The sequence below is a fragment of the Tachyglossus aculeatus genome, chromosome 11 (genome assembly GCF_015852505.1).
Source record: "Tachyglossus aculeatus isolate mTacAcu1 chromosome 11, mTacAcu1.pri, whole genome shotgun sequence".
Taxonomy (NCBI): Eukaryota; Metazoa; Chordata; class Mammalia; order Monotremata; family Tachyglossidae; genus Tachyglossus; species Tachyglossus aculeatus.
In genome coordinates, this window is record NC_052076.1 from 5,133,673 (window position 1) to 5,405,350 (window position 271,678).

Below are 271,678 nucleotides of genomic sequence, written 5' to 3' on the forward strand. Positions count from 1 at the left end.
CTGATCCATTCCACCACCCAAGGTATACACACACACACACACACACACAAAAACCCCACACATAGTCACACAACACTACTACAGGCAGCCCACAGCCTGTCCCTGATCCATTCCACCACCCAAGGTGCACACACACAAAAAACACATATACAGTCACACAACACTACTACAGGCAGCCCACAGCCTGTCCCTGCTCCATTCCACCACCCAAGGTACACATATACACACACCACACATACAGTCACAAAACACTAATAAAGGCAGCCCACAGCCTGTCCCTGATCCATTCCACCACCCAAGGTACACACATACACACACCACACATACAGTCACAAAACACTAATAAAGGCAGCCCACAGCCTGTCCCTGATCCATTCCACCACCCAAGGTGCACACACAAACACACATAGTCACACAACACTACTACAGGCAGCCCACAGCCTGTCCCTGATCCATTCCACCACCCAAGGTACAGACACATAAAACACACGCAGTCACACAACACTAATAAAGGCAGCCCACAGCCTGTCCCTGCTCCATTCCACTACCCAAGGTACACACACACACACAAAACACCCATACAGCCGCACGCCACCACTACAGGCAGCCCACAGCCTGTCCCTGATCCATTCCACCACCCAAGGTGCACACACACACAAAAAAAAGAACAAACCGCACACATAGTCACACAACACTACTAAAGGCAGCCCACGGCCTGTCCCTGATCCATTCCACTACCCAAGCTACACACACACACACACACACACAAAACACCCATACAGCCGCACACCACCACTACAGGCAGCCCACAGCCTGTCCCTGATCCATTCCACCACCCAAGGTGCACACACACACACACACACACAAAAAAAAGAATAAACCGCACACATAGTCACACAACACTACTAAAGGCAGCCCACGGCCTGTCCCTGATCTATTCCACTACCCAAGCTATACACACACACACACACACACACACAAAACACCCATACGGTCACACAACACTACTACAGGCTTCCCACAGCCTAACGGTCCCCAACCCCCACCCTACACACACACCTCCTGAGTCACACAACAGTCCTGCAGGGAGCAGGCAGCCCAGCTCTGTCCCGGCCCCACTCCACCATCCCCAACACACACACACACACACACACACACAGTCCCACAGCACTCCAGCAGACAGCAGACAGCCCAACTCCAGCCCCGGCCCACTTCCCTGCCCCCACCCCGTGATAGACACCCAAACAGACACCCAAATAGCCAGCTGGCCCGCCCCCCAAGGCCCCGCCCAGCCTGGTTGCATCACCCCCAGGAAAAACGAAGAAGAAAAACAAGGTAAAAAGGGCGGAAGGGCTCAGCGAGCAGGGAGGGGCCTGGCCCGAGAGCAGGAAGGAAGGGAGGAGGGCTCCCCGGAGGGGGCAAGGCAGAATCATCACCATCATCATAATGATGGCATTTATTAAGCGCTCACTGTGTGCAAAGCACTGTTCTAAGCGCTGGGGAGGTTACAAGGTGATCAGGTTGTCCCATGGGGGGCTCACAGTCTTCATCCCTGTTTTACAGATGAGGGAACTGTGGCCCAGAGAATAATAATAATAATGGCATTTATGAAGCGCTTACTGTGTGCAAAGCACTGTTCTAAGCGCTGGGGAGGTTACAGGGTGATCAGGTTGTCCCACGGGGGGCTCACAGTCTTCGTCCCTATTTTACAGAAGAGGGAACGGAGGCCCAGAGAAGAAGAAGAAGAATGATGGCATTTATGAAGTGCTTACTGTGTGCAAAGCACTGTTCTAAGCGCTGGGGAGGTTACAGGGTGATCAGGTTGTCCCACGGGGGGCTCACAGTCTTCATCCCCTATTTTACAGATGAGGGAACTGTGGCCCAGAGAAGAATAATAATAATGGCATTTATGAAGCGCTTATTGTGTGCAAAGCACTGTTCTAAGCGCAGGGGAGGTTACAGGGTGATCAGGTTGTCCCACGGGGGGCTCACAGTCTTCATCCCCTATTTTACAGATGAGGGAACTGTGGCCCAGAGAATAATAATAATAATGGCATTTATGAAGCGCTTATTGTGTGCAAAGCACTGTTCTAAGCGCAGGGGAGGTTACAAGGTGATCAGGTTGTCCCACGGGTGCTCACAGTCTTCATCCCTATTTTACAGATGAGGGAACTGCGGCCCAGAGAATAATAATAATAATAATAGAATTTATGAAACACTTATTGTGTGCAAAGCACTGTTCTAAGCGCTGGGGAGGTTACAGGGTGATCAGGTTGTCCCATGGGGGGCTCACAGTCTTCGTCCCTATTTTACAGATGAGGGAACTGAGGCCCAGAGAATAATCATCATCATCATAATAGCATTTATTAAGCGCTTACTGTGTGCAAAGCACTGTTCTAAGTGCTGGGGAGGTTACAAGGTGATCAGGTTGTCCCGCGGGGGGCTCACAGTCTTCATTTCCATTTTACAGATGAGCGAACTGAGGCACAGAGAAGTGAAGTGACGTGCCCAAAGTCACACAGCAGAACGCACAGCGCAGGGCCCTGGTCCTCTCCATCACGCCTTGCTGCGGTGGTCCTGGTGCCAGGGCCTCTCCTAGCCCGGCCCTGGACGACCCCCGAAGACCCCTGACCTCGCCTCGCCCTGGTGGAGATCTTATCAAGAGCAGAAGCCCCCTCCCCATCTCCTCCCCCTGCCCCAACGGGGATCCCCCCGGCCTGCCCCAAGCCCACCCTCTTAGCCCAACCCCAGGACAGACCCCCCCAAAAAAACAATCCCTCTCCCCCCCCAAAGCCCTCCTGAAGGCTCACCTCCTCCAGGAGGCCTTCCCCGTCTAAGCCCCCCTTCTCCTCTGCTCCCCCGACTCCCTCCCCCCCCAGCATATTTGGACATATTTATAATTCCATTTATTTATATTAATGATGGGTATATCTATAATTATATTTATATTAATGGTGTGCATATAGCTCCAAATCTGTTTATTTCTGTTGATGCCTGTTTACTTGTTTTGATGCCTGGCTCCCCCCCCTTCTAGATTGTGAGCTCTTTGTGGACAGGGATTGTCTCTATATGTTGCTGAATTGTACATTCCAAGCGCTTAATACAGTGTTCTGCACACAGTAAGCACTCAATAAATACTATTGAATGAATGAATGACGATGTCATCGCCCCCCTCTCTAGGGCTGCCCCCCACCCAGCCTGCTTTCAGCACCCCAAGAGCCCCCTACTGCGCTCACAGACTTTCCTACAGCATTTCTTAATAATAATAATAATAATTATTATTATTATTATTAGGGCATTTGTTAAGCACTTACTATGTGCAAAGCACTGTTCTAAGCACTGGTGAGGATACAAGGTGATCAGGTTGTCCCACGTGGGGCTCACAGTCTTAATCCCCATTTTACAGATGAGGTAACTGAGTCTCAGAGAAGTTGTGACTTGCCCAAGGTCACACAGCAGACATGTGGCAGAGTGGGAATTAGAACCCATGACTTCTGACTCCCAAGCCCAGGCTCTTTCCACTGAGCCTCGCTGCAGCAGCCCTGCAGCATCCCCACCTTTTTGAAAAATAATATTTATTCAGCGCTTACTGTGTGCCTGGACTATACTAAGCGCTGGGAAGCAGCGTGGCTCAGTGGAAAGAGCCCGGGCTTTGGAGTCAGAGTTCATGGGTTCAAATCCCGGCTCCGCCACTTGTCGGCTGTGTGACTTTGGACAAGTCACTTAACTTCTCTGTGCCTCAGTTACCTCATCTATAAAATGGGGGTTAAGACTGTGAGCCCCCCGTGGGACAACCTTCTAGACTGTGAGCCCACTGTTGGGTAGGAACTGTCTCTATTTGTTGCCAACTTGTACTTCCCAAGCGCTTAGTACAGAGCTCTGCACACAGTAAGCGCTCAATAAATACGATTGAATTGAATGAACAACTTGATCACCTTGTAACCTCCCCAGCACTTAGAACAGTGCTTTGCACATAGTAAGCACTTAATAAATGTCATTATTATTATTATTATTATAAGATATTGGGGTGGGACATAGTCTTTGTTCCACTTGGTGCTCTCAGTTTTAACCCCTGTTCTACAGATGAGGTAACAGTGGCACAGAGAAGTAAAATGACTTGACTAAGGTCACACAGCAGATTAAGTGGCAGAGCTGGGGCTACACTACCACCTTAGTATAACACCCCCTACACTGTCCTCAGGTTTCTCTGCAGCTTTCCCAACACACCCTTACAGCACTATAGTCGACCCCCCTCCATATCACCCCTGTAGCCCCCCTACAAAACCTTAATCAACCCCTCTACAATGTCCCACATTCCCTCTTACAGCCCTCCAGCAAGGCTTCACCTCTAGACAGTAAGCTCGTTTTGGGCAGGGAAAGGATCTGTTATATTGTTATATTGTAGTCTCCCAAGCAATCAATCAATCAATCGTATTTATTGAGCGCTTACTGTGTGCAGAGCACTGTACTAAGCGCTTGGGAAGTACAAGTTGGCAACATCTAGAGACAGTCCCTACCCAACAGTGGGCTCACAGTGTAAAAGGGGGAGACAGAGAACAAAACCAAACATACGAACAAAATAAAATAAATAGAATAGATATGTACAGGTAAAATAAATAAATAGAGTAATAAATATGTACAAACATATATACATATATATAGGTGCTGCGGGGAAGCACTTAGTACAGTGCTTTGCGTACAGTAATAATAATAATAATAATAATGGCATTTTATTAAGCACTTACTATGTGCAAAGCACAGTTCTAAGTGCTGGGGAGGTTACAAAGTGATCAGGTTGCCCCACGGGGGGCTCACAGTCAATCGCCATTTTACAGATGAGGGAACTGAAGCCCAGATAATAATAATAATAATAATAATAATAATAATAATAATAATAATAATAATGGCATTTATTAAGCACTTACATGTGCAAAGCACTGTTCTAAGTGCTGGGGAGGTTACAAAGTGATCAGGTTGTCCCACGGGGGGCTCACAGTCAATCCCCATTTTACAGATGAGGGAACTGAGGCTCAGAGAATAATAATAATGGCATTTATTAAGCACTTACTATGTGCAAAGCACAGTTCTAAGTGTTGGGGAGGTTACAAAGTGATCAGGTTGTCCCACGGGGGGCTCACAGTCTTAATCCCCATTTTACAGATGAGGGAACTGAAGCCCAGAGAATGACTTGCCCAAAAGTGACACAGCTGACAAGTAGCAGAGCTGGGATTAGAACCCACGACCTCTGACTCCCAAACCCGGGCTCTTTCCACAGTAAGCTCGTTTTGGGCAGGGAAAGGATCTGTTATATTGTAGTCTCCCAAGCACTTAGTACAGTGCTTTGTATACAGTAAACACTCAATCCATACAACTTCCTGATTGACTGACCAAGAGCACAGGGGAGTGGGATGGAGGGGGAAATGAAGGAGCCCAAACCGCTTCTCCACGAGATCCGGCCGAAATACTGAGCTTGGGCCCTGGCCCTGATATTTTTTGTTTTTTACATATATATATATATATATATACATATATATATATACACACACACACATACATATTATCTCTCTCCACCCCACCGTGGACAGTAAGCAAGAAACCCAACTCAGTGTTTTGCCTAGCTGCACTTAGCTTCTTAGGGTGTGTGTGTGTATTAGTGTGTGTATTAGTGTGTGTATTAATGTTTGTGTATATGTGCATGTATGTGAGAGATAGTTAGGGTGTGTTTGTGTGTACAATGATGGGTATATTATAGTGGGTTCACATATGTATAAGTTGTGTGTGTGTGGAGGGGATGCACATATGGGTATACCTTATCCTGGAGGTGGTGTGTGAGTAAATATATATATAATAATAATAATAATAATAATAATGATGGCATTTGTTAAGCGCTTACTATGTGCAGAGCACTGTTCTAAGCGCTGGGGGGGTTACAGGGTGATCAGGTTGTCCCACGTGGGGCTCACAGTCTTCATCCCCATTTTCCAGATGAGGGAACTGAGGCTCAGAGAAGTGAAGTGACTTGCCCAAGGTCACACAGCAGACAGGTGGCGGAGCCGGGATTCGAACCCATGACCTCTGACTCCAAAGCCCGGGCTCTTTCCAATGAGCCACGCTGCTTCTCAATATATATATATATAATATATATATAGTCTGCAGGGTGGCCTTGGGCAGGCTTTGGAATCAGGGGTTGTATGTTCAAATCCCTGCTCCGCCACTTGTCAGCTGTGTGACTCTGGGCAAGTCACTTCACTTCTCTGGACCTCAGTTCCCACATCTGTAAAATGGGGATGAAGACTGTGAGCCCCACGTGGGACAACCTGATTACCTTGGATCTACCCCAGCGCTTAGAACAGAACTTGGCACCTAGTAAGCGCTTAACACATACCAACATTATTATTATTCACTTCTCTGTGCCTCAGTTCCCTCATCTGTCAAATGGGGATTGAGCCTGGGACCCCTAAGTGGGACAGGGACTGCATCCAACCCCATTTCCTTGTATCCACCCCAGCGCTTGGTACAGTGCCTGGAAACTAACAAGCGCTTAACAAATACCGCAAGCACGGACGGCGTGCGTGTGTGCTGTGTGTACAAGTCACGGTTATTCCACGGTTAATGCCCATACCGCCTGTGGGTGCCAACGTGTGCGGGCACAGGCGTGTCTCGGCATGTGCCTGTCAATAAACACGGGGTTTAATAGTATGTCCGTACCCACGCGTGGGTTTGTCGATAGGCGCTCGGGCAGGTTGTTTATGCAAAAGTGAGGTACCCGACAGTCCGTGTGAAACTTTCCATTCGCACCCACGAAGAAACGCAAATAAAAGGCAAGAAGTCCGGATGTCAGGCTTCTGGCTACATATTGTGTGTGAGTGTAAGGGGAGGTGGGAATGGGGGGAATCCCTCCCTGGCACCCCCAAATGCCTTTTTGCATGGGGGTGATTCCCCATCTCCTCCTGCCCGCCTGTCCAGGCCGTTCTGGGGTCTCTCGAGCAGGGGGGTCTCAGATGGGGCCTGGCCTGGGTGGAGTTCTGTTCTCCAGGCCTCTGTTGCTGCTGCTGCTACATCCGATTGGCGCAGTTGGCGCAGTTCGCCAGGCCGCCCACCCTCCCCGCTGCCATCGCACACTTAAGGTGGACCCGGACAATCGCCCCCTTCTCAGGGTCCTACCGTTTGGCCAGGGCGGACGGCTTCTTCCACGCCGGGGTGCTCTCCAGCCGTCACCCCGTCTTCAACGGGCCTTCCACAGAGTGGAAATTTTTGTAGAAGGGATCGGTTTTTTTCCAATCACATATACCACCCGGGGTGTTAAACCCTTGACAACCCCCACTTCTGCTTTTCAGACCCAGCGAGGCTTAGTGGATAGAGGCGGGCCGGGGAATCAGAAGGACCCGGGTTCTAAAACCGCTCTCCCACTGATCTGCCGTGTGACCTTGGGGAGGTCGCTTCACTTTTCTGGGCCTCGGTGGCCTCATCTGTCAAATGGGGTTGGAGACAGTGAGCCCTATGTGGGGCAGGGACTGTGTCCAGCGAGATTTGCTTATATCTATCCCAGAGCTTACTCAGTACCTGGCACATCAATCAATCGTATTTATTGAGCGCTTACTGTGTACAGAGCACTGTACTAAGCGCTTGGGAAGTACAAGTTGACAACATATAGAGACAGTCCCTACCCAACAATGGGCTCACAGTCTAAAAGGGGGAATAGTAAGTACTTAACAGTAATAGTAAGTACATAGTAAGTACTTAACAAATAACACAATTTTCATGGATAGGACAGAGGCCGGGCCGTTGGCATGGACTAGACTGTGAGCCCGCTGACCGTCTCTATATGTTGCCAATTTGTACTTCCCAAGCGCTTAGTACAGTGCTCTGCACACAGTGAGCACTCAATAAATATGATTGAATGAATGAATCCAAGTGACCTCTCCGGCCTCCCCAATTTCCCCCCCTAGCCAGAGCTTGCCCAAGGCACAGCTTCAGTTCTGGGCTGACTTTCCACACAGGCCCTCCCTCCATCCATCCACTTGCAGGGCTAGGCTAGTACCAAATCCAACCCCCTTTCCCCCTGCCCCTTACCTAACCAGATAGCTCCTCCCCCCAGCAACCAGCTGTTACTGGTTGATTAATCTATTGCCTTCATCCTGGACTAATCAATGCTCTCTTACTGAGAAGCAGCTGAGAAGCTTTGTGGTCTAGTGGGAAAAACATGGGCCTAGGAATCAGAGGATGTGGGGTTTAATCCCGGTTCCGCCCCTTTTCAGTTATGTGACTGCAAATCACTTAATTTCCCTCTGCCTCAGTTTCCTTTCCTGTAAAATGTCCCTATCATCATCTACTGTGCACAGAGCTCAGTACTGAGCGCTTGGGAGAGTACAGTATAATAGAGTTGGTAGACACGTTCCCTACCCACAATGAGCTTTCAGCCTAGAGGGGGAGAAAGACATACTATTAATTAATTTATTAATAATTAATATAAATAAATAAATTCTGGATATGTACATAAGTGCTGTGGGGTGAATAAAGAGTGCAAATCCATGGACTTTGGATCTAGCCTACATGCCAGGCAAAGAGTGTGTTTGCTTAGTTCAGTGCTCTGCACATAGTAATGATAATTAAAAATAATAACTATGGTACTTGTTATGTGCTTATGAAATGCCAAGCCCTGATCTAAGCACTAGGGATGATACAAGTTAATGAGGTTGGACACATTCCCTGTTCCACATGGGGTTCACACTTATCCCCATTTTACAGATGAGGTAACCGAGGCACAGGGAAGTGAAATGACTTGCCCAAGATCACACAGCAGACATGAGGGAGAGCCGGGATTGGAACCCAGGTCCTTCTGATTTCCAGGCCCATGCTCTATTCCCTGAGCCACAGTGCTTCCTCTGGTAAATAATAATAATAATAATAATGATAATAGTAATAATGGCATATATTACTATTACTATGTGCAAAGCACTGTTCTAAGCACTGGGGAGGATACAAGGTGATCAGGTTGTCCCACAGGGGGCTCACAGTCTTAATCCCCATTTTACAGATGAGGTAACTGAGGCCCACAGAAGTTAAGTGACTTGCCCAAAGTCACCTAGCTGACAATTGGCGGAGCAGGGATTTGAACCCGTGACCACTGACTCCAAAGCCCGGGATCTTTCCACTGAGCCACACTGCTTCTCTGTAAATACCATTCAGTAAATACCACCGATTGATGGATTGACGATTGATTGTAATCAGCAGGGGGGGTACTGAGGGCTGGAAGGGCAACCAGGTAGCATGGGGATGGAAGTGGCTGGACTAGTCAAAGCAGGAAACAGGGACTGGGGTTGGAGTTCCCCCCAATTTTGGAAGACCCCCCCAAGCAAAAAAGTCATATTTTTCCCACCCTCTGATCCACCCCCGATCCATATGGAGGCTTCAGCATGGACTTGGATTATCAGCACCCTAGGGATGGGGCGGTAGGCCTGGGGCATAGGGAGGTGGGCATACGGCTCTCTTAGCCTGTATTGTAGGAATCAGCCAATCAATCGCACTTATTGAACGCCTACTGTGTGCAGAACATGGAACTAAGTGCTTGGGAGAGTACAATATAAAAGAGCTGGTAGACACCTTCCCACCCATGAGTTTTCAGTCCAGAGGGGGAGAGAGACATTAATGTAAATACTAATATAAAGAAATAAATTCTGGATCTGGACATAAGTGCTGCGGGGCTGAAGGAGAGGTGAATAAAGGATGCAAATCCATCTGCAAGGGTAACACAAAAAGGTGTGGGAGAAGAAGAAATGAGGGCTTAGTTGGAGAAGTCCTCTTCGAAGAGACATGCCTTCATTCATTCATTCATTCATTCATTCAATCGTATTTATTGAGCGTTTACTGTGTGCAGAGCACTGTACTAAGTGCTTGGGAAGTACAAGTTGGCAACATATAGAGACGGTCCCTACCCAACAGTGGGCTCACAGTCTAGAAGCCGTCAGTAAGGAATTGCATCCCATCCACAGCTCAGCCTCTTTGGATGGAAGAATGGGCCGAACTCTTGGGGGAAGATATTCACTGCTTTTTGCGATTGGGTTGGAAGGAGATTTCAAAAGAGGGAAGTTGAAGAAAGGAAAACAGCACAGAACGTTTTGTTTTTTTCTGCAGCGTGGGTTAGTAAAAGAGTGGCTCCAGCAGGCCAACTGGCAGATCTCCCTCGTCACACCCTCGCAGACCTAAATCTTGGCCAGGTCTCCTGTGACTCTTTGGGGGAAATCTCCATCCCCTCGCCCCCTCCTACCTCACCTCCCTTCTCTCCTTCTCCAGCCCAGCCGGCACCCTCCGCTCCTCTGCCGCTAACCTCCTCACTGTGCCTCGTTCTCGCCTGTCCCGCCGTCGACCCCCAGCCCACGTCCTCCCCCTGGCCCGGAATGCCCTCCCTCTGCACATTCGCCAAACTAGCTCTCTTCCTCCCTTCAAAGCCCTACTGAGAGCTCACCTCCTCCAGGAGGCCTTCCCACACTGATCTACCTTTTCCCTCTCCTACTCCCCATCCCCCCGCCCTACCTCCTTCCCCTTCCCACAGCACCTGTATATATGTTTGTACAGATTTTTTAGTCTATTTATTTTACTTGTACATATTTACTATTCTATTTATTTTGTTAATGATGTGCATCTAGCTTTACTTCTATTTATTCTGATGACTTGACACCTGCCCACATATTTGTTTTGTTGTCTGTCTCCCCGTTCTAGACTGTGAGCCCATTGTTGGGTAGGGACCATCCCATATGTTCCCAACTTGTACTTCCCAAGCGCTTAGTACAGTGCTCTGAACACAGAAAGCGCTCAATAAATATGACTGAATGAATGAATGAATACCAAATAAAGGGGATTAGAATAATCTGTCAACCAGCAGTCCATGCTGGGTCACTTGGGGAAAGTCAGGGATGAGAGAGTTACGGGTGTTGGATAGTCCTTACTGGGGCTCACACTCTAAATAGGAGGGAGAACATGTATTCAATTCCTATTTTACAGGTGAGAAAACTAAGGCACAGAGAAGTGAAGTGACTTGCCCAATATCACACAGCAGGTCCGTGCTGGAGCTGGGATTAGAACCCAGCTCCTCTGACTCCCGGAACTGTGCTCTTCACATTAGGCCATGCTGTTCCTTGTTCTCTCAGTCTTTCATCCTGTTTCCTCAGCACAGCGCTCCCTTCAAGGGGGGCGGAGGGCTTTTCACCCAGAAATAGTCTCAACCTCCACTCCCTTGAGTAGTGGCCCAGCTTTCCAAAGTGGGCTCCTAGTAGCCAATTCTAATGAGCCAGTGGTGCCCTTTTCTCTCCCTCCTGTTCCTGCAACCCTCTTAGTCCCCTTTCCCAGGGGAAATCCTCTGGGAGAGGCAGCTCACCCTAGCCTCGCTTGCTTACCCTGAGAATATGAGGTGGGCTTGTTACCCAGAGGCCCTAGTAGTGGGGTGAGATGCAAAACTAGGGGCTTTTGCGGCAACTGGAAATTGCTCCATTTGGTCCCTGGAAGGCAGCAAATGCCCCCCACTTTCCCACAGCCCTTTCTTGACAAGGGGCAAGAACCCCTTGTCTCCCAGGGCAATATTTTCAGGGTGCAACTTCCCGCTGCCCTGGGCCAAGGGGAGCATGCTGAGGGTGGAGGAGACGAAGGGATGGAGCTGTCTGGGAAGAATGGCCTGGTCCCTGTTGTAGCTGCACCCTGGGAACGAGGCTGCAGAGCCTCCCTCTCCCCCCACCCCACCACCCTCCCTCCCACCCCCCATCACAGGCTTGGGGACTGCGTGACCTTACGCTAAAGAAGCTTGGGAAGGAGGGAGCGTGGGAGCCACTGCAGGGCTCCCCAGGTGGGGGAGATAACAAGAAGGCGTCAGTTCGAAGCCGCAAGGAGCCCACTGTTTGGTGTTTCTGGGTGCGTGGAGGGGGGAGCCCCCGGTCAAAGCCGGGTCCTCAGCGCCGCCGTCTCCCGAGGCCGAGGGAGCCCCCGCTGCCGCTGGGCTCTGTATGGCCGCCCTTGTTAGGCTGGGCACTCACTGCCTTCCCGGTTGTCTTTGGGGGATTCGCTGAATACAAGGCCATTGATTTGGCAAAGGAAAACGAAGCTAAGAGCCAGAGCAGCTTCGCCCAATCCGTGCCCTGCGGGGAATAATGGCTCACTGTGTGGCAGGCCTGTGCCCCTGTGGCTCCCGGGATGGGCAGGCGGGTGGACGGGAGGGGGGGAAGTGGCGGGGTGCCGGGGGAGGGGACACTGCCCACTGGGCTGCTTTTAGGGCCCGGCCATGACAGCGAAGCAGTGAGGCCCAGCGGAAAGAGCACAGGACTGGGCGTCCTGTGAGCCCTAGGTAGGACAAAGACAGTGTCCAACCCGATTAGGATCGGTCTAGAGAAGCAGCGTGGTCTAGTGGATAGAGCACGTACCTGGGTGTCAGAAGGATCTGGATTCCAAACCTGGCTCCGCCACTTGTCCACTGTGTGACCTTGGGCAAGTCACTTAACTTCTCTGGGCCTCACTTACCTCATCTGTAAAACAGGATTAAGACGGTGAGCCCTGTGTGGGACAGGGACTGTGTCCAACCCGGTTACCTTGTATCTACCCCAGCGCTAAGAACAGTGCCTGGCACATAGTAAGTCTTAACAAATACCACAATTATTATTACCCCAGAGCTTAGTACAGTGCCTGGCACAAAGTAAAGGCTTAGCAAATACCACAATCATCTTATCACCTGCTGTGTGACCTCAGGCAAGTCACTTCTCTGTGCCTCATTTTCCTCATCTGTAAACTGCGGACCAAATTCCTGCCCTCCCTCCCTCTTAGATTGTGAACCCCTGGTGGGACAGGGACAGTGTCTGACCTGATTCTCCTATAACCAGTCAGTTGATTTATTAAGAGCTTACTGTGTGCAGAGCACTGTACTTAGCTTGGGAGAGTACAATAAACAATAAACTTTCCCTTTCCACAATGAGCTTATAGTCTAGAGGGGGAAGCAGACATAAATAAAAATAAATAAAATTGCAGATATGTCCATAAATGCTGTGGGGCTGAGAGGGGGGACGATTAAAGGGAGCAAGTCCGGGCGACACAGAAGGGACTGGGAGAAGAGGAAAGGAGGGTTTAGTCAGGGAAGGCCTCTTGGAGGAGATGTGGCCTTCAATAAGGCTTTGGAGGGAGGGAGAGTAATCATCTGTTGGATATAACGCTTAGCACAGTACGAGATCAACAATACGTAATTATTATCAGTATTATGACACTGAACTCACACTCTGGGTCCCCATGGGCAGAACAGACAGCTGGGTGGGGGGCCTGCTTGGTGCTGCCCCCCCTCCCACGGAAATGTGTGTGTGTGTGTCTTGGGGGGGGGCGTCATCAGGCCGCGGCCTCAGACCACCGTGAGTCAGCCTACAGCCCTTCCGGCCTGGTAGTACATATCTATTCTATTTATTTTATTTTGTTAGTATGTTTGGTTTTGTTCTCTGTCCCCCCTCTTTTAGTCTGTGAGCCCACTGTTGGGTAGGGACTGTCTCTATATGTTGCCAACTTGTACTTCCCAAGCGCTTAGTACAGTGCTCTGCACCCAGTAAGTGCTCAATAAATACGATTGATTGACTGATTGATTGATAGTCTGGCTTTGCCAGGGATGTCAGGGCGAGCCAAATGACCGTCACCCTGCCCAGTTGTCCCCACTGGGGTCGTGCTGGCTGCCATTAAAGCTGCCCTCCGTCCCCACCCCCATCCTCCGCCCAAATCGGGGACACCTAGGCCACCAGTGGCCACAGATCCGCCTTTAGGCTGCTCCTCCCCACAGCCGCTCCCAAAATACTCCTCTTCCCCACCCCGGTCATTTGGAATTCAAAACTGAATTTCTATTTTGGGGAAGAGCAAACTTCTATTGGGGTTTTTAGAAATTTCAAGCCAGAGGAAGAGAGAGAGAGAGCGAGAGAGAGACTGAGAAACCTCAGGCTATTTCTGCCAGTCACACGCTTCCCCAGTGGAATGCTGATCCCAGCTGTACCTGTCATTAGAACCACGAAACCTCCCCGTCCAGGCAACTTGTCATTGGGAAATTACACGGTGGGGGAGAGGGTTTCCCTCTAGCTTCCCCAGCCCTCTCCATGAGACTCATTAAGAATCCAGAAAATGAATCCTTCTCATTCAGAGACCCCGAACGTTTTGGAGACCAGCCGGCCTTTGAAGTGACTCTGTGTCATGTTTACTCCAACATTTACAAGTGTTCAGAAAAAGAAAGAGCCATAAATAGCCCAGGAGGCTGGGACAGTTGGGCAACAAGCCAGTGGCTTCTTCTCCTTTCTTGACTCCTCCTCCCCCCAAAGGGGTGGGCCTCCCTCCCCGATGATCTTGGACAGGATGGGTTCCTCATATGCTTAGGTAATAATAATAATGGCACTTGTTAAGCGCTTACTATGTGCAATGCACTGTTCTAAACGCTGGGGAGGTTACAAGGTGATCAGGTTGTACCACGGGGAGCTCACAGTCTTAATCCCCATTTTATAGATAAGGTAATTGAGGCACAGAGAAGTGAAGTGACTTGCCCAAAGTCACACAGCTGGCATTTGGCAGAGCGGGGATTTGAACCCATGACCTCTGACTCCAAAGCCCAGGCTCTTTCCACTGAGCCACGCTGCTTCTCTCTGCAATGTGGGGGTCCTCAGAGGGCCGGGGGGGGGGGGCCTCCAAGAGGAACCCCCATCCCTGTGGTCTTGTAGATCTGCACTTACATGGCACTTGTACATTTCAATCGATCACAGCACGTATATATCAATCAAGGGTATTTATTGAGTGCTTACTGTGTGCAGAGCAGTGTACTAAGCACTTGGGAGGAGTACAATACAACAGAGTCGGTAGGCATATTCCTTGCCCACAACAAGTTTACAGTCTCGAGGGGAAGCTTATATCTCTTTAAACTCTTTTGCTTCCTCCTACTAGTAATTTATTTGTGTCTCTCGCTCTCCCACTAGACTGTAAGCTCCTTGTGGGTGGATATCTTCACTCAATTCAATCATATTTGAGCGCTTACTGTGTGCAGAGCACTGTACTAAGCGCTTGGGAAGTACAAGTCGGCAACATATAAAGACGGTCCCTACCCAACAACGGGCTCACAGTCTAGAAGGGGGAGACACACAACAAAACAAAACATGTAGACAGGTACCAAAACCATCAGAAGAAATAGAATTATACCTTGTCTACTAACTCTATTGTCTCCCCCAGTGCTCTGCAAAGGGTACTCAATAAATACTACTGACCGATTGCTTTTCCAAGTCTTGTAACTCATTAAATGTAGCTGGACCAGTGCCTGGGGTAGTAAACTCTCCTGAAGTAAGGACATCTCCAGCTCTCTCCCCGTTCCTTCCACTGCCCAGCCCTCACCCCTGACCTGCTCTTGATTTCTCCCAGTTTCCGGATAATCTGTCTGTCGTCTCACGCACACCTTTCATTTAACGAACTGGATTGAACCCATCAGCTCCAGGGGTAGCCAATCTAGCCCCAAATCAATCAGTCGTATTTGTTGAGCATTTACTATGTGTGGAACACTGTACTAAGTGCTTAGGAGAGTACAACAGAATTAGCAGATAGATTCCCTCCCTGTAGCGAGTTTACAGTCTGAAGGGGGAGGCAGACCTTAATATAAATAAATTATTGTGTAATATATCATTTCAAGGTATGTCCATAAATGCTGTGGGGTTGGGGTGGGGCGAATAGCAAATGCCCAAAGGTCACAGATCCAAGTGCATAGACGATGCAGAAGGGAGAGCGAGCTGGGGAAAAGAGGGCTTAATCAGGGAAGGCCTCTTGGAGGAGATGTAATCTAAGTCCGGTCCTGGAGAAAAACCTATGCTTGAGCTACTAAAAATAGATTTTTTAAAATGGTGTTTTTTAATCACTTACTATGTGCCAGCCACCATTCTAAGCACAGTAGATACAAGGTAATACAAGGTAGAGGAGCAGCGTGGCTTAGTGGAAAGAGCCCAGGCTTGGAAGTCAGAGGTTGTGGGTTCTAATCCCGGCTCCGCCACTTATCAGCTGTGTGATTTTGGGCAAGTCACTTAACTTCTCTGTGCCTCGGTTACCTCATCTGTAAAATGGGGATTAAGACTGCGAGCCCCACACGGGACAACCTGATTTCCTTGTATCTACCCCAGTGCTTAGAACAGTGCTTGGCACATAGTAAGCGCTTAACGAATACCATCCTCATCATCATGGTAATCAGGTTGGATACAGTCCATGTCCCACATGGGGCTCACGGTCTTAATCCTCATTTTACATTTGAGGTAACTGAGGCATAGAGAAGTTACGTCACTTGCCCGAGGTCACACAGCAGACAAGGAGTGGAGTCGGGATTAGAACATAGCTGTTTCTGATTCCCATGCACATGTTCTAATTACTTGGCCACGCTGCTCTTCTTCTCTTCCTCCCTTCAAAGCCCTACTGAGAGCTCACCTCCTCCAGGAGGCCTTCCCAGACTGAGCCCCCTTTTTCCTCTCCTCCTCCCCATCCCTCTCACCCTACCTCTTTCCCCTCCCCACAGCACTTGTATATGTATTTGTACAGATTTATTACTCTATTTATTTTACTTGTACATATTTACTATTCTATTTATTTTGTTAATGAGAAGCAGCGTGGCTCAGTGGAAAGAGCCCGGGCTTTGGGGTCAGAGGTCATGGGTTCAAATCTCGGCTCCGCCAATTGTCAGTTGTGTGACTTTGGGCAAGTCACTTAACTTCTCTGTGCCTCAGTTACTTCATCTGTAAAATGGGGCTGAAGATCGTGAGCCCGCCATGGGACAACCTGGTCACTTTGTAACCTCCTCAGAGCTTAAAACAGTGCTTTGCACATAGTAAGCGCTTAATAATGTCATTATTATTATTATTATTATATAGCTTTAATTCTATTTGTTCTGACTATTTTGACACCTGTCTGCATGTTTTGTTTTGTTGTCTGTCTCCCCCTTTTAGACTGTGAGCCTGTTACTGGGTAGGGACCGTCTCTGTATGTTGCCGACTTGTACTTCCCAAGTGCTTAGTACAATGTTCTGCACAAAGTAAGCGCTCAATAAATACAATTGAATGAATGAATGAATTTGAAACCAAGAAGCTGGATGAACCAAAATATTGCTGCTGGGAAACCAGGACAGAACGGGAGAGAAAGCCTGTCCTCAGTGGCACCCACACAACCATCCAACTACCGAATCTGGCAAGGAACCAAACAGTCAATCCCGTGCTGGATCAGGCACGTCCTAGTGGGCCGGGTCAAACACTTGACCCGGCCGGGCCATCCTCTCCCCTCTCCTACCTATTGGCCAACGCGAACCCATTCGAAATGGCGATGCTCCATAGGTTGACTCGTAAGGAAGAAGGCTGGGACAGAACGTTAGTGTTTGGCGGTGTGCTCCCAGCATTCATTCATTCAATCCTATTTATTGAGCGCTTACTGTGTGCAGAGCACTGGACTAAGCGCTTGGGAAGTACAAGTTGGCAACATCTAGAGATGGTCCCTACCCAACAGTGGGCTCAGAGTCTAGAAGGGGGAGACAGAGAACAAAACAAAACATATTAACAAAATAAAATAAGTAGAATAAATATGTACAAGTAAAATAAATAAATAAATAGGGTAATAAATACGTACAAACATATACATGTATGCAGGTGCTGTGGGGAAGGGAAGGAGGTAAGGCGGGGGGGATGGAGAGGGGGAGGAGGGGGAGAGGAAGGAGGGGGCTCAGTCTGGGAAGGCCTCCTGGAGGAGGTGAGCTCGTATTGAGCACTTACTATGTGCAGAGCACTGTAGTCAGTGCTTGGGAGAGTACATTATAACCATAAACAGACACATTCCCTGCCCACAACAAGCTTACTGCTCATGATCTCCTTCCCAAATCTTCATCTTCTGCCTGGTTTTCCCATCCCATCTAATACCATCTTTTGGTGCCCTCTACTCCCCACTGGAAATCCAGGGGTTCTCGTTCACTATGCCTCTCCATCACCCCACCCCCTAGCCCTGCTGTTTCCCAACTTATATCTCGTGGATCTGCTCCTCCCCTTCAAGGTGGCCATGGCCTAACTCGGGCTCTCAGTGTGGGGCCGGCCGAGGTTTCCGCCCCCTGACCAGAGAGACGTCCTGACCCCCTCTCCCAGAGAGTCTTTGGGTGGGGCAAGAGCCTGGTGGGGCAGTTCTGATCAATGGACCAGTTCATTTTGAGGGCCAAAGCATCAGGAGACCGGAGTCCTAGTTCCGGCTCTCCCCCTGACCTGCTGTGTGACTTCAGACACATCACTTAACCTTTCTGGGCCTCAGTGTTCTCATCCGTAAGTCGGGGAGAAAGGTGCCTATCTCACGGCGATTTTAAGAGGGAAAAATGAGGTGAACATTGAGTGTGTGGTTTGGAAACTTAAAAACATGATCTACAAATTCCAGGTTTTATTGCTATTGTTCTGTGTCCGTGGGCCTTCAGTGGCAGGAGGCTCCATTTAGACCAGTCTCACCTGGGTCCTGTGAGGGGCTGTTAGGGCCCCAGACTCGGTGCCACTGGTGGCTCTGCCTCTGGAATACCCTCCAAATCTTCCTACTAATCTGCTTTGGCATGAGCGAGGGACTGGGCGGGGGCAGGGGAAGTGGGCCACAAACAGGCCTAGGCCTCGCTGCTGTGTCCTTCTTAGGTTGGGGAAGGTCGAAGGGGAGAGTCCAGCATCGGCCCCAGTGGGTCCCAGCTGCTCTGCCAGGCTGCCGGAATCCAGGGCTGCTAAGGGTGAGGGGGTCTGGCATTCAAACCCTCTGGTGCTCTCTGGGCAGACCCGTTTCTGTCCCTTTCCCTTGGGCAGTGGGAAGTTGGGGGGAGGGAGGGAGGCGTTGAGTACTCCAGGAAGCAAAGTTGTTCTTGCTCATTCCACTTCATCCTCATGGGCTACTCCCAGCACCTTCTCCTGGAAAGGAGACAGAGACAGAGAGAGATGAGAGAGAGAGAGGACCATTGCAGCCCTGGTAAGACTAGGCTGGGGTGAAAGTAGGGGCGGGGGATGCATCCTTCCCGGTTAGCCCCCTCCTCCTTTTCCCCCCTCAGGGCCAATGGCAGGGACCGCGCTGGTTGTGTCCGCATCCCATCTTAACCATTTTGGTCTCAGGGCTGGGGATAGGAGCCCACTCCTCACCCTTCAGGAGCCGTGTGGGGAGTTAAGGGGCTTTGAGAGTAGGAAAGTCTTGGTCAGCCTCGCCAGACCGGCTTGGTGTGGCTTGGACCCTAGCTGACCTGGCCCGGGGATGTGCAGAAAGTTTGGTTTTGAGACCCGGGGGGAGAAGCCCCATTTTAATCAAGCTCCTGTGGAGGCAGCCCTAGCCATGGTTTTAAATGAAGCCTGCCTGCAGTGAGCCAGTAGACTCCTTCAGCAGCCCCACCCCACCAAGATGAACAGAGGGCTCACACGGGTCCTCTGACCCTGGCTTGGGTCTGGGGGTACCAGCCCTGAGGGAGGTGGTGGGGGTCCCTGCTGCTCCCCACTGTGGCAAAACCACTGTTCCTCCAACAGCTGGGGGGCCGGATTCCCGGCAACGCTCACCCTGGGCCTCTGATGAGTCCCGAGAACTTCCGTGAGGTGCTCTGCACCCTCCCACCTTTTGGGTGTCTTCTAACCTGTCACCTCCCGAGTGGCCGGCCCCACGCAGCCCCATTCGGCTTGTTGGCTCCCCAAGAAGTTGCACCCCAACCTCATGCTTGACAGACCAATTGCCATCCGGGTGCAACTCCCAGAAGGGCAAATCCCTGGCCGTTCCAAGCCCCCCGGCTGCCCCTGGGAGCAGAGGTTCCTAGCACACACCCATCCTCCGTGCTGCTGGACCCAGGGCGTGAAATTCTCCCGCAGGTACTTGCTGCCAAAGCCCAGCACCCGGTTCATGGGGTGGTTGTCCACAGACGTGAGGCGGGCGGTGACATCAACGGCGAAGGCCACTCTGGTCCTCAGGGTGCCCACTTCAGGCTTTCCCCGGGTGTTCACCCCTCCCAGGAATCTGTCGACAATGCTCTTGAAGGTGGAGTAGTTCAGCTTCTGGACCACATCCTTCAGGGTGTTGTCTTTCTTCAACTGGGAGAGAGGGCAGGAAGCTGAGCCAGGAGAGCCAACCGCAGTTCACCCATCAACTCCCTGGGCCTGAGCCTGAGCCAGAGCTGGACTACAGCCCTGGGACCCAGGGGGCATGTCCCCTCTCCCGGCTTGGGCAGTCCACCCAGATCTCCAAGCACAATCCCAGCCCGTCGGCTCCTTGGGAGTAGGGGAAGCAGACATAGCTTGGGTAGGGACCGTCTCTATACAGTGCCAACTTGTACTTCCCAAGCGCTTAGTACAGTGCTCTGCACACAGTAAGCGCTCAATAAATAAGATTGATCGAATGAATGAATGAATGAATAGCTTCCCCCTTCCTTCTCCATTCATGGGGAACCTTTGTCCACTCCTCTTCCCCAGGGAGGAGGAGTGTATCTATAATTTATTTATCTGTAATTTATTTATTATATCTGTAATTTATTTGTTTATTTATGTCCATCTCCCCCTATAATAATAATGGTATTTGTTAAGCACTTACTATGTGCCAAGAACTGTTCATTCATTCGTTCAATCGTATTTCTAAGCGCTGGATTAGATCCAAGGTAATCAGGGTGTCCCACGTGGGGCTCGCAGTCTTAATCCCTATTTTACAGATGAGGGAACTGAGGCACAGAGAAGTTAAGTGACTTGCCCAAAGTCACACAGCAGAGAGGTAGTGGCGCTGGGATCAGAACCCACGTCTTCTGATTCCCAAGCCCGTGCTCTTGCCCCTGGGCCATGCTGCTTCACGAATGTGTCTGTTATATTGTGCTCTCCCAAGCACTTAGTAATAATAATAATGGCATTTATTAAGCACTTACAATGTACAAAGCACTATTCTACGCACTGGAAGGGGATACAAGGTGATCAGGTTGTCCCACCGGGGGCTCACAGCCTTAACCCCCATTTTACAGATGAGGGAACTGAGGCACAGAAGTTAAGTGACTTGCCCAAAGTCACACAGCTGACAATTGGCAGAGCCGGCATTTGAACCCACAACCTCTGACTCCATGTGCTCTTTCCACTGAGCCATGCTGCTTCTCTGTGCTTTGCACACAGTAAGCCCTCAATAAATATGATTGAATGAATGAATAACTGGAGCTGAGGACAAAAGGTCCATCCTTTTTAGCTAGGGTTACAGAACAAGTGAACTTCAGTATGTCTCAAAATCTCAGCCTCCCCTCAGTACTTTTTTCAACCTCCCCTCGGCCTCTCCTCAACCTTCCTTCATCCTCTCCTCAGCCTCCCCTCAGTACTTTCTTCAGCCTTTTCCAGCCTCCCCTCAGGCTCCCTTCAACACTCCCCTCAGTCTCCCTTCAACCTTTCCTCAGTCTCCCCTCAGCCTCCCTTCAACACTCCCCTCAGTCTCCCTTCAACCTTTCCTCAGTCTCCCCTCAGCCTCCCCCTCCTTACTCCCTTCAGCATTGGCCCAGTCACCCCCATGGAGCCACAAACCACCCACCCCAAGCCTTGGTTACCTCTTGTTGCAGCTGATCTCCGGCGTATTTCAGCAACTCAACAATTTTCATAATGATCTGGTCTTCGCTCTCTATCAAGGAAAACCCAGTGATTATCTGCTCTAAGGGGAAGATGAAGGAATATCACATCTACAAACCAGACAGGCGTGAGGTCCTAAATGGAGTTCCATTTTCGCCTCCCAGGCAAGCCACATGGGCAGGGCCCAACCAGCGCTCCCAATGAATGAGTTGCTTAGACACCACAGTCCAGGCTAAGGCCTGTATCGCAAGTTCCCACCTCAGGAACCCTGCTGCCCCTGGGTCACCCTGATCGACAGCACCTTGGCCCCGGCCTCCTTTCCTCTACCCCAGCTGGTGTGGGAGCCCCAGATCAACCCCCAGAGTCCAGACTGCAGGGTGGACTGGGCAGCTGAAGTGGGCAGGATATGAGCATCGACTGTCAACCCGGTTGATTCCCGGGCCAACCGGGAAGAGTTTGTTCAGGGAAACGGCTCCCAAAGACCTCATTCCCCCGGGCCCAGATGAGCCCTGGGACTCAGGATCGATCTCTCCATGGTCCACTCTCTAGGATCCAAAGTTTGGAATGGGATGTATCTCAGATTTCCGGATAATTTGGGTTCATGGGAGGGAAGGTGGGGGTGGGCTTGGGGAAGGTCGGGGGAAATACCCTGCACGCAGTAGAGGAGCCCATAGCCCCTGGGTCGGGGCAGCTGGCTGGCTCTGCTGGCAGAGCAGGTGCCCAGGACATCGCCCCGCTGTGTGGAAGCGCGCTGGAATGGAGCAGGGGTGACCTCAGGGACCATTGAAAAAGCAGCCACTTGGGTCGCTTGGGCCCTTAAGCGGTGTGGGATACGTACAGTGACTAGCTGTTCACCCACAGTGTAGACTTGAGACCCGATTCACTTCTCCTTCCTCACCCCAGGGACCCCACTGGCTCCGACTGGGATTTTCAGGGGCCCTGCGACCCCGTAGCTTTGTCCCAGTGCCCGCCCGCCGGTGCCCATTTCAGACCGGCTCTGGTGCCCATTTCGCTTCTTGTCTCCCGGCCCTCAACCGGATACCGAAGGGCAAGAAAGCTCACCTTTTCTGATGGTGTTCTGGGAATCTCCTGCACACCGAAAAACCACCTTCTTAAAAGAGTCCTGCTGCGGCTGGGCATGCACGATCTCGGCAAGTCTGTTGGCGATGGCTACTGCCGGCTCAACCTGTGGGCTAGCCGCCCCTGGAACAGAGAAGCCTCTGGTCAGCCCCGGCAGGAAGAGGCCCCTGTGGCTGTCAGCTCCCCGGGGAAGGGACCGGAGGAGCAACGACTCGGGTGCTGTTCGATGGGCAGGAATTGTGTCTGTTTATTGTTATATTATCCTCTCCCAAACGCTTAGTAAAATGCTCTGCACATGGTAAGTGCTCAATAAATACAACTGAATAAGACCACAGTTTGCAGGGGCCTGGAGGGAGAGGCTTCGGATAGGGGATGGGGACCTCAGGACACCCCTCTCTTCCCAGTGGGTTCAGAGTAGGGAAGGAATCCTCCCTCCACCTGCACCACTGCAACTGGGGTCAAGACAATCGTACTTATGGAGCACTTACTGTGTGCGGAGCATTGTACTAAACGCTTGGGAGAGGACAATATAACAACAAACTGACACACTCCCTGTCCACAACGATCTTAGGGTCTAGAGGGGGAGACAGACATTAATGTAAAGGAATGAGATATAGATATAGACAGAAGAGATGTGGGGCTGGGACCGGGGATGAGTAAAGGGAGCAAGTTAGGGCGACGCAGAAGGGAGTAGCCACAGACCGATGACACACCCTCACGCGATCCACAGTGGAAAGGCCTGCTGACTTCCCACTGGTCTCCTGAAACTGCACGTGCGCATACTCACCTGGATACCTATAGACACCCAGACATGCACATATGGCTACAGACGGGGCAACAGACACGTACACACACGGAACAACAGGCCGACCCGTTCCCGGGCTCAGCGAATCCTGCCGAAGAGGGAATAATTGCCATCGGCAATTAAAGAGAACCAATCAATCAATCAATCGTATTTATTGAGTGCTTACTGTGTGCAGAGCACTGTACTAAGCGCTTGGGAAGTAGTACAAGTTGGCAACATATAGAGACAGTCCCTACCCAACAGCGGGCTCACAGTCTAGAAGGGGGAAGCAGCATGGCTTAGTGGAAATCAATCAATCAATCGTATTTATTGAGCACTTACTGTGTGCAGAGCACTGTACTAAGCACTTGGGAAGTACAAGTTGGCAACATATAGAGACAGTCCCTACACAACAGTGGGCTCACAGTCTAGAAGGACTGAGCCCGGACTTGGGAGTCAGAGGTCGTGGGTTCTAATCCCAGCTCCGTTACTTGTCAGCTGCGTGACTTTGGGCAAGTCACTTCACCTCTCTGGGCCTCCTTTAACTCATCTGTAAAATGGGGATTAAGACAGTGAGCCCCACGTGGGACAACTTGACAACCTTGTATCTACCCCAGTGCTTAGAAAAGTGCTTGGCACCTAGTAAGCGCTTAAAAGGTACCATCATTATTATCAGCAGATCACCCCTCACCCTGCCCTGGCGTCACTCTGGGTGGGAAAATGGCCAGTGGGAAAACTTCTGGGCTGCTACAACGATGGGGTCAGAACCATCCTAGGTTCAGGGGTGAGGCTGGGGGTAGTGGCTGTCCCCCCAACTCAGCAGCCCCTCATTTCTTTGACACACAAAGACCCCTGGGCCCAGGCCCCCTGAGCTTGAACCTCAACTGTAGGTGCTGCTGCAGGGTGGTGTGGAGAGGGGTGGGTTTGGGGGCACAGAGACCCCCACTAAGCAGAGAAGGCTACCAGCAAACCACTAGTCAAATGGCCACTGCCTCCCTGGGGCAGCTGCAGAGGGATGGGGCTCACGCTCATCTTCTGTCTCAGCTCCGCACCAGAGCTACTACCCCATGAGGCTCAAGACCACCGGGACCCCCAGCTCCCCAACTGTACAACGAGAATAATAATAATGATGGCATTTATTAAGCGCTTACTATGTGCAAAGCACTGTTATAAGCGCTGGGGAGTTTACAAGGAGAAGCAGCGTAGCCTAGTGTAAAGAGGCCGGGCTTAGGAGCCAGAGGACCTGGGTTCTAATCCCAGCTCTGCCACTTCCCTGCTGTGCGACCTTGGGCAAATCACTTAGAGAAGCAGCGTAGCTCAGTGGAAAGAGCCCGGGCCTGGGAGTCCGAGATCGTGGGTTCTAATCCCGGCTCCGCCACTTGTCAGCTGTGTGACTTTGGGCAAGTTACTTCACTTCTCTGGGCCTCAATTCCCTCATCTGTCAAATGGGGATTAAGACTGTGAGCCCCATGTGGGACAACCTGATCACCTTGTATCCCCCCCAGGGCTTAGAACAGTGCTTTGCACATAGTAAGCGCTTAATAAATGCCATCATTATTATTATTATTATTATTATATCTCGGCTCCGCCACTTGTCAGCTGTGTGACTTTGGGCAAGTCACTTACTTATCTGGGCCTCAGTTACCTCATCTGTCAAATGGGGATGAAGACTGTGAGCCCCCCGTGGGACAACCTGATCACCTTGTATCCCCCCAGGGCTTAGAATAGTGCTTTGCACATAGAAAGCGCTTAACAAATACCATTATTATTATTACTTAACTTCTTGGTGCCTCAGTTTCCTCAACTGCAAACGGGAATTCAACACCTAGTATCCCTCCCAGTTAGACTGTGAGCCTCACGTGGGATCTGTTTATCTTGTACCTACCCCTTAGTACACTTAGTACAATGCACGGCATAGAGTAAGCGCTTAACAAACACCACAGTGATTATAGGGCAATCAACCAACTTCCTGAATGCGGAGCCCTACAGAGAAAGTTGTGGGTGCTCACGTGGCTAAAAGGGGTTTTCCGAGTGCAGGGTCAGCAAAGGGGGAGGAGATAATGTTTTGTTTTGTTGTCTGTCTCCCCCTTCCATTCATTCATTCAGTCAATCGTATTTATTGAGCGCTTACTGTGTGCAAAGCACTGTACTAAGCGCTTGGGAAGTATAAGTTGGCAATATATAGAGACGGTCCCTACCCCACAACGGGCTCACAGTCTAGAGGGGGGAGACAGACAACAAAACAAAACATGGGGACGGGTGTCAAGTCATCAGAATAAATAGAAGTAAATCTAGATGCGCATCATTAACAAAATAAATAGAATAGTAAATATGTACAAGTAAAATCAATAGAGTAATCAATTGTGCAAACATATATACAGGTGCTGTGGGGAGGGGAAAGAGGGAGGGCGGGGGGGATGGGGAGAGGGAGAGGAAAGAGGGGGCTCAGTCTGGGAAGGCCTCCTGGAGGAGGTGAGCTCTTAGTAGGGCTTTGAAGGGCTCGGGGGGGGTCGCGTAACTAGACTTCTGGACTGTGAGCCCGTTGTTGGGTAGGGACCGTCTCTAGATGTTGCCAACTTGTACTTCCCAAGGGCTTAGTACAGTGCTCTGCACACAGTAAGCGCTCAATAAATACGATTGAATGAGTGAATGAGCCCGTTGTTGGGTAGGGACCGTCTCTATATGTTGCCAACTTATACTTCCCAAGGGCTTAGTACAGTGCTCTGCACACAGTAAGAGCTCAATAAATACGATTGAATGAATGAATGAGCCCGTTGTTGGGTAGGGACCGTCTCCTTATGTTGCCAACTTGTACTTCCCAAGGGCTTAGTCCAGTGCTCTGCACACAGTAAGTGCTCAATAAATACGATTGAATGAATGAATGAGTAACAATAATAGTGGCATTTGCTAAGCGCTTACTAGAGAAGCAGCGTGGTTCAGTGGAAAGAGCCCGGGCTTTGGAGTCAGCGGTCATGGGTTCAAATCCCGGCTCTGCCAGTGGTCAGCTGTGTGACTTTGGGCCAGTCGCTTAACTTCTCTGTGCCTCAGTTACCTCATCTGGAAAATGAGGTAACTTTTAGACTGTGAGCCCACTGTTGGGTAGGGACTGTCTCTATATGTTGCCAATTTGTACTTCCCAAGCGCTTAGTACAGTGCTCTGCACATAGTAAGCGCTCAATAAATACAATTGATGATGATGATGATGGGGATTGACTGTGAGCCCCCCGTGGGACAACCTGATCACCTTCCCAGCGCTTAGAGCAGTGCTTTGCACATAGTAAGGGCTTAACAAATGCCATCATTATTATTATTATTGTGTGTCCAACACTGTACTGAGGTGATAGAAGGTAAACTGATGGGGTGGAGGCTTCTGGGGTGGTCTACTAGGAAGCACTGCCCCCTAGTGCCCACCCTCGCCTCGAGGGGCATGGATTAATAATAATAATAATAATAATAATAATAATAATAATATTGGTATTTGTTAAGCACTTACTATGTACCAAGCAGTGTTCTAAGCGCTGGAGTAGATACAAGGTCATCAGGTTGTCCCACGTGGGGCTCCTGACCCCTCTCTCCACATTAGTTCTCCTTGTTCTCTCAGGGTGTTTCAAAGAGAATCGTGGTTCCCCCCCACCACGCCCACCCCTACTTTTCCCCTAGGAACTCAAGATTGACAATAATAATAATAATAATGATGGCATTTATTAAGCGCTTACTATGTGCAAAGCACTGTTCTAAGCGCTGGAGAGGTTACAAGGTGATCAGATTGTCCCATGGGGGGCTCAGTCTCAATCCTCATTTTACAGATGAGGTAACTGAGGCCCAGAGAGGTTGTGACTTGCCCAAAGTCACACAGCTGACAATTGGCGGAGCCGGGGTTTGAACCCATGACCTCTGACTCCAAAGCCCGGGCTCTTCTCCACTGAGCCACGCTGCTTCTCATAATTGATCCCCCCATGGCTCTCAATCAATCGATCAATCAATCGTATTTATTGAGCGCTTACTGTGTGAAGAGCACTGGGGCTCACAGTCTTCATCCCCATTTTACAGATGGGGTAACTGAGGCCCAGAGAAGTTAAGTGACTTGCCCAAAGTTACCCAGCTGACAATTGGCGGAGCCGGAGTTTGAACCCATGACCTCTGACTCCAAAGCCCGGGCTCTTCTCCACTGAGCCATGCTGCTTCTCATAATTGATCCCCCCATGGCTCTCAATCAATCAATCAATCGTATTTATTGAGCGCTTACTGTGTGCAGAGCACTGTACTAAGCGCTTCTCTGGGATCCATAGTTTGGATTGGGATGTATAAGCAGCGTGGCCTTGTGGGTAGAGGACGGCCCGGGACTCCAAAGGACCTGGGATCTTATTCGGCTCCGCCACTTGTCTGCTGTGTGACCTTGGGCAACTCACTTCAGTTCTCTGGGCCTCAGTTCCCTCATCTGTAAAACGGGGATTAAGACTGTGAGCCCCATGTAGGACAGGGACTGTGTCCAACCTGATTTGCTTGTATCTACCCCGGCGCTTAGTACAGTGCCTGGCACATAGTAAGTGCTTAACAAATACCATCCTCATCATTATTATTATAGTAAGCACTTAAGTAAGTGCTTACTTTCTTAACTTCTCTGTGCCTCAGTTCCCTCATCTGTAAAATGGGGATGAAGACTGTGAGGCCCACGTGGGACAACCTCATCACCTTGTATCCCCCCAGCGCTCAGAACAGTGCTTTGCACATAGTAAGCGCTTAATAAATGCCATTAAAAAAAAAAAAAAAAGAAAGACCACAATTTAGAGTCTGAGACAGAGTCCCAGGCTCTTGGAGATCCTAGGAGTTTCCATTCCTCGCCATCTACCCCCTCCCCGCAGCTGCCCCAGGTCTGGGGCTTGAACGCTAGACAGCAGCCAGAGTGACACAGGTGCCCAGGATAAATTCAACAAGAGAACCCATTTCCACACCTACCCATCTGCTTCACAGTGGGGCCCTGGAAAGAGAAGCCCTGGAAATCCTCTTCCTCGTCATCCCCCAAATTTCTGGCCTCCAACTTCAGCGACTCCCCAGACGGCAGCAATTTGGGGAATCGGAGGGGTGGGCTCCAACCCCCCTGGTACTGGGGAACCCCCTGCTTCCAGGCTGGTTTCTCCAACCTCCTTCCTTGTTTTTCCACTTTCTCCTCGAGTCCTTCCGAGCGGAACATCGGCATGAGGATCCCAGGCCTGCTCCGAACTTCCCGCTGCTGGGCGTAGGCGGCCAGGATCTGGTATTCGAGGCTGTCCATCTCTGCCATGGCGCTGCTGGAGCCCCTGAAACACAAGTCCCCTCCTTTACTTAGCCACGCCTGTCTCCCCCTCTAGACTGTAAGCTCGTTGTGGGCAGGGAATCATCATCATCATCAATCATATTTATTGAGCGCTTCCTGTGTGCAGAGCACTGTACTAAGCGCTGGGGAAGTCCAAGTTGGCAACATATAGAGACAGTCCCTACCCAACAGTGGGCTCACAGTCTAAAAGGGGGAGACAGAGAACAAAACCAAATATACTAACAAAATAAAATAAATAAAGTAATAAATATGTACAAACATATATACAGGTGCTGTGGGGAAGGGAAGGAGGTAAGATGCGGGGGATGGTTCTGTGGTACTCTCCCAAGCACTTAGTACAGCATGGCCTAGTGGAAAGAACATGATCCTGGGAGTCAAAGGACCTGGGTTCTAATCCCAACTCTGCCACTTGCCTGCTGTGTGATCCCGGGCAAGTCACTTCACTTCTCTTAGAAAAGCAGCATGGCTCAGTGGAAAGAGCCCAGGCTTTGGAGTCAGAGATCATGGGTTCACATCCCGCCTCCGCCGCTTGTCAACTGTGTGACTTTGGGCAAGTCACTTAACCTCTCTGGGCCTTTTACCTCATCTGTAAAATGCGGATTAAGACTGTGAGCCCCCCGTGGGACAACCTGATCAGCTTGTAACCTCTCCAGCGCTTAGAACAGTGCTTTGCAAATAGTAACTGCTTAATAAATGCCATTATTATTATTATTATTCTCTGGGCCTCAGTTTCCTCATCCATAAAATGGGGATTAAGACTGTGAGACCCCTGAGGGACAGGGACTGTGTCCAATCCGATTATCTTGTATCTATCCCAGTGCTTAGTACAGTGCCTGGCACATAGTTAAAGCTTAACAAATACCACAATTACTATTATTGTATTGTATTATTACAATTCTTCTTATTTTTTTATTTCAGTGCTGTGCACACAGTAAGTGCTCAGTAAATATGACTGAATGACTGACTCTCTTCCTCTTGCAGTGGCTCCAAGGAGTCTGAGCGGGGGCCCACCCCCTACTCAAAGGCACTCCTATTCCCCACCCCTGTTGGATCACCGCAGGTGCCAACTTCCTATTGGGAGAATTTGGGATCAAAAAGCGGGTGGAACCCTTAAGGCCAGGAAGGAGCTGCCCACCCTTTCCCCCACCACACCTTTGATCCCATTGCTTTTTTTTTATGGTATTTGTTAAATGCTTACTATGTGCCAAGCACTGTTCTAAGCGCTGAGGTTGATACAAGGTAATCAGGTTGTCCCACTTGGGGCTCACAGTCTTCACTCCCATTTTCCAGATGGGGTAACTGAGGCCCAGAGAAGTTAAGTGACTTGCGCAAAGTCACAGAGCTGATAACTGGCAGAGTTAGAACCCATGACCTCTGTCTCCCAAGCCCGGGCTCTTTCCACTAAGCCACACTGCTTCTGTAGCTTAGTGGTTAGAGCACAGGCCTGGGAACCAGAAGGACCTGGGTTCTAATCCCAGCTCTGCCACTTGTCTGTGTTAATTCATTCAATCATTTACTGAGCACTTACTTTGTGCACTTTGTACTTCAAGGGCTTGGGGGAATACAATATAACAACAAATAGACACATTCTTACCCACAGTGAGCTCACAGCCTAGAGGGGGAGGCAGACATTAATATAAATAAATAAACAGATGAATGAATTGCAGATATATACAGATGTATACACATGTGCTGTGGGGATGGGAGGGAGAAAGAGCGGCTCAGAAGGGGGTGAGAGAAGAGGAGAGGAGGGCACAGTGAGGGATGGCTTCTTGGAGCCTTCAATAAGGTTTTGAAGTGGCTTGCTGTGAGACTTTGGGGAAGTCACTTCACTTCTCTATGCCTCAGTTACCTCATCTGTAAAATGGGGATTAAGACTGTGAGCCCCATGTGGGTCAGAGACCGTGTCCGATCTGATTAGACTGTATCTACCCCAGCGCTTAGGACAGCACTTGACACATAGTAACAAATACCATCACAGTTCCCCCTACCTGTAATTTATCTTAGGGTCCGTCTCCCTCGCTAGACTGTCCGCTCCTTGGGGGCAGGAATCTTGTTGACAAACTACTGTACACTCCCAAGCCCTCAGTAAGGATCCCTGACTGAAAGGGTGGGAAAGTCATCATCTGGGGGCTCCCCAGGACCTCCCCCCAACAAGGGGGGTGCTCAGGTCTGGTCCAAGGCCTTGGGTGAGCTGCTGGAAACTGTGAGCCCACTATTGGGTAGGGACTGTCTCTCTATGTTGCCAACTTGGACTTCCCAAGCGCTTAGTACAGTGCTCTGCACACAGTAAGCGCTCAATAAATACGATTGATGATGATTGATGATGGGAGGTGGATGGTCGCCCAGCTGTTGCTGGCCCCCAGGGCCCGGAGAGACAGAAGGCAGTGCTGGTGGGGCTGTTGGGGCACCCCTGGGTCAGTCGCTCATCCCGGTGTCCAGCTGCTGCCATGCGATCCTGGAAGAAGGCCCGGAGCAGCCCAGAGGGAAGCTGCTTGTCAAGACAGGGCTTTCCCCACCCGCTGGGGCAGAGGGGAGCCAAGCATCCTAAATTCCCAGGCCTCCCATTTATGGGGTGATATTTTAAAACATTCTCCTCCCACTCTGTTGTCTCCCACCAGTCCACCTGTCTCCTCCAGCTCCCAGACCCAGCTGCTCCTTCCCCAGCCCTGCCCGCCCTCCTCTTCCCACCCTCGGGTTCCTGAATTCAGCTCAGGAAATCATTAACCGGAGCAATTTTCCTGGTCTGATCACAGGACACGATTATCTGCCCTTGAGGGGCCCCTCCTCTTCCTCTCCCTCCAGGAAGGCACTGAGTTTTCCTCTGTCATTCAATCGTATTTCTTGAGCGCTTACTGTGTGCAGAGCACTGGACTAAGCGCTTGGGAAGTACAAGTTGGCAACATATAGAGATGGTCCCTACCCAACAGTGGGCTCACAGTCTAGGACGGGGAGACGGAGAACAAAACAAAACATATTAAAAGTATAAAATGAATAGAATAAATATGTACAAGTAAAATAAATAGAGTAATAAATACGTACAAACATATATACATATATACAGGCACATTATATATACATTATATATATTATATTATATATAATGTATATTATAGTATATATAGTATAGTATATATAGTATATATTATATTATATTATATTATATATGTTATATATTATATTTAATTATATATATACAGGTATACAATACAGATATATATTATCTCTGCCCCAGGGAAGGATCACACCCTGGGAATAGACTTGGGACCCAGCGTTGGGGGTCCTGGCCAAGAGACTCTGTGGGGGTGGGGGGCTGTGGTGCTGCAGGTGGATGGGGGAACCCTTCTGCGGGGAGAGGGAACCCAATAAGATTTTCAGCCTCTGGCAGGAGCCTGAAACTGCCGGAATGAAGAAGAGGGCAAGGGCGCCCGGGGCAAAACAGAGGCACACAAGGCGAAGGACCCAATGGCAGGCAGAGAGGGCGGGGAATGGGTCTAATGTGCCAGGCTGGTACAGGGTGGCCTCATTACTGATATGGCGATATGATATGATAAAATAATAATAATGGTATTTGTTAAGCACTTACTATCTGCCAAGCACTGTTCTAAGCGCTGGAGTAGTTGCAAGGTAATCAGATTGTACCTGCCCTACAACCACCTCAGCACTTTTCACGCATAATCGCCTGCCGTATTTTTGTACATATCTATTTACAAACTCTACTATTTAGATGTTTCTTCCTCCTTCCTGTAAATTAGGGTATCAGATATCGATTTCCCCCATATGCTTGTGCCAGGATCATATTTCCTACATCTCCCGTATTCTCCTAAGCATTCTGCACCTAAGTGCTCAGAAAGTATTACCGGTTGACTGAATGCTCTTACGGGGGGCCTGGGCCCAGTGCCCCTCCTCTCTGGGGCTATTTGGTGGTGGTGGGGTTCCCATGGTTCCCCCAGTAGAACTCACCCTCAGTCCTTCCCTCCACTCCAGTGGATGCTGGTTAAAATAGTTTTGGAAGGAGGAGATGGATTTCAGGGTGGGGTGCCCCCAAACAGCTCTCCATCCCCTTGCCCCCTAATACCTCACCTCCCTTCTCTCCTTCTCCATCCCAGCCCTCACCCTCCACTCCTCTGCCACTAACCCCCTCAACTGGTCCTCGTTCTCACCTGTCCCGCCGTCAACCCCCAGTCCACGTCCCACCTCTGGCCTGGAAGGCCCTCCATCCTCAAATCTGCCAAACTAGCTCTCTTCCCCTTTTCAAGGCCCTACTGAGCGCTCACCTCCTCCAGGAGGCCTCCCCAGACTGAGCCCCTGCCTTTCCTCTGCTCCTTCTCCCCTCCCCATCACCCCTACTCCCTCCCCTCCCCACAGCACTTTTCTATATACTTTATCCTCTATACTTTATTAGTACAGTGCTCTGCACACAGTAAGCGCTCAATAAATATGATTGATTGATTGATCTATTTTATTAATGATGTGTATACATCTATAATTCTATTTATCTATTTCGCTGCTGTCTGTCTGCCCCCCCTCCTAGACTGTGAGCCCGTTGTTGGGTAGGGATTGTCTCTGTTACCGAATTGTACTGTCCAAGTGCTTAGTACGGTGGTCTGCACACAATAAGTGCCCAATAAATACGATTGAATAAGTGAATGGATGAAACAACTCCCGTGAATGCAGCCTGGTACCCAGAGTCCTCCCCTGGTACCGGCATGCCCGGGGGCACTATGGTTGTAGAGTAGCCCAGCAGCAGTTTGGAATTGCATCTCTGACTACCCTCCATCTGGTACCCAACTGTGTCCTCTTGTCTTGGTCACTTACAGGCCCACATCCACCTCTCTCAGTCTTCCCATCACTCCTGGATGCTGCTCTCCTCTCGCCTGACTTTTCTCTGTTTGCCCCTAACTTCTGTCCCTTTTCCTCAGGGCTGGTCTTTCTTTCCCACGCCCTCCATCTTCCTCTTTTCTGTCTGCTTCTCCATTCCACCCCCTCATGAGATGTCACCTTTCATTTTTGGTTTCCCTTTTCTCCGTTTCCTTTTCCCCCCACCCTCCCTTGTTTCCTTTCGTCTCGAGAAGGAGAGACAGAGATCTCTCGGGACCCTCATCCCCTGTGCCAGTCTGGCACTATGCAAGTGTGGCATGCTGCATTCGCAGGATGGCACACTGGCTCCAGGTGTGCCCTGCTGTGGCTGGAGTTGGTGCCATGCTCTGGTTAGGTGCCACGCTTTGGCTGGGAATAATAACTAATAATAATGATGGTATTTGTTAAGCTCTTACTATATGCCAGGCACTGTTCTAAGTGCCAGAGTGGCTACCCCGCTCCCCACTTGTCAGCTGTGTGACTTTGGGCAAGTCACTTCACTTCTCTGGGCCTCAGTTCCCTCATCTGTAAAATGGGGATGAAGACTGTGAGCCCCCTGTGGGACAACCTGATCACTTTGTAACCGCCACAGCGCTTAGAACAGTGCTTGGCATATAGTAAGCGCTCAATAAATTCCATTATTATTATTAGTACAAGCAGATCGCGTCGGACACAGTCCCTGTCCCACGTCAGTCTTAATCCCCATTTTATATATGAGGTCATGGAGGCCCAGAGAATAATAATAATAATAATGGCATTTGTTAAGCGCTTACTACATGCACAGCACTGTTCTAAGTGCTGGGGGGGATACAAGGTGATCAGGTTGTCCCAAGTGGGGCTCACAGTCTTAATCCCCATTTTACAGATGAGGTCACTGAGGCTCAGAGAAGTGAAGTGACTTGTCCAAGGTCACACAACAGACATGTGGCAGAGTCGGAATTTGAACCCATGACTCTCACTCCAAAGCCCGTGCTCTTTCCACTGAGCCACACTACTTCTCTAAAAAATAATAATGGCATTTATTAAGCGCTTACTCTGTGCAAAGCACTGTTCCAAGCAAAGTGATGAGGTTGTCCCACGGGGGGGCGGGGGGGCTCACAGTCTTAATCCCTGTTTTCCAGATAATAATAATAATAATGGTATTTGTTAAGCGCTTACTATGTGCAAAGCACTGTTCTAAGCGCTGGGGAGGATACAAGGTAATCAGGTTGTCCCACAGGGGGCTTACCATCTTAATCCCCATTTAACTGAGGCCCAGAGAAGGGACTTGCCCAAAGTCACCCAGCTGACAAGTGGCAGAGCTGGGATTGGAACCCATGACCTCGGACTCCAAAGCCCGGGCTCTTTCCACCGAGCCACGCTGCTTCTCGACAAGTGAAACGACTTGCCCAAGGCCACTCAGCAGACCAGTGGCACAGCCGGGATTAGAACCCACGACTTTCTGACTCCCAAGACCAGGTCCCTGAAGGGGAGGAGAGGGGATCCTGTCTCCTAAGGACTCAAAGCTTCCTCCCCCCTCCCTCCTTTCGACCTGTCAGGAAAGAAAACCGAAACGTGTCGGGCAGCTTTTCCCGCTGCTGCGAAGACCGTTTTTTCGGTTCCAGTGTCGAGGCCCACCCGGTGCCCCCCGGGATCCGGGGGAAGGGGGCATATATCTGGGCAAAACCTGCCCCCAAATCTGTGCCAAGGCCCGCTCGGTGCCCGCCCACCAATCCCGGGACCCCCAAACAGAAATAAGGCACCGAGGGAGCGTTCCCACCGCCTTTTCCCCTTTACCTGTTCCGAAAGCAGGCGCCGGGGCCCTGCACCTTCGGCTCCCACGGGGGCAACGACCCGGAAAACTGAGCTCTCCGCGGGGACGCCTCCTCCAGGTTGGCCTCCGGGGGCGGGGCCACCTCCGGGAGGGGCGGGGCCTCCTTCTCCTAATAATAATCACCGTATTTCATCATCATAGTATTTGCTAATAACAATAATAATGGCATTTGTTAAGCGCTTTAAGCGCTTACACTGTTGTGCTTGTGTAACACTGTAAATTGTGCTTACACTGTTCTAAGCGCTGGGGGAGATACAAGATCATCAGGTTGTCAATCAATCGTATTTATTGAGCGCTTACTGTGTGCAGAGCACTGTACTAAGCGCTTGGGGCTCACAGTCTTCATCCCCATTTTACAGATAAGGGAACTGAGGCCCAGAGAAGTGAATCAATCAATCAATCGTATTTATTGAGCGCTTACTATGTGCAGAGCACTGTACAGAGCACTTGGGCAAGTGAAGTGACTTGCCCAAAGTTACCCAGCTGATGACCTCTGACTCCCAAGCCCAGGCTCTTTCCATTGAGCCACGCTGCTTCTCATAGCACTTACTATGTGCCAAGCAATGTTCTAAGCACTGGGGGAGATACAAGGTCATCAGGTTGTCCCACATGGGGCTCACAGCCTTCAGCCCCATTTTACAGATAAGGGAACTGAGGCCCAGAGAAGTGAAGTGACTTGCCCAAAGTTACCCAGCTGACAAGTGGCGGAGCCGGGATTAGAACCCATGACCTCGGACTCCCAAGCCCGGGCTCTTTCCACTGAGCCACACTGCTTCTCATAGCGCTTACTATGTGCCAAGCACTGTTCTAAGCACTGGGGGAGATACAAAGTCATCAGGTTGTCCCACATGGGGCTCACAGTCTTCAGCCCCATTTTACAGATAAGGGAACTGAGGCCCAGAGAAGTGAAGTGACTGGCCCAAAGTTACCCAGCTGACAAGTGGCGAAGCTGGGATTAGAACCCATGACCTCAGACTCCCAAGCCCGGGCTCTTTCCACTGAGCCACGCTGCTTCTCATATCGCTTACTATGTGTACTATGTGCCAAGCACTGTTCTAAGCACTGGGGGGGATACAAGGTGATCAGGTTGTCCCACATGGGGCTCACAGTCTTCATCCCCATTTTACAGATAAGGGAACTGAGGCCCAGAGAAGTAAAGTGACTTGCTCAAAGTCACCCAGCTGACAAGTGGCGGAGCCAGGATTAGAACCCATGACCTCTGACTCCCAAGCCCGGGCTCTTTCCATTGAGCCACGCTGCTTCTCATAGCGCTTACTATGTGCCAAGCACTGTTCTAAGCACTGGGGGAGATACAAGGTCATCAGGTTGTCCCACATGGGGCTCACAGTCTTCATCCTCATTTTACAGATAAGGGAACTGAGGCCCAGAGAAGTAAAGTGACTTGCCCAAAGTCACTCAGCTGACAAGTGGCAGAGGCAGGATTAGAACCCATGACCTCTGACTCCCAAGCCCGGGCTCTTTCCACTGAGCCACGCTGCTTCTCATATCACTTACTATGTGTACTATGTGCCAAGCACTGTTCTAAGCACTGGGGGGATACAAGGTCATCAAGTTGTCCCACATTGGGCTCACAGTCTTCATCCCCATTTTACAGATGAAGTAACTGAGGCCCAGAGAAGTTAAGTGAGTTGCCCAAAGTCACTCAGCTGACAAGTGGTGGAACCGGGATTAGAACCCATGACCTCTGATTCCCAAGCTCGGGCTCTTTCCATTGAGCCACGCTGCTTCTCATAGCACTTACTATGTGCCAAGCACTGTTCTAAGCGCTGGGGGAGATACAAAGTCATCAGGTTGTCCCACGTGGGGTTCACAGTCTTCATCCTCATTTTACAGATGAGGTCACTGAGGCTCAGAGAAGTGTTGGGTAGGGACTGTCTCTATCTGTTGCCAAATTGTACTTTCCTGGCGCTTAGTACAGTGCTCTGCACACAGTAAGCACTCAATAAATATGATTGAATGAATGAATGAATGAAGTGACTTCCCCAAGGTCACACAGCAGACAAGTGGTGGAGCCAAATAAGAACCCAGGTCCTTCTGACTCTTAGGCCTGTGCTCTATCTGCTACACCGTGCTGCTTCTCTATTAAGTGCTTTCTATTTGCCCAGCACTGTACTAAGCGCTAGGGTGGATGCAAGCAAATCGGGTTGGACGTAGTCCGTTGTTCCACTTGGGCCTCCCAGACTCAAACCCATTTTACAGATGAGGGAACTGAGGCCCAGAGAAGTGAAGTGACTTGTCTAAGGTCACACAGCAGACGCGGCGGAGCCGGGATTAGAGCCCAGATCCTACTGACTGCCGAGGCCTGTGCTCTCTCCGCCAAGCAACGCTTGACAGACACACACCCCTTCTTCCTCAGGTACAGAAAACGGCCTCCTGTTCAAGTTTGTCGCCTCCGAGACTTCTTACATTCATCCATTCAATTGTGCAGAGCACTGTACTAAGCGCTTGGAAAGTCCAATTCAGCAACAGAGACAATCCCTGCCCACAACGGGCTCCCAGTCTAGAAGGGGGGAGACGGGCATCAAAACAGGTAAACAGGCATCGGTAGCATCAGTATACATAGAATTATAGCTATATATACATAATTAATATAAATAAATAGAATTATAAATATGTACATATATACACAAGTGTATATATACATAATAATAATAATGGCATTTGTTAAGCGCTTACTATGTGCAAACCACTGTTCTAAGTGCTGGGGAGGATACAAGGTGATCAGGTTGTCCCACGGGGGGGCTCCCAATCTTGAGGCCACTGTTGGGTAGGGACTGTCTCTATATGTTGCCAACTTGTACTTCCCAAGCGCTTAGTACAGTGCTCTGCACACAGTAAGCACTCAATAAATATGATTGATTAATCCCCATTTTACAGATGAGGGTACTGAGACACAGAGAAGTGAAGTGACTTGCCCAGAGTCACACAGCTGACATTTGGCGGAGCTAGGATTTGAACCCATGACCTCTGACTCCAAAGCCCAGGCTCTTTCCACTGAACCACGCTGCTTCTCTATCAATCAATCAATCAATCAATCGTATTTATTGAGCGCTTACTGTGTGCAGAGCACTGTACTAAGCACTTGGGAAGTACAAGTTGGCAACATATAGAGACAGTCCCTACCCAACAGTGGGCTAACAGTCTAAAAGGGGGAGACAGAGAACAAAACCAAACATACTAACAAAATAAAATAAATAGAATAGATATGTACAAGTACAATAAATAAATAGAGTAATAAATATGTACAAATATATATACATATATACAGGTGCTGTGGGGAAGGGAAGGAGGTAATATGGGGGGGGATGGAGAGGGGGACGAGGGGGAGAGGAAGGAAGGGGCTCAGTGTGGGAAGGCCTCCTGGAGGAGGTGAGCTCTCAGAAGGGCCTTGAAGGGAGGAAGAGAGCGAGCTTGGCAGATGGGCAGAGGGAGGGCATTCCAGGCCCGGGGGATGACGTGGGCTGGGGAACATGTATGTTGTCTGTACATGTATACATGTATACACATGTATATTCTTTCCTAAGTGCCCTCCAAGAACTTACCCTGAGCTGAGGCGAAGGACACGGGCGTCGTCCCCACTGGGGCAAGTGCTTGGATTGTCTCTCTTTGTTGCTATATTGTACTTTCCAAGTGCTTCCAAGCTGTGCACACAGTAGGCGCTCAATAAATAGGATTGACTGAACTCCTCACCCTCGGCTTCAAGGCTGTCCATCACCTCGCCCCCTCCTACCTCACCTCCCTTCTGTCCTTCTCCAGCCCAGCCCGCACCCTCCGCTCCTCCACCGCTGATCTCCTCACCGTACCTCGCTCTCGCCTGTCCCGCCATCGACCCCCGGCCCACGTCATCCCCCGGGCCTGGAATGCCCTCCCTCTGCCCATCCGCCAAGCTCGCTCTCTTCCTCCCTTCAAGGCCCTACTGAGAGCTCACCTCCTCCAGGAGGCCTTCCCACACTGAGCCCCTTCCTTCCTCTCCCCCTCGTCCCCCTCTCCATCCCATCTTACCTCCCTCCCTTCCCCACAGCACCTGTATATATGTATATATGTTTGTACATATTTTTTTACTCTATTTACTTAATTTATTTGTACATATCTATTCTATTTATTTTATTTTGTTAGTGTGTTTGGTTTTGTTCTCTGTCTCCCCCTTTTAGACTGTGAGCCCACTGTTGGGTAGGGACTGTCTCTAGATGTTGCCAATTTGTACTTCCCAAGCGCTTAGTACAGTGCTCTGCACATAGTAAGCGCTCAATAAATACGATTGATGATGATGATGAACGAATGAGTCGGGACCGGACTGCAGCTGCCCTCCAGTGGCCACAAAGAACCGTCACCAGGTTGTGACATAAATCCCTCTAACATAGTCTCCCTGTGACAATAATAATAATTAATAATAATAATAATAATAATTGTGGTATTTGATAAGCGCTTACTTTGTGCTAGACACTGTTCTAAGCTCTGGGTAGATACAAGGTAATCAGGCTGGACCCAATCCCTGTCGCACATGGGACTCACAGTCTTAATCCCCGTTTTACAGATGAGGTAACTGAAGCTCAGAGAAGTGAAGTGACTTGCCCACGGCCACACATCAGAGAAGGTGTGGAGCCAGAATTAGAACCCATGACCTTCTGACTCCCAGGGCCATGCTCTAGTTATTACTCCGTGCTGCTCCTCATCTCTGGGCCTCAGTTCCCTCATCTGTAAAATGGGGATTAAAACTGTGAGCCCCCACCATGGGACAACCTGATCACCTTGTAACCTCCCCAGCGCTTAGAACAGTGCTTTGCACATAGTAAGCACTTAACAAATACTATTATTATTATTATTATCAATCAGTCAGTCATATTTTCTGAACGCTTACAGTACAACAATATAACAGGCACTTTCCCTGAGGAACTGAGGCCCAGTGATTTGCCCAAGGTCACACAGCAGACAAATGGGAGATGTGGGATTAGAACCCAGGTCCTTCTCTCTCTCTCTCCCTCTCCCTCTTTTTCTCCCTCTCCCTTTATTCTCCCTTTCCCTCCCCCTCTTCCTTTCCCTTTTCCTCTCTCTTTCTTGCTCCCCCAGTGAGGCTGTGCGAGGATCTTCCCCTCTGCTTAATAATAATAATAATAATGGCATTTGTTAAGTGCTTACTATGTGCAAAGCACTGTTCTAAGCGCTGGGGAGGATACAAGGTGGTCAGGTTGTCCCAGTGGGGCTCACAGTCTTCATCCCCATCTTACAGATGAGGTAACCGAGGCACAGAGAAGTTAAGTGACTTGCCCAAAGTCACACAGCTGACAATTGGCAGAGCTGGGATTTGAACCTGTGACCTCTGACTCCAAAGCCCGGGCTCTTTCCACTGAGCCACGCTGCTTCTTTTTCTAGACTGGATCAGCCCAATGATGCACTGCTGCTCAGCAGCTGCGGCTAATTAAATTCCTGGATTCTAATCCCAGGTTCGTCACACGTCTGCTTGACCTGGGGGAAGTCACTTCTCTTTGCCTCAGTTATCTCATCTGTAAAATGGGGATAAGAGTGTATGCTCCATGTGGGACTGTTTCTCACCCGATTAACTTGTATCTACCCAAGTGTTTAGAACAGTGCTTGGCACATGATAAGCGCTTAACTAGTAGCGTAATTATGACCATAATTATTAAGTGCCCATGCTGACTTCTGTGGGTCGGGGGCCAGGGTTGGGGGATGGGGCAAGCCCACCCAGCAAACTGTCTCATGGTTGGGGGGTGGGCAGACTCTTATGCAATTCTTGCAAGAAGTTGGGGCCATTTGCAGAACCGTCACATGAACGGGCGAGACTCAGTGTCAGGAAGCTACGAAAAAAAAATGAGGTCATCAAATCAATCAATCAATCAATCAATCGTATTTATTGAGCACTTACTGTGTGCAGAGCACTGTACTAAGTGCTTGGGAAGTACAAGGTGGCAACATATAAAGACAGTCCCTACCCAACAGTGGGCTCAAATGTCCTAGAAATCATCAATCGTATTTATTGAGCGCTTACTGTGTGCAGAGCACTGTACTAAGCGCTTGGGAAGTACAAATTGGCAACATATAGAGACAGTCCCTACCCAACAGTGGGCTCACAGTCTAAAAGGGGAAATGTCCTGGGAATGTGTGAAAAGCAGTGTGGCTTAGTGGATAGAGCATAGGCCTGGGACTCGGAAGAACCAGGTTCTAAACCTGACTCTGCCACTTGTCTGCTGTGTGACCTTGGCCAAGTCACTTCACTTCCCTGGGCCTCTGTTATCTCATCTGTAAAATGGGGATTAAGACTGGGAGCCCCATGTGGGACACAGACTGTGTCCAGTTGAATTATCTTGTATAATAATGATGGCATTTGTTAAGCGCTTACTATGTGCAAAGCACTGTTCTTAGCGCTGGGGAGGATACAAGTAAGCGCTCAATAAATACAATTGAATGAATGAATGAATACAAGGTGATCAGGTTGTCCCACGGGGGGCTGACAATCTTAATCCCCATTTTACAGATGAGGGTACTGAGGCACAGAGAAGTGAAATGACTTGCCCAGAGTCACACAGCTGACATTTGGCGGAGCCAGGATTTGAACCCATGACCTCTGACTCCAAATTCCAGGCTCAGGTTGTCCCACAGGGGGCTCACAGTCTTAATCCCCATTTTCCAAATGAGGTAGTCTTCTAGACTGTGAGCCCACTGTTGGGTGGGGACTGTCTCTATATGTTGCCAACTTGTACTTCCCAAGCGCTTAGTACAGTGCTCTGCACACAGTAAGTGCTCAATAAATACAATTGAATGAATGAATGAATGAATGAAAAGGTAACTGAGGCCCAGAGAAGTGAAGTGACTTTCCCAAAGTCACACAGCTGACAAGTAGCGGAGCCGGGCTTAGAACCCACGACCTCTGACTCCCAAGCCCGGGCTCTTTCCACTGAGCCACGCTGCTACCCCAGTGCTCAGTACAGTGCCTGGCACATGCTAAGTGCTTAATAAATACCATAAAAAAAAACCATGTTGGGAATGCCCACGGGTCCTGAGATGGTTGACTCTGGAAGATTCTGGTCTGGGCAAGATCAGGGAAGGGTTGGCTGTAGCTACATGTTTGGGCTGCTTCCTGGAGAGAGGCTTGGATTTCACGTGTAATAAATTATAGTATTTATTAAGCGTTTGCTATGTGTTCAACTATTCGCTCTCCAATGGCTTCTTCCCCACTGCTTTCAAGCACGCCCTTGTCTCCTCATCCCAAAAAAAAAAAAACAAAACCCTCCCCTGACCCCACGGTTCCCTCCAGTTATCGCCTCATCTCCCTCCTACCATTCCTCTCCAAACTCCTTGAGCGAGTTGCCTACACCCACTGTCTCAAGTTCCCTCCTCCGATTTTCTCCTTGACCCCTTCCAATCTGGTTTCCGTCCCCTTCACTCCACAGAAACCACCCTCTCCAAAGTCACCAATGATCTCCTTCTTGCCAACTCCAACAGCCTCCATTCCATCCTAATCCCCCTCGACCACTCAGCTGCTTTCGACACTGTCGACCACCCCCTTCAACTGAAAACATTATCCAACCTTTGCTTCACTGACACTGTCCTCCCCTGGTTCTCCTCCTATTTCTCTGGCTGCTCATTCTCAGTCTCTTTCGTGGACTCCTCCTCAGCCTCCCACCCCCTAACTATGGGGGTCCCTCAGGGTTTAATCTGGTTCCCCTTCTAGTCTGTATGTACACCCACTCCCTTGGAGGAGTCACTTACTCATTCACCGAGCTTCAACTTCCATCTCTAATGGCAAATGGTTCCCAAATCTACATCTCCCTCTCTTCAGTCTCAAGTTTCCTTCTGCCTTCAAGACATTTCTACTTGGATGTCTTCCCATCAAACTTAACATGTCTAAGACAGAGCTCCTTATCTTCGCACCCAAACCCCATCCTCCCCCTGACTTTTCCATCATTGTTTAGGTGGCACCACCATCCTTCCTGTCTCACAAGAACCTCTCCTGGTTGCCCATCCACCTCTATGTCAAACAGAAACTCCTTACCATCAGTTTTAAAGCACTCAATCCCTTTTTCATTTCGCTACTCTCCTACTACAACCCAGCCAGAACACTTCACTCCTCTAAATGCCAACCTTCTCACTGTATCTCAATCTCGCCACCAACCTCTTGCCCACATCCCACCTCTGGCCTGGAAAGCCCACCCTCTTCTTATCGGACAATCACTCTCCTCCACTTCAAAGCCTTAGTCACATCTCCTCCAAGAGGCCTTCCCTGACTGAGCCCTCTTTTCCCTTTCTTCGACTCCCTTCTGCATCACACTGACTTGCTCCCTTTATTCATCCCCTCCTCCCAGCCCCACAGCACTTATGTACACATCTGTAATTTATTTATTTATATTAATGTCTGTCTCCCCGTCTAGACTGTAAACTTGTTGTGAGCAGGGAATGTGCCGGTTATATTGTTATATTGTACTCTCCCAAGCGCTTAGTACAGTCCTCTGCACACAGGAATTGCTCAATAAATACGACTAAGTTCTGGGGTAGATGCAACATATTCAGCATGGCCTAGTGACAAGATCATGGGCTTGGGAGTCAAAGGATGTGGGTTCTAATCCCGGCTCCACCTCTCGACCTTGGGCAAGTCACAACTTTTCTATGCCTCAGTTACCTCATCTGTAAAATGGGGATTAAGACTGTGAGTCCCATGTGGGACAGGGACTGTGTCCAGCCTGATTACCTCGTGTCTACCCACAGCTTTGAACAATGCTTGCCACATAGTAAGTACTTAACAAATACCATCATCGTTGTTATTATTATCGTTGTTGTTATTTTCCCACATGGGGCTCACAGTCTACAAGGTAGGCCGAACAGGTATTTTTATCTCCATTTTACAGATCAGGAAGTTGAGGCCCAGTGAGGTGATGTGACTTGACCGAAGTCACGTCAGACCTGAACGAGGGGCAAAAATGGTCAGCGTGAGGCCTTTAATCCCAGGCTCCTTGTGCACAGACAAAAACCATCCCTTGTCATATTTGTTCCTCACAGTGCCTGGCACACTGTAGTGGCTTCTGCCTTGTCTTGGGATCCTTAACAAAGTCTCTTCTCAGAGGGCCACTCCTGTCTTGATTTCACACTTCATTTCACGCTTTGCACACAGTAAGAGCTCAGTAAATACGACTGAATGAATGAAATATGATGGAATGATTTCAGTGTGCCATGCTGGTCTCTCTGCAGGAACGGTGTCCCAGTTTTCCAGGGGGCTGCGGCATGTCTGCGTCCTGCACCTCGATTTCCTGAGACTAAAGCTTGGTTCTCCTGATGCCTAGTCCCCTGCTCTTTCCACAGATTCCACGGATAAACTCTCCTGACCATAAGCGGACACAGGATTGAACCCACCAGGGACTCATTCATTCATTCAATTGTATTTATTGAATGCTTACTGTGTGCAGAGCACTGTACCAAGTGCTTGGAAAGTACAATTCGGCAATAAAGAGCGACAATCCCTGCCCACACTGGAGTGCCACACCCTCTCCGGCAGGGAAGGCCACCTTCAATCCGGTTTATTCATAAGTGTAGATGTCTACTCACTGTACCTCAATCTCGTCTATTTTGACACTGACACCTTGACCACATCCTCCCCCTGGCCTGGAACTCTTTCCCCCTTCATATCCAGCAGACCACCTTCCAAACCCTCCTAAAATTCCATCTCCTCCAAGAGGCCTTCCCAGACTAAGATCTCATTTTCCCTAACCATTCTCCCAGCTGTGATGCCTGTGCATTTGGGTCTGTAACCCTTAAGCATTTCGACGCTCACCCTACCACAACTCCACAACACTTATGTGCATGTCCTTACGCTTTGCTGCTTCCCTTGGTCTTTTCATGTCCCTATCATTCATTCATTCATTCATTCAATCGTATTTATTGAGCACTTACTGTGTGCAGAGCACTGTACTAAGCGCTTGGGAAGTACAAGTTGGCAACATATAGAGACGGTCCCTACCCAACAACGGGCTCACAGTCTAGAAGGGGGAGATGGACAACAAAACAAAGCGTGTAGACAGGTGTCAAAATCATCAGAACAAATAGAATTAAAGCTATATGCACATCATTAACAAAATAAATAGAATAGGAAATATGTACAAGTAAAATAAATAGAGTAATAAATCAAACATATATACAGGTGCTGTGGGGAGGGGAAGGAGGTAGGGCGGGGGGAATGGGGATGGGGAGGGGGAGAGGAAGGAGGGGGCTCAGTCTGGGAAGCCTGTTGGAGGAGGTGAGCTCTCAGTAGGGCTTTAAAGGGAGGCAGAGAGCTAGCTTGGCAGATGTGCGGAGGGAGGGCATTCCAGGCCAGGGGAAGGATGTGGGCCGGGGGTCGACGGGGGGACAGGCGAGAACGAGGCACGGTGAGGAGGTTAGCGGTGGCAGAGGAGTGGAGGGTGAGGGCTGGGCTGGAGAAGGAAAGAAGGGAGGTGAGGTAGGAGGGGGCGAGGTGATGGACAGCCTTGAAGCCAAGGGTGAGGAGTTTTTGCCTGATGTGCAGATTGATTGGTAGCCATTGGAGGTTTTTGAGGAGGGGCGTAACATGCCCAGAGCGTTTCTGGACAAAGACAATCCCGGCAGCGGCGTGAAGTATGGATTGAAGTGGAGAGAGACAGGAGGATGGGAGATCGGAGAGGAGGCCGCTACAGTAATCCAGACGGGATAGGATGAGAGCTTGAATGAGCAGGGTAGCGGTTTGGATGGAGAGGAAAGGGCAGATCTTGGCGATGTTGCGGAGGTGAGACCGGCAGGTTTTGGTGACGGATTGGATGCGAGGGGTCAACGAGAGAGCGGAGTCGAGGATGACACCACTGTTGCAGGCTTGTGAGATGGGAAGGATGGTAGTGCCTCTGTAGAGTGTAAGCTTTTTGATGGCAGGGATTTTATCTACCAACAGTATTAATAATAATAATAATAACAATAATAATAATAATAACTGTATTTATTAAGCACTTATTTTGTGCCAAGCACTTTGCTAAGCCCCAGGGTGGATCCAAGCAAATCGGGTTGGACAGTCGCTGTTCTCACATGAGTTTGACAGTCTTAATCCCCATTTTACAGATAATTGAGGCACTGAAAATTTAAATGACTTGCCCAAGGTCACACAGCAGGCTAGTGGCAGAGCCAAGATTAGAACCCAGGTCCTCCTGAGTCCCAGGCCTGTGGTCTATCCACTAGGCCACACTATACTCTCCCAAGAGCTTAGTCCAGTGCTCTTCAGATGGACCCTAGACCGGCCCTGACCCACACTCCACCTCTACCCTGCTAGGGACGCTTTTCCCCGTGCTGGCAAAGGTCAGCAAGTTCCCACTGGGGCGGGGAAGATTGGCCGGTCCTCTTTCTGACTTCTCGTAAACCTTTGGTCCTATAGTCCGTGGTTAACCGCCGATTGGGGAAGTGACATTTGATGCTTTCGTCGCTTGGCCAGACCCGGAAGAACACAAGGCCGAGCTGTGCTTGCCTGGGAGGGCCGGTGGCTGAGAGGACCCGTGGTCGCGAGGGCGGGTGGTCGGAAGGGCTGGTGGCCGGAGGCTGCCTTCCCTGTGAAAGGGCCGGGACCTTTCCTGTTTTGGTCCTCGTCCTCCCTCCAGTGCAGGGGTGGGTCTGCTTCTAGCTCTGCCTCTGGGAAGTGGAAACTCACAGAAAATTTAGCACTCAAACCCCTTGCCCCCTCTTACCTCACCTTGCTACTCTCTTACTCCAACCCAGCCCACACACTTCACTCCTCCGATGCCAAACTTCTCACTGTGCCTCCATCTCATCTAGCTCGCCATCAATCCCTCGCCTGGAACACTCTTCCTCCTTGTATCCAATCAATCAATCAATCAATCAATCAATCAATCATATTTATTGAGCGCTTACTGTGTGCAGAGCACTGTACTAAGCGCGTGGGAAGTACAAGTTGGCAACATATAGAGACAGTCCCTACCCAACAGTGGGCTCACAGTCTAGAAGGGGGAGACAGAGAACAAAACCAAACATATTAACAAAATAAAATAAATAGAATAGATATGTACAAGTAAAATAAATAAATAGAGTAATAAATATGTACAAACATATATACATATATACAGGTGCTGCGGGAAAGGGAAGGAGGTAAGACAGGAGGGGTGGAGAGGGGGACGAGGGGGAGAGGAAGGAAGGGGCTCAGTCTGGGAAGGCCTCCAACAATTACTCTCTCCCCCTTCAAAGCTTTTGTTGAAGTCCCATCTCCTCCAAGAGGCCTTCCCTGCCTAAGCCCTCCTTACCTCTTCTCCCACTCCCTTCTGCATCACCCAGACTTGCTCCCTTTATTCATTCTAGACTGTGAGCCCACTGTTGGGCAGGGACTGTCTCTACATGTTGCCAACTTGTACTTCCCAAGCGCTTAGTACAGTGCTCTGCACACAGTAAGCACTCAATAAATACGATTGATTGATCCCCCCTCTCAGCCCCACAGCACATGTCCGTGTCTGTAATTTATTGATCTATAATAATGTCAATCTCCCCCTCCAGACTGTAAACTCATTGAGGGCAAGGAATGTGTCTGTTTATTGTTCTTTTGTACTCACCCAAGCGCTTAGCACAGTGCTCTGCACACAGTAAGCACTCAATAAATATGACTGAGTGAATGAATTTATGAAGTTTAGGCCCTTACTAGGGCCTTCTTCTTGCCACCCCCTCCGCTTCAAAAAACCTCCAGGCGGTTGTCCCCACATGGGGAGGAGAGACACCAGCTCCCCACGATTCCAGAAGCGTGGCTCAGTGGAAAGAGCCCGGGCTTTGGAGCCAGAGGTCATGGGTTCAAATCCCAGATCCGTCAATTGTCAGCTGTGTGACTTTGGGCAAGTCACTTCACTTCTCTGGGCCTCAGTTCCCTCATCTGTAAAATGGGGATTAAGACTATGAGCCCCCCGTGGGACAACCTGATCACCTTGTTACCTCCCCAGCGCTTAGAACAGTGCTTTGCACATAGTAAGCACTTAATAAATGCCATTATTATTATTATTATTATTATTATTATTATTCCAGACGAGCACGGCGCTGGCCACTGCAGGGAAGGGATTTGGCCTTGGCTTCCCTGGCCGGCTCTGGTTGACTCTGGATTTTCCCTGCGACCGCAAATCCCAAAGGTAAAGAAACCCCAAAGGCCGAGAAACTACCCAGTGTGGCTCAGTGGAAAGAGCCTGGGCTTTGGAGTCAGAGGTCATGGGTTCAAATCCCGGCTCCACCACTTGTCAGCTGTGTGATTTGGGCAAGTCACTTCACTTCTCCGTGCCTCAGTTCCCTCACCTGTAAAATGGGGATGAAGACTGTGAGCCCCCCGTGGGACAACCTGATCACCTTGTATCTCCCCCAGCGCTTAGAACAGTGCTTTGCACTTAGTAAGCGCTTAATAAATGCTATTTTATTATTATTATTATTATTATTATTATTATTACCCATCCTGACCACCAGTTAGAGCCAAATGGCCGTGTTCAGTCGGAAGAAACCACCCAATTCGGCCACCAGGTGGCGCCAAAAAAGCGTGTGAAAAGACTATTTTGTATTCTAATAATTTAGGTATTTGTTAAGCGCTTACTATGTGCCAAGCACTGTTCTAAGCGCTGGGGGAGATACAAGGTCATCAGGTTGTCCCACGTGGGGCTCACAGTCTTCATCCCCATTTTACAGATGAGGGAACTGAGGCACAGAGTGACTTGCCCAAAGTCACACAGCTGAGAAGTGGCGGAGTCGGGATTAGAACCCATGACCTCTGACTCCCAAACCCGCGATCTTTCCACAGAGCCACGCTGCTTCTCTGTATATTTTATAGAATTCTATATATTATGTATTAATTATAAATATTAAAACCCCCTTGAACACCCAAACTGTCCCATCTCCTGGGGTTGTCCCAGCCTGAGCTCCCTGACAACCCTCCTCCCATCCCCCGAAATGCCTCCTAGGGGGGTCTCTATAATAATGATGGCATTTACTCTGTGCTAAGCACTGTTCTAAGCGCTGGAGAGGATACAAGGTGATCAGGTTGTCCCATGTGGGGCTCACAGTCTTAATCCCCATTCTACAGATGAGGTAACTGAGACACAGAGAAGCTGAGTGATTTGCCCCAGGTCACACAATTGGTGGAGCCGGGATTTGAACCCATGATCTCTGAGTCCCAAGCCCATGCTCTTTCCCCTGAGCCACGCTGCTTCTCTATGTCCTGTCCCTCTTCTGCTCCCTTTATCCCACCAAATCAGGGGACATTTATTTGTGCTGTTTGGTGTGAGTTTGAATCCTTCGTAGGGGAAGACCACCTGGCCTCAAGTCAGAAGCTGAGAGGGAGAGGGAAGAAGGACAGGGAAATGAAGGGCTCAGCCTGGAGGCTGAGGGAAGGACAAAATGACCCTGGAGTTCCACCTTCCACGCCGGAGCCCGGATAGGGCCCAGCTGCGGGGTAACCGGGCTAGGCCGGGTTGGACATTGGCTCTGCCCGTTGATTCCGGCCCTCGGTGTCTGTGGAAGTAACACCAAGCTTTGAGGCCTTCCAGCCCCAAACTGTCCCGGGGCCCCGCTAATTGGGCGAGAATCCAGGCCACTGGCTGTGGCCAGCCAGGCCCCGGGGAGAGTGAAAGAATTTAAATCCCCGTCCACAAAGCAGTTCCCCTGAAACCGCTCCATCCGTGTCTAATCCAATAAGCAGTGGTCCATTCAGGAGACAAAGCGCTTCATCCAACAAAGGGCCCCAGATTCCATTCTCCCGGGCCCGCCCCTGGGCTCTGGGGAGGACTCCTCACCCCCATCTCAGGGTGGAAAGGCTGCCCACCCCCTTGGGCCTGGATGAAGTCGGGCGGTCTTCATCGGGGAATGGGACGGGGTCGGGAGCTGTGGAGGTTGGCTTTGGTTACCTGGAAGGGACAGACGGCGGGACGGGGGAGGCCGATGGTCCTCTCCGGCAGCTTGTGCCTCAGCGGTTTTCCATGGGGCTTTGTGGGAAAAGCGAGGAGGGCGAGCGCATGGCTTTGCATTTGGGAAGAGCCAGCCCCAACCCTAGTTGGCTCAGCAAATATGAAGATAGATTGTAAGCTCCTGGAGGGCAGGGATTGTCTATTTCATGGCCTTGTGCTGTCCCCACACTTGATACAGTGCTCTACTTACAGGAAGCACTCAGTGTTATTGGCTGGGACGCAGAATCTTCCTTAGATTTACAGATTATTGAGCGCTGCCTGTGCAGAGCACTGTACTAAGTGCTTGGAAGAGGACAATGGAGTTAGTAGATTCAATCCCTGCCCTCAAGGAGCTTTGAGGACAGGGATCGTAGCACGAGAAGTGACATAGCCTAGTGGATTGACCATGGGCCTGGGGGTCAGAAGGACCTGTGTTCTAATCCTGTCTCTGCCACTGTCTGCTGTGTGACCTTGGGCAAGTCACTTCACTTCTCTGGGCCTCAGTGATTCCATCTAATAATATGGGAATTAAGAGTGTGAGCCCATGTGGGGCATAGATTGTGTCCAACTTATCATCTTGTGTCTACCCTAGTGCTTAGTCCAGTGTCTGGCACATAGGTAGTGTTTAACAAATACCATTATTTAAAAAAAAAAAACCCAAAACACCCCAAAACAAAACAAAAAAAACCCCGCTTCTCTTTGTCTCAGGGACCTCATCTGTAATATGGAATTAAGACTGTGAGCACCCCCCAGCCCCCGGCACCCCCATCTTGGGACATGGACTGTGTCCAACCTGATTAGCTTGTATCTCTCCCAGTGCTTAGCATAATGCCCAGAACATAGTAAACACTTAAATGCCATTAAAAACAAAACAAAAAAACCCAAAAAAACCTTCTCTGTCCCTCAGTGACCTCACCTGTAAAATGAAGAATAAGACTGTGAGTCCCACGTGGGCCATGGACTGTGTCCAACCTGATTAGCTTGTTTCTCCCCCAGCGCTTAGTACAGTGCCTGACACATAGTAAGAACTTAAGTACCATTAAAAAAAAACCAAGAAACCTTCAGTGCCTCAGTGATCTCATCTGTAAAATGAGGATTAGTACAGTACCTGGCACAGAGTAAGCACTTAACAAATACCTTGCAAAAAAGCTATCCCATCTCCACGGGCCATGCTGGGCAGCTTTCCTTTCTCCATCCCCCGTCTCTGCCCGCCCCTTGATGTTGCGGGTGTCTGAGAGGTCATCTACCAGGCGTTAGTGATCTGGACCTCAAAGTTCATGGGAACTTCATAGCCTCCACCCCGATCTGTGCCTCCCAAGTTCCTTCACTCAGCCTCCGAACGATTGCGGGAAGCCCAGCTGCGCGGTGGCGTCCCATCAGTTCTCCCCGGCCACCCCAAGGCTCTCTCCCCCTGAGAGCTTCTCCCTCCCGGGCCTCTCCCGCTTCCCGCAGACATTCCAGAAACCCCAACCCTCCGTCCGAGGGTCCATTCCAGTGGGAAAGAAGGATTCTGGCCGGTGAGTCAGGGTGGCTGGGAGACTGGTCCGGTCTAGGGTGGAGAGGCACTGAGGACGGTGACTCAGATGGTGTGTTCATGAGAAGCAGCATGGCTCAGTGGAAGGAGTGCAGGCTTTGGACTCAGAGGTTATGGGTTCAAATGCCGCCTCTGCCACTTAGCTGTGTGACTTGGGGCAAGTCACTTCACTTCTCTGGGCCTCAGTTGCCTCATCTGTAAAATGGGGATTAAGACTGTGAGCCTCACATAGGACAACCTGATCACCTTGTAATAATAATAATAATGGTATTTGTTAAGCGCTTACTATGTGCAAAGCACTGTTCTAAGCGTGGGGGAGGTTACAAGGTGATCAGGTTGTCATGCTGCTTTTAACAACCCCAGCGCTTAGAACAGTGCTTTGCACATAGTAAGTGCTTAATAAATGATATTATTATTATTATTATTATTATTCACTTTCCACCAGGCAACTTCTGTGGTGGGGTCGGGGGCTTTGGCTCCATCTTCAACCCCCTCCACCAAAACCTCCTGGGGTTGCCCCCTCTGCTTCTCACATCCAACGGAAACTCCCGACCGTTGGCTTCTGGCCCTTCCACCCGCCGCTTCTTCTTATCTTTCCGCTTCCTCTTTTCCTCTTTTGAGGTTCACGCTCCTCACTCCTCTGGTGCAAACCTCCTAACCATCACCTGTTCGAAACCCTCCTCCAATCCACCCCTGGCTCACACCTTTCCCAATGCCCGAAGCAGCATGGCTCAGTGGAAAAGAGCCCGGGGTTTGGAGTCAGAGGTCATGGGTTCAAATCCCGGCTCCACCACTTGTCAGCTGTGTGACTTTGGACAAGTCATTTCACTTCTCTGGGCCTCTGTTCCCTCATCTGTAAAATGGGAATGAAGACTGTGAGCCCGCCGTGGGACAACCTGATCACCTTGTAACCTCCCCAGTGCTTAGAACAGGGCTTTGCACATAGTAAGCGCTTAATAAATGCCATTAAAAAAAAAAAAACCCTACCTACTTAAATCTGCCAAATCTTATTCCTCCCATCCCCGGCAGGATTCTTCCAAGCCACCTCCTCCAGGAAGCCCTCCCTGATACTTTTCCTCCTTCCTGGTCAGGCCACCTCATCAGCCACCTCTGCATTCATGTACTATCTCTTTATCCCAAGGCCAATTTTTTTTTTTGTTTTTTTACATAATCGCTCTTCTTCCTATTGCAAGTTTGGCACTTTATGTGATTTTGTCTTCCCTACTATAATAATAATAATGATGGCATTTATTAAGCACTTACTATATGCAAAGCACTGTTCTAAGCACTGGGGAGGTTACAAGGTGATCAGGTTGTCCCACGGGGGGCTCACAGTCTTCATCCCCATTTTACAGATGAGGTTACTGAGGCCCAGAGAAGTGAAGTGACTTACCCAAAGTCACACAGCTGACAATTGGCAGAGGCAGGATTTGAACCCATGATCTCTGACTCCAAAGCCCGGGCTCTTTCCACTGAACCACGCTGCTTCTCTAATAGACTATCAACTCCCGGAGGGCAGGGACCACAGCTTCTCCTCTTCTGTATGGTCCAAGTTCCCAGTCCAACATCCTGCTCACTGGAGAGCCCGGTCACCATTGGGCATCTGTCAGTCCGTCAATCATATTCATTGAGCACTTACTGTTTGCAGAGCACTGTACTAAGCGTTTGGGAAAGTACAATGTAACCATAAACAGACACATTCCCTGCCCACAACGAGCTGACAGTCCAGAGGAGGAGACCGACATTAAATAAATAAATGACAGATATTGACGTAAGTGCCGTGGGGCTGGGAATAAAGGGAGCAAGTCAGGGCAAGGCAGAAGGGAGTGGGAGAAGAGGAAAGGAGGGCTTAGTCAGGGAAGGCCTCTTGGAGGAGAGGGGTCTTCAATAAAGCTTTGAAGGGGGGCGGGAGAGCAATTGTCTGTGTGGCTGTGGATGGCAGGAAATACCAAGAAGAAAGGGCTCGGGGAGGATGCCACAGTTCTGCTTCCCACCTGTCCTTTGCTCTCTCCCAACCCCCCACCTCCCCACCTGGGGGGGGGGGGGGGGGACATCTTGGCTGCTCCCCAGCCTCACTACCCCCCACCAGCCCCTCCAGCCTGGCTCGGCGGCCAAAACCAGCCCACATCACCTCCTTGCAGGGGTGGCAGAGGCAGGATTTTGCCCGGCAGAGCCAGGACTTCTGGGGCCAGATAATAATAATAATAATAATAATAATAATAATGGCATTTATTAAGCACTTACTATGTGCAGAGCACTGTTCTAAGCGCTGGGGAGGTTACAAGGCGATCAGGGTGTCCCACGGGGGGCCCACTGTCTTCATCCCCATTTTACAGATGAGGTAACTGAGGCCCAGGGAAGTGAAGTGACTGGCCCAAAGTCACACAGCTGACAAGTGGCAGAGCTGGGATTTGAACTCAAGACCTCTGACTCCCAAGCCCGGGCTCTTTCCACTGAGCCACGCTGCTTCTCTATGGAGCCCAGAGACCCAGCCCGGCCCGTTGCTTTGATTGGCCTGGGTGCGGGGGGGGTGGGAGGGTTTGAGGGTGGTTTGGGCAACCCACATCGCCCAGGGGGCTTCGCTGGCAGGTGCCAGGGACCCGGGGGTCATTCATTCATTTATTCAATCATATTTATTGAGCGCTTACTGTGTGCAGAGCACTGTACTAAGCACTTGGGAAGTACAAGTTGGCAACACATAGAGAAGGTCCTTACCCAACCTAGGCTGGTCCCAGCTTCCCAGGGTCTGGGACTAGCCAAGGCCAGTGTGGGCATTTACCCAGCTCCCCTAGACTGTCCGCTCAATCCCTAATAATAATAATGATGGTGTTTGTTAAGTGCTTATTATGTGCAAAACACTGTTCTAAGCCCCTAGACTGTAAGCTCGTTGTGGGAAGGGAATGTGTCTGTTTATTATTGTAGTGCACTCTGCCAAGCGCTTAGTCCGGTGCTCTGCACAGAGTAGCGCTCAATAAATACAATTGAATGAATAAATGAATGAAAGAAGCTATCTGAGAAGCACTCTGGGCTGGCCATGAATTGGACCAAAGGAAATATCTAGTGGTGATGATAGTAATAAGAATAAGAACAATAAAGATGACATTTAGCAAGCTCTGACTATGTGCTAAGCCCTGAGATAGACGCAAAGTTGTCATATTGGACCCAGTCCCTGCAACATAGTCACAATACCTGACCCCCCATTTTACTGATAAAGATCCTTAGGCCCAGAGAGGTTAAGAGACTTGCCCTAGGTCACACAGCAGGACAAAGGCAGAGCTGCAACTAGAGCTCAGATCTCTTGATTTCCGTCTGTTCTTTCAATGGTCTCTCCGTCCCTATGGAGCTATTGCTTGACTCCCAAGCGCTTAGTACAGTGCTCTGCATACAGTAAGAGCTCAATAAATATGATTGAATGAGTGAATGAATGAAAAAGAGACGCTGTTTGGGGGCAATGGTATGCCACGCTATTCTATCACTGACAGTTTTCAGCCAGGATGTAGCATCGTCTTAAGCACGGTTTTACTTACCCTTAATATGTTTCTTCTACCCTTCTTGCTTTCATTCTTCCAGTTTCAGCTCACCGTTCAGTAGTTGTTTGGGTTTCGTGCCGCCTCTCATTCTCCTCACCTGTTCCACCAGCATAGCTGTGTTTAGATGGGCATAGCTTCAACTCTCAGTAACTGCCATTCCTCCTCCTCCTCCTCATGGTCTTCCTCCTCTCCCTCCTCCCCTTCTTCCTCCTTTTCCCACTAAGCTACATGCCTCAGAATGGTGGTGGAATTTTTCCCAGATAAGTTTCCAACTTTCTAGTACCTTTGATGTAGCAAACAGGATTCTTTGCCTTTTTTTTCTTTTCCTTCTTTTGTTTCCTTTTTTTTTTTTTTTTTGGCTCAAACCCTTTGCCAAGCCTTTTGGTGAACTGTGGTTCCAAAATGCCCCAGGTCCTTGTCCCTTCCCCCAACGTCCCCCCACCCCGAAAATCCCCCTCTCTCCCTCCCCACCCCGGGGCAAGGAGACTTTTCCCTCCCTTGGAGGCCAATCCTCCAACTCCCCGGCCTTCTCGAATTCAGTCGGGGTGATCTCTCCAAGATACGTGTGAGCTTTTGAATAGCCCTTTCTTCTGCCACAGGGCGATGGCCCCTCACGGACCCTGGCATCTGTTTGCCTTGGCAGCAGAATCCCGCGATTTCAAACACACAGCGCCTCAGAACACCTTGATCCAGGCTGCCCCAGAGATGGGCAACCTTGGCAGGAGCCAGGGTGAGGAGTGAGAAAGCCACACACACACACATACACACTCTCCTCCCTTCCCTCCCCTTCCCCCTGCCCCAGAGCCTCCACCCCTACACTATTTACTGGATTCGAAATTCCAGGCAAAGAAAGGCAGGCCTTGTCTTTCCAACCCCTTTCCCCCCTCCTGCCCCAGGGCCTAGGGTAATACTGTGCGCTCTAAACTGCTGCTGAACACAATCCCGCCGTGTCCCTTGAAGTACACAAAGGCCTCATTGATTCACAGGGCCAAACATGGCCCAGTGGTCTGTGGGGAAGGTGAGGCTTCCTGGCATCGCCCTCTTTGTCTCCCAGAACCCCCCCAAAGCGGCTCTGGGGCAGACCATCGTCCACGAGGAGCCAGTTCTCCGGCTTCAGTTATTCCAGCTGTCCCAAGTGCAGCCAACTGTCCCTCTTCCCCTCTCTCCCTGAGCCCCCTTGCCGGCTGCGGGACTCCAGTTCCTCCCAGGAGCCTGGCAGTTGTGGGAAAGGATTTCCTCACCCAGGCTGGCCCCAAGGGGCAGGGTAATTGGGGCAGCTGTCCTAAGAGGGGCTCCCCCCGACACCACTGACCCCCGAGGAGCCCCGTGGGAACAAATCACCCCTGGAAATGGCTCCGGTGACACGGTCTAAGGGTGGGACACCTGCAGGGGCGAGCAGGTCCCGTCCGGAGAAGCAGCGTGGCTCAGTGGAAGGAGCCCGGGCTTGGGAGTCAGAGGTCGTGGGTTCTAATCCCGGCTCCGCCACTTGTCAGCTGGGTGACTTTGGGCGAGTCACTTCACTTCTCTGGGCCTCAGTTCCCTCATCTGTAAAATGAGGATGAAGACTGTGAGCCCCCCATGGGACTACCTGATCACCTTGTATCCTCCCAGCACTTAGAACAGTGCTCTGCACATTGTAAGCACTTAACAAATACCACCATCATTATTATTATTATTATTCTTTGGGCCTCAGTTCCCTCATCTGTAAAATGGGGATGAAGACTGTGAGCCCCACATGGGACAACCTGATCACCTTGTATCCCCCCTGCACTTAGAACAGTGCTTTGCACATAGTAAGTGCTTAACAAATGCCATTATTATTAGTATTATTTGTTCCAAGCCCCCCAAATGACTGTCCTGCTCTGGATGTCACACCTGAGACCCCCACCCCTGGCCCCAACTCTGGGGAAACCGGGAATCTGAGGTGGATTTGGCACCACGCTGCAGAGGGAACATGGCTATGAGGCAGCTCTGCCCCCGGCCTGCTGTGTGACTGTAGGCAGATCACTTATCCTCTCTGGACCTCAGCTTCCTCTTCTGTAAAATGCAGGGAGATCCCTGCCCTCCTTACTTCTTGGACTGTGAGCCCCGGGAGGGATTGGGACTGTGCCCGATCTGAGCGTTAGCTTGCCTGTCCCCCAACTCTCTACCCACGTGGGAATCGCTAATCTCGGCGCCGAGGCCGTGTCCTCGAATGAACTTGGACCGTGTCCAACCTGATTAACTTGTATTTACCCCAGCGCTTAGTACAGTGCCTAGCCCATAGTAAATGCTTAACAAGTACCCTAAAAAAGGGGGTCTCCTGGAAGGGTAGACGTGGAAACGACCTCAAACGAAGCCCCATTTATGGGCGATGCAGTCAGCTTCCCTGGGACTCGGTTTCTGGGAGGAAGAATGGGGCTGGCATCTCTGGCCTCTGGATTGTATTCCCACATTCTGAGACCCAGCTGGTTTCTTCCAAAGCCCTCTGAACCCCGGGCTCTGGTGCACTTTGGGAAGCGCTCAATCACATCACCAGATGGAGAGTCCCACAGCTCTTTTCCCAGCATCCCCATGGGGCTTGAGTTTGCCCCAGCTCTGGGCCGAGACGACAAAAAAGCAGTGCTTGGAATAAAAACCTTTTTCCCTCTTCCCTAGCACATTCCTCCCCTGGGTCTGCTCTCCTGGAGTTCTGCCATTCCAACCCTTTGGAAAGAGTCTGGGTTGCCCTGTCCCCAAAGATACCGGCCAACTGCCTGGTGGCTCGGGACGGGCAAGTGTTTCAGGTTAAAGGAAAGGGAGGGAATGGAACCACCATCCTATGGCCTATACTACCCCTGCCTCTGAGTGATGCCCCCCGACCCCCACCCTGGAAGCACCTCTCGGTGGTTCGGCATGCTGGGAATTTGACCCGCTACTGCATGGAGGTAGACCGGCCCTCAAAAAGTAAAAATTGAACCTGCTGAACAGTGTTAAGGTTTGTGGACAGGAATGGGTATCTTGGGAAGCAAAGAACTTCCCAGTTAAGGTGCGAATCCAGGGTGGTGAGACCCTGAACCAGGTCAAAGGTGCAAGCCAACCCCCCCTACCCCGCAAACACCCATGTACCACCATCTTGTTGCCACTCCCCTCCCCGCCACCCCAGCCCCTGGAGAGGTGGGCTGAGCTACCTCGGGAGGGACAGCCCCCTTGGGAACTGGGAGTGCTCCCGGGAGCACTGATATCAGCCTAGGCCTGCTGGGAAGTGGAGTGGCTCATTGGGTGGCTCCCACCCCCTCTTCCCCTCCCCGGCACCGGGGAGGAGGAAATGAGAGACCCACACCTCAACTCGTCCAACAGCATTAACTCAGCTCTCCTCAGGGCAGGGCCCTGTATTAGCTGCCTGGAAGAGTACGATAGTGTCAAGACACAAGCTCCCTGCCCTCAAGGAGCTTGCAGTCTAATGCTCACACCGGCATGATGGGAGGGAAAGAGGCTGCAAGGTCGGGGGAAGGAAGGAGAGAGAGAATTGCTAGGGAGACGGGGGTAGAAAGGGAGTAACAAGAGGAGGTGGAGAAAATGAGGGCATGGGAGCCATTTTCTCGCTGGGATCTAAATGGAAGCCTGGCGACCCGTTATTTCTGTTCTGTTTCTGGTCTACATCAGACAAAGGGCCACACAATGCAGACTGCCTGGAACATGTGTTAGGAGGGATTTTCTGGGGTTTTTTTTTCCTTCTCTAATAATAATAACAACAATAATGATAGTACTTGTTAAGTGCTTACTATGCACCAAGCACTGTTGTAAGTACTGGAGTAAGTACAGGGTAATCAGGTTGGACACAGTTCCTGTCCCACATGGGGATCACGCTCTTATTCTGCATTTTACAGATAAGGTCACTGAGGCACAGAGAAGTGAAGTGACTTGCCCAAGGTCACACAGCAGACTTGTGGCAGAGGGTTACCCAGGGTACGAGATCCAATTGCTTTCACTCACCATTGTCCCCTTAGATCCGGACTTAATAGTGATGGCATTTATTAAGCGCTTACTATGTGCAAAGCACTGTCCTAAGTGCTGGGGAGGTTACAAGATGATCAGGTTGTCCCACGGGGGGCTCACAGGCTTCATCCCCATTTTACAGATGAGGTAACTGAGGCCCAGAAAGTAGTAGTGACTTGCCCAAAGTCACACAGCTGACAAGTGGCGGAGTCGGGATTTGAACCCATGACCTCTGACTCCAAAGCCCGGGATCTTTCCACTGAGTCACTCTGCTTCTCACTTACCTTACCACTGAGACCACCACCGGTTCAAAAATACGACCACCACTGGCTCACGGCTGGAGTGGCCTGGGAGGCCCCTGGTGGCGGGGGGGAGGGGTCCTGCCCCGCTCTGCCCGGGGACAAACGGAGTCCCCCACCATGCCGTTCTATAAAAACAATTTATTGAGATGATGTAATTACAGGCTTTTCTTTAAAAATTATTTGCAACTCACTGGCCCTGAGAATAGGCTTTTTTTTTTTTTGTTACATTCATTCGATTCAGTCCCTTATAAACCCCACACCTCAAAAACAACAACAGATTAGAACTTAAAAAAGGAAAGAGAATTCTAAACTCATTCTGGCCTGGTGGCCACGGTCACAGGAAGAAACCCTCCAGGAAGGTCCCCGGGGACCCCGCTGTGGGTTAGTGTTGACGCAGGCGGCGGCGGGCGGGAGGGGGGTGGGGAGGGGACCCACGTCCTTATGGATCGGTCTTCCCAGAATTCCTTCGGGAGGAGGGGGCGGCTGAGCCCCTACCCCCCACGGGGTGGGACGTTTCTTTTCGGGAGAGTCAGCGGGCCGGGTGGCTCACGGGAAGCGTCTCTGGCTTGGAATCGCTCGTCGCTTGGCCTCCTCCTTGGGCTGGAGGAAGGAACCTGCAGAGGGGAGCCTGGGCGTGGAGAGCGGGTTGGAGGGCCTCAGCCTTCCCCCCTGGGAAATGGGCACAAGCCTTCCTAATCACCGCTGCAAGGTCGGGATTCCTAGGGCGTGGGGGGGGCTTCTCTGTGGTGAGCGGGGCGGGGGACGGGAAGACGTCTGAGGGTCCCGACGGCAAGTCGGGCCAACGGTGGTCTGTCCGGGGCAGATCCTGGTGTTTTCCCCAAGGCCCCTTTTCTGGATATGGATTTGGGGGAGGGAGGCTGCAGGGGGAGGAAGTACCAGGACAGGGGCAGGCACATTGGACGTTCCACCTGTAAGCTCTCTGTGGGCAGGGAGCGTGTCTACCACCTCTATTGTACTGTATTTTCCCAAGCGCTTAGTACAGTGCTCTGCACATGATTGGAGCTCAATAAATACCACTGATTGATCAACTGATTGGACAAACGGTGCCGCTCTGGATCCCTTCTCCGGCTCGTCCGGGGACATGGCCACGATTTAAGCTGGGTGGGGGTGGGTCAGGATGGCCTCATCGGGCTGGCTGGAGGGTCAGCTGGGGCAACCAGAGACCGCCATGTGGCTACCCCAAGGTCAAAGGCATTTCTCTCCCCGCTGGCCTAGGTGACAGAGAGGGAGAACGGGGGAGGCGAGTCCAAAGGGTGAAACAGGGTGAGACGAGGGGACACAGTGATACACGGGCTCCCTCTTCACACTTGCTGCTTTCCTCTGTCAGTGGGGTCTCCTCGGGGCCCTCGAGCGAACACAGAGACCAGGGGGCTGCCCCTCTTCTTGCCCCGCCAGGAAACCATCATTCAAACACTGCCCCGGGGAGGCAGCCTCTCCCTCTCTGAGGCAGGAAAAGGCAAGCTGGGTGTTGATAAAAAACAAAACAAAACAAAAAACCAACCCAAAGCCAACCCCACAAAGGACGTGATATCTGGGGTCGGGGGTTCAGGGGTCGAAGGGCCAGGGAGGGGCGAGAGAGGGGCTGACCCGCCTGGGCCAGGTGGTCCTGTTTAAGGTGCTCTGGGGCCCCGCCTGATCGGCGCGAAAACCCTCCTCCGTGGTCCCGTGGCTTCCTGCCCCCCGCCCCCAATCCGGCCGGCGCCCACGGCCACCCAGTCGGGTGTTGTGTTTCCCCACTGGCCCCCGCGGCGGGGGCGTGTTGCTCCGTTCAGCACTCATCTTCCTGGTAGATCTGTTCGTCCAGCTCCTGGGACTCCAGGTGCTCCAGGCGGTCCGTCCGGCCACTCATAATCTCGTCCGGCGTTTTCATGAACCTGGAGCCGGGAGGAGAGAGGCCGGGGGAGAGGAGAAACTGTCAGTGTCCCCCGAACCTCATCCTCTCCCGCCGCCCACTTCGGCTCCGGGGTGCCTCATCCTCTGCAGAACACTCGCCCGAGAGGACGTTTTCTAAAACTAGCCATGATCATGACAATTGTGGCATTATGTGCTCACTATGTGCCAAGTGCTGGGCTAAGAACAGTGTGGCCTAGTGGACAGAGCACTGACCTGGGTTCTAATGCTCTACCACTTGTCAGCTATAATAATAATAATAATTATGGCATTTATTAAGTGCTTACTATGTGCAAAGCACTGTTCTAAGCACCGGGGAGGCTTTCCCAGACCGAGCCCCTTCCTTCCTCTCCCCCTCGTCCCCCTCTCCATCCCCCCCTTCTTACCTCCTTCCCTTCCCCACAGCACCTGTATATATGCATATATGTTTGTACATATTTATTACTCTATTTATTTATTTATTTTACTTGTACATATCTATTCTATTTATTTTATTTTGTTAGTATGTTTGGTTTTGTTCTCTGTCTCCCCCTTTTAGACTGTGAGCCCACTGGTGGGTAGGGACTGTCTCTATATGTTGCCAATTTGTACTTCCCAAGCGCTTAGTACAGTGCTCTGCACATAGTAAGCGCTCAATAAATACGATTGATGATGATGATGATGATGATGGGGAGGTTACAAGGTGATCAGGTTGTCCCACGGGGGGCTCACAGTCTTAATCTCCATTCTACAGATGAGATAACTGAAGCACAGAGAAGTTAAGTGACTTGCCCAAAGTCACACAGCTGACAATTTGCGGAGCTGGGATTTGAACCCATGACCTCTGATTCCCAAGCCCGTGCTCTTTCCACTGAGCCACGCTGGCACGCTGCTGCTATGTGACCTTGGGCAAGTCACTTCACTTCTCTGGGCCTCAGTTCCCCCATCTGTAAAACGGGAATGAAAACTGTGAGCCCCATGTAGGACATGGTCGGCGTCCATCCCTATTAGCTTGTATCTAACCTACAGCTTAGTACAGTGCCTGGCACATAGTAAGCGCTTAACAAATACCACAGCCCCCCCCCCCCCCCCCCCCCACTCTAAACACTGGGGTTGGTACAAGATAATTAGATCAGACAATATCCCTTGTCTTGTCCCTACATGGGACTCACAGTCTATAGGAGAGGGAGAACGGATACTTATCATAATTTTAGAGATGAGGAAACTGAGGCACAGAGAAGCAGTGTGGCCTACCGGAAAGAGCCCAGACCTGGGAATCAGAGGACCTGGGTTCTAATCCTGACTCCACCACTTTCCTGCTGTGTGACCTTGGAAAAATCACTTAACGTTTCCAGGCCTCACCTTCCTCATCTGCAGAATGGAAATTCAGTACCCGTTCTCCCTCTGACAGACTCTGAGCCCCATGTGAGACCTGATTGTCTTGCATCTACCTGTTAGTGCTTAACACAGTGCTTCGCATATAGTTAGTACTTAACCAATACCACAGTTATTATTGTTAATCAATCAATCAATCAATCGTATTTATTGAGCGCTTACTATGTGCAGAGCACTGTACTAAGCGCTTGGGAAGTACAAATTGGCATCACATAGAGACAGTCCCTACCCGATAGTGGGCTCACAGTCTAAAAGGGGGAGACAGAGAACAGAACCAAACATACCAACAAAATAAAATAAGTAGGATAGAAATGTACAAGTAAAATAAATAAATAAATAAATAAACAGAGTAATAAATATGTACAACCATATATACATATATACAGGTGCTGTGGGGAGGGGAAGGCGGTAAGGCGGGGGGATGGAGAGGGGGACGAGGGGGAGAGGAAAGAAGGGGCTCAATCTGGGAAGGCCTCCTGGAGGAGGTGAGCTCTCAGCAGGGCCTTGAAGGGAGGAAGAGAGCTAGCTTGGCGGATGGGCAGAGGGAGGGCATTCCAGGCCCGGGGGATGACGTGGGCCGGGGGTCGATGGCGGGACAGGCGAGAGCGAGGTACAGTGAGGAGATTAGTGGTGGAGGAGCGGAGGGTGCGGGCTGGGCAGTAGAAGGAGAGAAGGGAGGTGAGGTAGGAGGGGGCGAGGGGATGGACAGCCTTGAAGCCCAGGGGGAGGAGTTTCTGCCTGATGCGCAGATTGATCGGTAGCCATTGGAGGTTTTTGAGGAGGGGAGTGATATGTCCAGAGCGTTTCTGGACAAAGATAATCCGGGCAGCAGCATGAAGTATGGATTGAAGTGGAGAGAGACACGAGGATGGGAGATCAGAGAGAAGGCTAGTGCAGTAGTCCAGACGGGATAGGATGAGAGCTTGAATGAGCAGGGTAGCGGTTTGGATGGAGAGGAAAGGGCGGATCTTGGCAATGTTGCGGAGCTGAGACCGGCAGGTTTTGGTGACGGCTTGGATGTGAGGGGTGAATGAGAGAGCAGAGTCGAGGATGACACCAAGGTTGCGGGCTTGTGAGACGGGAAGGATGGTAGTGCCGTCAACAGAGATGGGAAAGTCAGGGAGAGGACAAGGTTTGGGAGGGAAGACAAGGAGCTCAGTCTTCGACATGTTGAGCTTTAGGTGGCGGGCGGACATCCAGATGGAGATGTCCTGAAGGCAGGAGGAGATGCGAGCCTGGAGGGAGGGGGAGAGAGCAGGGGCAGAGATGTAGATCTGGGTGTCATCAGCGTAGAGATGATAGTTGAAGCCGTGGGAGCGAATGAGGTCACCAAGGGAGTGAGTGTATATTGAGAACAGAAGGGGACCAAGCACTGAACCTTGGGGAACCCCCACAGTAAGAGGATGGGAGGGGGAGGAGGAGCCTGCAAAAGAGACTGAGAAAGAACGACCGGAGAGATAAGAGGAGAACCAGGAGAGGACGGAGTCTGTGAAGCCAAGGTCAGATAACGTGTTGAGGAGAAGGGGGGTGGTCCACAGTGTCAAAGGCAGCTGAGAGGTCGAGGAGGATTAGGACAGAGTATGAGCCGTTGGATTTGGCAAGCAGGAGGTCATTGGTGACCTTTGAGAGGTCACCTTTGACCTCCTAGACTGTGAGCCCACTGTTGGGTAGGGACCGGCTCTAGATGTTGCCAACTTGGACTTCCCAAGCGCTTAGTCCGGTGCTCTGCACACAGCAAGCGCTCAATAAATACGATTGATTGATTGATTCCACCCGACCCCTCCATCCCCTCCTTGTCGCCATCCCACCCACCCACCCTCATTCCCCCCCACATCCCCCTTCCACCCGACCCCTCCAGCCCCTCCTTGTCGCCAACCTCATCACTCTGGTGGCCCCTCACCATCCCACCCACCCACCCACCTGCCCTCAGGAGCTCCTTGGAGAAGACCCTCACACCCGGAGCTGGGCCTCAACTGGGGCTTCCTGGAGGGAGATGCCAAGATGCCCACCTGCCCCTAATTTACCACTAACATTGGCCTGTCCCCCCCTTCCAGCCTGTGAGCCCCCTTGTTGGGCAGAGATGGTCTCTATCTGCTGCCGAACTGTACTTTCCAAGCACTCACAGTCTAGAATAATAATAATAATAATAATGTTGGCATTTGTTAAGCGCTTACTATGTGCAAAGCACTGGGGGGGATACAAAGCGATCAGGTTGTCCCATGTGGGGTTCACAGTCTTAATCCCCATTTTACAGATGAGGTAACTGAGGCTCAGAGAAGTTAAGTGACTTGCCCAAGGTCCACACAAGAGCCAGAGCCAGGATTAAAAACTGAGTCTGCTGATTTTCAGTCCTGTGCTCTTTCCCTTGGTCCACACCGCTTCTCTGAAGGTGAGGAGATGGGAAAGCCTGTTAAGGCTTTGGGAAGGAGGAGGAGGGAGGAAAAGAGGAAAAAGAGGATTAAGAGATGGAGAAAAAGGGTGATTGAAGTCTAGAAGAGGAGAAAGAGAAGGAAGATGTCTAAAAGAGAAGGAAGAGGACGAAGAAGTCTAAAAGAGGAAGAGAAGAAACGGGAAGTCTAGAAGAAGAGGAAGAGAGTAATGAAGTCTAGAAGAGGAGGAAATGGATGAAGAAGTCTAGAGGAGGAAGAAGAGAATGATGATGAAGCCTAGAGGAGGAAGAAGAGAAGGATGATGATGTCTAGAACAGGAGGAAGAGAAGGATGAATGTCTCAAAGAGGAGGAAGAGAAAGATGGTGAAATCTCAAAGAGGAAGAAGGATGGCGAAATCTAGTAGAGGAGGAAGGATGAAGAAATCCAGAAGAGGAGAAAGAGAAATGGGGGAGGAGAATCAGCTGATGAATTAATACTGTTTACTGGGCATCTACTTAATGCAGAGAACTGTACTAAGCCTTGGTACATGTTATAAAAGTCACACATACCATGCCTTCCCTCAAGGAGTTGACAATCTAATGGGTGGGAACGTCCCCCTGTTAACTTTTAGCGATGCACTGCCCACTGGATGTGAGGGGGACAGGTGCGGGGACATGAGCGGGAAGAGACTCCTGCATCTTCAGCAGACTTTCAATGTCCAGATTCCTGCCGTAATGACAAATCGCCGAGGCTGAGTGCTTAGGGGTGAGACTGAACGCTGACTAAGCCTGGGTGTCCCCGATAACAGCTGCCTCGGACCAGGGGTGGGGCAGGTCAACGTGGATTCACCTTCAGGAGGAGGGAGGGCAAACTATTGTGTGGAGCTGGGGATGGGGTGGAGGGAGATAGGGGCCAGCCTCTGGTGGGGGCCAAATTACTGGCCCGGATCATCTCTGTGCAGAAACGTTCTGGGCTTGTTACTCCCCTCCTCAAAAATCTCCACTGGCTGCCAGTCAACCTACGCATCAAGCAAAAACTCCTAACTCTGGGCTTCAAGGCTGTCCATCCCCTCTCCCCCTCCTACCTCACCTCCCTTCTCTCCTTCTCCAGCCCAGCCCGCACCCTCCACTCCTCTGCCACTAACCTCCTCACTGTACCTTGTTCTTGCCTGTCCCACCGTCGACCCCCGGCCCACGTCCTCCCCCTGGCCCGGAATGCCCTCCCTCCACACATCCACCAAGCTAGCTCTCTTCCTCCCTTCAAAGCCCTACTGAGAGCTCACCTCTTCCAGGAGGTCTTCCCAGACTGAGCCCCCTTTTTCCTCTCCTCCTCCCCATCCCCCCCACCCTACCTCCTTCCCCTTCCCATAGCACCTGTATATATGTTTGTACAGATTGATTACTCTATTTATTTTACTTGTACATTTTTACTATTCTATTTATTTTGGTAATGATGTGCATCTAGCTTTATTTCTATTTATTCTGATGACTTGACTCACGTCCACATGTTTTGTTTTGTTGTTTGTCTCCCCCTTCTAGCCTGTGAGCCCGTTGTTGGGTAGGGACCGTCTCTATATGTTGCCAACCTGTACTTCCCAAGCGTTTAGTACAATGTTCTGCACACAGTAAGTGCTCAATAAATACGACTGACTGAATGAATGAATGAATAGTGGAAAAAATGTTCCACAACCTGTCTGCCCCTTAAATGACCCTCATACATCTCCCACCTGTCCCAGCAAGTGATGGCGAGAGTTGATCTAGTAAGCGTTAGGCTGGAGCCATCCAGGATGGGTCACCTCTCCATGAGATCAAGCCCTGATTGGTCAGGAGTCAGCCTGATTGACAGCTTCTACCCAGAGGACAGGCCCAAAATGCTAGGCCCATCAGGTGGACTTGAGGATGTCAGGAAAATAATAATAATGATGGCATTTGTTAAGCGCTTACTATGTGCAAAGCACTGTTCTAAGCGCTGGGGGAGATACAAGGTGATCAAGTTGTCCCATGTGGGGATCACAGTCTTAATCCCCATTTTCCAGATGAGGGAACTGAGGCCCAGAGAACTGAAGTGACTCGCCCAAAGTCACACAGCTGACAAGTGGCGGAGCCGGGATTAGAACCCATGACCTTTGACTCCCAAGCCCGGGCTCTTTCCACTGAGCCACGCTGCTTCTCAATGCCCGGGGAGGGACTGAGGGGTGGGACTAGTGGTCCGTTGTGCCCCAGTAGCTGGGCTGGCCTCATGCTCGGTGTGGGCAGGGAATGTGTCCGTTTGTTGTTGTACTGTACTCTCCCAAGTGCTTTGCACACAATAAATACGACTGAAATAATGGATAAATGCACATTTGAGGCCAGAGGGAAATTTTCCCCAGAATGTACCTATACAATACTCCCTGTCCTCCCCATCCCCACAGGCCTGGCCCTTGGGGGCTAGGGGCTGACCTCGGTCATGTGACACTTCTCACCTGACCACTCTCCCTTTATAATCAATCATTCATATTCATTGAGCGATTACTGTGTGCAGAGCACTGTACTAAGCGCTTGGGAAGTACAAGTTGGCAACATATAGAGAAGGGGGGCCGATGGTGGAAGCTGCCACATGGGCCAGGGATGATGCAGGGAGAGGGGTCAAACCAGGCCTGCAAGGGGTGGGGGGGGACGACGGAGACTTCTGGAGGCCAGATGTGCCCCCTCTCTACCCCTGCAGACTTCGGGGCAGTAGAGAAGCGGTACCAGAGCTATGCCCTCCCTCGCTCCTTACCCCCTTCCGAACGACCGAGCCCACCCCGCCGGCAAGAGGAGAGAAGAAACACTACCTGAACAGGAGTCTCTGTCCCGGCTCCTTCCTGATGATGTTGAGTTTGTAGTAGTGGCGCAAAGCTCTGGACATTTTCTCATAGGTCATGTTGGTTCTGTTCTGTTGGAGCAAAGGTGAAGAGAAGAACGAGCTCCCTGTTAGACCATGGGCAGGGAAAATGATTCTGGCTTCTTAGCCACTTTCCCAGGCCTTTTCTTCCTTTCTGTAAATCATTTTGGGTCTGCGTCTTTCCTCTAGATGGGAAGCTCCTCGAGGGCAGGGAATGGGTGTCTTTTACTTGGATCGTACTCTCCCACCTGCAGTGGGGAGCCTGGGCGTGGAGAGCGGGTTGGAGGGCCTCAGCCTTCCCCCAAAGTCACACAGCTGACAAGTGGCGGAGTTTCCTCCACCCCCTGAGGACCAGGCATGTCCCAGGAGTTGCAAGGAAAGAGTGGCTCAGTGGAAAGACTTGATTTGCTTGTATCCACCCCAGGGCTTAGTACAGTGCCTGGCACATATTCATTAAATCATATTTATTGAGCGCTTACTGTACTTAGCGCTTGGCAAGTACAAGTTGGCAACATATAGAGACGGTCCCTACCCAACAGCCGGCTCACAGTGCTAAATAAATGCTACAGAGGGGTTGACTGGGTGCAGTGCATCATTGTTAACAGGCGCTCAGTAAGTGCTCGCTCTGAGCCAAGCACTGGGGCAGGTAGAAGAGCATCAGATCAGACCCCATGAAACCTGGCAAGTTCCCCAGGGGCCCCTGGGTGGGAGTGGGGGGCAAAGGGGGTCTCGGTACTGAAACTGAAGCGCCTAATACTCGCAGAGTCCCAGCCAAATCGGGAAGCCACCGAGGTCACTCACTGGCCCAGCCGGCTCCCCTGCCCAGCTTTAATCCTCTGGGCTGGGGGTTCTTGAGGGAGGGAAGGGGCTTCTATGTCCCCAAGTGGGACATGGAGTCAATCAATCATATTTATTGAGCGCTTACTGTGTGCAGAGCACTGTACTAAGCGCTTGGGAAGTACAAGTTGGCAACATATAGAGCCAGTCCCTACCCAACAGTGGGCTCACAGCCTAGAAGGGGGAATCCTGCCAATATCTCATGGGAAGTGTCTAGTGTTACGGGGACTACATGTCTCAGCAATGATCTGGTGGGAAAATGGGATCCCACCCCAGCAGGAAGGGTCACTCACGTGTCACCTTGCCAGGCAGAAACTCCAAAGGAAGTGTTTTCTGGAGCTCAGAAGGGAGTGAGCCGGGGGAAGAAAAGGTATAATAACGATGGCATTTGTTAAGCGCTATGTGCAAAGCACGGTTCTAAGCGCTGGGGAGGATACAAGGTGATCAAGTTGTACCACTTGGGGCTCACGGTCTCCATCCCCATTTTACAGATGAGGTAACTGAGGCCCAGAGAAGTGAAGTGACTTGCCCAAAGTCACAAAGCTAACAATTGGCCGAGGCGGGATCTGAACCCATGACCTCCGGCTCCCAAGCCCGGGCTCGTTCCACTGAGCCACAGATGGGGCACATCAGGCCAGGTGGTCCCCTTGGCCGCGATCTCAGCGTTGGCGGGGGGGGGAAGAGGAGAGAGAGAAGCCAGCGTCCCACCCTGGGGAGAGGCCATGGAGCCCAACGCCCACTCCGCACCCTTTACCTTGTGGTTTCCCCAGAGCCGTGCCAGCCCGTTGGGGTCCACTATCCGGAATATCTTGGATTCCTTGTCTTCCCACCGGATGAAGTTCTCGTACCGGCTGTCGGAGAGCAGCTGATAGACGTAATCCCACAGCAGCCTGCAGTCTGCGGGAGAAACGAGGCAAGGGAGAGACCAGTCAGAGGGGGCCCCGGGTTGAGTTCTGGTGGTGGTAAGTGGCTTGCTTCCATCCCTGTCAGGTGCCGGCTGTCTCCATGTTTTGTTTCCTTGTCTGTCTCCCCCTTCTAGACTGCGAGCCCGCTGCTGGGTAGGGACCGTCTCTAGATGTTGCCCACTTGTACTTCCGAAGCGCTTAGTACAGTGCTCTGCACACAGTAAGCGCTCAATAAATACGATTGAATGAATGAATGACAGAGGCCCCAGAGCCATGCAGAGGTCACTGGGCCTCAGTTCCCTCAACTGAGGAATTGAGACTGTGTGCCCCACATGGGACAGGGACTGTGTCCAACTTGATTTGCTTGTATCCGCCCCAGGGCTTAGTACAGTGCCCGGCACATATTCATTCATTCATTCATTCAATCGTATTTATTGAGCGCTTACTGTGTGAAGAGCACTGTCCTAAGCGCTTGGGAAGTACAAGTTGGCAACATATAGAGACGGTCCCTACCCAACAGCGGGCTCACAGTCTAGAAGGGGGAGACAGACAACAAAACAAAACATATTAACAAAATAAAATAAATAGAATAGTAACTATGTACAAACAAAATAAATCAATAAATAGAGTAATAAATCCGTACAAACATATATACAGGTGCTGTGGGGAGGGGAAGGAGGTAAGGCGGGGGGGATGGGGAGGGGGAGGAGGGAGAGAGGAAAGAGGAGGCTCAGTCTGGGAAGGCCTGGTAGCCTAGTAAGTGCATAACAAATACCATTATTATTATTATTATTAGAAGATGGGATTCTTGCCCTCAGGGAGCTGCTGGTCTCTCTGTTCTTCCATCTCCTGCCACACTGCCATCCTGCATCGGCCTCATGAGACCATGGTGCCCATGAAGTAGGCTGGAAATCGAAGGGTAGCTTACCCTCCTGGCAGCCCTGAGAAAAGTCTCCTCCACCCCCTGAGGCCCAGGCATGTCCCAGGAGTTGCAAGGAAAGAGTGGCTCAGTGGAAAGAGCCCGGGCTTTGAAGTCAGAGGTCATGGGTTCGAATCCCAGCTCCGCCACACGTCTGCTGTGTGACCTTGGGCAAGTCACTTAACTTCTCTGAGCCTCAGTTACCTCATCTGTAAAATGGGGATTGACTGGGAGCCCCACGTGGGACAACCTGATCACGTTATATCCCCCCAGCGCGTGGCTCAGTGGAAAGAGCCCGGGCTTTGGAGTCAGAGGTCATGGGTTCGAATCCTGGCTCCGCCACTTGTCTGCTGTTTGACCTTGGGCAAGTCACTTAACTTCTCGGAGTCTCAGTTCCCTCATCTGTAAAATGGGGATGACGACTGTGAGCCCCATGGGGGACGACCTGATCACCTTGTACCCGGCCCCCACCCGGCGCTTAGAACAGTGCTTTGCACATAGTAAGCGCTTAATAAATGCCATCATCATTATTATTATTATTATTATTTGAACAGTGCTGTGCACATAGGAAGCGCTTAACAAATGCCATCATTAATTAATGAATTAAGGGCAACTGAGGTGGGCACAGGGTTCCCGCTCCAGGCTGGGGTTGCCCAGTAGGCTGGCTAGGCCTTGGTCCTGGCATCTGTGGCAAGAACTCTAAGACTGGGGGGGTCAGTGCCAGAACAGGACATCGCCCGGGTCATTCCGGGCATCGACGCTCCCTGTCCCGGCCTTGGCACCTAAAGTGGCAGCAGCAGGAGCGGAGCTGGCATTTAGCATCCCGGAACTGTCCCAGGATGAACTTAACCTGTCGCAGTGGAGAGACTCTGCCTGGAGGCCTCTGACCCGGCTCTGACCTTGCGGCTGCTTCTGGGAGGGTTTTTTTGAAAAAAGGTATTTGTTAAACACTTACTCTGAGCCAGGTACTGTACTAATCAATCAATCAATCAATCGTATTTATTGAGCGCTTACTGTGTGCAGAGCACGGTACTAAGCGCTTGGAAAGTACAAGTTGGCAACATATAGAGACAGTCCCAGCACTGAGCACTAAGCACTGGGGTAAGTAGAAGATCATCATTCATTCATTCAATCGTATTGATTGAGTGCTTACTGTGTGCAGGGCACTGTACTAAGTGCTTGGGAAGTCCAAGTTGGCAACACATAGAGACGGTCCCTACCCAACAGTGGGCTCGCAGTCTAGAAGGGAAAAGGAAGTTTCAGAAGTGGGATTCGAACCCACGCCTCCACTCGGAGACCAGAAGTCCCAACTAAGGGAAGTATTAACTTGAGTCTGGTGCCTTAGACCACTCGGCCATCCTGACACTAACAATAAAGACACCGTCCCTGGGTCGGCTTGAGCCACCAAGCTTTCGGTTGTCCGCCTTGGGACAACCTGATCACCTTGTAACCTCCCCAGTGCTTAGAACAGTGCTTTGCACATAGTAGGCACTTAATAAATGCTATCATTATTATTATTATTATTATTAACAGCCGAACGAGCTAACCGATCGCGCCACAGAGACCAGTCCCTGTCCCGTATCCCATATGAGTCTCACAATTTTAATCCCCATTTTACAAATGATGTGACTGAGGCACAGAAGGTTTTTTTTAATGGTCTTTGTTAAGCACTTACTCTGAGCCAGGTACTGTACTAAGCACTGGGGTAGACACAAGCTAACCACGATGGATACAGTCCAAGTCCCACATGGGCTAACAGTTTTAATCCCCATTTTACAGATGAGGTAATTGAGGCACAGAAAAGTTAGGTGACTTGTCCAAGGTCACACAGCGGACAAGTGGCAGAGCTGGGATTAGAACCCAGGTCCTCTGACTCTCAGGCCCGTGTTCTATCCAATAGGCCATGCTGATTCTCTAGGTTTTATGGGAATAATAATAATAATGATGGTATTTGTTAAGCGCTTACTATGTGCAAAGCACTGTTCTAAGCGCTGGGGAGGTCACAAGGTGATCAGGTTGTCCCACAGGGGGCTCACAGTTGTAATCCCCATTTTACAGACGAGGTAACTGAGGCCCAGAGAAGTTAAGTGACTTGCCCAAAGTCACACAGCTGACAGTTGGCGGAGCCGCGGTTTGAACCCATGACCTCTGACTCTAAAGCCCGGGCTCTTTCCACTGAGCCACGCTGGGAATGAATGGGAACTCCAGACCAAGGTGCTTCTTCTGCTGCAGAAAGAGCATGAATAATATCAACAATTATGACATTTGTTAAGTGCTTACTACGTGCCACGCAGTGTACTGAGCACCGGAGGAGATACAAGATAATCAGGTCAAATACAGTCCCTGTCCAACACGGGGCTCACGGTCTTAAATGGGGGGGAGGATGGGCATCTTGTTCTCATTTTACAGATGAGGAAACAAAAGTGAAGTAATTTGCCCAAGGACACAGAGCTGGAAAGTGCCCAAGCCCGGATTAGAACCCAGGTCTCCTGACTCCCAGAGCCCTTCGGTCCTTCCACTAGCCACGCTGCCTTTGGGAGCTCCTAACAAGGGGAATCATCATCATCGTCATCAATCGTATTTATTGAGCGTTTACTGTGTGCAGAGCACTGTACTAAGCGCTTGGGAAGTCCAAGTTGGCAACATATAGAGACAGTCCCTACCCAACAGTGGGCTCACAGTCTAAAAGGGGAATTGATCCAAGAGGAAGTCAGCCGCAACCCAGGAGAGTGTGTAAGAAAGGTAACCTGAGTTCCTGAAACGGGCTCTGAGGGGCAGGGAAGGAAGTTGGAGTTTTCTGGTTCAGAATAATAAATAAATATTATTATATTTATCAAGCACTTACTGTGTGCCAAGCACTGGGATGAGATATCACATAATGAGATCAAATGCCATCTCTGTCACACCAGGGCTCACAGTCCATAGGAGAGGAGAGCACGTGGCAGTCCCATTTTACAGAGGAGGAAACAGGCCGAGAGAGAGATTAAGTAATAATGATGGTATGTGATAATAATAATAACAATAAAAACAATGGCATTTATTAAGTGCTTACTATGTGCAAAGCACTGTTCTAAGTGCTGGGGAGGTTACAAGGTGATCAGGTTGTCCCACGGGGGGCTCACAGTCTTTATCCCCATTTTACAGATGAGGGAACTGAGGCACAGTGGATAATAATAATAATAATGTTGGCATTTATTAAGCGCTTACTATGTGCAAAGCACTGTTCTAAGCGCTGGGGAGGTTACAAGGTGATCAGGTTGTCCCACAGGGGGCTCACAGTCTTAATCCCCATTTTACAGATGAGGGAACTGAGGCATAGAGAAGTGAAGTGACTTGCCCAAAGTCACACAGCTGACAAGTGGCGGAGTCAAGATTTGAACCCATGACCTCTGACTCCCAAGCCCGGGCTCTTTCCATTGAGCCACGCTGCTTCTCTAAGCACTTACTCTGTGTCAAGCACTGTTCTAAGGACTGGAATCAGATTATGTTGCCAACTTGTACTTCCCAAGCGCTTAGTACAGTGCTCTGCACACAGTAAGCGCTCAATAAATATGATTGATTGATTGATTGATTGGTCACAGTGCCTATCCCACATGGAACTCACGCTCTCAATCCCCATTTTACAGATGAGGTAACTGAGGCTCAGGGAAATCAAAAGCCTTGCCCAAACTCACAGAGCAGACAAGTGCCGTTGCTGGGATTAGAACCCAGTTCCTTCTGATTCTCACGCCTGTGCTCTATCTATCTCAATCTAGAGAAGCGGCGCGGCTCAGTGGGAAGAGCCCGGGCTTTGGAGTCAGAGGTCATGGGTTCGAATCCCGGCTCTGCCAATTGTCAGCCGCGTGACTTCGGGCGAGTCACTTCACTTCTCTGGGCCTCAGTTACCTCCTCTGCAAAATGGGGATTAAGACTGGGAGCCCCACATGGGACAACCTGATCCCCTTGTATCCCCCCCAGCGCTAAGAACGGTGCTTTGCACATAGTAAGCGCTCAATCATCATCATCAATCGTATTTATTGAGCGCTTACTGTGTGCAGAGCACTGTACTAAGTGCTTGGGAAGTCCAAATTGGCAACATATAGAGACACGATTGAATGAATGAATGCGAAGCCACGCTTGCCCACGGCCACACAGCAGGTCAGCGGGTCTGGAACCTGGGTCTCCTGTCTTCGGGCCCCGGGCTCTCGCCACTAGGCCACACTGCCTCCCAGCACGGTGGCGGGTTGGACGGGGACCGTCGGGAGAAGCCGGCTGCCCCGGGGCTCTGTTGTGAGCGACCTAAATCAGTCCGACTGGCCAAACCGGTGAGGGCCGCCCAAAGCAGGAATGAGGTGAGTCCCCCCGGTCCGGGGTGGGGAGCACCGAAGCGTCTGATATTAAACAACTAAACGAGAGCGGCAGGAAATGGAATCAGCTGGGAACACCGGGAAAAATCTCTAGGGGCATCAACCAAGGCCTGGAACAGAAGCAGCACGGCCAGCACGGCATGGGAGACCACACATTGGGTTGGGACCGTCTCTATATGTTGCCAACTTGTACTTCCCAAGCGCTTAGTACAGTGCTCTGCACACAGTAAGCGCTCAAGAAATACGACTGACTGAATGAATGAATGAATTGGGTTCTTCGGAGCTCGGCAGACTATTTACTGTGCATCGGGGCAATATTCATTCATTCATTCATTCATTCATTCATTCTTTCTTTCAATAGTATTTAATCATTCATTCATTCAATCGTATAGAGCCCACGACTGGGAGTCAGAAGGACCTGGGTTCTGATCCCAGCTCCGCCACTTCATCATCATCACCAATCGTATTTATTGAGCGCTTACTATGTGCAGAGCACTGTACTAAGCGCTTGAGAAGTACAAATTGGCAACATATAGAGACGGTCCCTACCCAACAGTGGGCTCACAGCCTAAAAGGGGGAGACAGAGAACAAAACCAAACATACTAACAAAATAAAATAAATAGAATAGATATGTACAAGTAAAATAAATAGAGTAATAAATATGTACAAACATATATACATATATACAGGTGCTGTGGGGAAGGGAAGGAGGTAAGATGGGGGGGATGGAGAGGGGGACGGGGGCGGGGAGAGGAAGGAAGGGGCTGGGTGACTCTGGGCAAGTCGCCTCACTTCTCTGGGCCTCAGGTACCCCATCTGTAAAATGGGGATTGAGACTGTCACACAAAGTCACACAGCTGACAATTGGCGGAGCCGGGATTTGAACCCGTGACCTCTGACTCCAAAGCCCGGGCTCTTTCCACTGAGCCACGCTGCTTCTGGGGATTAAGAGTGTGAGTGTGGGACAGGGGCTGGGTCCAACCTAACTTGTACCTACCCAAGCGCTTACAACAGTGCTTGGCACAAAGTAAGCGCTTAACAAGCACCGTGATTATTATTAAGATGCTCTTCCCTTCTCAATCAATCAATCAATCAATCAATTGTATTTATTGAGCGCTTACTATGTGCAGAGCACTGTACTAAGCGCTTGGGAAGTACAAATTGGCAACCCCGGCCGCGGGGGCAGAGGAAGTCCCCTGTGCCCATCAGGTGGGAAACGATGCCAGCTTTGGGAATGGCAGTCTCAGATTGGGCCGGGCTCAAACGGGGATTAAACAAACGAAGAGCTGTAGCCTCACGCGGCTCCTCGGCCCCCGGCCCCCGGCCTCCCGGCCCCCGGCTGTTTGCTCAGGTCCGGGAGCGGCCAAGGAAGTCAGCGGATGCCAGCCCTCTTCACCCGGGGGCCGGGGACACCTGTTTCCCATGCCCGGCCGGAGTCCCCGGCCTCTGTCTCTTGGCTCTTCTCTCATCCTGCAGGTTGGCCCCGGGGCCGGGTTCTCGTGCAGAGAATGCAGTGGGTGGGTAAAGGAGGATAATAAATAATAATGTTGGTATTTGTTAAGCGCTTACTATGTGCAAGGCACTGTTCTAAGCGCTGGGGGGAACACAAGGAGATGAGGTTGTCCCATGTGGGGCTCACAGTCTTAATCCCCATTTTACAGGTGAGGGAACTGAGGCACAGAGAAGTGAAGTGACTTGCCCAAGGTCACACAGCAGACATATGGGGGAGGCGGAATTCGAACCCATGACCTCTGACTCCCAAGCCCACACTCTTTCCACTGAGCCAAGGTGCCCAGGGGCTCCCTCCGTTCCAGTCTTCGCCCAGGGCATCGCAACCCGTATCATCTACTCTGTTGTCCAGCTGTGGGGCCCCCACGCCTTGCCCAGGGGCAGAGGGCCCGGGGGGCCAGGGCGACCACACATTGGGTTGGGACTGTCTCTATATGTTGCCAACTTGTACTTCCCAAGCGCTTAGTACAGTGCTCTGCACACAGTAAGCGCTCAATAAATATGATTGAATGAATGAATGAATGAATTGGGTTCTTCGGAGCTCGGCGGAATATTTATTGTGCATCATGGCAATATTCACTCATTCATTCATTCATTCAATCGTATTTATTGAGCGCTTACTGTGTGCAGAGCACTGGACTGCGTGCTTGGGAAGTACAAGTTGGCAACATATAGAGACGGTCCCTACCCAACAGTCTAGAAGGGGGAGACAGACAACAAGACAAAACATATTAACAAAATAAAATAAATAGAATAAATATGTACAAATAGAGTAATAAATCCATACAAACATATATACATATACACAAGGGGCTGTGGGGAGGGGAAGGAGGTAAGGCTGGGGGGATGGGGAGGAGGAGGAGGAAGGGGAGAGGAAGGAGGGGGCTCAGTCTGGGAAGGCCTCCTGGAGGAGGTGAGCTTTGAAGGGAGGAAGAGAGCTAGCTTGGCAGATGTGAGGAGGGAGGGCATTGGGAGTCAGAAGGACCTGGGTTCTAATCCCGGCTCTGCCATTTGTCTGCTGTGAGACCTTGGACAAGTCACATCACTTCTCTGTACCTCAGTGACCTCATCTGGAAAATGGGGATTAAGACTGTGAGCCCCATGTGGGACAGGGACTGTGTCCATCCCCATTTGCTTATATCCACCCCAGAGCTTAGTAACAACAATAATAACAATGTTGGCATTTGTTAAGCGCTTACTATGTGCAAAGCACTGTTCTAAGCGCTGGGGGGGCGGGATACAAAGTGATCAGGTTGTCCCATGTGGGGTTCACAGTCTTAATCCCCATTTTACAGATGAGGTAACTGAGGCTCAGAGAAATTAAGTGACTTGCCCAAGTACAGTGACCAACGTATAGTAAGAGCTTAACAAACGCCGCAATTATTATTATTATTGTTAGCATGCTGGGCTATGGGGGTGCTGCTGAACGGCCGCTGTCTTCTTCTGCTGGGGGTCTGTCCCCTCCCCACCAGGAAATAGAGTTCCCGGGGGGCCGGGGGTGGGTCCCGATTGGATTTCCCTCATATCTCCGCCCAAACTGAGCTCAAGGCCAGCCCGAATTCAGGACCGGGGAAAAGTCATTTCTGCCACCCACCACTACTTCCTGGAGCCTCCTGGTCCCAGACCGGCTCCAGGATTCCGGCCGGGCCCGTCCGCCCCGCGGAATGCCCCGCCTGCTTCTTCTTTGGGCAGAAGTCTTCCCTACTGACGGCCCAGTTGTTTGGCCTGACTGTAGCGTATCTACCCCAGCGTGGGGCATTGGATTGGGCACCTACTTGATTATTGCTATCAATTAGAGAAGCAGCGTGGCTCAGTGGAAAGAGCCCGGGCTTTGGAGTCAGAGGTCATGGGTTCAAATCCCGGCTCCGCCAATTGCCAGTTGTGTGACTTTGGCTAAGTCACTTAACTTTTAGACTGTGAGCCCACTGTTGGGTAGGGACTGTCTCTATATGTTGCCAACTTGTACTTCCCAAGTGCTTAGTACGGTGCTCTGCACACAGTAAGCACTCAATAAATACGATTGATTCTCTGTGCCTCAGTTCCCTCATCTGTAAAATGGGGATTAAAACTGTGAGCCCCACATGGGACAACCTGATCACCTTGTAACCTCCCCAGCGCTTAAAACAGCGCTTTGCACTTAGTAAGTGCTTAACAAATACCATTATAAAATTAGGCATTCCCTTCCTGGCCTAGCTGGGCCTAGAACCCAGGTGTCCTGATTCCCAGAGTCATACTCTTTCCACTGGACCGGTGCCCACAGCAGGACGCGGATAAAGGGCAAGAACGCTCGGGAGCGACTTCCCAAGGAGTGGAAAAACCCCAGACCGACTCAGAAAGCAGGGGCCCCTCGATCTGCGAAACATTTGGACTTCCTCCTTCCCCTAGCCTTTCCTTCTCTTCCTGTTCCTCCTCCTTTTCATCCTCCCTCTCCTCCTCTCCTCTTCTCCCTTCTTCCTCCTCCTCTCCTCCTGCTCCTCCCCCTCTGACACGCTTGATCATCCTGCGCAATGGAAACCGGAATAACTCGCCCGCTCTTTTCGGGAACCAGGTAAACAGGACACGGAGAGAAGGGCAAATCCTATATCCCAGGCCCATCCTCAGGCTGGGACTGCCACCTCCGTTTCTTGTCCCTTCTCACTCTGTTGCTCCAGGTTGCCCGGATTACTGGGCCATTCCTTAAAGATGCCCTGACCAGGCCGGAGGACTCCTTCAGGCCTGCTTGGCGGTTTTCGAATAGGTGGCAGCGAGATTGGAAGCACTCCCTCCCCACACAAAACGCTCTACTTATCGCATGCAAAGCAGCAGTGAGGAGGCTTCACTGAAAACACGGAGGAGGCAGTGTTGTCTAGTGGAAAGTGCACGGGGCTGGGAGTAAGGAAACCTGGGTTCTAATCCCAGCTCTGCCATTGGCCTTCCCTCTTGGGGCCTCAGTTTCCTCATCTATAAAATGGGGAGAAGATCCCTACTCGTCCTTCCTCCCAAGAGTGTGAGCCCTTTAATAATAATAATTACGGTATTTGTTAAGTGCTTACTATGTTCCAGGAACTATACTAAGCTCTGGGTGTTGAGGGGAGGGACTGTGTCTGATTTGAGTATCTAAGCCAGAGAAGAAGTGTGGTCTAGTTGAAAGAGCATGGGCCTTGGAGTTGGAGGGCCTGAGTTCTAATCCTGGCTCTGCCACTTGCCTGTTGTGTGACCTCTGACAAGTCACTCAACTTCTCAGGGCCTCACTTTCCTCATCTGTAAAACAGAAATTCGATACCTGTTCTCCCTCCATCTTAGACTGGGAGTCCCATTTGGGACAGGGACTGTGCCCAACCTGATTATCATGTAACTACCCCAGCGCTTAGTACAATGCTTGGCACATAACAGGCACTTAACACGATTATTATCATTGTTATTACTATTATTATACACCAGCACTTAGCAAAGTTCCTGGCACCTAGTAGGGATTTAACAAGCACCCTAGTAAATACCACTATGAAACTGTTACGAACAGAGAGAACTTAGTAGTCGATTGGCCACTGAGTTATCCCCAGAAAAAGTACTTGTCGGCTCCAGAGACTTATCCACCCTCCTCAACCCCCGAGCCCCCTGGGCCACCCTGGGCTCCACCCCAGGAGAGCGGGCCCAGGGTGGAGCAGTGAGCGGGATGGGGACTGGAGTCTCTAGGCATCCACATGGCCGGCATCCCAGCGACCTCTCACCTCCCCAGTCCGGCCACGACGTCCTGCCCGACAGCAGCTCTCTGGGAGCCCGGATGCCCCTCACTTCCCGGCTCTGTTCCCAACATCCCACCCAGCAGCAGCTCTCCGGGGGCCCGGTCGCCCTTCGCCTCTTAGTTCCGGCCCCGACGACCTGTCCGGCAGCCCCTCACCAGCCCCGAAATCCCACCCGGCAGCCATTCTCCGGGGGCCCGGCCACCCCTCACCTCCTCCCTCCGGCCCCGACATCCCACCTGCTCCTGTCCCGATATCCTGCCTGCAGCTCTCTGGGGGTCCTGCCACCCTCACCTCCCCGCTCCGGCCCTGATGTCCCATCCGGCAGCCACTCTCCGGGGATCCACCCGACAGCACCCAGAGTCAGCCCTGGTTGAGGATGAGGGACCAACAGCCCTCTAAGGATCCCATCCCGGCTCTCCCTGAGACGACTGTGGCCCCATGCTTCTCCCTTCCCAGGCATCCTCAGCCCTGCCGGGCCTGAGGAAACAGACTGTTCGGTTCAGCCTTCCCCAGCTATTGGGGGAACGATTCGAAGCTCTCCTGGGACCTTCCGCTCGACTCCGCACTGGCAACCTGCCCCTCTGGGCACTTCCCCTCCGGGGATGGCACCCACCTGCTATCCGCCCGATGGGCACGGCGTGGTCCTCCGGTGGGGAGACGGACACCATGATGTGGTTGACGTAGGCCAGGTCCTCCCGGTGGGACAGGTTGATGGGCTTCCCCTCACGGTGCAGCCCGTCCTCGGCCAGGCGCGACTGTTTGAAATCCACCGAGTGTCGGGGGTTCAGTATCAGCGGGTGCATGATGGGACTGGGCATGAGCTGAATGACGCGGGCGCTCTCCGGGCGCGGGCTGGACGGCTTGGCGGGCCCCTCCGAAGTGGGCGGGCAGTGATTGTTCTCCATGGGAGACACGCACAGGGGGTAGGGCTCCTGGTGGGCGCCCTCCTGGTGGAGCCGCGGGCCAGAGACCCGCTCGGCCGGGGAGAGGCGGCGGATCATGTTGTCCAGGGGGGACCGGAGGGGCCGCTGGTCGGGGTCCGGAGACGGCCGGTGGTTGGTCGTGACGGGGGACCGGGAGCGGTGCAACAGTTCGATGGTGGGAGGGTTGTGCTGGACGCTTTCCACTGGAGGTCTCGAGGCCCGCTGGAGGCAGTTATCTGGGGGAAGAGGGGAGAGGGACCCGCTGGTTATCGGCGACTCGGGATGCGGGGGCTCAGGGGAGGGGAAGAGGGCACAGGTTTGGGGGGGTAGGCCTTAGGCAAGCCACTGGACCTCTGCGGGCCTCCGTTTCTCCACTTGGGAAATGGAGGGGGGGATAATGACAGTAAAAAACATAACGGCAATAATCAATCAATCAATCGTATTGATTGAGCGCTTACTGTGTGCACAGCACTGTACTAAGCGCTTGGGAAGTACAAGTTGGCAACATGTAGAGACAGTCCCTACCCAACAGTGGGCTCACAGTCTAAAATAATAGTAATAGGTAATAAGGTAATAAGTAAATAGTAATAAGTAATAATAATAAGTAATAAGGTAATAATAGTAATGATGTAAGGATAATGTGATTTCAAAAAAATCAAAGCGCCCTACAAGTTCAAGGGGCTGTTGCTTTCATCAATCGACTTTTATTTATATAAATGTCTGCCCTCCCCTCTAGACTGTAAGCTTGTTGTAGGCAGGGATTGTTTCTTCCGACTCTGTCACATTGTACTCCCTAAAATGCGTAGTATAATGCTCTGCACACTATAAGTGCTCAATAAATATGATTGATCAATTCAATAGCGTTTACTGTGCCTCTCTTGTAGTAGCAGTTGTAATAATATTTATTAAGTGCGTACTGTGTGCAGAGCACTGCACTAAGCACTGGTCTTAGAGCGTGCAGAACGCTTGACTGAGTACAACAGAGTCGGGAGACGCCATCCCTGCCCTCATGGAGCTTACAACCTAGCTGGGGAAGACAGATACTTGAATATATTCATTCATTCATTCAATCATATTTATTAAGCACTTACTGTGTGCAGAGCACTGTACTAAGCGCTTGGGAAGTACAAGTTGGCAACATATAGAGACGGTCCCTACCAAACAGCGGGCTCACAGTCTAGAAGAGGTGTAGGGAGAGAAATAGATTAATGGTTTCGTTTTGGACCTGGTGAGTTTGTGGGGCTCGCGAGACGTCCCCACAGAGATGTTCCAGAGGCAGGAGGAATTTCCAAGAAGGAGCAGGATCGGGGCTAGTGAGGTCGATTTGGGATCATCCGCACAGAAGCGGGAGCTGAAGGAGTGGGAGCGGATGAGATCCGCAAATGGGGGAGTGCGGATTGCGAAGAGAAGGGGACCCGCAGCTGATGGGCGTTAGGATAGGGTAGACTCCCGACTGATCTGGCAGAAAAAAGATCACTGATGATATTGGAGAGAGAAGTTTCAGAAGAGAGAAGCAGCGTGGCCCACTGGAAAAAGCACAGGCCTGGAAGTCTAGAGGACCTGGGTTCTAATCCCAGCTCCGCCACATGTCTGCTGTGTGACCTTGGGCACGTCACAACTTCTCTGTGCCTCCATTCCCCCATCTGTATAATGGGAGTTCAGACAGTGAACCCCACTTGGGGCGGGGACTCTGTCCAACTTGATTAGGCTGTATCTATCCCAGCACTTAGTACAGTGCCTGGAACACAATAAGCACTTAATACCATTTAAAAAGAAATAAATTGAAGGGGGTGGAAAGTGAACTGCAGGGGGTCACGAAGGGAGTTGGAGGGGCACAAGTGGAAGCAAAGACAGTATAGAGAAAATGTCTGGAGAATCTGGGCAGGAAAGGGAGGAGGGAAAGGGGCTTGGGTAGGGTGTTGTAGGGTCCAGAGATGGGTTTTTTTAGGGTGAGGGACACATGGGTGTGTTTTAAGTCAGAGGGAAAGAAGCCATTAATGAGAAGCAGTTGAAGATGCTAGGTAGTTAATTCCAGGAAAGCCTGGCTTGGGCTCATTTTTTTACAGTGATCTGCACACAGTAAGTGCTCAATAAATACAACTGAATGAACGAATGAAAGCCTGGCTTGGGCTCATTTTTTTTTTAAGTGGCTTTTGTTAAGGGCACGGGAATGTGTCTATTGTTATACTGTACTCTCCCAAGCTCTTAGTACACAGCTTTGCACACAGTAAATGCTCAATAAATATGATTGAACGAATGAATGAATTAAGCACTTACTGTGTCAGGCACTTTACTGAGTACTGGGGGTAGATATAAGACTCAATCCTTATTCCACAAGGGGTTCACAGTCTTAATCCCCATTTTAATAATAATTATGGTATCTGTTAAGTGCAATTGCAATGATGGCATTTGTAAAGCACTTACTATGTGCAAAGCACTGTTCTAAGCGCTGGGGAGGATACAAGGTGATCAGGTTGTCCCACGTGGGCTCACAGTCTTCATCCCCATTTGACAGATGAGGGAACTCAGGCACAGAGAAGTGAAGTAACTTGCCAAGGTCGCACAGCAGACAAGTGGCGGAGCCGGGATTAGAACCCAGGTCCTTCTGATTCCCAGGCTCATATTCTATAAACTAGGCCACACTGCTTCTCTATAAATATCACTGATTAATTGACTGTAGACTCTCGACTGTAAGCTTATTGTGGGCAGGGAAGGTGTCTATCAACTGTTATACTTCCTCTTCCAAGCACTTAGTACAGTGCTCTGCAATCAATCAATCAATCAATCGTATTTATTGAGCGCTTACTATGTGCAGAGCACTGTGCTAAGCGCTTGGGAAGTACAAATTGGCAACATACAGAGACAGTCCCTACCCAACAGTGGGCTCACAGTCTAAAAGTAAGAGCACTTACTCTGCACAGAGTAAGTGCTCAATAAATACAACTGACTCACTGATTCTGCTCCCTCTAATTCCGACAATTCAAGCTGCAGGTTGGCGACCTCTGCCCTGGGCGCTAGCAGGGTTAAAGCCCCCTTCCCGCCCCCGTCCTCCGAGCATCAAAGCCGGGAGCCGTTTCCGGACTTTCCAGGGTCCGAGAGGAAGCGGCTGGGCCTGGACTGGTCTGATGTCTCTCTGTGGGCCCTCTGTGATGTGCCTGGTTTTGAGGAGGGGGCGGGGCCCGCTCCGGGCCACTGGAGGGAAATGTGGGAAGTCCCTAGAGGAAGGGGAACTTTCCTGCTTGGAGGGGCGGGGGGACGGCACCAACATCAAGTCCCGGAAAATCTTCCCCCCACCCGGGTCTTCGCCACCCCTGATCTCTGGCAAACCACGCTGGGTGAGGCCATGCACCTCAAGTGACTGATTTTCTGCAGAGCCCACTCAGGGAGCTGACGGCCCCAGCGTGGCCCTACTGGATCTTAACTGGGACAACAGTGTGGCGGGGGGGGCCTTGGGAAGTCCCCTTCCCTGCTCCCAGCCTGGGATCGAGGTGGCTGCATCCGCCTTGTGCCACCCGGAAAATTGGGGCCCATCCACGAACAGGGAGGGGCAGGTCAGGCCTTGGGCTCCGATAGGGCAGCGGGGGCTGGCCAAGAGAGGAGGGGGCCGCTGAAGGTGGGCAATGGCTTCAGGCACCCCCTCTTCCCACCAGGATCCGCAGGATAACACCCTGGGCGTTAGGCAGTTTGCCCAGTGGAATGATAATAATAATAATAATGATGGTATTTGTTAAGCACTTACTATGTGCCATGCACTGTACTAAGCACTGGGGTGGATACAAGCAAATTAGGTTGGACACAGTCCCTGCCTCATGTTGGGCTCACAGTCTCAAACCCCACTTTACAGATGAGGTTAACTGAGGTCCAGAGAAGTGAAGTGACTTGTCCAAGGTAACACAGCAGACAAGTGACAGAGCCGGGACTACAAACCAGAGCCTTCTGATTTTCAGGCCTGTGTTCTATCTACTAGGCCATTTCATTTAATTTCATTTAATTGTATTTATTGAGCGCTTACTGTGTACAGAGCACTGTCTCCCATGATTCCCATCCTGGCTTACATCCAGCACTGGGGAGACTCCACAGGGAAGCTGGTACCTTCCCGGGGAGCATGGGGCAGGGATGGAGACAGTGTAGGGTCAGGGGAGAAGACCCTCATTCCGGTGGTTCCAATCAGCCCTCCCTCCTCCACCAGAAAGGCCCAGGATGGGTGATCCTCTCCGGCTCCCTCCTCCCTGGATCCTCTCTGAACAGGATCCAGGCTGGGACTAGGATGGAGGGAGAGTAACTCCACCCACGTCTGAAGCCCAGAAGTAAATAAAGGCGCTGGATATATTCTGAATAAACACAGCCTCCTGGACAAAGAGCTGCCTAGCCCCCCGCACCCAGCTCCCTTCACCCGGCCCCCGCTGAGCTCCGTCAACACCCGCTGGCTGACCCAAGGCCGACGGATTTCTGAAAGGAAATTTCCAACGGAGAGCAAAGGGTTTCCTTCCAGCCAAACGGGCATCAAATGTCAGCCGCCTCTCTCTGGCTCAATGCCCCAGGTGAGGAGAACAGGAAGCCTTTAGGGGAGGAGACTGCTGCCCCTCTTCAAAACCCTGGTGGATGGGAAGGGGCCTCTGCGAAGCTGAGGAGCCACACTCAGAGCTCACAACTGCCCATGGAAAAACTCCAGGCTCTCCTCAAACCCCTACAAGCACACACGTGCTCACATACACACACACTCTCTCTCTCTCAATGAAGAGAAGAGGAAGGGGTGGGGATCCCAGGCACCAATTTCACTGGTCCCAGTGCCCTCACTGTCACTCCCTCCTCTTGGCCTCTGGCCGGCTTAAAGGTTGCCCCCCGGAATGGCTGTTTCCCAGGAAGGCCCGGAGCAGGAGCGGGCTGTTCTGGAGCTTGTGACCCCCAACCCACTCCCAAACAAGAAGCAAAGTTCCTCTGTCTCTGGGAAGTGAAGGCTAGTGAGATGGGCTGAAGGAAGCCGGTTCCCGCTTCCCGAAAGCTCGTGGCCCACGGACGGATGACGTGACCTCAGCCCCGGGTGGCCGGGTGCTGGCTTTCCAGTCCTGGCTATGTGCCAAGCACTCTTCTAAGCACTGGGGTACATACAAGTTAATCAGGTTGGACACAGTCCCTGTCCCATATGGAGCTCACAGTCTTAATCCCCATTTTACAGATGAGGGAACTGCGGCAAAGAGAAGTGAAATAATAATAATAATGGCATTTGTTAAGCGCTTACTATGTGCAAATCACTGTTCTAAGCGCTGGGGGGATACAAGGTGATCAGTTTGTCCCACATGAAGCTCACAGTCTTAATCCCCATTTTACAGATGAGGGGACTGAAGCAAAGAGAAGTGAAATGACTTACCCAAGGTCACACAACAGACAAGTGGAGGATGTGGGATTAGAACCCAGGTCCTTTCAGCTCCCAGGCCTGTGCTCTATCCACTCAGCCAAGCTGCCAGGCCGGCCAGGCCACCTGAAGGCAGTTTTTCCTGATACGAGCAGCTGAGATGATCTGGTACAGGGTGGGGTGCTTTTTTTGCCAACCATTAATTAACAGACATTTTAAAATTGTCTGCCACAAAGCAACCCTTTATTGGCGGTGATTAATAAATAATAAATAATAAATAAATAATGAAGGAAAACGATTGACTAACTGAGGTTGAGGAGTCACAAAAACTCAGTTTCTAGAGCCCGCTGGCCTTTAGGGAGGGAACTGAAAGAAAATGCCAGGAAAACTCTTCTTCCATAATACACAACTGCCACCCCTCCAACACCAACACACGGGCACAAGCCTCCATGTGCATATATGACATGCTCCCACAAACACACAAGTACTGCCCAGGTGCTTAGTACAGTGCTCTGCACACAGTAAGCGCTCAATAAATACGACTGATTGATTGATTGATACCCTGACCATTCGCTCACATCAGCAAACACACTCTCGTAAACACGAATTTACAGGCTCTCACATGTACACCCGCAGGAACACCAATTCACATGTGCTTGTGAGTGCGCTCATATACACACACTCCCTTCCTCCCTCTCTTCCTCTCCCTCTCACTGGTCCTTCCTTCTGGTCTAACCACAAGCTCTCTTCTCCAGGCCGAGTGGCCATGCCTGTTTGGCCGTGCCCGAGGCTGCGATGGGCCCCAGACTTCAAGGCTCCCACCCGGGGTCTTCCTAACGGCCATGCCCAGCTGGTGCTCCCCTGGCCACCCTCGGCCCCTGGCCCCCAGCCGGAAACCGAGCCCTGGGCCGCAGCAAGAGTCCGGGGCTAAACACCAGCCTGGGACTCAGGGTCAGGAAGCTCGGGGCCCCCATGGGACAGAGGCAGCACCCCAAGATAGGGGTCCCTCAGTAGGAGAGGGTCAGTGCCCCTATTTAATAATAATAATAATGGCATTTGTTAAGCGCTTACTACGTGCAAAGCACTGTACTAAGCGCTGGGGAGGATATTAGGTGATCAGGTTGTCCCACGTGGGGCTCACAATCTTAATCCCCATTTTACAGATGAGGTAACCGAGGCTCGGAGAAGTTAAGTGACTTGCCCAAGGTGACACAGCAGACATGTGGCACAGCCGGGATTCTGACTCCAAAGCCTGGGCTCTTTCCACTGAGCCACGCTACTTCTTCTTTACTGACTGACCATTCATTCAATCAATCGTATTTATTGAGCGCTTACTGTGTGCAGAGCACTGTACTAAGCACTTGGGAAGTCCAAGTTGGCAACATATAGAGACAGTCCCTACCCAACAGTGGGCTCGTCCCAGGGGCACCACCTCACCCCCCAACTGCCCCGGTTCAACCCACTGCAAGAGGGAACGGCGAGCCCCATGGGAGGACTGGCAACACGGCGCCGGATCTCCCACCCTCCCCCCCGCCCCGGCCCCGTGCTGTACCGAGCTCGTGGTTCTGGGGTACCATGACCTCGGGCTGCGTGTGGATAGAGTTGCCGGGGTGGAAGAACGGGGAGAACAGCATCCTGGTTTTCCTCTGTTTCAGGATGTGCTGCAGCAGCTCGTACAGCACGTCACCTGGGGAGGGGGAGACACGAAACCGAAAAGTCAAGTGAGAGGTGAGTGGGGGTTGTTATGGTTGTACATATTTATTACTCTGTTTATTTATTTATTTATTTATTTTACTTGTACATTTCTATCCTACTTATTTTATTTTGTTGGTATGTTTGGTTCTGTTCTCTGTCTCCCCCTTTTAGACTGTGAGCCCACTATCGGGTAGGGACTGTCTCTATGTGATGCCAATTTGTACTTTCCAAGCGCTTAGTACAGTGCTCTGCACATAGTAAGCGCTCAATAAATACGATTGATTGATTGATTGATTGGGGGGAGCCTGCCGTTACCGGACTTGCCCCCTCTCCTGACCCCTTGTCCCCAGGCCACCCGTAATTTCGGAGTCGCTCATTAAAATTCTCCCCGAGTCTAGGCGGTCCGGGAGTCGGCGGCGAGAAGCAGCAACATGGCTTAGCGGAAGGACCACGGGGACCTGGGTTCTGATTCCAGCTCTGCCACTGGTCTTCTGGGTGACCCAGGGCAAGTCCCTAAACATCTCAGGACCTCTGTTTCCTCATCTTTAAAATGAGGATAATATCCCTACTCTCCTGACCTTCTAAGCGGCAATCAATCAATGATATTTATTGAGCATTTACTGTGTGCAGAGCACTGTATTAAGTGCTTGGGAGAGGACAATATAACAGAGTTGGTAGGTACGTTCTCTTCCCACACTGAGCTTACCGTCTAGAGGGGGAGATGCAAGCCCCATGAGGGACAGTGACTGTGCCCGATTTGATTACCGGGTATCTCCCCCAGCGCTCAGCACAATGCTTGGCCCATAGTAAGCACTGAGTCAACACCATAACTGGCTAACTAATCTGGAAAAGCAAGGGACATCTGGAGAAGCTGCGTGGCCTAGTGGAAAGAGTCAGAGAATATGGGTTCTAATCCCGGCTCTGCCAGATGTCTGCTGTGTGACCTTGGGCAAGTCACTTCACTTCTCTGTGCCTCAGTTACCTCACCTGTAAAATGGGGATTAAGACTGTGAGCCCCATGTGGGACAGGGACTGGGTCCCACCTGATTACCTTGTATCTACGCCAGTGCTTAGAACAGTGCTTCACATATAGTATATATGTGTATATATATATATATACACCTGTATATATGTATATATGTGTATATATATATACACCTGTATATATGTATATATGTGTGTGTATATATATATATATATACACCTGTATATATGTATATATGTTTGTACATATTTATTACTTTATTTATTTATTTATTTTACTTGTACATATCTATTCTATTTATTTTATTTTGTTAATATGTTTGGTTTTGTTCTCTGTCTCTCCCTTCTAGACTGTGAGCCCACTGTTGGGTAGGGACCGTCTCTATATGTTGCCAACTTGTACTTTCCAAGCGCTTAGTACAGTGCTCTGCACACAGTAAGCACTCCATAAATACGATTGATTGATTGATTGATTGATATAGTAAGTGTTTAACAAATGATATTATTATTATTATTATTAAGCCTGGTAGGCGCCCCTCCCACGGTTCAATGTGCCAGCTGAAAGCCCCTGGGAACTGGCTGTAGGAGAGAGAATTGTTTCCCTTTGTGAGGTGACGGGGGAAGGGGGGGCGTTCCGGCTTCCTTTCCCTCGCAAACACGACTCATCCATTGATGGCATTTCAAAAACTGGGTTGCGTCCAAATGCCGTCTGTCCCTTCGCTCTTCAAATGTCACCGATGCATCATAGCTTCACAGCCCAAGGGAGGGAACAGTCTCACTTATTCCAGCGGGACGTCTAACTGCTCACCTCCTCCTCTGAAATCCCTTCCCCCTCCCTGGGCAGAGAAATTCTGGTTTGTTCACATCTGTGACTGAACATTTGTGGCCCCCTTCTTGTCTGCTGGAAGACAGAACACAACCTGTTCGCTTGGGTCACGGCCGTGGAGTTAATTATGATCGACCAACCAATCAATTGTACTTGTTGAGTGCTTACTGTGTGGAAAGCACTATACTAAGTGCTTGGGAGAGTACAATAATACTACTATTACTACTAATAATAATTAAGTGCTGATTATGTGTCAACAGTGTACTAAGTGCTGGGGTATATACAAGATAATCAGGTCCCAAATGGGGCTCACGGTCTAAGTAGGAGGAAGCCAAGGTTTTGAATCCCCATTTTGCAGATACTACTGCTAATAATAATAATGATGGTATTTCTAAGCGCTTACTATGTGCCAGACACTGTACTAAGTGTTGGGGTAGATACAAGGTAATCAGGTGGGACAGAGTTCCTGTCCCACATGGGGCGTACAGTCTTAATCTCCATTTTACAGGTGACTTAACTGAGGCCCGGGGAAGTGAAGTGACTCGCCCAAGGTCACACAGCAGACAAGTGGCAGAGCGGGATTAGAACCCAGATCGGGGAGCCGCTACCATAAGTGCCACAACAATACTACTACTAGAAATAGTACTAGGACTACTAGTAATAAAATCATAATCCACCAGACCACTTTCAAACCTATCAATTAGCCAACAGTTTTTAATTGAGCACTTGAGAGAGTCTCATATTCATTCATTCAATCGTATTTACTGAGCACTTACTGTGTGCAGAGCACTGTACTAAGCACTTGGGAAGTATAAATCCTATATAACGATAATAATAATTATAGTATTTTTTAAGTGTTTACTCTAAGTGCTGAGGTAGATACAATATCATCAGGTCCCACATGGGGCTCACAGTCTAAGTAGAGAACAGGTATCGAATCCCCTTTCGGCAGATGAGGTACGGAGAAATAAAGTGACTTGTCCAAGGTCACACAGCAGACAAGTGGCAGAGCCACAATTAGAACCCAGGGCCTTTGACTCCCGGGCCCGTGCTCTTTCCACTAGGTCATGCTCCTTCTCCACAGAGGTAACAGACACCAGCCCTGCCCTTGAGGAGTTTACAGTCTAGTGGAATTTATAATCTGGAAAGTCATTTCCTCCAAGAGGCCTTCTCTGACTAACTTCCAAAGATTGCATCAGCCTAACAGCCATCCTTACCACAAATGTGCCTACCAGAGGTTAGAATTATACAATAATGATGATATTTCTTAAGTACTTCCTCTGGGCCTAGTCTGCGCACAAGATAATCAGGTCAGACACAGTCCTTGTCCCCACTGGGGCTCACAGTCTAAAAGGGAGGATAGGTGTTTCATCCCATTTAACAAATGAAGAAACTGAGGCTCAAAGAAGTTAAGAACTTACCCAAGGTCACATCACATCCAGTCCGGGGGCCTTCCACTAGACTATGCTGCCTCTCCAATAATTACCATTTACTAACTGACTGACAAGGAATGATGTACAATTCTGCCACAATGCATTCTTTCCCTGCACGTTTGGATAGGACACTACTAAGGTATTAGGGAAAGTTCTTCTGGAGGCTAGCATCTATCTGCGTGCGGTGTCATGAGTAGTGGTTTTTTAAATCAATCAATCAATCAATCAATCGTATTTATTGAGCGCTTACTGTGTGCAGAGCACTGTATTAAGCGCTTGGGAAGCACAAGTTGGAAACATATAGAGACAGTCCCTACCCAACAGTGGGCTCACAGTCTAGAAGGGGGATGCATGCAACTTCGGACATGAGCATTGGCCTAGTGGATAGAGTAAGGGCTTGGGACTCAGAGGTAATGGGTTCGAATCCCGGGTCCACCACTGGTCTGCTGTGTGACCTTGGGCAAGTCACTTCACTTCTCTGTGCCGTAGTTACTTCATCTGTAAAATGGGGATGAAGACTGTGAGCCCCCCTGTGGGACAACCTGATCACCTTTTAACCTCCCCAGTGCTTAGAACAGTGCTTTGCACATAGTAAGCACTTGTTATTAATTATAATTATTATTAATAATAATAATAAATGCCATCATCACCATCACAGGGCCGCCTCCGGATGCCTTTCCATCTGGCCTTCTGGTTCCAGCTCCCCGCCTCCCCTTGGGTCTCCCGGGGGGTCTCACCTGAGTGGGGACACCTGTACCGGAAATCCTCTTTGGTCAGCAGCAGGAGGGCTTTGCCGTTCATCTCGAACGTGTTGTTGTCGATAGGCCGCAGGGAGAACTCCTTCTCAGCCCACTTCAGCCACTGGCCCACGTCGTCCCTGCTCCAAGACACGGGCTGCAAGCCTGCAGGGGACAGAGTGGAGTGGTTGGTTAACGCCAACAGATCCCTCTTTATCTAAAAGCCGATTCTTTGGAAGAGGAAAAGGATCCAGGAGCCTCCAACCTTCTCTCCCTGTTCCGCCCCGCCGCGCCCTGGGCCTACTGTTCCATCGAACCGAAGTCTTAATGACATAGCCCAGAGAGATTAGGAACTTGCCTATGGTCACACAGCATGCGTCAGAGGCAAAGCTATGACCCCCAGCCCGTTGCCTTTCCCTCTTGCCCTGATGTGGGAAGGGGGAGGTCTCTCTCTGGTAAGGCCTAAGCATCCTCTCCCTCCGTGAGGGGGTGGCGGGGTCTCATCCCATCCACGGACCATGGGGGATCCTTTGGGATTGGGAAACTCGGGCTGCCAGAGACCCCAAACAAGACTGTGAGCCCACTGTTGGGTAGGGACTGTCTCTATATGTTGCCAATTTGTACTTCCCAAGCGCTTAGTACAGTGCTCTGCACATGGTAAGCGCTCAATAAATACGATCGATGATGATGATGGAGGCTGGAAAACCAGTGGGATTGGGGCGCTTCTTCCGGCGAAGGAGAAGAGTCAAAGCAAACCCAGAACTGAATCTGGGGCCAGGAGGAAATGAGAGTGAAATGCTGAAGTCCCAAGGGTGGTTGGGGGCGGGGAGGGGATCCTGAAATGCAGGGGTGGGGGAAACCGGGCCGGGAACTGGAGCATCACCTCCTGCCCAACACTCTTTGCTCCAGCGCCCGGCTCGTCTTCCCTTTTCACTTCCCATCGGTGGCCTCTTCCTCAGCCAGACCACCGAGGGCCCCCAGACCTGCACCTGGAAAACCCCTCCCCGCTGCCAGGAGACCAGGGGCTGCTGAGGAAGTCATCCACTGCTGCTGAAGGCTGACCCTCCGGCCTAAGAATCCCTCCTCCTCTTCCTCCTCCTCCTTCCCCTCCCCCAGCCCCAGGGGATTTACCAGGGAGGAAATGAGGCCCATACACCAGGCCTCCCTCATCCTGTGTCTTCCTCATCCCAGGTCTGGCTTGCCCTGGGAACCCTTCCCCGCAGAATCCCCTGGCCCTAGGCCTCCCTTTCCCCAGGCCCCCTTTGTCCCAGGACACCCTCAACCCAGGCTCTCCCCCACCCCAGGTCCCCCTTGCCTCAAGACCCCCTTCCCCAAGAACGCCCTCCTATCCGTCAGCCAGCCTGTGGCAAGGGTCCAGGCTGCCTGGGTATCTATTCTATTTATTTTATTTTGTTAGTATGTTTGGTTTTGTTCTTTGTCTCCCCCTTTTAGACTGTTGGGTAGGGACTATCGCTATATGTTGCCAACCTGTACTTCCCAAGCGCTTAGTGCAGTGCTCTGCACACAGTAAGCGCTCAATAAATACGATTGATTGATTGATTGATTGAGCAGGGACATACAGACAATTTTTCTGACAGGAATGACCATTCCGGACCTCAATCCACTAGGGACGAATCTCAGCCACAGGCCCACTTCACACCCCACAGATCCCCACGACTCCACAGCCAAAGTCCATAGTCAAAGTCTTCCTAGAACCCCTCCTCCTCGAGGAAGCGTTCCCCCAGTCAATCCCTAAAACCCCAAGTTCAACAACCCAGAAGCTTCCCCTGCCTGAGCTCAGCACATATGTACATAATATATGGTGTAATGGAACTTTCAAATATATATATGTATGTATATAATAATAATGATGGTATTTGTTAAGTGCTTGCTATGTGCAAAGCACTGTTCTAAGTGCTGGGGGGATACAAGGTGATCAGGTTGTCCCATGTGGGGCTCACAATCAATTTTACAGAGGAGGTAACTGAGGCACAGAGAAATAAAGTGACTTGCCCAAAGTCACACAGCATCAAAATAGATAAACAGAATTATAGCTATATACACATCATTAATTCAATCAATAGAATAATAAATATGTACACATATACACAAGGGCTGGGGGACAGAGAAGGGGGTAGAGCGGAGGGAGGGAGTTGGAGTGATTGGGAGGGGAGGAGGAGCAGAGGAAAGGGGCTCAGTCAGGGAATATACATATATATACACACGCTTAGAACAGTGCTCCACACATAGTAAGCGCGTAACAAATGCCATTATTATTATTATTATTATATAGATGAAATAGCTGAATAACAAACAAAATTTTCAAATACAGACACATATATTTGAATCCCAGTCATTATTCAGCTATTTCATCCGGACATATTCATGCCACTTCCTATCAAATTAGACTTCCAATTAATTCCTGTTAACTTCCTGTTAACAATTTTTACTCAGCATAGTGAGAGGTAGTGTGGCTAAGTGGTAAGAGCCCGGGCTTTGGAATCAGAAGTCATGGCTTTGAATCCCGGCTCTGCCAATTGTCAGCTGGGTGACTTTGGGCAAGTCACTTCACTTCTCTGTGCCTCAGTTACCTCACCTGTAAAATGGGGATTAAGACTGTGAGCCCCCTGTGGGACAACCTGTTCACCTTGTAACCTCCCCAGCACTGAGAACAGTGCTTTGCACATAGTAAGTGCTTAATAAATGTCTTTATTATTATTATTATTGGCACAGACTAAATACTCTGCACACAGTAAGCACTTAATAAATACTACTACTACTGCTACACCCTTGTTTGTCCCGCTTTTCCTTGTATTTGTATATCGTTTTTGTCTGTCTGCCTCCTTCATTAGATTGGAAGCCTCTTGAGGTCAGGGACTGCAAGTCTTGCTTTCACTGTAGTCTTCCAAGCTCCGAGCATGGCACCGAGCACTCGGTGCTCAATAAGAGAGCTTAGAACAGTGCTTTGCACATAGCGCTTAATAAATGCCATAAAAAAAACCCACTGGCGTGATTGACTGATCAAATGGAGCCAAAATCTGAACTCAGCATCACCCAGAAAGAGTGGATTTATATGATCGTAGCCGTAATTTATTTATATTAATGTCTGTATCCCCTTCTAGACTGTAAGCTCTCTGTGGGAAGGAAACACGTCAACTCAGCTACAGTGCTTGGCATAGAGTAAGCGCTTAACAAATACCATCATCATTATTATTATTATTATTATTATTACTCTCCCAAGAGCTTAGTATAGTGCTCTGCACATAGTAAGCACTCTGTAAACACAACTGATTGACTGAATGAGTTTCCGTCACAGCCCTCAGAGGGTCCTTTGTGGTGGTGGGGTGGGGGTGTGGAAAGAAGTAAAGGACAAGTGGAGAAGAGTGAGGGAAGAGGGAGGGATTATTTTGGTTATCAAGTGAAATCTGTGTCTCTCTGAGAAGGTCAAATCAGAACTGCAACAGTTTAAACTTGAAAACGAGATTGATTGAGTGAATGATCAACTGCTCTTTAAGGGATTTCTCACCCCTCCTCCTCCAGAGAGACTCAAGGTCTTTGATGCTCATCAATCAATCCATCAATCATATTTTCTGAGTGCTTACTGTATGCAGAGCACTGTACTAAGTACCTAGGAGAGTACAAGATTTGCTCCTCCATACCAATACTAGCTCAGGACTCATGTCTATGTTTACATTGGATCGAACATACAATTTTATTCATTCTGATTCCATTCAATGAGAATAACTCTTGAGTCCCTTGTTACAGTGGAGGTTCCCCGTGGGCAGGGAACGTGCCCTCGCCTTCTACTGTACTTTGCAAGCACTTGGCCCTCGGTAGGGATTACTACAGTGTTCAAATGCTTAGTACATTTCCCTCTAGACTGTAAAGTGCTTGTGGGAAGGATTGTGGCTACCAACTCTACGGTACTGTACTTTCCCAAGGGCTTAGTAAAGTCCTCTCGGTGAACATTCAATAAATACCGCTGACTGATTTTTTAATGGTATTTCATTCAGTCGTATTTACTGAGTGCTTACTGTGTGCAGAGCACTGTACTAAGCGCTTGGGAAGTATTTGTTGACAGTGCCTAGCACTGTCTTAAGCACTGGGATAGACAGAAGCTAATCAGATTGGACACAGTCCCTGTCCCACATGGGGATCACAGTCTTAATCCCCGTCTTATAGATGAGGGAACTGAGGCCCAGAGAAGTGAAGTGATTTGCTCAGCGTCACACAGCAGACAAGTGGAAGAGCCAGGATTAGAATCCAGGGCCTTCTGATTTTCAGGACATACTGCTTCCCTTACAGTGGGAGCCCCATGGGTGGCTGGGACCTTCTCCGATCTGATTCTCCTGTACCCAGTGAATACTAATAAAAACTGCAGTGTTTGTTAAAACACTTCCTACATGTCAAGCGCCGTGGTCGAGATGAGATAATCAGGTCGGACACAGTCCCTGCCCCGCACGGGGCTCCCAGTCTAAGGAGGAGAGGGAAGAGGTACCAAATCCCCATTTTACAGATGAGGAAACTGGGGCACAGAAGAAGTTACATGACTTGCCCAAGGGCCCACAGTAGGCCAAAAAAATAGTCTCCAATATCTTTACTGAAGGGAGATCACATTCTAGGTAATGCCCTCAGTATGTGTACAACCCATAAAACGGTCTCTTAATGATGCAAAGGATGATACTGAGCTTATTAGTGCCAACTCTAAATGCATTCTTCGGTACAAATTTACAGCTCGCCGACTGTCATAACAATTTTTACTCAGGATAGTGATTGGCACACACTAAATGCTTAGCAAATGTCATAACAATCCTCATTATTATTACTATTCGGAGAGGGACGGGTTAGGAAGAATTCTCCCATCTTGGAGCCCCTGAAGCCGGCACCCTGGTCCAAGGACAATTTCCCGTTCATCTTTCTCCGGCAGGCCGGGCGACGGGGGGATGGATTAGGAACCTCAGGAGGGGCTGCAGAGCCCTGGCAGAGGGAGATGGATTCTCCCGGGTCCTTCTCCCGCTGCCAGGAGCCGTTTCCAGAAAGCCCGATCTAACTGCAGTACAACTCACCCCTCATGTCACTGCTCTCCCCCTGCCCCCGCCTTCCCTCTCAACCACGGACATTAAACCCGCTTGGCAAGCGGCAGAGTTTAGTGGATAAAGACTAGGCCTGGAAGTTAGAAGAACCTGGGTTCTAATCCCGCCTCTGCCATTTGTCTGCTATATGACCTTGAGCAAGTCACTTCACTTCTGTGTGCCTCAGTTACCTCATCTGTAAAATGGGGGTTAAGACTGTGAGCCCTTTGTGGGACTATGCCCAACCTGATAAACCTCTATCTGCCCCAGCGATTAGCACAGTGCCTGGCACATAATAATAATTATGGTACTTGTTAAGCACTTACTAGGTGCCAAGCACTCTTCTAAGCACTGGAGCAAAAACGCTTAACAAATATCATTACTATTATTATTATTACTGGACAGAAAGTGCCCCATAAGTCCAAGTTACTCTGCTTCTCTTTAATTTGACGTTTAGGGTTTTTTATTTGCCCAGGCATCCCCGCTCAGGATGCCAACCTCTGGCCCCCAGCGCCATCTCTTCCAGTGCAGCAAGAGTTTTGGGCGGCCTTTTCCTGAGCCCCAGGAACCGACGCTCGAAAACGCCAGAACTGGCTTTGAACTGGTGTCGAAGACGAAGAACGGAAGCAGATCGAGGGGTCGGCCCGCGGCCCAGCTTCTGGGATTTGGGTGGCACTGCTAGGGTGCCCAGCTTCACGATGGGCAGGCCAGTTGCTGATTTTCAGTTGGTACCAACTCGGTACCAGGTGGCCCACCTTCTTGAAGCACCTATCTACTTCTCAAAATCCTCCAGTGGTTGCCCATCTCCCTCCTCATGAAATCAGTGCTACTTCCTGTTTTACCCTTGGCTTCCATTGATTCCAGCTCTTTACCGACTACTCTCCCTTCACGTTCTTCACCCTTTCCAGATGACCGTTCTTGACTCTCCCTCCTCGGCTCCCTCACCCATGTGGCGCCGCCCCCCACAAATCCACCAGACCACATCTCTCTCCATCTGCAAAGCCCCCCTGAAAAAATCTCACCTCCCCAGGCAGTCTTCCCCAATTAATTCACACCCCAGATCACAATCTCTTCTATCCTGCCACCAACCCTTGCCCACATCCTCCCTCTGACTGGGAACTCCCTCCCCCTTCATATCTGAAAATCCATTGCCCTACCACCTTTGAAGCCCTCCTAAAATTCTTCTTCTCCAGGAAGTCTTCCCTGACAAAGCCCTAATTTCCCCTGTTCTCCATCCCTTCCGTGCCACCTATGCACTTAGCTGTGTAACTCTTAAGCACTTAAATACACCGTCTTACACGCTACTGTTTCCCCATGTATAATTTACAGTCAGCCTCCTCCTGTAGGCTTTAAGCTCCTTGTGGGCAGGGACTGTGTCTACCAATTCAATGGTACAGTACTCCTCCAAGCATTTTGTACAGAGCTCAGCACCCAAGAGTTCAATAAACACCACTAATCACCCTTAGCATTTACACCTCTCCCCCTTACCCTTATATATAACTTAATTTTTCATTTCTTTATAAAATATAAATTTATATATATTTTATAATTACAAATGTATGTGTATAATATATAGTTAACTTTTTATATATACTCTAGTCAGTGTAATTGTATGTTTAATGATTTATTCGACTATTCCATCCAGATGGAGCTGTGCTACTTCCTGTTTCACCCTTGGTTGTTTCCTCCTCTCACCACTATTTGTAAATAATTTCTGTCTGTCCATCTATCTATCTGTCTCTTCCACTAGACTGTCAGGTTCCTGAGGGCAAGGAACTTGTGTCTTGTTTCTGTTTAACTCTCCCAAGCACTCAGTAGGGTGCTGTGCACTGAATAGATGCTTGATCAGTAATAAAGATAGTAATATTAGTACTTATTGAACAGCTGCTGGGTGGTTCTCCTCCTACACCCTCTCCTTTCCTTTCTTTTTTTTTTTATTCATTCAATTGTATTTATTGAGCGCTTACTGTGTGCAGAGCACTGTACTAAGCGCTTGGGAAGTACAAGTTGGTAACATATTGAGACAGTCCCTACTCAATAGCGGGCTCACGGTCTAAATGCCATTATTATTATTATTAGAAGACTGTGGTGTGTTAAGCGCCTACTAAACGCTGGGCATTATACTAAGCGCTGGGATAGATGCAAGCTAATTCAATTGGACACAGTCCCCATCCCACATAATAATAATAATAATAATGATGGCATTTATTAAGTGCTTACTATGTGCAAAGCACTGTTCTAAGCGCTGGGGAGGTTACAGATGATCAGGTTGTCCCCCGAGGGGCTCACAGTCTTAATCCCCATTTTACAGATGAGGGAACTGAGGCCCAGAGAACAGAAGTGACTTGCCCAAAGTCACATAGCTGACAATTGGCGGAGCCAGGATTTGAACCCATGACCTCTGACTCCAAAGCCCGGGCTCTTTCCACTGAGCCGCGCTGCTTCTCATATGATGCTCGCAGTCTTTATCCCCATTTTCCAGATGAGGTAACTGAGCCCCAGAGAAGTGAAGTGACTCACCCATGGTCACACAGCAGGCAAGTGGCAGAGCCAGGATTAGAACCCACGTCCTCTTGACTCCCAAGCCTGGGCTCTATCCACCAGGCCACGCCGCTTCTTCTTTCTCCTCCTATTCTTCCTCCTTCCTTGTTGTGGTTTGCAAGGCGGAGGTGGGGAGGGGAGCTTGAGGGGCTCTTGTTATCTGTTCCCAGCAGGGCCGAAAGCTAACAGGAAGTTTCCCCAGAGTCTCCGTGGCAGGAAATTTCCAGTGGGGAAGTGCTTATCGTGCCCCCGGCCAGGGCCCAAACCGAAGCCGGGGGAGGGAACTGGAAGCAGATGGGGCCGGAGTGGGATGCTTAGGGCCTTGGAGGGAAGCATTACCTCCAGCCAGGGGGGCCACGGTCCTGTGGGCCGAGGACGCTGGGCAATGCCCGCTCGCCAGCCGGGATCCAGCTTGGCCCGGGCTGGCCGTGCCTTTAAATCCCTGGCAGCCCGGCCCTGGCTCTTGGGAGCCGAGTAGGCCGTCAGCCCCAGACTGGAAGCTGGCTCCGACAGGACGGAGCGTCATGCTTGGCTGCCGCTTCCCAGGTGCGGAACCGGGGAGAGGCAGGGATGGGGGCCCTCAAGGTCACACATGGGTTGGCAGACCAGAAGGGCAGACACCGAAAAGGCCTGGGACCTGGCAGTGGTGCTACAGGCCCTCTGGACTGTAAGCTCGTTGTGGGCAGGGAATGTGTCTGTTTATTGCTATACCGTACTCTTCCAAGAGCTCAGTACAGTGTCCCGCACACAGTAATAGCTCCTTCAATACGACTGAATGAATGAAAGAGGAAGAGGAACAGCGATGCCTTGGGGGGAGGACTCCCTGGAGAAGTCGTCTTGGGGAGGGTAAGAGCTTCTGCCGAGGGCTGGGGGTGGCTCAGGGGGGTTAACGTTCCTGGAATCCGATCGGGGTCATTCCTGAAAACTCACAGCCCCCCGGTGCCAAACCAGTAGGAGATCCAGAAGGCTTCGTCTGGAGACTGCCAGGCCTCCCTTTCCCACCTCCTCCGTCTTCCTCCTCATCCTCCCCCAGAGACTAGCCTCCTCAACCTCCTCCTCCTCCTCCTCCTCCTTCCCCCTCTCCCCCAGGGCCTAACCCACATTCTCACTCCCCATGCCAGCAGGGTGGAGCTTGGGAAGACAGGCAGGGTGGAGGGTCCTTGATGTGACATCAGGACCGGGCAGTGCCCGGGCATCATGGGCTGCTGGAAAAGCTCCGATACCGCAGGAGGAATCCAAGTGCAGAATCCAGGCACAACCTCCCTCTGCCTGTCCCATTCCTCGTCCCCTGACGGACAGTGGGGGATGGCTGCAGGAAGGAAGGACAGGAGGCAGGGAGGGCGAGAGACCCCAGGAGAACCCATCTACAGTCCCTACCCTGGCACCTGGAAGAGAAGGAGGCCAGCAGCCTGCTTCTTGAGTCCCCCATCCCAGGGCCCAGTGTGCTGGGTAACCTCAGGCAAGTCACTTAACCTCCCTGGGCTTCAGTTTCCTCAACTGTACAATGGGCATAAGGTACCTGCTCTCCCTCCCTCATTCATCCACTCAGTTGTATTTATTGAGCACTGACTGTGTGAAGAGCACTGAACCCAGCGCTTGGGAGAGTACAATATAGCAATACACAGACACATTTCCTGCCCACAACAAACTTACAGTCTAGAGGGCGGGAAACAGACATGAATACAAATCTTATATCTACTCCAGCATTTAGCACAATGCTTGGCACCTAATAAGCACTACCAGTAGGATAAATAATACCAATAAGATAAAAAATACTAATAATAACCTTGGAGGGAAGTCTTGTTATGGGTTGGGGTATGGCAGATCAGCTGTATAACAGGACAGTGACCTTTGGATAGTTGATATTCTCCCCACCCCCAATCCCACATCACTTATGTACATACCTTTAAATTATATAATAGAACTTATTTATTCATATCAATGTTCATCCAATCCTATTTTTTGAGCACTTAATGTGAGCAGAGCACTGTACTAAGTGCTTGGGAGAGTACAATATAACCATACACAATGTCTGCCTAAACTGTACGCTCATTATGGGCAGGGAACATGTCTGCTAATTCTGTTGTATTGTACCCTCCCAAGCACTTGGTACAGCTCTCTGCACGTAGTAAGTGCTCAATAAATATGACTGATTGATTGATTGACTGACTTGGACATCTAGTTTGGCAGCACAGACTTGGGCTTCCCTAGAAAATTTAGGGCCTAGAAGGGCCCTCCTGCTTTCCGAAGTTGTCAGCTGGCCGCCTTTACATCTCCATCTCCTCCTTCTCCTCCTCTTAGTCCTCTTCCTCCCGCCCCCCTCCGCGTTAATTGCAGCTGCGGTTAAGGGAGCATAGCCAAATGTCCCACAATGCCTCCCCCGCAGGAAGTTCCCGAGATCTCTTCCTGCACAGGAAATTTCCTGTGGTCCAACAGACATTCCTCTCGGCGTTTATCACTCCGGCACATTTGTTTTGGCAGAAACCAGTTCTTGAGTAAGAACAACAAGAAACGGACGGAGAGAAGGCCAGGGCCCGGCTGCTCAGACTTGGGTGGGGGGGAGAAAGGGAGAGCGAGAGAGAGATGGGGGGCGGGAAGGGGCGGAGGGTGGGAGCAGTGGGAGTTCGGGACAGAAAGCCGGGCTGAATCCGGGCCGTTTCCCGAGGCTAGGCCCACCGCCCACATATGGGTGACCTTCCCCTCCAGGCAGGGTGACTCAGTATGTAGGGGCCTTCCTGGCGTGCCTGCCACGGGGCCAGTGGGCACGGTGGGAGTCAGCAGTGCGGCCCGCCCCGGCAGGGCTCTCTCCTCCGTGCATATCGTCCCAAGTGAAAAGAGATTCTCAAGTCCTCCTGCTCCTTTCCCCACTTAACCCCAGTAAGGGGATGTCCCTCTCCCAAATGTCCACCCCACCCGCCCGGCCCTGTCTACACATGCCCATCTGCACATCCCCGTCTGCACGGCTCCATCAACATATCCCTGTCTTCAAGGCCCCATCTGCACGGCCCCACTTACACGTCCCTTCATGCACTACTCTGTCTGTACATCCCCATCTAGACGTCCCCCACCCCAACGACCGTAGGAGAGGGGTTGGTAGGGGGAAAAAGACAGGCAAAACCCAACAACCCATACCACGCAGACACCACTGGACATGCAGAGCCCACTGTTGGGTAGGGACCATCTCTATATGTTGCCAACTTGTACTTCCCAAGCGCTTAGTACAGTGCTCTGCACACAGTAAGCGCTCAATAAATACGATTGAATGAATGAATGAATGAATTTTTCCAGATGGACGCCAGCTACTTCATGGTACCCCCATTAGAGTGGTATTTGTTAAGTGCTCACTACGTACCAAGCACTGTGCTAAACGCTGGGGTATGGGCAAGATCATCTGATCAGAGTCAATCCCGAGCCTCGGAGTGCTCATGATCTCAGGAGAGAAGGTAACTTATCCGCACTGAACGGATGAAGAAACTCAGACCCAGAGGGGTTAATAAAGTAATCAGTCAATGGTGCTTATTGAGTGCGTACTGTGTGCAGAGCACTGTTCATTCATTCATTCATGAGATGCAGCGTGGCTCAGTGGAAAGAGCCCGGGCTTTGGCGTCAGAGGTCATGGGTTCAAATCCCAGCTCCGCCAATTGTCAGCTGGGTGACTTTGGGCAAGACACTTAACTTCTCTGGGCCTCAGTTACCTCATCTGGAAAATGGGGATTAAGACTGTGAGCCCCCATGGGACAACCTGATCACCTTGTAACCTCCCTGGCGCTTAGAACAGCGCTTTGCACATCATAAGTGCTTAATAAATGCCATTATTATTATTATTCATTCAATCAAATTTATTGAGCGCTTACTGTGTGCACAGCACTGTACTAAGCGCTTGGGAAGTACGAGTCGGCAACATATAGAGACAGTCCCTACCCACCAACGGGCTCACAGTCTAGAAGGGGGAGAGAGACAACAAAACAAAACATGTAGACGGGTAACATGTAGACTGTTCTAAGCACTTGGGAAAGTACAATACAATTCATTCCTTCATTAATTCATTCAATCGTATTTATTGAGCGCTTACTGTGTGCAGAGCACTGTATTAAGCGCTTGGGAAGTCCAAGTTGGCAACATATAGAGACGGTCCCTACCCAACAGTGGGCTCACAGTCTAGAAGGGGGAGACAGACAACAAAACATATTAACAAAATAAAATAAATAGAATGTGTACAAATAAAATAAACATAAATAGAATAAATATGTACAAATAAAATAAATAAATAACTAGAGTAATAAATCTGTACAAACATATATACATATATACAGGTGCTGTGGGGAGGGGAAGGAGGTAAGGCGGGGGGGATGGGGAGGGGGACGAGGGGAAGAGGAAGGAGGGGGCTCAATAGAGTTAAATAGAGTTGCCCCAGGGGTATGTAGCAAGGCAGGGGCAGAGATGGGACTAGAACAAGGTCTCTTGACTCGGGCATGCTCTTTCCATTAACCCCAGCGCTTATCACATAGTAATCGCTAAGTAACTACTGTTACTATTAGGCCACCCAGAATCTGCCTGACCAGAGATCCAAGCACTGCGAAACACCTCTAGTCTGTAAGCTCACTTTGGGCAGGGAATGTGCCTACGTATGGTTGTATCATACTCTCCCAAGCGCTTAGTACAGTGCTTTGCACACAGGAGGCGCTCAGTAAATACGATTGAACCTAGGAGGCAAATGGACCAAATGGTCTGGTGGAAAACCAACTTGGCTCCGGTTCTCCAAGAACGGGACGTCAGGCGAGCGAAGGGGTGTGGTGACAGTGGGGAGAAGTAAGGGTGGGACCCCCGTGAGGGGATACTGCCATACTCTAGGCTGGGAGCGGCCCCCAAAGACCCCCCTCCGGATCCTCAGATGGCAGAGGGAGCTGCTGGCTGGGAAGATTGGGGCCCCCTGAAGATCAATCCATCGCTAGTAATAATTAACATCATCATCATCATCATCAATCGTATTTATTGAGCGCTTACTGTGTGCAGAGCACTGTACTAAGCGCTTGGGAAGTACAAGTTGGCAACATATAGAGACGGTCCCTACCCAACAGTGGGCTCACAGTCTAAAAGGGGGAGACAGAGAACAAAACCAAACATACTAACAAAATAAAATAAATAGAATAGATATGTACAAGTAAAATAAATAATAATTTATTATAATTAATTATAATAATTAACAATAATTAACAATAATAATGGTATTTGCTAAGCACTTACTTTGTGCCAGGCACTGTACTAAGCGCTGGGATGGATACAGAGAAGCAGCATGGCTCAGTGGAAAGAGCCTGGGCTTTGGAGTCACAGGTCAGGGGTTCAAACCCTGGCTCCGCCACTTTCATTCATTCAATCGTATTTATCAATCAATCAATCGCATTTATTGAGCGCTTACTGTGTGCAGAGCACTGTACTAAGCACTTGGGAAGTCCAAGTTGGCAATATATAGAGACGGTCCCTACCCACCAGCGGGCTCACAGTCTAGAAGGGGGAGACAGAGAACAAAACCAAACATATTAACAAAATAAAATAAATAGAATAAATACGTACAAATAAAATAAATAAATAGAGTCATAAATCCGTACGAACATATATACATATATACAGGTGCTGTGGGGAGGGGAAGGAGGTAAGGCAGGGGCGATGGGGAGGAGGGGGAGAGGAATCAATCAATCAATCGTATTTATCGAGCGCTTACTGTGTGCAGAACACTGTACTAAGCGCTTGGGAAGTACAAGTTGGCGACATATAGAGATGGTTCCTACCTAACAACGGGCACTTAGCTGTGTGACTTTGGGCAAGTCACTTCACTTCTCTGGGCCTCAGTTCCCTCATCTGTAAAATGGGGATGAAGACTGTCAGCCCCCCGTGGGACAACCTGATCACCTTGTAATCTCCCCAGTGCTCAGAGCAGTATTTTGCACATAGTAAACGCTTAATAAATGCTATCATTATTATTATTATTACAAGCAAATCAGGTTGCAAAAACTCCTCAGCATTGGCTTTAAAGCACTCCAACACCTTGTCCCCTCCTACCTCTGCACACTTCGCTTCTCTAATGCCAGCCAACAGCAGCAACAGCTGAGAAGCACAGTAAATACCACAATTATTATCGCTATTCATTATTATTTTAGTTGCTCTTATCATGAAGAGCAGGGGGCTCTTCTCTGTTAAACAGCCTCCTGGTGTTTCAGAGGAGCTACTGCCTAATTAACTGCCATCCCGTGGAATCCCACAATCCGTCTTGGAATTAGAAAATTTCGATAGGATCCATGCAGTAATTACCCAAAGCTACTTTTGTGGGGTTCTGCATGTCCACTCTGAAGGGTGGGGGCTTGCTCTGTCCCTCTCCTCCGCATCTTCCTTCTAGACTGTGAGCCCACTGTTGGGTAGGGACCGTCTCTATATGCTGCCAACTTGTACTTCCCAAGAGCTTAGTACAGTGCTCTGCACACAGTAAGCGCTCAATAGATATGATTGAATGAATGAATGAATGAATCAATCAATCAATCATATTTATTGAGTGCTTACTGTGTGCAGAGCACTGTGTTAAGCGCTTGGGAAGTCCAAGTTGGCAACATATAGAGACAGTCCCTACCCAACAGTGGGCTCACAGTCTAAAAGGGGGAGACAGAGAACAAAACCAAACATACTAACAAAATAAAATAAATAGAATAGATATGTACAAGTAAAATAAATAAATAAATAAATAATAGAGTAATAATTATGTACAGACACATATACATATATACAGGTGAATGAATCTTCTCCTTCGCTTACTCGTCCCCTCTTCTCCTCACCCCTTCCTCCTCCTCTCCCCCTCTTTCTCCTCCCGCCACCTTCAATCAATCAATCAATCATATTTATTAAGCGCTTACTATGTGCAGAGCACTGTACTAAGCGCTTGGGAAGTACAAATTGGCAACACACAGAGACAGTCCCTACCCAACAGTGGGCTCACAGTCTAAAAGGGGGAGACAGAGAACAAAACCAAACGTACTAACAAAATAAAATAAATAGAATAGATATGTACAAGTAAAATAAATAAATAAATAAATAGAGTAATAAATATGTACAGACATATATACATAGATACAGGTGAATGAATCTTCTCCTTCGCTTACTCGTCCCCTCTTCTCCTCACCCCTTCCTCCTCCTCTCCCCCTCTTTCTCCTCCCGCCACCTTCCCTGCCACCACTCCCATCTTTCTTGGGGATGGAGGAAGAGGCAGCTGGAGGACTGGAATATCTCCCTGTCCCTGGCTTATCTCCAGGGCCACGGGGTTAACCGAATTGGGGTTCAAACCAGGCGCTCAGGGGCTTTTTTGCTCCCTCCTGCCAGGCACTGGGCTGCGGTCAGAGGCAGGGCCGAGGCTGGCAACCGAATGGTTGAATTTCCGCCTCACCTCCCGGGATGGGTGGCAGGCATGGCGCCATGGACACTGATTCCCTGTGGTCTGGCCAACTCGTGGCCAGTGAGCTGCTGACCAGGAGTGGGCAGGTGGGTGGTGGGGGGAAGGAGAGGGCCCATTCAAGCCCCCAGCCAGAGCCTAATCAATCAATCAATCAATCGTATTTATTGAGCGCTTACTGTGTGCAGAGCACCGTACTAAATGCTTGGGAAGTACAAGTTGGCAACATATAGAGACAGTCCCTACCCAACAGTGGGCTCACAGTCTAAAAGGGGGAGACAGAGAATAAAACCAAACATACTAACAAAATAAAATAAATAGAATAGATATGTACAAGTAAAATAAATAGAGTAATAAAATCATCATCATCATCATCTTCAATCGTATTTATTGAGCGCCTACTGTGTGCAGAGCACTGTACTAAGCGCTTGGGAAGTACAAGTTGGCAACATATAGAGACAGTCCCTACCCAACAGTGGGCGCACAGTCTAAAAGGGGGAGACAGAGAACAAAACCAAACATACTAACAAAATAAAATAAATAGAATAGATATGTACAAGTAAAATAGAGTAATAAAATATGTACAAACATATGTACATATATACAGGTGCTGTGGGGAAGGGAAGGAGATAAGATGGGGGGATGGAAAGGGGGATGAGGGGGAGAGGAAGGAAGGGGCTCAGTCTGGGAAGGCCTCCTGGAGGAGGTGAGCTCTCAGTAGGGCCTTGAAGGGAATGAACCTATGAATGAGCTCATTCATTCATTCATTCATTCAATCGTATTTATTGAGTGCTTACTATGTGCAGAGCACTGTACTAAGCACTTGGGAAGTACAAGTTGGCAATATATAGAGATGGTCCCTACCCAACAGAGGGCTCACAGTCTAGAAGGGGGAGACAGAGAACAAAACAAAACACATTAACAAAATAAAATAGAATAAATATGTACAAATAAAGTAAATAGAGTAATAAATACATACAAACATATATACAGGTGCTGTGGGGAGGGGAAGAAGGTAAGGTGAAGGGGGATGGGGAGGGGGAGGTGGGGGAGAGGAAGGAGGGGGCTCAGTCTGGGAAGGCCTCCTGGAGGAGGTGAGCTCTCAGTAAGGCTTTGAAGGGAGGAAGAGAGCTCTGCCAGGAAACAGTCATAAATATTTTTAGGTTTGACGCCTCCTTTAGAGTGTAAGTACCTCGTGGGCAGGGGCGTGTCACTTTTTCATTCTGTACTACCCAAGCACCTAGTTCAGTACACAACACCAAGTGAACATTCAATACATACTACTATTACTAGTACTATGCTGCTACTGCTACTACTGCTATTAATAATAATAATAATAATGGCATTTATTAAGCAATTTACTATGTGCAAAGCACTGTTCTAAGTGCTGGGGAGGTTACAAGGTGATCAGGTTGTCCCACAGGGGGCTCACAGTCTTCATCCCCATTTTACAGATGAGGTAACTGAGGCCCAGAGAAGTGAAGTAACTTGCCCAAAGTCACACAGCTGACAATCGGCCGAGCCGGGATTTGAATCCATGACCTCTGACTCCAAAGCCCGGGCTCTTTCCACTGAGCCACGCTGCTATTACTATTATTACTGCTATTACTACTACTTTCATTCATTCAATTGTATTTATTGAGCGCTTACTGTGTGCAGAGCACTGTACTAAGCGCTTGGGACGTACAAGTTGGCAACATATAGAGACGGTCCCTACCCAACAGTGGGCTCACAGTCTAGAAGACTACTACTGCTACTAGAGAAGCAGCATTGTCTAGTGGTCAGAACCCGGGCTTGGGAGTCAGAAGGACCTGGTTCTAATCGCCACTTGCCTGCTGTGTGACCTCGGGCAAGTCACTTCACTTCTCTGGGACTCAGTTGCCTCATCTGTAAAATGGGGATTGAAACTGTGAGCCCCACATGGGCCAGGGACTGTGTCCAACCCCGTTAACTTGTCTCTACCCTGACGTGTAGAACAGAGCCTGGCACATAGTAAGTGCTTAACAAACACCACCACAATTATTACTGAACCAGCGTGGCTCAGTGGACAGAGCCCGGGCTTTGGAGTCAGAGGTCATGGGTTCAAATCCCGGCTCCCCCACTTGTCAGCTGTGTGACTTTGGGCAAGTCACTTCACTTCTCTGCGCCTCAGTGACCTCATCTGTCAAATGGGGATGAAGACTGGGAGCCCCAAGTGGGACAACCTGATCATCTTGTAACTCCCCCAGCGCTTAGAACAGTGCTTTGCACATAGTAAGCGCTTAATAAATGCTATGATTATTATTATTATTATTACTACTGTTATTATGACTATTGCTATTACTCCTCCTCCTCCTCCTGAAGAAATCATCGTAGAGTTTCTGCAACTCAGTCGAGACTCATGGAATGCTCTAAACTGACTTTGCCCTCTATGGAACCTCCCCTTTTACCAAGCAGAAGCATCACCCTAAGGGTATATTTTTGTTGAGCGCTTTCTATGCAAAGTCTCTCTCCTCTGAGGAGGAGACTGAGGCAGAACAGAGCTGGGGAGGAGGGACGCGGGAGGTAGGAATGTACCTGTGTGACTCTGAGCAAGCCACTTCACTTCTCTGTGCCTCAGTTACCTCATCTGTAAAATGGGGATTAAGACTGTGAGCCCCACGTGGGGCAACCTGATCACCTCGTAACCTCCCCAGCGCTTAGAACAGTGCTTTGTACATAGTAAGCGCTTAATAAATGCCATCATTATTATTATTATTATTATCTGCTTATTGTTACATTGTACTCTCCCAAGCCCTTAGTACAGTGCTCTTCACACCATAAGTGCTCAATAAATACAACTGAATGAAGTGGGATCGTAATCACTTAATGAGCCACTTCATTCCTGCACTACAAAGCCCAGCTGATGACATTCCTGCTGTCTTTGGCTGGATCAGCGTAGGTCAGCCCCACTCCCTTTTCTGTTTCTGATGGTCATAATAATAATAATAATAACGATAGCATTTATTAAGCACTTACTATGTGCAAAGCACTGTTCTAAGTGCTGGGGGGATACAAGGTGAGCGGGTTGTACCATGTGGGGCTCACAGTATTAATCCCCATTTTAGATGAGGTAACTGAGGTGCACAGAAGTGAAGTGACTTGCCCAAAGTCACACAGCTGACAAGTGGGGGAGCCGGGATTTGAACCCATGACCTCTGACTCCAAAGCCCGGGCTCTTTCCACTGAGCCATGCTGCTTCTCCACTGAGCCACAGCTGGTCATCAGGACTGACCCTGGACATTCAGCAAAGTAACCCGTCTAGATTGTACGCTCCTTGAAGGCAGGGACTGTGGCTACCAACTTCGCTGTACTCATGCTTATGGAAGTGCTCTGAATAATAATAATAATGACGGCATTTGTTAAGCGCTTACTATGTGCCAAGCACGGTTCTGAACACAGTTAGTGTTCAATAAATACCACTGATTTTTTTATGGAATGCATTAGGTGCTTACTATGTGCCAGGCCCTGTACTAAACCCTGGGGTAGATGCAAGATAATTGGGTTGGACACAGTCCCTGTCCCACATACTCATTCATTCATTTATTCAATCGTATTTATCGAGTGCTTACTGTGTGCGAAGCACTGGACTAAGCGCTTGGGAAGTACAAGTTGGCAACATATAAAGATGGTCCTTACCCAACAACAGGCTTACAGTCTAGAAGGGGGAGACAGACAACAGAACAAAATATATTAACAAAATAAAATAAATAGAATAGTAAATATGCACAAGTGAAATAAATAGAGTAATAAATCTGTACAAACATATATACAGGTGCTGTGGGGAGGGGAAGGAGGGAGGTCAGGGAGGATGGGGAGGGGGAGAAGGAGGGGGCTGAGTGTGGGAAGGCTTCCTGGAGGAGGTGAGCTCTCAGTAGGGCTTTGAAGGGAGGAAGAGAGCGAGCTTGGTGGATGTGCAGAGGGAGGGCAACCGGGCCAGGGGGAGGACGTGGGCCAGGGGTCGACGACGGGACAGGAGAGAACGAGGCACGGTGAGGAGGTTAGCGGCGGCAGAGGAGTGGAGGGTGAGGGCTGGGCTGTAGAAGGAAAGAAGGGAGGTGAGGTAGGAGGGGGAGAGGTGATGGACAGCCTTGAAGCCGAGAGTGAGGAGTTTTTGCCTGATGAGTAGGTTGAGGGCTCACAGTCTTAACTCCCATTTTACAGACGAAGTAACTGAGGCCTGGAGAAGTGAAGTCACTTGCCCAAGGTAACCCAGTAGAGAAGTGGCGGCCACAGGGCTAGAACTCAAGTCGCTCTGACTCCCAGCCCTTGCTCTATCCATTAGGCCGTGATGCTTCTCTAATTTCCCAGGGCAGTGCTTTTCCAGCCTACGATGGCCATTTGTCCGATTTGATACTGGACGGTCTGGTTTCCAGCTGGTCCACCCCACGTGTGATTTGGACTTGACATCTTCTTGACCTTTAATTTCTGATATTTATATTTTGAGGACTCAGCCTCCTACATGGCTTCCCTCACCAGAAGGAATGTCACGAGGAAGAGTGTGGAAATCCAGGCCTCAGCCACGGATGGCTGGGCATCATGTTTTGCCCAAGCAGCCGAGAAGACAACAGGAAAGGCAGCAAGACACACACGAGACTAGAAGTCAGGAAAAATGGGTTCTAATCTTGGCTTTGTCCCTTGTCTGCTGGGTGACCTTAGGCAAGTAACTTAACTTCTCTGGGCCTCAGTAAACTGGGACTAAAATACTGTGAGGAAGGGGAAATCTTGCAGAAGGGAAGGGAGTCAGAAGGTCATGGGTTCTAATCCCAGCTCTGCCATTTGTCTGCAATGTGACCTTGAGCAAATCACTTCCCTTCTCTGGGCCTCAGTTCCCTCATTTGTAAAATGGGGATAGAGACTGTGAGCCTCATGTAGGACAGGGGACTGTGTCCAACCCTGTATATATGTTTGTACAGATTTATTACTCTATATATTTTACTTGTACATACTTACTATTCTATTTATTTTGTTAATGATGTGCATCTAGTACAGTGCTCTGCACACAGTAAGCACTCAATAAATACGATTGAATGAATGAATCTAGCTTTATTTCTATTTATTCTGATGACTTGACACTGTCCACATGTTTTGTTTTGTTGTCTGTCTCCCCCTTCTAGACTGTGAGCCCATTGTTGGGTAGGGACCGTCGCTATATGTTGCCGACTTGTACTTCCCAAGTGCTTAATACAGTGTTCTGCACACAGTAAGCACTCAATAAATACGACTGAATGAATGAATGAATGAACCCGATTTGCTTGTATCCACCTCTTAGACTGTGAGCATCCTCATGTGGGACAGGACAGGATACAATCTGATGATCTTGTGTCTAACTCAGCGCTTAGCACAGTGTAAGTAGTAAGCGTTTACTAAACACCGTCTTTAGTGTTGTTATTATGGAAGACTTCTCCTCATCAGCAGGAGGAATCCCGCCAACCCCGCCTCTATCCCAACTGGATCACCCCAAGTGCGATGCTACCCAGGAATTGAGCACCGTCCTGGGAGTCAGAGGGACCTGGGTTCTAATCCCGGCTCCTTGCCTGCTTCAAGGTAAGTCGCTTCACTTCTCTGGGCCTCATTCATTCATTCATTCAATTGTATTTGTTGAGCGCTTACTGTGTGCAGAGCACTGTACTAAGCGCTTGGGAAGTACAAATTGGCAACATATCTGTAAAATGGGGATTAAGATTATGAGCCCCATGTGGGACAGGGACTGTATCCAACCTGATTAGCTTGTATCTACTTCAGCACTTAGAACAGTGCCTGACACACAGAGTGCTTGACAAATACCATCATTACTATTATTATTATTATTATTCATAATAACTTCTGGAAAATGAAATGGCTCCCACCAACCCACAGATTCCACCCTTGGCTGCTCAAATGCCTGACGGTTGACTGCCTTTGGGAAACTGATGGAATTTTCGGAGGAGAATATCACCTGGGCCCCGATACATCCATGCAAACGCAACGACACATACCCACACACATGCTCACCCTCCACCCCCACGCCGATCTGGGGCTCTATGGCACGCTGAGCCCAGGACCAGGAAACAAGCATCTCACCTAGACTGGAAGCTCCTTGTGGGCCATGAACATATCTACCAACTCCGCTGTACTGTCCTCTCCCAAGTGCTTAGTACAGTGTTCTGCTCACAGCAAGCGCTCAGCAGACACCATCGACTGATCCGCTCCCGGCTCTCTCGCCGTGTCTGAGTACGGTGGACCGGCGAGGGGCCGAGAGGCCTGGCATTACCCCCGAAACCCAAGCCGGAGAGGACCTTTGGGTGGCAGCTGCCAGCAGGAGCAGGGGGTTGCCGATTTGGGGAGGGAGGGGGGTTGGTTTCTCCGACCGGGAGGCCTGAATCACAGCTCTTACCGTGTCCGCGGGACTCCTGCATTGTGCAACCCAAAACCTGACTTTTTCCCAGTTTGCACAATTTGGTTAGTTTAACATTGTTTAAACACAATGATTGGAAAATGGAAAAATCGGAACTGCCTGCCAGGGGATGGGGGTGGGAGGAGTAGGGGAAGGGGAGTTTTCTCATCATCCCTTTCCAGTAAGGTTGGGAGGCCGCATGTTGATTCTGGGCTCTCTTCCCCTGATTCCCGGGTGCTTTAGACCACTATCAGAGTCTGTGTCTGGAGGCTATACCACCTTATTCCCTGGCACTTTTGTGAGTGGGGAGATTCATCCCCGGGGGTCCACAACACCCCTCCAAGACCTACACAGGTCACGGCCCCTCCAGGTCTGTGTTTCTGGGCCCCTCCCAGAATGGCCAGGGGGGTCCCTTATTCCCCAGGAGGGCAGAGACCACAGGTCTCCCTCCCCCTGACACACAAACAAGACCCTCTCAGCCGCTATATCAGATCTTCCAACTACACACACACAAAAATTTGTGTGTGTCCTTATGATGTGATTACATTGTGGGAGTTGGCAAAGCGGCGTCCGTATTATTTAGTGGGGTCACTGGCTACCCAGCTGGACGCAGCAGAGGGGTATTGTTTCTTCTGCTCAGCGGCTGGCATCCACGGGGTCTTTGCTACACAACTGGCAGGCAGACAGATGGCCAGAGGGTTGGTTGGAGGACGCTGAACGGGGATCCTGCTGCACATAGAGGACAAAGACGGGGACGTGGATAGAGGAAATTTCTGGAGGTCTGCTGAGGCCAAGACCCTAGCCAACACGGGTGTAAAGGCAAGGCCAATGTGGGGAGCGGGGTCTCACAGGATCAGCAGGCCCCTTTCCCTGTCCACTCGGGACCCTGGCATCGCCGCAGGAGTTAAATGGGTGTCTGCCCCCCAAGTCCTGTCCCTTACCTGGACAGCCCTCAGGCTGGGCTCAGAGCCAGCGGGGAGCAGGGGGCCAGGAGCGGGGGTCACCAGACAGGCTCTAGATTCATTCATTCATCCATTCAATCGTATTTATTGAGCGCTTACTGTGTGCAGAGCACTGTACTAAGTGCTTGGAAAGTACAATTCGGCAGCAGAGACAATGATGATGATGATGATGGCATTTATTAAGTGCTTACTACGTGCAAATCACTGTTCAAAGTGCTGGGGAGGTTACAAGGTGATCAGGTTGTCCCACACGGGGCTCATGGTCTTAATCCCCATTTTCCAGATGAGGTAACTGAGGCACAGAGAAGTTAAGTGACTTGCCCAAGTCACACAGCTGACAATTGGCGGAGCCGGGATTTGAACCCATGACCTCTGACTCCAAAGCCCGTGCTCTTTCCACTGAGCCATGGTGCTCTCAAAAGGCAGCATCAGGTCACCATCTCAAGGCCTGTCTGCTCTGCACGAGCCCAAAAAGATATTTTCAAGCTCTCTGTGCTGAACTGCTATATTGTAATCTTCCCAAGTGCTTAGTACAGTGCTCTGCACACAGTAAGTGCTCAATAACATGTTTTGTTTTGTTTTGTTGTCTGTCTCCCCCTTCTAGACTGTGAGCCCGTTGTTGGGTAGGGACCGTCTCTATATCTTGCCGACTTGTTACTTCACAAGCGCTTAGTACAGTGCTCTGCACACAGTAAGTGCTCAATAAATACGATTGAATGAATGAATGAATAAATATGACTGAATGAATGAACTGGAAATTTCCCACAGCTTTACTCATCTTAGTGCCTGTCTCCCCCTCTAGACTATAAGCTCACTGTGGGCAGGGAATGCATCTTGTTATACTGTTATACTGCACTCTCCCAAGTGCTTACTACAGCGCTCTGCACACAGTAATCGCTCACTAAATACAATTGATTGATTGACAGAAGGGGAGATGGACACCAATATAAATAAATTACACATAGGTACAAAAGGGCAATATCAAGGGCAATATAAATATCAAATACCACTGACTGACTGATTGACTGATTACACTGCGGCCATTCCAGCCCCCTTGGGTTCTCTTGGACTCCAGGCTGGAGCAGGTTCAAACTATTATAATCTCAGTCAACATGGTGGCAAACTGATTCAGGACACCCCAACTCTGCCCACTGTGGGTGAAGAACCGCTTCACTCTCCCCAATTCATGGTGTTGTCCTGTCCCGGGGGTGGAGGAAGGGGAAATCCTGCAGAAGGGATGGGAGTCAGGAGGTCATGGGTTCTAATCCCAGCTCTGCCACTTGTCTGCAGTGTGACCTTGAGCAAATCACTTCCCTTCTCTGGGCCTCAATTCCCTCATCTGTAAAATGGGGATTGAGACTGTGAGACCCATGTGGGACAGGGGACTGTGTCCAACCCAGTTGGACTTCTAGACTGGATTTCTAGACTGTGAGCCCGTTGTTGGGTAGGGACCGTCTCTATACGTTGCCAACTTGTACTTCCCAAGCGCTTAGTACGGTGCTCTGCACACAGTAAGCGCTCAATAAATATGATTGATTGAATGAATGAATGAAGCCAATTTGCTTGTATCCACCCCAGTGCTTAGAAGAGTGCCTGGTACATAGTAAGCACTTAACAAATACCACAATTAACAAATACCCTTAACAGCGTCCCGGACGCCACCCCAGCTGTCCCAGTCATCACGTCTGTGAGCCGGACTGCCTCTTCCAAGCCAGTCCCAATCCGGTCTCCTCTTCCCGCACCGGGCCACCAGGCCATGCCGTGCACTAGTCCACTCACTCATCCACCGACCCCACATTCCCACCCGGGCCCAGGTGGGGCAAGAGCCAGCCGCCGACGGGGCCGCGAGCCACACAGGCCAGCTGGGATGGGGGGAACGGGTCAGAGTCATGGATCATTTTCCGGCCAGTCCCGCGTCTGCCCCAGTGTGCCCGGGATCTGGATGGCGTGCCCGGTTCCTGGACCTTTCTACGTGCCAGATCTCTGAGCCCAATTCGCCCATATCCACATCCCAGCCCGGGGCTTCTCGCCTCTGGGTCTGCTGGGAAAATTCCCTTCCTCCCAGGAGCCCAAGCCCGAAGGAGGCCTGGGCCATCGCCGGGGCTGCCACGGTGAAGCGTTGCCATGGCGATCGCTCCGGCAACCCGCCAGCCTGCCCGCCTGCCTCGGCTCAAGACGCAGAACCATCTCGGACCGGGTCCCCAAGGAGCCGCCCCCCAGCCTCAAGGAAGCCCCCGGCCACGCGAGCACCAGAAAACTGCCTGAGTTTTCCTCCTGCCTGTGGATGTCGAGAACTCAGAGAGAGAGAGGGTTATGGGTTGGGAGGAGCTGAGCTCCTAATGACAGTAATGATAATAATAATAATGATAATAATGATAATAAACAGATTTAGAAACTGCTCATCGCCACACTAGGGCCCTATTTTACTGGGCAAAGCTGAGTAAAAGTTAAACGGACACAGTGTTTAATCCTGCCTCCTTGATTTCTATTTGACCTTCATATTTTGCTCCTGGAGGGCAAGTCTGTAAACTACTTCAGGGCAGGATTGTCTATACCTACTCTTTTCTATTATATAATAATAATAGTAATGGCATTTGTTAAGCGCTTACTATGTACTAGGCACTGTACTAAGTAATGGGCTCAATACAAGCAAGTTGGATTTGACAGAGTCCCTGTCCTACATGGAGTTTGCAGTCTTAATCCCCATTTGACAGATGAAGTAACTAAGGCACATAGAAGCGAAGTACTTTTTGTACTACATTATTACTATTATATTTGCTAAGTGCTTACTCTGTGCCAAGCACCTTTCTAATCGCTGGGTTAGTACAAATTAATCACGATGGACACAGTCCCTGTCTCAGTGGAATTCACAGTCCAAGTAGGAGGAAGAACAGGTATTTAATCCCCATTTTACAGCTAGGGAAACTGAGGCCCAGAGAATAATAATAACTATGACATTTGTTAAGCGCTTACTATGTGCAAAGCACTGTTCTAAGTGCTTGGGGGGGGATATAAGGTGATCAGGTTGTCCCACGTGGGACTGAGGCCCAGAGAATAATAATAATGATGACATTTGTTAAGCGGCCTTCCCAGACTGAGCCCCCTCCTTCCTCTCCCCCTTCCCCCCATCCCCCTAGCCTTACCTCCTTCCCCTCCCCACAGCACCTGTATATATGTATATATGTTTGTATTTATTACTCTGTTTTATTTGCACACGTTTATTCTATTTATTTTATTTTGTTAATATGTTTTGTTTTGTTGTCTGTCTCCCCCTTCTAGACTGTGACCCCAATGTTGGGTAGGGACTGCCTCTATATGTTGCCAACTTGTACTTCCCAAGCACTTAGTACAGTGCTCTGCACACAGTAGGCGCTCAATAAATATGATTGAATGAATGAATATGTGCAAAGCACTGTTCTAAGTGTTGGGGGGGGATACAAGGTGATCAGGTTGTCCCATGTGGGGCTCACAGTTTTAATCACCATTTTACAGATGAGGTGACTGAGGCCCAGAGAAGTTAAGTGACTTGTCCAAAGTCACACAGCTGACAAGTGGCACAGCCGGGATTACAGCCCATGACCTCTGGCTCCCAAGCTCGTGTTCTTTCCACTGAGCCAAGCAAATGACTTGTCCAAGGTCACACGGCAAGGAATTGGCAGAGCTGGGATTAGAACCCAGGTCCTCTGACTCCAAGGCCCAAGGTCTTTCCACTAGGCCAGGTAGCTCTCCTGGTGGAGGAGGGAAGGAGGGGGCAGCCTGGAGGCAAAGACAGGAGGTTTGGGATTGGGGGCCGGGAAAGGAGCGGGAGGAGGTCCACTGTCTCTGCGGGTAGGGGAGGGAGGTGGCCCAACAAAGGACACTGGCAGAGGAATATGGGCACCCACCGACCCTCCAGTAGCTCAGAGAGCCGCTTCGAGCCAGCCAGGGCAGTGGGGAACGGGGGTGGTGGTACTGGAGGGTGGGAAGGAGTCCATCGAAGCGAAAGTTTGCCAAGGAGAGCGGGTAGAGGAACCAGGACAGGGAGAGGCGGGGGCTCCAATGTACAGAAACCTGTCAGGATACGATTTATTTTTGGCCTGAGCAGGAGTGCCATGGCCTGCCGCCCGCCTGCCCGCGCTCTCAGTGGCCGTTCTGAAGCGGGTCGGCCTGGTATGGCTTTAATTTGTCATTTCATTATGAAACTGTTTCCCTTCCAAGAAGCCTTCAAGTCAGGAAGCTCCGTCTGCCCACACAGGAAATTCCTTTGCTGCAACTTCCCCAAAAAGGAAATTTCCCTCTGAAGTTAGCCTAGCTCCTGCCTCCGAGCAGAACCGTTGGAAGGGGTCCGAGTCGCTGACATATGGGCGGCTGGCCGGGGCCTGGGGGGGTGGGGGGCAGGGGACCTCTTCAGTTGCCCCCACCTCCTCTCCTCCTTCTCCTCCTCCTCCTCCTTCCAGCTTCCCCAACTCCTGGTCCTAAGCTGGGGGGAGAAGGGTGGTATTACTGCTCAAGCTGTTCTCCACAACCACTGAACACAGTATACCCTAGGGGTCCCTATCTATTCTGAACTGCACATTGAATACTGCCCGTAAAAGTTTCCTCTATCAATCAATGGCATTTACTGAGTCCCTACTGTGTGCAAAGCAGAATACAACCCCTTCCGTAGAGTCCCTGTCCTCAAGGAATTTATAATCTAGTTGGGGAGGCAGACATTAAAATGTCTCTATCTCTGGGTTGGTCTCTGTCCATCCCCTATGTGGGGGGGACTCTCTGTCTCTGGGTCACTGTCTGCCTCTGTCTCTCGGAGGGTGGGGGGCCTCTCTGTCTCAGGATAGATGTCTGTTTCTGATTCATGTTGGCCTCTGTCTCTGTCCTTTTCTCAGCTTTCTCCCTCCCTCTCCCTTTCTCCCGGTCTCTTGATCTATCTCATCTCATTCTGAATCTCTGAGTCTGTTTATGCCTTTGTGTCTCTCAGCTTCTCTCCCTTTCTGCCTGTCTTGGCGTGTCTCTGCCCCTCTCGCCGGCCTGTATGTCTCTCTCCCGTCTCTGCCGGGTCACAGGCACGCAGACTGCAGATTGGGGCAGCCCTCAACCCCTCCGAAAGTCTGAGCCTTGGTACTGACCTCCAAGAGGGAGAGCAGAGGAGAAGTTTCTGTCCTGTGAGACCCTGTGAGAACCTGTGGCCCTGCCCTGAAGGTCCCGGCCCCTGGGGAGATGGGGGGGTGGGCTCTTCCCGGACCAACTTGGCCACGGAAGCCCCTAACAGGAGGGTGAGGAAAGGAAGCAGTTGGGGCTCTCAGGGTTGTCTGGGACAGGCTGCTGGGGAAACCCCTTTTAATCATATTTAGTGAGCACTTACCGTACGTACAGCACCGTACGAAGTGCTTGGGAAAGTACGATACAACAATAAACAGACACATGCTCTTCCCACAATGAGCTTACAGTCTATAGGAGCCACTGCCTAGCAGGACAGAGGGGAGACAAGGAGGGGCAGGGCAGAGCTGCAGAGCGGAGAGGTGATTATTATTATTATTATTATTATTATTATTATTATTATATTATCATTATATTATCATTATATTAATAATTATTATAATTATTATTAATAATGATGATGATAATAATAGTGGTGTTTGTTAAGTGCTGACTATATGCCAGCGATTGTTCTAGATACAAGGTTGGACACAGTCCCCGTCCCGCATGGGGCTCACAGTTTAAATAGGAGGGAGAACCGGACAACTGAGGCCCAGAGAAGCAAAGTGACTTGGCCAAGGTCACACAGCAGTAAAGTGGCATTAGAACCAAGATCCTTCTGACTCCTAGGCGCGGGTGTATCCGCTAAACCACACTGCGATGTCCCGCATGGGGCTCACAGTCTAAGTAGGAGCGAGAATTATTATTACTATTATTACATTCTGCTCATCTCTTCAACTTCATTCATTCATTCATTCATTCAATCGTATTTATTGAGCGCTTACTGTGTGCAGATCACTGTACTAAGCGCTTGGGAAGTACAAGCTGGCAACATATAGAAATGGTCCCTACCCACCAGTGGGCTCACAGTCTGGAAGGGGGAGACAGAGAACAAAACAAAACATATTAACAAAATAAAATAAATAGAATAAATATGTACAAATAAAATAAATAAATACAGTAATAAATCAATCAATCAGTGGTGTTTACTGAGGGCTTATTGTTTGGAGAGCACTTTATTATATGCTTTGGGGAGTACAATAGAGTAATAGAGTAAGTCGACATGGATCCTGCTCTCAAGGAGCGCACAATCTTGTGGACCAGATGTGTTGTTCATCAGGAGCAGATAATGTTCTATCATTGTGTCCTGAGTGTGCTTGTGTGAGTGCTTCACAGAGCTCCTGGGGTGAACAAAAAGGATTTGCGCATAGCTACGCAAATTTTATGTTTCGATACATAAAATTACCCAGGAATTGTGAGAAAAATGAAGGTACAGGGGAGGGACCACAGCCCCTTAAGGACTACCAATGGCTTTCTCAACCTGTTTGAATGAACCTATTATAAATTACAGGAAGAGGGCAAACCCCTCCATCAGCCTAATAAAAGCCATCGCCTTCTAACAAGCCCAGCCCAAACCACACAGCACAATTTCCCACCGACTGGCTACCCCATAATTTACGCTCAAATTTTAATTTTTGAAAGTCCAAACTTCCGGGAGGGCGTTCCGTCTTTAAACCTTTCAAATTCCACGAGACCTTTGAACTGAGAAGCAGCCTGGCCTAGTGGACAGAGCATGGGGTTGGGAGTCAGAAAGACCTTGTTCTGATCCCGGTTCCACCCCTTGTCTGCCACGGGGGCAAATCATTTCATTTCTCTGTGCCTCAGTTACCTCATCTGTAAAATGGGGATCGAGACTGTGAGCTCCTTGTGGGACAGGGACTATAAGGACTAGAAGCAGCGTGGCTCAGTGGAAAAAGCCCGGGTTTTGGAGTCAGAGGTCATGGGTTCAAATCCCAACTCCACCAATTGTCAGCTGTGTGACTTTGGGCAAGTCACTTCACTTCTCTGTGCCTCAGTTACCTCATCTGTAAAAGGGAGATTAAGACTGTGAGCCCCACGTGGGACAACCTGATCACCTTGTATCCCCCCAGTGCTTAGAACAGTGCTTTGCACATAGTAAGTGCTTAACAAATACCATTATTACTATTATTATTAGCTCGTATGTAGCCCAGCGCTTAGAGCAGTGCCTGGCACATAATAAGAGCTGAACAGATTCCTTTAAAAAAAAAACAAAACTGTTCAGAGATTTTGTTTGGGAAATAATTGACCTATATGGGACAAACAGACTGTAAGTTTGCTGTGAGCAGGGAAAGATTCTACCAACTCTGCTGTATTGGACTCTCCCAAGTGCTTAGTACAGTGCTCCCTTCTAGACTGTGAGCCCGTTGTTGGGTAGGGACTGTCCAACTTGTACTTCCCAAGCGCTTAGTACACTGCTCTGCACACAGTAAGCGCTCAATACATACGATTTAATGAATGAATGAACGCTCTGCACACAGTAAGCACTCAATAAATAGCATTGATTTATTGCATAGTACAGTGCTCTGCACCTAGTAAATACTGAATAATACCACTGACATTGATCGGAGACAGCCGAGGTTTAGTATGGGAGACCCAGAGGTTGTCAGTGTAATTCTGATATAAGCTGGGAAGCGCTTAGCCCAGTGGTCTGCACATAGTAAGCACTCAATAAATACTGTTGATTGATTGATCAATTGGAGGAGACAGCTGTGGTCCAGGACGGGTGGTAGCTTGCAACCGGAAGCTGACATTTTTATAGTAAGGAATTTCGGGGGTGGTGGGGGAAGGGAATTAAGCATGTCATTCCTCTACTGTCTATCTCGGTTATGAGAACTACTGTAGTTGAAATAGACCCCATCATCATTTCTGAGCAATATGAGACACACGGTGTAGTCTGGGAAAGTTAGGAGGGGAACAGAAAAACAGAAAAAGAGCTCAGCCGTGTCCATATTCATTCATTCAATTGTATTTATTGAGCCTTTACTGTGTGCAGAGCACTGTACTAAGCACTTAAATAATAATGGTGATATTTGTTAAGCACTTACCATGTGCCAAGCAGTGTTCTGATACAAGGAAATCAGGCTGTCCCACGTGGAGCTCACAGTCTTAATCCCCATTTTACAGATGAGGTAACTGGGGCACAGAGAAGTGAGGTGGCTTGCCCCAAGTCACACAGCTGACAAGTGGCAGGGCTGGGATTAGAACCCACAACCTCTGACTCCCAAGCCCGGGCTCTTTCCACTAAGCCACGCTGCTTCTAACGGGGAATAACAACGGGACATTGGACTCTTCACCACCGCCATCCCCACCCCGCCACAATCCTCCACTGGGAAATTTGCCCTGTGGGTGGGGGGCTTTTGGAGCCTCATCTGAAAAATGGGGGATAAAATCCCCACTCTCCCTCTTCCTTCCTCTCCCCCTCGTCCCCCTCTCCATCCCCCCATCTTACCTCCTTCCCTTCCCCATAGCACCTGTATATATGTATATATGGTTGTATATATTTATTACTCTATTTATTTATTTATTTGTTTATTTTACTTGTACATTTCTATCCTATTTTATTTTGTTGGTATGTTTGGTTCTGTTCTCTGTCTCCCCCTTTTAGACTGTGAGCCCACTGTTGGGTAGGGACTGTCTCTATGTGTTGCCAATTTGTACTTCCCAAGCGCTTAGTACAGTGCTCTGCACATAGTAAGCGCTCAATAAATACGATTGACTGATTGATTGATTGATTCTACCTCCCCCTAACCTTAGCCCCCATCCTGTAAGGATTCACTCAGAAAGTCAAAGCTGAACAAAGCCCGGAAGGACTAGAAACCCAAGGTTGCTTTCCCATTCCCGCCTGGTTTGCGGAGGTCGCCTCAAATTTGGAATCATCTGATTCAGAGATCCCATCCCGCTTCATCGGCGCCTTGGATCTCAGCGGCCGAGGCTGGCCAAACGCAACGGGGCCAGGATTCTCTCCTGGGACACAGCCCCCAGGGGCTACTGTGACTTAGAGACTGAAGTATAACCAGAAACACAACAACAATTTTAATAATAGTTGTAGGCTCTATTAAGTCAAACTAGGGTCAAACACCATACTAAGCGCTGGAGTAGATATAACATAATCTGGTCATATGCAGTCCCTGTCCCACACGGGGCTCACGGTCTAAGGTGGAAGGAGAACAGGTATTGAATCCCAACTTACAGATGAGGAAACTGAGGTGCAGAGAAACGAAGCCATTTGCTCCAGGTCAAACGGCAGATCAATCAATCAATCGTATTGATTGAGCGCTTACTGTGTGCAGAGCACTGTACTAAGCGCTTGGGAAGTACAAGTTGGCAACATATAGAGACGGTCCCTACCCAACAGTGGGCTCACAGTCTAGAAGGGGGAGACAGAGAACAAAACAAAACATATTAACAAAATAAAATAAATAGAATAGATATGTACAAAGTACATATTTAGTAGTAGTAGTACTATTAAAAATGATGATAATAATAATGATAATAATAATTATTATTATTATACATAAGTGCTTACTATGTGCCAACTACTGTTCTAAGCCCTGGGGTAGATACAAGTTAATCAGATTGGACACTGACCCTAACTCTAGACTGTAAACCCATTGTGGGCAGGGATTGTCTCTATTGATGAATTGTACTTTCCAAGCGCTTAGTACAGTGCTCTGCACACAGTAAGCGCTCAATAAATACGATTGAACGAATGAATGCTTAGACTGAGAGACAGGGATGGTGTCCGACCTGATCATCCTGTATCTGGCCCAGTACTTAGAACGATGTTTGGCACATAGTAAGTGCTTAACATTATTATGTGGTGAAAATGGGCACTCTTTGGAGGTTTTGGAGGCGGGTGGGGGGGATGTGGAAGTAAAACATGCTTTTCTAAACACTTTTACAATCTTGGAGGTGGGAGGAGAACCCAGGTTTTAATAATAATAATAATAATAATTTGTGATATCACCATTTGTTGGTGGCAGCGACTCAGGGAGTAAGGCTGTTTTTCTCTGAGACAACAGCCTGGGCTCTGCTGTGTCCTTCCTCTCCCCCTGACCCCCGACCACCCCGTCCCCCAAATCTCCCAAATGGGAGGGCTGCAGGACAGAGGAGCCGACAGTTGAAAAAGACCGTTTTTTACAGAGAGTGTGACTAAAAGTCACAGGCTGCCAAACCTTTTCCATTGACGGATCTAAAAGTCGTGAAAAGCAATACGTTCCCAGGGTGGGGAGAGCGGGCAGATTTGTGAGAAACATATTGGCCTAGTGGAAAGAGCACGGGTCTGAGAGCCACAGGATCTAGGTTCTAATGAGGCTTTTCCACAGCCTGCTGTGTGACCTTGGGCAAGTCACTTCACTTCTCTGTGTCTCAATTTCTTTGTTCTATTTATTTTATTTTGTTAGTATGTTTGGTTTTGTTCTCTGTCTCCCCCTTTAGACTGTGACCCCACTGTTGGGTAGGGACTGTCTCTATATGTTGCCAATTTGTACTTCCCAAGCGCTTAGTGCAGTGCTCTGCACATAGTAAGCGCTCAATAAATACGATTGATGATGATGATGATGACTGCAAAATGAGGATCCAAAGACAAGGACTGCGCCTGACAGGATTAACCTGAATCTACTCCAGCGCTTAGAACAGTGCTTGACACATAGCGAGCACTTAACGAATACCATAAAAAAATAGGAGTCAGGAGGCCTGGGTTCTTTTCCCGGCTCCGCCACTTGCTGACTGTGTGACCGTGGGCAAGTCACTTAACCTGGTCTCAGTTTCCTCCTCTGTAAAAAGGGGAAAGATACTTGTTCTTCCTTCCTTCCTTGTATTGCAAGCCCGGTATGGGTCAAAGATTGCATCTGATCTGATTATCTCAGATCTACCCCAATGCTTAGGACATAGCAAGTGCTAAACAGACAGCACAATTATTTTTACTTGTGATAAACTCCAGGCCCAGTGACCTGAAGTTTACCTCAGGCCCAGGATTCTTCCTGCCACTTCCACCGATTGGGGGCCACCAATATTTGCAACTAGTGAAATAATTTTTCAGGCTTTGTGGCCAATAATAATAATAATAATAATGTTGGTATTTGTTAAACGCTTACTATGTGCCAAGCACTGCTCTAAGCACTGGGGGGGATACAAGGTAATCAAAGTTGCCCCATGTGGGGCTCACAGTCTTCATCCCCGTTTTACAGATGAGGTAACTGAGGCACAGAGAAGTTAAGTGACTTGCCCAAAGTCACACAGCTGACAAGTGGCAGAGCCGGGATTAGAACCCATGACCTCTGACTCCCAAGCCCAGGCTCTTTCCACTGAGCCACGCTCCTTCTCTGCTTCGTTGTTTTACGGACAAGATCGTAAAACAACAAGGACTAAAGAACTGAGCCGGGCCTGGGAATCAGAGGACCTGGGTTCTAATCCTTGCTCAGCCATGCGGCTGCTGGGTGAACCAGGGCAAGCCACTTATTCATTCATTCATTCATTCAATCGTATTTATTGAGGGCTTACAGTGTGCAGAGCACTGTACTAAGCGCTTGGGAAGTACAAGCTGGCAACATATAGAGATGGTCGCTACCCAACAATGGGCTCACAGTCTAGAACGGGGAAACAGACAACAAAACATGTGGACAGGTGTCAAGTCATCAGAATAAATAGAAATAAAGCTAGATGTACATTCATTCATTCATTCAATCGTATTTATTGAGTGCTTACTGTGTGCAGAGCACCGTACTAAGTGCTTGGGAAGTACAAGTTGGCAACATATAGAGACGGTCCCTGCAACAACGGGCTCACAGTCTAGAAGGGGGAGACAGACAACAAAACAAAACATGTGGACAGGTGTCATCATCAGAATAGAAATAAAGCTAGATGCACATCATTAATAAAATAAATAGAATAATAAATCGTATTTATTGAGCTAGATGCACATCATTAATAAAATAAATAGAATAGTAAATCATACTTATTGAACACTTACTGTGCGCAGAGCACTGTACTGAGCGCTTGGGAAGTACAAGTTGGCAACATATAGAGACGGTCCCTACCCAACAGCGGGCTCACAGTCTAGAAGGGGGAGACAGACAACAAAACAAAACATGTGGACAGGTGTCAAGTCATCAGAATAAATAGAAATAAAGCTAGATGCACATCATTAACAAAATAAATAGAATAGTAAATATGTACAAGTAAAATAAATAGAGTAATCAATCTGTACAAACGTATATACAGGTGCTGTGGGGAGGGGAAGGAGACTTCTCTGTGCCTGTTAGTTCATCAGTAAAATGGGGATTAAATCCTACTTCCTTTTATTTAGATTGTGAGTCCCCCATATGACAGGGACTGTGTCCAATCTGATTAATTTGTTATTACCTCAGTGCTTGGTACATAGTAGGTGCTTTCACAAGTAGAGAAGCAGCATGGCTCAGTGGAAAGAGCTCGGGCTTTGGAGTTGGAGTCAGAGGTCATGGGTTCAAATCCCAGCTCCGCCACTTGTCAGCTGTGTGACTGTGGGCAAGACACTTCACTTCTCTGGGCCTCAGTTCCCTCATCTGGAAAATGGGGATTAAGTCTGTGAGCCCCACGTGGGACAACTTGATTACCTTGTATCTACCCCAGCGCTTACAACAGTGCTTTGCACACAGTAAGCGCTTAATAAATGCCATTATCATTATTATTATTATTAAGTACAATTTAAAAAAATAACAGATCAGTTTGAGCTGGTTTGTCTGGACGGCTCTGGACGTACTCCCGATTGGCAGCCCTGGGCTGCCCTCTAGACTGCAAGCTCGTTGTGGGTAGGGAACGTGTCTGTCGTATTGCCGTACTGAACTCTCCCAAGGGCTTAGTACAGTGCTCCACACACAGAAGGCGCTCAATAAATACGACTGACTAACTGGGCTGGGCCCGCCCAGGGCTCCTCGCCCTGGCCCCAGGATTTTTTTTTTTTTTGATGGCATTTATTAAGCGCTTACTATTCATTCATTCATTCAATCGTATTTATTGAGCGCTTACGGTGTGCAGAGCACTGTACTAAGCGCTTGGGAAGTACAAGTTGGCAACATATAGAGACGGTCCCTGCCCAACAGTAGGCTCACCGTCTAGCAGGGGGAAACAGAGAACAAAACAAAACATATTAACAGAATAAAATAAATAGAATAAATATGTACAAGTAAAATAGAGTAATAATAAATATAGTAATAGAGTAATAAAGTAATAGTATATATACTATACTACATAGTATATATACTATACTATACTATATATATATTCATTCATTCATTCATTCAATCGTATTTATTGAGCGCTTACTGTGTGCAGAGCACAGTACTAAGCGCTTGGGAAGTATAAGCTGGCAACATCTAGAGACGGTCCCTACCCAACAGCGGGCTCACAGTCTAGAAGTGGGAGACAGACAGCAACACAAAACACATTAACAAAATAAAATAAATAGAATGTGTACAAGTAAAATAAATAGAGTAATAAATATGTACAAGCATATATACACTATATACAGGTGCTCAAAGGAAAGAGCACGGGCTTTGGAGTCAGTGGTCACGGGTTCAAATCCTGGCTCCGCCAATTGCCAGCTGTGTGACCTTGGGCAAGTCATTTAACTTCTCTGTGCCTCAGTTACCTCATCTGTAAAATGGGGATTGACTGTGAGCCCCGCGTGGGGCAACCTGATCACCTTGTATCCCCCCAGTGCTTAGAACAGTGCTTTGCACATAGTAAGCGCTTAATAAATGCCATTATTATTATTATTATATATAGTAATAGTAATAATAATACTATGTGCAAAGCACTGTTCTAAGCGCTGGATTCTGGGGCCAAGCAGCGTGGCCTAGTGGAGAGAGCTCAGGCCTGGAGTCACAAGGACCTGGGTTCTAATCCTGCCTCTGCCACTCATCGGCTGAGTGACCTTGGGTAAGTGACTTCACTTCCCTGTGCCTCAGTTCCCTCATCTGTAAAATGGGGATTAAGACCGCGAGCCCCACGTGGCCCCACGTGGGACAGCGATCGTTGTGGAAGCACAATGGTCAAATTCCTGCATTTGTCCTATTTTCTCTCTGACTTTTCCCTCTCTGGGTGTGCCTGATAGGTTGACTGACTCCAGACTTGGATACTTGATTCAGTCACGTCAAGCCCAGTAGTTCGATTAATCCAAACTCCCTGGTTAGTTGATTTACTAAAAGCCAAGTCCAGTTATTTGATTGACTCAAATAACTTGGCTAAATGATTGACTCAATAATTTGGATTCACGATTGACTCAAATTGAGTAGCCGAGCTCGATCTCAGTCGAGAACATTACAATATGGTGAAACCATGCCCTTGAACAAATCAAGCCCCTGGCCCTACTTATTGCCTTATCAAAGGAGGTCCAGGACTATAAACAAAAGCAGCGTGGCTCAGTGGAAAGAGCCCGGGGTTTGGAGTCAGAGGCCACGGGTTCAAATCCCGGCTCTGCCAATTGTCAGCTGTGTGACTTTGGGCCAGTCACTTCACTTCTCTGTGCCTCAGTTCCCTCATCTGTAAAATGGGGATGAAGACTGTGAGCCCCCTGTGGAACAACCTGATCACCTTGTAACCTCCCCAGCGCTTAGAACAGTGCTTTGCACATAGTAAGTGCTTAATAAATGCCATTATTATTATTATTATTACTAATAATAATAATAAACAGGAAATGTCCCAAGGATCGCTGCTTTCTACCCTAAAGTATTTCTCCTATTTTATTGTTCTGATTATTATGAATGCTGTACTAATGGTTTATAAAGAATCTCTGTATTTCTTGAAGTTGAACTGGCCTTGACTAGCAGGGGAATCTCCGCTGCTCAACGCCTTTCCTTACTACTGTCGGATGTGCATCTAGCTTTAATTCTATTTGTTCTGACAATTTTGACACCTGTCTACACGTTTTGTTTTGTTGTCTGTCTCCCCCTTCTAGACTGTGAGTCCACTGTTGGGTAGGGACCGTCTCTATATGTTGCCGACTTGTACTTCCCAAGCGCTTAGTACACTGCTCTGCACACAGTAAGCGCTCAATAAATACAATTGAATGAATGAATGAATAATAATTCCCAGATTGAGCCCACTCCTTCCTCTCCCCCTCCTCACCCTCTCCATCCCCCCGCCTTACCTCCTTCCCCTCCCCACAGCACCTGTATATATGTATATGTGTTTCTATGTATTTATTACTCTATTTATTTTATTTGTACATATTTATTTTATTTTGTTAATACGTTTTGTTTTGTTCTCTGTCTCCCCCTTCTAGACTGTGAGCCCACTGTTGGGTAGGGACCGTCTCTAGATGTTGCCAACTTGGACTTCCCAAGCGCTTAGTACACTGCTCTGCACACAGTAAGCGCTCAATAAATACGATTGAATGGATGAATGAATAAAAGTTGTCTCTGACATACGTTTTTCTGAACACAACGCAGACTCTGTAAATTTTTTCTTCCACACTGTGTCCAACACGATTTGCTTGTATTCACCCCCGTGCTTAGTACAGTGCATGGCACATAGTAAATGCTTAATAAATACCACAATTATTATTACTATAATTATTATTATTATTCTACGGAGTCAGTTCGGTTCTTGTACAGGTTAGAGGTCATCCGGAAGGCTTTCCCCACCCCGTTCCACCTGCCCTGACCTGTCCATTTTCCTCTCCGGCCGGGCCCCGAGGCCTCCTGCCTCAGGCCCCCCGCTCAGACAGTTGCAGGGGTGGCGGCCAACGAGGTCCAGTGGGCCCCGCCTGCCATCGTGCACAGTGAGAGAAACAGCGTGGCTCAGTGGAAACAGCACGGGCTTTGGAGTCAGAAGTCATGGGTTCAAATCCCGGCTCCGCCAACTGTCAGTTGTGTGACTTTGGGCAAGTCACTTCTCTATGCCTCAGCTACCTCATCTGTAAAATGGGGATTAAGACTGTGAGCCCCCCATGGGACAACCTGCTCTCCTTGTCATCTCCCCAGAGCTTAGAACAGTGCTTGGCACATGGTGTAAGCGCTTAATAAATGCCATTATTATTATTATTAAGTGGAAATTCCAACTTCCCGCTCCCACCGGAGCTCCCGTTCCCAGGGAACAGCTGTGTCTCTCGGTCGGAGCAGCCGCGGGCTGGGGGCAGGACCCCTGGCAGGCCCCGGGATCCAGACAGCCGCCCACCCGGATGGTGGTGGGTGATTCTGGGTGGGCGGGGAGGTGGGGGAGCTGCCCGGATCACGGGGTGGGAGAGGGGAAGGGAATCCGGGAAGCACGCCTGCTGTTCCAACAGACCTTGCACAGCCCAGATGAGATGACCCGGGAGCTGAGCCGGGGAGTGGAGGAGGGGCTCCCAAGACCGCCCTTGTGCCTCGGTGGCTTCCTGCCCATCCAGCACTGACCACCCTCCCCACAACCCAAGCTCCGCCGGTGGTTAATCCATTTCCAGATGCTCCCAAGCACCCAAACATTCCAGCCCTCCAACCACTGGGCCAGGCGCAAAGCAAAAGACCACTCGCTAAACCTCTGGGTATAAAAAGAAGGAGAAAAAGAAGAAGAAGAAGATGAAGAAAAAAGAGGCACCTATAAATAGCAGCATTTATCGAAGCCGCTTCCTTATCAGGCAGCAGGGAGTGAGGAATTACTGTCTGCCTCCAGCCGGAAATTCTTTTTAAAGATACCAAAACCCAAAAAGGAAATTTCCTTCTAAAGTATTCCGGAGGCTTTGCTGCTGGGTTTTGGGGCGGCGGGGGCAGGGTGGGGGGTGGGAAAGGATTCTGTTTTGACATCTTTGAGGTTGTTCGGCCAGTGATCCAGGCCCTGAAGCCAGGCTGGGAAGCCGGAAACCTTTCAACTGCTGGAGGTCAGGGAACAGAAGGAATGGGGCAGTAAAATGGGGATTAAGACAGTGAGCCCCACGTGAGACCACCTGATCACCTTGTAACCTCCCCAGTGCTTAGAACAGTGCTTTGCACATAGTAAGCGCTTAATAAATGCCATTATTATTATTATTATCATTAGTTGCAGAGCCTCAGGTAGGGGGCAGGGGCAATAATAATAATAATGGTATTTATTAAGAGCTTACTATGTGCAAAGCACTGTTCTAAGCACTGGGGAGGTTACAAGGTGATCAGGTGGTCCCACGGGGGCCTCACAGTCTTAATCCTCATTTTACAGATGAGGTAACAGGTCCAGAGAAGTGAAGTGACTTGCCCAAAGTCACACAACTGACAGTTGGCGTAGCCGGGATTTGAACCCATGACCTCTGACTCCAAAGCCCATGCTCTTTCCACTGAGCCACGCTGCTTCTCAAAGAGAACTCTGATCATAATAATGGCATTTATTAAGTGCTTGACTATGTGCAAAGCACTCTTCTAAGCGCTGGGGAGGTTACAAAGTGATCAGGTTGTCCCACAGGGGGCTCACAGTCTTAATCCCCATTATCCAGATGAGGTAACTGAGGCCCAGAGAAGTGACTTGCCCAAAGTCACACAGCTGACAAGTGGCGGAGCTGGGATTTGAACCCATGACCTCCGACTCCAAAGCCCAGGCTCTTTCCACTGAGCCGCGCTGCTTCTCTAAAGCTGCAGAGCTCCGGGCAGAGGGCAATAATAATAATAATAATAATAATTGGCATTTATTAAGCGCTTACTATGTGCAAAGCACTGTTCTAAGCGCTGGGGAGGATACAGGGTGATCAGGTTGTCCCACGTGGGGCTCACAGTCTTAATCCCCATTTTACAGATGAGGTAACTGAGGCCCAGAGAAGTTAAGTGACTTGCCCAAGATCACACAGCAGACATGTGGCAGAGTCGGGATACGAACCCATGACCTCTGACTCCAAAGCCAGTGCTCTTTCCACTGAGCCACGCTGCTTCTCTAGATACAGAGATAGATACAATAGATACAGAGCCCTGAGCCAGAGGCGTGGGCAGTAGCTCCAAAGCCCCAGATGGAGCTGAAACACAACCACAGTAGTGGACGCTCCCTGTGTGGGGGGATCCCAGGAGGAGAGACCAGCAGAAGCACTCGGGGCTCCATGGAGGCGGCCGCCACCCTGGGGGCCGAAGTGGGCCTGAGGGTCGCACTCTTCATCGCTTTCGTGGGAGCGACCAAATGGAGCCTCCACCCACCCCTCCTCACCCCCACTTTGGGGGGGCGCGGGCCCTCCTCTCAGCCGGCCGGGCACCTTCCCCGGGGCGGGAGGAAGGCCTGAGGGGAGGCCCTGCCCAGCTGCCAACAGAGAAGCAGAGTGCCTCAGTGGCTAGACCTCGAGCTTGGGAGTCAGGTTTGAATAATAATAATCCTAACAATGGCATTTATTAAGCGCTTACTATGTGCAAAGCCCTACTGAGAGCTCACCTCCTCCAGGAGGCCTTCCCTTCCTCTCTCTCTCCCCATCCCCCCGCCTTACCTCCTTCCCCTCCCCATAGCACCTGCATATATGTTTGCACATATTTATTACTCTATTTTATTTGTACATATTCTATTTATTTTATTAATACGTTTCGTTTTGTTGTCTGTCTCCCCCTTCTAGACTGTGAGCCTGCTGTAGGGTAGGGGCCGTCTCTACGCTTACTTATTAAGCGCTTACTATGTGCCAAGCGCTGTTCTAAGCGCTGGGGAGGTTACAAGGTGACCAGGTTGTCCCACGGGGGGCTCACAGTCTTAATCCTCCTTTTACAGATGAGGTAACTGAGGCCCAGAGAAGTTAAGTGACTTGCCCAAAGTCACACAGTTGACAAGCGGACTTCCAAAGCGCTTAGGACAGTGCTCTGCACACAGTAGGCGCTCAATAAATACAACTGAATGAATGAATCATCATCAATTGTATTTATTGAGTGCTTACTGTGTGCAGAGCACTGTACTAAGCGCTTGGGAAGTACAAGTTGGCAACATATAGAGACAGTCCCTACCCAATAGTGGGTTCACAGTCTAAAAGAGTGGGTTCAATGAAGAGAAGCAGCGGTGTGGGCTCCAGTACGGGCAGCTCTGCCATCAGCGGACGGCCGAAAGGGTGGCGGCTCAGGGTCCAGGGTGGCTCGGGGCTGGGGGTGCTCACTCAGTAGGTCGGAGCAGCTCCAGATGGAAGGACTGAAAGCCCCTCGCCCCTGCTGCCCGACCCGGGGCAGAATTTGGGGTGGAAACCAAGGCAGAGCTGGCCCAGCCAGGCCCTGCCCAGCAAGGGAGAATCAATCAATCAATCAATCGTATGTATTGAGCGCTTACTGTGTGCACAGCACTGTACTAAGCGCTTGGGAAGTCCAAGTTGGCAACATATAGAGACGGTCCCCACCCAACAGTGGGCTCACAGTCTAGTCTAGAGGAGCCTGCAGCGGATGCAGACGTGCCAACCTGCTGGCCTGGCAGATGCGCAGACACGCTGACTTAGAAGACACGCGGACAGGAAGACACAGATACACCCACGCAGCGGCCACGCGGACACACACTCACACATACACATCCTGACCTGGCAGGCAGGCCCACAGACTGACGCTCCTGGCAGACATGTAGACACACGCATGTTGGCACGGCGGACCCGGCAGACGCACTTCGCCGACCCGGCGTACAGACCCGGCAGACACGGAGACACGCTTACCAGGCAGACACGCTGACACAAAGGCACACAGACACGCTGACCCAACTGACACGCATTCACCCAGACATGCTAACCCGGCAGCCACACAGATTCTCAGACGTGACAACGCCCACTGGAGTGTATGTCTTTAAGGGAGGGCCTTGGGGAAATCGGGAAGTCCTGAAACTTAGCCAGTCAGAGGTCAGAGGAGGTCAAACTTGGCTTTTAATTTTTTAAATTTAAAAAATTCAATTTAAATTTTAAATTTAAATTTAATTTTAATTTAAGGATTTTAATTCCTTAAGACAAGAAGAGATTTTGCTTGAGAACACCTGAAAGTGACCACATGGGCAGGCGGTGAGTCCCGCATGCGACAGGGACTGCGTCCCATCTGTATCCACCCCAGCACGTAGAACAAAGTAAGTCTTTAACAAACAGCACGATTCCAGAGCCCTTGAGAAGTGGGAATGCACCGTGGCCTAGTGGGAAGAGCACAGGCCTGCATGTCAGAGGACCTGGATTCGAATCCGGGTTCCGCCATTTGTCTGCTGTGTGCCCTTAGGCAAACCACTTCATTTCTCTGTGCCACAGTTACCTCATCTGCAAAATGGGGCTAAATTACAACTATGAGCCCCATGTGGGACAGGGACTGTGTCCAACGTGATTAGCTTGAATCTACGCGTGACTCAGTGGAAAGAGCCCGGGCTTGGGAGCCAGAGGTCATGGGTTCAAATCCTGGATCCGCAAATTGTCAGCTGTGTGACTTTGGGCAAGTCACTTCACTTCTCTGTGCCTCAGTTCCCTCATCTGTACAATGGGGACTAAGACTGTGAGCCCCACGTGGGACAACCTGATCACCTTGTATCCCCCCAGTGCTTGGAACAGTACTTTGCACATAGTAAGCGCTTTACAAATACCATCATTATTATTATTATTATTACCACAGTGCTTAATAATAATAATAATAATAATAATAATGGCATTTGTTAAGCGCTTACTATGTGCAGAGCACTGTTCTAAGCTCAATACAGTGCCTGGCACATAGTAAGTGCTTAACAAATACCACTGGAAAAAAAAAAAAGCCTGAACACTTTTAGTCTCCGGGGACTCCAGACCAGCCAGACGCCCCAGGGTTGCTGAAATGAGGGGAGGTTCCAACCTAAACTCCTGAATTTCCTGACAGGGACCAGGCTGAATGATCACAAAATTAACACAAGCTGTCAATAACCTATACTGTTATCATTTGCCCAGGGGAAAGAGCTGGGAGCCAGAGGGCCTGGGGTCTAATCTGAGATCTGCCACTTGCCTCCTGGGTGGCCTTGGGAAAGACCCTTGACTGCTCTGTGCCTCACTTTCTCCATCCTTAAAATAGTGACTAAATACCCACGAATCAATCAGTGGTATTTACTGAATACCTACTTGTGTGCAGTGACTGTATTAAGTGCTTGGGAAAGCTCAGTACAGGAAAGTTGGTGGACACAGTGGGGAAATGGCAAAGTTTAAGAATACGTACATTAGTGGGAAGGGGCTGAGGGTGGGATAAATGCTTAAGGGGATTGTGAAAAACCCAAGAGAAACAGGGTCTGCCTTAGAGCTGATTACCTCATATCTACCCCACGCTAAGCACATAGTAGGCGCTTTTTTATGGTATTTGTTCAACACTTATTATATGTCAAATGCCGTTTAAAGCTCTAGGGTAGTTGCAAGTTAATTATGAGACACAGCCCCTGTCCCGCATGGGGCTCACAGTCTAAGCACATAATAATAATAATAATAATAATGGCATTTATTAAGCGCTTACTATGTGCAAAGCACTGTTCAAAGTGCTGGGAAGGTTACAAGGTGATCAGGTTGTCCCACGTGGAGCTCACAGTCTTCATCCCCATTTTACAGATGAGGTAACTGAGGCACAGAGAAGTGAAGTGACCTGCGCAAAGTCACACAGCTGACAAGCGGCGGAGCTGGGATTTGAACCTATGATCTCTGACTCCAAAGCCCGGGCTCTTTCCACTGAGCCACGCTGCTTCCCCAGTGTTGAACAAGTATTTGTTCGACACTTATTATATGTCAAATACCATTTAAAGCTCTAGAGTAGCTGCAAGTTAATTATACGAGACACAGTCCCTGTCCCGCATGGGGCTCGCAGTCTAAGCACATAAATATCACAATTATCATTATTTTTAGAGCCCTATACTAACCACTTGGGAGAGTACAATGGTCAGCAGATGTGATCCATGCCCTCAAGAAGCTTCCAGTCCAGCGAGTGAAGGAGGATGAGAAAAGGTGAAGAAGAAAGCAGAAGGGAGAGAAGAAAGGAGAGAAAATTCATGACTAGCCCCTAAACCCTTTTGATCTTAAAGAAAAGGGAAGTCAATTAGAAGAGAAGCAGGGTGGCCTAGTGGATAAGCGCAGACTTGGGAGTCAGCGGGACCTGGGTTCTAATCCGAGGTCCACCACTCGTCTGCTGTACGACCTTGGGCAAGTCATTTCACTTCTCATGGCCTCTGCTATTTCATCTGTAAAATGGGGATTAAGGCTGTGAGCCGCATGTGGGACAGGGAGGAGGAGGAGGAGAAGAAGAAAGAAGGAAGAAGGAAGAAGAAGGAAGGAAGAATTCTGCCCCCTCATGCCCTATTGCTTTCTGGAGAATTATGAGGAAAGAGAAAGATTCAAGTCCCTGCCCTTGAGGAGAAACTGATAAGGCAGACAGGATAGGCACACACAGAAAAGGAAATGTAAAACACACGTGGGAGGCAGCTTGTAAACACATAAAAGAAACCTAAGTCCTCCAAAGACAAACACATAAACATATCCATTACAGAGGCGCAAAAGCTAACTGGATATTAGGAGGATTGGAGTGCTTGGAGCTGAATGGGATTAATCTGGAAAGCCCTTTTACATAATGGTATTTGTTAAGCATTCACTGTGCACTGGGGTTGTCAGGTTGGACACACTACTTGTCCCACTTGGGGCTCACATTTATTAAATGCTTACTCTGTGCTCAACACAGATCCATTTACTGTTTTCAGATCAGACACAGTCCCCATCTGACCCACACAGGTCCCCATTTTAGAGCTGAGGACACTGAGGTTCAGAGAGGCTTCTCCTGTCTTTGGAAGCCCTGGGCCTGAGGTATTCCCCCCACCCCAGCCCCACCATTGGGGGAACCCACTCTGGGGGAGGAGAGGATGCTGGCAATGAGGAAAGGCTGACAATCCTGCCACCTTAACCACTCCAACCGGCCCAGAAAGGATGGGGGCGGTGGCACTGGGCAGACCACCAGATGTGCCCGGCACTACCCAGGCCAGAGCCAGAGAGGCGACGGCGGATCAGAAGTCTGCGGAAAATTAAAACAGAGCAGGGATGAGAAGGTGATGGGAAGAGAGAGGCAGAGACTGGGAAGAAACAGAGAGTCACAGAGTCACAGTGAAACAGAGAGACCCAGAGAAACAACGAGACAGAGACACGGAGATAAACGGAGAAACACAGAAAAGGACACACTGAGGGAGTCTCAGAGAGACCCAGAAAGAGAGGGACGGACACAGAGGATGTCACACACAGACACACACAGAGAAGTCCCAGACGGACCCAGAAAGAAAGAGACACACACAAAGATGGAGTCTCAGAGAGACCCAAAGAGGGGCAGAAACAAATACAGAGGATGTCACGCAGAGAGACATACAGGAGGTAGTCCCAAGGAGACCCAAAGGCTGGAGAGATGAGGCACTGGAGCAGGGCGAAAGGGCAAAGTGGAATGGAGGAGGAAGGAAGCAGAAAGCCCGGGAAAACCAAGCAGGAAGCAGCCCAGAGCTGGAGTAGGCCTGGACTCTGAGACCATCCCGGCCAAGCTGTCGGTGCCCCGGGGCTTTCCGGGACAACGGGAGGGACGCCCAAGGGTCAGAAGGACCTTGGTTCTAATCCTGGCTCTGACACTTGTCTGCTGTGTAACCCTGAACAAGCCACTTCCCTTCTCTGTGCCACAGTTACCTCATCTGTAAAATGAGGCTAAATTACAACTGTGAGCCCTGTGTCCAACCCAATCAGCTCGTATCTACTCCAGCACTTAGTACAGTACCTGGAACATAGTAAGCGCTTAACAAACACCACTAGAAAAAGAAATGGGACACATTTCCTCAGAGTTTTCCCGCCAACAGTCTCCCGGAGCGGCCGCGGACACTCACGGAGGTGTGCTGGCAGCCTGATTGAGTCTTCCTCCATCCTGAGCGGGCGGGGCCCCGGGATGTGGAGCGGAGACGAGGACGGGAAGTTTGGCACCGGGCTGGCCGGGGGTGTGTAGGAGATCCGTTCCTGCTGTGAGAGAGAAGAGCGGGGAGAAGGGTAAAATCATCGGGGGCCCCGAGGCTTGTAGGCAGGATCCTAGGGGGATGGAGGAGAAGGGGGGGGTGGGGGGTTCCATAAAACCCAAATTATTCCATGCTGAAGTGGCATGTCCCATTGGAAAGCGCACGAACCTGGGCGTCAGAGGACCTGGGTTGCCACCTGCCTTTTTTTGTATTTGTTAAGCACTTATTATGTGCCAAGAACCGAATTAAGCACTAGGGTAGATACAGGATGACTGGGTTGGGCCCAGTCCCTGTTCCCAAGTTCACCGTCTTAATCCCCACTTCAGATGAGGTAACTGAGGCACAGAGAAGTGAAGTGAATTGCCCAAGGTCACCCAGGGAACAAGTGGTGGAGTTTGGATTAGAAGACAGGTCCTCTGACTCCCAAACCCGTGGCTCCTTCCATTAGGCCACACTGCTTCTCATCTGCTTGCTGCATGACCTTGGGCAAATCACTTCTTCTCTGGGTGCCTCAGTTTCCTCATCTGTAAAATGGGGATGAAATACCTGCTCTCCATCCCCGTTAGACTTGGGAATCCCATGTGGGACAAGGTCTGCATCTGATCTAATTGTACAGTAGATCTAATTGATCTAATTCTAACTGTACAGTAGATCTAATTGATCTAATTCTCTAATGAGAAGCAGCGTGGCTCATTGGAAAGATCACGGCTCTAGAATCAGAGGTCATGGGTTCAAATCCCAGTTCCGCCAATTGTTAGCTGTGTGACTTTGGGCAAGTCACTTAACTTCTCTGGGCCTCAGTTCCCTCATCTGTAAAATGGGGATGAAGACTGTGAGCCCCCCAGTGGGACAATCTGATCACCTTGTAATCTCCCCAGCACTTAGAACAGTGTTTGCCCATAGTAAGCGCTTAATAAATGTGATTATTATTATTATTATTACTGTACTCATCCCAGCGCTTAGCACATAGTAAGCCTTGAACAAATACCACAGTAGAGATGCAGACTATCTTAGTGGAAAGAACACGGGCCTGGGAATCAAAGGACCTGGGCTCCAATCCTGGCTCTGCCAATTGCCTGCCAGGTGACCTTGAGTAAGTCACTTCACCTCTCTCTGCCTCCGTTTCCTCAACGGTAAAATGGGGATTAAATACCTGTTCTTCCTCCTGCTTAGATTGTGAGCCCCATGCGGGAGAGGGACTGTGTCTGGCAAAATTAACTTGCACCTACCCCCGCGCTAAGAACAGTATTTGACACATAGTAAGCGCTCGACAAATATCATTAAGAAAAAATTACTGCAGCTCCTCTCTCTCCCAAATCACAGCCCCACGGTTAAGATACAGTAAGCAGGCTACCCCTTGGTTCTGAGGGAGGTAGGAGGGCAGTTAAAACCCTTGAAGTTTCATGATTTTCCTCCAAAAAGTTTTTAAAACAACATCTTCTCCCCAGCACAGGCAAGCGAATCACACTGTATTTTCCCAAGCCGGCTGGGGCGCGGACCGGGGCAGCGGAGGGAGGGGAGAGGGAGAAAGGAAGAGAGGTTCCAGCCGAAAAGCTTGGAACGCAGTTTTTCCCCAATCTCTTCTTAGAAGTATGTAATTTAAAAATAAATCCGCCCGTCGGTGGAGAAAACCGAATTTCCGCTCTCTGGCTTGGGCTCCAAAATTCTCCTCAGAGTGTGACGCTGTACCCACAGTTAACAAGACGCTGCTTCGGGGCAGTTGTTTCAGGCCAATTTTTAAAGTTATTTCCCTAATCTGTCTGGGAAAGTCCATGGTCTCCTCCAGACGCAGCTCCCAGAAAGACGGCCAGCTTGGCGCTGCCGGAAGGATTGATATTTCCAAGTCTGAAGTCCCTTGAGCAAGACTTCAGGCTGCTGTCCTCTGACCTGAAGCCGAACGCAAACCTTTGCCTCAGATCATCCGTCCCCATATCTCGGCCCCCAAGTCATTCATTCATTCATTCAATCGTATTTCTTGAGTGCTTACTGTGTGCAGAGCACCACACTAAGTACTTGGGAGAGTACAATTCAACAATAAACCGACACATTCCCCACCCACAAGGAGCTCACAGTGTAGAGGGGAAGACAGACATTAATATAAGTTACAGATATATGTATTCTACAGGGAAGAAGCGTGGTCAGTGGAAAGAGCATGGGCTTTGAGTTCAAATCCCGATTCCACCAATTGTCAGCTGTGTGACTGTGCAAGTCACTTCACTTCTCTGTGCCTCAGTTACCTCATCTGTAAAATGGGGATTAAGACTGTGAGCCCCCCCCGTGGGACAACCTGATCATCTTGTACCCTTCCCAGCGCTTAGAACAGTGCTTTGCACATAGTAAGTGCTTAATAAATGCAATTATTATTATTATAAGTGCTGTGGGACTGAGGGGGGGATGAATAAAGTTAGCAAGTCAGGGTGACACAAAAGGGAGAGGGAGAAGAGGAAAGGGCTAAATCAGGGAAAGCCTCTTGGAGGTGATGTGCCTTCAATAAGGCTTTGAAGGGGAAGAGAGGAATTTCTGCTGGATTTGAGGAGGGAGGATATTCCAGGCCAGAAGGAGGATGTGGGCGAGAGGTCAACGGCGACAGAGAAGAGTTTGAGGCACAGAGAGAAAGTTAGCACTAGAGGAGCAAAGTGTGGGCTGGTCGTAGTAGGAGAGTAGTGAGGTGAGGTAAGAGGGGACCAAGCAGTTTTTGTTTGATGTGGAGGTAGATGGGCAACCACTGGCATTTCTTGAGGAGTAGGGAAATACGGCTGAATGTTTTTGTAGAAAAATGATCCGGGCAGCAGACTGGAGTGGGAAGAGACAGGAGGCATGGAGGTCAACAAGAAGGATGATAAAGTAATCAAGGCGGGGTAGGATAAGTGATTGGAATAATGTGGTACCAGTTTTGATGCAGAAGAAAGGATGGATTTCAGCGTGTTGTGGAAATGGAATCGACAGCATTTAGTGATGGATTGAATATTTGGGTTGAATGAGAGAGGAGTCGAGGAGTAATGCCAAGTTATATATCCCAGAAGTTTAATGTTTGGCTTGGATGGTCATTTGCCCAGTTGGACGCAGGGTGATCCAGTTTCCAGCTGTTCTGTCCCCAGCCTGGTGGTAATAATAATAATGATAATAATAATAATAATAATGCCTGTTAAGCGCTTACTATGTGCCAAACACTGTTCTAAGCACTGGGGATGATAGGAGTTAATCAGGTTGGACAAAATCCCCGTCCCAAAGGGGGATCACGTTCTTATCCCCATCTTACAGGTGAGGTAACTGAGGCAAAGAGAAGTTAAGTGACTCGCACAAGGTCACCCAGCAGACATATGGCAGGTCCTCCTGACTCCCAAGCTCGTGCTCCATCCACTAAGCCACGCTGCCTATTGATAATAATAACAATGGTATTTGTTAAGCACTTACTATGTGCCATGCATTGTACTAAATGCGGGATAATCAGGTCCCCCATGGGGCTCACAGTCTAAATCAAAGGGAGAAGAGGTTTTGAGTCCTCATTTTGCAGATGAGGGAACTGAGGCACAAAGAACTGAAGCAGCTTCCTCAAGATCACACAACAGACAAGTAGCAGAATTGGGATGAGAACCAGCGCTCAGAACAGTGCTTTGCACATAGTAAGTGCTTAATAAATGCCATCAAAAAAAGTCCTCTGATTTCCAAGCCAGACCTCTTTACATTAGGCGAAGATGCTTCTCCGTGAAAGTCAGCCTTACTTTTTGAATCTGGCAAATCAATCAATGGTATTTACTGAGCACTTCCTGTGTGCAGAGCACTGTACTAAGTACTTGGGAGAGTACAATATAACAAAGTTGGTAGACATGTTTCCTGCCCGTGATGAGTTTACAATCTAGAGGGGAAGACAGACATTAATACAAATGAAGAGGTTATGGATGTGTGCTGCAGGGGTGAGGAAGGAGTGAATAAAGGGAGCAAATCCAAGTGCAAGGGCAATGCAGTGATGATAATAATAATAATAATAATGGCATTTATTAAGTGCTTACTATGTACAAAGCACTGTTCTAAGCACTGGGGGGGGATACAAGGTGATCAGGTTGTCCCATATGGGGCTCACAGTCTTAATCCCCATTTTATAGATGAGGTAACTGAGGCTCAGAGAAGTTAAGTGACTTGCCCAAGGTCACACAGCAGACATGCGGCAGAGCCAGCCAGTGATGCCTCATGGCCGATGTTAACAAAGGACTGCGAGGCCTCAGCTCAGAGCTGGGGAGAGGGTAGGTACTGGAGGAAAATTGGGTGGGGGAGAGAGGGGCCGGTCTTTTCACGGGGCCAACCCCCAGCATGGCCAAGCAGCTTCTGCTCCAACTCCGTCTGGTTGCCCATCCCTCAAATCCCAAGCACCCATCGTCCCTGGCTTGGCCCGGTCCCAGGGTCCTCAAGACCCTCCGGCCATCCCCCGAGGGCATCAAGTCCGTTTGGGGGGGGCGGGTGGGGTTCCTGAAGAACCGAAACTGTCTTGTGGAGACAGATTATGCAAGCTCCCGCCCACCCCGAGAACATGGGCCGCTGGCTTAACGTGGGGATTTTGCAACCAAACTCATTTCTCATGAAGCCCCGTGACCCGTCCGGCAAACCGGGAGGCGGGTTTGGCTTCCGATGCAGAGACCCTGACCGGGATCGGGCGGGAACTGGAACCACTGGCCACGTCCGCAAACTGGAATCACTGGCCAAGCCGCAAACTGGAACCAGTGGCCGGATCTGTGAACTAGAACCCCTGGCCGGGTGATGAACTGAACCGCTGGTCGGGTCCGCAAGGGCCAATCCTGACATTATGGATCCCTGGAGGAGTGGGCCGTCTGGACGAGGTTGACTCCCCGGAGAGCTGCAGCTCATCATCCCACCTCCAAGCCCACTCTAAGGACCCCCCTTGATTGATCAATCAATCCATCGTATTTACTGAGCGTGAGCGCTTGGGAGAATACGATATAACAATATAACAGACGCATTTCCTGCCCACAAACGAGCTTACAGGGAGAGACAGACATTAATGTAAATAAATGATGGATTGTATATAAGTGTTGTGGGTCTGGGGGCGGGGTGAATAAAGGAAGCAACTCAGGGGGAGAGGCAGAAGGGAAGGGAGGAGAGGAAAGGAGGGTTTAGTCAGGGAAGGCCTCTTGGAGGTGATGGGCCTTCACTTTGAATGTGGGGACGGTAATTGTCTGTCAGATATGAAGCAGATATGATGGGTAGGGAGTGAACTTTTCCAGCCCCCTAAGAGCAGGATTCCACCCCCAAGAGATGCTGAGGGGAGCCCTCCAGCCCCAGGAGAAGCTACCAGCAGTAGAATCACCTGCTGTCCTGCCTGGGCCTCAGTTGTCAATCATGTAGACGGAGGATCGCTCGGAAGCCCCACGAGGATGCAATCTCCCTGGAAGGACGCCTCATCCACCCCGAGAAGACTGAAGCAGTGTGGCCTAGAGGATAGAGCACGGGCTTGGGAGCCAGAAGGACCTGGATTCTAATCCGGCTCCACCAGTGTCTGCTCTGTGACCTTGGGCAAGTCACTTATTTTTCCTGCACCTCAGTTACCTCATCTGTCAACCAAGAATTAAGATGATGAGCCCCATGTAAGACAGGCATTGGGTCAAAACTGATTAGCTTGTATCTAGGCTGTAAGCTTGTTATGGGCAGAGAACATGTACGCTGATTCTGTTGTCCTGTACTCTCCCAAGCGCTTAGAACAGTGCTCTGCACATAGAAAGTGCTCAATAAATACCATTGACTGATTTACCTCAGGGCTTAGTATAATGTCTGGCAAATAATAAGCACTTGAATGCCGTGGGTTATTTTTATTTTTTAAAAAAGAACATTTTTAAACCGAGATGGGAAGTTCTAGCAACCAGCCCTCCTGGAGTTGGATGACCAACAGAGCAGATTTTTACAACCCCACTGAGATCCCGCTGGGCTGCAGGAAGCCTAGATCTTAGAACAATGCGTGGCACATAGTAAGCATTTAACAAATACCATAATTATTATTATTATTATCTTATGGATTGTTCTCAGTCCTGATCTCTCGGGGCCCCACAATAGCAGGCAGAAAACATTTTATTCAACAATAGCAATTATGGTATTTGTTAATCACCGACTTTGGGCAATATGCATTGGGGTTCGTTATCAGAATGGACACAGTCCCCCATCCGTCATGGGGGTCTCCAGGATGGCAGTGGGGGAAAGGTCAGCACTTGGGAGACTTGCTGGGGAAAATGCCCAGCAAGGTGATAATCCACGGGGTTAATGATCATTCTCCCCACCTTCAAAGCCTTATTAAAATCACATCGATCAAAGTTATTGAGCACTATCACATCTCTTCCAAGAGGTCCTCCCTGACTAAGCCCTCATTTTTGTTTTATTCATTCATTCAACTGTACTTATTTAGTGCTTACTGTATGCAGAGCACTGTACTAAGCACTTGGGAAGCACAAGTCGGCAACATCTAGAGATGGTCCCTACCCAACAACGGGCTCACAGTTTGGAAGGGGGAGACAGACAACAAAACAAAACATGGAGACAGGTGTTACAGTATTGGTTAAGTGCTTACTATGTGCCAGGCACTGTACTAAGCACTGGGGCACAGGTACAGGCTGATCAGGTTGGGCACAGTCCCTGTCCCACATGGGGCTCACAGTCTTGATCCCCATTTTATAGATAACTGAGGCACAGAGAAGTGAAGTAAATACTCAAGGTCACGCAGCAGACGAGTGGCGGAACCTGAATTAGAACCCAGTTCCTTCTGAATCCCAGGTCCGTAGTCTAACCACTAGGCCATGCTGCTTCTCATTTTTCCTACTCCCTTTCCCTTCTGCATTACCTCTGCATTTGGATCAGTACCCTTGGAGCATTTGATATTCACCCCACACTCAACCTCACGGCACTCATGTCCATTGCTGTGATTTATTTTAATGTCTGTCTCCCCTTCTAGACGGTAAGTTCCTTGTGGGCAGGGAATTTTTTATTTATTTATGGTATTTGTTAAGCACTTATATCTGCCAGACACTGTTCTAAGCACTGGGGTTGACAGAAGGTAATCAGTCCAGGTCCCACATGGGGCTCACAGTCGTAATCTCCACTTTACAGATGAGGTGACTGAAGCCCAGAGAAGTGAAGTGACTTACCCAAGGTCACACAGCAGACAAGTGGCAGAGCCAGGACTAGGACCTAGGTCCCTCTAACTTCCAGGCCCCTGCTCTACCAACATGTAGAGAAGCAGCGTGGCTCAGTGGAAAGAGCGTGGGCTTTGGAGTCAGAGGTCATGGGTTCAAACCCTGGCTCCGCCAATTGTCAGCTGTGTGACTTTGGGCAAGTCACTTCACTTCTCTGTGCCTGTTACCTCATCTGTAAAACGGGGATTAAGACTGTGAGCCCCCCATGAGACAGTCTGATCACCTTGTAACCTCCCCAGCGCTTAGAACAGTGCTTTGCACATAGTAAGTGCTTAATAAAGGCCATCATTATCATTATTAACATGTTCACCAACTGCGTTGCACTGCACTCTTCCAAGCGCAGAGTCCAGCGGGCGGCACACGGTAAGTATTTAATAAACCCCACTGATTCCCCTTCACCCGGGCATGACCTCTGGATCTTGAGAAATCTGGTCCAACTGTCCACCCCGGGAGCTGCCAGGGTGAGGCAGGGACACTTCCCCTTTCGGAAGGAAGCCTGGCTTGCTTCCCTCATCGTCAGTCCTCGTTTCCCAGCCCTGAGGTCCCCACCCTTCCTGCCTGCTGGGAATTGCCTCAGTCATGCCTGCTCACCTCGGTCCCCACCGGGCCTCGACACCCCACTGACGCTATGCACCCATTCTCAGGGTGGGACATCCATGGGGGGGAGAGAGGGGAGGTCAGGCCCCTGGGGGATCCTTCCTTCTCCCCAAAAGCATCCAAGTGGACACTGAGGAGAGTCCTCTCACTCCATCCGCCAAGGCACCGGGACATCCAGTTGGGAGTTACGGATTAGAAGGGGAAGCTTTGTACATGGGACCTCCTGGGAACCAGGAGAGGAAGCCTTGTGGGAGGAAGGAAGGGGGCCAGAAGAATCACCCCATTCCTCAAAAAAAAAAAAACACCCCAGTGAATTCCCCCTAGTTCTATCACTTGCCTGCTGTGTGACCTTGGACAAGCCACCTAACTTCTCGCGCCTCAGTTTCCTCATCTGTAAAATAGGGATTCAATACCTATTCTCCCTCCTGTGAACCTCATGTGGGACAAGGACTGTATCATCATCATCAATCGTATTTATTGAGCGCTTACTATGTGCAGAGCACTGTACTAAGCGCTTGGGAAGTACAAATTGGCAACATATAGAGACAGTCCCTACCCAACAGTGGGCTCACAGTCTGATTACCTGGCTTCTACTTAGTACAATGCTTAGACCAGAGTAAACGTTTAACAAATGGAAGTAGCGTGGCGGAGTGGATACAGCACAGGCCTGGGAGTCGGAAGGTCACGAGTTCTAATTCCAGCTCCACCACTTGTCTGCTGTATGACCTTGGGCAAGTCACTTCACTTCTCTGGGCCTCAGTTCCCTCATCTGCAAAATGGGGATTGAGACTCTGGGCCCCATGTGGGACAGGCATGGTGCCCAACCTGATCTGCTTGTATCCACCCCAGCGCTTAGAACAGTGCCTGACACATAGTTAAATGCTTAATGAATATTATTATTATTATTATTATTAAATACCACAATTAATATTATTATATCGTCCATTTCCACCTGCATCAAGCAGGACATCTTGGTTTCCAGGCTCTTGGCAGCTCTCTCTAGCTCTTAAACATCGACTCCTCCCAAACTCCCCTTCTTCCCATTGGTCATCATCATCATCATCAATCGTATTTATTGAGCGCTTACTATGTGCAGAGCACTGTACTAAGCGCTTGGGAAGTACAAATTACTCTTGACTCTCCCGCCTCCGACTCCTCACTCACACTGTTCCCCCAGCCTCTCTCCCCAACAAGTCCTCCAGACCTCAGCTCTTCCCAACTTGAAAATGCTCTTGGGAGCCCACCTCCTCCAGGAAGCTGTCCCAGATTCATCTTTCTTCTCCCTAAGCCATCACCACAGACCTTCTCACTCTCAGACTCCCACGGCAGTCACCTGCCCATCTTAAAAAGACCCCACTGATGGTGAAATCGAGATGCAGTGTGGCCTAGTGGAAGAAGCACTGGCCAGGGGGTCAAAGGACCTGGGTTCTAATCCCGGCTCCGCCACTTAATAATTCATTCATTCAATCGTATTTATTGAGCGCTCACTCTGTGCAGAGCACTGTACTAAGCCCTTGGGGAGTACAAGTCGGAAACATATAGAGATTGGATTGGTCCTACCCAACAACGGGCTCACAGTCTAGAAGGGGGAGACAGACAACAAAACAAAACATTTAGACAGGTATCAAAAGTGTCAGAATAAACAGAATTATAGCTATATGCACATCATTAATAAAATAGGGTAGTAAATATGTACAAGTAAAATAAGTAGAGAAATATGAACAAATATATGCAAGTGCTGTGGGGAGGGGAAGGAGTTGGGGGGGCCAATGGGGAAGAGGAAAGGAAAAAGGGGGCTCAGTCTGGGAAGGCATCCTGGAATTTAATAATAATGATGGTATTTGTTAAGCGCTTACTATGTGCCTAGCACTGTTCTAAGCGCTAAGGTAGATACAACGTGATCAGGTTGTCCCCTGGTGGGCTCACAATCTTAATCCCCATTTTACAGATGAGGTAACTGAGGCACAGAGAAGTTAAGTGACTTGCCCAAAGTCACACAGCTGATAAGTGGCGGAGCAGGGATTAGAACCCATGACCTCTGACTCCCCCTTGTCTGCTGTGGGACTTTTGGAAAGTCACTTATCTGTACTGTGACTCAGTTACCTCACCTGCAAAATGGGGATAAAGACTGTGAACCCCACATGGGCCATGGACTGTATCCAATCCAATCAGCTTTATCTAACCCAGCGCTTAGAACAGTTCCTGGCTCATAGTAAGCGCTTAACAAATACCATTTAAAAAAAAATTCACCTATGAATACACGTGTGGCCTGAAAAAGCCAATGCAGGGACCACTGTTCCCAGCCACACTGGGCACACAGAAAGGCTGTGCTGCTTGGGTATGTCGCTTAACTTCTCTGTGCCGCAGTTACCTGTTAGATCCATTACCAAGGCTGTGCTGTTTGGGTACATCGCTTAACTTCTCTATGCCTCGGTTACCTGTTAGATCCGTTACCTCATCTGTAAAAATGGGGATTAAGACTGTGAGCCCCGTGTGGGACAGGGACTGTGTCCAACCTGATTATTTTGTAGCTACCCCAGTGCTTAGAACAGTGCTTGACACACAGTAAGCGCTTAACAAATACCATCATTATCATTATTATTGTCGAGTTGTTACATTTAAGGCGTTCAGCGCTTTCACCATTTTCTTTTTCCTGCTCGTTTCTTGCTCTTTGGGAAGGTTTCGCTCAAAAAGAACCTGGGTTCCTTTCTTCATAGCAACGTACAATGCTGGGCTTTCCTAAGCAACCGTCGCCGGTTTGCAGTCGGGCTGCAGTGCTGTGTCTGAGGCTGCTTTACCATGTCCTTAAAAACATTTCCTCTGCCCTCCTTGCTTTCAGTTCCCGAGTTCAGCTCACTGTACAATAGCTCTTTGGATCTCCTGCAGTCCTTCTCTTGACTTACCCCATCCAGCATAGCTGTGTTAAGGTGAGCAGAGCTTCAATGCTGGGAGAATGGCAACACTCCAGGAATTCTTGTCGCTTGGTTTTTTTTTTATGGTATTTGTTAAAGCGCTTACTGTGGGCCAGGCACTATACTAAGCCTTGGAAGGTACAAGCTAATCGGTCCCTCTCCCACATGGGGCTCACAGTCTTAATCTCAGTTATGCAGAAGAGGTAACTGAGGCACAGAGAAGTGAAGTGCCTTGCCCAAGGTCACACAGCAGACAATAGCAGAGTCCCTTGTAGACTGTGAGCCTGTTGTTGGGTAGGGACTGTCTCTATATGTTGCCAACTTGTACTTCCCAAGTGCTTAGTAACAGTGCTCTGCACACAGTAAGCGCTCAATAAATATGATTGATTGAATGAATGAATTAGAACCCAGTTTCTTCCGAATCCCAGGCCATTAGGTCACGCTCCTTCCCACCGAACCATTAACATATCGCTCTGTAGTGGGACCATTAACAGACTATCAGGAATTTGAGAAATTGACACACACACACACACATACACACACACACACTCTCTCTCTCTCCCACTCCCTCCCTCCCTTTCTGTCTCTCCCAGGGTTTGTGCAGAGTTTTGGGGAAAGAAATATAAAGGATCTAATTTCCCGAGCCCAGAGAACCCAAACTGTTCCAGCCAGCTTTGTGGTATCATTCATTCATTCAATCATTCATTCAATCATATTATTGAGCGCTTATTGCGGGCAGAGCACTGTACTAAGCACCTGGAAAGTAGAATTCAGCAATAGAGACAATCCCTGCCCACACTGGGCTTACAATCTAGAAGGTGGGGGGGGGGAGAGATGTCAAAACAAGTAAACACACATCAAAATAAATAAAAAGAATTATATATACATGTCAAAACAAGTAAACAGGCATTAATATAAGTAAACAGAATTATAGATACGTACATAGATACACAAATTCTGGGGGGGAGGAGGTGTTGAGCAAAGGGAGCGAGTCGGGGTGATGAGGAGGGGAGGGGGAGGTGAGGAAACGGGGGGCTTGGTCTGGGAAAGCTTCTTGGAAGGGCCCCCTAATTCCGCCTTCTGAACGCCACGGACGACGCTGTCTGTGCCTTCCAACTCCAGTCAGACTGGGGAGCGGGGAAATCATGAACGACGCTGTCTGTGCCTTCCAACTCCAGTCAGACTGGGGAGCGGGGAAATCATGAATCCACCCACAGGGGTCAAGGGTCAAGAAAACACCAAGAGAGAGGGTTGGTGAGCACTTTGGAGGCTGGACAAAAGAAAAATTCCCCAAAATTCCAACCGCTCGCTAATTCCCAGGCATGACCGGTCACACCCACCAGCTGCACCAAGTCAAGGGGCCGGCTCGCCTGGCTCGCTTAGAACAGTGCTCCAGCGCTTAGAACAGTGCTTTGCACATAGTAAGTGCTTAACAAATGCCATCATCATTATTATTATTATTTGGGGCATCCTGGGGAGTGAAGGGGAAAGGAGCACTGGCAGAGGAGGAGAGAAGATACAGTCAGAGGGGACCCCCCACAACCCCAAGCCCCCGTCCCCACTGCTGAGAATCAGTGTGGTCTAGGGGAAAGAGCGCAGGGAGTCAGGATATATGCATTCTTATCAATCGATCGATCTTATTTGTTGAGCACTTACTGTGTGCAGAGCACTGTACTAAGCACCCGGGACAGCACAATATAGTAGAGTTGCTAGACAAAATCTCTGCCCTTGGGAAGTTAGTGTCTTAAAGAAGGAGACAAACATTAAAATAACATTATCCCGGCTCTGCCACTTTGACCCCTCCAGACTGTAAACTCAGTAAGAACTCCATAAATATGACTGATTGATTGACTGATAACCTGCCAAGCGAATTTGGCCCAACTTTTTGGGGCCTCAGTTTCCTCCTCGGTTAAATGTTTAAATACCTGTTCCCCCTCCCATTTGGACCAAAGCCCACCAGGGACACGGACTGTTTCTAATCTGATTATCTTGAATCCACCCCAGTTTTTGGCACGTAATAAAAGCCCAACAGATATTACTTAAAAAAAAAAGTAGGAGGGGAAAGGAAATCAATCCAACAATGGGGTTCATTGAGCGCTTATTCATTCATTCAGTTGTATATATTGAGTGCTTACTGTGTGCAAAGCCCACAGTGTAACAATAAAGAGACACATTCTCCACCCAGGACTAGTTCACAGTCTACAGCTGATGATGAAGAAAGCTCACAACAGGCAACTGTCCCCACTGCAAGAAGCAGAAAGGGGATCCTGATTGATTCCTACGGACTAGACTGATTTACCAATCAATCGGTGCCACTTATAATAATAATAATAACAATAACCATAATAATGATGGTATTTGTTAAGCACTTACTATGTGCCAGGCACTGTACTAAGTGCTGGGGCAGATACAAGGTAATCAGGTAGTCCCACATGGGGCTCACAGTCTTAATCCTTATTTTACAGATGAGGGAACTGAGGCACGGAGTGACTTGCCCAAAGTCACACAGCTGACAAGTGGCGGAGCCGAGTTTAGAACCCACAACCACTTATTGAGCCTTTACTGAATGCCAAAACCCTGCACACCACCTTTGAGAAGCAGCGTGGCCTAGTGGAAAGAGCATGGGCCTGGGCGTCAGAGGATTATGGGTTCTAATCCTGGCTCCATCACATGTCTGCTCTGTGATCTTGGGCAAGTCGTTGCACTTCTCTGTGCCTCAGTTACCTCATCTGTAAAATGGGGATTGAGACTGTGAGCCCCACGTGGGACAGGGACTGTGTCCAACCCGATTTGCTTGTACCAATCCCAGGGCTTAGTTCAGTGCCTTGCACATAGTAAGCACTTAACAAGTACTATAATTATTATTTTCTGGGCCTCAGTTATCTGAGCTACCTCATCTATAAAATGGTGATTAAGAGCGTGACTGTGAGTTGGACTGTGTCCAACCTGATTAACTTGTCTCTCCCCCACTGCTTGGCACATAATAAGTGCTTAATAAGTACCATTATTATTCTTATCCATCTAGAGAGCAAAGGCCCAATCTCTACCTTCAAGGAGCTTCCATTCTAATGGGCAGATGAGATGCAAAATGATTTATAGTTAACTCTGCCAGTTGCTTGTTGCGTGATCACTGGGCAAGTCACTTAATTTCTCTGAGCCTCAATTCCCTCAACTGTAAAATGTTCTCCCTCCCACTTAGGCTGTGAGCCCCATGCGGGACAGGGACTGTGTCTGAACTAATTAACTCGTATCTACCGCTTAGAATGATGTTTGACACACAGTAAGTGCTGAATAGATATTATTTTTTAAAAAGGAGAAAAGAAGCAGCGTGGCTTAGTGGAAAGAGCCCGGGCTTGGGAGTCAGAGGTCATGGGTTCTAATCCCAGCTCCGCCACTTGTCAGCTGTGTGACTTTGGGCAAGTCATTTAACTTCTCTGAGCCTCAGTTACCTCATCTGTAAAATGGGGATTAAGACTGTGAGCCCCACGTGGGACAACCTGATCACCTTGTATCCCCCCCAGCGCTTAGAACAGTGCTTTGCATATAGTAAGCGCTTAGCAAATGCCATTATTATTATTATTAAAGAGCAGCCATTGGTTAGAGAGTGAGAATGGAAAATCATGTTCGTTGAACGGATGTATGTAGATGAGGCTCATTCAGCAATTTCAGCACATTCCCTGCCCCCAAAGAGCTGACATTCTAGAGGGGAAGACAGACATTAACATGACTGCCTGATAAGGGAATGGGAGAATGGGAATGTTGTGGGGCTGAGGGTGAGGTGAGCATCAAGTGCCTCAGTTATCCCCATCCGTAAAATGGGGATTCGATTCCTGTCTTCCTTCTTACTTAGACTGGGACTCCCATGTTAGGCAAGGACTGTGTCCAATCTGATTAACCTGCATCCACCCCGGTGCTTAGCAGAGTGCTTGGCACATAGTAAGGGCTAAACAAATGCCACACATCATTATGGTTATTACAGTTGCCCTCCTGGACATCCATTTGCACAATTAAGGATGGATTAACTCAAACCTCTGTTTTCCCTCCGACTTAGACTGTGTGCCCCACGAGGGACAGAGACTGGATCCAACTTAATTAGCTTGTATCTACCCCAGAGCTGAGAACAGTATTTGACACATAGCAATCGCCTTACAAATACTGTTTTCAAAAAAGGAGGAAAGAGCTGCCATCGGTTAGAGAGCGAGAATGGAAAATCACGTTCATTGCAAGGATGTATGCAGATGAGCCTTGTTCAGCAATTTCATAAATCTCTGACAGAGACTTTGGCTGGTAGGTTGAACTTGAGTTGTTCTCCGCGTTAGTGTCTGCAGCCTAAATCTTCCCAGAGAAATTATGGTTCTAGGGAAATACCAAAGCAAACAACGCTCCCTCTCACTTTCCCTTTCAGTTTCTGTCCCTCCCCAGTCCCCTCCCTCCCGGTCACTGAAGAGGTCCGTTTGACTACTAACTGCCCCTCCAGACCCCCCACTGTCCCTTGCAGGAGCAAAACAGTGTGCCCTGGGCAGCGCGGTGACCCGGGTTCTAATCACACTTGCCTGCTGTGTGATCTTGGGCAAGTGACCTAACTTCTCTGTGCCTCGGTTACCTCATCTGTAAAATGGGGGTCAAGACAGTGAGCTCCATGTGGGACGGGGACTGTGTCCAACCTGATCAGTTGTATCTACGCCAGCCCTTAGTACAATGCCTGGCACATAATGAGCAATTTACAAATACTATTAAAAAAAAAAATCAATCGGTCAGCATTTGAGTGATCACTGTTTGCCGAGCACTGTACTAGAACAATACAGAAGAATTGGTAGGCACATTTCCTGCCCACAAAGAGCTCACATTCTATAGGGGAAGACAGACATTTAAAAAAACTGTTTGATAAGGGAATGGGATATAGAGAATATTGTGGGGCTGAGGAAACTGAGGCCCAGACAGATTAAGTGACTAACTCAAAGGCACCCTGCAGGCAAGTGCCAGAGCTGGGATGAGAAGGGAATGTGTCTGTTTATTGTTATATAAACAACAAGTGCTTACTTCGTACAGCGCTGTGAACTCAGTAAGCGCTCATTAAATACGATTGAATGAACGAAAGAATGAATGCATGCATGAAAACCCGTTTCCTGACTTTCAGTTCTGTGCTTTTTCCTCTGGGCCTTGCTGCTTCAGTGTGGGCTACCCCAGGTTGACCCTGGGCCCTCAGGATTCCTCCCCCTTCCCTCACCATTGCCCCCTTCCCCCCATTCACCCCAGGATCCTGCTTCCAAGCTGGGAATACAACTGGGGTCTCCTCATTCCCTGTCACGCAGGTTCTTTCCACCAAGCCATACTGCCTCTCATTGAGCCCTGCCCATGACAGGAGGTCAGAAGGGCCATTTGGAGGGCCCAGGGGGCTGCCGCCCAACTGCCCTCTGCCAGTCCATCCCCCTGCCCACCGCCCGCTGCTGCTCCTCCTCCTCCCCACCCTCCTCAAGCTGAGCCCTTCTCCTGCCGGGTCATACCATTGGTTTAAGCAGCTCACAGGCTGCACATCACCCTGAGGGGGAGAGGGGATGGAGGGTCCTCGGAGAAATGGGGTGGGTGGCCTGTTCCTAGCCCGTGAGTTGGGTACATTGCAAACCCACATTCAGCCTTCTGGGGAACAGGTGGGCCGAAGTTACGACCATCTAATCCCACATTCCCCATCTCCTCATCCTCCTCCCCCACAACCCTGAGCTCCTGGCCTCTGCCCAGAGGACCCCCTGTAGCCCTGTTCCCCCGACCCCAACCCCAAGTCCTGCATCTCCCCCAGTGGTTGGCACATAGTGGGCACTTGGCAAACACCACTGTTAATTTTATGCCAGTGGGGTCGGCAGGGTGACTTTTGCAGATTCCACCCCGGGGTCTCAGATTTAAAAAGAAAACCTGCGGGGCCTCAAAGTCTCCCCACTGCCGGGTTCGTCTCCTGGGATGGCTGAGATTCCAGGCTGCCAGTATGCCCTCGGCCACCCCGGCGAGAATCTCGTCATTTGCCCTCCTCCTCCTCCTCCCTCCTAGTGGGCTCGGCTGGGCCAAAGAACAACCGGGCAGAGACCCCACCCTGGTGGCTCCCCCTGGGCAGGGCCAGCCACCCTCACCCTGTTGGGAAAAGTTTCCCAACTGCTTGAGAAATGAGCCCTGCCTTCAGGGGCTCCCCCCACCCCCTGGAGCCCCTTTGGTCCGGTTCCAGAGAGGTGGAACCCGAACCCCAAACCCACACCCAGGATGATGGGGTGGGGGGGGGGGGGCTGCTTTTTATTTTCTTTTTTTCATGGTGCTTGTTCACTTACTACGTGCCAGTCACTGTACCAAGCGCTGGAGGCAGATACAAGACGATCAGGGTGGACACAGTCCCTGTCCCACAAGGGGCTCACAATCTAAATCCCCATTTTTCAGATGATGTAATGAGGCCCAGAGAAGTTAAACAACTTGCCCAAGGTCACACAGCAGACAAGTGGTGGAGCCAGGATCAGAACCCAGATCCTTCTGACTCTACTGTTCTTCCGGTTTGCCTTCCTCGGCCCAAATTGGATCCCGACCATCCTCCCTCCCGTTTCCTCTTCCCAGTTTCCTGCTTCAGCAGCAGCGGGGCCTGAAATGTCGGGACCTCCCCGCCTGCCTCAGGACCCCGGTCGCCTGGCTCCCAAGAGAGGGAGAGACCCAATCAGGCAGAGACTCAGACCCAGACAGGGGCCAAGACGGAGACAGTCCAGGAGATTGACAGTGAGGAAGTCCGCGAGCAGCCAGGAGGAGGATGTGCCTTTTAAATCCTCTGGGACGTTTCCCGATTTCTGCTGCTTTCCAACCCCGGCCTGGTTTAGAAGGATGTCATGGAAAGGCCACCCGCTTGCCGTTGGGTTCATGACGCAGCGCTTAGGGCACTAGAGAGAAGCACGAAGCAGTGGGGGGAAGGACCCGACAAGCCAGTGACCTCCTACAGCTCCTGGGGTGCAGGTCTAAGGGTCTGCTGTTTCAGCAGGCCAGAAAATAAAATCAAAACCTCGAGTGTAAAGGGCGACCGTTTTTGAATTTTCCCAAAGCACTTTCACATTGGTTCGTTCATTCCTTCCTCACAACACTCCTGTGGGAAAAAAAAAACTCTATAATTTGCCTAACATGGTGCTCTTCTGGTCCAAAACATTTGCCAAACTGGAGCCGGGTTAAAAGGACTGAATCCTTCTGCCAAACATTAGATTGTAAACATCTGGGGGCTTCAAGGACTATGTCGTTCTCGTCTGTCCTGCCGTCGACCCCCGGCCCACATCCTCCCCCTGGCCTGGAACGCCCTCCCTCCACACATCCGCCAAGCTCTCTTCCTCGCTTCAAAGCCCTATGGAGAGCTCACCTCCTCCAAGAAGCCTTCCCAAACTGAGCCCCCCTTTTTCTCTCCTCCTCCCCATCCCCCCTTCTGCCCTACCTCCTTTCCCTCCCCACAGCCCCTGTATATATTTGTAAAGATTTATTACTCTATTTTACTTGTACATATTTACTATTCTATTTATTTTGTTTATAATTCATTCATTCATTCAATCGTATTTATTGAGCACTTACTGTGTGCAGAGCACGGTACTAAGCACTTGGGAAGTACAGGTTGGCAACATATAGAGATGGTCCCTACCCAACAGTGGGCTCACAGTCTAGAAGGGGGAGACAGAGAACAAAACAAAACATATTAACAAAATAAAATAAATAGAATAAATATGTACAAATTAGAGTAATAAAATAGAGTAATAAAAATAAATAAATAAATAGAGTAATAGCTGGGTGACTTTGGGCAAGTCACTTGATGTACATTTAGCTTTAATTCTATTTGTTCTGATGACTGGACACCTGCCCACATGTTTTGTTTTGTTGTCTGTCTCCCCCTTCTAGACTGTGAGCCCGCTGTTGGGTAGGGACCATCTCTCTATGTTGCCGACTTGTACTTCCCAAATGCTTAGTACAGTGTTCTGCACAATCAATCAATCAATCAATCAATCGTATTTATTGAGCGCTTACTATGTGCAGAGCACTGTACTAAGCGCTTGGGAAGTACAAATTGGCATCACATAGAGACAGTCCCTACCCGATAGTGGGCTCACAGTCTAAAAGGGGGAGACAGAGAACAGAAGCAAACATACCAACAAAATAAAATAAGTAGGATAGAAATGTACAAGTAAAATAAATAAATAAATAAATAAACAGAGTAATAAATATGTACAACCATATATACATATATACAGGGGCTGTGGGGAGGGGAAGGCGGTAAGGCGGGGGGATGGAGAGGGGGACGAGGGGGAGAGGAAAGAAGGGGCTCAATCTGGGAAGGCCTCCTGGAGGAGGTGAGCTCTCAGCAGGGCCTTGAAGGGAGGAAGAGAGCTAGCTTGGCGGATGGGCAGAGGGAGGGCATTCCAGGCCCGGGGGATGACGTGGGCCGGGGGTCGATGGCGGGACAGGCGAGAGCGAGGTACAGTGAGGAGATTAGTGGTGGAGGAGCGGAGGGTGCGGGCTGGGCAGTAGAAGGAGAGAAGGGAGGTGAGGTAGGAGGGGGCGAGGGGATGGACAGCCTTGAAGCCCAGGGGGAGGAGTTTCTGCCTGATGCGCAGATTGATCGGTAGCCATTGGAGGTTTTTGAGGAGGGGAGTGATATGTCCAGAGCGTTTCTGGACAAAGATAATCCGGGCAGCAGCATGAAGTATGGATTGAAGTGGAGAGAGACACGAGGATGGGAGATCAGAGAGAAGGCTAGTGCAGTAGTCCAGACGGGATAGGATGAGAGCTTGAATTAGCAGGGTAGCGGTTTGGATGGAGAGGAAAGGGCGGATCTTGGCAATGTTGCGGAGCTGAGACCGGCAGGTTTTGGTGACGGCTTGGATGTGAGGGGTGAATGAGAGAGCGGAGTCGAGGATGACACCAAGGTTGCGGGCTTGTGAGACGGGAAGGATGGTAGTGCCGTCAACAGAGATGGGAAAGTCAGGGAGAGGACAAGGTTTGGGAGGGAAGACAAGGAGCTCAGTCTTCGACATGTTGAGCTTTAGGTGGCGGGCGGACATCCAGATGGAGATGTCCTGAAGGCAGGAGGAGATGCGAGCCTGGAGGGAGGGGGAGAGAGCAGGGGCAGAGATGTAGATCTGGGTGTCATCAGCGTAGAGGTGATAGTTGAAGCCGTGGGAGCGAATGAGGTCACCAAGGGAGTGAGTAAGCGTGCACACAGTAAGCGCTCAATAAATACGATTGAATGAATGAATGAATGAAAAGGGGAGAGGTAGATGCGGTGGTCGCCGTTTAGCGGGTGAGAGAGCTGGGGCTCAGAAAGATGAAGCGACTTGCCTGAGGTCACACAGGAGGTCGGTGGTTGAAGCAGGACTTGAACCAAGGTCTCTAGACTCCTGGCCTCACGCTCTACCCACTGGGCCACAATGCCTCTCCAGCAAAGAGCCACCTTCTAGAAATTTGGCAGCCACGATGCCCTCGAATCCATTACACAACAGCCTCTGCTCAGAAAACAGTCCAATAAAACTGGACTTTGTCCAACCCAATTTGGTTGTATACACCCCAGCGCTTAGTACAGTGCCTGGCATATAGTAAGTGCTTAACAAATACCACAATTATTATTGTTATATTACCCTCGCCCATAACCAGGATTTTTTTTTTTTCGGGGAATTTCATCTTGGAGAAGCAGTGTGGCTTAGTGGAAAAAGCTCGGGCTTGGGAGTCAGAGGACGTGGGTTCTAATCCTGGCTCTGCCACCTGTCTGCTGTGTGACCTTGGGCAAGCCACTTAACTTCTCCATGCTTCAGTTACCTCAACTACAGAATGGGGACTAAGGCTATGAGCCCTACGTGGGACAACCTGATTACCTTGTATCTACCCCAGCACTTAGAACGGTGATTGGCACATAGTAAGCACTTAACAAACAACATCACTATTATTACTATTATTATTACAGTGGTCATTTCACAATTGCCCATGTTGTTAACAATTGGTAGAAAACCGAGCAATTAAAGAAAATGAAAAAATTTACACTGTGGATCTTCAAGACCCTTTTTTTCCTTATAAACCCAAGGCAATGCCCCATGTGTTAATAATAATAATAACGACGGCATTTATCACAGTAACACATTTATTAGCACATCCTGCCCTCACTGCCCCCGACGGTAGGAAAGGACCAACCCCAGACAGGTTAAGTGACTTGAACTCGGTCCCCCAGTAAATCTGTGGCAGAGACTAGTTTAAAACCCAGGTCTCCTGACTCCCAGCCCAAGTTCCCCTCCACCGATGAGCCTGTCTCCGAGGGGCCCCTCTGACACAGCTCCAGGGACAAACTTTGAGCAGTCGGTCCGTGGGGAGGGAAACTGCTTTTAATCCCACTCCACAAGTCCGGGCCGGACGGGCCAGCAGGATCAATCAATCAATCAATCGTATTTATTGAGCGCTTACTATATGCAGAGCACTGTACTAAGCGCTTGGGAAGTACAAATTGGCAACACATAGAGACAGTCCCTACCCAACAGTGGGCTCACAGTCTAAAAGTGGGCTCACAGTCTAAAATCCTCAGAGGGTCTGTTTTCTGTTATACTGTCCTCTCCCAAGCATTTAGTACAGTGCTCTGCCCGCAGTAAATGCTCAATCAATCAATCAATCAATCGTATTTATTGAGCGCTTACTATGTGCAGAGCACTGTACTAAGCGCTTGGGAAGTACAAATTGGCATCACACAGAGACAGTCCCTACCCGATAGTGGGCTCACAGTCTAAAAGGGGGAGACAGAGAACAGAAGCAAACATACCAACAAAATAAAATAAGTAGGATAGAAATGTACAAGTAAAATAAATAAATAAATAAATAAACAGAGTAATAAATATGTACAACCATATATACATATATACAGGTGCTGTGGGGAGGGGAAGGCGGTAAGGCGGGGGGATGGAGAGGGGGACGAGGGGGAGAGGAAAGAAGGGGCTCAATCTGGGAAGGCCTCCTGGAGGAGGTGAGCTCTCAGCAGGGCCTTGAAGGGAGGAAGAGAGCTAGCTTGGCGGATGGGCAGAGGGAGGGCATTCCAGGCCCGGGGGATGACGTGGGCCGGGGGTCGATGGCGGGACAGGCGAGAGCGAGGTACAGTGAGGAGATCAGTGGTGGAGGAGCGGAGGGTGCGGGCTGGGCAGTAGAAGGAGAGAAGGGAGGTGAGGTAGGAGGGGGCGAGGTGATGGAGAGCCTTGAAGCCCAGGGTGAGGAGTTTCTGCCTGATGCGCAGATTGATCGGTAGCCATTGGAGGTTTTTGAGGAGGGGAGTGATATGTCCAGAGCGTTTCTGGACAAAGATAATCCGGGCAGCAGCATGAAGTATGGATTGAAGTGGAGAGAGACACGAGGATGGGAGATCAGAGAGAAGGCTAGTGCAGTAGTCCAGACGGGATAGGATGAGAGCTTGAATGAGCAGGGTAGCGGTTTGGATGGAGAGGAAAGGGCGGATCTTGGCAATGTTGCGGAGCGGAGACCGGCAGGTTTTGGTGACGGCTTGGATGTGAGGGGTGAATGAGAGAGCGGAGTCGAGGATGACACCAAGGTTGCGGGCTTGTGAGACGGGAAGGATGGTAGTGCCGTCAACAGAGATGGGAAAGTCAGGGAGAGGACAAGGTTTGGGAGGGAAGACAAGGAGCTCAGTCTTCGACATGTTGAGCTTTAGGTGGCGGGCGGACATCCAGATGGAGATGTCCTGAAGGCAGGAGGAGATGCGAGCCTGGAGGGAGGGGGAGAGAGCAGGGGCAGAGATGTAGATCTGCTCAATAAATATGACTGACTGACGGACTGAGACGGAAGAAGGCACCATCACAGGAACAAAGTGACTTGGAGGACTGAGGCAGCAGATCTGGATTTCCGCAGCGGGTCGGTCCAGCCTGCTGTCGGCCCCTCAGCCCCTGGGGAAGCCGGGGGTTCACTTCGGAACATGAGCCGTCATCCCCAGGAACATCTCCGTTTCCCCTCTGGTATAAACGGGCTGTGAAATGGGCTATTTCTGACCTCCCAGGATGGCAAAATGACTGAGGCAAAACCTCGCAGCCCCATGGATGCACTGAACAGTTCTAGCAAAACAAAGCACCATTAAAGACTCTCACTAGTCTGAGGGTGGATCACGTACAGTAAAGGGTTTGAGCCTCTCTTTCGATCATCATCATCATCATCATCAATCGTATTTATTGAGCGCTTACTATGTGCAGAGCACTGTACTAAGCGCTTGGGAAGTACAAATTGGATGTGAACGAACGGAAAACACTATCGGCCCAGAAGAGAATTCGCTGAACGTTTCCTTAGAACCTAAAGGGGAAGGAATCCCCTACCCTTTTTTTTTTAATACAGTATTTGTTAAGCACTTTCTATGTGCCAGACGCCGTACTAAGTGCTGGGGTAGATACAAGCTAATCAGCTTGGACACAATCCCTGTCCTACATAGGGCTCACAATCTTAATCCCCATTTTACAGTTGAGGTAACTCAGGCACAGAGAAGTGACTTGCCCAAGGTCACACAGCAGACATGTGGTGAAGCCAGGATTAGAACTCAGGTCCTTGTGCTCTATCCAGCACAGGCCGAGCTGCTTCTCCTTTCTACTTAAACCCATGTGGGACAAGGACTATGACGTAATTCAACTGCATCTACTCCAGCGCTTAGAACAGCACTTGACCCATAGTAAGCGCTGAACAAATACAATAATAGTCATTATTGAAAAAGGAATTCCCTCCAGCAGTCCAGCTCTCTTGAGGACCATGGAGAAGAGATTCCTGATAACAAACTCCTCATGGCTCAAGAGAAGCGGCATGGCTCAGTGGAAAGAGCCTGGGCTTTGGAGTCAGAAGTCATGGGTTCAAGTCCCGGCTCCACCACTTGTCAGCTGTGTGACTTCGGGCAAATCACTTCACTTCTCTGGGCCTCAGTTACCCCATCTGTAAAATGGGGATTAAGACTGTGAGCCCCCCATGGGACAACCTGAACACACTGCAACCTCCCCAGCGCTTAGAACAGTGCTTTGCACATAGTAAGCGCTTAATAAATGCCATCATCATCATCATCATCATGACATTTCCAGCACAGAGGCCATCTTGCCCTCCCTCCCTCCCTGTACCCAGCAGGCTCTCAATAAATATTCCAAGTTGACTGATAGATGGGGGGATCCATTCAAAGGGAATTAAGTCAGAAAGCTCCCCCTTGGTCCTGGGATGAGCAGGGATGGTGTCCAAGCCAATTTTCTTATATCCACCCCAGCGCTTAGTACAGTGCCTGGCACACAGTAAGTGCTTAACAAATACCACAATTATTATCATTGCCCACATGAGCTTACGGTCTAGAAGGGCAGGTGTGCGTGCAGTTATGGGGTGCATGTGTGTTATCTGTATGTGGGTTTACTTTTGTATGTGCAGATGTGGACGGGGCTTAGGGTTAACCTGTTTGTGTGCACAAGAGTGTGGTTGTGTGTTTTCAAGTGTGTCCTATCACAAAGCGAACAGGATCAGGAAGCAGCGTGGCTCTGTGGAAAGAGCACGGGCTTTGGAGTCAGAAGTCATGGGTTCAAATCCTGCCTCCACCACTTGTCAGCTGTGTGACTTTGGGCAAGTCACTTCTCTTTGCCTCAGTTACCTCATCTGTAAAATGGGGATGAAGACTGTGAGCCCCCCGTGGGACGACCTGATCACCTTGTAACCTCCCCCAGCGCTTAGAACAGTGCTTTGCACAGAGTAAGCGCTTAATAAATGCCATCATTATTACTATTAAATAAATGCCATCATTATTATTATTATTATCCAGCAGAACTGCACATCTCTTGACGGCAGGAATTGTGTCTACCTACTATACTCCTCTGGACTCTCCCAAGTACCTAGCGCAATGCCCTGCACGTAGTAAGCGCTCAAGAAATGCCACTGATTGATGGCTTGATTGATTGAATGGGTCGCTGATAAAACAAGGACTTGTCAGTCTGACTGAGCCCCCTTTTTCCTCTCCTCCTCCCCATCCGCCCCGCCCCACCTCCTTCCCCTCCCCACAGCACCTGTATATATGTTTGTACAGATTTATTACTCTCTTTTACTTGTACATATTTACTATTCTATTTATTTTGTTAATGACGTGCATCTAGCTTTATTTCTATTTATTCTGATGACTTGACACCTGTCCATATGTTTTATTTTGATGTCTGTCTTCCCCTTCTAGACTGCGAGCCCGTCGTTGGGTAGGGACCGTCCCTATATGTTGCCAACTTGGACTTCCCAAGTGCTTAGTGCAGTGCTCTGCACACAGTAAGTGCTCAATAAATACGACTGAATGAATGAAGAATGTGCCCCCACCAACCCGCCTCAGCCCCACCGGGCGAACGCTCAGGTATAATTATATTTCCCAATGGTCCTTCTTGGCTCTCCCCAGCTTTGCAACGGCCGCGTTTCTGAAATAGCCACCGGGCCGGCAGCGGGCTAACCTCAAGAACAAACCAACATCCCACCGGCCTCCTGCCTCCGGCTCTGACGCCTTCTCCATCCAACGTCCGCCCGCCTCGCCGCCCCCGCCCGCTCTCCCACTTCCCCTTGTGAGCCCTGGCACGGCCTGTTCCTTCCCGCCTCAATTCCGCCAACCGCCTTCCCCACGATGGCCCTCGCGCGAGCTGAGCGCCGAGCCGGGCAGAGGGGGCAGGGGCTGGGGGAGAGGGGACGGAGGAGGCTGGAGAGAGGAGAGTGGGGAAGGGCAGGGATGGGACGGGAGGGAGATTCCCAGTCAGTCAGGGAATCTGGCCACACCTATTCTGGGAGCTGAGGGACCTTGGGATGGGGCAGACTAGAGACCTGGTTTCATTTCCTCTGGGGTGTACCATTCGCTGAGGCAGCGGGGAGAGTCATGTAGCTTTCCTTCTCGGTTTCATGGCAACCCAGGATCCAGAGTGAGGAATTAAGGGGGCAGGGGGAGATTGGGGGTACAATCCCTCTCACTCCATCAGCATTTGAGAGCACACTCTGTGCAGTCCTCTGAAAACCGAGTAGGTGCCCAGGCCAGGGCTTGACACCCCAAGCAACGCTTGGCATCCAATCCATTACTAGGCACCATCACACCTGTGTATATACATCACACTAGGCACCAAGCAGGCACCCAACCTGTACCCAGGCTAGTAACTTGGCACCCAGTCCAGTGTCTGGCTCCCAGTCCAGAGCATGGCTCTAAGTGGGTTCTCCAATCTCGGTGATGTTGACGTCTGGAGCGCAGTCACCCTAAGGGCCCCCACTAGCACTAGAAAGTCTTACTGACCTCCCCAGGGACTCTCCTTCCCCTCCTCATATGGAGATGTACAGCCCCCCCAAATTGAGGGCAGGGAACTCTGCTGCATTGCACTCGCCCAAGCGCTTAGTACAGTGCTCTGCACACAGAAAGGGCTCAATAAATAGTGCTGACTGACAGGGCCTGCAGATGAAGCCGGCCCCTGCAGCTTCTCAAGCTGTGTCCGACCCTGACTTTCTCGTGAACCCACCATCAGTCCACAGCTTAAAGAGAACCGTGCCCCACTGCTCTCTCGGTGGGGTCCAGCTACCCGAGTCTGACCCGTGGCCCACCCAACTCACTGCTGGCTCTCTGGAGGGGGCAGTGGGTTTGGCTGGCAGGAACAGGGCACTGTTTCCCCTCCTGGACCCCCCTACTCCCATCTTCATGGCTGGGCGTTAGATAACCCAACGCAGAGAAGCAGCATGGTCTAGTGGAAAGAGCCCAGGCCTGGGGGTCAGAGAATCATGGCTCTACCACTTCTCTGCTGTGTTACCTTGGCCAAGTCACCTCACTTCTCTGTACCTCCGTTACCTCATCAACAGGGATTAAAACTGTGAGCTCCATGTGGAACGGGGACTGTGTCCACCCTCATTATCTTGTATTTATCCCAGCGCTTACTACAGTGCCTGGCCTACAGTAAATGCTTAACAAATGCCATTAAAAAAACAACAACATTCCCTTCATGTCCTACTGACTGTGTGTCTGGCTGTTTCCTCTCCCCTTCACAGGACTTCAAGTTCCTTGAGGGCAGGGACAACTTAGGTTTACTTCTCTCCTGTGTTCCCAAGCAGCCTGGACAGTGGCTCTGCTCAAAACAGAGGCTCAGGTAACACGTCTCTGGATTATGACCCTTGCTTTCCCTCCAGTAACTCCACTATGGACAGCTTGTCCATGAACTCGCTCCAAGGAGTTGAGATTAGAACCCAGGCCCGCTGACTCCGCAATTCAGTCCCCCCAGTCCAGCCCACAGCTTCTTGGGTATCCTGCTGGCATCCATTCTCCACACACATCTTGCCCGATGCTGGGTGGGGCCTGGGTGACTGAAGGCATTCCCAATATCCTACGGCGGGATAGCATTGCCTGCAGGAGGGATGGGAATGGCTCCGAGGTGAGACCGGTCAGGCCTGGCTTCCCTGTTCATTCATTCATTCAATCGTATTTATTGAGCGCTTATGGTGTGCACAGCACTGTACTAAGCGCTTATTCTGATGACTTGACACCTGTCCACATGTTTTGTTTTGCTGTCTGTCTCCCCCGCTCTAGACTGTGAGCCCGATTTTGGGTAGGGACTGTCTCTATATGTTGCCAACTTGTACTTCCCAAGCACTTAGTACACTGCTCTGCACAAAGTAAGCGCTCAATAAATATGATTGAATGAATGAATGAATACAAGTCGGCAACATATAGAGACAGTCCCTACCCAACAACGGGCTCACAGTCTAGAAGGAGGAGACAGACAACAAAACGAAACAAGTAGACGGGTGTTAAAATTGTTATCATAAATAGAATTATAGCTATATACACATCATTAACAAAATAAGTAGAATAGTAAATATGCACAGGTAAAATAAATAGAGTAGTAAATCTGTACAAATATATACAAGTGCTGTGAGGAGGGGAATTAGGTAAGGCCCGGGGGTGGAGGGAGGCTATCAAGCACTAACTATGTGCTGAGAGCCGAGCTTCAGATTTGGGGTAGGGGTTGAGGGTGGTATTCCAGAGATGCTCAGATCGGACACTGTCCCTGTGCCACTTGGACCTCACAACCTACAAGGGAAGGAGACCAAATAGCTCATCCTCATCACAGACAGAGGCACAAAAGCCCAGAGAGGTTAAGTGCTGGGCCTGATCGGCCCGAGGTCACCCAGCAGACCAGTGGCAGTGTCCAAAATCCGCATCTCCTGAACGCCAGCCCGGTGTGCTTTCTGCTAGAACTTACTGCCTCAACCTGGGCTTCCGGCTGCAACTCCATGTCTCCCGGGGATATGGAAGAGGGCTGGGAACACAAACTGGCTCCCACTTTAGGTTTAACATCACGAGGTGCCCAACGGATTCTGCCCCAACGGGTCAGCCGCAAGGCGACCTCTGCCCCAGGGGGGCAGCCAGGGGGTGGGAGGGGCTCCTTCCTGTAGCTCTTCCCCCTCTAGACTGTAAGCTCGTTGTGGGCAGGGAATATATCTGTTATATTGTTCCAGGAGAGTTCCAGGTACTCTCCCAAGCGCTTAGTTCACTGCTCTGCATACGAAAAGCGCTCAATACGATTGATCAGCTGACTGACTGACTGACAGACACTCCAGCAAGTCAGGAGAACTTCCCGAGGAGGCAGAAAGACGGGTTTGTCTAGCCCAGGACGAGGGCCTGGGCCGGGCAGCTACAGCTTGGCTCCCCCCACACCCCAACCTCCGGCGCCAGGGGCTTTGAACAGCTCCTTTGACGTATCGCCTTCCCTCTTTGTGGGGATCCTTCACCAAAGCCAGGCTGGCGCCCCACACCTGCAACCCGTCTGCTTCTCTTCACACAAAGGGACTCTCTTCCCCAGACTCCTGCTCTGTGTGCCTCCGTCCTGCCCGCCCACCCACCCATCTCCTTCTCCTCTGTCTCCTTCCCTCCCTCGCTTCCTCCTTCCCGCACGGTCTGCCTCCCTCTCCCTCGGACCTCCGCTCCGTCTCCCTCAGGCTTCTCCTCTGTCTGCCTCCCTTTCCCTCCCTCCTTCCTGCCACGTCTGTGGGCCTGCCGGCCTCCTGCTCTAAATGACCGTGGTGTTTGTTAAGCGCTTACTCTGTGCCAAGCGCTAGGGCAGATAGAAGGTAATCAGATTCGACACAACCCCTGTCCCACATGGGGCTCGCTTGTCTGGGGGAGGAAGTTCAGGTATTTACAGATTTTACAGATGAGGAAACTGAGGCCCAGAGAAGTTAAGCGACTTACACAGGGTCACACGGTGGGCAAATGGCAGAGCCTGGATTAAAACTCAGGTCTCCTAATTCCCAGCCCAGTGCTCTTTCCATTAGGTCACAGATCTATCTGCTCACCCCTTCCAGCCTCCGGTATTGTCGGTCTCTCTACCCCCGCAGCCTCCTGTTCCTTCCCAGCTTCCCTGCTCTGACCTGCTCTGTGCCATCACCTCATGATCAGCTGTGGTTGTTGAATATGGTACTCGGAGTGGCTGTGGACAGGTGGGGAGAAATCTCTTTCTCTGAGAAAACTTGGAGAAAATCCAAAAGAAAGTACCCCGGAACTTCTCCTCCCAACACAAACATCCGGGAAAATTGGAAGTCAGGAGCCTGACGTGAGAGGAAGAAGAGGAAACTCACCTGCCTCGGCTCTCTCGGTGGCCCCAGCCCACCCCTCCCAGGATGCAAGTACTGCTCTTCACACCAAGTTCACCAAGCACAATGGCCTAGTGGGAAGAGCATGGGTGAGGGAAGCAAGAGGTCATAGGTTCTAATCCTGACTCTGCTGTGCCACCTTAGGCAAGTCACCTCACTTCTCTGGGCCTCAGTTTCCTCATCTGTAAAATACGGATTAAGACGGTGAAGCCCAATGTGGGATAGGGACTGTGTCCAACCTGATTATCTTGTATCTACCCCAGCGCTTAGAACAGTCCCTGGCATATAGTCAGGGCTTAACACATACCATAATTATTATTATTACTGTTACTAAGCCATGCCAAGGCTGGGCCATGGTTCATCCAATCAGTCAATTAGTAGTTATTTATTGAGCACTCGCAGTAGGCAGAGCACTGTACTGCTTGGGAGAGTCCAATACAATAGAGCTGGTGGACCTGACCCCTGCCCACAACGAGAGAAGCATACAGAGAAGCAGTGTGGCTCAATGGAAAAAGCACGGGTTTGGGAGTCAGAGGTCATGGGTTCAAATCCCGGCTCCGCCAAAATGTCAGCTGTGTGACCTTGGACAAGTCACTTAACTTCTCTGTGCCTCAGTGACCTCATCTGGAAAATGGTGATTAAGACTGTGAGCCCCACGTGGGACAACCTGATCACCTTGTAACCTCCCCAGCGCTTAGAACAGTGCTTTGCACATAGTAAGCACTTAACAAACGCCATTATTATTATTATTATTAAAGAGAGGCAATGCAGCCTTGTGGATAGAGCCTGGGCATGGGAGTCAGAAAGACCTGGGTTCTAATCCCGGGTCTGCCACTTGTCTCCTGTTCATTCATTCATTCATTCAATCGTATTGAGCACTTACTATGTGCAGAGCACTGTACTAAGCGCTTGGGAAGTGCAAGTCGGCAACATATAGAGACGGTCCCTACCCAACAGTGGGCTCACAGTCTAGAAGGGGGAGACAGACAAAACATGTAGACAGGCGACAAAATCATCAGAACAAATAGAATTAAAGCTATATGCACATCATTAACAAAAGAAATAGAGTAGTAAATATGTACAAGTAAAATAAATAGAAAAATAAATCTGTGCTGTGCTGTGGGGAGGGGAAGGAGGTAGCCTGGGATAGGTGAGGGGGGGGTAGGAGGTAGGATGGGACAGATAGCCGGGCACGACAGAGTGGCAGTGGGAGAGACGAGACCCAGGGGCAGCAGCCAGGAGGCTAACTCAGGGTGAAGCTCATTCATTCACTTAACTTATCTGTGCCTCAGTGACCTCATCTGTAAAATGGGGATTAAAGCTGTGAGCCCCCCGTGGGACAACCTGATCACCCTGTAACCTCCCCAGCGCTTAGAACAGTGCTTTGCACATAGTAAGAGCTTAATAAATGCCATCATCATCATCATCATAGTAAGCACTTAACAAATACCATCATTATTATTCAATCATAATTACTGAGCGCTTACTGTATGCAGAGTGCTGTACTAGGAGCTTGGGAGAGAAAAATACAACAATATGCAGACACAGTCCCGGTCCACAACGAGCTTACAGTCTAGTGGCGAACAGCGTGGGCAGCAGGAGTCCTCCGGGAGGAGAAAGAGGAGAGGAGGAAGAGGAAAGGTAGCCTACAGTGGCTGGATACCTGTAGGAGGCAAATAGCTTTGGGGGATGGGGAGGAGATGTGCTCCAAAATGCCTCTGAGAAAGCTGATCCATGCAGCTGTTGGGTCAAGTGCCACCCTCCCCGGGGGCACCAAACCGGGGGTCCCGGACCTCCCGGCTCCCGTGCGGCCCGCACAGATGGATGCCGAGGGAGCCCCAATCCTCGCCGACACCGACTGTGAGCCTACTGTTGGGTAGGGACTGCCTCTATATGTTGCCAATTTGTACTTCCCAAGCGCTTAGTACAGTGCTCTGCACACAGTAAGCACTCAATAAATATGATTGATGATGATGATGACACCGGAACGGTGGGAAGCCGAAGCCGCGGAAGGGTCTCCGCTGAACTCTGGGAAGCCTGGCCTGAGCAGCGGTGAGCACGGGAGAGGGGCCGGAGACACGGTGGCCTCATCCGGGCTCTGCCATTCGCCTGTTGGGTGACTTCGGGCGAGTCACCTTGCCTCTCCGGACCTCAGTCTCCTCATCTGCGAAATAGTGATTTGATAACCAGAGAAGCAGCGTGGCTCAGTGGAAAGAGCCCGGGCTTTGGAGTCAGAGGTCACAGGTTCGAATCCCGGCTCCATCACATGTCTGCTGTGTGACCTTGGGCCAGTCACTTCATCATCATCATCATCATCAATCATATTTATTGAGCGCTTACTGTGTGCAGAGCACTGTACTAAGCGCTTGGGAAGTACAAGTTGGCAACATATAGAGACAGTCCCTACCCAACAGTGGGCTCACAGTCTAAAAGGGGGAGACAGAGAACAAAACCAAACATACTAACAAAATAAAATAGAATAGATATGTACAAGTAAAATAAATAAATAAATAAATAGAGTAATAAATATGTACAAACATATACATATATACAGGTGCTGTGGGGAAGGGAAGGAGGTAAGATGGGGGGATGTCACTTCATTTCTCTGCGCCTCAGTTCCCTCATCTGTAAAATGGGGATTAAGACTGTGAGCCCCACGTGGGACAACCTGATCACCACGTATCTCCCCAGCGCTTAGAACAGTGCTTTGCACATAGTAAGCACTTAACAAATGCCATCATCATTATTATTATTATTATTATTATAACCGTTCTCCCTTCCCTTCAGATTGAGAGGTGAGACAGGGAATGTGTCTGATTTGACAGCAGTATAGCAGCCCCAGTCCTTGACCCCTGGTATGTACTTAACAAATACCACAATTATTATCATTAGCATTAAGGGATGTAATGATCAATAAAAGGTATTTACAGCATGACTATGTGCAGAGCACTGTACTAAGCACTTGGGAGAGTCCGATACAACAGAATTAGCAGTTCCCTGCCCAAACCGGGTTTACAGTCTAGAGAACGAGTTCTAGCCCCCTGTAGATGTGAGCTCTTCGTGGGCAGGGAATGTGTCCACCAACTCTGTTGTATTGTACTCTCCCTAGCATTTAGTATATTGTTCTGCACATAGTAAGCGCTCAATAAATATTATTATGATCATGATAATAATAATAATTGTGGTATTTGTTAAGTGTTTACTCCGTGCCAAGCACTCTTCTAAGCACTGGGGGTGGGGGGGTAGATACAAGATAACAATAATAATAATGATGGCATTTGTTAAGCACTTACTATGTGCAAAGCACTGTTCTAAGCGCTGGGGCGGTTACAAGGTGATCAGGTTGTCCCATGTGGGGCTCACAGTCTTAATCCCCATTTTACAGATGAGGTAACTGAGGCTCAGAGAAGTTAAGTGACTTCCCCAAGGTCACACAGCAGACATGTGACGGAGGCGGGATCATCAGGTCTCACATGAGGCTCACAGTTTAAATAGGAGGGAGAGGATTGAATCCCCATTTTGCAGAAGAAACTGAGGCACACAGAAGTTTAGTGACTTGCCCAAAGTCACACAGCAGGGAAGTGATGATGATCTGGTACCCAGAAAAGAGGGAGGGGAGGGGCAGGGGAGAGGGGAGGATGACTACAGGAGCAGCATGGCTTGGTGGAAAGAGCATGGCCTGGGAGCCAAAGGACCTGGGTTTTAATCCCGGCTTTGTCACGTGCCTGTTTTGTGACCTCGGGTAAGTCTCTTAATTGCTCTGTGCCTCAGTTACCCCACCTGTAAAATGGGGATTCAATTTTTGTTCTCCCTCCTACTTGGACTGTGAGTCCTGTGTGGGACAGGGACTGGATCTGATCTGATTATCTGGTATCTTCACCAGCGCTTAGAACCGTACAGGACATGTAGCAAGTGCTTACAAAATACCGCAATTATTATTAATATTGTTATGAGGCCGGAAAGGGAAAATAACTCCCGGAGGAGCCGGAAAGCAGTGATTGCTGGGAGGGGAAAAAGGGACCTATGGGGTTCATTTGGGAATGATAAGGCCTGAGAGCTTCCAAGGGGGATGAAAAGACCTCAAAATCATGTCTAGGGAGCCTGCCCACCCTTCCAAAGCCCTACCCTGCAGGGCCTCCCACCCACCCAAAAAATCTCTCGTCTACACCCTCAAGCGCACAGTGACCAGATGGACTCTGGACTGTAAACTCCTTGTCGGCAGGGAACCTACCTACCAACTCTGTTATATTGTACTCTCCCAAGCGCTTAGTACAATGTTCTGCCCACAGTAAGCATTCAATAAATACCACTGATTGATTGACTGACTGGACTGCAGGGACTGAAAGAAGAGCTTTGGTTGGGGTGTCGGGCTGCTCCCAATGGGATGGGGGTGTCCTAAGAGGAGATATGATAGTCAGTGTGGTGGGCGAGGGGGAGGTCCCTCCTGCGTCTCCTCCCTCCTCCCCTTCCCAGGGGCTTTCGGATGGAGAGGAGGAGAGGCAGCCGGAATCATTTGTTTCAACTCACTGCCTGGACACTGGAGCCCGGAGGGAAACCGTTTCTGGGGACAGCCGGGGAATGGCCGAAGTGCCACTCTGCCGCTGAGGAGAGCTGGGGCACATTGCTGACACCACTTTCCTGCTGAGGAGAGTGGGGGCAGATGGAAAATGGCGCCATTTTACCACTGAGAACTAGGGCAGCAGGGTAACGGCGCCAATGTGCCTCTTTACCACTGTGGTGGAGGGCAGCTGGATATTGGCACCGACCTGCCACTTGACCCCTGAGGAGAGTGGAGGCAGCTGGGTAACGGTGCCAATTTACCGCTGAGGAGAGCAGGGTTGACTGTGCGGGTGAAGAGGCACGGGAGAGGAGGGTGTTCTCCCAGTAGGAAGTGTTCAGCCCCGGAGAGAAACAATGCCACAACTCCGGGAGCCTTGCTCTCTCCCAGACCGAGATGACTAAACTTCGAAACACTTCCTCTGGCTGGCCAGGAATTCACTCTTCCCTTAGCTTCCAGGACGGCTGCGTTTTTTCTTTTTCTTCTCGCTCTGTACCCTCTGTTCTGTGCTCTCCAACACCTCCATGCCACCATCTCTCTCCTCCCTGCCGTTGGACTCGAGGCATTCCACCTCTCTCCCCCTTACTTATCCCGGCTCCTCTCCCGCTACAATCCAGCCCACCCACTTCGTCCTTCCAACACCAGCCTTCTCACTGTCCCTGCTCTTGTTTCACCCACCCCTGACCCCCTTATTCAGGTCCTCCTTCCTGCATGGAATTCCCTCCCCCTACATATCTGACAAGCCAACATTCTGCCCATCCTCAAATCCCTACCAAAATTACACCTCCTTTAGAAAGCCTTCCCAGATCAAGCTCTCATTCCCACCTCAATCCTCTTTTCCCTTCCTTTTGCCTCTTCCACGCACATATAATAATCATAATAATAACTACGGCATTTGTTAAGTGTGCACTATGGGCCATTCATTCATTCATTCAGTCGTATTTATTGAGCGCTTACTGTGTGCAGAGCACTGTACTAAGCGCTTGGGAAGTACAAGTCGGCAACAGATAGAGACGGTCTCTACCCAACAATGGGCTCACAGTCTTGAAGGGGGAGACAGACAACAAAACTATATAGATAGGTGTCAAAACCATCAGAATAAGTAGAATTATAGCTATACGCACACCATTAATAAAATAAATAGAGTAATAAATAAGAACAAGTAAAATAGAGTAATAAATATGTACAAGTAAAATAGAGTAACAAATATGTACTGAGCACCGGGGTGGATACGAGCAAATCGGATTGGATGCGGTCTCTGTCCTGCATAGGGCTCACAGTCTTAATCCACGAGAAGCAGCGTGGCCCAGTGGAAAGAGTGGGAATCAGAGATCATGGGTTCAAATCCCGGCTCTGCCAATTGTCAGCTGTGTGACTTTGGGCAAGTCACTTCAATCAATCAATCAATCAATCAATCGTATTTATTGAGCGCTATGTGCAGAGCACTGTACTAAGCGCTTGGGAAGTACAAATTGGCATCACATAGAGACAGTCCCTACCCAACAGTGGGCTCACAGTCTAAAAGGGGGAGACAGAGAACAGAACCAAACATACCAACAAAATAAAATAAGTAGGATAGAAATGTACAAGTAAAATACATAAATAAATAAATAAATAAATAGAGTAATAAATATGTACAACCATATATACATATATACAGGTGCTGTGGGGAAGGGAAGGAGGTAAGACGGGGGGATGGAGAGGGGGACGAGGGGGAGAGGAAAGAAGGGGCTCAGTCTGGGAAGGCCTCCTGGAGGAGGTGAGCTTTCAGCAGGGCCTTGAAGGGAGGAAGAGAGCTAGCTTGGCGGATGGGCAGAGGGAGGGCATTCCAGGCCCGGGGGATGACGTGGGCCGGGGGTCGATGGCGGGACAGGCGAGAGCGAGGTACAGTGAGGAGATTAGTGGTGGAGGAGCGGAGGGGGCGGGCTGGGCAGTAGAAGGAGAGAAGGGAGGTGAGGTAGGAGGGGGCGAGGTGATGGACAGCCTTGAAGCCCAGGGTGAGGAGTTTCACTTCTCTGGGCCTCAGTTACCTCATCTGTAAAGTGGGAATTAAGACTGTGAGCCCCACATGGGACAACCTGATCACCTTGTATCCTCCCCAGCGCTTAGAACAGTGCTTTGCACATAGTAAGCGCTTAACAAATACCAAAGTTATATTACTAATCCCCATTTTCCAGATGAGGTAAATAAGGCACAGTTAAGTGAAATGGCTTGTCCAACGCATATGGCGGATGAGTGGCGGAGACGGGATTAGAACCCATGACCTTCTGACTCCGAGGCCTTTGCTCTATCCTCTACGCCATGCTGCTTCCTACCCACGGGCACTGAAAGAATCGCCCCACTTCCTCGGCACTTACGCCTATCTCCTAACACGCAGTCGTTTCCTTTTTCCTGCAATGTATTTTAGTGCCTGTCTCCCCAGGACTATAAAGTCCCCGAGAGCAGGGATTGTGTCTACCAATTATATTCTACTCACCCAAGGCTTAGAACCATGCTCTGCACAACACATGTACTTGATAAATACCATTAATAAGGCCACAGCCCCCACCCCTCACAACCAAGGATCACTCTCATTCATTCGATCGTATTTATTGAGCGCTTACTGTGTGCAGATCACTGTACTAAGCACATGGGAAGTACAAGTAACATATAGAGGCGGTCCCTACCCAACAATGGGCGCACAGTTTAGAAGGGGGAGACAGACAACACTCTCATTACTCTCCCCTACCTTCAAAGCCTTATTAAACTATCATCTCCTCCAAGAGGCCTTCCCTAATCCCTCATTTCCCCTACTCTCTCTCCCACTTTTGTGTCACCCTTGTCCTTGGATTTCTCCCCTTTATTCATCCCACCCTCAGCCCCACCGCACTTATGTCTATATCCGTAATTTATATTAATGTCTGCTTCCCACTCTAGACTGTGAGTTGGCAGGGAACGTGTCTACCAACTCGGTTATAGTGTACTCTCCCAAGAGCTCAGAACAGTGCTCTGCACACAGTAACTGCTCAATAAATACAACTGATTGATTGATTAAGGATTCCGATGGGAGAGCTCCCTCAGCCCAGGGAAAACCTTTTGGGAGGAAAAATGGTGTGAGAATCAGCATGGCGTAATGGCAAGAGAATGGGCATGAAAGGACGTGGTTCTAATGCCGGCTCCACCACTTGACTGCTGTGTGATCTTGGGCACCTCACTTAACTTCTCTGTGCCTCAGTTCCCTCATCTGTAAAATGGAGATTAAGACTATGAGAGGTTCAAACCCCGGCTCCGCCAATTGTCAGCTGTGTGACTCTGGGCAAGTCACAACTTCTCTGTGCCTCAGTTCCCTCATCTATAAAATGGAGATTAAGACTATGAGAGGTCATGGGTTCAAACCCCGGCTCCGCCAATTGTCAGCTGAGTGACTCTGGGCAAGTCACTTAACTTCTCTGTATCTCAGTTCCCTCATCTGTAAAACGGGGATTAAGACTGTGAGCCCCATGTGGGACAACCTGATCACCTTGTATCCCCCCAGTGCTTAGAACAGTGCCTTGCACATAGTAAGTGCTTAACAAATACCATTATTATTATTATTTTTATGTGGGGCAGGGACTGCGTCCAACCTGATTAGCTTGTATCTACCCAAGGGCTTAGAACAGTTCTTGGCACACAGTAAGTGCTTAAAAAATACCATAATAATAATTATTATTTTTCCCAGAAAGGGCTCCAGGGCTCAACTCTTTCTGCAGAAAGCAACTGAGTAAAACAAGAAATAAACAGGGACCCAATAAAGCATCCAAATCCTCCTCTTTCCCTTCCCCCTTGGCCCCGCCAAGGAGGGAAAAATTTTTCCCAGACTGGATCGTACCATTCCACCATGACACCCAGCAGCGACCACTGGGAGGAGACGGGGGGGAATCCAACTGGAAAAACCAGGGGACCACCCAACGCGCCGGCCCGCCAGCCCCGGCTCCCGGAACCACAAAGCCCAGACAGCCGTGGATGCCCAAGGCCCAGATTCGTCAAAGCTTGGTCCCTTCCCATCCGGAGTCCAGGGAGTGAACTGTCTGGGATCACTGACCCAGGTCTCAGCTGACCCTGGGGGGTGACTGGGACGGGGGGGGGGGGAGGGTGTTGAGAGAGTTTGTGTGTGTGCGTGCATACGCACTTTGCAGGGAGCTGGGGCACTAATAATAATAATAATGATGGCATTTATCAAGCGCTTACTATGTGCAAAACACTGTTCTAAGCGCTGAATAACGACGGTATTTGTTCAGCGCTTACTATGTGCCAAGCACTGTTCTAAGCGCTGGGGTAGATACAAGGTTGTCCCACGTGGGGCTCACAGTGTTAATCCCCGTTTTACAGGTGAGGGAACTGAGGCACGGAGAAGTGAAGTGACTCGCCCAAAGTCACACAGCAGACAAGTGGCAGAGCCGGGATTTGAACCCATGACCCCTGACTCCAAAGCCCGGGCTCTTTCCATTGAGCCACGCTGCTTCACTAACAGGCCAGGCTGCTGGGAGAGGTCGGAAAGCTTTATTCCTCTCCCCCTCGTCCCCCTCTCCATCCCCCCCACCTTACCTCCTTCCCTTCCCCACAGCACCTGTATATATGTATATATGTTTGTACATATTTATTACTCTATTTATTTTACTTGTACATACCTATTCTATTCATTTTATTTTGTTAATATGTTTGGTTTTGTTCTCTGTCTCCCCCTTCTAGACTGTGAGCCCACTGTTGGGTAGGGACTGTCTCTATATGTTGCCAACTTGTACTTCCCAAGCGCTTAGTACAGTGCTCTGCACATAGTAAGCACTCAATAAATACGATTGATGATGATGATGTTGGGTAGGGACTGTCTCTATGTGTTGCCAACTTGTACTTCCCAAGTGCTTAGTACAGTGCTCTGCACACAGTAAGCGCTCAATAAATACGACTGATTGTCTGATTGATTGATTGGGCTCAAGGAAGTTCCAATTAATCATATTTACTGAGCAGTTACTGTGGGCGGAGCACTGTACTAAGCACTTGGGAGAGTCCAGTAGAGTGAGCAGATACAATCCCTGCCCTCGAGCAGTTTATGCTCTAGGGGGGAAGACGGACACTAAAATCAATTAGAGTTTGAGGGGGATGGAAGAGAGTGTAAAATCATAAGTGCTTTGGGACGGGGGGTGGGGGGATTGACCAGATTGGACCTCCACCAATCAATCAATTTATAGGGTGCTTACTGTGTACAGAGCACTGTACTAAGCACTTGGGAGAGTATGATACAACAGAATTATTATTCACATTCCACCCCTTTCATTTGGGGGGCCAGGAGCCCCAGAGATGAGATGGGGAGGACAGAGATGGGGGGTCGGGTGGCCTGTTTCTAACAGCGAGGAGGGGTATCCAGGAAGGGGAGGGGAGCAGCACAGCGTGCCCCGAAGTGGCCAGCTGTAGGTGTCTCTTTCACAGCCCCTGAACCCCCCTGGACTGCCAGAGGTCCCTGGGAGTGGCCACGAGTCTTAGAGCCCCAATGCCCAACCGCCGCTCAAGCCTCAGCGTGGCTCAGTGGAAAGAGCCCGGGCTTTGGAGTCAGAGGTCAAGGGTTCAAATCCCGGCTCCACCAATTGTCAGCTGTGGGACCTTGGGCGAGTCACTTCTCTGTGCTTCAGTTCCCTCATCTGTAAAATGGGGGTTAAGACTGTGAGCCCCCTGTCGGACAACCGGATCACCTTGTAACTGCTCCAGCACTTAGAACAGTGCTGTGCACATAGTAAGCGCTTAATAAATGCGAAAAAAAAAGCCTGCAGTCGGCCTCTCCGCGGGACGAAGACGTGTGCCTGTCGCGCCCACGGACCCCACACTCGGGCCGCGCGGCCCCAATCCCAGTGCGAGAGCTCACCTCCTCCAGGAGGCCTTCCCAGACTGAGCCCCTTCCTTCCTCTCCCCCTCATCCCCCTCTCCATCCCCCCAATCTTACTTCCTTCCCTTCCCCACTGCACCTGTTTATATGTTTGTACATATTTGTTACTCTATTTATTTATTTATTTTACTTGTACATATCTATTCTATTTATTTTATTTTGTTAGTATGTTTGGTTTTGTTCTCTGTCTCCCCCTTTTAGACTGTGAGCCCACTGTTGGGTAGGGACTGTCTCTATATGTTGCCAACTTGTGCTTCCCAAGCGCTTAGTACAGTGCTCTGCACACAGTAAGCGCTCAATAAATACGACTGATGACGATGATGATGATGAGAGCTCCGTCGCCTCAGGTGCCACCCACGGACGGGTTGGCGTGGAGGGAGTTTTCCCAAAAGGGGCAGTTGGCGCGGGCCACCTGGCCCCCGGCCCGGGAAGCAGGGCTCGCCCAACCGGTTATGCCACTTTGGAAGCCCCAGGCTGGCAGGAAGCAGCCCCGGAGTCGAGCTCCCTCACCCACCTAACACTGTGCCCACGGTCCCACACGGCTGCCCTCCTGCTGCCCACACAGGACGCCCGCCGGGCCCAAGCTGGTCCCTCTCTGGGCTCCTCCTGAGGAAAAATAATAATGATGGCATTTATTAAGCGCTTACTACGTGCACAGCACTGTTCTAAGAGCTGATGGCTTCCACTCCAAGAGTGATGTGGCCTAATTGGGGTATTTGTAAAGTACTTACTATGAGAAGCAGCGTGCCTCAGTGGAAATAATAATAACAACGATAGCATTTATTAAGCGCTTACTATGTGCAAAGTACTGTTCTAAGCGCTGGGGAGGTTACAAGGTGATCAGGATGTCCCACAGGGGGCTCACAGTCTTCATCCCCATTTCACAGGTGAGGGAAATGAGGCACAGAGGAGTTAAGTGACTTGCCCAAAGTCGCACAGCTGACAGCTGGAAAGAGCCCGGGCTTTGGAGTCAGAGGACATGGGTTCGAATCCCAGCTCTGCCACTTGTCGGCTGTGTGACTTTGGGCAAGTCACTTCACTTCTCTGGGCCTCAGTGACCTCATCTGTAAAATGGGGATTAAGACTGTGAGCCCCCCGTGGGACAACCTGATCACCTTGTAACCTCCCCAGAGCTTAGAACAGTGCTTTGCACATAGTAAGTGCTTAATAAATGTCATTATTATTATTATTATTATTATGTGCCAGGCACTGTACTAAGCGCTGGGGTGGGGTAGGAGAAGCAGCATGGCATAGTGGCCAGAGCATGGGCTTGGGAATCAGAAGGACATGGGTTCTAATCCCAGATGTCACTTGTCTGCTGTGTGACCTTGGGCAAGTCACTTAACTTCTCTGGGCCGTGACCTTGGGCATGCCACTTAACTTCTCTGGGCCTCAGTTGCCTCATATGTAAAATGGGGATTGAGACTGTGAGCCCCACCTGGGACAGGGGCTGTGTCCAACCCGATTTACCTGTATCCACCCCAGGGATTAGTACAATGCTGGCACAAAGGAAGTGCTTAGCAAATACCCTAATTATTACTATTATCACAAACAAATTGGGATGGACACAGTCCCTGTCCCACGTTGGGCTACCAGCCTCAATCCCCATTTTCCAGATGAGGGACCTGAGGCCCAGAGAAGTGAAGTGCCTTGCCCAAGGCATCCCAGCAGACGAGTGGCGGAGCCAGTATTAGAACCCATGACCTTCTGACTCCCAAACCCGTGGTCTATTCAAGACGTTATGCTGCTTTTCTGAAAGTGGAAAGGGTCTCGTGGAAAAGAGTCCAGGCCCGGGAGTTGGGAAACAGGGGTTTCTCATCCCGACTCGGCTACTGGCCTTGCCTCTCCTCCAAGAGGCCTTCCCCATTTAACCCCCCTTTTCCTGGCTCCTTCTTCCTTCTGCATCATTTATGCACTTGGATCTGTGCCCTTTGGGGCATTGTTATTCACCCCACCTCAGCACTTATGTACACAGCTATAAATTATTGATTTATATTAATATCCATCTCCCCCTCTAAACTGTAAGCTCATTGTGGACAGGGAATGTGTCTACCCAATCTGTTCATTCATTCATTCATTCAATCATATTTATTGAGCGCTTACTGTGTGCAGAGCACTGTACTAAGCGCTTGGGAAGTCCAAGTTGGCAACATATAGAGACGGTCCCTACCCAACAGTGGGCTCACAGTCTAGAAGGGGGAGACAGAGAACAAAACAAAACATATTAACAGAATAAAATAAATAGAATAAATATGTACAAGTAAAATAAATAGAGTAATAAATACGTACAAACATATATACATATATACAGGTGCTGTGGGGAAGGGAAGGAGGTAAGGTGGGGGGGATGGAGGGGGGAGGAGGGGGAGACGAAGGAGGGGGCTCAGTCTGTTATACTGTTGACTCCCAAGCGCTTAGCACAGTGCTCGGTATACAGTTAGCTCTTGATAAATATCACCGATTGACTGACGGTAAGGCCTTAACGAATCCCACAATTACCATTTTTTACCTCTAAATCTGACCTTTTCTTGGAGAATAATTTTGTTCCCTCAGAGGTTCTCAGGAAACAGCTGGAGTTACAAAGAACCAGGCCACGCTGCTTTGAAAGTATGGTCTTAACAAATACAATTTTCATAAACCCCCCCCAAAAAAAGAGTGACGGATCCCCAAACTACATGGAATTGGGAAAAAAATGCTTCCAGTCGCAAAATCAAACAGTGGTATTGTGAGCCCACTGTTGGGTAGGGACCGTCTCTGTATGTTGCCTACTTGTACTTCCCAAGCACTTAGTACAGTGCTCTGCACACAGTAAACGCTCAATAAATACGATTGAATCAATGAATTTATTGAGTGCTTACTTTTTTTATGGTATTTGTAAGCTCTTACTATGTGCCAGGCACTGTACTAAGCACTACGGTAGATACAAGCTAATCATTTTGGATACAGTCCCTGTCCCACATGGGGCTCACAATCTTAATCCCCACTTTACAGATGAGGGAACTGAGGCCCAGAGAAATGAAGTGACTTGGCCAAGGTCACACAGCCGACAAGCGGCGGAGTCACGATTAGAACACAGGTCTTTCCGACTCCTAGGCCCGGGCTCTAGTCACTAGGCCATGTTGCTTCTTACTGTATGCAGAGCACTGTAGTAAGCGCTCAGCAGAGTGCAATATAACAGATATATAATATACTATAATGCATAATATAAAAGTATAATAAAATAATAATATATATAGAATATAATATAAAGTTCCCTGCCTACAAGGAGCTGACAGTCTGGAGGGTTGCCTGGAGAAGTTTGTTTTTTTTCCTGGGGCTGGACTCCAGGGACTTTCCATCTGGGGCTTCAGTGCAAGAGCCCGTGGGGGAATGTTTTAGCCGTCTCCTGGGACACGGAGTTTTCTGCGCCGTAGACGGAAGTTGTAGCTAGGGCCCAAATTCCCAGATTCTGTGTCCATCACAAGCCCTGACTCCAGGGTGGAACTCAACAGCCAAACAAAAGGTCCCAAAAAGCCGGAACATGCTTATTTTTGTTTTGTATCTACACCAGGGCTTAGCACTTGGTGCAGTACTCTGCGCATAGTAAGTGTTCAATAAATACCTTTGATTGCTCGGTAAGAAAGGCTTAAAAAATACCACATTGATTATTATTATTTCTACTCTCAATCCTTAGAATTGAAAATTGAAGTTTGATATTGAGAATTTGCCGCCAGAAAGTCTGGAATGGCTCCTTAAAAACAATGACAATAATTAATAATGATTGTGGTTCTCCCTCCTGCTTAGACTGTAAGCCCTGTGGGGGACAAGAATTGTGTCTGACCTAATTAACATGCCTCTACCCCAGCACTTAGAAAAATGCTTGACATATAGTAAGCGCTTAACAAATACAATAATAATAATAACAACCGTTAAGCACTTATTAAGGGCCAAGCACTTACCAAGTTCTGGAGTTCACCTCCTCCAGGAGGCCTTCCCACACTGAGCCCCCTTTTTCCTCTCCCCTTCCCCATCCCCGCCGCCCTACCTCCTTCCCCTCCCCACAGCACCTGTATATGTTTGTACAGATTTATTACAGATTTATTTATTTTACTAGTACATATTTACTATTCTATTTATTTTATTTTGTTAATGATGTGCACCTAGCTTTACTTCTATTTATTCTGATGTCTTGACACCTGTTCACATGTTTTGTTTTGTTGTCTGTCTCCCCCTTCTAGACTGTGAGCCCGTTGTTGGGTAGGGACCGTCTCTATATGTTGCTGACTTGTACTTCCCAAGTGCTCTGCACGCAGTAAGTGCTCAATAAATATGATTGATTGAATTAATGAATGGGGAAGATACAAGATAATCAGATTGGACTCATTCTGTCCCTCATGCAGCGCACAGGCTAAGTGGGGGAGAATATGTATCTTATTCCCATTTTACAGATGAGGAAACTGAGGCCCCCAAGAGTTAAATGACTTGCCCAAAGTCACCCAGCAGTCCAGGTGCAGCATTGGGATTTGAATGCAGGTCTCTGACTTCCAAGCGTGGGCTCCTTCCACTAGACTACTCTGCTTCTCTATAGAGGAACCAAACAGGAACCCCAAAAATGGGGGGGCTCCCACTGGCTGAACTGCTTCCTACCCCACTTCAGTTTGGGCCTGGTCCTCACCCTAGCCTTTCTTCAGGCTTTCGCCCCTTTCCCTTGCTACTTCATTTCTGCGAGCGGAGAAACTCAAACCACCCGGGTCTGTCCACCGCCTTTTCCGTCACACCGAACGTAGCTCATCTAGTCATCATCATCATCAATCGTATTTATTGAGCGCTTACTGTGTGCAGAGCACTGTACTAAGCTCTTGGGAAGTACAAGTTGGCAACACATAGAGACAGTCCCTACCCAGCAGTGGGCTCACAGTCTAAAAGGGGGAGACAGAGAACAAAACCAAACATACTAACAAAATAAAATAAATAGAATAGATATGTACAAGTAAAATAAATAAATAAATAAATAGAGTAAATAAATAAATAAATAGTCCAGCCCCCTGGCTCCAGCAGGCAGTCAATCCAGCCATCAATTCATCACTGGTACTGATGGACTGCTTACCATGTACACAGCACCATACTAAGCGCTTGGGAGGGGACAATCCGACAGAGTTGGCAGACCCGTTCCCTGCCCACAACGAGCTTCCCGTCTGCAGACACTCAGTCCAGAGCTCTCCACCGGGGAAGGACCAGCTCCTGGACTCAATCAATCAATCAATTGTATTTATTAAGTGCTTACTGTGTGCAGAGTACTGTACTAAGCTCTTGGGAAGTACAAGTTGGCAACATCTAGAGACGGTCCCTACCCAACAGTGGGCTCACAGTCTAGAAGGGGGAGGCAGAGAACAAAACCAAACATATTAACAAAATAAAATAAATAGAACAGATGTGTACAAGTAAAATAAATAGAGTAAGAAATATGTACAAACACATATACATGTATACAGGTGCTGTGGGGAAGGGAAGGAGGTAAGGCGGGGGGGATGGACAGGGGGAGGAGGGGGAGATTCCATACTCTGGAGGCAACCAATAAATGATGTACTTCATCAGTGACATTCATTGAGCACTTACCGTGTGCAGAGCACTGTGCTACACACTTGGGAGAGGACAACACACCAAGAGTTGATAGACACGTTCCCTGACCACCCTCCTCAATCAATCAATAGCCCTCCCCTTCCTCCCCTCTCCCTTCTGTATCATCTCTGTACTTGGATCTGTACTTGATATTCACCCTAACCTCAGCCCCACAGCACTTATGTCCAGATCCATAATTTATTTATTCATATTAATGTCGGTCTCCGCCTCTAGGCTGTAAGACTGTTGTGGGCAGAGAGTGAGTCTAACAACTCTATTGTACTCTCCCAAGCGCTTAGTACAGTGCTCTGCACGCAATAAGCACGCAAAAAATGACACTGATTGATTGGTATTTATTGAGCACTTACTGTGGGCAGAGCACTGCTTTTAATCAATCAATCAACAGCATTTATTGAGCACTTAATATGTGCAGAGCACTGTACTAAGTGCTTGGGAGAGCACAATACAACAGAATACTCAACTGCCCATTTAATTATTTATTTGGGTTACTCAGATGGTAAATACTTTGATTTTTTTCTCCCCCATTAGAGAACAAACTCCTTGTGGGCTGGAAACATGTCATTTCTTCCCATCATCAATCGTATTTATTGAGTGCTTACTGTGTGCAGAGCACTGTACTAAGCACTTGGGAAGTACAAGTTGGCAACATATAGAGACAGTCCCTACCCAACAGTGGGCTCACAGTCTAAAAGGGGGAGACAGAGAACAAAACCAAACATACTTACAAAATAAAATAGATTAGATATGTACAAGTAAAATAAATAAATAAATAAATAAATAGAGTAATAGTAATAGTTATATGTGTCACCTCAGGGTGCAAGTGCAACAAAAACTACATTTATATGTGCCTAGTACGGCGTTTTGCCTCCAAAAGGCATTCAATAAATGCTATTCCTGTTGCCACTCTTAAGGAGAGTGGAAACAGGCAGTGAGCAGTAGCAAAAAGAAATGAATTCTCCATAACTGGAATAGCCTCTTTTGTCTGCCGCTCTGCCTCGGGTTTTCGGGACACAAAAAGAAAAAGAGAGAAAAAAACAACCCAAAGCAACCCTTCCAACTTAAGATGGTTGAACCATCTCTACCCAAGCTCAAGGTGAGAAGGCTTGCTCTTACTCCCGGCCCCAGAGACATGGGGGAGCAGGAGGTGTGGGGAGGCGAAAGAAGGGAAGCAGTCATTGCAATTTATTTACATATTTTTCTCCCCCTGCAGACTCTAAGCTTCTTGTGGGCAGGGATCATGTCAACCAACCCAATTGCACTACACTTTCCCAAGTGCTTAGTATAATGGTCTGAACACAATAAGCACTTGAAAAATACCGCTGATTGACGGGAACGCACCCTTCTTTGTAGAGGTATGGTTGACATTGCTTGATTCATTCATTCAATCGTATCTATTGAGCACTTACTTTGTGCAGAGCACTGTACTAAACGCTTGGAAGATGCCCAGAGGTAGGGCAGCCCAATGGACAGAGTTGGGCATCAGGAGTCCTGGGTTAGAGCCCCAGCTCCATATAATAACAACAATAATAATATTTGTTAAGCACTTTATACAGGGCTAAGTGTTGGGGTGGATACAGGCTTACCAGTTCGACCCTGTGCTTTTCCCAGACAGGGTTCGTGGTCTAAAAGTGAGGGTGCCGGGTGTCTTCTCCGCATTTTCTATTTAGGGAGACTGAGGCCCAGAGAGGTTAAGCCACTTGCCCAAGGTCATACAGCAGGCCAGCGGCAGAGCCAGCACAAGAATTTGGATCTCCCCATTTGCCCTCCTTTTAAAGCACTCAATCCCCTCGCCCCCTCCTACCTCACCTCGCTACTCTCCTATTACAACCCAGCATGCAAACTTTGCTCCTCTAATGCCAATCTTCTCATTAGACCGCGAACTCATCTACCTCGCCGCCGACCTCTCGCCCACGGCCTACCTCTGGCCTGGAAGCCCCTCCGTCCTCACATCCGACAATGACCCTCCCCACTTCAAAGCCTTACTGAAGGCCCATCTCCTCCAAGAGGCCTTCCCTGATTAAGCCCTCCTTTCCTCTTCTCCCACTCCCTTCTGCCTCACCCTGACTTGCTCCTTTGATTCCTCCCCCGACCCAGCCCCACAGCACTTAGGTCAATATCTGTCATTTCCTTATTTATAATAATGTCTGTCTTCCCCTCTAGGCTGTGAGCTCATTGTGGGAAGGCAATGTGTCCGTTCCTATTTGTTAAGCACTTACTATGTGTCAAGCACTGTTCTAAGTACTGGGGAGGTTACAAGGTGATCAGGCTGTCCCACTGGGGGCTCACAGTCTTAATCCCCAGTTTACAGATGAGGGAACTGAGGCCCAGAGAAGTGAAGTATATATGTATATATGTTTGTACATATTTATTACTCTATTTATTTATTTATTTTACTTGTACATATCTATTCTATTTATTACATTTTGTTATTATGTTTGGCTTTGTTCTCTGTCTCCCCCTTCTAGACTGTGAGCCCATTGTTGGGTAGGGACTGTCTCTATATGTTGCCAACTTATACTTCCCAAGCACTTAGTACAGTGCTCTGCACACACTAAGCGCTCAATAAATATGATTGATTGATTGATTGATTGATTGAAGTGACTTGTCCAAAGTCACACAGCTGACAAGTGGCGGAGCCGGGATTTGAACCGATGACCTCTGACTCCAAAGCCCTCTTCCAACTGCTTATTACAGTACTCTGCAAACAGCGAGCGCTCAAATAAGTACGACTTACTGACTCTTTTGGACGAGGCTGTGCTGGCCCCTTCCCCTCTGCCCCAGCTCCGCCCCGTCGCGGCCTCTATAGCTCTCGGACAATTCTTTGATTCCAATTTGATTCCCGCTTCCCTCCACAGAGCGGGAAGAGGGATGAGAGTCCCAAGTTCTTTCCACGCTTGGCGCCTCCCTTCCCTGTCCCCCTCACAAGCCCAGCGCTGCCCTCGTCCTGACCCAAGGCGAGTAACCGGAGCCGGGAGCAGCTGATCTCGGCCTCGTGATTCTGGATCAGGCGGCCCGCCGGAAACCAATTGTGAGCGGGAAACAGCCGTCCACTTCCTCCTGGCAGGCCGGGATGCCGCGGCCGTTTCAGGACAGGTGTCCTCTCTCCCCCCCTTAGAGGACGCATCGTGCCCTCCACCCCCACCCCGGCTCACTGCTGCCTTGAAGCCGAAATGTCCCTTAAAAGAATCCACTCTTCACTCGTGGCTTTTCCCGGCCAAGCAGGAAATGGAAGGGGACTGGGGAGTGGCTGAGGGAAAAGTGCAGGGCTGGAAGCCTGAAGTCCCAGTTCCTAGCCCAACCGGTGCCACTGGCCCGCCGTCTGACCTTGGGCAAGTCGCTTGAGGGAAGCAGTACGGCCCGTTGGATAGAGCATCATCATCAATTGTATTTATTGAGCGCTTACTGTGTGCAGAGCACTGTACTAGGCGCTTGGGAAGTACAAATTGGCAACATATAGAGACAGCCCCTGCCCAACAGTGGGCTCACAGTCTAAAAGGGGGAGACAGAGAACAAAACCAAACATACTAACAAAATAAAATAAAAATAATAAAAAATAAAATAAAAACAAAATAAAATAAAATAAAGAGCACGGGCCTGGGATTCAGAAGGACCTGGATTCTAACCCCCACTCCGCCACTTGTCAGCTGTGTGACCGTGGGCGAGTCACTCACTTCTTTGCGCCTCGGTTCCCTCGTCTGTAAAATGGGGATTAGGACTGTGAGCTCCACGTGGGACATGGGTTGTGTCCAAATTGATTAGCTTGTATTAGAACAGTGCCTGGCACATAGTAAGCGCTTAACAAACACCATAAAAAAACCAAAAACCCAATGTTTGTTCTGCATTGGGCTGGGCCCGCTAAAACTTTCCACCCCAACTCCCAGACGGTCATCTCAATCAATCAACTGATCAATCAGTGGTACTTACTGAGCGCTTACTATGTGCGGAGCACTGTACTAAGCACTTGGCCTCCCTCAGTCACTACAGGGAAACGTTCCCAGCCCCTACATACCAGAAGCCCCAGCTCCAAAGATTCAACAGGGTCCAGGAACATTCACCTCTGGCCCCCAGGACTTAATAATAATAATAATAATGGCATTTATTAAGCACTTACTATGTGCAAAGCACTGCGCTAAGCACTGGGGAGGTTACAAGGTGATCAGGTTGTCCCACGGGGTGCTCAGTCTTCATCCCCATTTTACAGATGAGGTAACTGAGGCACAGAGAAGTTAAGTGACTTGCCCAGAGTCACACAGCTGACAACTGGCGAAGCCGGGATTTGAACCCCTGGCCTCTGACTCCAAAGCCCAGGCTCTTTCCACTGAGCCACACTGCTTCTTTGACTTGGCCTCCGACCTCTGACCCCACTAAGGCACAGAGTCAAAGATTAAAGCAGCATGACCTCGTGGGAAGAGCCCCGACTTGAGAGTCAGAGGACTCCCGGCTCTACCACTCATCTGCTGGGTGACCCGTCTACAGGTTACTTCACTTCTCCGGGCCTCGGTTCCCTCAATTGTAAAATGGGGATTCAATCCCTCGTCCTCCAATTTAGACTATGAGCCCCATGTGGAGCCAGGAGAGTGTCCAGCCTGATTACCTTGTATCTATCCCAGTGCTTAGTACAGTGCCTAGCACATAGTAGGCACTTATATACCATTGTTATTATTATCACTATTATTATTGTTAAGGAGTCTAAGATGGGGGAAAGAAATAAAGGAGAAAAGCAATCCAGGGACGCAACTCAATCCACAGGGGGAGGATTGGGAAATTCTGGCCAATCGTTGCTCAAAGCAGTGACTAAAATACCTTCCAGTTGGAGAAAAAGACTAAGACAGGTCGGAAACCACGCGGAAATCACAGTTTGGGCTCGGAAGATGGAGGTACAGTACCATTTCTTTTGCCTCTGCGGTCCGTTACTGAGGGGGATCAAGCTTCCCACTTCTTAGCTCAAATCCATGACACTGTCTCTACTCTCCCCCAAGGCAGACAAAGCGAAAGCAGGGCTCTTTCTTTCTTCCGTGCCTTCCTCCCAAGCCTAGAGCACAAAACCCTTGCCCAGCGGGGCCCCAGGAACAAACGCTATATTCAGGCAAAAATCTCCAGCCCGAACTGGTGGGAGGAAAGAGAAACCCAACAATGAAAATATGCCAAGCTGCTTCCTTACTCCTGGGCTCAGATTGGTGCCATTTAATAATAATAATAATGGCATTTATTAAGTGCTTACTATGTGCAAAGCACTGTTCTATTTAATCCATTCTGGTTCTAAGTAATAATCAATTATTACGTGCCAAGCACCGTGCTGGGTGCCACAGTAGAACTCAATCGATGGCATTTAATGACTGTTCACAGTGTGCCAAACACTGTACTAAGCGCTTGGGAGAAAACAAGAGTTGACAAACATGTTCCCTGCCCACAAGGAGCTTGTAGTCCACAAGATAATCCGATCCGCACCTGTATATATGTTTGTACGGATTTATTACTCTATTTATTTTACTTGTACATATTTACTATTCTATTTATTTTGTTAATGATGTGCATATAGCTTTAATTCTACTCGTTCTGACGATTTTGACACCTGCCTATGTGTTTTGTTTTGTTGTCTGTCTCCCCCTTCTAGACTGTGAGGCCGTTGGTGGGTAGGGACCGTCTCTAACTGTTGCCAACTTGTGCTTCCCAAGTGCTTAGGACAGTGCTCTGCACACAGTAAGCGCTCAATAAATACGACTGAATGAATGAATGACCCCAGTCGGAGACTCGTTTTGTGAACTTCCTGAGTTCCTCTTCCCGTCTCCTGCCTGCCCCTCCGCTGTTCCCGCTCGTCTCCTGGATTTTCCTGGGTTCTAGGTGCTCATTCATGAGATGCAGACACATGCACCCCTACAAAGGCGTGCATCTCCCTGAGCCCCTTCCCCCCTGCACCGCCCGTACAGATATACAGGTACAAGTACATATATGCGCCATGCCCATGTGGGACAGGGGATGTGCCCAACCTCATTAGCTTGCATCTATCCCAGCGCTTAGAACAGTGCTTGACACATAGTAAGCACTTACCACGCACTCAGTACAGTGCTCTGCACACAGTAAGCACTCAATAAATACGACTGAATGAATGAATGAACAAACACCATCATTATTATACTTATTACTAGTAGTATCAGCAGAGTACCAGACAGAGCACTTGGGAGTGTAAAATAAAAGCAGCCTTCAAGGAGCTGACCATCTACTAATAGGATCGATACTTACTGAGCACCCAGTGGGTGCATGCACTGTACTGAATGTTTGGAAAACTACAACAGAAGCCCAAAACGCATCCTCTGCATGCAAGAAACTTAGTCTCTAAGGAGGGTGATGGATTTTAAAATGTTTACAAATAGGACACTGTGGGGATTTTCCTTGTCAACCTTATTGACCGAATGCACCTACTCTAGACTGTGAGCTTGCTGTGGGAAGGGTATGTGTACATTCAACTCCGTACATTTCTGAGAGGAGAGAAGAGATCTCATCTGAGGATACTGCTGGGAGGGATGGGAGAGTAGCAGAGAGGGTTGAGAGCAGGGGGGTTGGAGAAGGGGAAGGAGTGACTTTGGGGAGCTCAGACCTGATGAAGTAGGAGGCCAGATCGTTGGGGGTGAGGGAAGGAGAAGGGGGAGGAACAGGGGGCCTGAGGAGGGAGTTAAATGTACGGAAGCTGCCGCTAACCTCCTCACTGTGCCTCGTTCTCGCCTGTCCCGCTGTCGACCCCCGGCCCACGTCCTCCCCATGGCCTGGAATGCCCTCCCTCTGCACATCTGCCAAGCTAGCTCTCTTCCTCTATTCAAAATCCTACTGAGAGCTCACCTCCTCCAGGAGGCCTTCCCAGACTGAGCCCCCTCCTTCCTCTCCCCCCTCCATCCCCCCGCCCTCCCTCCTTCCCCTCCCCACAGCACCTGTAGATATGTTTGTACAGATTTATTACTCTATTTTACTTGTACATATTTTCTATTCTATTTAATTTTGTTAATATGTTTTGTTTTTCTGTCTGTCTCCCCCCTCTAGAGTGTGAGCCCACTGTTGGGTAGGGACCGTCTCTATATGTTGCCAACTTGCTCTTCCCAAGCGCTTAGTACAGTGCTCTGCACACAGTAAGCGCTCAATAAATACGACTGAATGAATGAATGAATGTGTCTGCCAACTCTGTCATACTATGCTCTCCCGAGCACCTAACGCAGGGCTCAACACACAGTAAGCGCTCAATAAATACGACTGAATGAATGAATGAATGTGTCTGCCAACTCTGTCATACTGTGCTCTCCCGAGCGCCTAACGCAGTGCTCAACACACAGTAAGCACTCAATAAATACCACTGATCAACTGATTACTCACTGGGCCTCGCTCTCATCTCTCTCGCCATCCATCTCCTGCCCACACCTTCCCTCTCCGAGGGACTCCCCCTGCTTCACATCTGCCTTCAAAGTTGAACTAAAAATCACACCTCCTCCAGGAAGCCTTCTCTATTTCCCCTCTACTACATCACTTACGAATTTGAGTCCTCACCCCTTAGACACTTAGGCATTCACCTGCCCCCTTCACCCCTCAGCACTTATGGATAATTTTTCAAACTGAGTGGAGGCCCCACTACCTGTAATTTATTTCAGTGTCTCTCGCTCGACTATAACTCCTTGAGGGAAGATATTCTGTCTATTATCTCTACCGTACTCTTCCGAGTGCTTAGTACTGTGATCTGAGCAGACTAAACACTCAATAAATACTATTAATTGATTGTAAACATTCAGCAGACGCCAATACCTGCCAATAACAGCAGATGGGAAGCAGTGTGGCTCAGTGGAAAGAGTACGGGCTTTGGTCATGGGTTCAAATCCCAGCTCCACCAATTGTCAGCTGTGTGACTTTGGGCAAGTCACTTCACTTCTCTGTGCCTCAGTTCTTTCATCTATAAATGGGGATTAAGACCGTGAGCCTCACGTGGGACAACTTGATCACCTTGTATCCCCCCCCCCGCGCTTAGAACAGTGCTTTGCACATAGTAAGCGCTTAACAAATACCATTAAAAAAAACACCTGCTGAGGAGACTGCAAGCTCTTTGTGGGCAAGGAACGTGCCTACCAACTCTTTTGCACAGTATTCTCCCAAGCGCTTAGTACAGTGCTCTGTATATGGTCAATGCTTAATAAACACCACTGACATGAATATCGTCCAAAGCGAACGGGAAGAAGTCCTCCATCACCCGCAAACAAATTAGTTTATCATAACAATCGGCAGATTCGACCAAGAAGAAAGGTGAAAGAAAATGACTCAGTTCCCTTGTGAGTCAATGTCTCCAGAGTGTAAGCTCATCCTCGAGACCGTAAGCTTGTTATGGGCAGAGAGTGTGCCTGTTATGTTGTTGCGTTGCGCTCTCCCAAGCGCTTAGTACAATGCTCTGCACACAGTAAGCGTTCATTAAATAGGACTGACCAACTGATTTTCCTTGCGAGAGACAGCATTTCCTTCTTCGACATGGGACAGTCCTCACGACCACGGTTCAGCCCGTCCCACCAAGCAAACACAATGACCGGATCGCGGGCTAAAGTGTATGAAAGAGAAACTGAACTCTGGGCCAAAGCGTGAGAGGAGAAAATCATTAACCTGGGTCAAGGGAGGGAGCCATGTCCTCAATGACACCATCCCATGGGGATGGTAGGAGCAGAAAGCACTGTACTAAGCGCTTGGGAGAGCACACTATTCATTCATTCATTCATTCAATCATATTTATTGAGCGCTTACTGTGCTCAATATGATTCATTCAATTGTATTTATTGAGCGCTTACTGTGTGCAGAGCACTATACTAAGCCCTTGGGAAGTACAAGTTGGCAACATATAGAGATGGTCCCTACCCAACAGCGGGCTCACAGTCTAGAAGGGAGAGACAGACAACAAAACATACTAACAAAATAAAATAAATAGAATAAATATGTACAAGTATAATAGAGTAATAAATATATACAAACATATATACATATATACAGGTGCTGTGGGGAGGGGAAGGAGGTAAGATGGGGGGGATGGGGAGGGGGAGGAGGGGGAGAGTTGGTAGACATCCAGCACTACAAGAGTTGGTAGACATCCAAGCGCTTAGTACAATGCTCTGCACACAGTAAGTGCTCAATCAATATGATTGAATGAATGTTCGCTGCCCACAAAGAGCACACAATACAGAGGAGATGAGGACTGCCTACCTACTCTAAGCAAGTGACACCCCTAATAACAATAATAATGGTACTTGTTAAGCTCTTACTATGTGCCAAGCACTGTTCTAAGCACTGGGGTAGATACAAGTTATTCAGATCGGACACCGTCCCTGTCCCACATGGGGCTCACAATCTTAATTTCCATTTTACAGGCAGAGTAACTGGGGCCCAGAGAAGTGAAATGACTTGCCCAAGCAGACTTGTGGAGGAGCCTGGATTAGAACCCGGGTCCTTCTGACTCCAGGCCCATGCTCTACCCACTTGGCATACTGCCTACCCTGGAACCATGCCCTCAACAGAATAGGGTACTTAGAAGGGGCAGCCTGCAGGGTATAAATGAAACATTCAAATGTCTAGTGCCCCCAGGTTTGCTAAAATCCATATTTTCGGGACACAAGTTGTATAGAATGTTGTGGGAAGTCTTCCCACAACATGAATCTGTCCCGGGAATAACAGAGAGACCCACTAATTCTGTTGTACCATAGTCTCCCAAGCTCTTAGTGCAGTGCTCGGCACATGGTAAGCGCCCAAAAAACATCATTGATGGATCGATTGATTAATTGCGAATCCCCCACTTGCTAGACATTCAAATGTCTAGTGCCCCCAGGTTTGCTAAAATCCGTGTTTTCGGGACACAAGTTGTATAGAATGCTGTGGGAAGTCTTCCCACAACATGAATCTGTCCCAGGAATAACAGAGAGACCCACTAATTCTGTTGCACCACACTCTCCCAAGCACTTAGTGCAGTGCTCGGCACACGATAAGCGCCCAATAAACATCACTGATGGATCGATTAATTGCGAATCTCCCACTTGTTGGCTCTGTGACCTTGGGCAAGTCACTTGCCCACTCTAGGCCTCGGTTTCCTCATCTGTAGAAAGGGGAATCAATACCTGATCTCCCTCTCCCTTAGACTGTGAGCTCCACAAATGGGGGGACGGGGGCCGTGTCTGATCTGACTGTACTGCTTGTACCCCAGTGCTTAGCACGTAAGAAGTGTTAAACAATTACCCCAATTATTAATATGAGAACACGGCCCATGAGCTGATGACAAATAGAAGAGGCTTACGAAGGAAGGGACAGATGATTAAGATTGAGGGACAGGGACCTTGTCCAACCTGATTATCCTGCATCTACCCCAGTGCTTAGAACAGTTCCTGGTACATAGTAAGTGCTTAACACATACCATTAAAAAACCCAAAAAAAGTCGAAGTGGGTGTTGTCAATCAGGACCTGATATAACTACACTCCCCAGCCTCTGCCTCAGCCAGGTGGATAGTACTGTGCCAATCAATCAATCATATTTATTGGGTGCTCACTGTGTGCAGAGCACTGTACCGAGTTTTTTTATGGTACTTGTTAAGCGCTCACTATATGCCAGGCACTGTACTAAGCCCTCGGGTAGATACAAGTTAACCAGATTGGATACAATCCATGTCTCAATGGGACTTATAGTCAGAGGCGCATAGTGGGAGTCAAAGGTCCTAGATCCTAATCCCGACTCTGCCACTCATCTGCTTTGTGACCCTGAGCAAGTCACTTCAATTCTCTGCGCCTCAGTTAGTTCATCCATAAAATGGGGATTAGAGAAGGAGCGTGGCTCAGTGGAAAGAGCCCGGGCTTTGGAGTCAGAGGTCAGGGGTTCAAATCCCAGCTCTGCCACTTGTCTGTGTGACTTTGGGCAAGTCGCTTGACTTCTCTGTGCCTCAGTTCCCTCATCTGTAAAATGGGGATTAAGTCTGTGAGCCCTACGTGGGACAATTTGATTACCTTGTATCTACCCCAGCGCTTAGAACAGTGCTTTCCACATAGTAAGCACTTAATAAATGCCATCATTACTATTATTATTATTAAGGCCATAAGCCCCATGTGGGATACGGGACTGTGTCCAAACTGATTATCCTGTAAATACCCCAGTGCTTAGTACAGTGCCCGGCACGTAGTAATCACTTAAAAGCCATTAAAAAAAATCAACGGAATTTATTGAGCACCTACTGTATGCAGAGCACTGTACTAAATGCTTGGGACACCACACTTCAGGACAGTTGGTAGACATGATTCCTGCCCATGAGGAGCTAACCAACTCCACTGGGACTTGATGAAAATGGGCAAACGAGGCGCTGAAGATCTCTGGTGACCTGCCACCTGGGCAACATTTTTAGACTGTGAGCCCACTGTTGGGTAGGGACTGTCTCTATATGTTGCCAACTTGTACTTCCCAAGTGCTTAGTACAGTGCTCTGCACACAGTAAGCGCTCAATAAATACGATTGATGATGATGATAAGCCCTTTCTGGGACCCAAGCGTCCGGCGCCAGCAGCAAAGGCTCCCAGAGACCACGGGGGCCGACGTAGGAGAGGTACAAGAGCTCAAGAATTTCCAACAAGAGATGACTGGGCGTCCTGACTCTGATGGGTGGACGGGGCCCAGGATTTCAGGGGCCTGTCCTGCTTCAGGCTCTCCCATAGAGCCCGAAATACTTAAAGGGAAAGAATTGACTGACTGAATAATAATAATTATTAAGCGTTTACTATGTGCCAGGCACTGTTCTGAGCACTGGGGTGAATACAAGAAGAATACAAGAAGAATAAAGAAGCAGCGTGGCTCAGTGGAAAGAGCCTGGGCTTTGGAGTCAGAGGTCATGGGCTCAAATCCCGGCTCCGCCACTTGTCAGCTGTGTGACTTTGGGCAAGTCACTTCACTTCTCTGGGCCTCAGTTCCCTCAACTGTAAAATGGGGATGAAGACTGTGAGCCCCCCGCGGGACAACCTGATCACCTTGTAGCCTCCCAGCCCTGGGATCTTTCCACTAGGCCACACCTTTACCCTCTCAGTGGAAAGAGCCCGGGTTTTGGAGTCAGAGGTCATGGGTTCAAACCCCGGCTCCGCCACTTGGCTGTGTGACTTTGGGCAAGTCACTTCACTTCTCTGGGCCTCAGTTCCCTCAACTGTAAAATGGGGATTAAGACTGTGAGCCCCAAGTGGGACAACCTGATCACCTTGTAACCTCCCCAGTGCTTAGAACAGCGCTCTACACATAGTAAGGCTTAATAAATGCCATCATTATTATTACAAGCAAATCAGGTTGGAGACAGTCCCTGCCCCACACTGGGCTCACTGTCTCAATCCTCATTTTACAGATGCGGTATCTGAGGCCCAGAGAAATGAAGTGACTTGCCGAAGGTCACACAGCGGACAAGAGGCAGAGACGGGATCAGAACCAAACACTGAAAAGCGGACACATCTCAGACACCAGGAAGGGAAATACAGGTAAAGGAGAAGGAGGTGCCGGGGGAGAGGGGTAGCAGAGGGAAGAAGGAAGAGAGGTCCGGGATCACCCGATCATGAGGGTGCTCCTTCACTGAGCAACTGGAAACCCCCTCCTCTCCCTCCTTCCCTTCCCTCACTCCTCCCTGTCCCCTCCACCCTCTGTCCTCTATCTCCTCCGAGCTGGCCCCCAACCCAATCTCTTCCTCCCCATATTCTGCCTCTTCCACTTTTTCAGCCCCAGCTCCGACCTTGAGCGCCTCCAAATCGGACCCTACAGTGGCTCTGCACACAGTAAGCGCTCAATAAATACGATTGATTGAATGCCATGTGGGAAATCTGGGTGCTTTGGCTGAAGGCCCTAATTCTCAACGGGTCCCCAAAGCCACGAGTCCCAAGGCTAAGGCGACCCTCCGGGGGAATGGGGAGGGAGGGCCCGCGGTCCGGACCGCAGAGCCGGCCACCGGACAGGTCCGTCCAGGTTCGGAGGGCTCCCCTGAGGAGCGCAGTTCTGAGTTTTCCGGCCCTTCTCTTTATAATGGCATTTTATTAAGCGTTTACTATGTGCAAAGCACTTAATCTTAATCTCGAGTTGCATCACCAACCCGCCTGGCTCAGGACCAGGGTACAGGCAACTCCTGGCCTGGTGGAGATTGGTATTTGCATATGCTCATCAATCAGGTCTTTCCACCGACTAAACCCGCCTGGGGGAGAGCCTTGAGGCTGCAAGCCAGGTGACCCATAAATTGTTATTAACCATCATCAATGTGCTATTTCTTAAACCTCTAGTGGATGTCCAGCACTGGACTAAGCCCTGGGTTCAGGTATAATCAGATCAGAGAAGCAGCTTGGCTCAGTGGAAAGAGCCCGGGCTTTGGAGTCAGAGGTCATGGGTTTGAATCCCGACTCCGCCACGTCTGCTGTGTTACCTTGGGCAAGTCACTTAACTTCTCAAATCCCGGCTCCGCCACTTGTCAGCTGTGTGACTTTGGGTAAGTCACTTCACTTCTCTGAGCCTCAGTTCCCTCACCTGTAAAATGGGGATGAAGACTGTGAGCCCCTCGTGGGACAACCTGATCACCTTGTATCCCCCCCAGCGCTTAGAACAATGCTTTGCACATAGTAAGCACTTAACAAATGCCATCATTATTATTATTATTATTATTATCAGACACAGTCCCTGACCCACACGGGGCCCCCTGTCTAAAAGGAGGGGAGAACAGATGTTTTATCCCCATTTTACGGATGAGGACACTGAGGCCCAGAGAAAGGAACTGATTCATCCAAGGTAATAATAATAATAATAATAATAATGATAATAATAATAACAATAATAGTGGCATTTATTAAGTGCTCACTATGTGCAAAGCACTATTCTAAGCACTGGGGAGGTTACAAGGTGATCAGGTTGTCCCACGTGGGGCTCACAGTCTTAACCCCCGTTTTACAGATGAGGTAACTGAGGCACAGAGAAGTGAAGTGACTTGCCCAAAGTCACACAGCTGACGATTGGCAGAGCCGGGATTTGAACCCATGAACTCTGACTTCAAAGCCCAGGCTCTTTCCACTGAGCCACGCTGCTTTTCCAAGATCACACCGCAGGTAAGTGGAGGAGCCGGGATGGGATCCCAGGTCCTCTGACTCCCAGCGCTGTGCTCTTTCCACTAACCCAAGTGAGGTGGGATGGGACTCTGAAAAGAGGTGGGGAGAAGGGGGGCTGGAAAATGGAGATGATGGAGACGACAGAAAGGAGGAGGATGGAGATGACGGGGAGGAAAGGAGGAGAAAAAGGAGGGTGGAGAGGAGGAGGAGGATGGCGAGGAGGAAGAGGAAGGAGATGAGGGGAAGGGAAAGAGGAGGAGAAGGAGGATGATTCCCCACAGCACCTGTATATATGTATATACGTTTGTACGTATTTATTAACAATAATTCTAGTATTTCTTAAGTGCTTACTATGTGCAAAGCACTGTTCTAAGCACTGGGGGGATACAAGGTGATCAGGTTGTCCCACATGGGGTTCACAGTCTTAATCCCCATTTTCCAGATGAAGGAACTGAGGCACAGAGAAGTTAAGTGACTTGCCCAAGGTCACACAGCAGATATGTGGTGGAGCAGGGATTCGAACCCATGACCTCTGACTCCGAAGCCCGTGCTCTTCCCACTGAGCCACACTGCTTATTACTCTATTTATTTAATTATTTTACTTGTACATTTTCATTCTACTTATTTTATTTTGTTAATATGTTTTGTTTTGTTCTCTGTCTCCCCCTTCCAGACTGTGAGCCCACTGCTGGGTAAGGACCGTCTCTATATGTTGCCAACTTGTGCTTCCCAAGCGCTTAGTACAGTGCTCTGCACACAGTAAGTGCTCAATAAATACGACTGAATGAATGAATGATGGGGGGGAGGGGGAGGAGGATGAGGGGCTCCTGTTCCCAGCCCCATCCCCAAGGCTGGAGAGTTTGACCACATACTAATAATAATAATAATAATAATAATGGCATTTGGTAAGCACTTACTATGTGCAAAGCACTGTTCTAAGTGCTGGGGGTGATACAAGGTGATCAGGTTGTCCCACGTGGGGCTCACAGTCTTCATCCCCATTTTACAGATGAGGTAACTGAGGTCACAGAGCAGACATGTGGCGGGGTCAGGATTCGAACCCATGACCTCTGACTCCAAAGCCTGGGCTCTTTCCACTGACCCACGCTGCTTCTCCAGAAGCCCCATCCTGCACTGAGCTTGCCAGCTGGGGGGGGGGGGGGTCCAGGCAGACTGTCCCCAGAGTGTCTCCAGGTGCCACTGCAGCTTCCCCGGGCCAGGAGACAGGGCATAAATGGGGGTAACCCCAGGAAGTTTTAAAAAAATAAATAAATAAACTTTCCCACTGCAGAAAGTTGGCTGGTGTATGTTGCCAACTTGTACTTCCCAAGCGCTCAGTACAGTGCTCTGCACACAGTAAGCGCTCAATAAATACAACTGATTGATTGATTGGTGTGTTCCCGGATGCCCACGGTTAACTCCACGTCCCCTGGGATCCCCAACCCCTAATTTCAACTTGATCCTCGCCCTCTCCCCTTCTTTTCTCCCCCAACATTGGGCACCATCATCCCAAGGATCTGTGGCGTATCCCCCATGCCCAGATCCACCCCCGGCCACCTCCTCCACCAAGGGAGAGCGCAAACCGTGAGGCCGGAGACCCAACGCCCTTGAAACTAAGCGCTTAGTACAGTGCCCTGCACATAGTAAGCGCTCAATAAATACGATTGATGATGATGAAACACCACTGGCTGCTCCGAAAGCCCTGGGCAGACCCCCCAGACTCCCGTGGGGACACAGCCTCCTTCCCACCAGCATGGCTTAATGGATAAAGCACATGCCTGGGAGTCAGAAGGACCTGGGTTCTAATCCCAACTCCACCTGTTGTCCACTGAGTGACTTCGGCCAAGTCACTTCACTTCTCTGGACCTCAGTTCCCTCATCTGTAAAACGGAGATTAAGGCTGTGAGCCCCATGTGGGACAGGGACTGATTAACTTGTATCTACCCCAGTGCTTAGAACAGGGCTTGGCACATAGTAACCGCTTAAATACCATAATTATTATTATTTATTATTCTTAAATGGTCATCAGTCCAACTCCAAAGCTCTTGGGATGCTCCCCCACGCTCTACCCAAGCCTGTGCTCTTTCCACTCAGCCACGCTACTTGTTAAACGCTTACTGTGTGCCAAGCACTGTTCCAAGCACTGGGGCAGATACATGGTAATCAGGTCAGACACAGTCCCTGGCCCACATGGGGCCCACGGTCTTAATCCCCATTTTACAGATGAGGTAACTGAGGCACAGAGAAGTTAAGTGACCTCCCCGAGGTCACACAGCAAACGTGCGGCAGAGCGGGGATTAGAACACACATCCTCTGACTTCCAAGCCCCTGCTCTTCTCCAAGGCCGGGGACCCTCCGGGGTCTGCACAACCTGCCCAGCTCCCCTTTGAGTTTCCAATCCTTCTCCTCGGCTGCTTCCCCGACCCGCATTTTATTTTAACGTCTCCCCCACGAGACTAGTAAACTCCTTGAGGGCGGGAATCGTGTCTCCCGACTCGGTTGCACCGTACTCTCCCAAATGCTTAGTACAGCGTTCTGCATACGCTAAGTGCTCCAATACCATCATCATCATCATCATCAATGGTGTTTATTGAGCGCTTATGATGGGCAGAGCACTGTACTATCGGTTGACTCCTCCTCTCCTCCTCCCCATCCCCCCGCCCTACCTCCTTCCCCTTCCCACAGCACCTATATATATGTTTGTACAGATTTATTACTCTATTTATTTTACTTGTACATATTTACTATTCTATTTATTTTGTTAATGATGTGCATTTAGCTTTAGTTCCATTTATTCTGATGACTTGACACCTGTCCACATGTTTTGTTTTGTTGTCCGTCTCCCCCTCCTAGACTGTGCGCCCGTTGTTGGGTAGGGATCGTCTCTATATGTCGCCGACTTGTACTTCCCAAGCGCTTAGTCCAGTGCTCTGCACACAGTAAGCGCTCAATAAATACGATTGAATGAATGACTAATGATTGACTTTCTCTAGCAGAATCACAGATGGGCTAACTGAAGCGAGGATCAAATATTTGGTGAGGGTCATTCATTTATTCATTCAATTGTATTTATTGAGCGCTCACTGTGTGCAGAGCACTGTACTAAGCGCTTGGGAAGTACAGGTTGGCAACATATAGAGACGGTCCCTACCCAACAGTGGGCTCACAGTCTAGAAGGGGTCCGGTCCCTGACCCTGAGGGGCCAAGAATACGACTTGTGGTGGGGGCGGCGGGGGAACCGTTCAATCCCGTCACAGATTGGGAGCCTCATGGGGGACAGGGCCAGTGTCCCACCTGATTTACCTTGTATCTCTCCCGGTGCTCAGTATAATCTTGGTGCATAGTAAGCACTGAACAAATACCATAGTTATTTGTTGAGCACTATGTGCCATACACTGTACTAAGTGCAGGGATAGATACCACACAACCAGGTTAGACGAAGCCCATGCCCTATACGGAGCTCACGGTGCAGAAGGGTGGAAGAACAGGTATTTCATCCCCATTTTACAGAGGTGGAAACTGAGGCCCCGAGAAGTTAAGTGACTTGCCCAAGGTCGCCCCGAGTCGGGACTAGAACCCAGGTCTCCTCGTTACTGGTCCTGTTTGCTCTTTATACTAGGCCAAGCTGCTCCCGGGGGATGGGTTTGTAATCAATAATAATAAACCTGGCACTGGTTGAGCGCTTACTATGTGCCAGGCACTGAACTAAGTGTTGGGGTAGATAAAAGCAAAAAGGGTTGGACACAGTTCCTGCCCCACGTGGGCTCACAGTCTCAATCCCTATTTTACAGATGAGGGAACTGAAGCCCAGAGAAGTGAAGTGACTTGCCCAAGGTCACCCAACAGACAAGTGGCAGAGCCAGGATTAGAACCCAGGTCCTTCTGACTCCCAGACTCGTTCTCTAACCACTCGGCCATGCTGTTTTACAGCCCACTGCTCAGCCCCCGGCCCTGCTTGGAGGCTGGGAGAGGGAAGGAGAGGATGGGGAAGGAGGAGCGACGCATCCACTGAGGCAACACTTCCCTCAGCGTCCAGCGGACAAGCTGGATTCTCGCTTCTCGCTTGCTGCTCGGATGAGCCCGGCGATTCCTGGCAGAGGGAGGAGAGGACGCTTCTTCCAGCCAGGCTCATCCATCTTCCTCGCCCTCCCCCATCGGCCCGCCGCGCCTGGAATTGATCAGTGACCGCTTCCCCCCCCCCATCCCTCCACCACCACCTCTTCCTGGAAGACCCCGAGCCCCCCGCCTCCCTCTGGAAGGGGAGGAGGGACAGACCGCCTCTCCTATGTAATGATGGTGGCATTCCCTGAGTGCTCACCCTCACTCTGTGCTAAGCCCTTGAAGTAACCGCAAGGGAATCAGACGGGTCCCAGGCCCCATCCCACACAGGACTCCCAACCCAAGAAGGGGGGAGAGCAAGGATTCTTCTTCCCATTCCACACACGGCCCAGAGAGGTGACGTGACTTGTCCAAAGACACACAGCAGGCCAGTGGCAGAGCTGGGTTTGCCTGAGTCCTAGAGCCAAGGCTCTTTCTGCCAAACACGTGTGATGCAGAATGCAAACTGTCAGTAGCCCAGACTGAGCCCCTTCCTTCCTCTCCCCTTCGTCCCCCTCTCCATCCCCCCATCTTACCTCCTTCCCTTCCCCACAGCACCTGTATATATGTATATATGTTTGTACATATTTCTTACTCTATTTATTTATTTATTTTACTTGTACATATCTATTCTATTTATTTTATTTTGTTAGTATGTTTGGTTTTGTTCTCTGTCTCCCCCTTCTAGACTGTGAGCCCACTGTTGGGTAGGGACTGTCTCTATATGTTGCCAATTTGTACTTCCCAAGCGCTTAGTACAGTGCTCTGCACATCGTAAGCGCTCAATAAATACGATTGATGATGATGATGATGATGAGTAGCCTCTGGCAGAGAGAACCAGTCAATACATCCACCCACCTGGCTCTTGGAGGGGGGCAGCGGGGTTGGGGTGGGGGGGGACCAGCAGGCACCAAACTGGATGAATTTCGGATTTGGGAAGAACTCCCAGCCTCTCCTCCCCCATCACCCGACTCCTGACACCCCCTGCCCAAAGAGGATGCCCTTCTCAGAGCTTCTGAGAAGCTCTCCAGCGCTTAGAACAGTGCTTTGCACATAGTAAGCGCTTAATAAATGCCATTATTATTATTTATTTATGCTGAATACGCATCTTTCCTCCTGCTCCCATATTAGTCAATAATTTCTGTCAGACTGCTCGCACCCAAATGCCTAGTACAGTGTTCTGAAAAGAGGAAGCGCTCAATAACTACTACTGACTGAGCGACTAGGCTCCTTGAAGGTAGGGGACGGGTGTCTTGCTCATGTGGTTCTCTCCACAGGGCTCACAACAGCGCTTCACACTCGGCAGGCGCTCGGCCTAGGTGGATAATAATAATAATAATAACAATGATGGCATTTGTTAAGCGCTTACTATGTGCAACACTGTCCTAAGCGCTGGGAGGCATACAAGGTGATCAGGTTGTCTCCCGGTCTTAATCTTCATTTTCCAGATGAGGGAACTGAGGCACAGAGAAGTGAAGTGACTTGCCCAAAGTCACACAGCTGACAAGCGGAGGAGTCGGGATTAGAACCCATGACCTCTGGCTCCCAAGCCCCTGCTCTATCCACTGAGCCACGCTGCCAGAGCCTGGGAGCAGTGGAGCAGAGTCCAGCCCCGGAGAGACCAGAGAGGGCGGCTGGAAGGGGATAATGGCAGAGAGGGCACGGGACCCTGGATGGACTTCATCATCATCATCAATCGTATTTATTGAGCGCTTATTGTGTGCAGAGCACTGTACTAAGCGCTTGGGAAGTACAAATTGGCAACATATAGAGACAGTCCCTACCCAACAGTGGGCTTCCCAGTGGCTGGTAGCTCTCTGGCCTCCACCACGGGTCCACTTCCAGGCCTTTCTCCACCAGCCCCTGGATTAAATTCCAGGACTCCCGCCCTTCCCAATGCTTTAGTCCCCACCCTCCTCCTCCTCCCACTTGCGGCTGAGGATGGCTCCCCCTACCCTGGGCCTCTTGTCCAATCCCACCCCCAACCCTGGGACCCCTACCCTTCATTCATTCATCCAACGTATTTATTGAGTGCTTACTTTGTGCACAGCACTGTACTAAGCGCTTGGGAGAGTAGTACAGACCAATAAACACACACAATCCCTGCCCATGACAAGCTTATAGTCTAGAGGGGGAGACCACCCCCGCCCCCTGCCCTGGGCCCCCAACTCATCCCCACCTCCGACCCTCATGGTACCCAGCGTGGCTCAGTGGAAAGAGCCCGGGCTTTGGAGTCAGAGTCATGGGTTCAAATCCAGCTCCGCCATGTCAGCTGCGTGACTTTAGGCAAGTCACTTAAGCAATCAATCAATCGTATTTATTTAGCGCTTACTGTGTGCAGAGAACTGTACTAAGCGCTTGGGAAGTACAAGTTGGCAACATATAGAGACAGTCCCTACCCAACAGTGGGCTCACAGTCTTAACTTCTCTGTGCCTCAGTGACCTCATCTGTAAAATGGGGATTAAGACTGTGAGCCCCCCGTGGGACACCCTGATCACCTTGTAGCCTCCCCAGCGCTTAGAACAGTGCTTTGCACATAGTAAGTGCTTAATAAATGTCATTATCATTATTATTATTATTATCATTCATTCATTCATTCAATCGTATTTATTGAGCGCTTACTGTGTGCAGAGCACTGTACTAAGCGCTGGGGAAGTACAAGTTGGCAACAAGTTATTATTATTACCCTCCTCTCCGGGTGCCACCCAGCCATTTCAAATGCACTCTGTGCCCTCTGCCTCCGGGGTGGGTGATGGACTTTTAGACTGTGAGCCCACTTTTGGGTAGGGACTGTCTATGTTGCAAATTTGTACTTCCCAAGCACTTAGTACAGTGCTCTGCACACAGTAAGCGCTCAATAAATATGATTGATGATGATGATGATGATGATGATGGTGGGGCCCTCCCACTCTCCCCCTCACAGCAGACCCAAGTACCCCGCATGGTTCAGAAACCACTGGTTTGCCCCAAACAGTGCTAAACTCCATTATCATTCTCTCTGTATCACGCTGTCAGAGAAGCAGCATAGCCTAGTGGATAGAAAACAGGTCTGGGAGCCGGAAGGAGCTGGGTTCTAATCCCGGCTCTGCCACTTGCTGCTGTGTGACCTTGGGCCTCAGTTACTTCCTCTCTAAAATGGGGATTAAGACTGTGAGCCCCATGTGGGACAAGGACTGCGCGCAACCCACTGTTGGGTACGGACCGTCTCTATATGTTGCCAGCTTGTAATAATAATGATGGCATTTATTAAGCGCTTACTATGTGCAAAGCACTGTTCTAAGCACTGGGAAGGTTACAAGGTGACCAGGTTGTCCCTCGGGGGACTCACAGTCTTAATCCCCATTTTACAGATGAGGGAACTGAGGCACACAGAAGTTAAGTGACTTGCCCAAAGTCACCCAGCTGACAATTGGCAGAGCCGGGGTTTGAACCCATGACCTCTGACTCCAAAGCCCGGGCTCTTTCCACCGAGCCACGCAGCGCTTAGTACAGTGCTCTGCACACAGTAAGCGCTCAATAAATACGATTGAATCAGCTTGTACCTACCCCAGCAATTAGTAAGTGCCCGGCACATAGTAAGGATTTAACAGATTATACACACACACACACAAAAATACCCCTAATAATTAATAATAATAACAATAATAATAATAATAACAATAACAATAAAATCTCGGTTTTAGAGCACAGTCAGCACTAAACAAATTCTACATTATGATTCTTACTATTACCAGCTGACACACTGCTGTCCTCACCCCGATTTTACCCATTTAATCATAGTTTTGAGCAGCAGCTCCTGGAGCCTAATCAATCATTAATATTTACAGGGCAGCTTCTCCATGCAGAGCACTGTACTAAGTGCTTGGGAGAGGATAACATAAATGAAAGAGGTGGCCCCTGCCCTCAGGGAGCTTACCATCTAAGGAAGTCTCAAAGCCCTAAGGTCCCTCCTCCAGGCAGGGTTCCAAGTCGACCTCCACCTTGGGAAGTTGGGATGGCTCAGGCCCTGATGGCTCAAAAAGAGCCTTAAAAAAGTAGAGGCGGGAAAATCTGATGCTTCTCGGAGGAAGGGGGAAGGCAACAAGTTGGCGGGAACTCTCTTAAAAGGGACTGGGCTACACCTGCAACTGGAAAAATTAATGGAAAAAAAATGACCATCATATAATAATAATAACGATGGCATTTATTAAGCACTTACTATGTGCAAAGCACTGTTCTAAGCGCAGGGGAGGTTACAAGGTGATCAGATTGTCCCTCGTGGGGCTCACGGTCTTAATTCCCATTTTACAGATGAGGTAACTGAGGCCCAGAGAAGTGAAGTGACTTGGCCAAAGTCAAACAGCTGACAATTGGCGGAGCTGGGATTTGAACCCATGACCTCTGACTCCAAAGCCCAAGCTCTTTCCACTGAGCCACGCTGCTTGTCTTATGTCTTATGTCTGGCTTCACCCCGTCACCCCAGCTTGGATGCCCACACCTTAAGGACACTGTCCTGGATAAACACTACCAACAACAACAACAACAACAACAATAATGATGATAATAATGATAATAACACCTCCCCTTGAGTTTGTAGGCCGCTTTTATTTTTCCAAATAAATTTTCCCACTTTATCCTCCCAATGCCCTGAGAGGTGGGAAGAGGCAGGTATTATTACGCCTGTTTTACAGAGGAGGAAACTGAGGCCCAGGGAGGTCAAGAGAAGCAGCATGGCTCAGTGGAAAGAGCCCGGGCTTTGGAGTCAGAGGTCATGGGTTCAAATCCCGGCTCCGCCAATTGTCAGCTGTGTGACTTTGGGCAAGTCACTTCACTTCTCTGGGCCTCAGTTCCCTCATCTGTAAAACGGGGATTGACTGTGAGCCCCACGTGGGACAACCTGATTACCTTGTATCCCCCCCAGCGCTTACAGCAGTGCTTTGCCACATAGTAAGCGCTTAGCAAGTACCATTATTAAGTGGATTTTCCTGAGCTTCACCCAATCAGGCAGGGCAGAGTGGGTGGGAGGAGAAGGGCAGCCTTCGCCCAGCATCCAGTCAAAACAGAGCCAAGTGGCATCTGCTCCCCAACCCCACCCTGATGGCCAATACCCCCTCACACACCCATCTCAATCCCCTCAGGAAAGTGCTCAGGGTAGGGGACCATTGCCTAGTGGTTAGCAATGTCAGTGGTAAGCGCTTAGTACAGTGCTCTGCACACAGTAAGCGCTCAATAAATATGATTGATGATGATGATGATCTGCTCCCCAACCCCACCCTGATGGCCAATACCCCCTCACACACCCATCTCAATCCCCTCAGGAAAGTGCTCCGGGTAGGGGACCATTGCCTAGTGGTTAGCAATGTTAGTGGTAAGCGCTTAGTACAGTGCTCTGCACACAGTAAGCGCTCAATAAATATGATTGATGATGATGATGATCTGCCCCCCAACCCCACCCTGATGGCCAATACCCCCTCACACACCCATCTCAATCCCCTCAGGAAAGTGCTCAGGGTAGGGGACCATTGCCTAGTGGTTAGCAATGTCAGTGGTAAGCGCTTAGTACAGTGCTCTGCACACAGTAAGCGCTCAATAAATATGATTGATGATGATGATGATCTGCTCCCCAACCCCACCCTGATGGCCAATACCCCCGCACACACCCATCTCAATCCCCTCAGGAAAGTGCTCAGGGTAGGGGACCATTGCCTAGTGGTTAGCAATGTTAGTGGTAAGCGCTTAGTACAGTGCTCTGCACACAGTAAGCGCTCAATATATATGATTGATGATGATGGTTTCAGCTGCAGACCCCAGACTGGGCCTAGGCCCTTCTCATTACCCATTCCCCTCCCCTTCCTCCAACTCCCCATTCTGGGATCAGGGAATGTGTCTTTTGCACCTTTCAAATAAAAAAAAAAAAATGATGGCATTTGTTAAGCGTTTACTATGTGCAAAGCGCTGTTCTAAGCGCTGGGGGGGATACAAGGTGATCAGTTTGTCCCATGTGGGGTTCACAGCTGTCCCCAGCTTTCCAGCCCAGCCCCCTATCCCAACTCTGGTCAACCCCCTGCTCCCCAAAGACTGACCAGCCCCCAATCAATCCCCCCAACATGGGGCAGACCACCGGGACCCCTGCCCCCGCCGGCTTTTCCCCACCAGACCAGCCGGGCCCATGAACCCCTCTGCCCCGGCTCTTCCCCGCAGCCTCCCGCAACTGGCCCGGCCTGGTCAATCAATCAATCAATCGTATTTATTGAGAGCTTACTATGTGCAGAGCACTGTACTAAGCGCTTGGGAAGTACAAATTGGCAACACATAGAGACAGTCCCTACCCAACAGTGGGCTCACAGTCTAAAAGGGGGAGACGGAGAACAAAACCAAACATACCAACAAAATAATGGTCGGGCCGCTGGCGGTATTTTGGGAGCCGCGCTTGGCGAATGACGGAGGCGGGGAGCGGCTCTGGCCAGTTGATCTCACGAGTGGGCCAGCGGGATGTGAAAACACAGGCCACAAGCCGAGTCTGGGTCCCATCAATGTCTTTCACGCTGCTTGGCACCCAGTAAGCCCTTAATGAGTACCACTGATTATTATTTTTCTGATATTTATTAATACCACAATATTGGTAATCTAAATAATAATTAGGGGATTTACTAAGCACTTAGTAGATGCCAAGCGCTGGGGTAAACTGAGGATCAGAGAGGACACAGAATCTGCCCCACGTGAGGCTTCCAGGCTGAGCAGGAGGAAAAACAGGTATTGAATTCCCATTTTATAGATGAGGAAACTGAGGCACCGTGAAGGAAGTAATTTGCCCAAGGTCAGACAGCAGGACAGCGGCAGGGCTGGGATTTGAACCCAGATCCTCTGACCCCCCAGCTCTAACTGCCATTTTTTTTCTCCTTAACGGCATTTGTTAAGTATTTACAATGTGCCAGGCACTGTTCTAAGTACTGGGGTAGATACAAGCTAATCACATCCATGTCCTACATGTGGCTGACAGCCTTAATCCCCATTTTACAGATGAGGGAATGGAGGCCCAGAGAAGTGAAGTGACTCGTCCAAGGTCACACGACAGACAAGTGGCAGAGCTGGAATTAGGACTCTCAGGCCCGTGTATATATATATATACGTTTGTACCTATTTATTACTCTTTTTATTTATTTATTTACCTTACTTGTACATATCTATTCTATTTATTTTATTTTGTTAGTATGTTTGGTTTTTTTCTCTGTCTCCCCCTTCTAGACTGTGAGCCCGCTGTTGGGTAGGGACTGTCTCTATGTGTTGCCGACTTGGACTTCCCAAGCGCTTAGTACAGTGCTCTGCACACAGTAAGCGCTCAATAAATACGATTGATTGATTGATTGATTGCTCTATCCACTGGGCCATGCTGCTTTCCCAGTCTGACTGCTGAAAAATCCTTCCCGCTCCACAATCCAGCAGGCCCCACGGCCTTACAGAGCCTAGCCGAACCCAAACCAGCCCGGCCCCAGAAGCGGAGCGTGCCTGGGCTCTCAAGCCTGTGCCACCATTTCTCCAACCGGCGGGGCATCATCCTGCGGACAAGGCAAACCCAGATATCCAGAAGCCTCTTCCTTGGTCGCCGGTGCCACGGATGGGGAATGGGGCCGACCGTCGTTCCGGGTTGAGGGGCTTCTCAGGGCCCCCCGAGCATTTCAAGCATCTGAGGCCGCTCCGCACCCGGCCTGTCAATCAATCGCTCAGTACTGTTGAGCAGTGGGCTTGGGAGAGTATAATACAACAGAGTTGTAGACACGTTCCCTGCCCTCAACCAACTCCTCTCCCACCCCCAGGGCCCCCTCGGACCGAGTTCCGGTCAAGCCTCGGCCAGGGCGGGAGCAGTCATTCCAACGCCAAGTGCCACACCACTTCTCCGGCCGCTTCCTGCTGGTTGCCCCCTCGTCCAGGCTGCTGGCCCAGATTCCTCACAGCCATCCCCACCCCCTGCTCCTCATCCCACCCCACCACGGTGCGGGGAAAGGGGCATCGGGACGAGAGGAGCCCGGGACAGGACCGCAGAGGGACGAGTGCCAAAGCGGATAGAACCCAGGTTTGGGATTCAGGAGACCTCGGTTCTAGTCCCAGCTGAGTGACCTTGGGTGAGTCACTTCACTTCTCTGGGCCTCATCTGTAAAATACTGTGAGTCCCATCTGGGAGAGGGACTGTGTCCAACCTGATTACCTTGTATCTACCCCAGTGTTCAGTACAGTGCCCGCACATAGTAAGTGCTTAACAAATACCATAAAAAAAGGGAGAGTATATGGGTTCTGCCCCTAGCCTGCTGGGGGACCTCAGGCAAACTCAATCAAGCAATACTATTTGTTGAGCACTTACTATGTACAGAGCACTGTACTGAGTGCTTGGGGAGAGAGTGCTTGAGAAGCAATGTGGCCTAGTGGGGAGAGCCCGGGCCTGGGAATCAAAAGGACCTGGGTTCTAAATCCCAGTTCCACCGCTTGTCGGCTGAGTGACCTTGGGCAAATCACTTCACTTCTCTGGGCCTCAGTGACCTCATCTGTAAAACAGAGATTAAGACTGTGAGCCCCATGTGGGAGAGGGACTGTGTCCAACCTGATTACCTTGTATCTACCCCAGTGTTCAGTACAGTGCCCGCACATAGTAAGTGCTTGACAAATACCATTAAAAAAAAAGGGAGAGTATATGGATTCTGCCCCTAGCCTGCTGGGGGACCTCAAACTCAATCAAGAAACAGTATTTGTTGAGCACTTACTATGTACAGAGCACTGTACTGAGTGCTTGGGGAGAGAGTGCTTGAGAAGCAATGTGGCCTAGTGGGGAGAGCCCGGGCCTGGGAATCAGAAGGACCTGGGTTCTAAATCGCAGTTCCACCGCTTGTCGGCTGAGTGACCTCGGGCAAGTCACTTCACTTCTCTGGGCCTCAGTGACCTCATCTGTAAAATAGAGATTAAGAACTGTGAGCCCCATGTGGGAGAGGGACTGTGTCCAACCTGATTACCTTGTATCTACTCCAGTGTTCAGTACAGTGCCCGGCACATAGTAAGTGCTTAACAAATACCATAAAAAAAGGGAGAATATATGATAGAGTTGGTAGGCATGATCCCTGCCCCGAAGGATCTTACCGTATAGCAGACTGTAATCTAACCATCACATACACACATACACACACACAAAAAAAAAAAAACAAAAAGAACCAGACCAGCTGAAAACAGGACTACCCAGTATCAAACCAAATAAGACTCAGGGCCACCTCCCTCTCCCATTTAACCCCTGATATTATATATTACCCATCAGCTGACTCCGCATACCCAAACATACAACACCCACACTTAACTATGGAGCCAAGGCCCCGGCGGGGAGGGGAGGGGTACCACCAGGGATGGAGTTGGTGTGATTTTGTTGTTCTTTTATTACAAGACTAATTAACTATGTTATTCTTGGATTAGCACCCTCTTTCTTGGTCTTTGTGCCATGTTTGAGATATCTATATGGCGTTATATCAATCAATCAATCAATCGTATTTATTGAGCGCTACTGTGTGCAGAGCGCTGTACTAAGCACTTGGGAAGTACAAGTTGGCAACATATAGAGACAGTCCCTACCCAACAGTGGGCTCACAGTCTAAAAGGGGGAAACAGAGAACGAAACCAAACATACTAACAAAATAAAATAGATTAGATATGTACAAGTAAAATAAATACATAAATAGAGTAATAGTAATAGGTATATGTGTCACCTCAGGGTGCAAGTGCAACAAAAACTACATTTACATCGTTCCACAATGATTATGATGATGGTGTTTGTTAAGCGCTTACTATGTGCCAAGTACTGTTATAAGCGCTATGGAGATACAAGGTAATCAGGTTGTCCCACACAGTGCTCATGGTCTTAATCCCCATTTTACAGACGAGGGAACTGAGGCCCAGAGAAATTAAGTGACTTGCCCAAAGTCACACGGCTGACGAGCGGCTGAGCCGGGATTTGAACCCATGACCTCTGACTCCCAAGCCCGGGCTCTACCCACTGAGCCACGTTGCTTCTTTGGCTTCCATCCAGCCAAGATCCCAGCGCTTTCGGCAGGGGACCCCAATTCCTCTGGGGGCTGGTTGGGCCGGGGTCAACAGGGGCCTGGGCCTGGGCACTCTGCCAATCAATCAATCAATCAATTGTATTTATTGAGCGTTTACTGTGTGCTTACTTTGCCAGCCTCTGTGGGAACAAGGCACCCCTCATCCCAGGCCTCTGACAGGACAGGAGAGGCTCCGGTCGGGGCGAAGACCAAAAACGGTGGCTCTTTGGCCCCACACTGTGAAGGGCCGGGCAGCAGAGGCAGAAGGGTTCTTCTCCTCTGGCAGAAATCCCCACCCAGCCTGAATCTCCTGGATCAATCAATCAATTAATCGTATTTATTGAGCGCTTACTGTGTGCAGAGCACTGTACTAAGCGCTTGGGAAGTACAAGTTGGCAACATATAGAGACAGTCCCTACCCATCAGTGGGCTCACAGTCTAGAAGGGGGAGACAGAGAACAGAACCAAACATATTAACAAAATAAAATAAATAGAATAGATATGTACATGTAAAATAAATAAATAGAGTAATAAATATGTAATAAATATACAGGTGCTGTGGGGAAGGGAAGGAGGTAAGATGTGGGGGGATGGAGAGGGGGACAAGGGGAAGAGGAAGGAGGGGGCTCCGTCTGGGAAGGCCTCCTGGATCAACTCCCTTCTCCTACAGACCCTCCTCCATTCATTCAATCATATTTATTGAGCGCTTACTGTGTGCAGAGCACTGTACTAAGCGCTTGGGAAGTACAAGTTGGCAACACATGTACTTCATGCTCAGCTGCAGGCAGAGGTGACGGGGAGGGAAAGGCAGGCCGTGGCCCTCTCAGAGGCCTCCAGGGAGGAGGCTCCTTCTGACCCCGGACCTGGCTTTTTCCATGTTTCATTCTGTAATTCCCTTCCCACTTGGCCTTCCCACAAGGATTTTTGCTCCCTGGAAATTCACCTTAGAAGCAGCAAGGTCTAAAGGAAAGCACACAGGACGGGGACTCGGGAGGCCTGGGTCTTAAACTGGGTGTTGGGCTCCATAAGTGAACAAAATCCTCCCTTCCAGATTGCAAACTCGTTGTGGGCAGGGAACGAGTCCGTTATATTATTGTGTTATATTCTCCCAAGCAGTCCAGTGCTCTGCACATAGTAAACACTCAACTTTTCCTTTTCCCCCTCTCCCTTCTGCATCACCTTGACTTGCTCCCTTTATTCAACCCTCCTCCCAGTCCCACAGCACTTCTGTCCATATCTGTAATTTATTTATTTTAATGCCTGTCTCCCTGTCTAGACTGTAAGCTCACTGAGGACAGGGAATGTGTCTGTTTATTGTTATATTGTACTCTCCCAAGTGCTTAGTACAGTGCTCTGCACACATTAAGTACACAATAAATACAACTAAGTGCAATTGATCGATTTTAGCCCCGGTTCCACTCTTGCTTGTTGTTTGACCATGGGGTGAGTCGCTTACCTTCTCTGGGCCTCAGTCCCCTTCCCTGTAAAATGGGAATAAGACACCTGTTCTCCCTCCCCTTTACTTAGCCTGTGAGCTTCATGTGGGATAGAAACTTTTTTTTTAATGGCATGTTAAGCACTTACTAACAGTGCTCAGTGCTTAGAGCGTGCTTTGCACATAGTAAGCACTTAATAAATGCCATTATTATTATTATTATGTGCCATGTACCATATTAAACATTAGAGTATGTACAAGCTAATCAGTCCCACATGGGACTGTGTCTGATCTAATTGCACTGTATAAACCTCGGCACTTAGCACAGTGCTTGACACCTAAAACGCCTACCAAATATCCCAATTATTGTTATTAAACCAGCAAGCAGGGCTAACTCCTGTCCTCTGCTCTGCCAAGCACACGGCTGCCCCGATGAACGAGATGCAGCTAACTCCCAGGGTGGGCATTGATCAGGCTCCAAAAGAATCAGTTGGTCAGTCAATTGCATTTGAGCACTTACTGTGTGCAGAGCACTGTAATAATAACAATACTAATAATAATAACAGTATTTGTTAAGCGCTTACTATGTGTCAAGCACTGATCTAAGCATAGAGAAGCAGAGTGGCTCAGTGGAAAGAGCCCAGGCTTTGGAGTCAGAGGTCATGGGTTGAAATCCCGGCTCCACCACTTGTCAGCTGTGTGACTTTGGGCAAGTCACTTCACTTCTCTGGGCCTCAGTTCCCTCATCTGTAAAATGGGGATGAACACTGTGAGCCCCCCCATGGGACAACCTCATCACCTTGTAACCTCCCCAGCGCTTAGAACAGTGCTTTGCCCACAGTAAGCGCTTAATAAATGCTATCATTATTATTATTATTATTGGGGTAGATGCAAGGTAATCAAGTTCTACACAGTCCCTGTCCCACATGGGGCTCAAAGTCTTCATCCCCGTTTTCCAGATGAGGTAACTGAGGCCCAGAGAAGTGAAGCGACTTGCCCAAGGTCACACAACAGGCAAGTAGCGGAACCGGGATTAGAACCCAGGTCCTTCTTACTCCCAGGCCCGTGATTTAACCAATAAGCCATGCTGCTTCAAGCTGTACTAGGCCCTTAGTACGGGCTCCGTGATCCACGGGGCATCCCAAGGGTTAGTACAGTGCTCTGCACACAGTAAGCGCTCAGTAAATACGATTGAATGAATGAATCACACACACAACAGCGACAGGCAGCGGTGCAGTGTGATGCGAAGACATTGTCGCACAGCTGCCACATCGCAGCGGGAAGTCTGTCCCATTCAGCCCAAATCTTAAGCTTTTCTCCGGGCTACACTGACCCTCTCAACGCTTCCAAAATCCCCACGTTCTCCTACCGGGCCAATGCAGAACTCGGCAGCAGAAGATGCAAAACCGGATGCATGAATCCACTCCACCCCACATTCAAAATTCCCCCGCAAATCAGCCCCAAAAGACTGAAATAATAATAATAATAATGGTATTTAAGCGCTTACTATGTGCAAAGCACTGTTCTAAGCACTGGGGAGGTTACAAGGTGATCAGGTTGTCCCATGGGGGGCTCACAGTTTTAATCCCCATTTTACAGATGAGGTCACTGAGGCCCAGAGAAGTGAAGTGACTTGCCCAAAGTCACCCCGCTGACAGTTGGCGGAGGCAGGATTTGAACCCACGACCTCTGACTCCAAAGCCTGGGCTTCTTCCACTGAGCCACGCTGCTTCTCGAAATCATCCGAGGGAGACAGTCGGGGGACCCTACTGGAGTCCAAAACCTTCAGATATAAAGTAGATTTACTGCCTGTCCTGACAGGCATGGACACATGGGAATTAGAAAAAAAACAGTGCCTGCTGGTCCTCTTTCCCAGTTTGGAAGTTTCTCCCCAGCTGCTGGACGGGCGGGGGTGGGTGGCTTGACTGTTGTGGTCTCATCCCAGAGAAGCAGCGGGGCTCAGTGGAAAGAGCACGGGCTTTGGAGTCAGACGTCATGGGTTTGAATCCCAGCTCCGCCACGTCTGCTGTGTGACCCTGGGCAAGTCACTTAACTTCTCTGAGCCTCAGTTACCTCATCTGTAAAATGGGGGGACTGTGAGCCCCACACGGGACAACTTGATCACCTTGCATCCCCTCCAGTGCTTAGAACAGTGCTTTGCACATAGTCAGTGCTTAACAAATACCATCATTATGATTATTATCATTATCCACACTGTTCTTAATAACACAGTTCTACGAGGCCCAGAGAGAGTTACCCTTCTTCCCTTGCCAGGATCAAGGAGCACACGGAGTTGGGCGCTTCCAAAAAGGCTTTGTGACTCACCACCCACAGTCTGGAAAGATCACTGACGTTTACTGACAAACTCATCCTTAAACCCACTAAGTAGACACCTCCACTGCTGTGGTGTACCCCCTTTCTCCCTGATGTGTGCACGCATGCACACGCATGCTCTTTGGTACATTTGCTTTCTGAATAGTTAAATCTCTCCTCCTCATCTGGTCCCGCACAGAGATGCCAACACTTCCTCTGAATTGTGGGAGAGGTGGTTGGAGGAGAGGAAGAGTGGAGCTTTTGAGAGTCAGACAGACCTGGGTTTTAATCCCGGCTCCACCATTTGTCTGCTGTGTGACCTCGGGCAAGTCACCTCACTTTTTTTTTTTAATGGCATTTATTAAGCGCTTACTATGTGCAAAGCACTGTTCTAAGCGCTGGGGAGGTTACAATGCAACCAGTTGGTCCCACGGAGGGCTCACAGTCTTAATCCCCATTTTACAGATGAGGTAACTGAAGCACAGAGAAGTTAAGCGACTTGCCCAAAGTCACAGAGCCGACAAGTGACGGAGCCAGGATTTGAACCCATGACCTCTGACTCCAGAGCCCGGGCTCTTTCCACTGAGCCACACTGCTTGGGACTCGGTTACCTCATCTGTAAAATGCGGGTCAAGGCTATGAGCCCCACGGGGAATAGGGACCGTGTCCAACCTGATTGGCTGGTAGCGTGGCTCAGTGGAAAGTGCACGGGCTTTGGAGTCAGGGGTCATGGGTTCAAATCCCAACTCTGCCAATTGTCAGCTGTGTGACTTTGGGCAAATCACTTCACTTCTCTGGGCCTCAGTTACCTCATCTGTAAAATGGGGATTAAGACTGTGAGCCCCCCGTGGGACAACCTGATCACCTTGTAACCTCCCCAGCGCTTAGAATAGTGCTTTGCACATAGTAAGCACTTAATAAATGCCATTATTATTATTACTATTATTATCTACCCCAGCTCTTAGTAGAGTGTCTGGCACATAGTAGGTGCTTAAAAAATACCATTAAGGGGGAAAAAAAAGAGGAGCCACACAGGCCTTAAAGAGACAATGAAGCTTGGGGGAAAAAGCATGAGATGGGGAGGATCTGAGTTCTAATCCCTACTCTGCCACAGCCTGATGTGGGACCTCGGGCAAGTCACTTAAACTCTCTTGGCCTCAGTAAAACATGGTTGAGGTACCCGCTCTGGCTACCTCTTACACTTTGAGCCCCGGGTGTCCGGCCTGAGTAGCTTGCATCTACCCTAGCACTGAGCAGAGTGCTTGGCACCTGATGAGCATTTAAAAATCCCTTAAAAATCCATGAATTCAAGGGGTCAAAAAGAGACAATTGTAGGGATTTTTCAGCCCTGGTTGAGAAAACGTAGTTCTTTGTAGGCACGGAGACCAGTCCCTGAAGGCCTTGTGGGTTTATGTGTGGGGCGGGGGAAATGGACAGAAGGAATGCTTCCAACAATTTCTGCCTGAAACCCCTGAGGCACCATCCCCATCACTCCCAGTCCCCCAAGCCCCCAGATCTTAATATCAAAATCTGAAACACTCGCCCCCACCCCCTCAAAAAAAAAAAAATAGGATGGACTAGTAGAAAGCTCATGGACCTGGGAATCAGAAGACCTGTGTTTTAATCCTGAATGGGCCACTCGCCTGATAGGTGACCTTGGGAGAGTCACTGAATTTCTCTGTGCCTGCTTTCTCATCTGCAAAATGGGGATTCATTGCTCAATAAATAGTACAGTTGGTGGTGATGATACTTGTTCTCCCTCCTCCTTAGAACGGGAAGCCCCATTGGGGTAGGGACTGTGTCTGACCTGATTAACTTGACTCTATCCCAGCACTTGATATGTGTGCTCGGGCACATAGAAAATGCTTTAACAAGGACTATTATTAGTAGTAGTAGTAGTAGTAGTAATAATAATAAATAAATGCATCCCACAGAATGACTTCAAATTAACTCAGCTGGAAAAATACCAGGTTGAGGCAAGGCTCTCCATCCCCGGTAGCCCCCCGACACCGCTCACCCCCTCTGGAGCGCCACAAAAATGTGATTCTGCCTTCTGAGGTGCAGAGAGCCTGCAGGCCCTGACATACCCACCTCTCCCAACAGTGTGAAATGGGCTCCGACACCCAACCAGGCTCTTTTCCCAGCCTCCCCACGCTGGGGTACAGCGCTCAAGCGCTTAGTACAGTGCTCTGCATACAGTAAGCGCTCAATAAATACAACTGATGATGGGGTATCGGCCCTCGAGAGCAGCCTCGGCGGGGAGTCCCGGAAGCGCTCACTTATCTGGCCGCGCGAGCAAGCTCGAGCATGTCCCGGAACCGGGCCGGTGAAGACATGCTAAAACATTATTTTCCTGCCCTCAGCACAAATGAGAAAGATGACTTCTTTGGGAGTGGGGAGGGGTGGGAAGCGGGGCCGTTTGGGACGGTGGAGGAGGAAGGAGAGACGATCCAAAAACGACTTTCGAAAAATTCTTAGAAAGTAAAAGGCGTGAAAGAGTCGTTTCGTCTGGAGGCATCGGGGTGTGGAGACCCTGGGGGGGGTCTTGAGCTTGGAGATCGCTGGGTGGGGGTATAGGAGGGGAGGCCCTCGCTTCCAGAATGATTGATTGAGAGACGGAGGTAGTATGGCCTAGTGGAAAGAGCAAGGTTTGGGAGCTCAATAAATACTCTTGATTGATTGATTCAGGAGCCTTAGTTTCTAATCCCAGCTCTGCCACTTGCCTGCTGTGGGACTTAGGCAAGTCGCTTCACTGCTCTGGGCCTCAGTTCATCTGTAAAAGGGGGATTAATCAATCAATCGTATTTATTGAGCGCTTACTGTGTGCAGAGCACTGTACTGAGTGCTTGGGAAGTACAAGTTGGCAACATATAGAGACAGTCCCTACCCAACAGTGGGCTCACAGTCTAAAAGGGGGAGACAGAGAACAAAACCAAACATACTAACAAAATAAAATAAATAGAATAGATATGTACAAGCAAAATAAATAAATAAATAAATAGAGTAATAAATATGTATAAACATATATACATATATACAGGTGCTGTGGGTAAGGGAAGGAGGTAAGATGGGGGGATGGAGAGGGGGACGAGGGGGAGAGGAAGGAAGGGGCTCAGTCTGGGAAGGCTGGGATTAAGACTGGGAGCCCCATGTGGGACAGGGACTGTGTCCAAACTGATTAGCTTGGAGGTCTTCCCAGACGGAGCCCCCTTTTTCCTCTCCCCCTTCCCATCCCCCCCGCCCTACCTCCTTCCCCTCCCCACAGCACCTGTATATATGTTTGTACAGATTTATTACTCTATTTATTTTATACATATTTAGTATTCTATTTATTTTGTTAATTGTGTGCATCTAGCTTTAATTCTGTTTGTTCTGATGACACCTGTTCACATGTTTTGTTTTGTTGTCTGTCTCCCCCTTCTAGACCGTGAGCCCGTTGTTGGGTAGGGACCGTCTCTATATGTTGCCGACTTGTACTTCCCAAGCGCTTAGTACAGTGTTCTGCACACAGTAAGCACTCAATAAATACGATTGAATGAATGAATGAATCTACTCCAGCACTTAGAACAGTGCTTGACACACAGTATGCGCTGAAGAAATACCCTCAACTCTGGGCTACAGTTTCCTCATCTGTAAAATAGGGATTCAATACCTGTTCTTCCTCCTAATTAAGACCGTGAGCCTCCCTTGGGTTCGGGAATTCCGGCCGATCAGATTAATGCACAATTCCTGAAAAGAGCGTTACTACTGAAAGTGATTCCATCGATCAATCTATCAATGATATTTACTGAGCGCTTACTGCGTGCACGGCACTGTACTAAGTGTTTGGGAGAGTATCACTCCACAGAGTTGGTAGACAGTAACCCGCTCACAATGAGCTTATAGTCTTTAGGGGGAGATGTGTTAATATATATAAATTACAGCTATGCTGTAGGGCTGGATATCAAGTGCTTAAAGGTTACAGATCCAAATGCATAGGTGATGCAGAAGGGAATGGGTGTAAGGGAAATGAGGCCTCAACCGGGGAAGGCCTCTTGGAGGAGATATAATAAAATAATAATAATAATAATAATAATAATAATGGCATTTATTGTGATTTTAGGATGAAAGGAGGGGAGAGTGGTGGGCTCTCATTTATGGAGGGGGAGGCCAGAGGGAGGACACATGGGTAAGGAGTCAGCGGCGAGATAGGCAAGATTATGGTTGTACATATTCATTACTCTTTATTTATTTATTTTACTTGTACATATCTATCCTATTTATTTTATTTTGTTACTCTATTTATTTATTTATTTATTTTACTTGTACATATCTATCTTATTTATTTTATTTTGTTAGTATGTATGGTTTTGTTCTCTGTCTCCCCCTTTTAGACTGTGAGCCCACTGTTGGGTAGGGACTGTCTCTATGTGTTGCCAATTTGTACTTCCCAAGCGCTTAGTACAGTGCTCTGCACATAGTAAGCGCTCAATAAACACGATTGATGATGATGATGATTGAGGTAGGGTGAATAGGTTGGTTAGAGGAGCGAAGGGTGCGGGCTGGGCTGGAATAGGAAATCAGCGGGTAAGGTACAAGGGGGTGAGCTGACTATTTAAAAGGATCCCAGGAAAAAGAGCCCTCTCCCCCATCACCCCAATTTGGGGAGGGTGGGAGGCACGTGAGAGATGCTCCCAGATGGGAGCAGGGAAAAATAATTTGCGGAGAAAATTCTTCTTGTTCCAAATATGCACAGAGCTACCATTCTCCCCCTTCTAGACTGTGAGCCCGCTGTTGGGTAGGGACCGTCTCTAGATGTTGCCAACATGGACTTCCCAACCGCTTAGTACAGCGCTCTGCACACAGGAAGCACACAATAAATACGATTGAATGAATGAATGAATTAGCAGAGGTTGGGCAGGACGAGCGGTCAAGTGGGTCCAAGAGGGGTTGGGATGATAATAATAATAACAGTAATAATTAATTATGGTATTTGTTAAGTGCTTATTATGTGCCAAGCAGTGTTCTAAGCACCAGGGTAGATACAAGGTAATCAGGTTGTCCCACGTGGGGCTCATTTATATTATTTATAAATACGACTAACTGGCTGACTCTATCTGTAGCAGCATGGCGTGGTGTATAGAGCATGGGCCTAATAGTCTGAAGGTCATGGGTTCTAATCCCAGCTCCGCCACCTGTCCGCTGCGTGGCCTTGGGCAAGTTACTTAACTTCTCTGTGCCTCAGTTACTTCATCTGAAAAATGAGGATTAAGACTGTGAGCCCTATGCAGGACAGGGACTGTTTCCAACCCGATATGCTTGTATCCACCCCAGCACTTAGTACAGTGCCTGGCACATAGTAAGCGCTTAACATATACCATAGTTATTATAATTATTATCTATCCACTAGCCGCTGCTTCTCAGCTGGGCTCTCTGGCTTTGCCGGCCAATGGCCCAATCCCCTCTGCCCGCTGCAAGTCTCAGATCAGTGGCCAAGAGTTGGGGGACCATGTGGGCGGGGGGCACGTGGGGAGAACCGGAGAGGTGCCAGTCCCCAGACGTCAATTCATTCATTCAATCGTATTGATCAAGCGCTTACTGTGTGCAGAGCACTGTACTAAGCACTTGGGAAGTACAAGTTGGCAACATATAGAGACGGTCCCTAACCAACAGCGGGCTCACAGTCTAGAAGGGGGAGACAGAGAACAAAACAAAACATATTAACAAAATAAAATAGAATATGTACAAGTAAAATAAATAGAGTAATAAATACATACAAACATATATACTATATACAGGTGCTGTGGGGAAGGGAAGGAGGTAAGATGGGGGGATGGAGAGGGGGAGGAGGGGGAGAGGAAGGAGGGGGCTCAGTCTGGGAAGGCCTCCTGAAGGAGGTGAGCTCTCAGTAGGGCCTTGAAGGGAGGAAGAGAGCTAGCTTGGCGGATGGGCAGAGGGAGGGCAGTCCAGGCCCGGGGGATGACGTGAGCCGGAGGTCGACGGCGGGACAGGTGAGAACGAGGCCTGGTGAGGAGATTAGCGACAGAGGAGCGGAGGGTGCGAGCTGGGCTGGAGAAGGAGAGAAGGGAGGTGAGGTAGGAGGGGGAGAGGTGATGGACAGCCTTGAAGCCGAAGGTGAGGAGTTTCTGCCTGATGGGCAGATTGATTGGTAGCCACTGGAAATTTTTGAGGAGGGGAGTAACATGCCCAGAGCATTTCTGGACAAAGACAATCTGGGCAGCGGCATGAAGTATGGACGTCAATGCACAAGTCAAATAGAAGGCAGCCAAAATTTTTTTTAAAAACCCATCCACACAGCCCCAAACCACAATACTTTTCCATCCGTCTGTGCTGAATCCCACCAAAAACACTATAGACAAACACTCCTGCTTTGATCCAGCTAACCAGCGTGATTCTATTCAGGCCGTGAAGACACTGGCGTATCCACCTGGCCTGGCCTGCCTCCGCTGCATTTGGGCAGATTGCCGGGCTGCCCGCACGGGGCAAAACTGCCGTCCTCTGTGGATGACCGTTCTGCTCCCCACCCACCTGCCATCCAAGGAGAGAGCGAGGCAAACTGGACCCCCAACACCGACCCTTGGCTCAGGCAGCGACGGGTGGAGGAAAAGGGGTAGAAGGACAATAGTAAAAATAATATTAATAATTGTGGTATTTGTTAAGTCCCAGCTATGTGCCAGGCATTGTACTAAGAGAAGCAGAGTGGTTCAGTGGAAAGAGCCTGGGCTTTGGAGTCAGAGGTCATGGGTTCAAATCCCAGCTCCGCCAATTGTCAGCTGTGTGACTTTGGGCAAGTCACTTCACTTCTCTGGGCCTCAGTTACCTCAGCTGGAAAATGAGGATTAAGACTGCGAGCTCCCTGTGGGACAACCTGATCACCCTGTAACTTCCCCAGCGCTTAGAACAGTGCTTTGCACATAGTAAGAGCTTAATAAGTGCCATTATTATTATTATTGTTATTATTCTCTGTGCCTCAGTTACCTCATCTGTAAAATGGGGATTATGACTGTGAGCCCCCCGTGGGACAACCAGATCACCTTGCAACCTCCCCAGTGCTTAGAACAGTGCTTTGCACATAGTAAGCACTTAATAAATGCCATCATTATTATTATTACTAAGCACTGGGGTGGATACAAGCAAATTGGGTTGGACACAGTCCCTGTCCCACGTGGGGCTCACAGTATCAATCCCCATTTTACAGGTAAGGGAACTGAGGCCCAGAGTAGTGAAGTGAGTTGCCCAAGGCCACTTGGCAGACAAGTAACGGAGACAGGATTAGAATCCATGATCTCCATGCTCTATTCACTATGCCATGTTGCTTCCCCATCTCCATGGTGAGGGTGTGGAGGAAAAGGGGGAGGGGGCAGGGAGGAAAGCGACCACGACAGCTGGAGGAGGAGCCGGGTTGGGGTATTATCATTATTATTCGTATTTATTGAGCACTTACCTTGTGCAAAGCACTGTATCAAGCGCTTGAGAGACTGAAGGGCTGATGAGGCAAAGAGCCCCCACTGCCACCCCCTTCCTCAAAGCTCTGTTGGGTTCATTCGTTCCTTGAGGAAACGGCAGGACTGATAGGGATTGATCAGAAATCAATCAATGGCATTTATTGAGCGCTTACTGTGTGCCCAGCACTGTACAAAGCGCTCGAGAGAGTCCAAAATAACTGAGTTGGTAGACATGTTCCCTATCCACGAGGAGCTTACAGTCTAAGGGGGAACCATATAGAGCAGGGGCCTGAGAGTCCGAAGAACCTGGTATCCACCCCAGTGCTTAGCACAGTGCCTGGCACATAGTAACAAATACCACGATCATCATCATCATCATCATTATTATATAAATACAAGTAAGTTAGTTACGGATATGCACGCTAGTGCTGTGGGGCTGAGGTGAATAAAGGGGGCAAATCCAAGTGCTAAAGCAACACAAAAGGGAGTGGGAAAATGAAGGCTTGGAAATTCCCAACTCTTCTTTAGGAGTTTCTCCTTAACCAACCAACCAATTCCTTGCAATTGGAGCTGTACCCTTTCAACACCTGATATTCACCCCACCCAAAGCCCCGCAGCACTTATGTACACATCCAGAATTTATCTGAATAATAATAATAATAATGGCATTTATTAAGCGCTTACTATGTGCAAAGCACTGTTCTAAGCGCTGAATGTCCGTCATCCCCTCTAGACTGTAAGCTCCTTGTGGACAAGGAATGCGTCTACTAACTCTGTTGGACTGTACTCTCCCAAGCGCTTAGTGCTCTGCACACGCAGAAGGCACTCAGTAAGCACTTAGTACAGTGCTCTGCACACAGAAAGCGCTCGATAAATATGACAACGAATGCATGAAATGCTGTTGGAATTCAAGAAACTTGTTTTTTCTTTCTTTTTCCTTCTTAAATGCACTCACTCACATAGTACAGTCTTCAAAAGACACCCCGAACTTCAATGCACATGAATGACCAAATTTCGGGACTTTCTCCGCAGTGGGAGTCAGAAGGACCTGGCTTCCAATCGCAACCCCACCACTTGTCTGCTGTGTGAACTTGGACAAGTCACTTCACTTCTCTGGGCCTCAGTTCCCTCATCTGTAAAATGGGGACTGAGACTGCGAGCCCCACGTGGGACAGGGACTGGATCCAACCCAATTTGCTTGCATGCATGCAAGTGCTTAGTACAGTGCCTGGCACACAGTAAGCGCTTAACAAATGCCACAATTATTGTTATTATCATTATTATTATTAATAATAATGATGCAAAGCTCGATGCGGGGGGCCTGCTCTCCTCACTGGCAGGGCGGGGGCCAGTATTTGGCCTGGGGGCTCCAACCAGGACCAGCAAACTTTCATTCATTCGTTCATTCAATCAGATTTATTGAGAGCTTACTGTACCAAGAGCACTGTACCAAGAGCTTGGGAGAGTACGAAACAACAATAAACAGACACATTCCCTGCCCACAACGAGCTTACGGTCTGAGAGGGGGAGACAGATATTAATATAAATAAATTACAGATTGAAGGCATCCACGGTGGACACCCCCCAACACCCACCCCAGCGTAGAGACTGGCAGGGCAATTGCCAATATCCGCCGGGACCAGGAGACTGAAAGACCCCCCAACTTTGAAAGCAAAGCCCACCTCCACGGCAGAGGAAACACTGATAAATCAGGCCCAGGCCTGGCTCTGCTGTATTTATACCTACTGCCTGCTTCAACTGGACACTCCATGACTCATTCTGCTTCTTCCTATCTGATCCTCCTCCTTCTCACTACTCCATCCTTATGTAAATACATCATCTCCCCCATTAAACCCTAAGCTTCCTGTGGGCAGGGAGGTTTCCGACGTCTGTTGAACTTTCCCAAGAGTTTGGAGCAGTGCGGCACGCTCAGTCGGGGCTCAGTAGATACAATTACGACTAGAACTTCTAATGAGAAGCCTAGAGCAAAGAGGACGGGATTGGGAGTCAGCTCTGCACAAAGTGCTCAAGAAACACGGCGGATCGATTGAGTCGGGAGACCTGGCTTCTCGTCCTTGGCCAATTGTCAGCTGTGTGACCTTGGACAAGTCACTTAACTTCTCTGGGCCTCAGTTCCCTCATCTGCAAAATGGGGATGAAGACTGTGAGCCCCACGTGGGACAAGCTGATCACCTTGTGTGCTCCCCAGCGCTTAGAACAGTGCTCTGCACACAGTAAGCGCTTATCAAATGCTATCATTATTATTATCCTGGCTCTGCCCCGTCCCTGCTGTGTGACCTTGGGCCAATCACTTCTCTGTGCCTCAGTTTTCTCATCTGTAAAATTAGAACCAGTATGGCCTGGTGGATAGAGCACGAGCCGGGAGTCGGAAGGACCTGAGTTCTAATCCCGGCTCCGCCTCTGTGCCCCAGTTACTTCATCCGTAAGATGGGGAGTAAGACTGTGAGCCCCATATGGGACATGGACTTGGCCTAACCCGATTATCTACCCCAGTACATAATACAGTGCTTGGCACATAGTAAACACTTCCCCATGTGGGACATGGATGTGGCCTAACCTGATTATCATCATCATCAATCGTATTTATTGAGCGCTTACTATGTGCAGAGCACTGTACTAAGCGCTTGGGAAGTACAAATTGGCAACATATAGAGAGACAGTCCCTACCCACCAGTGGGCTCACAGTCTAAAAGGGGGAGACAGAGAACAAAACCAAGCATACTAACAAAATAAAATCAATAGAATAGATATGTACAAATAAAATAAATAAATAAATAGAGTAATAAACATGTACAAACATATATACATATCATCATCATCATCAATCGTATTTATTGAGCACTTCCTATGTGCAGAGCACTGTACTAAGCGCTTGGGAAGTACAAATTGGCAACATATAGAGACAGTCCCTACCCACCAGTGGGCTCACAGTCTAAAAGGGGGAGACAGAGAACAAAACCAAACATACTAACAAAATAAAATAAATAGAATAGATATGTACAAACATATATACATATCATCATCACCATCAATCGTATTTATTGAGCGCTTCCTATGTGCAGAGCACTGTACTAAGCGCTTGGGAAGTACAAATTGGCAACATATAGAGACAGTCCCTACCCACCAGTGGGCTCACAGTCTAAAAGGGGGAGACAGAGAACAAAACCAAACATACTAACAAAATAAAATAAATAGAATAGATATGTACAAACATATATACATATCATCATCATCATCAATCGTATTTATTGAGCGCTTACTATGTGCAGAGCACTGTACTAAGCGCTTGGGAAGTACAAATTGGCAACATATAGAGAGACAGTCCCTACCCACCAGTGGGCTCACAGTCTAAAAGGGGGAGACAGAGAACAAAACCAAACATACTAACAAAATAAAATAAATAGAATAGATATGTACAAACATATATACATATCATCATCATCATCAATCGTATTTATTGAGCGCTTCCTATGTGCAGAGCACTGTACTAAGCGCTTGGGAAGTACAAATTGGCAACATATAGAGAGACAGTCCCTACCCACCAGTGGGCTCACAGTCTAAAAGGGGGAGACAGAGAACAAAACCAAACATACTAACAAAATAAAATAAATAGAATAGATATGTACAAACATATATACATATCATCATCATCATCAATCGTATTTATTGAGCGCTTCCTATGTGCAGAGCACTGTACTAAGCGCTTGGGAAGTACAAATTGGCAACATATAGAGAGACAGTCCCTACCCACCAGTGGGCTCACAGTCTAAAAGGGGGAGACAGAGAACAAAACCAAACATACTAACAAAATAAAATAAATAGAATAGATACGTACAAACATATATACATATCATCATCATCATCAATCGTATTTATTGAGCGCTTCCTATGTGCAGAGCACTGTACTAAGCGCTTGGGAAGTACAAATTGGCAACATATAGAGAGACAGTCCCTACCCACCAGTGGGCTCACAGTCTAAAAGGGGGAGACAGAGAACAAAACCAAACATACTAACAAAATAAAATAAATAGAATAGATATGTACAAACATATATATATATCATCATCATCAATCGTATTTATTGAGCGCTTACTATGTGCAGAGCACTATACTAAGCGCTTGGGAAGTACAAATTGGCAACATATAGAGACAGTCCCTACCCACCAGTGGGCTCACAGTCTAAAAGGGGGAGACAGAGAACAAAACCAAACATACGAACAAAATGAAATAAATAGAATAGATATGTACAAATAAAATAAATAAATAAATAGAGTAATAAATATGTACAAACATATACACATATCATCATCATCATCAATCGTATTTATTGAGCGCTTACTATGTGCAGAGCACTGTACTACGCGCTTGGGAAGTACAAATTGGCAACATATAGAGACAGTCCCTACCCACCAGCGGGCTCACAGTCTAAAAGGGGGAGACAGAGAACAAAACCAAGCATACTAACGAAATAAAATAAATAGAATAGATATGTGCAAATAAAATAAATAAATAAATAAATAGAGTAATACATATATACAGGTGCTGTGGGGAAGGAGGAATAATTAATTAATTATTAAATAACTAATACAGTGATTGGCACATAGTAAACACTTCACGGACACCATTTTTTTGAAAACGCACAAAGCGGTGTGTTCTTCTGCTACTTTCCCTGGGTACCCCCGACAACACAAGCATACACAAACACACACACAGTCACCCCGAGTACCCTTTCACCATCAAGATAGACATCTCCCGTTCCCCGGCTCCCACCACTTCCTCTGCTACTGTCTGTCTGGCCATCCTCCGCCCGCTCCCACACACTCTGCTTCGCCTCCTCGCACACCTGACGTACACAACGAGGTACAGCCTCTAGAAGGAATGGAGGTGGTGACTGGTTTAACTCTGGGGTCTAGGACTCCACGGGGGTCGGGGGGATCCCAGCGGCGGCAGCACGGCCTAGCGCAAAGAACACGGGACCGGCAATCAGCCCAACCCAGCTCCGACACCTGCCTGCTGGATGACTTCTGGTGCCTCAGTTTCCTTGGCTGCAAAATGGGGACTCAATATACCTGCTCTCCCTCCCGTTTCAGTCATGAGCCTTATGTGGGACTGAGACTACATCTGATTATCGGATTAACGTGCCTGTGTGCCAGCGTGGCTCAGTGGAAAGAGCGCGGGCTTTGGAGCCAGAGGTCATGGGTTCAAATTCCGGCTCCACCAATTGTCGGCTGTGTGACTCTGGGCAAGTCACTTAACTTCTCTGGGCCTCAGTTCCCTCATCTGTAAAATGGGGATTAAGACTGTGAGCCTCCCGTGGGACAACCGGATCACTCTGTGACCTCCCCAGTGCTTAGAACAGTGCTTTGCATCATCAATCGTATTTATTGAGCGCTTACTGTGTGCAGAGCACTGTACTAAGCGCTTGGGAAGTACAAGTTGGTAACATATAGAGACAGTCCCTACCCAGCAGTGGGCTCACAGCACATAGTAAGCGCTTAATAAATGTTATCGTTATTATTATTATTTATTATTATTTTCTCCCAAGGGCTTGGTATGGTGCTCTCTGCACACTAAGCACCCAATCCACTTGTCTGCTGTGTGACCTTGAATACGTCACTTCACTTCTCTGTGCCTCAGTAATGCCACCTGTAAAATGGGAATTAAGAATGTGACACCCCCCCCACTACGTGAGACCTGGACCGTGTCCAAACCAATCAATCAGCTTGTATCTTCCTCGGCAATTAGTACAGTGCCTGGCACATAGTAGGCGCTTAAAAATACCATAAAAATCAACTCATTGATATTGATCTTGCGACTACCGCAGTGCCTAGCACCTAGTAAGCACTTCAAACAGCTCACTTACTGTTGTTATTACCATCTGGTGAGATTCTTTTTAGACTGTGAACCCACTGGTGGGTAGGGACTGTCTCTATATGTTGCCAATTTGTACTTCCCAAGCGCTTAGTACAGTGCTCTGCACATAGGAAGCGCTCAATAAATACGATTGATGATGATGATGATATGTATATATGTTTGTACATATCTATTCTATTTATTTTATTTTGTTAGTATGTTTGGTTTTGTTCTCTGTCTCCCCCTTTTAGACTGTGAGCCCACTGGTGGGTAGGGACTGTCTCTATATGTTGCCAATTTGTTCTTCCCAAGCGCTTAGTATAGTGCTCAGCACATAGTAAGCGCTCAATAAATACGATTGATGATGATGATGATATGTATATATGTTTGTACATATCTATTCTATTTATTTTATTTTGTTAGTATGTTTGGTTTTGTTCTCTGTCTCCCCCTTTTAGACTGTGAGCCCACTGGTGGGTAGGGACTGTCTCTATATGTTGCCAATTTGTACTTCCCAAGCGCTTAGTACAGTGCTCAGCACATAGTAAGCGCTCAATAAATACGATTGATGATGATGATGATGATGTCTCTGTATGTTGCCAACTTGTACTTCCCAAGCGCTTAGTACAGTGCTTTGCACACAGTAAGCACTCAATAAATATGATTGATTGATTGACTGATTCTGCAGGGGCCTTGGTGACTTCTAGATTTCCTCAGCATCCAGGAAAGGCCACTGACATTTCCCACCGTGTAAGAAACCATTTTGCTTGGTAACCAGGCTGTGGGCTGGGCTATAGCCCATCCCAGCCCTCTCGGAGAGAGAGCAGTCCGGCCCTTTCATATCTTCCACGGAGGCCGGCCAGAAGCGGGGGGTCGAAGAGTCCCGGGGTGCCGGCCCACTGGCCTCCGGATCGCGTGCGAGCTTGGGAAACGGGGAGCCGGGGCCTCCGTCGCAACCACAGGAGAAAAGTGAGGAGCGACAGGAAGGACGCGCTGCCCCGAATGTCCGGGTGAAGAGTGGAGAGGGAGGATGCCGCTAATCCCAAAAGGAGCGGATAATCCCAAATGATTTTGTATTTGACCTTGGAAAGGATGCCTGATCCCCCTCTCCATCGCCCCATCTTACCTCCTTCCCTTCCCCACAGCACCTGTATATATGTATATATGGTTGTACATATTTATTACTCTATTTATTTATTTATTTATTTATTTATTTATTTATTTTACTTGTACATTTCTATCCTACTTATTTTATTTTGTTGGTATGTTTGGTTCTGTTCTCTGTCTCCCCCTTTTAGACTGTGAGCCCACTGTTGGGTAGGGACTGTCTCTATGTGATGCCAATTTGTACTTCCCAAGCGCTTAGTACAGTGCTCTGCACATAGTAAGCGCTCAATAAATACGATTGATTGATCGATTGATTGATTGATCTGAGAAGACCTGAGAGCGTGAGACACTAAGTGATTCTGAGGCAGCTCGAGGTTGGAGTCACGGTCCCCCCAGGGCTCAGCCCTTTCCCTTCCGCGTGTCCGTGATGGAGCCGTGCGGGCGATCCCGTTCAGACTAGGGGTGCCGGGGGGCTTCAGGGAGGGCATCCCTCCGACTCGGAGGGCGGAATGACGAGGTGGAAGCAGGAGGATGGGGCGGAGGGGCTGGGGGCCCCCAGGGTGGGCCTAGGGCTGCCGTGGCCCTCCCGCAGATGTTTCGCTTCCTCAGCGATGTTGCCTCTCTACTCTTCTCCCTTCACCGGCTTTTTGCTGCTCTAATAATTATAGAATTTATCAAGTGCTTAGTAGGTGCTGAGCCCTGGGGAAGATACAGAGCCCCTGTCCCACACCTAGTCTAAGAGGTAAAAAGAGCAGGTATCTTGTCCCCATTTTACAGATGAGGAAACTAAGGCCCAGAAAGATCATGTCAGGCAGTCAATCGTATTGATTGAGGGCTTCTCTGTGCACAGCACTGTACTGAGCGCTTGGAAGACTACAATATAATGGACGCATTCCCTGCCCACGGCGAGCTTACAGTCTGTAATAATAATGATGGCATTTATTAAGCGCTTAGTATGTGCAAAGCACTGTTCTAAGCGCTGGGGAGGTTACAAGGTGATCAGGTTGTCCCACGGGGGGCTCACAGTCTTCATTCCCATTTTACAGATGAGGCAACCGAGGCTGCTTAGTATGTGCAAAGCACTGTTCTAAGCGCTGGGGAGGTTACAAGGTGATCAGGTTGTCCCACGGGGGGCTCACAGTCTTCATTCCCATTTTACAGATGAGATAACCGAGGCACAGAGAAGTTACGTGACTTGTAATGTGACTGAAGTCTGTAATGCGACTCCACCAAAGGTGGCAGAGCTGGAACTCGAAGTGGGGTCTCCTGACTCCCCATCGTGGCTCAGTGGAAAAAGCGCGGGCTTTGGAGTCAGAGATCATGGGTTCAAATCCCAGCTCCGCCAACGGTCAGCTGTGTGACCTTGGGCAAGTCACTTTGCTTCTCTGTGCCTCAGTTCCCTCATCTGTCAAATGGGGATTAAAACTGTGAGCCCCCCCGTGGGACAACCTGATCACCTTATAACCTCCCCAGCGCTTAGAACAGTGCTTTGCACATAGTAAGCGCTTAACAAATACCAACATTATTATTATTATTATTATCCCGGGCTCTTTCCACTAGGCCACACTGCCCCTCTTTGGCTGTTCTGCCCTTTCTCTGGCCTCCGCTCTTCTTCCCGCAGCTGTCGCCCTCTCCGCCATTCCTTCTGAAACTTCCCAGCCGGTGGGAAGGAAGAAAGGAGGGTGAGCTGGACAGGTGGGAGCGAGTCTGGACCGGGAAACAGTTTTCCTTCGGAAAGGGTGGCCGGCCTCCAGCGGCTCGGGGCAGGGGGACGGTGGGGAGAGGGCACAGACAGAGCTTGGGGGACTGGAGGGTGCCCACTGGGAGCTGAGTACGAATCCGGGGACGCCCAGGGGGGAATCTCAGCACCCCCGTCCCGACATACTGCCAAGCCACTCCCTGCCAAGTGGCAGTTGGACCCAATTCAGCCTCTCCCGGGTGAGGCCGGGATTGGAGCAGGTGACCTGGGAAGGGCGGGAGAAGAGTCAGACTGAACGTCCCACCCTCCTCCTCCTCCTCCCAGACAATTCTCTGGAAGTCGCTCTATGGAGCCACCACATTTGATTACAATTTATACACACTAATCAGGCACACCAAATATATATGGTAAGCAGCGTGGCTCAGTGGAAGGAGCCCGGGCTTTGGAGTCAGAGGTCATGGGTTCAAATCCCGGCTCCGCCAATTGTCAGCTGTGTGACTTTGGGCAAGTCACGTCACTTCTCTGGGCCTCAGTTCCCTCATCTGTAAAATGGGGATTAAGACTGTGAGCCCCACGTGGGACAACCTGATCACCTTCTATCCCCCCAGCGCTTAGAACAGTGCTTTGCAAATATACGTATACCATAATATATACGTATGATACCATATGACGATGATCATCGATCAATCAATCAATCATATTTATTGAGCGCTTACTGTGTGCAGAGCACTGTACTAAGCACTTGGGAAGTACAAGTTGGCAACATATAGAGACAGTCCCTACCCAACAGTGGGCTCACGGTCTAGAGGGGGGAGACATAATCATGCGATCATCACGGTAAGTATATACGGTATTGGTTAAGCGCTTACTATGGGCCAGTCACCGCACCAAGCACTGGAGTAGATACAAGGTAATCAGGTTAGACACAATCCCTGTCCCACCTGGGGCTCACAGTCTTAATCCCCATTTTACCAATGAGGGAACTGAGGCCCAGAGAAGCAAAGTGACTTGCCCAAAGTCACACAGCAGGCAGGTGGCGGAACTGGGAGGAGAACCCAGGTCTTTCTGACTCCCAGCCCGGGCTCTATCCACTAGGCTGTACTGCTTCTCCAGCCTCCAGGGCCTGGGCCTGGGTTTTAGTGTTTGTTTTGTTCTCAGCGGACCCTCACAATCCATCAGCAGAGCCCCTTCCTTCCTCTCCCCCTCGTCCCCCTCTCCATCCCCCCATCTTACCTCCTTCCCTTCCCCACAGCACCTGTATATATGTATATATGGTTGTACATATTTATTACTCTATTTATTTATTTATTTTACTTGTACATTTCTATCCTATTTATTTTATTTTGTTGGTATGTTTGGTTCTGTTCTCTGTCTCCCCCTTTTAGACTGTGAGCCCACTGTTGGGTAGGGACTGTCTCTATGTGTTGCCAATTTGTACTTCCCAAGCACTTAGTACAGTGCTCTGCACATAGTAAGCGCTCAATAAATACGATTGATTGATTGATCAGCAGGCAGCAGTGATGTCTCAGGTGGGAACATTCACAGCTCGGATTTATAGACCTGTCACCGGGAAGCCTTCCCTGACTAATCTCTCATCTCCCACCCTACTAGATGGGTTGGGTCTTCACGCCCTAAGCACTGCGATAAGCAGCGTGGTTTAGTGGCAAGGGCACGGGCTTGGGGATGAGAGGACGTGGGTTCTAATCCCGGCTCCACCACTTGTCTGCTGTGTGACCTTGGGCAAGCCACTTTTAACTTCTCTGTGTCTCAGTTCCCTCATCTGTAAAATGGGGTTGAAGACTGTGAGCCCCACGTGGGACAGCCTGATCACCTTGTAAACTCCCCAGCGCTTACAACAGTGCTCGGAACATAGTGAGCACTTAACAAATAGCATAATCATCATCATCATCACGACCCTCTCGGCACTTGGGTCCAATCAATCCATCAAATTTATCGAGCGCTTAAGATTGCTCCCCTCTTCCTGTAATTTATTTAAGCGTCCGTCTCCCCCGGCTAGAATGTAAGCTCCTCGAGGGCAGGGATCCTGTTTACTAACTCTACTGTGCTCTCTCAAGCACTTAGTACAGTGCTCTCCATCCAGTAAGCGATCAATAAATGCCACCAATTGATTTCATCCCTCCCACAACCCTCACCCCCCCGCCGCCAACCTTTCCACTGGGGAAAAGAAGAATGATGCCCCTCCACCGCCCCCCAGAAAAATTAAAACCCAGCAATCAAGAACAATTAGAGTGCCACTCTGCCTTTCTGGTTCAGGACTCCCAATCTGGGACTTTTCCCAAGAGAGACGGAGATGGAACTTGGGAGAGAAGCAGAGCAAGGAACGGAGAGATTGCAAGAGAGAGATGATGAAAGAGAGCAACCAGGGACAGACACACAAACACAGACAGCCGCACACGCAAAGTTTCTCAGACTTGAAGCCTTTTCCTCTGGCCTCTTGCCCCTCTGCGCTTCAGCACCTCAATCAGTGGTATTTACTAAGCGCTTACTGGGTGCAGAGCGCTGGCCTAAGCGCTTGGGAGAGGACATGCATTTGGGGGCTGATTATATCTACCCCAACGCTTAGTACAGTGCCTGGCACATAGCCCGTTGTTGGGTAGGGACCGTCTCTATATGTTGCCGACCTGTACTTCCCAAGCACTTAGTACAGTGCTCTGCACACAGTAAGTGCTCAAATACGATTGAATGAACAAATACCATTATTATTATTATTACAACATAGAGTTTGATGGGTGCACTCCTTGCCCACCACACGCTTTACAGTCTAGAAACTTCTCATCTCAGCAGCTAAAGCAATAAAAAAGGATTTAGGGGGCAGCATAAATCCCCCCCACACACACACAAAGAAAACCCCTCCATCCCAAAACAGCCTCAGCTGAGCAGGGCTGCATCTAATTCACAGGTTACGCTCACAACACCATTCTCTCTCACCATTCATCATGTGCTCTGCACATAGTAAGCGCTCAATAAATACGATTGATTGATTCCCTCACTGCCCCAGAGGTACACCGGTACATCGCCTGGGACACACGAGAAGAAGCGAGAAGGACGAAATCCATCCTTGGGAGACAGTTTTTAAAATGGCCTGAGTGTGAACTTCGGGCTCTGACCATCTGAATATATTACAGCATTGAGACCAGTGCCTGTCTATTAAAGGTTAAATTACACTGGGACCGTCTGCCCCCTAAAATGTATATCTGTGTACGTGCGGCGATGTATACGTCTAGTCTAAGCAAACATGCATATTCCACCCAAAGAGGCCCCAACAGGGGTGTCTGCTCCAGACCTGTGATGAATAGTTGGTGAACTCTCAAAGGTAGGAGATCGGGACCTCAATATAGAAACAAACACCAGATCTCTGCAAAAGAAAACTGCTTTCTTTTCTTCTCCCCATTAATCAGGCGAGACAGAGGGAGAGAGAATAAGAACTGCTGAAGTAGAATCCTTTCTGCTTAGGGGATGGGTGTTTTGGTTTTGTTTGTGCAAAATTCCCCTTTCCCACTAAAGTTTAAAAAAAAAGTGAGAACTGCAGCTTTTTCTTTTTATGGGAAGGCCAAAAAAAAAAAAAAAAAGTAAAAGTAACTGCAGAAAGCATTACTTTCCTAAAGACACTCTCCTGTGTGTAGCTTACTGGTACAGATTTTCCCCTCCTTACGAATTCCATTTATTGCCCCACCGCTAAATACGATTTACTGATTGAATGTTCCATTATTTGGTTAGGTACATCTGCGTTATGAAGTGTCAGCTCAATTCGATTATCCCTACCTCACCGCGGGCCGAACGCAGTTGGGGGGGGAAATTCAATTTACACCCCACCCAGATAGGGTCCCAGCCACGGGGGTACCGCCACCCAAAATTTCCAGGGGGGGAGTTTTTCCCGAAGCCTCAATTAAACAAGAATCAGAAGGAAAGAAATCTCGGTGGGAGCGACGTGAAACCGCCCAGAATTTCCCCTTTCGGGATGGGGAGTGGGGGGAGGGAGGGGTTGAAAACTTTCAAAGATTTTGGGGAGGGGGCGGCCTCTGAAAGCCGTTGGGCCCGGGGACGCCAAAATGCTGCCTCTTCCCTCCCCCACCCGGATGAGAGCTTAACAAAGGGGAAGGGGAAGGAGAGGAGGAAGGGAAAGAGGAAGGGGAGGAGGAAGGGGAAGAGGAAGGGAAAGGGGAAGAGGAGGAATACCAATGAAACCCCCTGTTTCTCCATTGTTTCCCCCGGACCAGGCCCGGGCCCACTCCCTCCCAACTCCTTCCCGGGCAGGGACAGAAATTCAAGCAATAAAATCCAATCCAAACGATAGGCTGCTTCGAAACCGAACGCACGACTCGAAAACGGCAGAAAAAGCAAAATAATACCGCAACCCAGGGGGGCCCGGACCCCCCGCGCCTCCCCCAAGCGCAAACTTCACCCCAACTTTCCAGCGGCGCCCCCCCATCCCTCCCCTAAATCGTACTTCATCATCATCATCATCAATCGTATTTATTGAGCGCTTACTATGTGCAGAGCACTGTACTAAGCGCTTGGGAAGTACAAATTGGCTTGATCATCATCGTTAATTAGGGTCTCTGTTAAGCTTAGAACAGCGCTTGGCACACAGTAGGCGCTTAATAAATGCCATCACCATTATTTTCCTTGTACATATCGATTCTATTTATTTTATTTTGTTAGTATGGTTGGTTTTGTCTCCCCCTTTTAGACTGTGAGCCCACTGTTGGGTAGGGACTGTCTCTATATGTTGCCAATTTGTACTTCCCCAGCGCTTAGTCCAGTGCTCTGCACACAGTAAGCGCTCAATAAATACGATTGATGATGGTGATGATGCTGATCACCACTATTATTAAGCGCTTGTTTTGTTCTCCGTCTCCCCCTTCTAGACTGTGAGCCCACTGGTGGGTAGGGACCGTCTCTAGATGTTGCCAACTTGGACTTCCCAAGCGCTTAGTCCAGTGCTCTGCACACAGTAGGCGCTAAATAAATAGGATTGATTGATTGATTATGCTGTGCCAAGCACTGTTCTGAGCGCTGGGGGAGATTCGAGGTCATCAGGTTGTCCCCCATGGGGCTCGCGGTCTTCATCCCCCAAACTCGGCCCGGGATGGGGGTGGGAGGTGGTGGGGGGGGGGAAAGGGTCTGCCCCCCCACCCCAAACTTTCCCAGCCCCTTTCTCTTCCTCCCCAGGAAGGGAAAACCAAGTGGGCGGCCTGTCCCTGATGTCCTGTCAAAGTGGGGGGGGGAGAAGGGGGGGAAGGTCATTTCGGCCGCTGCCAACCGACCTCTCCGTGCCCCCTCCCCACCACTAGTTCCCAACTTCGGGTTGGCTCCAAAAAGGTCGGATGAACCCCATCCATTTATTGGGCGCTTAGTACAGTGCTCTGCACACAGCAAGCGCTCAATAAATCCGATTGATTGATTGCTAAATCAATCAGGGAATCCGAAAAACTTTATTCACCTTCTTCTCTCCCAAGAGCTCCAGAGGACGGGCCTCGGGCCAGGGTCTCCATGCCCAACGTGACCCCCCCCAACTAGGGGCTGCCCCCCCTAATCTCTCCCCCCCCACTGTCCCCCTCCTCCCCACTGTCCCCCTCCCCAATTACTTTGCAGAGACCCCCAGCCCCCATGGGCATCTGCAGGTCACATGGAAGAGAGAGGGGGGCCTGCCCCAAGAGGAGGGGGCGCTGGGGCCTGCTTTTCTTCCCCCCCCCCCGATAAAAAGGGGGATGGGGGAGGGTCAAAGTGGGGGTGGGGGTCCCCTGCGGGAGAGCAAGCAGGCGGAGGGCGGCAGCAAGGTTAAACTAAAGGGTAACAGCCCGGCGACCTCCCATTTTGCAGGGCGACGAGACCCCCGACTTTCAGCCCCCAACAGACCGGCTGGGGGGGAGGGGAGGGGGTCAAAGGGGAAGGGGGGACATCCACCGTGGGGAGGGGGTCGGTAGGGGAGGAAGGGGGGGTCGGGGAAGCTTTTTTTTTTTTTTACCTTAATGCTACACTGAGCAGGAGCCTCAGACATGTCTCACGGCCAAAGGGATGAGGAAGTTCTCAGGGGTTTTTTTTTCCACTTTCCTCTTCCCAGACCCAGAAATCCTCCGGCGCCGGGGGCGATCATTTAAGGAGAAGTTTCTTCGCCCATCTTCGCCCCCTCCCCACCCCCAGGGACCCCCCCCCAAAAAAAAAAACAACCCAACAACTCCGAGGCTTCGGGGTTGCTGCGGGCCCGGGGCCACTGAGACAGAGAAATAAGGAGAGACGTGGGGGGGAGGTGGGGGGGTCGAGGTTTTCCTAAGCGTTGAGCTTCCACCTCCGGAGGAGGAACGAAGGGCAGGAGGAAGAGGAGGAGGAAGAGGAGGAAGGGTCTCCTGCCTCTGGGTCTCTCCCTTTAATGTTTTCTTTCCTGGAAGAGAGAAACTGAAAGGCAGAACTGAGAAAGCTCCGGGCTCATTGATCTTCGGAGTTTCTGGGCTGAAAGTGACGTGAATTCCCAGCACTGAGCTCTGCCTCTTAAAGGAGCCACCAGGAAATGCCGGCTCGGGTTACAGGGGCTGGGGGCTGGGGGTTGGGGGGGCTGGGGGGCTGGGGAAGGGGCCCAGGACAGGCCCTGGGGGAGCCAGGCCTTCTCCTGATGCTACTGCTGCTGCTGATGATGATGATGATGCTGCTGCTGCTGATGTCCCCAGGGGGTGGGGGGCTTTCAGGGTGGGCCCCCGCATAATGGGGAGGGGGCTTCACCTTCCCTGCCTCCCCCCTGCTAGGAAATGCCAGGCTTCAAGGTGACACCCGTGGAGAGGGGGGTCCCTTCGACGTCCCCACCCCGGGGATCCCTCCTCCTCTCTGCAGGGAAAAGGGGTCCCTGGATGCACAGGGGGCTGGGGAGGGGGCGCGAGGGGAGCGTCCCCCAGCCCCTGGAGGAAATAAAACAATAGTCTTTGTTCTGGTCCCGGAGGCCGCTGCCTCTTTAAGAAAATCCAGCAGGAAACGGGGGGTCGGGTTACCCCCAGCCCGGGGAGGGAGGGTCTTCCAGGAAAGGCCGGGCCGGGGGGCTGGGAAAAACTCCTTCCCACCCACCCCCACCCCCACCTCTTCCTTCCCACCGGGAAAAAGGAGCCGGGATCCGACGCCCCTTCCTCCCCTTCCCGGGGAGCCGAGGATTAGGAAGCCCCCCGCCCCCTTCAACCGGGGGTGGGCGAGCCTCCTGGGCAGGCCGCGGCCCTGCCTCCCCCTGCCCACGGCCGATGGCAGCAGCTGGGGGGCCTGGACATCTTTATTACTCTATTTATTTATTTATTTTACTTATACATATCTATTCTATTTATTTTATTTTGTTAGTATGTTTGGTTTTGTTCTCTGTCCCCCCCTTTTAGACTGCGAGCCCACTGTTGGGTAGGGACTGTCTCTCTATGTTGCCAACTTGGACTTCCCAAGCGCTTAGTCCAGTGCTCTGCACACAGTAAGCGCTCATTAAATACGGTTGATTGATTGATTGATTGGAGGGGGGGCCGAGGACCTGGGTTCGAACCCTACACCCGCCCTAGGTCTGCGGGGTCACCTTGGGGGAGTCGCTCTGCCCCCCCTCTGGGCCTCGGTCACCTCACCTGGAAAATGGGGATTCCAGGCGGTGGGACAGGGATTTGGTCCATCCTGATTTGCCTGTATCATTGTAGTTCCCAAGCGCTTAGTCCAGTGCTCTGCACACAGGAAGCGCTCAATAAATACGATTGAATGAGTGAATGATAATAATAATGGCATTTACTAAGCGCTTCCTATGTGCAAAGCACTGTTCTAAGCGCTGGGGAGGTTGCAAGGCAATCAGGTTGTCCCACGGTGGGGCAGGGGGGCTCACAGTCTTAATCCCCAGTTTACAGATGAGGGAACTGAGGCACAGGGAAGCGAAGTGACTTGCCCAAAGTCACACAGCTGACACTTGGCGGAGGTGGAATTTGAACCCACGACCTCTGACTCCAAAGCCCGGGCTCTTTCCACTGAGCCATGTTGCTTCTCTAGCCACGCTGTACTTCCCAAGCGCTTAGTCCAGTGCTCTGCACACAGTAAGCGCTCTGCACACAGTAAGCACTCAATAAATATGATTGAATATGAGTGAATAATAGTAACAATAATAATGGCATTTATTAAGCGCTTACTATGTGCAAAGCACTGTTCTAAGCGCTGGGGAGGTTACAAGGTGATCAGGTTGTCCCACAGGGGGCTCACAGTCTTAATCCCCAGTTTACGGATGAGGGAACTGAGGCACAGAGAAGTGACTTACCCAAAGTCACACAGCTGACAATAGGTGGAGCGGGATTTGAACCCATGACTTCTGACTCCAAAGCCCAGGCTCTTTCCCCTGAGCCACGCTGCTTCTCTAGCCACGCTGTACTTCCCAAGTGCTTAGTCCAGTGCTCTGCACACAGTAAGCTCTTGCTCTGCATACAGTAAGCTCTCAATAAATACGATTGAATGAGTGAATAATAATAATAATAATGACATTTATTAAGCACTTCCTATGTGCAAAGCACTGTTCTAAGCGCTGGGGAGGTTACAAGGCGATCAGGTTGTCCCACGGGGGGCTCACAGTCTTAATCCCCAGTTTACAGTTGAGGGAACTGAGGCACAGAGAAGCGAAGTGACTTGCCCAAAGTCACACAGCTGACACTTGGCGGAGGTGGAATTTGAACCCACGACCTCTGACTCCAAAGCCCGGGCTCTTTCCACTGAGCCATGCTGCTTCTCTAGCCACGCTGTACTTCCCAAGCGCTTAGTCCAGTGCTCTGCTCACAGTAAGTGCTCTGCACACAGTAAGCACTCAATAAATACGATTGAATATGAGTGAATAATAGTAACAATAATAATGGCGTTTATTAAGTGCTTACTATGTGCAAAGCACTGTTCTAAGCGCTGGGGAGGTTACAAGGTGATCAGGTTGTCCCACAGGGGGCTCACAGTCTTAATCCCCAGTTTACGGATGAGGGAACTGAGGCACAGAGAAGTGAAGTGACTTACCCAAAGTCACACAGCTGACAATAGGTGGAGCGGAATTTGAACCCATGACTTCTGACTCCAAAGCCCAGGCTCTTTCCCCTGAGCCACGCTGCTTCTCTAGCCACGCTGTACTTCCCAAGCGCTTAGTCCAGTGCTCTGCACACAGTAAGCTCTTGCTCTGCACACAGTAAGCTCTCAATAAATACGATTGAATGAGTGAATAATAATAATAATAATGACATTTATTAAGCACTTCCTATGTGCAAAGCACTGTTCTAAGCGCTGGGGAGGTTACAAGGCGATCAGGTTGTCCCACAGGGGGCTCACAGTCTTAATCCCCATTTTACAGATGAGGTAACTGAGGCACAGAGAAGTGAAGCGACTTGCCCAAAGTCACACAGCTGACAATTGGCGGAGCAGGATTTGAACCCATGACTTCTGACTCCAAAGCCCAGGCTCTTTCCACTGAGCCACACTGCCTGTATCTCCCCCAGCGCTTAGTACAGTGCCTGGCACCCCCTTCCCCTCCCCACAGCAGTTGTGTATATTTGTACATATTTATTACACTATTTATTTTATTAATGATGTGTATCTAGCTATAATTCTATTTATTCCGATGGTATTGACACCTGCCTACTTATTTTGTTGTCCGTCTCCCCCTTCTAGGCTGTGAGCCTGTTGTTGGGTCGGGATTGTCTCTATATGTTGCCGATTTGTACTTCCCAAGCGCTTAGTACAGTGGTCTGCACACAGTAAGCGCCCAATAAACACGACTGAATGAATGAATGGCACATAGTAAGGGCTCAACAAATACCATTTTTTTTTTAAAAAAAGAAGAAAAACCCCTAGACTGCCCTCCTCCCCTCCACCCCCACAATTAATCAGTGGTATTTATTGAGTGCCAACGGTGGGCAGAGCACTAGATGAGCAGCGTGGCTCAGTGGAAAGAGCCCGGGCTTTGGAGTCAGAGGTCATGGGTTCAAATCCCCGGTCTGCCAACAGTCAGCTGTGTGACTGGGCAAGTCACTTCATTTCTCTGTGCCTCCGTTACTTCATCTGTAAAATGGGGATGAAGACTGTGAGCCCCACGTGGGACAACCTGATCACCTTGTATCTCCTGAGCGCTTAGAACAGTGCTTTGCGCATAGTAAGCGCTTAACAAATACCATCATTATCATTATTATTAGACTAACCACTTGGGAGAGTTCAGGATCACAGAGTTGGTAGATGACATCTTCCGTGCCCACAGGGAACTAAGAGTCTAAACGAAGGGACAGACATTTAAGACAAATAAATAAATTGTGGATCTGTAGATCAGTGCTGTAGGGCCGTCGGTGGGATGAATAAAAATCCAAGAACCTTCTCCCCCCAAGGAACAGTGCACTGGTTAAATTACCTTCTAGACTGTGAGTCCATTGTTGGGTAGGGACCACCTCTATATGTTGCTGACTGTACTTCCTAAGCGCTTAGTACAGTGCTCTGCACACAGTAAGCGCTCAATAAATACGATTGAATGAATGAATGAATGAGCACTCTTGTCTAATTAAGGCCAAAGTGCTTTGTTTTCTTTTGAAGGTGGATTCATTCATTCATTCAATCGTATTTATTGAGCACTTACTGCGTGCAGAGCACTGTACTAAGCGCTTGGGTGTACAAGTTCACTCATTCAATCGTCTTTATTGAGCGCTTACTGCGTGCAGAGCACTGTACTAAGCGCTTGGGAAGGCCAAGTTGGCAACATATAGAGACGGTCCCTACCCAACAGTGGGCTCACAGTCTAGAAGGGGGAGACAGGGAACAAAACAAAGCATATTAACAAAATAAAATAAATAGAATAAATATGTACAAATAAAATAAATAGAGTAATAAATACGTACAAGTTGTTTTCACTACTGTGGTATAATAATAACAATTATTATTATTATTATTGTGGTACAAGATAATCAGGTCAGACAGAGGAGTAGTAGTGATATTTCCTAATCTCTGGGTGCGCAGCACTGTACTAGAGAAGCAGCGTGGCTCAGTGGAAAGAGCCCGGGCTTTGGAGTCAGAGGTCATGGGTTCAAATCCCGGCTCCGTCAATTGTCAGCTGTGTGACTTTGGGCAAGTCACTTCACTTCTCTGGGCCTCAGTTATCTCATCTGTAAAATGGGGATGAAGACTGTGAGCCCCACGTAGGACCACCTGATCACCTTGTATCCCCCCCAGCGCTTAGAACAGTGCTTTGCACATAGTAAGCACTCAAAAATGCCATCATTATTATTATTATTACTACTACAGCCATTAGTACTCATTAAACACTACATGCCAAGCACTGTACGCTAAGCACTGGGGTCAATACACTACAAGCCACTTGTTTTGTTTTGTTGTCGGTCTCCCCCTTCTAGACCGTGAGCCCACTGTTGGGTAGGGATTGTCTCTGTTGCCGAAGTGTACTTTCTAAGCGCTTAGTACAGTGCTCTGCACACAGTAAGCGCTCAATAAATACGATTGAATGAATAAGCCAATCAGACACGATCTCTGTCCTACAGGGATCTTAGAGTCTAAGAGGAAGGGAGGACAGGTATTAAATTCCCATTTTATAGATGCAGAAACTGAGGCTCAGAGAAGTTGAGTGATTTGCCTAAGGTCACACTGCAGGCAAGTGGCAGATCTGGATTAGAACTCAGGTCTCCTGGCACCTGGTTTTATGCTCTTTCTACGAGGCCACGTTGCTTCTACTTATAATATTTATTAAGGGCTTACTGTTTCAATCAATCACTCATATTTTTTGAGCACTTATGTGTGCAGAGCACTGTTGGCTCTGCAGAAAAGAGCCCAGGCTTTGGAGTCAGAGGTCATGGGTTCAAATCCCGGCTCTGCCAATTGCCAGCTGTGTGACTTTGGGCAAGTCACTTCACCTCTCTGGGCCTCAGTTACCTCATCTGTAAAATGGGGATTAAGACTGAGCGCCCCGTGGGACAACCTGATCACCTTGTAATAATAATAATGATGGCATTTATTAAGCGCTTACTATGTGCAAAGCGCTGTTCTAAGCCCTGGGGAGGTTACAAAGTGATCAGGTTGTCCCACAGGGGGCTCACAGTCTTAATCCTCATTTTACAGATGAGGTCACTGAGGCCTAGAGAAGTGAAGTGACTTGCCCAAATCAACCAATCAATCGTATTTATTGAGCGCTTACTGTGTGCAGAGCACTGTACTAAGCGCTTGGGAAGTACAAATTAGCAACATATAGAAACAGTCCCTACCCAACAGTGGGCTCACAGTCTAAAAGGGGAAAGGACTTTTGCCCAAAGTCACCCAGTTGGCAATTGGCGGAGCCGGGATTTGAACCCATGACCTCTGACTCCAAAGCCCGGGCTCTTTCCGCTGAGCCACGCTGCTTCTCTTCTCTGCTTCTCTTGTTACCTCCCCAGCGCTTAGAACAGTGCTTTGCACATAGTAAGCGCTTAATAAAGGGTATCATTATTATTAAGCTCTCGGGAGAGTACAAGAGCTTGAGGAAAGTACTGAACACTGGGGGAAAAAAATACATGGGTGATAGTTACAGAAGCCCTGGCTCTCCTAGCGGTTTTTTTGGGGGGTTTGGGTTTATTTTGGGGGGGCGGGGGCGTTAATGGTATTATTTGTTAAGCATTTACTAAGTGCCAGGTATTGTTCTAAGTGCCGGGGTAGATACAAGATGCAAGCTAATCAGACTGGACACAATCCTTGTCCCACATGGGGCTCACAGGCGAAATTCCCATTTTACAGATGAGGTAACTGAAGCCCAGAGAAGCGAAGTGACTGGCCCAAGGTCACACAGCAATTACTCTATTTATTTATTTATTTTACTTGTACATATCTATTGTATTTATTTTATTTTGTTAGTATGTTTGGTTTTGTTCTCTGTCTCCCCCTTTTAGACTGTGAGCCCGCTGTTGGGTAGGGACTGTCTCTAGATGTTGCCAACTTGTACTTCCCAAGCGCTTAGTACAGTGCTCTGCACACAGTAAGTGCTCTATAAATACGATTGATTGATTGATTGATTGATTGGCCCTTTGGTAAGAACCCCAGGCCTGGATGTCAGAGGACCTGGGTTATAATTTCGGCTCTGTCTGCCGCGTGACCTTGGGCAAGTCACAACTTCTCTGGGCCTCAGTAACTTCATCTGTAAAATGGGGGTTAAGACTGTGAGCCCCTTGTGGGGCAAGGACTGTGTCCAACTTGCTTGTATCTTTCCCAGCGCTTAGAACAGGGCTCGACACATAGTAAGCGCTCAACAAATACCATCACCATTATTAGTATTGTTATTATTATTACGGGCATCAATTTTCCTTGCCCATCTAAGTGTCCCAGGAAGGAAGACACTGATGAGATGTTGTAACTATCCTAAACTCATAAGAAGTTCCATGCTTTGCTTTTTAGAGGTACCTCTTGCTTCCTTCTCTGCGCCTAGGCACATCCCTGATCATCATCATCATCAATCGTATTTATTGAGCGCTTACTATGTGCAGAGCACTGTACTAAGCGCTTGGGAAGTCCAAGTTGGCAACATATAGAGACAGTCCCTACCCAACAGTGGGCTCACAGTCTAAAAGGGGGAGACAGAGAACAAAACCAAACATACTAACAAAATAAAATAAATAGAATAGATACGTCCATCCCTGATGAAATTCGTTGATAGTTCCATTTGGAGAGCCTCCGTTTGGCTCAGGGGAAAGAGCCCGGGCTTTGGAGTCAGAGGTCATGGGTTCAAATCCCGGCTCTGCCAATTGCCAGCTGTGTGACTTTGGGCAAGTCACTTCACTTCTCCGGGCCTCAGTTCCCTCATCTGGAAAATGGGGATGAAGACTGTGAGCCCCCTGTGGGACAACTGGATCACCTTGTAACCTCCCCAGCGCTTAGTACAGTGCTCTGCACACAGTAAGCGCTCAATAAATATGATTGAATGAATGAATGAACAAATAACATAAAAACTGAGCTTACAGTCTAAGGGGAGAGACAGACATTAATATAAGCAAGTATATTACAGATTCATTCATTCATTCAATCATGTTTATTGAGCGCTTACTGTGTGCAGAGCACTGTACTAAGTGCTTGGGAAGTAGAAGAGAAGCAACGTGGCTAAGAGTAGCAGCGTGGCTCAGTGGAAAGAGCACGGGCTTTGGAGTCAGAGGTCATAGGTTCAAATCTCCCCCTTTTAGACTGTGAACCCACTGTTGGGTAGGGACTGTCTCTATATGTTGCCAACTTGTACTTCCCAAGCGCTTAGTACAGTGCTCTGCACACAGTAATGCTCAATAAATACGATTGATGAGGATGATGATGATCCCGGCTCTGCCACTTTTCAGCTGTGCGACTTTGGGCAAGTCACTTAACTTCCCTGGGCCTCAGTTCCCTCATCTATAAAATGGGGTTTAAGACTGTGAGCCTGCTGTGGGACAACCTCCTTACCTTGTGACCTCCCCAGCGCTTAGAACAGTGCTTGGCACATAGTAAGCGCTTAATAAATGCTATCATTATTATTACAAGTCGGCAACATCTAGAGACGGTCCCTACCCAACAGTGGGCTCACAGTCTAGAAGGGGGAGACAGAGACCAAAACATATTAACAAAATAAGATAAATAGAATAAATACGTACAAATAAAATAGAGTACCAAATATGTACAAACATATATACATATATGCAGGTGCCGTGGGGAGGGGAAGGAGGTAAGATAGGTACATAAGTGCCGTGGGGCTGAGGGAGGGGTGAATAAAGCAGCGGGGCTCAGGGGAAAGAGCACGGGCTTTGGAGTCAGAGGTCATGGGTTCGAATCTTGGCTCCACCACATGTCTGCTGTGTGACCTTGGGCAAGTCACTTAACTTCTCTGAGCCTCAGCTACCTCATCTGTAAAATTGGTAAGACTGTGAGGCCTCCATGGGACAACCTGATCACCTTGTATCCCCCCCAGTTCTTAGAACAGTGCTTTGCACATAGTAAGTGCTTAATAAATGCCATCATTACTATTATTATTAAAGCGTGCAATGAAGAGCGATTAAAGGGTCAGCTCCCCGAAAGCAGGAATCCATGTCCCTTCATGGGAGTGACTACCCCGAGAACTGGACTCATCCTGCTGAAAATTCAGGTTCAGCCACGATGCCAACCAGGGCGCCGTGAGGCCTCGTGCCAATCTCGTGCTCTTTGGATTGTGCAAGCAGAACCGTGGGAAGCAGCATCATCATCATCATCAATCGTATTTATTGAGCGCTTACTGTGTGCAGAGCACTGTACTAAGCGCTTGGGAAGTACAAGTTGGCAACATATAGAGACAGTCCCTACCCAACAGTGGGCTCACAGTCTAAAAGACTGGCCTAGTAGCCTTCTGGCAGTCTGCCTTCTGCCTTCTGGCAGTCAGGAGGACCTGGGTTCTAAATCCCGGCTCTGCCACTTATTATTATTATTATCAATCAATCAATCAATCAATCAATCACATAGGAAGTGCTTAATAAATGTCATTATTATTATTATTATTATTATTATTCACTCATTCAATCGTAACCTTCCCAGCACTTAGAACAGTGCTTTGCATGTAGTAAGCACTTAATAAATGCTATCATTATTATTATTATTATTACTATTGCTTCTTCCTACCTGTAATTAATCTAGAATCTGTCTCCCCTGCTAGGTCGCAAGCTCTTTGAGGGCATGAATGGTGTCTACCAACCCTACCGGACTCTCCCCAGAGCTTAGTTTCAGTGCTCTGCACAGAGTAAGCATTCAATAAAATAATAATAATGATGGCATTTATTAAGCGCTTACTCTATGCAAAGCTCTGTTCTAAGCGCTGGGGAGGTTACAAGGTGATCAGGTTGTCCCACGGGGGGCTCACAGTTTTAATCCCCATTTTACAGATGAGGGAGTGGAGGCCCAGAGAAGTGAAGTGACTTGCCCAAAGTCACACAGCTGACAATTGGCGGAGCCAGAATTTGAACCCATGACTCCAAAGCCCATGCTCTTTCCATTGAGCCACGCTGCTTCTCTAAAAATAAAAGCTATTGATTGATCAGCGTATCAGCAAGGCCATCTGGGGTCAGGCCCCGGATCCATCAACCCGGGTTTGATCTGTCTCCCACTCTGGACTGGAAGCTCATTGTGGGCAGGGAACATGTCTATTCATTTATTCATTCATATTTACTGAGCGTTTTCTGTGTGCAGAGCGCTGTACTAAGCGCTTGGAAAGTACAGTTCAGCAACAAATGGAGACAATCCCTACCCCACAACGGGCTCACGGTCTAGAATGGGGGAGACAGACACCAAAACGAAACAAAACAAGTAGACAGGCATCAATAGCATCAATATAAATCAATAGAATTATAAATATATACACATCATTAATAAAATAAATAGAATAAAAAATATGTACATATATACACAAGTGCTGTGGGGCGAGGAGTAGGGTAGAGCAGAGGAAAGGGGGGGGCTCCATCAGAGAAGGCTTCCTGGAGGAGATGAGCTTTCACTGTTGTACTGTACTCTCCCAAGTGCTTAGTACAGTGCTCTGCACGCCATAAGTGCTCAATAAATACAATTGATTGATTGATTGATCATTCACACTAGAACCTGGGGGGAAAATTTTTCTTAAATGCAGTTCAGTTCACTCATCACAGAGATGACCCAAGTCACGGATCGACGGACTGACGGACGGACGGACTGACAGGAATTATTCCTTGCTGACGGTGGTCGCCTCTCATTATTCAAGGAGGAATGTCCATCTGTGGAAAGTGAGACAGAAAGAGAGGATTTCTACTCCCACGGCCTCGTGGAAAGGGGAGTAGAAAGGGGGGAGAGTCAGAGGATCTGGGTTCTAATCCCAGCTTCGCCACTTGTCTGCTCTGTGACCTTGGCCAATCACTTCTCTCCCTTGAACCTCAGTTTCCTCGTCTGTAAAACGGGGATTTAATACCTGTTCTCCCTCCTACTTAGACTGTGAGGTCCCTGAGGGACAGGGACTTCATCCGAACCGATTAGAACCGTGCTTGACACATAGTAAGCTCTTAACAAATACCTGAATAAAATATCTCCTTCGCCAATCAACTGGAGCTAAATCCACATAAAGTCCTGCCCCCGACTTTAAGTGGAGATCGTTTCCAGCCGGATACCCAAGTTATTGTCCTCCCTCACCGCATCAGGCTGAATTTTCTTTGCGTGGCTCTGAGACAATAAACCCTCAAGAACCTCAGCTCTTCAAAACGCTTGGAGAGAAAATGTCTTTTACACTGTGAGCCCACTGTTGGGTAAGGACTGCCTCTATATGTTGCCAATTTGTACTTCCCAAGCGCTTAGTACAGTGCTCTGCACATAGTAAGTGCTCAATAAATACAATTGATGATGAAATGTCCCGAGGAGGGCCAGGAGCTGGTCTCCAGTGAAATGGGTCTCGCTTGCTGACCCTGACCCAAGGGTGTAAGATGGAAATTTCCCCTGCTCTTTGCCTGCCTGAACTGCCAGTCCTCCAAAGTTTGTGATGTTTGTCATCCCTGAGGAGCAGAAAATAGGCTCTGCCTTCTCTCTGTCTGCTAGGTGTGTGTGTGTGTGTGTGTATGTGCGGCCTTTTGTTAAGAGCTTACTATGTGCCAGGCCCTGTATTAAGTCCTGGGGTAGATACTAGCTAATCAGGTTGGACACGGTCCATGTCCCATGGGGCTCACAGTCTTAATCCCCATTTTTCAGATGAAGTAACTAAGGCACAGAGAACTGAAGTGACTTGCGGCTAGTAGATTGAGAAGATGTCTCCTTTTTTTTTTTTTTTTACAGTGTCTGTGAAGTGCTTACTCTGTGTCAAGCATTGTTAATGATAATGATAGCATCTATTAAGCGCTTACTATGTGCAAAGCACTGTTCTAAGCGCTGGGGAGGTTACATGGTGATCAGGTTGTCCCACGGGGGGGCCCTCACAGTCTCCCTCCCCATTTTCCAGATGAGGTAACTGAGGCCCAGGGAAGTTAAGCGACTTGCCCAAAGTCACACAGCTGGCAATTGGCAGAGCCAGGATTTGAACCCATGACCGCGGACACCAAAGCCCATTCATTCAATCGTATTTATTGAGTGCTTACTGTGTGCAGAGCACTGGACTAAGCGCTTGGGAAGTACAAGTTGGCAACACATAGAGACGGTCCCTACCCAACAGTGGGCTCACAGTCTAGAAGGGGGAGATAGAGAACAAAAGAAAACATTTAACAAAATAAAATAAATAGAATATGTACAAGTAAAATAAATAGAGTAATAAATACATGCAAACATATATACATATATACAGGTGCTGTGGGGAAGGAAGGAGGTAAGATGAGGGCGGGATGTGCTCTTTACACTGAGCCACACTGCTCCTCTATTGTTCTAAGCACTGGGATAGATACAAGATCAGACACAGTCCCTGTCCCACAAGGGGCTCACAGTCTAAGTAGGAGGGAGAACAGCTGTTGAATCCCCATTTTGCAGTTGAGGAAACTGAGGCACTGAGAAGTTGTGACAATCATAATCATAATAATAATAATAATGGTTTTGTTAAGCGCTTATTGTGTGTCAAGCACTGTTCTAAGCTGTAGGGTAGATACAAGGTTATCAGGTTGGACGCAATCCCTATCCCATGTGGGGCTCACAGTCTTAATCCCCATTTTACAGATGAAGAAACTGAGGCACAGGGAAGTTAAGTGACTTGCCCAAGGTTACGAAACAAACAAGTGGCAGAGCCAGGATTAGAACCCATGTCCTTCTTACTCCCAGGCCCAGGCTCTATCCACTAGGCCACAGATAACGCAAAATATTAACAATATCCAATACCAAAATAATTAATACCAATACCAATAGCTCTGCTGAGCCTTTAGTTCCAAAGCAGGATAAGCTAGAAGCTGTGAGTAGAGCTTCACCACTGTGTTTTCTCCCTTGGTACCTAGGGTTTACGATTCATGGCTCAGGGGAAAGTAGAACTGTAATAGGGTTCTTCTGCAGGTAGCCTGTGATTTTTTTTTTATGGTCTTTTTTAAGCGCTTACTATGTGCCGGGCACTGTTCTAAGCGCCGCGGTAGATCCAAGTTGATCACGTTGGACACAGTCCATGTTCCACATGGGGCTCACAGCCTGAATCCCCACTTTCCGGATCAGGTTGCCAACTTGTACTTCCCAAGAGCTTAGTACAGTGCTCTGCACACAGTAAGCGCTCAATAAATACGATTGAATGAATGAATCAGGTAACTGAGGCCCAGAGAAGCTAAGTGACTCATCCAAGGTCACCCAGCAGACGTGTGGCAGAGTTACCGAGCTGAGTACAGTGCCTGGCACATAGTAAGTACCTAACAAATCACATACGCACACACACTGAACTTGGCTAGGCCTAAATCTGTCAGAGGGGGATAAAATACCCATTTCCCTTCCTTTTTTCACTGTGAACCTCTCCTGGGCTCATTGATTAAGCCCCGCTGAATAAATACCATCGTCATTCTGAGTGATGTTTCTGTCGCTGCAATTCAGGTAGCCCCTGCTTGACCATCTATTGCTTCAGTTGGGCCTGCAAAAGATCAGCTCACAACTCTCCCGTCACCTCGCCACCCCACCTAGCCACAGCTCGTTCAGTGCCTCCGCCTCCGGGCAGGAGAGGCAGGTTTCCCCCCTCTGCTGAGTAATACTAATAATAATAATGGCATTTGTTAAGCGCTTACTATGTGCAAAGCACTGTTCTAAGTGCTGGGAGGGATACAATGTGATCAGGTTGTCCCACGTGGGGCTCCCAGTCAATCCCCGTTTTACAGATGAGGTAACTGAGGCTCAGAGAAGTTAAGTGACTTCCCCAAGGTCACACAGCGGACTTGTGGTGGAGCCGGGATTCGAACCCAAGACCTCTGACTCCAAAGCCCGGGCTCTTTCCACTGAGCCACGCTGCTTCTCTAGACCCAAGTCAGTTCCCACTCTTCTCCCAAGGGGAACATCTTTACTGGAGGAGGGGGCAGTTGGGGAAGGCCTGAGACCCCCAGCGCAGAGGAAGAGGAGGAAGAGGGGAGAAATCAATCAATCAATCGTATTTATTGAGCGCTTACTGTGTGCAGAGCACTGTACTAAGCGCTTGGGAAGTACAAGCTGGCAACATATAGAAACAGTCCCTACCCAACAGCGGGCTCACAGTCTAGAAGGGGGAGACAGAGAACAAAACCAAACATACCAACAAAATAAAATAAATAGAATAGATAGGTACAAGTAAAGTAAATGAATAAATAGAGTGATAAATATGTACAAATATACATACATATATACAGGTGCTGTGGGGAAGGGAAGGAGGTAAGATGCGGGGGATGGAGAGGGGGACAAGGGGGAGAGGAAGGAAGGGGCTCAGTCTGGGAAGGCCTCCTGGAGGAGGTGAGCTCTCAGTAGGGCCTCAGTAGAAACCAGGCAGAGAGGACGGAGCAGGGGGTTGGGGGAAGGTAGAAAAAGATTGAAGAAAAAATGAGCGGAGCAGGGGGTTGGGGGAAGGTAGAAAAAGATTGAAGAAAAAATGAGCGGGCAGGAAAGAAAACAATTGACTGGAGAGGTTTGAGGCTGAGAGAAAAGGGCAGGAAGGTGGAAAAAAAAAAACCCAACCAGGAGAAGGAAGACAAAGCCTGAGGAGGAAGATCCAGGAAACACCCAGGAGAACAGGACGTAACCAAAGGAGAACAGGAAACCAATAAAGTTGAAAGGGAGGCCGACGGAGGAACGGGAAAGCGAGGAGAGGGGAGGTCGTGGAGCAGAGGGAGCGGAGGAACAGGAAATGGGCTGATTTGGGAGCGTGGGATGATCTGGAGAGGGATGGAAAGGCAAAGAGAGATGGGGGCGAGGGGCCGGTGAGTGGATGGGTGGGAGAGCGCTGTACTAAGCGCTTGGGAGAGTTTGCTACAAGAGAGTTATTCGACATGATCCCTGCCCGCAAGAAGCTTGCAATCCAGCCAAGGAGACCGACACTAGAAAAGCAGTGTGGCTCAGTGAAAAGAGCCCAGGCTATGGAGTCAGAGGTCATGGGGTTCAAATCCCAGCTCCGCCAACTCTCAGCTGTGTGACTTTAGGCAAGTCACTTAACTTCTCCGTGCCTCAGTTACCTCATCTGTGAAATGGGGATTAAGACTGTGAGCCCCCCGTGGGACAACCTCATCACCTTGTAACCTCCCCAGCGCTTAGAACAGTGCTTTGCACATAGTAAGTGCTTAATAAATGCCATTATTATTATTATTATGAAACAATTGACAGGTAGGACGAGCAGCCGAGTTTCCAGATAGGAACCTAAGTGCTGTGGGGCTTAGGAGTGAGTACCTAAATGTTTAGGGAATGAGGGTTCGAGCACGCTGATGATATGGAAGTGTTGATGTGGGGGAAATCAGACGGAAGATCTCCTGAAGGAGATGTGATTTTAGAAAAGCCAATGTGCTCCATCATCATCATTATCATCAACTCAATGGAATGGGTTGTCTAGTCCATTAGAGAAGCAGTGTGGCCCAGTGGAAAGAGCACAAGCCTGAGAGTCAGAGGACCTGGGTTCTAATCCCAGCTCTGCCACGTACCTGCTGTATGACCTTGGACAAGTCACTTGACTTCTCTGTTTCTTAGTGCCCTCATCTCCAAAATGGAGATACAATACAGTACAGTTCTTCCCTCCCACTAAAGAATGTGAGCCGCATGTGGGGCTTGATTATCTTGCATCTATCCCAGCCCTTAGTACAAAGTAAGCACTTAGCAAATACCACAATTATTGTTACTTTCCTCCTCCTCCTCCTCAACATCGTCCATAGTACCACTGACCACTGTATTGAGCCCTTAGGAGAGTACAGTGGAGTTGGAAGACATGGTCCCTGCCCTAGAGGAGCTTACAATCTAATGGAAAGAGAGGCAAAAATAACAGGCTTCATGAATAATTCATTCATTCATTCATTCAAACGTATTTATTGAGCGCTTTCTGTGTGCAGAGCACTGTACTAAGCGCTTGGGAAGTACAAGTTGGCAACATATAGAGACGGTCCCTACCCAACAGCGGGCTCACAGTCTAGAAGGGGGAGACAGAGAATGGGGGAACAAACAGAGCAACAGCTGTTCCTAGTCAGATTATGGAAAAAAAATACATGGATAAATAAGTGATGAAAAAGTAGATTACATTATCACTGTATACACAAGTTGTAGGTAGAGTTAGAAATGCCCTGGAGCTTAGGATGGCTGATGAGCTGCTCTAATCTGGGGTGAAGGAAACTTAATCAGGGAGTGCTTCCTGGAGGAGGTGGGAGGTTAGGAGGTTCCCCTAATAAGCTTGCAGTCTAGAGGGGGAGAAAGACATTAATATGAATAAGTAATTTATAATTTATAATTTAAAGATACGAACATCAGTCCCATGGGGTTGGGGATGGGGAGAATATCAAGGGTCTGAAGGTCAGAGATTGAGGAGCCAAGACGACGTAGATGGGAGAGCGAGCCAAGAAAAAGAGGGTTTAACCTCTGAAGGCCTCTTGGAGGAGATGTGACCTTAATTTCTATTTATTGAGGGCTTACCATGTGCACAGCACTGTTACGGAGCATTTGGAAGTGCGGGTAGACTTGCACATCCGCCAAGCTAGCTGTCTTCCTCTCTTCAAGGCCCTATTGAGAGCTCACCTCCTCCAGGAGGCCTTCCCAGATTGAGCCCCCTCCTTCCTCTCCCCCTCGCCCCCCTCTCCATCCCCCCGTCTTACCTCCTTCCCTTCCCCACAGCACCTGTATATATGCATATATGTTTGTACAGATTTATTACTCTATTTATTTTACTTGTACGTATCTATTCTATTTATTTTATTTTGTTAATATGTTTGGTTTTGTTCTCTGTCTCCCCCTTCTAGACTGTGAGCCCACTGTTGGGTAGGAACCGTCTCTATATGTTGCCAACTTGGACTTCCCAAGCGCTTAGTACAGTGCTCTGCACACAGTAAGCGCTTAATAAATACGATTGATTGATTGATTGATTGATTGAAACAGATGTATTCCCTGCCCACAGTGAGCTTACAGCCTAGAGGGGGAGACAAGACATTAATATAAATTGATAAATGACCGATCTGGACATAAGTGGTGTAGGGCTGCGGGGGGGATGAATAAAGGAAGCAAGTCAGGGCGATGCAGAATTTGTACTTTCCCAAGCGCTTAGTACAGTGCTCTGCACACAGTAAGCGCTCAATACATACGATTGATTGATTGATTGATTGATCCCTTCAGCAGCCAGGAGTTTTTGCATGATGCAAAGAGAGATGGGTGAGCCATGACTGGCAGAAAGCTCTTCTCGCCTCTAAGGAGGAGCAGAATCTGGGGAGGAAAAGGGCAGTTTCAGCCCAGTTCTAGGTAACTCCCTCTAGATTGTAAGCTCCTTGCAGGCAGGGAAAGCCTTTACCCACTCTGTTATACTGTACTTTTCCAAGTGCTTTGTACACTGCTCTGCACACAGTAAATGTTCAATAAATATCAGTGATGATGATAAGTACTAATGATAATTGTGCTATTTCTTAAGTGCTTACTGTAGGACAGCGCTGCTAATCAGGTTGGACACAGTCCCTGTCCCACATTGGGCCCACAGTCTTAATCCCCATTTTAGAGATGAGGGAACTGAGGCCCAGAGATGTGAAGTGACTTGCCCAAGGTCGCACAGCAGACAAGTGGCTGAGCGTTATTAGAACCCAAATCCTTCTGATTCCCGGGCCCGGGCTCTTTCATTCATTCAATTCATTAAATAGTATTTATTGAGCACTTACTGCATGCAGAGCACTGTACTAATCGCTTGGGAAAGTACAAATCAACAACATATAGAGACGGTCCCTACCCAACAATGGGCTCACAGTCTAGAAGGGGGAGACAGACAACAAAACAAGTAGACAGGTGTCCATACCATCAGAATAGAATTATAGATATATACCCAACATTAATAAAATAGAGTAATAAATATGTACAAATATATACAAGTGCTGTGGGGAGGGGAGGGGGGAGATGGGGAGGGGAGGAAGAGGAGAGGAAAAGGGGGAGGCTCTATCCACCATGCAATGCTGCTTTCCTAGTGCTGCTGATGATGATGATCCTTCCAATCAATCAACCAATCATATTTATTGAGCACTTACTGTGTGCAGAGCACTGTATTAAGCGCTTGGGAAGTACAAGTTGGCAACATATAGAGACAGTCCCTACCCAACAGTGGGCTCACAGTCTAAAAGTCTTCCATTATTTAATGATTCAGCTTGACTGCACCCCCCAAGCTATCCCTCATCACCCTCTCCCTGTCCTTTCCCTTCCTCCGTAGCCCCCCAAGACGTCTTACACCGCCCCCCAACTTCTGGCTCCCCAATCCTCCCCAGGCTTTGGCAACCCTTCTACCTTTTTGTCCTTCTCTCTGTCCCACTCCCACACCGAGAGACGGACACCACCTACCATCGCAGCAGAATTCCTTGGGGCCGGGTCTCTGGGAATCCTGCCTTCTTGCCTTGGCTGCCCGTACAGTCAGTCGGTAGTATTTATTGAGCGCTTTCTGTGTGCAGAGCACTCTACTAAGCCCTTGGGAGAGTGCCCCCTCCTTCCTCTCGTCCCCCCCTCCATCCCCCCCATCTTACCTCCTTCCCTTCCCCACAGCACCTGTATATATGTATATATGTTTGTACATAGTTATTACTCTATTTATTTATTTATTTATTTTACATGTACATACCTATTCTATTTATTTCATTTTGTTACTATGTTTGGTTTTGTTCTCTGTCTCCCCCTTCTAGACTGTGAGCCCACTGTTGGGTAGGGACCGTCTCTAGATGTTTCCAACTTGGACTTCCCAAGCGCTTAGTACAGTGCTCTGCACACAGTAAGCGCTCAATAAATACGATTGATTGATTGTAACAGATGTATTCCCTGCCCACAATGAGCTTACAGCCTAGAGGGGGAGACAAGACATTAATATAAATTGATAAATGACCGATCTGGACATAAGTGGTGTAGGGCTGCGGGGGGGTGGGGGGGCGGTGAATAAAGGAAGCAAGTCAGGGTGATCATTCAATCAATCAATCGTATTTATTGAGCGCTTACTGTGTGCAGAGCACTGTACTAAGCGCTTGGGAAGTACAAGTTGGCAACATATAGAGACAGTCCCTACCCAACAGTGGGCTCACAGTCTAAAAAGACTGATGCAGAAGTGGGTGGGAGAAGAGAACTCCAGAATGGAGCCATCTCATCATCATCATCAATCGTATTTATTGAGCGCTTACTATGTGCAGAGCACTGTACTAAGTGCTTGGGAAGTACAAACTGGCAACATATACAGACAGTCCCTACCGAACAGTGGGCTCACGGTCTAAAAAGACTGATGAAGAAGTGGGTGGGAGAAGAGAACTCCAGAATGGAGCCATCTCATCATCATCATCGTCATCAATCGTATTTATTGAGCGCTTACTATGTGCAGAGCACCGTACTAAGTGCTTGGGAAGTACAAGCTGGCAACATATAGAGACAGTCCCTACCCAACAGTGGGCTCACAGTCTAAAAGACTGATGCAGAAGTGGGTGGGAGAAGAGAACTCCAGAATGGAGCCATCTCATCAGCCATCCTAAGCTCCAGAATGGAGGACAGAGGGGATCTGGTCCTGGGGCAGAGGGAGGGTGGTTGGCAACTCCAGAAAACCAGACCCCGAGACGCGAGTGCCGTCACACGTGCTATGCCAGGATGCAGTGATGTGATGATTTCACGCGGCCACCATTTTGTGGGAGTCCCCCCAATTTGAAATGACTCCACCCAAACATAATGGGCTTTTCTCTGTGTGGGGTGGGCTCCAGACCCCCTAGGCCCCCCTCCCAATCTCCTAAATCCCCCCTCCCCGGGCCCTAGTGAACTGAGCTTCAGAACTCAATGGCGGGAGCCACCGTCCGGGCACTGAGAGTGAAAATAACAGACTTAAAGGCCTAACCTACCAAATCACACTGAAAGTGAAAATAACGGACACGAAGGCCCACGCCACCAAATCCAGCAACACGTCGGCGGAGAACTGGCCCGTCTGTTGTCAAACGGGGCCAGTGACGGCCCTCGGCCCGACACCAGGAGGGAGCCGGAAGCCACTGGAGGAGTCTGGGCGGGAGGGGGGATGGGGAGCCCTGACTGCAAGAATGGATAAGGAACCCAAGAAATTTCCCTGGATGCCAACAAGGAACCACGGCAGAAGGAAGTGGGTTTGCAAACCATTGTTCCCCAGGCTGCCGGGGATTCTTTTCACCCCCCTAAATCAGCTGTGGGAAGCCTATGTGGCCAGCGCAAAGCATCGGGGGGAGAAGGAAGTGCCGGGGCACCCTGTGGGGTCAGTCAGGTGCACAGCGCAAAATGGGGAAGGGACCCATCCCCACTTTTCCCACTCGCCAGAGGGACAGCGTTCTCAGGGTCGAAAGATGCCCACCCCACCCTTTTTTATGGCGTTTCTTAAGCGCTAACTCTGTGCCGGGCACTGTACTAAGCGCTGGGGTAGATACAAGCTAATCAGGTTGGCCGCAGGGTGCTCACACTCTTAATCGCCTGTCCCGCCGTCGACCCCCGGCCCACATCCTCCACCCGGTCTGGAATGCCCTCCCTCCGCACATCGGCCAAGCTCGCTCTCTTCCTCCCTTCAAAGCCCTCCTGAGAGCTCACCTCCTCCAGGACGCCTTCCCAGACTGAGCCCCCTTTTTCCTCTCCCCCGCCCTACCTCCTTCCCCTCCCCACAGCACCTGTAGATATGTTTGTACAGCTGGATTACTCTATTTATTTATTTATTTATTTTACTTGCACCTATCTATTCTATTTATTTTATTTTGTTAGTATGTTTGGTTTTGTTCTCTGTCTCCCCCTTTTAGACTGGGAGCCCACTGTTGGGTAGGGACTGTCTCTATATGTTGCCAACTTGTACTTCCCAAGCGCTTAGTACAGTGCTCTGCACACAGTAAGCGCTCAATAAATCATCATCATCATCATCAATCGTATTTATTGAGTGCTTACTGTGTGCAGAGCACTGGACTAAGCGCTTGGGAAGTACAATACGATTGATTGATTGATTGATCCCCCCCGCCCTCCCTCCTTCCCCTCCCCACAGCACCTGTATATATGTCTGTACAGATGTATTACTCTATTTATTTTCCTTGTACATATTTACTATTCTATTTATTTCATTAATGTTGTGCATCTACCTGTATTTCTATTTATTCTGATGACTTGACACCCGTCTACATGTTTTGTTTTGTTGTCTGTCTCCCCCTTCTAGACAGTGAGCCCGTCGGCGGGTGGGGGCCGTCTCTATCTGTTGCCAACTTGGACTTCCCAAGCGCTTAGGACAGTGCTCTGCACACAGTAAGCGCTCAATAAATACGATTGAATGAATGAATAATCCCCAAATTGTAGATGAGGTAACTGAGGCACAGGGAAGCTAAGTGACTTGCCCAAGCTCACACAACAGACAAGTGGCCGAGTCAGGATTAGAACCCAGGTCCTTCTGACTCGTAAACCGGGCTCTATCCACTAGATCCTCCTTTCCTCTTCCTCCCACTCACTTCTGCGTCGCCCTGACTTGCTCCCTTTATTCATCCCCCTTCCCTGCCCCACGGCGCTTACGTCCGTATCTGTAATTTTATTTATTTATAGCAATGTCTGTGTCCCTCCCCCTCTAGACTGTAAGCTTGTTGTGGGTAGGGAATGTGTCAGGTGATTATTGTATTAATAATAATAATAATAATAATAATGGCATTTGTTAAGCGCCTACTATGTGCCAAGCACTGTTCTAAGAGCTGGGGAGGATACAAAGTGATCAGGTTGTCCCACGTGGGGCTCACAGTCTTCATCCCCATTTTACAGATGAGGGAACTGAGGCGCAGAGAAGTGAAGTGACTTGCCCAAGGTCACACAGCAGACACATGGCAGTGCCGGGATTAGAACCCGTGACCTCTGACTCCCAAGCCCGGGCTCTTTTCATTGAGCCACGCTGTATTGTGCTCTCCCAAGCACTTAGTATATAGAGCACGAACCTGGGAGTGAGAAGGTCATGGGTTCTAATCCCCGCTCTGCCACTTGTCTGCTGTGTGGCCTTGGGCATATCACTACACTTCTCTGTGCCTCAGTTACCTCATTCGCTCATTCAATCGTATTTATTGAGCGCTTACTGTGTGCAGAGCACTGTACTAAGCGCTTGGGAAGTACAAGGTGGCAACATATAGAGACGGTCCCTACCCAACAGCGGGCTCACATCTGTAAAATGGGGATTAAGATTGTGAGCCCCATGTGGGACGGGGACTGTATCCAACCCAATTTGCTTGTATCCACCCCGGCACTTAGTGCAGTGCCTGGCACCTAGTAAGCGCTTAAAAAATACCACAATTGCCCATATTATGACAGTGCTCTGCACATCGTAAGGGCTTAATAAATACGATTGAATGAACTGCTACTCGGGCCCTGCTGCTTCTTAATTGGGAAGTTATCGGGGGAGCCAGGCGGGCTCTCCTCGGAGACTGTCTGGTTGAGGATCAATCAATCAATCAATCAATCGTATTTATTGAGCGCTTACTGTGTGCAGAGCACTGGACTAAGTGCTTGGGAAGTCCAAGTTGGCAACATATAGAGACAGTCCCTACCCAACAGTGGGCTCACAGTCTAAAAGGGGGAGACAGACAACAAAACCAAACATACTAACAAAATAAAATAAATAGAATAGATATGTACAAGTAAAATAAATAAATAAATAAATAAATATTATATATATATATATATATATAATAAATAAATATAAATAAATAGAGTAATAAATCTGTACAAACGTATATACATATATACAGGTGCTGTGGGGAAGAGAAGGAGGTAAGATGGGGGGATGGAGAGGGGGACGAGGGGGAGAGGAAGGAAGGGGCTCAGTCTGGGAAGGCCTCCTGGAGGAGGTGAGCTCTCAGTAGGGCCTTGAAGGGAGGAAGACAGCTAGAAGGAAGGATCACCCTAGAAAGAGAAGCAGCGTGGCTCAGTGGAAAGAGCCTGGGCTTTGGAGTCAGAGGTCACGGGTTCAAATCCCGGCTCCACCACTCCTCAGCTGTGTGACTTTGGGCAAGTCACTTAACTTCTCTGGGCCTCAGTTACCTCGTCTGTAAAATGGGGATTAACACTGTGAGCCCCATGGGGGACAACCTGATCACCTTGTAAATTCCCCAGCGCTTAGAACAGTGCTCTGCACATAGTAAGTGCTTAATAAATGCCATTATTAAAAAAAAAAAGAGGTTTTTGCCAATTCCTGGCTAAGAGAGGGGGAAAGGAGAGGCAGAAAACAGAAAACCTAGGAAAGGGGCCATCTTGTGTGGGTGGGAGGGAAAAGGAGGGAGCCTAAAGAGGAAAACACACTGTGCCAAAGCTCTGGCAAACCTCGGGAGCTACACAGTGGGTGAGGTGAGGGAGGGGAAACCATCGATCAGCTGCTGCCCCATCCTGAACCCCCTCTTCTGAGTGGGTTTATTCATTCGGTCAATCGTATTTATTGAGCGCTTTACGGTGTGCAGAGCACTGTACTTGGGAGAGTACAAAATAACAATAAACACAAAGTACTGGCATCCTGGATAATAATAATAATAATGATGGCATTTACTAGGTGCTTACTATTTGCAAAGCACTGTTCTAAGCGCTGGGGAGGTTATAAGGTGATGAGGTTGTCCCACGGGGGACTCACAGTCTTAATCCCCATTTTACAGATGAGGGAACTGAGGCCCAGAGAATAATAATAATAATAATGATAATGGCATTTGTTAAGCGCTTACTATGTGCAAAACACTATTCTAAGCACTGGGGAGGTTACAAGGTGATCAGGTTGGCCCATGGGGGGGCTCACAGTTTTAATCCCCATTTTACAGATGAGGGGACTGAAGCCCAGAGAATAATAATAATAATAACAATAATAATAATAATAATAATGGTATTTGTTAAGCGCTTACTATGTGCAAAGCACTGTTCTAAGCACAGGCGAGGTTACAAGGTGATCAGGTTGTCCCATGGGGGGGCTCACAGTCTTAATCCCCATTTTACAGATGAGGGAACTGAGGCCCAGAGAATAATAATAATAATAATAATGGTATTTGTTAAACGCTTACTATGTGCAAAGCACTGTTCTAAGCACTGGGGAGGTTACAAGGTGATCAGGTTGGCCCATGGGGGGCTCACAGTTTTAATCCCCATTTTACAGATGAGGGACCTGAGGCCCAGAGAATAATCATCATCATCATCATCATCAATTGTATTTATTGAGCACTTACTGTGTGCAGAGCACTGTACTAAGCGCTTGGGAAGTACAAGTTGGCAACATCTAGAGACAGTCCCTACCCAACAGTGGGCTCACAGTCTAGAAGGGGGAGACAGAGAACAAAACCAAACATATTAACAAAATAAAATAGAATGGATCACCTTGTAACCTCCCCAGCGCTTAGAACAGTGCTTTGCACATAGTAAGCGCTTAATAAATACCATTATTAGTATTAGTATTATTATGATTATCTGGAGAAGGTATCAGCTGTAAAGCGGCTGGTCGGAAGGACCTGGGTTCTAATCCCAGCTCCGCCACTTGTCCGCTGTGGCAAGTCACTTCATTCTTTCAGTCGTATTTATTAAGCGCTTACTGTGTGCAGAGCACTGTACTAAGCGCTTGGGAAGTACAAGTTGGCAACATATAGAGACGGTCCCTACCCAACAGCGGGCTCACAGTCTTCTAGTTGTACCTATTTATTACTCTCTTTTATTAATGATGTGTGTCTATCTATAATTCTATTTATTTTGATGGTATTGACACCTGTCTATGTGTTTTGTTGTCTGTCTCCCCCTTCTAGTCTGTGAGCCTGTTATTGGGTAGGGACCGTCTCTATCTGTTGCCATGCTGTACTTCCCAATTACTGCACACAGTAAGTGCTCAACAAATACAATTGAAGTGCTTAGTATGGTGCTCTGCACACAGTAAGCGCTCAATAAATATGATTGAATGAATGAATGAATCTCGATTGTGTGTTTTTCTTGTTTCATTCATTTATTCAATCGTATTTATTGAGCGCTTACTGTGTGCAGAGCACTGGACTAAGCACTTGGGAAGTACAAGTTGGCAACATATAAAGATGGTCCCTACCCAACAGCAGGCTCACAATCTTCTATTTGTACCTATTTATTACTCTCTTTTATTAATGATGTGTATCTATCCATAATTCTATTTCTTTTGATGGTATTGACACCTGTCTACGTGTTTTGTTGTCTGTCTCCCCCTTCTAGTCTGTGAGCCCGTTATTGGGTAGGGACCGTCTCTATCTGTTGCCATGCTGTACTTTCCAATTACTACACACAGTAAGCGCTCAATAAATACGATTGAAGCACTTAGCACAGTGCTCTGCACACAGTAAGTGCTCAATAAATACGATTGAATGAAAGAAATGAATGTCGATTTTGTGTTTTTCTTGTTTCATCTCTCCTACCATGTCTATAACCAAAAATCTCCCCCTTTATTCTTAGACTGTGAACCCTGGGAGTGGCAGGGACCGTGTCTAATACTCACCTGCTGTTTTGTTTTCCCAGTGCTTAGTACAGTGCTACTCACCCAGTAGGTTGGTAATGGGGATGTGGCCAGGGCCATCCCACAGTCCCATGGGACATTTATCCTTGAAGACCCATTTTTTTAAAAAAAAAAAACCTTATATGGCCCTTTTCTGGGCAGGAGAAAAGTTATGCCACCCACACCAGTGGAGAATCATTGGATCAAATTGCCAAATTTTTTTTTAAAAAGCTATAATCTTTAATAAAAAGGTACATAATTTTTTATGAGTTTCACTCATATCAGTGTGAGCCCACTGTTGGGTAGGGACTGTCTCTATATGTTGCCAACTTGTACTTCCCAAATGCTTAGTCCAGTGCTCTGCACACAGTAAGCGCTCAATAAATACGATTGATTGATTGATTGGTGCTTGAGCCCGTACAGAGAGCTCACCTCCTCCAGGAGGCCTTCCCACACCAGTTATGCCACCCACACCAGTGGAGAATCATTGGATAAAATTGCCAAATTTTTTTTAAAAAGCTACAATCTTTAATAAGAAGGTACATAATTTTTTATGAGTTTCACTCATATCAGTCTGAGCCCACTGTTGCGTAGGGATTGTCTCTATATGTTGCCAACTTGTACTTCCCAAGCGCTTAGTCCAGTGCTCTGCACCCAGTAAGCGCTCAATAAATACGATTGATTGATTGATTGGTGCTTGAGCCCGTACAAAGAGCTCACTTCCTCCAGGAGGCCTTCCCACACCAGTTATGCCAACCACACCAGTGGAGAATCATTGGATATATGTATATATGTTTGTATTTATTTATTACTCTATTTATTTATCTTACTTGTACATATCTATTCTATTTATTTTATTTTGTTAGTATGTTTGGTTTTGTTCTCTGTCTCCCCCTTCTAGACTGTGAGCCCACTGTTGGGTAGGGACTGTCTCTATGTGTTGCCGACTTGTACTTCCCAAGCGCTTAGTACAGTGCTCTGCACACAGTAAGCGCTCAATAAATACGATTGATTGATTGATTGATTGGATAAAATTGCCAATTTTTTTTTAAAAAGCTACAATCTTTAATAAAAAGGTACATAATTTTTTATGAGTTTCACTCATATCAGCGTGAGCCCACTGTTGCGTAGGGGCCGTCTCTTTATGTTGCCAACTTGTACTTCCCAAGCGCTTCGTCCAGTGCTCTGCACACAGTAAGCGCTCAATAAATACGATTGATTGATTGGTGCTTGAGCCCGTACGGAGAGCTCACCTCCTCCAGGAGGCCTTCCCACACTGAGCCCCCTTCTTATCCCCCCCACCATACCTCCTTCCCCTCCCCACAGCACCTGTATATATGTTTGTGCGTATTTATTACTCATTTATTTATTTCATTTGTACGTATTTATGCTATTGAGCTCACCTCCTCCAGGAGGCCTTCCCAGACTGAGCCCCTTCCTTCCTCTCCCCCTCGTCCCCCTCTCCATCCCCCCATCTTACCTCCCTCCCTTCCCCACAGCACCTGTATATATGTATATATGTTTTTGTACATATTTTTTTACTCTATTTATTTAATTTATTTGTACATATCTATTCTATTTATTTTATTTTGTTAGTATGTTTGGTTTTGTTCTCTGTCTCCCCCTTTTAGACTGTGAGCCCACTGTTGGGTAGGGACTGTCTCTATATGTTGCCAATTTGTACTTCCCAAGCGCTCAGTACAGTGCTCTGCACATAGTAAGCGCTCAATAAATACGATTGATGATGATGATGATGATTTATTTTACTGTGTTAATATGTTTTGTTTTGTTGTCTGTCCCCCCCCCCTCCTAGACTGTGAGCCGGCTGTTGGGTAGGGACCGTCTCTAGATGTTGCCAACTTGGACTTCCCAGGCGCTTAGTACAGTGCTCTGCACACGGTAAGCGCTCAATAAATACGATTGAATGAATGAATGAATAGGTTTTTAATTAACGCGGTCACTATCTAACAGAACGCGGCTCCAGAAGGAACCGCAGGGCGAAGCCCAAGAAAGCCCGGGCAGCGGCGCCATCTAGTGGAGCGCTGGGCTCCCTGCAGGCCCACCACTAGGACCATTCATTCATTCATTCATTCATTCATTCATCCAATCATTCATCCATCCATCCATCCAATCATATTGATGCATTCATTCATTCATTCATGTCCTATATGCAGTTCACAGTATTAATCTCCATTTTACAGATGAGATAACTGAGGTCCTGAGAAGTTGTGACTTACACCTAAAGTCACACAGCAGACAAGGGGTCCGCAGAGGAGCAGCGTGGCTCAGTAGAAAGAGCCCGGGCTTTGGAGTCAGAGGTCAGGGGTTCGTATCACGTCTGCTGTGTGACCTTGGGCGAGTCACTTCACTTCTCTGTGCCTCAGTTCCCTCATCTGTAAAATGGGGATGATGACTGTGAGCCCCACGCGGGACAACCTGATCATCATCATCATCAACCGTATTTATTGAGCGCTTACTATATGCAGAGCACTGTACTAAGCGCTTGGGAAGTACAAATTGGCAACATATAGAGACAGTCCCTACCCAGCAGTGGACTCACAGTCTAAAAGGGGAAGACAGAGAACAAAACCAAACCTACTAACAAAATAAAATAGAATAGATATGTACAAGTAAAATAAATGAATAAATAAATAGAGTAATGAATATGTACAAACATATATACATATATACAGGTCACCTGATCACCTTGTATCCCCTCCAGTGCTTAGAACAGTGCTTTGCACATATTAAGCGCTTAACAAATGCCATTATTATTATTATTATTATTGTTCAGTCGTATTTACTGAGCACTCACTGTGTGCAGAGCACTATACTAAGCGCTTGGGAACTACAAGTGGGCAACATCTAGAGACGGTCCCTACCCAACAGCGGGCTCACAGTTTAGAAGGGGGAGACAGACAACAAAACAATCAATCAATCAATCGTATTTATTGAGCGCTTACTATAGGCAGAGCACTGGACTAAGCGCTTGGGAAGTACAAGTTGGCCACATATAGAGACAGTCCCTACCCAACAGTGGGCTCACAATCTATAAGTCTATAAACAAAACAGATTAACAAAATAAAATGAATAGAATAAATATGTACAAATAAAATAGAGTAATAAATCAGTACAAACATTTATACAGGTGCTGTGGGGAGGGGAAGGAGGTATGGCGGGCCCAACAGCGGGCTCAGCGTGGCTCAGTGGAAAGAGCCCGGGCTTTGGAGTCAGAGGTCATGGGTTCAAATCCCAGCCCCGCCACTTGTCAGCTGTGTGGCCTTGGTCACTTCTCTGGGCCTCAGTTCCCTCATCTGGAAAATGGGGATGAAGGCTGCGAGCCCCACCTGGGACAACCTGATTAGCTTGTATCTACCCCAGTGCTTAGAACAGTGCTTGGCACATAGTAAGCGCTTAACAAAAACCAACATTATTATTAGAAGGGGGAGACAGAAAACAAAACAAAACATATTAGCAAAATAAAATAAATAGAATAAATATGTACAAATAAAATAGAGTAATAAATCCGTACAAACATATATACATTTATACAGGTGCTGTGGGGAGGGGAAGGAGGGATGGAGAGGGAGAGGAGGGGGAAAGGAAGGAGGGGGCTCAGTCTGGGAAGGCCTCCTGGAGGAGGTGAGCTCTCAGTAGGGCTTTGAAGGGAGGAAGAGAGCGCTTACTATGTGCAGAGCACTGGACTCAATGCTTGGGACGTACAAATTGTTAGAAAGGCTTTTGAATTTAATATAATTTTTCTTATGGTTAAGTAAGCCCTGGGAAGTACTGGGAAGTAAGCGCTTGGGAAGTACAAATCATTGGAAAGGCTTTTGAATTTAATATAATTTTTCTTATGGTTAAGTAAGCACTGGGAAGTACTGGGAAGTAAGCGCTTGGGAGGTACAAATTGTTGGAAAGGCTTTTGAATTTAATATAATTTTTCTTATGGTTAAGTAAGCGCTGGGAAGTACTGGGAAGTAAGCACTTGGGAGGTACAAATTGTTGGAAAGGCTTTTGAATTTAATATAATTTTTCTTATGGTTAAGTAAGCACTGGGAAGTACTGGAAAGTAAGCGCTTGGGAAGTACAAATTGTTGGACAGGCTTTTGAATTTAATATGATTTTTCTTATGGTTAAGTAAACACTGGGAAGTACTGGGAAGTAAGCGCTTGGGAAGTACAAATCGTTGGAAAGGCTTTTGAATTTAATATAATTTTTCTTATGGTCAAGTAAGCACTCGGGAAGTACTGGGAAGTAAGCGCTTGGGAAGTACAAATCGTTGGAAAGCCTTTTGAATTTACTATAATTTTTCTTATGGCTAAGTAAGCACTGGGAAGTACTGGGAAGTAAGCGCTTGGGAAGTACAAATTGTTGGAAAGGCTTTTGAATTTAATATAATTTTTCTTATGGTTAAGTAAGCACTGGGAAGTACTGGAAAGTAAGCGCTTGGGAAGTACAAATTGTTGGACAGGCTTTTGAATTTAATATGATTTTTCTTATGGTTAAGTAAACACTGGGAAGTACTGGGAAGTAAGCGCTTGGGAAGTACAAATCGTTGGAAAGGCTTTTGAATTTAATATAATTTTTCTTATGGTCAAGTAAGCACTTGGGAAGTACTGGGAAGTAAGCGCTTGGGAAGTACAAATCGTTGGAAAGCCTTTTGAATTTACTATAATTTTTCTTATGGCTAAGTAAGCACTGGGAAGTACTGGAAAGTAAGCGCTTGGGAAGTACAAATTGTTGGACAGGCTTTTGAATTTAATATGATTTTTCTTATGGTTAAGTAAACACTGGGAAGTACTGGGAAGTAAGCGCTTGGGAAGTACAAATCGTTGGAAAGGCTTTTGAATTTAATATAATTTTTCTTATGGTTAAGTAAGCACTTGGGAAGTACTGGGAAGTAAGCGCTTGGGAAGTACAAATCGTTGGAAAGCCTTTTGAATTTACTATAATTTTTCTTATGGCTAAGTAAGCACTGGGAAGTACTGGGAAGTAAGCGCTTGGGAAGTACAAATTGTTGGAAAGGCTTTTGAATTTAATATAATTTTTCTTATGGTTAATTAAGCACTGGGAAGTACCGGGAAGTAAGCACTTGGGAGGTACAAATCGTTGGAAAGGCTTTTGAATTTAATATAATTTTTCTTATGGTTAAGTAAGCACTGGGAAGTACTGGGAAGTAAGCGCTTGGGAAGTACAAATCGTTGGAAAGCCTTCTGAATTTAATATAATTTTTCTTATGATTAAGTAAGCACTGGGAAGTACCGGGAAGTAAGCGCTTGGGAAGTACAAATCGTTGGAAAGGCTTCTGAATTTAATATAATTTTTCTTATGGTTAAGTAAGTACTGGGAAGTACTGGGAAGTAAGCGCTTGGGAAGTACAAATCGTTGGAAAGGCTTTTGAATTTAATATAATTTTTCTTATGATTAAGTAAGCACTGGGAAGTACCGGGAAGTAAGCGCTTGGGAAGTACAAATGGTTGGAAAGGCTTTTGAATTTAATATAATTTTTCTTTTGGTTAAGTAAGCACTGGGAAGTACTGGGAAGTAAGCGCTTGGGAGGTACAAATTGTTGGAAAGGCTTTTGAATATAATATAATTTTTCTTATGGTTAAGTAAGCACTGGGAAGTACCGGGAAGTAAGTGCTTGGGAAGTACAAATCGTTGGAAAGGCTTTCGAATTTACTATAATTTTTCTTATGGTTAAGTAAGCACTGGGAAGTACTGGGAAGTAAGCGCTTGGAAAGTACAAATTGTTGGAAAGGCTTTTGAATTTACTATAATTTTTCTTATGGTTAAGTAAGCACTGGGAAGTACTGGGAAGTAAGCGCTTGGGAAGTACAAATCGTTGGACAGGCTTTTGAATTTAATATAATTTTTCTTATGGTTAAGTAAGCACTGGGAAGTACTGGGAAGTAAGCGCTTGGGAAGTACAAATTGTTGGACAGGCTTCTGAATTTAATATAATTTTTCTTATGGTTAAGTAAGCACTGGGAAGTACTGGGAAGTAAGCGCTCGGGAAGTACAAATCGTTGGAAAGGCTTTTGAATTTAATATAATTTTTTGTATGGTTAAGTGCTTCCTTAACCATAAGAAGCAGCGTGGCTCAGTGGAAAGAGCCCGGGCTTTGGAGTCAGAGGTCATGGGTTCAAATTCTGGCTCTGCCACTTGCCAGCTGTGTGACTTTGGGCAAGTCACTTCACTTCTCTGGGCTTCAGTTCCCTCATCTGTAAAATGGGAATTAAGACTGTGAGCCCCCTGTGGGACAACCTGATCACCTTGTAAACTCCCCAGCGCTTAGAACAGTGCTTTGCACATAGTATGCGCTTAATGAGAGCTCACTTCCTCCAGGAGGCCTTCCCAGACTGAGCCCCTTCCTTCCTCTCCCCCTAGTCCCCCTCTCCATCCCCCCCATCTTACCTCCTTCCCTTCCCCACAGCACCTGTATATGTATATATGTTTGTACACATTTATTACTCTATTTATTTATTTATTTTACTTGTACAAATCTATTCTATTTATTTTATTTTGCTAGTATCAATCAATCAATCAATCGTATTTATTGAGCGCTTACTGTGTGCAGAGCACTGTACTAAGCGCTTGGGAAGTACAAGTTGGCAACATATAGAGACAGTCCCTACCCAACAGTGGGCTCACAGTCTAAAAGGGGGAGACAGAGAACAAAACCAAACATATTAACAAAATAAAATAAGTAGAATAGATATGTACAAGTAAAATAAATAAATAAATAGAGTAATAAATATGTACAAACATATATACATATATACAGGTATACAGCACCTGTATATATGTTTGTACAGATTGATTACTCTATTTGACTTGTCCATATTTACTATTCTATTGATTTTGTTAATGATGTGCATCTAGCTTTACTTTCTACTTATTCTGATGACTTGACACCCGTCCACATGTTTTGTTCTGTTGTCTGTCTCCCCCTTCTAGACTGTGAGCCCGCTGTTGGGTAGGGACCGGCTCTAGATGTTGCCAACTTGGACATCCCAAGCGCTTAGTACAGTGCTCTGCACACAGGAAGCGCTCAATAAATACAATTGAATGAATGAAAGAATTGATGGAAGGGATTGTGTCTACAAACTCTGTGTGGTTCTCTCACAAGTTCATTCATTCATCCAATCGTATTTACTGAGCGCTTACTTGGGGGAAGCAGCGTGGCTCGGTGGAAAGAACACGGGCTTTGGAGTCAGAGGTCATGGGTTCAAATCCCGGCTCCGCCGCTTGTCAGCTGTGTGACTCTGGGCAAGTCATTTAACTTCTCTGGGCCTCAGTGACCTCATCTGTAAAATGGGGATTAAAACCGTGAGCCCCCCCGTGGGACAACCTGATCACCTTGTAACCTCCCCAGCGCTTAGAACAGTGCTTTGCACCTAGTAAGCGCTTCACAAATACCATCATTATTATCCAGCGCTTAGAACAGTGCTTTGCACATAGTAAGCGCTTAATAAATGCCATCATTAAATTAAATTACTATGGGCAGAGCACTAAGCGATTGGGAAAGCACAATATAGTAGAGAGACAATCCCTGCCCACAGCAAGCTCCTTACCAGTGCTCTGCACACAGTACGCACTCAATCAATAAGCACTCAATTAGAGAAGCAGTGTGGTTCAGTGGAAAGAGCCCGGGCTTTGGAGTCACAGGTCATGGGTTCAAATCCCCGCTCCACCGCTTGTCAGCTGTGTGACTCTGGGAAAGTCATTTAACCTCTCTGGGCCTCAATGACCTCATCTGTAAAATGGGGATTAAAACCATGAGACCTCTGTGGGACAACCTGATCACCTTGTAATCTCCCCAGTGCTTAGAACAGTGCTTGCACATAGTAAGTGCTTAACAAATACCATCATTATTATCCAGCGCTTAGAACAGTGCTTTGCACATAGTAAGTGCTTAATAAATGCCATTATTAAATTAAATTACCATGAGCAGAGCACTAAGCGATTGGGAAAGCACAATATAG

The 271,678-nt window shown here is 49.0% G+C and overlaps 2 protein-coding genes and 1 non-coding gene across 5 annotated transcripts; all 3 read right to left on the bottom strand.

Moving 5' to 3' along the window:
* Positions 1-18,416: 18,416 nt before the first annotated feature.
* BCL2L14 (BCL2 like 14) lies at positions 18,417-55,561 on the bottom strand. Of its 2 annotated transcripts, none has more exons than XM_038754489.1 (6): positions 55,412-55,561; positions 28,387-28,727; positions 22,629-22,769; positions 21,548-21,618; positions 19,809-20,072; positions 18,417-18,920 (listed from the first exon to the last, which is right to left on the bottom strand). In XM_038754489.1, exons 2-6 carry the CDS (start codon positions 28,709-28,711, stop codon positions 18,879-18,881), a joined length of 843 nt encoding a protein of 280 aa, XP_038610417.1. In that variant the 5' UTR covers positions 28,712-28,727; positions 55,412-55,561; the 3' UTR covers positions 18,417-18,878. The 2 variants fall into 2 exon arrangements, with proteins under 2 accessions (XP_038610417.1, XP_038610418.1); XM_038754490.1 differs by lacking the exon at positions 55,412-55,561 and adding an exon at positions 35,381-35,451.
* A 4,230-nt stretch (positions 55,562-59,791) lies between these two features.
* Positions 59,792-238,290, bottom strand: ETV6 (ETS variant transcription factor 6). 2 transcript variants are annotated; one of them, XM_038753825.1, is made up of 8 exons: positions 238,161-238,290; positions 138,545-138,674; positions 92,381-92,545; positions 88,258-88,392; positions 81,043-81,588; positions 69,782-69,924; positions 68,141-68,241; positions 59,792-61,568 (listed from the first exon to the last, which is right to left on the bottom strand). In XM_038753825.1, exons 1-8 carry the CDS (start codon positions 238,191-238,193, stop codon positions 61,463-61,465), a joined length of 1,359 nt encoding a protein of 452 aa, XP_038609753.1. In that variant the 5' UTR covers positions 238,194-238,290; the 3' UTR covers positions 59,792-61,462. The 2 variants fall into 2 exon arrangements, with proteins under 2 accessions (XP_038609753.1, XP_038609754.1); XM_038753826.1 differs by lacking the exon at positions 238,161-238,290 and adding an exon at positions 143,988-144,051.
* On the bottom strand, positions 72,109-72,215 carry TRNAL-CAA. Its single transcript has 2 exons — positions 72,178-72,215; positions 72,109-72,154 (listed from the first exon to the last, which is right to left on the bottom strand). It is a non-coding gene; the product is annotated as a tRNA-Leu (tRNA).
* Positions 238,291-271,678: the final 33,388 nt, after the last annotated feature.

Excerpts from the sequence above, each read along its gene's own strand:
- ETV6 (XM_038753825.1), bottom strand. The coding sequence starts at position 238,193 with ATGTCTGAGGCTCCTGCTCAGTGTAGCATTAAG. Across the intron at positions 92,546-138,544 it reads CAGGCTGCCAGCACACCTCC|GCTTGCAGCCCGTGTCTTGG; the intron begins GTGAGTGTCCGC and ends TGTCCCCTGCAG. Across the intron at positions 61,569-68,140 it reads GGACAGAGACTCCTGTTCAG|GTTCATGAAAACGCCGGACG; the intron begins GTAGTGTTTCTT and ends TCCCGGCTCCAG.
- BCL2L14 (XM_038754489.1), bottom strand. The coding sequence starts at position 28,711 with ATGGCAGAGATGGACAGCCTCGAATACCAGATCCTGGCCGCCTACGCC. Across the intron at positions 22,770-28,386 it reads CCCCACTGTGAAGCAGATGG|GGGCGGCTAGCCCACAGGTT; the intron begins GTAGGTGTGGAA and ends TCTCTGTTCCAG. Across the intron at positions 18,921-19,808 it reads TCCAGCAGCACGGAGGATGG|GAGAAGGTGCTGGGAGTAGC; the intron begins GTGTGTGCTAGG and ends TCTCCTTTCCAG.